Here is a 224,667-nt window from a genome sequence, read left to right on the forward strand (position 1 = left end):
AAGAAGCTCTCTTACACCAGGCTATCGTGAAATCTGAACCAGGGCAGGAAGTGAGGCAGCCATGCTGGCATTGCCAAGTCGTGGCAAAGGCCTGCTGACTGCCCTTTCCTTTGGTGACCAGATAGTACCTCAAGGAATGTCTGTCCCACTTCTGCCTGTGATCTGGGACCTCCCATAGATCTCAGGAGAAAGAAATGTATCATATACTGCTATGAGCAGTATATGTACCCACTTTGAAATACAAGTTGATGGAACAAGACATTTTTATCCATCTACAGAATTTAAATCTGAAAGCAGTGAAAAAGCACAAAGACTCCTCACTGACCCCACTGTAGAGCTGTAGCCCATGCAAAAGCTGCTGTTTCATCTTACTCTCCCAGAGAGGAATACCTCCAGCACAGGCTTTGACAAAACAGTTCACAGTACCCTAAAATTTTGTTTCCTCCCTCCAGAGGATGATCATTGGAGAAAGGGGGGCCCTTGCATGGTAAAACCCTCACAGATGAAAAAAAATCCAGCCAATGGAGAAAGCCCAGGTAGCAGCAGGACACCGTGCTCTGCTAGACAGTGAGCATATGTGTAAGAAATGAACACCCTTGGCTCCAGGGAGAGCCTTACGGATGTTTTCTATCCCTTCTTGAGACTTCACATCATCCCCAATAAATTTTCTCTTTTTAGACAAGAATTCTGCCAAAGAGGAAAATGTCTGAAACCACCTCATTAATTAAGGAGCCTTGGGTTTTGATGATTTTCCATGGAACTTCAGACTCTGAATTGACTTTTGAAAAATAAATGAGCTTAGGCTCACTTAAGCACTTTTTCAACTTCATCCAAACTGGTTGAGTGAAGAAGGAACATTTAAGGACTGAGATTTATGAGGAAGAAATACTGTTGTGAAACAAATTTCCACTAAAATGAAAACTGAAAAAATAAGTGACTTTGGCTGAGAGGTGCTTTAACAGTGAAAGTTTTCTTAGTAAAACAAGAACTGTCTGAGAGGCCCTTCTGCTTTGTCATTCATTAACATTAGAAAAACTAAAAAAAAAAAAAAAAAAAAAAGAAAAAAAAGAGAAGCTTTCTGCTTCTTAAAAGAACTGAAAAAAGGAGTGTATTCCTGAGAGAAATGTTCAGTTTGCATTTTTTCCCATGGTATCTTTTTGTCCACCAAGAACTAAAAGAAAACGGAGGGTAGAACTCCAGGCATAATCTGTGCTCCCACTTGCGTTTGTCTGGCTCTGTATTCCCTATGTCTATCTTTTACCTCAATGGCTATAGGAGAATATGAAGCAAGAACATATAAAGCAGCCAGTTTTGCTTTGACTAGAGATATGTGTTATCCTCCAGGACTCAAACACAGTAGAACATCATTAGCAAGTGAGTGATAAAACTATCTCTAAATTAGTTCTATGTTTTGTGTCTGCCATTATTCTTAATTAGGAAGGTCCTGTCCTCTTCTATTCCATTCCAAGTTTTTACGAAAAGCCCAGAAGGAAAAGAAAGTATCTGTTATTTCTAGCCCTGGTAAACTTCAAGTGAAAGGTTCCTCTTTTTTCTGCTTAGCCAGAATCAAGAGGAAATCAAATGGCTGTGTTGAGCTGTGCTGATACTGCCAGATACTTCCCCATTTTGCATGTCAGACTGCAGTGCCATGTTTGTGCCTCCTTGATGGCTTTAAGTCCATGTCCTTGATGTATGCTCAAGCCTGCAACCAGAGTCTCCACAGATACGGCTTTCACAGCCTATTCCCTTTTGGTACGTCTAGGAAGGTGACTGAGGAGACAAAGGCTTTTTGTATCCATGGCACAGTGACTCTTCTCTGCAATATGTTGTGTTCCATCTCAGAAAGCCATCAGATGTCATTTCATGCCATGTCACACAGAGTGACAAATTACTGCCAGAACTGAGGGTTTTCCCCTGTCCTGTCTTGCTTCACACAAGTCAACATTGATGCCAGGCAAAGCATTAGAAACTGTATGGTAAAGAGTGTAGATCACAGGAATCTTACTGAAATTCCAGGTCACAGTGCTTATCTTATCTGTGTCCCATACAAGACAGAACTGTTTTTATCTGCAGAGAAATGAAACTTGTGATAATACCCTAAAAAGGGACTTGTGATACGCTCCAACAGATCCAAGTCCATTGTGGGGCACAGCCCCAGACCATCCCAGAAATAAGTGTACAGCCAGCCAAAATGGCTTTAACTTCAGAAGTGAGAAGTCAAGTGAGAACACTTTGGAAGCCTGGCAGCACTACACCAGGGCAGTTATGCAAGACTCACTTGATAAACAGTGCTGTGTTCAAAGAGTTTGGTGCTGGGGTACTTACAGAAAAGTACAGCTGAGCCCAGAGTTTAGGGTCAGTAGCGTCAGAGAGACGAGACTATGTTGGCACAACACTAACAAGCTTCCAGGGCAAGTTTAGGGACAAACTGGTCTTTGAGACCGTGCCAGCAAGGCAGCAACATCACAAAGGCCTGACACACGATAACTGGTCCCCCAGTTGTCTGCTGTGACAGGAAACGTCAGAGGCTCATCCCTTGACATGACTCCAACTGAATATGGGCATTAAGCCAGAAACTGCTCTGTGGTGGGATGTACTGCCTTGCCTCTTTGCCAGGGACTGAGCCTGTCAAAAAAGGTCAGGCCAAGGGTGATGAGAGTCAATCTTCAGGTTACCCCAACACCGTGAAAGACAATTTACTTCCTGAAGCCTGGAAGGGGCAGACAAGAGAAAACACAAAAAAAGTGGGCAAAACATGGGAAAAAACAAGCAGACAGGGCTGTCACCGGGTGAAGATTGTCCTGTGGGCAGGAAATGTCTCTTTGGGATAGTTTCAAAAGTTTCATTTTCTGCCTGTGTTCCAGAGGCCAGAGGCAAGAGCCTGACTATTTTTAAAGATAAGTTTGACGCATTATGAAGGACCTTTTGTGACATGATAGGGTGTTGCAGTCAGGAAATGGACACCCTGACCCAGGAGAGGCATTCCAGTGCTGCGCTCCTGAGCTCGGGTTCTGGACGCTACAGGCTCCACTCTTTTTCTCAGGAGGAGACAGGAAAAGAAATGAAAAAAACCCAAAAGCCAAACCTTTCATTTTACTCAAACAGAAATAATCCAGAGGGAAACAGGAAACTTCAGGAAGCAAACTCAGATGAGCAAAAATAAGGGTGTATGTATGTCAGATGTCCCCTTTAACTGAGTAGTAGTGCTATTCCTGGGATCTGGGGTTTGACATCAGGCCAGCAGTAGTAGCTGGGCACCAATGGCCTATGACTTGCTGGGTTGATGTGAAAGCACAAGTCCATGCAAGGTATTCCAAAAGTCTGTGCCTCCAATTAGGCTGTGAGAGCATGTTGCCAAGGGGAGCCCATACTAGCATGTAATCTGATGCAAGCCCAAAAAGCTGGAGGTGTTGATCCTGAATGCTAAACAAAAACACTGAAAACTAATACCCCAAAGACTTGGTCTTTTGTATCTGACCATAAAACTTGAGAAGCTGAGCAGTGGTTAAAGAGACAACTTACCTGTTGGAAATATAGGTCTCATCCTCGGCTAGAAATCTCGACTGCTTTCTCCATCCTGGGGACCACAGCTTCAGAGTCCTTGCCTCGTCACAGAAACAGCAAATGCACATTCAGGCAAAGGGGCACTACAAAACAGAAGCCACCAAGAAAGCTGGGACAGTTTCCCACCTGGACAATAACAGCCTCCAGTGTTCTGCTAGGAATTGGAGTGACACAAGCCTCTGCCCTGCAGAGAGGAAGACACTGTATGGGAGATTCCCACTTGGTGTTCCTTTTTGCTCTGCTCCATCAGGATTTATTCTGCCTCCATCTACCCTTCTTCTCTGGTCCACTGTCACCTCTCATCCTGACACAGAAGAAAGGGCTTTAAGGTGGAAGCTGTGTTATAGAATTCACAAAATCAAATGCTCAGAAGCAAGAGCCATCTTGGTCATGACTGTATTAAAAATTAAATGGTGCCAGGTTGTGTTCCCAGACTCCAGAACTGAATCACCCACTCTTAAATTATAGTACATTCCCTGTCACTTTTTGACCCAGACCAAGGAAGGGTCCTACCAGACAATGTCTTTAAACAGTCTGTGATTTAGCCCAGGCCAGGAACAATTCTTCATAAGGAGTTTGCAGACAGCCACCCTCTTCTGGAGGGTAATGACATTTAATGTAAGTAAATGCAGACCTTTCCATTCCAGTTGGTTTCAGTGCCAGAGAAAGATCCTACATTTAGTTTCCTAGTACAGCTGTAGCTACAGTATTGTTCAAGGAGCAGGGTAGAAAAGACTACAGGGTTTGGAAATATCTCTCATGCAACCTGCTTTTAGTGTGAAACAACATCATCCTTCACATCTCTGTGACAAAGAGAGCTGTGGCTGCTTCCTTCATCTCTGTCTCAGTTTATTAAATGGCTCATTGGTAAACTCATGGGAATAAACTACAACAGGCATGAAACTCACCTTTTTGGAAGGTATAGCAGAGAAACAGCAGCACATTTCTACATCTAGGGCTCTGGAGTAGCTAAAAATATATGTAGTGGGGAGGAGGAAAGGAAGACTGCTCAAAAAGAAATGAGGTGTGAGGGCAGGTCACACAGGGCAAGATTACTGACTAACCATGAGTCAAGGGTCTCATGCCAATTCACATTGCCCAGCTGATGCTATTCAAAAAGCTTACATGTACATGCAAGTCAAGCTACAAACTTTCAACTCCATTCATCTTTTGCATCAGAAGTACTTGGAGCACAACAGCAGTAAATTAGTGCCAGCTCTCCCACTGAGATAATTCAGAGGATCTTTTCCTGCCCAGCAGGGTTTGATTTTTCATGTAGATTCCACATTGTGATTAATATGGAGGTATTTTCTCATCTAACAGGGGAAAAAAGCCCCAAAAATACTCTAAAATCTTCAACAAATAGGGCTTTTTTAGGGAAAACTTGCTTTGTTTCTTCTTCTCTTCTCAGTGAACTATTAATTTAAATTAAAAATTGTTCCTGCAATGGGCAATGATACAAAGAGATTGATTGATCCAGCCTATTTCACCCTCATGTAACTTTTGGGGTATATGTACCTTCTGAGTGAGGCTTGTCAATCACCTTGGTACTTGATATTGTCCTTACCTCCCACACCACTGATTAGTGTCACTCACTGAACGAGCAGAGAGGGCGCGGAGGCAGATTCTGACAGAAGCAAGAAGCTTACTTCAAATCAAACTTGCAAAATACAGCCTAAGATTCATGCCATGTAGGTGGAGGGAGGAGGAGAGGAACACATCTTTTCCTTGAAGGACTCATGGCTTCATGGCTGCTTTTATTTCATGTAAAAAAGAAACTGTCTAGTTTAAGGAGGAGAAGAGAGAAGGTAGGTTGGTTTTTAGGACCACTGTGTGGTGCCTTGTAGTAAAACAGCACAGGGTGAAGGGGTGAGGGATATACCAGGAAACTGCACTACTTGTGGGGGGTCTCTGTGAAAGCAGGTCATCCATACCCATCTACCAGAGACAGCTAGATTGTTTTTATGGAATTATTTCCACATGGCAGGAGCCCAAGGGATTCTGAGTATGATAGAGAGGTAGGGAAGGAAGAAGGAGAGAAGTGGGAGGCTGGTTTTCACGTCTGCACATTGACAGCCAACATCTTGGAAGCTTGATGGAGAAGTCTTCTGGTAAATGTTGGCCTAAGAAGAGGTGACATACAGTAGCTAGAAATGGTGTGGAGCTGCAAAGAACTGAACTGGAATCTCTCCAAAACTTGAGCATGCCTGGGAATTGGAGCTGTGTTCACATCCTGTGAAGGGTTTATTTGGATGTTATGGAGTTGAAAGGGGCGTTGGAAGGTCCTAAATTTTATCTGGCTGCGAACAAAGAACATCAATTATACCTCAGACTGGGTGTGACAGAAATATCTGTGTTGCATAGTGGTTATTCGTGCATTTGGAGGCAGGACTTGTCTGGAGTGGGAGAGAGATTTACCTGTATGGCATGGGTTCCACCTTCTGCAAAACTAGGCTGTTAATATTGCTGAAATAGGTACTGTGAGGCTTAGGAATGCTGGGAAAAGGGTCCAGGGAGCCCTAATATCCCAAAGTCAAACAATAGTGAGCCCGAACCACTTCCACTGATGGCAGTGAGATCTGAGTGGAAGAAGGGAGTAAGTAGGGGAGGTTTGCAATGGGGTTGGACTGGGCTTTTGAAAGAGCCATATCGTTGGAGTGTTATGAGCTTTGACATCTGCGGGATGAGGAGCCTGGACAGCTAAATTTTGATGTGAGAAAGGAAGCCTTAAGGGAAAGAGGACATAAAAGGCAATGGAGGGCTAGGATGGAGCTCTTAAGGGTAGGGACAGATCCTCCTGCAGTCATTCAGGGGAAAGAGAGTACTTGGAGCAGCAGCTGCACATCCCAGCATTAGTCATCAGCCCCCAGCCAGTGTGTCAGGAGCCCCAGCCAGCTTCAACAGCCCTGGCAGAGGCGAGGGGAGCTGCAGGAGCAGGGCTGCCCAGTGCCTGTCCTGCCTACACCCAGACCCACCTCCTCTGGCCTCTCATAAAAGCAGCAGATCCTGGACTAACCTGGCACATGGACTTCCATCCCCCTCTTGGGCCACTAACTACAACCCACAATGCCACCAGTACCCTTAGAAGGCCATTATGTGAATGCATACAATTAGGGATTACAACACAGCTTGATTCTGCACCCTCTGACACTCCCAGCAAAGCCCTGCTTGGGCAGGAGTCCTTTTCAAGGCAGGGATGGGGTTCTCCACACGACGTTCACACTTTCAGGAACTTATCATTTCACTGCCAAACAAAAGCCATACAGCTGGATTCTGTGCACAAATGACTCCATCTAGAAATAGATGCCCAATTAAGGGAAAAGATGCTTCCAAAAATCATTCCATTTCCTACAGTTTAGAAGCTTGCTTTCTTCGTTTCTTTCTTTCTTTTTTTTTTTTTTTTTTAATTGACTTTTCATGTTAATCAGTTTGGGGTTGGTTTATTTTTAACTGAGTTTGTAAATTCCTACACACTAAGCCTCCAATACAGAAAGAACAGAATCTGCTATTTATCTTTGTTTTTTAAATTGCAGAACAGCTATCACATTTTCCACTCCATCTTTTGTCTCAAAGACCTTCATGCCATTGTAATTCAATAGACCCAAGATCTGTTTTTAAGGGCAGCTGCAGAGCTCAGAAGATCCAACACCAAGCAGGCCCTGTGAGTTTCTGAGTGCTCTTAAGGACAGTCAAGAGAAGTAAAAAGTTTTATGATGAGGCTAGAACAACGATCTAGCTTACACCTGTAATGAAGTGCATCCAACAGTCCAACAAATGACCTGTAATGGGGAAAAAAGAATGAGCATTCACAGAACAGATCATTCTGCCCAGCAGAGATCCCTACAGCCTCATGGAAAATCATTCCTTGGAGTTAGTGAAGACATCAGGACACATGGAGAAAGGAAGGGGAAGCTGCTCAGAGCAGGTTCATGTCAGGCAGGTGTGATTTCTTGGCCTGTTTTCGTGCCACATTTTTCTTCTGGGCTTATCCATTTTCAATGGCTCAGGACTACCACTCTTCAGTAAATGCTGCAGTTTGATGGAGAGTATGGTCCCCATCCTTCCCAGGCTGCCAGGAACCAAAAAGCCTCCTGGAAAAGCATGTTTTGCCAGAGTGTTGAGCTAGAATTGCCCAGCTGGTTTGGCACTGGGTTTCATCAGGATTTCCACCCTCTTGCATTTCATTGTCCCTCACCTGCAAATACCTGAGCCTTTGGTACACGGCAACCAAAAACCGCAGGAGAGGTCAGTGGGGCGGGTGGAGGTGTAAGTGAGTGCCAGAGGATGGAAGGAGGAGAGGGGAGATGGAATTCTCCTACACCACGCTCAACACGGATTTGAGCCACGCTGTGTGTCAGCGCGCTGCCCCTCTCTTGCGGGTGAGGAGAGGGGCTGGGGATGTGTGTGGGAGCAGCAGAGGGATGGGCCAGCACGCTTTCCCTGCCGGGGGCCATCCAGGGAGCCACCCTCACACTCCTCCATCACAGCTGGCAGCCGGGATGCCCCCGCTGCTCTGCGCTGCTCAGCCGCCTCCACAGCTCCGCACAGCGCCCCGGGCTGTCTGTGGGAGACGACGGGGAAGGGGTGCAAGAAGCCAAATAAAAAAAAAACAAACCAAAAAATAGAGAGGGAGAGGGAGAGAGAAAAAGGAGGAAAAATCACCCGACCCCCTCGGCGGGGGCGCGAGGCGCCAGGGCGCCATCTCGTGGCGGCTCCCCCTCAGTGACGGCCCCTCGCCATGTCCGCGCCAGGGCCCCCGCCTGTGCCCAGAACTCCATCCCCCCCGGAGTGTCACCAAAATGCGAATTCCTGCACAAAATGCAGAATTCTGAGGAACCGGATTATTTGGAGGGTGGGGGAGTGGAAAGGCCGGGAAAGCGCTTCCCAGCGTTTCAGCGGCAGTCATGAGCCCGAGCGTGCCCCGAGCTGCGGCTCCCACCCCTCAGAGGCCCCGAGGCTGGCAGCGCCGCTGTGCAAACACGGTGGCTCCGGGGGCGGCCCCTCGGCCGCAAGGCTCGGAATGCTTCCGCGGCTCCCGGCGGCCCAGCCTTCCCACTTTTTTCCCCCCCATTTTCTGACAAAACAAACTTCAAATCAACAAACTTCCGTTTGTTAAACATCGTGCTTTAACCGCTGTAAAGTCCGGTGGCGTGCTGGTAACTAAAAGCCTGAGTAACCATTCCTTTGCTGCATATGCCAGGTGGGAGAATTCTCAGCTGAGGAATTGGATATCGCTAAGGTCTTCATCTATGGGCAGCTTGCCTTGGCAGTGTTACAGGAAGGTTTCCATGACCAATCATGGAAATTCTGGTCAAAGGAAGAGGGAAGGCAAAATAAAAGTCCTTGTGAGCAGCTGTCAGGCAGCTACTGTCCTCTGTCGCTCACCTCAGAGTGCTTGGCTCTCTTTCAGAGAAATAATGATGATCCCAAAGCTCAGGAAGAGAAGAGAACGAAATGAGTTCTCAAGTTTTATTCCAAGCATGGTTCTGAAGTGTGGCAGCAGAACTGAAAGCCTTCATCTCTGAATTAATTGTTCTTGACCTTCTTAGTCACTGGACTTGATGCAATGACTCACTGCTGACAGAGTATGACCATTTGCATTTGAACTTTTCACAGGGAATGGTTTGATGCTGTTTGGCTTGACTGGAAATCTGGCAATCCAACCCATTATATCTAGCAAAACGAGGGAAGTCTGTTGTGACAGTATCAACCACTACATCTTATGTATAACTCAGTGCTCCTCAGATGACATTAGAAAAATAGATTTGGGGGTTTTTTTCTTTAGAAAGTAGTAGAGATGATCTGTATCATCTGGGGTAATTTTTTCTGTCCTTCAATACAGCCTCCCTAAAAAATTTCCCTCCGTAAACTTCAAGTTGAGCTCACAATGAAACTAATGTCAACTGTGTCATTTGGGATTATTTTCTGCAACTGAATCCAGTTTTGTTGCAGTGCTCATCTCCTTTCTCTGACTGTTTTGTAAGCCGAGCCACCTCCTATCCTGACACCTTCTACTTGCTAGAATCACTCTTTGAAGTCCTTTGTATCATGGTGCCTACTCCTACAGACTGAGCACACTGTCTTTCACAGTTACCCAAAGGAGTTATGTGAAGAACAAGTAGATCCATTTGAGTGTATTTTGTGTCTGACAGTTTAAAGCTGTGTTGAGTATATGAGGCCTGTTATTAAATCATGTCACATTACCTTGTGCAGCAGGATGGAGCATCTGGAGCCAAATGAGCAAAGTCTGTCCTTGATTGAAGTGACTTTCTGGAGCGGGTTAAGCCTACAAGAGAAACAGCAGGAGTCAACAGCTGCACATCAGGCAGGCTGTGCTTGCACCCAGCCTTCCTAGAGGAACTTTAGAAGCTGCACCACAAAACTGGATGTGGTCTTCTCAGGTGACTTAAGGAATGATAGTCATGCTCCTATTTTTTTACATTCATGGGGAGTGAAACAGATTAATTTTACCTTATTGGGAAATTATCTCAGTGCAACCCTTACTGGCAACAAATGTCAGCTCAGCAGGGTTGTCTACAGAATACAGATTATTTATCTTTTGTCTCTTGTGCTTTGTCCAAACAATCAGCCATTCCTCCACAAATTATAATAAAGGTATTATATGATGATATTTTGATGCCTCAAATGCATCAAAAGGTTTACATTGAGGAAGTTGTGGTTTTTTGGTGGGTTGTTTCTTTGGGGTTTTTTGGTTTGGTTTGGTTTGGTTTTTTTTGTTTTTTTTTTTTGTTTTTTTTTGTTTTTTTTTTTTTTTTTTTGTCTTTGTTTTTGTGTTTTTTTTTTTTTTGTTTTTGTTTTTTTTAATAAATGATGTCCTGTGGCAGGCTGGGGAAGATGTTCTACAATGAAACTCTGAAACCAGCCATCTGAATGTGGAATGACATAGCCCACCACCAGGTCTGTAATAAAGAAGCATGTTGAATCTGAAGATATAAATGTCCTTTCCCTGGTTCCAGTTCTCATTTCAGTGTCTAATCAGATCTCCAACATCTGGCTAGATGCTGCTGTGTGAGCAGCTGTTCCACATCTGGGACATTGGACAGTAAGAATTAACTGAATGGAAGAAAGAGTCTGAGCCAGGAATCCCAGCTTTATAACAATCTTGGTTTGAAAAGAACTTTAGGATTTACTGAAGAGTTTGGAGGAAGAAATCCCACGTTCTTGGGCCAAACAATATCTCCTCCAGTAATGTATGTGACAACATCCCAAGGAAGTAATGACAAGAAAGAAGAACTAGTCAGTGCTAGTTGAAGTGCTTTTTATTCCCTTTCTTATTTTTCTTTGCTCAGTTTCCCAGAGGATTTGTTCTTGACCCAGCTGTGCTGTGGTACCAAACATGACTCAAACTATTACTTGACTAATGTCACCATTTACAGTCTTTCTCTGCAGCCAGGGTGGGCAAATATGCTTCCCATTTCTGTCTCTGTTGCAGGCCAAATCCCAATTACTCAGGGAAAAATTAGCAAATGAACAAGCCATGTCATGACAACTAGTTTAGGCTGTACGGGGGAGTTGTATTAATTCCTCCACAGAATAGTTTTCTCAGGACACAACAGTGTACAGCACAGGAGTGGAGCAGAACTTGGTATCATCCCTTGCCACTAGTGTGTCAACTGCACCACTCAGCTTGGTGTCATCTGCAAAATTGCTGAGGATGCACTTGATCCCACTACCTGGGCCATTACTATTAAATTGTACTAATATTGAACAGGTTTGGTCCCTGTATGGACTTATGACCACTCCAGCAAGGGTCAGTGCACACTGCAAGGACACCACTCTGCTCTCCTAGGCATACCCGGTGCATCTTTTGCTCTTTTCTCAGTTTGCTCCAGTCCCACTCCTATAAGAACAGCCTAACTGGGAACAACTCTTGTTGTAAATATGAGCCTTATTTTACACAGTAATTTGTACCAAAAAATTTCCTATCCAGAATTCTTAATAGCCATCTATGGTATCCTATTAGGCAGAGAAACCCTGCACTTGGCCAGCTCTGACACCAGTCAGCCAAGTGCAGAGGATGAGATTTAAATAAAACAGTTTATTAAGGAAAAAAAACAAACAAACCAAAGCATCTCAACAGTTCCCCAAATAAAAGTGTCTGGCTGGTCCCCCCTGATTTCCTGCAACACTTACCCACCTATGCAGCTTCACAGTTCTTGTTTAAGGACACTTGCTGAGATGAGAATGAGCTTGATACTGTTAAGAGGGGACCATGGCTGGCAGTCATACCACATGGATTTAGCCATGACATCTTTGAGGATGCAGAGTCCACAAGAAGAGCAGTGTCTCCTCCGTGAATGCCCTGTGAGGGGGAGAAATGAAAGAGAGTGAATATGAAACAGGGACTCTAAATGGCAGCAAAACTTCCCCAGGAAACCTAGCACCAAGGTCCAAACCAGTGAAGAAGGAGACAAAGCCCATGTGGCAGGAATTTGGTAACTGTTGCTGAGCAGAACAGAGCCCACCCTTTGCACAGCAACAAGAGCTCATTTTGACTGATTTCCATGGATATCTGCTTCCACTACATCTGCTGTGAGGAATTGCAGTTTGAAGGCTTTAAATAGATCACAGTTATTGCCACAAAAGGCACTAATAAAAGGGGCTTATACTTCAGCTGATGAATAGATGCAGAGCTGATTTCCAAGTTTGTACTGCATCATGAGCAGAAAAAAAATCACTAACCCTAAGCCTGTGGCAAAGAATTTGCTGCGTGAATCCAGGTCTTTGAAAAGTCTCACACCCACTGAAATTGATGAGTATTGAGAGGCCATGTACGTTTGGGGGTCTGGAATGAAACATTCAGTTCTGTGTATTAACTCTAGCCTTTGTGCTGTACATAGACACACGTACACCCACACACATGTGCTCTCATCACAGACTTGATTGTAGGTAACTGTAGGCAAGCACTTCCAACAGGAGGGAAATTAAATGCCCGAAGAAAGGTTATTCTTTAAATTCCTTTCAAAGATGCTCTACCTTCAAGATACAAGTGATGTGTCTCCTCTCTTTCAATAGACACTCTCTAGTATGTATTATTTCTTATCTCACCGACACCAGTACTTGAAAGGATGCTGTACTCTGCAGCACTTACTCTGTTTTGGTCTGTTTCTAACATTGAGAGGCTCTAGCACACTTTTCTCCGTAATTGACCCTTTACTGAGGGTGATGCAGTGTTGTCCATCTCCAACCTGACTGTAGATGGAAAGAAAAAGCATTGCCTCCATTTCTATTTTTCCCTACTGTATGTTGTCAGAAGAATTGGAACTGAAGACTTCCCAGTTATGAGCTACTGTCTGTATGAACAGGGATGTGATGCAGTTGGGAAAAAGAAATGTTTCTTGACCATCCTCCGTAAAATCTGTACATTCCTTCCAGCCAGGCACAGCTGCAAGCTATCCTCAAAAGAGAGCACTAAGGAAAGAAAACCCTCTTTCTCTTGTTGCACTCACTGAAGAGAACTGTGAGTGCGGGTAGATCCAGATGTTACTGTCAATGAGGTGGGAGGGGAGGTTGGATGCATAGCTTGCAGGAAAAACAACCCCAGACTCTCTGAACACCACACAGCAGGCTGTCACATAGGCTGTTGTTCCCAGGCAGATACCTCATGCTTTGCAGTATGTCACTTAATGCTAGGCACAGAAATGTCTTCTCCCTCCTCTCTCCATTTTTCTTCTCAAAGAGAATGCCCTTGGGAAGGAGTGGTCCCATTAGGACGTAATAGCCTCAAAGGTGTATGAAGGCTTTTAGACAGCCCTGGTTAGAAATACTGGTAGAAATACTCCAGGCTGAGCCACTTGCCCAGGACTCCAGCACACCAACAGAGAGTTTGGTGATTAAAAAGGATTCAGCCAGCCATATGGTGAGTGAGGAGGGCTAGCTAAATACAGTCAGTATGAAAAACAGCAGTGGGGTTTTTGTTGTTGTTTTTTTTTTTTTTTTTAATGCCTACTCCTTTAGAGCCTAGGCACATGAGCTAAGCACGGATCCATCACTGAAACCTGGTTTCCTGAAGGCAAGCCCTTTCCAAAATGGAAAAGCACAGCTCATTTTTAAAAGACCAAAGGATTATGAGCTATCTATGTGATAACAGGCATGCACTTGAACCTTGTTCACTAATCACATCATTGGATGGAGATGATAGCTGGAACAGCATTTTTTGCAGGCTGGATTAGGCAAAATATGACAGGATCTGCCAAAGTAGGCAGAAGAAGGTCACTTCTGTGGACTATAAATTAAGTTAGGCAAATGAAACCTGGATGGCTTAGACCCACCTAAGATGGTGGCAAAATGTTAGAAGTCAATGAGGGGATTACAGATGAAATTATAGGCATGTGCATAATTACACAGGAAGATGTGAGGTTCATACACTAGGATTTAGAGACCTCTCTTCTGCTGGTGACATTTAGATATCCATGTCCTTCATTATCTCAGTCTAGGAGTCTTCTTTTCTTTGGAAGTGAGAAGATTAGCAATTTCCCAAGTGTCACCATAGTTCATAGTTCATCTCCAGAGAACTTCAAGTTCAGCCCCACAGTCTTTAAACTGCTTCACTTTGCATGCAGCATCTGTAATCTGTTGGGGTATTTACACTGCGCCCGCGTTGTGACTGCATGTCTATACACAGGATGTCCTTTGGCAACTGCTAAAACGCAACCACTTCAAAGCAAGAACTGCTCACTGACAGATGGCAAAACTTCATGTGTCTTCCTACACAAAAAGATCACAAGCATCCACTGCCCTGCAGCCAGCAGCCTGGCCTAGTGGACAGCTGAATGAAAAAAGCCTGAAAACAATGTGCTCATGCCTCTCTGCCGCGGTTTGCCCTCTCTAAAATGGGCTTAACTGCACAGTACTGTAGATGGAAAGCATAGATAGGCCTTTAACTAAAGTCTAGGCTAAGAACAGTAGAGCAAATAACTCAGGCATATTGTAAGAGGAGTGCTGTTTTGGTATTTTATAGACTGAGAGTTTTAAACTAGATGAAGCTGAGTTCTTAATTACCATTAGAAATTAGAGCAGAGCTTGTTCCAGATGACACTTACAGTCAACAAGTTTCTGATCTAAAACAGATAAGGAAGCTATGACTCTGCTCAACTAGAAAAACCATAGTAGGAAATATGTTAAGAATTATTTCTTAATTACTCTTCTTGTTATGAGCTAGCAATTTTTGACTGTTATGAACTCCATTTCACGAGAGAGGATTTTGACTGAAAAGGAAAAAAAAATGGATGACTTTACGCACTGAGGCATGATTTCTCATCTGTAGAAGGAACATAGCAAAACACATAGGGACACCAGCTTCAACGTGACATGCTAAAATTAGCTGGGGAATTAGTTGAGTTAGCAATACCTGCTATTATCACGGCAAAAGCAAAATGTACAAAAAGTTTCTTTCTCATGGTTTATGGGCCAGCTTTGTGAAAGCATCGCATCCATAATCTTAGCACCATGAGATAACTCCATCTTTCTTCCCTTACAAAACTATACCAATTAGCAGCTTGCGTTAGGAAACTCCCTCCATTGCATTACAGAAAAAGGGTTGTCAGGATGATGCTACTGCTCTTCAGGAGGCACTAAGAGAGTAAATAGCCTCAGAAGGGAGGCAGCTGTGCCTCCATTTCCCATTTGTATTTCATTTTTCTTTCTTCCTTAGGAGCCCCATCGATTCATTTGCCCTCAGAGGGGGAGCTGAGGGCTACAAGTGTGGCACTTGGTGTGCTCTGCCTCCTCTTTCACCATCTCTGGACAGTTTGTCTGAGCGTGACTGGTGCAAACCCTTTGCTCAGCCACAGACTCTACAGGGACACCATATGGCTGGTTTAGACAAAACTCTGTGGTATTTTTACTCCTTTATACCCAATCAACTCACAGTTAATCCATGGCATCCCTCAAAGGGCACCAGACTATTCATCCAGCTGAGTGAAAAAACACAGACTCATTTTGACACTGTATCAGCTAACTCTGCAGATAACCCCAAAGCTTGCCAAGAGGACAAGCCTGATGTCATGCAAGCCCTGAGCAGAGCAATCCCAGATCTTGGTGAGGGTATCAGCTCTGGGAATTTTCCACCCCTCTGGTGAGAGCTTGGATGCTGGAATTTATATTGAATAAGGAAACATATTAAGGGAGGACAGAAGATCAAAATTCTAAATAAAAGCACCATTAATGATATAAACTGGGAAGTAACGGAAGATCCACAAGCTAAGCACAGAGACATAGAGAATTAAGTGCTAATAATCCAGAAAGTCTTCCACCCAAATCTATTCTGACACTTGAACATTTGAACCTGCTTTAAGGACAATCTAAAATAAGATCGAGCACCCAGCAGCTGCATTCATACTGAGCTTTCCTTGGAGAAGGGAAACGGGAAGCAGGCATAATTTCCTTTAAGCCCTCCTCCAGACATAAGGTGCAGCTACAGTACACACTAGTATATATCACTCCCCATCCCAAACACACCTTGCCTTTTCCATGCAACTACCAGCTATGCTAGCATGCCCCATGCCAGGGCTTGCCTTGCCTTGCCTTGCCTTGCCTTGCCTTGCCTTGCCTTGCCTTGCCTTGCCCAGGAGAGCCCCAGACCTGACTGTCTGACTTGGCTTATCATGGGTGGTCACTGCAGGGCTGGAGGGGAAGGTGGAGGCAGCCTGTTCTGTTTATTTATTTGCAGGGGATGAAAGCCAAACTGCGAAAGGACTTTGGTAAAGTGCAGTCAAGTGACTATAAAGTACTGCTTTAAAAAGGCACAAGGTCACCTTTGCTGACATTTGGATAAGGATTTTATAGAAGTCACAGGACTGGGAGATGGGCTTGTTGTGCCTCTGATCCAAGGGGAGGGAGGGATTTATGTTCTGGTTAAGAACGTTGCATTGTTGTGACTCTTTTATCTTCATAAATGCTCATTTATTAGGCTGTTGGATAAAAGAGGCTGATTGGGCTTTTTCTTCTCACTTACTTAGTTCCAGGTGACTTCCTTGGCTCTGTTGACACAACTTCATGAAATTTAACAGCCCGACTACCCACCAGTATTCCCCAGGTGCCCTGTCCTTGCATAGTCTGTCTTCTTACTTGGTTAGACCTTAGCTATTTCAAGGCTGTATTTCATTTGAACACAATGTGAGAACTCATATATATCATCCTCTCAGATGAAGAACTGGCACACAAGAATGCTGGAATCTGAAGGATGTGGACAGATGGGCTTTGCTATGATGTGTGTTTTGAAGCTGGTGCTTGTGTATAGGTATGTGTGTGTGTCTGTGTGTCTGTGTGCTCTGTCTGAGAAGCAGACTCTGATTGTTAAGCCCTGCACAGCCTGGAAAAGCAACCTTAAGCAAACCTGAGATGAATGTGTCCAGGAAGAAGGAGGACATGCTCTGATGCCATGCACCTTCTGCAATGAAATGTTATGAGCAAGCATGTCTACATGACAAAGCCACCCAGTTTCACTATTTCTTTTCCTCAGTGGCATAATACACAGGACAGGTTTTGGCCATGTGGCAGAAACCATAGGGATCATGACAAAAATAATACTCATCTGAAAGCATGTAGTATAGGTGAGCATTTTTCTCCTTATTAAATTAATATAATATAGACATTACATCCTTCAGGCACTGTCTGTGCTTCAATTCCCAGAAACCAGACTTATCTGTTCAGTGACTATTACATGGACTAGAAACATCCCTGCCCTTTCCTCACATTAGCCCTGCAGGGAGATGCAAATATGAAGAATGTCACAAGCTTCATACTAATGTGCTAAATATTTAACATAATTAGTCATCGGAGCCCTATCCCTTTCTCCCACTGAGGTGACCAAGAGATCACAGGATTAATAGTATGGTCCCCAGCCCTTGTTCTGTGATGTCACTTGACGTTGGTAGGTGTATTGGAGTCAGCAGGATCAGCAGGCAGAGGGAAAGACAAGGGGGACAGGCAGCACAGCCTGCAGTGTTGTGGCACCCTGGCTGGGGCTGACAGCTTATTTGCACAGTGTCTGGGAAGTGAGGGCCTGCTCCCCTCATCTCAGATTCTGATGAGTGGCTGGTGTCTGACACCGAAGCCCAGGAGATCCCAGACAGGTCACTGGCTCGGTGCCATGGCGAGTTCTGCATGCAATGGAAACCGCAGCGGGGAGAGGGGCCACAAGCCCGACCTGGCTGCAGTCAGTGCCTACGTGCTGGAGCAAGGTGGCTGGCAGCCACACAGTCCACATCTCATCGTGTGACTGGGAACGAGTATGTGACACCACACGGGGACAGGGGCTGGGGACAAGTCCCTGGGACCCATCCACCTGATGTAAAGCTATTCCTGGAAAAGGAGGAAAGTGTCTGCGCTTGTGCTGATATGGTTTATCTCCACTAAAGGACTTTGTCCCATATATGAACCAGAAAACTTTATGTGCTAGCAGCAGAGTGAAAGGGGGGCCTCCAACAAAGACTCTGAATCAATATAGCATGGAGCTAAAAAAATCCTTTTCCTACCCTCCACTTTGTTGTAGGAAACTTCCCCTGTCCTTAAAGCCAGGGCCATTGCAGGAGTTTTGTAGACTCACTCTGTAGGAATTACATATATCCCTGCAGTTATGTCAGAACTCAGCCAAGGGCGTACTCTGTGCCTAGAGTAGCAAAGGTGCAGAGAGGTGGATTTCCCCACAAGCACCCCAAATCACTGAGCCTGCTGGAGTTACCTTCACTGTTATCGGTACCTAAATGTGCTGGTTCATCTCAGCTTGCACATCTTCACTGAGCCAGAGACAGAACCAGAAAACCTCTGTCAGGCCCCACATCTACCAGCAGATTTAAGGATGGTTTCTAGTGCACTGACACCGTGGGGTAAGGCAGGCAGAGAGAAGGTCAGTGCTCCCAGTGGGCTGACATTTAGTCCAGGTACCTAATAACTGGTAACTAGGCACAACACACATGCAAACTCTCCCTCCTCCACCACACTGCCCTACATAAAAATATCTAGACAACTCCAGTCCCACTCAGACTGACGGAGGCAGCTGCTATAGCAGAGCTTTTAATCCTAAAGCAGAGACTGTTGTCACTGGCAGGAAATCTTATTGTGTTGGACAAGCAATCCTAGACCTTAATTACATATATTGCCCTTCCCACAAAACCAGATAGACTAGACTGGAGTCAGACAAAGTACACTGCTTAAGCCAGGGACCACCTGGCTGTAACTTCATCTAGGTGACAGCATATGCCTTTGTGACCCCTCTGAAATGTTGAAACACCAAGCAAGCTCCCAGAATTAAAGTGAGGATTTGTAAACGGGAAGAAATCAGATATGCATGGTTCTGCAAAGGAATTTATTGTTCCTTCTCCTTTCAGAGACTGAATTCTTTTGGCCTTTGACCTGACCAAAGACACAGCAGATCATGCTGGTTCAAGATTGATTTTTAAGGGAGCTGGTGGCTCCTTCACTGTCTCCACTGCACACAGCGTAGCAGGGAGTACCTTGTACTAAGTCCTGCTCATAGCTCCGGTTACTGAGCACCTCACTTTTCTTCCTTGTGCTTGCCGTCAGACTGTCTCTGTGAGATAAGGTGCATTACTTTCTCCACACCAAAAGGAGCAGCTGTGGCACTTCCATGCATTTCCCCTAGCCACAACCCTCTGGTGCCGGGATGGGGAGAGGGCAACAGGCAAGGGAGGTATCTTGCCATTATGTCTGTCCCTTAAGGTCCCTCACAGGATGTGGGTGTATGTCTGTAAACACAGTGCAGCATGCACTGCAGAGGCACCTCAGCAAAAAATCAAAAGGCTGCGAAGACCAGAGTTTGGGTCGTCAGAGCATATGCTGCCATTGCAGCCTTCCACCTGAGCTGATCATCCCTCCTTTCCTCCAGTGTCTGGAGAGAGCAATGCACTGAATTGTTCCTGGGAGCCAAGGCTGCTTGCACATGCCACCTCCCCATAAATGAACAAACAGATTCATCACATTCTCCCAGCACAGCAGTGGCCACGGACTTTAGTCAGGGAGAACTTCTCTCAGCACTGCAGCACTGAGCTGAGGCTGCTGTCTTGTGCTGTGAGGTCCAGTAATCAGGTCATGTCCCCATGGTGACATCTGAGTGCCCCGAGTCCCTGGCTAAGACAGATGCCACATGCTGCTCAGGTCATGGACTGACAGTGCAGGTTGCTCTGCAGCCAGATATGTACGCAAAACACCTTTCCACTTTCTCCTTCTCCCCCAGTTCTCACTGGGGTGTTTGTACAGCCAGGAGCAAACACACAACTCTGGTGCAGGGATTTTTATTTTCTGAGAAACACGTATTTCACTTCCCAGGGCAACAGACCTTCAGACACATAGTGGCGGCTGCTAGAAGCCTACATATCACAGGGAGTACTGCTCTTTATAGTTCTGCTAAGGCAAGTTTAACAACTAAACCCTCCAGAGCTGGCAGGCACTGGAGACTGACTGGCTGCATTCACCCCCACAAAGCAAGGTAACACTTGCTGGAGTGCTGGAAGCTCTCCATAGTAATCTGCTAACAGTCTCACCTGTGGGAGGAATGGGATGCTGTGTCCCTGCTTCCCATTCTCACATCTCTCATTTGAGTCATTCCTTCACTCATTCACCACACTCAGCACTTCCCTTGATCCTCCACATCCCTTCATCTTTGGCCATGCCATTTGCCTCTCAGATGAGACTGAGTTTCAGCGAGAGAGACAGAAAGGGGGTAAAATAGGCTGAAGCTCACAGATAACCCCTAATGTTATTTTTCCTAAGAAAGCAGAATATTTCTTTTGTATACATGAAGCTAGGAAACGACAGTTTATCATGGATATCACTCTGAGTGCCTCTATGCTGCCTGGAGTGACTCTTAGCCTCTCATCAAAGCTTTCCCACACACCAGAGATGGCCAATTGTGAGATGTCCAAAATAGTGCTGGGGAAAGATGCGTGGCCAGGCCCTCCATCGTGGTGTTCCTTTGTGCGTATGTGCTAACCCTGGAAACCGAGCTCCTTGTACTTGGCGGCCATATCATTTCGGAACAGCTCCAGGGCCTTCTTCATGGCAGCCTGGGCATCAGCCCCAAAGTCTGCAGCGTGTTTTTCGGCAAGGACCTTGATAATGACTTCAGAAATGAACTGTGAGGAAGGAAAGAGAGAAAGAAAAACTGAAGGGACACTCAAGGTTTATTTTCAGAAAAGCCAGACTAAGAAATAGGTTGCAGAGCCTGGAAATATCTCTGAGCTAATTCAGTAGGCCTTCCTGCAGCCTCTGGAGAGACAGTGAGGTCTAGTATGCAAGGAGTCTGGGCTAGGCAGAAGCACTGGGCTCTATTCCTAGCTCTGACGCTGATCTGCTTCATGACCTTGAGTAGACCATGGCCCTTTCCACTTTTTGTCAGCCTCATCCATTAAGACTGCAAATTCATGCCCTGTGTTTGTATAACACTTAGTTTTATGGATCTTGGTCTCCAATGGATCCTCCAGGGCTTACTCTAAAATTGTATGTATGTCCCTTGTGTCCAGTCACTGACAGTCCTTACGTAATACAGTTTCCCAGGCATGCAAAGGCTGCATGGGCTGGTTTATGGTTGTCAAGGGTTGGTCAGACTGTGTGTGGTGTTTGGAATGGGAAATCTAAACTTGGATATTCACATACCATTTGCATACCATGAGCCCTTTCTGTGCCTCCTGCTTGTACACACAGAGCCTGGACTTGAGGGAGAGCTCACTGAAGTCCAACTAGTCATCAAAAAATGAAAGCCCAACTCTCACACAGCTGTCTTGCACACATTCCCTACACATCAGACTCTGAGACTCCCTGCCCTTTTTCATACCTCCAGATATTTGACAGGGATTTTGTGCTTGGTTGCATGGGTCTGAGCCAGGGGCTTCAACTCGGCCTCATGATTGCCCTTCGCCTTCAGGATTTTGCCCAGTTGGGTAAGAACAGTAGCTCCATGTTTCTTCAGATCTTCAGAGCCCTTCATCGCATCAGGGGTCTTCAGGCCTTTGAACTTTTCAAAGCGATCAAGGGTCTCAGGATGGTCCTTAAAGAGTCTGTGGACAAAAGCAGAAGGACTTTGGAGAGGAGAAGCTCTGGACATACCCCCCTTTGAGTACTCAGTCTACTTTAATCCCATCTTCTTACCCATTTGCTAAGATGATCACCACTGTCTATTTCCATTCCCTCCGGTCATGACAAGACACTGCACTAAACATGCCCAACTAGAGCAACAGAGGAAGTGTCTGTATTTTTTCCACACAGTTCTGATAACTCTTTGGCAGCCATTCCCTGGATTATGTCAATGGTTTTAAGACAGAGACAAGAGCCAAGGCTAGTCATGATACTGAGAGGTGAGTTCTTGTATTTATGTGAAGGAAAACCAAAAGCAGACACAAAACCACCTGTCTTCATCCATTTGCTGTTCCTGGAGAGCCAACCTATAGATCCCTGCCTCTCACACAAACTCTCTTATCAGCCCATGATTTGTTGGCCAGGAAATGAGAGCTCTACAAGGTTCTCATAGAAAAAAAACCCAAAAAAACAAACAAACAAAAAAAAAAAAAACACAAACACCAAAACAAACCAACAAAAAACAAACAAAAACCAACAACAAACCAACCAACTAAACAACAACAAAACAACCAAAAACCAGCTTCAGGTCCCCCAGTCTGGAGGTTGTGTGTTCTTGAATGTCATCTGGATGGGAGAGTTTACTGTGCCTCCAAACCCTGTGATTGCAGACATGGAAGAATTGGTTTCCTGACCTTTTTTCCCACCCTCTCTCCTTCCCTCTTCCCTCTCTCCTCCCTCAGAAACTCCTTGGAGGAGACCTGGGTTGGCAGGGGAGCACAAAGTCACAGGCTGACATCTATTTATTTAATGCCATGCTCTACTCTGTGATACTTGTAAGAAAAATGGTACTACTTTTCCATTGGGAACTGCTTTTACTAGCATGTGGCAAATTCAGAGCCAAAGTAGCCACCTCAGAGGCTGAGGTTCCTGTTACCCCTCCAGCACACCTGCTTTGGACCACAAGAGGGGAAAGCCATCACATTTCCACCCACTTCATTCCCACTCCATTCCTTTCCCTTCAAATGGCAACTGATCTGGATCATGATAAAGCAGGTAAGGAAAACAGCCCCCTTCTTTGGCTCATCTTTGAAAAAATGTTTTTCACAGCTTTGCATAGATATGCCTGGAGGTGTGGGCTCCTTGCATCAGCCATGCTTAGGGTAGAAAATCCCCCAAGCAGGTGCCAGATCCCCACGACTCTCCTCGGTGTCTGTACCCTTCCAGCACATTTGAATGTGCATAGTCTGAGAGGAGAGCTGAAGAGAATCTCCTCAAAGTCTGCATGCTCTCTGGTCTTAAGGGACAAGCTAGGCTCCAGTGTCCACCTAATGTTCTTTCCCACTTTGCAGTATCTGGGGTGTTCACCACTCCGAGTGCCAGGACCACAAGGACAACATGGAGGATGGGGTCCTCTCAGTTGGAGACCTCAGCAGCACTTCTGACACTGGAATAATGGAGGAGGGATGTAAGGGGAAGGATGTGCCTTATTTCATACTTAGACCTCAAATTCATCATGAGATAGTGGGCAAGTGTTATCACACAGATTTCTGGACAAAAAGCAGGATGGGCAGGGCTCTGCGAGGTGGGACTAAGGTGGGGAGAGGGAAACTGTCAGGTACTTTGCAGTTAATTTTACTGAAATATATTCCAAGAAAATTGCCACAGAGATAATGTTCCTCTCTTTTCATTCCTTCTCTGACTCCCTATGTCCTTTCTGCAGAGCATCTGAAACCCCATGACACACATTTCACTCCAGCACTTCTCACCGTAGTGCTTGGGAAATGAGGATCCAAAGCAGAGCTTAGCCACCAGAGGCAGAGAGACAAAGCACAGCCATGTGTTAAAAGCAGCACTGGTCTGCTCCTGCGCCCACAGAGAGATGGAGAGACAGAAGCACAGCCAATTTACACAGTGAGTAACTTTTAACCCAGAAAATAACAATGGAAAAATCACCATCCTACAAGAAAGAAAACACCTTGTTGAAATAAACACTGACAAGCATGTCTTGCATCAAAAGCTCTCAGCTTGACTCTTAGAACTGAAGCTCCTTGCCTACCTCATTAAAATTTCATGGCCATGGCCAGCGATGTCAGACTCCACCTTTCCCCAGACTGTCAGGACTTGCTGCCATTCCTGGTCACTGAGCCCCATGGTTCACCAAAGACAGGTCCTGAGTGCTTCCTGCAGCCGTTTGCCTTTCCCCAAAGGGTAGCTGGAGACCTCACCCGTGGGATTTATAGCCCCTGCCCACAAACGTACACCTGTCAATCATCAGCTGGACTTCTTGCTCTCTTTCAGGCTTGTCTAACCTAATCAGCCTCCCTGTTTTTTCCTAGGAAGCTATTTTGAGTCAGGTACTATTGTGGGTGCCACTGATGGCATCATTTCTGCTTCTCGTATTGGACTGGCACATGTCCCACTCTAGACAGAAAGGGCACTGCCGGAATGCTGTGCCAGGAGCCTGTCCCAGGTTCCTAAGGACCCAGAGACAGTGTCAAGCTTTATGGCAGGAGATTTCTGAAGAGCACAGTCATCTGCAAGGCCTCCCTGCCTCCCTCTCCCCTGGCCTGCCAAGGGCAGGCAGGAGAAAAGGCCGGGACAGCCAGTAGCATTGACACCATCACTCCAAAGGCCTTTCCTTTCCCATAATGATCTCACCATCCTTTTCTCCGGGGGTAACACACCACTTGTGACATGCTCTTAAGAGATAACCATATTCAAAGCAGCCCTGTCATTTCCCCACCTGCTGCAGGAGGAATGAGGGGATGAAAGCTGTATAGGAGCCAGTTCCCCCACATCTGCCTGCCAGGATCCTGATGCCTGCTCTCCTGGGAAACACCTAGGATTAGCTGATGGCTGAGTCTGGATATTGGGACCAAGAGATGTACAACTGAGCCAGAAAGCTAATTTGCAGCAGACCAGAGACAAGAGGACATAGCAAAGCTACATTCAACACCCCCGCCCCCAGACAGCAGTTCTGCTCTCTGGCTACTTCTGTCAAGCCAAACAAATTTCAGTGTTGGAAGGAAAAGCCACTGAGCTGACAAACCATGTGGATATGCTTTGGGAGGGCTCCCAGACTTTCTGTCAGGACTGGTAATGGCCTGGCACACCAGTGGAGTGACTGGTCCCTTCCAGGGGTGGCTGCAGTCAGAGCACAGCCACCAAATAACAAAGCCCAGCCAGTATTGCTGTCCCGAACCGGGCACCTGGCTCTGGAAGTTTCCAAGGAGAAAGCAGGCAAGAAATATCAACCAGAGGCTGAAGACACCTGCCTTGGAATTCAGGAGAAGAGCATTCAGCCCCACAGTGTCTACCACAGTGCTGCAGGACCTGAGCTTCATCAGTGCCTCTACGCCCTTCCACTCCCTACAGGTTCCCTGCTCCAGCCTTGCAAGGGGAGAGCAGTGCCCACATACAGTGGTAATTGGGCAGCAAGGATGATGGAGGTACAGGGCCTCACATGCCTTAGAAACACAGAGGTTTAAAGGGAATGCTGTGGGTAAGAAGGGTGGCAAAAGCCCAGTGGGGTGTCAGCTGGCATCCAAGCCTCAAGGTAAGGACATTTTGGCCATTACATGTTGCAAGCCTCTGTCAGCTAAGTCAACTTGAGACTCTGAAATCCTCCCCTTCCATTTCCTCACGCACTAGTTTGCTTCACATCCAAAAATCTACATCCAACACTTCACTTTCAAGATTTCATCCTGATTTACCTGTGCAAACACCAAACTAAGCTAAACTGATAGAATAGAGGTTAGTACTCCTCCAACTCATTCCCTGTGCAGTTCTCCATGGCACAGGGCTGAGACAGGGGAGATGACATATCTGCAGCCTCACTGCCCATGTCTTCACAGCAGTAATGAAGTATTTGCATCCTTCCAGGCTTGGGCAGGATCCTGAACACTGACCTTACTGGTTTACACACCTTTCAGACACAGCAGAAACGTACTCCTGGTACATGACAGGCTGCTGCTTATGCACCGAGCTCTGTATATTCCCCAAGCTGGAACTACGCAGTTGCTGTAATAACTCCACTTGAAATTGGTCGACTCTTTGCTCTCTGTAGCTTTTCCCAGGGCTATGAAGCCAAAAGTCCTGGTATGGACATTAACATTAAATTGTCAGAATCTTAAAATGAGTATGAGATTCCATATTGCTTTTTTCTTCAAGCAAAGTAGTAATGAAATGAAATCATAAGCTCTCCTCCCTAGAGCTTAAATAAATAGTCTACAGAAATACTATAAGTTTTATAGTGCACCAGACCACCCCTCAAGCCTGCAGCCATGAAAAGGACATAACATTTTAGTATCTACAGTCCTCTTGTCTTCGCCTTGGGGAGAAATCCATCACTTGCATAATCATCTGGATAAACACAAACCACAGAGAGCCAGCCTCCTTTAAAATGCACCAGGTGACCGAACAGCCTGTTTTCAGCAGCTCTGCCCGCACCGGGGCCGTGCCGGCACACGCGGCTGCGTCTCTGCACCCACCCCTGCAGCGCTGTCACTAAACCAGCAGAAATGGACCTCGGATGCTTTTGGCCAGGCTTTGGCAATGCGGCCGCTTTCACCGCACTGCAAAGCCGCTGGGAAGGACGTGCTCGAGCAGCCCCTGCTGGAGCAGGGTGGGGTGCCCTGGGCGACTCGGGGCCCTTCCCAGCCGTGCCGCTCCGTGGCCCGGTGTCCGGCCCGGCGCGGCGCGGAGGTGCCGCGGCTCCGGCCCCGCGGGCCAGGGCCTGCTGCCACCTCGTGGCCACGGGACACCGAGCCGCGGGGCCGCGTCCCAGCCCTGCGGCTCCCGGAGGCGCGGGGAGCCGGCCGGCAGGCAGGCCTCTCGTTCCGGAGGCAGGGAGGTGACCCCGGGGCAGGCAGGGCTGGGTGCAGAGCTTTTGTAAGGGGCTCCTTTTCAGTGCAGTATGTAGAGACAAGGTTATTCCTTGGTCACTTGGGATGCTGTGCCTTCCCCTCTGTCCCCCAGCCTTGATATTGTGGAGGGTTGGAGTGGTGGCATGGGGACAGAGTAAGATCCCATGGGACAGCAAGAGAGCTACAGCTGAGACTCAGGGTACTGCCGCGAGGAGAAATACTGTTCCAGAGACTTCGTGGGGTTTGTTTCTACCCAAAAATGCTACCAAAAGGTGCTTAGGAAAGGTCCCCCCACCTAACAGGCTCAGCAGGCAGGTGAAGAGCCATCTCTGGCAAAACAGTGGATGCAATTCCACCTCTGCCTTGCTCCACCCTCTACAGCTGGCAAACCTTTCTACAGGTATTAATTACTTTAGAACATGCCACAATTCCATGGACAGAAATGCCACTTGTCCTCCCCTTTGATGGGGAATTCTATGACTCACTTGGGCCCACAGACACACCAGTGAAAGAGCAGGGATTGACTCTTGGGTATAGTTTCAGAAACACCCGCTGTTTTGGGACTATTACTATGGGGCTCAGTCACCCACGTAGAGCTGGGGGACACAGAGGAACACACACCAGCCACAGGGATGGACCAGATCCAAATTTGTTTGGCCATATTCAGGTTTTTTTTATTTTTTTTTTTCCTAGGCATTACTGTTGTGATTTCCTAGCGTTGTGAAGAGAGAAATCCAGCCCCGGGCTGGAAAGTGAATGTTGGTTGGAGAGCCCTGCAGTCCCCCACACTTGGTGGTTAAGAGAACAAATTTCTAGCTCTGTTTCCTCTGCAGCCAGACCTGCAGCAAGTAGGGAAATGGACACCCAAGAGAGAGGCACTGGCAGAAATCACAGATTTCTTTTTCATTTGAAGTAAATTTGTGAAATAAATTTTCCAGAAAGAAATAGACAGAGATTTTCCAAAATCCAGTCCTTCCTCAAGAAACAATCCAAACCATCTTGTGTGCTTACACAGCAAAAAGTCTCAGGGGAACAAACAGATATTTTGATCATCAAATAATTTTTTTCTTTTCAATGAGCTATTTTTTCCCCACAACACAATTTTTAAAAAGCCCTGAGAGCAGCCAAGGGTCCCATGGCTAGGAGCAGTGATGACAGCAGCCCCAGCTGCTGTGAGCCTGGGTTGTATAAAGCGTGACGTGACGTGAGTAATACACACTGCTGTGGTCAGGGGGAGGCTGGCACTCCGAAAAAGCCAGGAATATTACATAACAACAACTTACATAATTACCTCTTGCATAATGCCAGGGAAAAGGCCCTCTGTAACGCAGCTGTGGTTTCTATGGCATTTTGCTGAAATACAGCTTCTTCTAAGACTAATTTGTGCTTTGTTTCATGAGCCTGCAGCTCAGTCTGTGCAGACAGACAGGTGAGAGTCCTGCACTCACAGCAGCTTGAGCTGGAGAGGTGAGGGATGCAGTAATGGGATCCTGTAGCAGGGCAAGAGCATTGCTTTTGGGCAGCCTGCCATTGACTTCAGTACTCTGAGAAGCAGAAGACTGTCACGTAAGAGCACCATCCAAAACTGTGAGTGTTGTGTAGCCTCCACTGATTGTAGGAAATGAGATGGAATCTAACTGGTGATGGCAGTGGCCAAATCCAATTCCAGGCTCACTCTTCTCTTCCCCTTGTTCTTAGACACTATTCTTAGCAATGCCTCCAGGCAGGGCTCCTGTACATTGATGGATTTCAGCAGCTGAGAGGTGACCTGACCTGCTTGCTTAAAAGGAAGAGGAAGGACTAGGAGCAGAAGATTTCAGCATCAGGACAAGATTTGGGCTGTGAGTTTGCAGAGCTGTGCTATGCATTACCAGTGTCTCAGGCATGGATTTTCTCTGGGATCAAGCCCTGTGCTGTAATGTCAGAGGTAGCTTTACCTTCACTCTGGTGCTCACAGGATCTAGCCTTTGGTGACTAGCAGACATAACACAGGCATGACCCACAGCTCCTGTGCAAGTATTGAGACATCTCACAATGTGTGTTAACTCTGCACAGCACCTGGGAAAAATGTTTATCTCGGCTAAACAAGACTCTTCTTGCACACCAGTTCTTGCTTTCAGTGGGAGAATGTGCAGGAAAGCAGAAGGGCAATCCAGGACAAAAATATTTAGGCTACAATACAGAAACTGAGGCTGTCTCTGAGGTTGCAGCAGCTCTTTCTGGGGATGCAAACCTCCTCTGAAGGACTGGGAATGCCGAGCACAAAAGGACTGAAGATTTTGTGTGGGAAACTGTGAGTGCAGTTTAAGAAAGGAAGAGTATGATTAGAGAAAAACAGGCAGATTTTAAAGCCTCACCCACCCAGGAGCAAAAGGAGAAAATTATTTTTTAGAGGTAAGGACATGGGTTATGCCAGTGCGACCCTGGAGATCTCCAGGAGTCAGTGGGAGATGTGGCGTGCAGCAGTCTCTTCAGGGGAATTAGACTTTGTAACACCACACTGGCACTCAAGAATTTGTGTACTACCCTTTGAAACACTAAAGCAAGAGAGGAATTCCTCCCTCATCCCTCATCATCAATAAAATATTGTAACTAGAGCCTGCTGAAGGACAGCTGAGAAAGGCAGGGCCACAAAAATACATGTGGGCAGAAAAGGTCAAGCAATCAGCCTGCATTCAGTATAGGGTGTCTGCCTGCCACCCTGAGCTCTGCAGCTCCCAGCTACCCACAGGAAGCTGCAACAGAGGCATTTACAACGTGGCTGGTGCTGGGATTTAGTTATAGGTTAGACAAAATCCAGGCAGCTGGAAGGGGTGGCAGCTCCCTGCCTTATGGCAGAGAATGTCCTAATTCTCCTCTTCCCAGTGCCTTGGGTGTATGGGTGGTGCCCTGCAAGGTTCCTGGGCGCTGCTGGAGCGGTGCTCACCCATGTGCATGCCAAGGCAGCAGCAACTGCAGCATGGCCAAGACCAGAGTGAGAGCAGCCTCAGCACTGACAGAGCTGAGCAACTGTGCAAACAAGTGCCCTGTGTGCAGCCCTCCTTTCCTTGGGACACACCAATAGCCATGCGAGAGTCTGAAGGGAGCCAGCAACAACAAATAATTCCTCCTGGCTGAGCTGCTCCTCGAGGAAGAGGAGGCACTGGGCCTCAGCACAGAGTGTACAGCTTAGCTGTGGGCTCTCAGCCTCCCAAAAAAAGAGTGGGAAAGCCCATCACTACATAGTAAAATTGGGTGATACAGCTTCAAATTTCCTTCTTAGCCCACTGGGCAGGCAATGGCCCTCAAGCACCAAGCTATTAATATGAGGCTGTGCACGTATTTAAATTGAATTTGGAGGCAATGACAGCAGATCCTCCCCCACCCCACGATGCTTGTGAATTCTTTATGAGGGCTTCAAATGAACTGGATTAAGGAACTGGTCTGAGTTTGAAGTAACTGTTTATCTTTTGGAGAGTGTATTTTGAAGCAGATAAATTCTGTGGTCGGCTTTGTCGCACAGCTGGACCAACACACACTGGCAGGGGGGACGGGGAGGCAGAGCTACTTACACAGGCACCCTTTGTGGAAGGAACACCCATGGAGCCATCCTCCAAAACCCCGGGCAGCACTGTCTAACTCATGGAACAGCACATACAGATTAGGGTTCCTCTTTGCCTGAGTTTCATGGGGTGAAAGAGAGAAAAAAGACACATGTTTTCATTCTCTTTGCCTGCAAAACAGCCTCTCATCCACAAAGCACGGAGCTTCTGTGAGATAAGAGCCTGTGGGGAAGCCAAGATCTACCCTTCATTTTTATTGATGTTTACACTTGCCTTTTAATGAGCTCCAGCAAGTTCTCGCTTCCAGCTGCAGTTGGCCCTTTTCAAAGTTCGAGGTCTCATTTTGCATTATCGTTCCAATGTCGAGTGCACCCTTAGGGAGGAGAGGAATGACCAGGACTTCTCTTCTGAGAAGCAGCACCAGTTTAAGCAGCACCTAATCCAGTAGTGCTCTGCTGGGAACTGCAGGAAAACTGATCCCACTGAAAAAAAAATACTTGGCAAAATAATCACAGTTTTCTTCAAGCAGATCAGCACTGGGCAGCAGTGAGCACCCTAAGCATAGCACCTGTGGCCTGGCTGCCTGAACAGAACATCTACCACTCGCTTGGGGTGGGGTCTCTGTTCTGCATCTCTTCCCTGTTGTTTCCTTTGCTGTGCTTGCAAACAGATCTTTTGCCCTGTACACTTCAGGGTCCTGCTGGCAAGACAACCACAGTGGTGGGGCTTGCTGCTGGCTGCAAGATACTGGCACAACAATTACAAATACTGGAAGATTTCACCTCTGCTGAGAATCCCAGTCCAGTGGTTCCTTAGGTAGTGGTGCAGGTGTAACATGGCATCCCTGCCAAATGCTCAGCCTGGCCAGCCCTTCCAGCTCTTTGGGGTCTGGGGTTGCATATACACTGGGCTGGGCACCTTTGGAAAGCTCACCTGTAACCATCTTACATACACAGGATTCATGGACAGATATCTCATCTAGCCTCTTCCCCCAGCAACACTAGTGGCAGGTGCCCAGACAAAGTGTGAGAAGCAGGAACAGCTCAATTCCATCACAGCAACTTGAGGCTAAAGGACTTCCCAAGGTTATATTTGTATGCTTGCATTTAACAGCCATAGGCAGAATTCTTCATGAGTTCATAATTTTTGTTAATCCTGTTACGCATGCTCCCCAAAATGTACTTCAGACATGGCTGCAGCCTTACTAGGTCAAACTGTTCAAAACAACCTGCTGACTTGGTGACTTTGCAAAAGATCAGCCAATGCACAAAGATAAAAATCTGATAATCACTTTCTAACCATTCACAAACAGCTTTAAGGCATGCTCATCCGAAAAAAAACCACCAAACCAACAATAAAAATGAAGCTCCATTACCCTCAAAGATCTCTGCACATGCAGGGCTCCCATCTCTCATGCCTTTATAATTGTAAGTTCCCCAAACACCACGGTTTTATTTTTTGATCTTCCTCCTCCTGCTAAGTGCTCCAGTGTTGGTGGCACAGCTGGTTGGATCCAGCTGGTCTGTGGCAGCATCTGTCTGGAAATTGCTTATCTTAGCCTGCGGTCCTTTTATTTCCTTCCCCATCAGCTGCAGCAGAGATTTCACTCCACGTGGTGAATTTCACTCTGCTCTAGATGAATTCATGCTCCTTCTCCGTGTTTCAGTGCTAATTTTGTGACTTGTCTATGAGTTTACAGCAAGGGCCAAATTATTATCCTCCTGAGCAGAAGGCCAGCATTTATCTGCTGCTCTTGTAGACTTGCAGCTCATGGAGCTGAGAGAGGTACACTGGCGCTCACAGAAAGACATACAGGGCCTCACCTACTTATTGGGGCAGAGAGGTTCCAAATCATAAACAAAAAACAGACAAGGACACACTGGGACCACAGATCAAAAAGTCAGGAAAAGAAATGGGACTGCAGATAGGCCAGACAAAACAGGCAGACCTTTTGTGTCAAAAAACATGCAATATAAATGTCTCATCCATGAGCACAGTCTGGGCTGAGAGAGAATCTTTGGGGCAGGGGAGGAGTTTAGATTCAGATGGGAACATGGTAAGTTTTGGCTTGTTTGGATTTTTAAACAAGCTAAAAACACTGACTTGAACAAAGTGAGAGGAAAGCAGGAAAGTGAAGTCCTGGCCACTCTGACCTGCAAGGAGTGAGTGTGGGAAGCCATTGATTCCATATCTGCTGCTCCCTTTTCATGGGTCCTGCTTTCGGGTGTTTCATTTTGCAGAGTTGTGCCTCTCACCTGGTGAGTGATAAGCACAATGCCAGGGCACTCCAGGTGCTGGCTCTGCAGCTCAGGCCACCCTCTTGGCCCAATTCACATGAATATTCAATAGAGGAGTTACGAACTCTCTCATTAGGATGAAGCCAGGAGATCAGGGCTGCTGGCAGGCCCAGCAGCTGCCAGGCTCTACACAAAGCAGAGGGAAATGCCCACAAGAGGGAGAGTTGGTGCCACTCTCCACAGTGATTCTGTGCAAACGGCACTTCCCAGCCCAGCAGATCTAACAGCCCATTCCCCTTGCTCCACTTCTCCCAGCAGAAATGTTTTCCTCTCCTGGAGATTCTCTTTTCCATGGTATTTCCCCTCCTCCTCTTTCTCCACGTGACTGGTATTTCATCTTCTTTGTGTGGGGTAAGCCCAAAGGCCCCACCGTGTGGGTGCCAGACGTGCTGCCATCGGAAAGGCACCGAGATAATTTCTCTGCTCTCAGTGCTGTTCTGCTCCCCTTTCCTCCCACTCACATTGTGCTGTCCTGGGAGGGCACCCCTGCACCAGCCTCAGCACAGGCAGCTCCCTTCTTGCCCAGCTCATCACTCGGAGGTGGCACCCCTGCTCGCTGCCCTCCATGGGCACACATGGAAAATACCATTTCTGCTGGGCTCCACTCAGCCTCAACACTCCAAGCCTAAAACAGGCTCCAGTGGGGCATAAGATTTTCAATCCATTTTCCAAAAACTGTTGATTGCTACCAGTAACAGGATCCTAGAAGTCTCTGAGCCTTTTGCAGGGCAAAGCTTAATGTGAGGAAGTAGTGGAAAACGCTGGTGCTGTGGGAATAGCCACTCTGCAAGCCTCTATGTCTGGAAGTGCTCCATGGTGCTGGAAAAGCACGAGCACCAGCAGGATTTTTCTTGTGGGATCATCCCACCAGCTCCACAAACAGCATCCCTATGCTCCCAAGTTCAGAAACTTTCCAGAAACATTTTGATGATTTTGGCTGGTGATTTAGCAGGAACTGTAACACAGCTCATAGCATTCCTGGGGCATTTTTCTAACCTGAAACCTCAGAGAAGATCCACATGAACCACATCACCAAAATCACCACAAGACCCCCAAGCATGGCACATGTTGGCCACCATGAGCCTCCAGCTGCCAGAACAAAGCAGGCTAACTGGTTCCCTCTGTGGAGAGGGATTTTCTGCCTGAGGGGAAAAGTCATGGACCCTTCTTCTGGAGCACGTTGTGCCTGCTGGTATTAACATGTCAGGCATTCACACAAAGCTGCCCTGGAAAGCAGCATTGACACAATATCACAGGAGCCCCTAAGCCTGATCAGTGGCCAAGGAGGTCACCACAGAGGTGAGCATGGTCCATATCCCAGCTGGGGGCACTGGGCAGGGAGGCCCAGGAGATTTATCAGCACACCCACAGGGTCTGCCTTGCAGGACATCCACACTGCTGTGCAAGATGGTGCACACTGACAGGGAGGAATGAAATGCAAAAAGGAAAGAGAGATGCCCCCAAGATGATCCAAGGGATGGAGCACCTCTCCTATGAGGAAAGGCTGAGAATAGGGTTTGGTCAGCCTGGAACAGAGAAGGCCTAGGGTGACCTAATAACGTCCTTCTAGCACCTGAAGGGAGCCTGCATGTAACATGGGGAGAAACTTTTTGCAAGGGCTCATAGTGACATGGGGGAATAGATTCAAACTGAAAGAGTAGATTTAGATTTGATATCAGGAAAAATTCCTTACTAAGGGAGTAAGGGAGTGAGGCACTGGAACAGTGCCCGGAGAACTTGTGGATGCCACATCCCTGGAAGTGTTCAAGGCCAGGCTGGATGAAGCTCTGAGTAACCCGGTCTAGGGCAAAGTATCTCTGCCCATGGCAGAGGAGCTGGAACTTGATAATCTTTGAGGTCCCTTCCAACCTAAACCATTCCTTGACTTTATAATCCTAAGCCAGCTTATTGTAAGTAGAAAATTTATTCACTCACTTCCAAATTATAGCTCTAGGACTGGGCTCATGAGCTCATGTACCCAGTTAACTTTTTAGAGCAGCTTATGACGATCCAGCGTGTGCAGAAACGCACAGTGTGAAGAACCAGCACCCAATCCCAGCTCCTGCAGTGGCTCAGAACATCTCGTTCAGCATTCCCTGCTCGGGGAGGGCTACCTGAGCAGATACAATAAAACAGCAGTGTAAGCAGTGGCTTAGAAAATACAACTGACTACTGCAAGCAGCATGTTTTTGCTTGGCTTTAGGTATGCTGATAGAAGATAACATAGCCAAAAGGCATCAGAGGTGAGAAGGCAAAGCAGAAAGAGAAGGGTCACCCTTTGGCAGAGGTGAGGCAGTGAGGTTATTTGCACAACAGCCAGTGGATATGTGTCTTATTGATACAGGATGAGAAGAATGAAAATAGAGTTATCTTATGTTGAGTGAGATCATTTAATAGTACACAATTACTTCATACAGATTTAGCTAGAAGTAATTAAAAGTCAGGTTGTGCTCTGAGGCAGAGTTCCCCTGCCACTGAATTCAGGTCCAGCGGGAAGCTCGCACTTGCAGCCACTCACAAAATCAAATCCCTAAACTTCAGACATTTCCCCCATCAGCTTAACTGTTGTGTCCTTTGAAGTTATATTTTAGGTTTAAATTTCAATCTTTATCCTCCTTTCTTACCTTTCTTTCTAGTCTGAAATCCAGAGGCAGCTTCCATCTGCTGATCTGAGTGCTCTGGTGCAGAGGAACAGGATCCCGTGCTCCCCCAGCTGGGCAGCCTCGGGCAGCCAGGAGGCAGCCGTGGCACTGGCCAGTGCCTTGCTCCCTGCCCTCATGCAGGGGTTCAGAAGTATACTGCCGATAGGAAGGAGATCTGCCTTGGGAGCAGAGCTTGCAAATGTTATGTTTTCATCTGAAGGCAAAATCAAACCATGTAGACCCCTGATGCACACAATGCCAGGGTGTCAGGAGGCTTTTGGCTTGCCAGGAACCTAAAATAAATATTTTCAGCCTGAGGTTGATGTAAATATTTTCTTTGTTTTTTCTTCCCTCTGAACTCACAGGTGAACCAGAAGCCACAGGTTTGTGCACCTTGGAAATAAATTTACCACATCAACAAATGCTTTTTGAGTGCCCCAGTGAAGTAGCAACTTGCTCCTTCCTTTCTGCCTTCACCCACGTGTGACCATATGAGCCCTCTGTATCTGTGAGAGCACGACTTTTACTACTCTGGCAGCAGAAAAACATGAAACCGCATTTGCCCCAGTTCTCCATCGTTTTTCATCCCTGCACAGCACACATGGGGTGTGCCTTGGACCAGGGGGCTGTGTCAGAGATGCCTACAGAACTGCCACACCACAACAACTGCATTGCACCCACGCTGGGAGGACGCAGACATCATCCTGGGGACAGGGCAGTGATGGCTCCAGGGACAGGAGCCCAGCTGGGGACACCATTGAGGAGTGCTGTCAGGTGGAACAGCATGGGCTGAAGACTTTTCCCTCACCTCCATGCACACAGCTGCAATATCCCCAGCATGTCCTGGCACAGAAATCAATAGAGCAGATTTTCACAGTGATGAACACAGGGGAAAAGAGAAGCAAAAAATTTTGTGAAGGCTAAACACCCACACCAGCTTTGCAGAAGTTGTTTTGCTTTCCACCCACTTAGGCAACTTAATACTGACTTTTCATTCATACTTTTTTTTTTTTAAAAAAAAGTGTTTGAAACAAAATGAGCTAATTACAAAGTAAATATTTAGCTTGAAATGAGCAGACAGATCTTCAAAGCCATTTTCTGACATGATAGATGATCGGAAAGGAGCTGTGCTGCAGGCATTGTGTGCCAATCAAACGCACTTTAAAAATACAAGGCATAGAAGCAAAAATAGACATGACCCCAAGCACAAACATCCCCACACAGGCAAATGTCTCCTGTAAAATGCCATGGGTGATTTCATGGCAGCTGAACCTGGCGGCACTGGAATAGCATCACCCACCTCTGAGGGTGCTGCTGTGGTAAGCATTGAAGCAGCACACAAACATTGCCCTGGCAGGGCTCATCCAGCTGCTCCAGTTTTGGGACCCCAGCATAGGCATTTCCTGAAGACCTAAGGGAAATTCCTGTCCCCTTATGCACAAGACCTCACTTCCTGCTCTTGTTATGCTGGGTGGAACCCAAGTGACTCTTGCCACCTTTGCCACACCTAAATTATTGTGACATTCAGCTAACAGGTGGGAGCCAGATATTGTGGGAAAAATAACCTTTTCACCCTTAAGTGTTGAGCAGCTTATATGCAAGCAGTCACACCCCAGACATGCTGAGGAGCAGGGAGACGTAGGAGGAGCTGCGCCTGCTTAACATCTCCAGCTCCAAGCCCACAGAGCACGAGATCAACCTTTTCCTAAAGCTTTTGGCTCAAACCCTGGTGCTCCTGAAGCAGCCCTGAGCTTGCAGCAGAAGTGGACAGAGTCGTGAGTCCAGCTTTGGTGAGCAAATTGGGAAGCAGTAGCTCTAGAGCCACACACCACCCACACAATGGAAAAATCAACTCTGAGTGGCTGGAGCCTGTGCTGGGTCCCTAAAGGAGTGAAGGAATATGAGCAGATGTGGGTATGTCCCCACATGGCAGATGCAGCTGCAGGCTGGACCTGGGGCAGCCTAGAGAGGAGAGGTGGGAGAGACCTCACTACCCACACTTCACATGTGGGAAAGCAGCAGGGCATTTATGGGATTAGATGCAGAAGGAAAATCCTCAAGGCAGTAGCTCTAGGACAAGAAAAAGTGGAGGAATTCACACAGTATTCCTAAGTCACTGTGCCCACATCCTGGGGGATGCATTAGCTAAGGAAGCCAGGGTCTCCACCAGGTCATCCCGATGTCTAAGGCCCAGATATTTTGAAATCAGAAACACAAGCAGCTGCAGCGATGGCAATGAAAACATGGACATCATCTGGCTCCTGGCAGAATTGTTCCCTAGTGCACAAATACTAATGAAGACAACTTCAAGCATGAGGTACTAGTCTGGTCCTTCAAACCTTCTGAGGGCTGAGCAGAAGGCACCAGGTGATCTTGTGGGCAGAAGGAGATGATGCCCCTGCCCAGAGGACACAGCCGATCAGTCCTTCCACACCAGCCTCCAGCCTCTTCCCCTTGGCTGTCACTAAGGCAAACAGCCATCCCTGCTATCCTGTGCCTGAGGTTTGGCATGAAACTTCACAGAACTCCTTCCTCCCGTTCCCTCCAGGAAGTGCCAGTGCCAGGGCTACTCCATCACCCTTGCCAGGCTGTGTGGTCCCTTCGCCTTTTGGTCAACCCTTTGACCCAACTTTTAGCATTAGCAACATGCTGAAAATCCTTTGATGCTCCAGATTTCCCACCCAGGGGCTTGGTTTTTTGCAGGAAGCAGCTGTAGAATCAGACCACCAGCGGGCCAGGTCTGAGACTGGGTTCTGGGTTTGCTGCTCTTCACTGGACAGTGACACCTGCAATACGAAAGAGAAGAAGCCAGTCCTGTCCCTGGTGTGGCCACAGACCTCCAGCATTGCAGCACAGCTCTGGCTCTGGCAATGGCCTTCCTGCACATGGAGAGCCAGGAGATGCCTGGGATATCCCAGAGCCAGGTGCCTCGCTGTGGCCCTGGGAGGCGAGGGCTGGTAACTCCCAAGCTCTGAAGCCTCTCCAGGTTGTTTGCGGAAACACTCGTCAAAGAAAAGAGGTGCTAAAACATAAATTGTAAAATGAAGTGGAGTAATAACTGTCCTGGGTAGAGGAATCTCAGAATGTCATGGCCTTGACTGCCCTGGTGGGTAAGACAGCTCTGGCTATTCATAGCCCTGTTGAGTCCTGCAGTGAGTCCAGCAGTGAGGCCGGCTAGACCTGGCTTTATTGGTCCTGGTTCTCCTTTTAATTTTATCCAGATGACCAGACTACTAAAGTACCATTCAAAATGTGCCTTTCTGGTTTTTCTGCCTTGCATCATCCTGTGTGCTCAAGCCCTGTTGTTCCCATGGGTCATTCCTTTGGGCACATTCATGGCTCTTGGTTTCTCTGACTTAGATGATGAGATGGCAGCTTTTAAAAGCATTTGTATTTTCCTCAATGCCTGGAGTGAAACTGAGGCCAGAAACATTTCTGAGCATGAAACATGCCTCTGAGCATGTTAGGATTTTGTTCCATGAGGACTTCTTGGCTGCTAGAGGGCAGAAGCAAAGGATTTGGAAAAAGATAACTTCTGTTTTGCAGCACTCCCTGAGCAGCCACCTACCACCAAGCCAGTCAGTCAGGGCAGCATAGCAGAGCTCAAAGCTGGGGACCTGATTGTTTGCAAAGCAGAAAATACGAGACTCATCCACTGCCTCTTCTCTCCTCCTGGCAACTCTCATTGTATTTTGGGCACAGATGCTCAGACTCAGTGCTGGTAACTGTTCTAGAAACAGTTGGCCCCAGGAGACCGATAGAGCTGCAGTGGCAGGGAGGGAATGACGTGGATACACGCGGTGAGCAAAATCTCCAGGGGTAACATCAGAGATGTACTGTACCCAGACCCAGCTTTATTCAGGACACGCTTCCTGCACACGCAGGATTGCTGAGATCTCAGCCTTGGCAGTGCCCATAAGGATGCTCCTGCTCCTCTAGAGCCTCTTAGCTGTGAGGATCCCCTTCAAGGGGACAGGAAGTCATAAAAAGGCACAAGATGATCAATATTTTACATTTTTCCAAAGGAAACCAGAGTTAAAATCTACCATGCATCTGTGCAGCTCCAAGTAGAGCTGGACACTACTATATCACAGGGACAAAGTGGCTCCTGGCTCTGCACCACGGGCACACAGTACATGCCCCTGGTGCCATCAGTCACCAGCAGGGAGAGCGATGCTCAGCCAAGGTGTTTCTCAAAGGACCCCTTTGTTTTTGTCAGGATGTTTCATTTCTAGTGGAGGCCTTGGGGAAAGGCAGCTGCCAGGGACTTGCAAGCAGGATGATGGCATGCCAGAGACAGGCAAGTCTCCAGAGTATTTAGTTTTCTAAATGCACAGAACTCCCCAGTTCTCCCTGCAGTGCCAGATCACACCTGGCCAGCAAATCACAGTGGGTTTTGTGCAGCTGCTGGGATGTCCCACCTGAGACACTCTCAGGGTGCTGTCATGGCTCTAAGCACCCCAGGCCATTGCTGGGAGCCATTGGCGGTCACCACTCCCACAATTTGAGCAGCTCTGGCCAGGCACAAATCTGTTCAGCCCCTGGAGGAATATGGATAATGCTGGGGGCCAGTGACTTGCCAGCACAGCCCCCAGTACTTACTCATGCTGCTGCTGACGGGTACCAAATCCATAGTGCAAGAGGTATTTGATGTAACGAGCCTGTGGGAATGGGGTTTTTCCCTCAACCCTGCCGTAACTCCAGGTATTTGCTCTTTTCAAGTCAAAGCTATCTGAGAAGCCCAGGGCTGAGGAGATCTTTTGCACAGCCGCTCAGTGACCCGAATTGCTGAGCCGGGCTCTGCCTGGCCTCCCCTCCAGAGCTAATGACCCTCTCAACCACAGCAGGACCTGGATCTCAACCAGGGATGAGTCGGCTTCACCACAGCTGTCATCTCCAATGCTTCAAGGCTGTCTCACCCAATCTGACCCCGTGAAGTGTGTCAGGCTCACCTCTCCAGACCTCTGGATGCACCAGCTCTCAGCTCAGAACCAGTTACATCACACTGTTAGTGGGGAGCAAGGGGCTAATTTCTGCTCCTTTACCACAAACCCCATTGCGGGTCCCCAGAGAAGAAAGAAGTGTTATCCCTGGGTCACAGCTCTGCAGCCAGCTCAGCCGTCACCCTCAAGGCCGCTGTGCAAGTTCAGCACACACCAGCTTTTCCCCAATTCTGCCTTTTTCATTTTGTCCCCAAACTTTTCTATCAGCCCTCCACGACACCCCTGTGCAAGGTTTTGCATGGATGGCACAGATTCTCCCTTTTCCTTTCTCGCCTTCAAGCCCTGCAGCCGAGTGGGACCAGCAGAGCAGGCAGCACACCCACATTCACACTAGAGTGAGCCAAAAGTCCTCCCCAGCCCCTTGTGCTGTGGACACAGGCATCTGCAGCTGCTCTGCACCGGGGGAGAGCGCGGGGACAGCCGGCGGCATCGCGCCCACGTGAGCCGCGCTCGGCCAGGAGCAAGGAGCTATTTCTGGAGAACTGCTGCTCGTGGAGCAGAAGCTGCAGAACTCAAAAGCACTGACCGAAAAAGAAAAGCCCTGGTGTTTTGATCGGGAAGCGAGGTTTCCCAGCCTCCCGCTGGGAAGGACGGGAGACATCCTTGCAAAAATAAGAGAGGGCTGCAGCACTCTGTGGCAGCAGGGCTCCAGAGGAGCTCAAAGGCCACTTCAGTAAGACCGTAAACACGCCAGATCTGCTGTTGTTGCAGAGCTCCATGAAATCGGTGATGTCTGAGCAGAGTTCAGCTGGAGAGCGCTGGTGCTATAAAAAACAAAGTGACTTTGGGCTTTGACGCTTCCTCCTGACACACAAAAAGGTGATTTGTGATTCAAAAGACAAGGAATTTATCATCAAAAGGAGCTGGGACAGAGCTCAGTGTTTACACATGGAAGAACAAGACAGGCACCAAGAGCAGATATATTTATACTCATCCATTAATAAAAGAAGCCAAGTCAACCATACCTTTGTGCTAAAGTTAGAGCACAGCACTCTGCATGTCCTTAAAAAGGCAAGAAAGTTTCCACAAACTGGGACAGCTGCTCCCAGTGCTGGCTCTGTGCAACTCCTCCTTGGCACTCCGGCATCGGTGTGCTGCAGCAGGAAAGGGGCCAAGCGGGGCGAGGCTTCTCCAAGTGGGAAGGCTGACTCCTAGAGTCTGGTCATGGGCTGGTGGCCACTGCATCTCAGGAGCCAAACAGTCCCTGCTGCACTGTCACAGACCTGCAAGAGATGACTGCCTCTTGCCAGAAACAAAACTCCTCCAGTATACTTTCAGCTCCAGTATTCCCATTGCTTCCCTGGTTATGGGGTTCACACAGGCCAGGAGCTTTCTCCTCTGCAGCAGGTGACGTGGGGGAATGCTGGGCTTGGCACACTCGGGCTGGCTCTGTGGGCAAGGACTTGGTTTGTGGGGCTGCCTCCACCAACCAGCAAAGGGAAGAGAAGCAGCTCCCAAGGGTTCCAGGTTTGGGTCAAAGGGTCAGTGCAAGCCCAAGGTGAACAGAGAGCACTCAGGACAGAGGATGGTCCATCTCCAGTGAGGTCAGCAATAGGGCTGGATGGTGCAAGTCACTGGAAGGTCCTGGATTAGTATTTGGCATTTAGAAATGTTTAGAAATCACTAATTGCAGCAAGTTCCTTAACCCACAGCTACAGCTGGAGTTGCCTGGCTTCACCTGCCGTGTGCTGGGAATGTTACACCGACTGGCAGGAAAGACACAAAAAAGTCAGCTCTCTGTTCCTTGGGAGGTGCTTCTAGAAAGCAATCAATTATCCTTCCTGACAAATAACAGATGAGCTCTCACAGTTGTTTCCCTGTTTCCCTTCTCTTCCCCCACCCAGTTCCAGCCCTCAAACCATGCTGGAAGCAGCAGGAGCCAGCACTGGACATGCTATGCCAGAAATGATCGCGTTTCAGGCAAACTGAGAGCAATCACAAAAAATACATCTTGTCTAAATCAAAGTTAAGCACATTGAAGTTTTTCTTCTCCACACCCCAGTGAAACAGCTGCAAGCAACAAACAAGCCTGGCTGCACAGGGAAGGAAACAGCTGCATGCACACAGTGGAGCGGGGTCACCTCTCACCTCCCAGGACACGAAGTTGTTGGCACTGCAGAATGCATTTCCCCTCTGAGCTCACGCAGAAGATGCTACAGTTACGTGAACTTGATGAACTTGGCTGACCTTTGAGCAAGACATAGCACTAGATGGCCTCCACAGATCTCTTCCAACCCAAATTATTCTACTTTGCAATTTTCTGCATAAAGACAGAAAGAGGGCATGCAAATAACTCTTCCTCCCACACCAGCTACTAAGCTAAGCTCTCCTATCAAAAGGATGCTCAGGCTGCTATCTCTGAGCCAGTACAGTCAATAGAAGTCCAGCAGCAAAATCCTGACAAGAAGTCAGCTTTGCTGCTGGCACAGGGATCAGGACTTCTTCCTGAGCTTCTGGGTCAAATCTCCTGATGCAGCTTGTCGGTGCCAGCTGAAGATGCAGCCTTAGCAGTCACTCTAACCTCACCCTTGAGCTCTTCTGCAAGTTCAGTTTGAATTCATAAATCACTTCAATATGATCCAAATGCTTTCCAACAAATATTACCATTTACTGACTCCATCCCACCCTGCAGCAGACAGGCACAGTTGCGTGGCACCGAGATTTTGACTCAGCAGCCACTGGTGGGCCCGTACCAAGCCCCCTGGTAGAGTCCACGCCAGGGCCATTGCCAAACCCTCTCCCCAGGTCCTCCCTGATGACAGTGACACTGTCACTCTCAGGTAATGCTACCTGCACACATAGAAACAAGCACCATGGCTCATGATCTCATGATCAGCTATGACTAGTGTGATCTGGCTATTACTTATTACAATTATTTACAGCTTATAGAAAGGGGGGATGCATTAAATCAGCCGTGTTTGCTTCCTCAGCCAGCTTGCAGTGCATTTAAAGAACCTGTGTTTCCTTTGGTGAGCTCTGCTTTTGATAAAGCACATTGAGCAATGCTGAATATTACAACACTTTTTACTGACTAATTAGTGAATTCCAGGATCAGCCATTTTACAGCTTTGCCTTGAAACAAGGGTAGGCTGGAAGACCCAGAGCTCCTTTGCTGTGCCTCTGAAGCCTGCCTCTGCAATACCTTTCTCCCAGCACGGCAGAGCTTCCTTTCAAGACCTTTCCCAGTTCCACTGATGCAGAATCCCTTAACCAGCTTTTCTTCAACCATTATTCAGCCCTGATTTCCAAGCATCTAATTTTAGCAGTCACTGTTGAACATCCTCTTGAGTTATTGTTAGAATGAAATGAGGATCATCTGACAGGAACATATCCATGGTAAATACTGGGAAGGAATGCTTAAGGAGCCAGTACACCTTCCTGCATCATAATTGACAATCCTACTGCCCAGGGACATACCTTATCCCACCCTTTTTATTCCTGGTACCTTGCATTTCCAAAAGCAATTAAAGCACCAGCCTCAACTGTACTAGGCATATTTGGCTGTATCATTTTGCTCAGTTATTGTTTCAATAATCACTTTCAATTAGCCACAGGGATTTATTATTTGCTATTTTTAGTATCATTTCAGTTTTAAAGGCACCTGATTACACAGATCTGTATTTGCATGACATCTCTCACTGGAGGATTTGTAAGTACTACATAGAATGTGAATGAATTTCTGCTCGTCTGCAGCAATGCTCCTTTTACAGACAGGACAACAGGGGCAGTGATTAAAAGACATGTCCAAACTCCCAGAGGAAATTTACACTGACACAGGAACCCCAGCTTCCAGCTGTGTGTGTTAACTATTACACCTGTGCTAGCACAGACAGAGTGAGGTTGGCCACCCAGGCTCTAAAGGAGATGCAGATACCATAAAAATGAAATGGTTGTTTCTCCTTCCACACTAACAGGTTCAAACATCGACTAGGCTTGGAGAGAAAAAAAAAAATTTAAAAAAGCTTCTTATCAAATACCAAATACCTTCTCTCCTAGTAAGAAGCAATGGGAAAGAGTGGCAGGGAAAGGTGTGGATTTTTGGAGAGGTCAGTATAGGAACAGATGGGGCTGGGATTTTGCCAGCATGACTTGCCAAGGCCCTTTATCACTGCTAAGAAGATCCAATCTCCCAGCTTGTTCTTCACACCAGCTTCCCTTCTTTGCTTTTTACCTGCCAGGGCAATGCACCAGCGAAATTCATCCAGATGTGCTGAAAAACAGACAACACAGGGGAGCCAGCAGACTGGTGTTTCTCTCTTTTATTTAAAAACAGTGCTTCATTACCATTTGCAAAGGGTTAGGAAGGGTTTCCCCCCTTGCTTAGAGTTTATAAAAGCCAGCAACATGATCAATAATTTATACACATGGATAGTAATACAAAAAAAAAAGGAATAAAAGCTAAAGATCTAACTACTCCAACCTTCACAATTCCAGCTACTTGATAATAATAGGAATAACCCAATGAATACTGTATGGTCTGAAAGCTACTATACAATATGATACTTAACGAGGGAGGGCGGGAAGTTAAAGGCTGTCACAAAGCCCTGGGATGCAGATACTGCTTCTCCAGAGTCAGCAGGGAAATGGGACCCTGGGCAAGCGGCTCGGGCGTCCTAGGAAATGATCCAGGGGAAGGGAACGCATCCCACTCGGGACATGTCCTGTTCCCCGGCGGTACCTGGAATGGGAGGTGCCGGGGACACTGCGAGAAGGGGCAAGTCTGTTGCTGCCATTGGAGGTGCTGTGGCATCTCAGCCTCGCACTGAAAATCTCCAAGTCTCAAAGAGATCAGCCTGTGAGGTCAGTAAAATACTCCACCAGCTCTGTATCACTCTATAGCCCTGGTTCTCATTTGCTATCAGCCCCAGGTTTTAGCTCCAGCTATTTACAAGCAGGATTTATCATATAAAAAAAAACCAAACCAAAAACCAAACAAAGCCTAACAAAAACCCCAAACAAACAAACAAAAAAAACCCAAGGGAAGAAAACAAAACCAAATCATATCCCCTGGGGTAAAAGAGGATGATTTTGTCACTTGATAATGCAGCCGAATTGAGCTGCCAAAACTACAACACTCGCACACACAAAATACTGTGAACAGAAAAAAAAAATAGAAAAACATGACCAAAACTGAGACTACTAATGTGGAAGGCCTGATTTCTGTAAGGAATTTACTCCTCAGGGAAGCAGCAAGCCTCTCCACCAGCAGAGAACTGGGAATCTGGCAAGAGATTTATTGACCCACTTCAGAACATCAACAAAAATTTAAAAAGAAAAAACATTCCTAAGATTAATGGGCATTTTGCTGACTCTGACTGCCAGCCAAATGAGTATCTCAGTGGACGGCTTTAGACACCAGCAATCTCCTGGTGAAATCAGGCAAGGATTTTGGCTGATGCATTCCTGCTCTATCACAAGTTGAGAGGCAGCATGGGAAGCTGGTCACCTGCACAAGCCTGGGCCAGCTGCAGCCCATGGCCTCAACAGGACAACCATGGGCAGCACTGGCAGCCCCAGCAAGAAGCTGTCTTCCAGGGCCAGCAGCGGCAACAGAGACGGGACTTGGCCATCCCGAGTCCCGTTTAGGCTGCCATTGATGCAGGCACTGCAGAGGGATGGGGGCTCTCCTGACAGCTTCTGGCTGGAGCAAAGCACACCAGGCAGAAACCCCACAGCCTACTTGCAAAGGGCCCCATTTCATGCTCTGGCTATCAGACTCCTGCTTGCCTTGTTGACTGGAGTTTTCTTTGTAGAAGAGAAGTTTACTGGGGTTGGAGGGTGGAGAGGGCAATCAGTAAGGTGGGGATGTAGGGAACAGGCTTTTCAGACATTAACATCACCAAAAAATAGTGTTTTATGCAACAAAGAATCAAGTCTCACTGGTGTATACTACAAAATGTTTGACATTATCCAAGAGCATGTCAAAAATAAAAACACAAAGAAGTTTACATTGGATGTTCATCTTGTTCACTGGGTTGGTTTCTTTTCCCCCCCTCCTATTTTAAAACAGTGCAAACAGGTAAAACACTTTAAAAATCACCCCTCTACACCAAGGACAGCATTCCCCCCACCCTGCCAGGCTGGAGGGTCACAGGCAGCAGGTCCTCTGCCAGGCTGCCTATGTGCTTTCCCTTTGGAGCTAGATTCAGCAAAAGCACTCCCCAGAGCTGTTGTTTGGGTTTCCCTTTTTTAAATTCCTAAGTGCTCCCCAAACCTGTTTTCCACTTGCCTCCATCTTTGTGGCTAGGATGGGAAGATACAGATAGGGATGGGCTGGGGAAAAACATGAGTAGAACCGGGAGGCTCTGCTTTGTATTCCCCACTGATAGAGCTCTGGGTGCTGGAACTGAAAGCCCAGCAGCCAGTGTCTCTTTTCCGGCAGGGAAATGGCTTCATTAACCGTTCCGCAGCCAGCACTCAAGCCAGCTACTCAGAGAACCCTCCTAAGCTCTCGCTGTACACTTCACATCCATGGATCTCAAAACAGGTAAGAACAGGGATAAACAACTTCACTTTAGGGACAGGGAAGCGAAGTCTAAAGTAGCGACATGACTGCCCCACAGGGACCCTTGAGGGGTCACTGACAGAGCCCTGTCCGAAACACGGGTCTCAGACTCCAGAGCCAGTGCTCCTCGCTGGGCAAGTCTGCTCCCTCTCAGGCACTGGAACAGCCAAGCCATAGCTATCTTTAAACATGGCTTTGTCTATCTGAACTCATGACACAGGACCCACCTAACTGCTTAACCTGGGAAAAGCTGGCTATAGTAGGCTCATACCGAGCTCCCCATTGCCTCCAGGTCCTGTCATGGCTTTTCTTAGAAAAGCTAACCCACTACAACAGTGCAGCCTCCCACACATGGGGACCAGGACAACAGTTAGCTAATGTGCTGGGCATCAATGTAACTTATTCCCAATAGAGAATATGCTATACCAGTAATAGTTACTTTATACCAACACAACCGTAACTGCAAGGAAATACAGACCAGCACATTAAATAAACCAACTCTTCAAACCAAAATTTAATCTGTATATCATCATGTGCTGGCTGGACCTATTGCAAGACAGCACAAACAGCTACAGTTAAAGATACTTTTTTTTTCTCTGCATCAAAGAGGAATCCCAGATGCCACCAGACTAGAAGGTGACAAACAGCAAGCTATCTGCCAGGCTGCCTGTGCGGTTTCCCTCAGAAAGCCAAACCCTGCTTTGCAAGGGACCTGTGACTGCAGACCCATCGCATGGACAAACACTAATGCCATCATTCTAATAAGCCAGGGCCCAGTTCAATTTATTAAACGTAATTAATTTTGCATAGGGAGATATAGGCTTTGTCTTCACTTCTTCAGAAGATGGTTATAGCCACACCTTGGCTACTCTGAAAGCATCTCTAGCCAGTTCACAACACATCAGAGTGAAACTGGAGCCGTTGTTCACCAACAGAGAAGAAAGGCTGAAGAGCTCTCCTGTCATGCACAACACTCACTCAAGAAACCTTGCCATGCAAGTTTTTGGGAGGTCTGGTGCTTTGGACACCTGGAACCAGTGAGTTACCTCTGGCCCCCAGCCATGCAAGTGTCCCGGTGTCCCCTCTGCAGCCCAGTGCTGAGAGAAGGATGCCAGGCTACCAGCAAGCTCCCTCAGGGAATCCTGCAGCATTAACTAGGGAGCCACAGAGGCACTGGCTGCTTAATGCACCAGAGGAGCCCGCCAGGGAGGGACCAGAGCAGGCCAGGCTCGGATACAGGAGGAATCAGGCTGGATGGTCTTAGAACAGCTTTTACTCGGAGACTGGGGGACCACAGCCCCCCAAAAGTTGGGTGCTTCCGCACTAAACCCCTCACATTCCTAACATACTTGGGTGGGCTGAAGCTGCCATGCATAGACTCTGCCAGGAGACAGAAATGGGCTGGCCTCCCTACTCCCAGGGAGGCCAAGTGGCAGGAGGGGACTGCAGGTGGCACTGCCAGGGCAGGGGAGGGCAGGCAGGGTGGGAAAACCTGGCTTTTGGGGAGCCGCAGTCAGAACCAGCTGAACTGAATGTGGGAGGGGCAGTGGGGGAGCAGCTGCCCCAGCGGGGCTCTGCAGATGCTCCTGGGCTCACAGCCTGAGGAACTGCCTGCAGGAAGGGAAAGGACAGCCTTGCTCAGGCCCTCCATCCACAGTGGGGAGAACAAATCCAGTAGAGAGGCTTTTGCTGCATCCCAGCTCCAGAAGTCCCCTGGCTGCTCTGCAGTGGAAATAAATCCCCTTGAATATGACTATCTCTACCACAAGTCTTCCCTCTTCTACCCCAACTCAGGCAGTAAAAACCCCCAAACATGCCAAGTCTCCCTTGTTTCCTAGATTTTGTGAAAGCCCCAACACCCTGTTCTCCCCCTCCCTATTTTCAAGCTAAAGTATTTATATACAAACAACAAAAAATTGTCATAACAGCAACAAACCAAACTTTGGCTTGGAAAAAAAAAAAGTAAAAAACCAACAGTAAAACCAGGAAAAAAAAAATAGGTGGCCAACAGGCTGGCAGTTTGGTGTCCCCTTTATCTAGCTATTCCTCCAGAAAAATCAATAGCTTCAGGGTCTCTAGCTTAACTAATGGCGTCCCCATTCTTCCCATCTGAGGTGCCTCCACTCTGCTGTGCACGGAGAAGATCCATGTATCACTGGGGAAGAGCAAAAAGTGTGTGGTTGTGTGTGGCTGGAGCAGGACACTCCCCCAGGAGTGAGACCTCTGCTTGCTGATGTTGCTTAGTGTTAAATGCAGGAATTCTCCTATTCTGTATCAGTGGTGGATGGAAAAGCAGGTGTTCAACAGGAGCTGGAGAGGCTCCGCCAACAAATCCATACTCGGCGCTGCCCTTCTGAGGGCAGTGGCTCACCCCAGCACCAATGCACAGAGTCGAGGCAGCCCGGTACAATTACACTTCTGCATCTCTCCAGCATGCGATTAGAGCCTGCCTCTGACCACTGGCTTTACTGGGAGCACTCTAGGAGCCAGTAGCTGAACTGGGAGGCCTGGAGAGCAGCAACTCCGCATCACATCACAGCTCACAGTCATCTGAGTTTTCTGTCTTTGAAACACAGCGAATTCTCTGTCTGTGAGAGCAGAAGGGAGATGGTCTTGGGAGTCGTGGACCCTTCAGCTAAATAGTTTCTATCCTTCCAAGTCTTCTAATATGTAGTGTCTATATGGACTCAGCAGACCAGGTGCACAACATTCTGTGAGAAGCTGGGCAAAACAAACCCAGGGGCTCCAATGCAGCTATGGAAGGGCCTGAAATAGCTTGTGGTAAGAAGTTCCTATGAATTCAGAGCTTGCACAAACTGCTTCTGCCAGATACAAAACTACTTCAGGATCACATTTAGATATAAAAGATCCTCTTCCCCCACACAAATCCACAAGCTTGTCCCTCACCTCAAGCAGCTTATGCATGACTGGTTTTTCCTCACTCATGTTATTTGAAACAGATTACTTGCAGAAGCACCTAAGCAGCCCAGGAGCAGAGCCCCTGCATGCTGGGCCTCAGAGCATGTGCCACGCTCAACTCTTCTGCTCGCTTTCTTCCTCTGCAAGGCTGCAGGTGCTTCACCTTCCCAAGTTTAATCACTTGCTGCCCACAACAGAGGTACTCTGCATGATCCTGCACTGCATCTGCCACTCCTCGAGGAACCAAGGGGTGGAAAGGGACAGCAAGAGAAAAAGATCTTCAAAAGGAGGAATGAAAACTATGACAATTACAGCCACCTGCAGCGGAAAAAATCACCAAGTAGAAGTTCTGTGTGTGGGGAAAAGATCATCCTTATCAAAAACTCCTTTCAAAGTCTTGTCCCCTATAGAGCAGGTAATAGTTGAAGTCTTTGGGCAGGTTGAGGGACTCTTCTCTTGTGAATTCTAAAGTTCTGACACTGCTGAAACTGTCACAAACCTGTGTGCGTCAGATGGTGATAGAAACAAAGAAAGTCTCTGCATTTCCCCCATTTCCAAACGTAAACGACTATTTCCCACCAGCAATCAGGTCCCAGCCACAGCCAAAGTGTGCTTCCTTCTGCAGACCAGAAACACGGCAGGTGGAGACTTCTCCCTCACGTCCTCCTGTCTCACAGGCACCAAGCACCAGACCCAGGGAAGTAACTCTGTCTGCATGTTCCTGATTAATTGCATGATATCAGTTTCTAACAGCTTTCCTTATCGCTAATCGCCTTTTCCGTGATTGGTAGGATAAGCTATGCACCAACATACATACACGGAAATGCATTATTTTTACCACAGTTAAAAAAAATCCAAAAATGAAAAAAAAAACCAAAAAAAAAAAAAGCACAATCTTTGGAACAAAATAATTAAAGGCAGAAATTTAAAGGAAAAAAAATACATATTCGAAGAACATAGTGAGGTATAAAAAAGTATTTTCTCTTTTTTTTTTTTGTGGGTTTTTTTTTTGTTTTTTTTTGTTTTTTTGTTTTTTTTGTTTTTTTTTGTTTTGTTTTGTTTTTCCTCGAAGACTTGCTATAGAGTTCCTCTACTAGTAAATATTGCAATAGCCAGGCCTCATGAACTGGGGGGGCTGTCCCACTTGCAGGGGGCTCACGTCACTTCAGTAGGGGGCAAATCGGCTGTAGCCACCTCGGTATAAACTCGCCTGTAGAAATGAAACGGGAGAAGAAAAGCTTGTTAGGAGGAGAACTGTGTAGAGATATGCAGGACAGCACCCAAATGCTTCTGGAAGGACCTGTCCTGGCACTGACCCACCACCATCAGCACCTCTAAGAAGCAAGAGAGAACTCTGCCTGCAAAACCAAAGATGTGGCTCAGGAGGGCATGCTCATGGCCAGCCAGCTGGAGGTGAAGTTTGGCAAGTCTTGGTGGAAGGAAATTCGGTACCAGAGAGGGGACTCACCAGTCCTAATCTCAAGCCAGTTGTCCAGGCTGCCTTTAGAGACTGCGGAGACCAGAACTTCTAGGATGCTCTTCACCTCACCTCAAGGTAAAGGTCTAAAATAGATATGATGACTGGGTATCCTAGAATTACCTGCTTTTCCCTCATTGACCCTAAAGAGAATCCACATGGTGAGCTGAGGCTGAAATGGAGGTGCTACACTGCAGATATCTATTTTTAGGTGTCTTTTTCTCTGAGCACATTTGTATTCCAGCCTTTGCAACACCATAGATACTGCACTGGCCAGCAGATGGGCAAGCATGTGTTTTCAGCAAGCTGCTCCACTCCCCTCCAATGCCAGCATACCTCATCCTGCCCTTGCATAACTACTGCTGGCAGGCAGGACACCGCATCCTTCCACCAGTGCAAGAGGGAACCAAGTGAAGCAGCTTTGCTGCAAGATGTCACAAGAACAACTTACTCCCTTGCTTCCTAGAACTGAAAATGGCAAAAAAGGGTATCCTGAATCTCTAAGTATTGCTGATATTTGCTCTATGCATCACCTCGATACAGTTCCACTGATTCACCAACAGTGTTCTGGCTCCTGGCAGTTCTGTCTGCTATTGATTTTCATTTCCTATTGTACTAGATGATGTGTGAGACCGAGTAATAACTGGTCTCCTACAGCCTGGTTCCTTTCTTAGTGCACACATAAACATGAATGCGGAACAACTGGGAACCCAGCACTGCTGCTAAGGACCTCCTCCCTTAACAAAGAAGTTTTTCTGGGTAGGTGAGGTTTCAGTGCATGATACCCAGTGGCTGTTCCCCATGCTGGAAATGAGAAACAGCACAAGAAAGAAAATCCCACTTACCACAGCGCCAACTCCGTAGCTAGCGGCAGGGGCAAGGGCATGGTAAGGATCTGCTGTGTACACCCTGCCATAACTGAAGAGAGGGAGAAAAGATATAAAAGAAAAAACAAAGTCACTTGGGAGGGGCAGAGTAATAGCTCTCTGACCACAGGTGATGGAAGCAGCAGCATGCCCTTGCACACACATGTATGCATCCATGCACACACAGGCACGCGGGCAGCTCCTCTGCAGAGAGATCCTATGAGCATGCTGCCATGCACTGTATGAGATGGGTGAGAGAACGGCCTGCCAGGAGGAATGTGGCACTGGCCATGAGCCTGACCTTCAGGAAAGAGGTCAGCACCTTTGAAATGTCAGCCAGTGCATCCCTTACCTTTGGGTAATTGTGTGATGCAATTGGGGACCAGAGTGACTGCTGGCACTAGCGCTACTGGCACGGTAACAGCTGCTGAATGGAAAGCAGTGAGGGATTCTCCACTATGAGAGGAGCATAAACTTTAATGTGCTAGGATTAAAACATGGCCTCATTGCACAGGCAATGAAAAATCTCAAGGCAAGCACTCTGATGAAGACAATCCTTTGTATCTATTCAGAGCTGCATGCTAAAGGATCCTAGAGCACTGCATGAGCTGAGTTATTTTTACTTTATGAGGGGGAGAGAAACGCACCCAGTGATTTAGTAGCCTGCCCAAAGCCTGATCTCTGACTCTGAGGCTGTAACCACACTGCCTGCTTTGTGCAGAGGAGAATCACAAGGACAGGGAAGAGGTCAGGATCTGTGCCAGCTCACATACACTAAGAGCAATACTGTCCAGGAGCAGAGACAAACCGTGCACTCAAGTCTTCCGTGTTGGGTGGTGCATGCATGTGTGCACATGCGAGTGCAGGTCAGACAACGAAATGGGGGAAAGAAGCAGAAGTTCTGTGATGGATCAATGCTCCTTGAATCCCTGGGCACAGCAAGCTAGCCCCCATGGACACCTCCCTTACATACCCATCGCTGTAAGCTGCTGCAGCGGCTGCAGCGGCCGTGGCTGCTGTTGCAGTAGCAGGCTGTGCATATCTGTAGGCTGCATATCCACCCTGCAGGAGAGAAGAGAACTGACTTTACAGATACCTGTCCACCCATGGAGAGCATTAAAAAAAATATTAAAAAAAAAGTCACACACATCACAAGGAGAGGAAGTGTTTCAAACTGCATCAGCTCTCATGTCATGTCTATCACAAGCATCACTTATTAACTCACGTATATTCCTTTCCCTAGAGGGACCAGGGAGGCCCTTCCATTATCCTCTTGAGCAAAAGGAATACACTAAAGGAAAACTGAGCATTGTTACAACCCTACAGAAAATGCAATTTGGCATGGAGGAAATGGAAACCAGGAAAGACCTGGAATCTTGCAGGCAAGGTAATTTCTATGGCCCCTTCCTCTTAAGGAGGGAAAATCAGAGGTGGACACTTTCTATGAAGTATTTTAGAAAGGGAACCATTCAGAGAAATTCCTACTTTTTTCCTTACCCTCTCTCTTTTACAGCCAGGAAAACCCAAAGGGCTAGAATTTAATTTGGTTCACATGTGCAAAAGTATTAGTAGTCAGAGGTGGTGAAAAGTAATCAGGAAAAGATGGTCAGAGAAGACAGTCCCCACTGGCTTCAGGATTGTCAACAAGCACACCAATATTGAGGCCAGCCAGACTGTTCTCCCCTCCTCTCCATATAAGAAAGAAACAAATCAAGAGAATTATGCCAGAACAGTCTGTTCTGCTGCTGTATTTCTGCCCATGCTACACACCTGTAGCAAAGGTGATCAGAGGTAGTGACTAAAAATGTACTTAACAGCTCTGTTGTCAAAATGTGAATTCTGACTCAGAGAAGACCTGCAAGTCTCCTTCTGGAACTCAAGGAGCTCTTGGGGCAGAGCAAGGCCTGCAGTACTCGAAGACCAAGGCCAGCCACCTTTCAGATAGGGACAAAGGTGGCATAGCAGGCAGCAAATAGGGCTCTGAAGCCTGGTTAGATCTTTATTGTATTTCTGAACACATTTTTTAACTTGGGGTGAAGGCTTAGTGAATGAAACATAGTTTTGACTTTCTAAAAACACAGTGAGCCACAAAAAAAAAAAAAAAAGAAAAAAAATCCAGATTGTTTCTGGCTTTTTTCCCCCCCCCTTTTTCTTCCAATTGACATTTCCCTTTTTCTTCCAATTGACATTGAAGGCAGAGTCATGCTCTTCACCTCCAGAATCAGCTCAACATACCTGTATCACTTCTTCCCTATATATTTTTTGCATACAAGGAACTAAGAGTACAAGATCAGCTCCACTACAGAACTTTGTCTTTGCTCAACAGTGCTCAGTCTGGACCTGGGTAGCTTTTAAATTAGAAATGATTCAATGATTTTAAATGAATATTGGAGACCCTTTCCTACTCCAGAGAAAAGGGAGTTGCAGCCTCTTCAATCTTCTAGTTAACAGCTGAAAAAGCAACACAGATGTAAAAAGCAACACCTGTGAAACATCACCACATGGCCTGGAAAAGATGCCATGTTACAGTTTAGCCCTTTTAATCTCACCTGGCTGTTTCAAATCCTGCATTTTGGATTGACGGCTGGGGACGTTTAGCTTGGTTTTGCCATGCTACCATTGTACCACCATGTAAAACATGACAGAGGCCAGAGGAATGAGGTGCAGCCTTAATCCAAATCCAATCTTCATTAACCTCACCAAATTAAGACAAAACTTTATATCAATGTCATTGCAGTATCCCCTTAGCTTAGATGCTTCCTGACCCCTTGATTTGTCACTTGGGCACGGTGTAGGAGGCATTTTCTCCAGGCACTACCCTTGGCACCCTTGGCTCCCACTCTGCCCCACACTTCCACACTTGCCAGTCACATTTCAGACCAGAAGCTGCTTCAAACGTGCCTGGCACATACTCTGAACATGACAGCAAGATGCAGTTTGAAACCAAAAAGGCTTATCATATAATTGTCTTTTAACTCATGTCTCTCATAAAGGAAAACAAAACAGAACAAAACCAAATTTAAAAAAAAAAAAAAAAAAAAAAAAACAAAAAAAAAAAAAAAAAAAAAAAAAAAAAAAAAAAAAAAAAAAAAAAAAACCCAAAGAAAAAAAAAGAAGAAGAAAGAAGGTTTGGAATCAGGTGTGGGAGGGGGAATGGAGTAACATTTATTAATCAAAATTAAAAACTAAGCATGCTGACATCTGGAGCTAGAACAACCAGCAAAGTCACCACGTTCAGACTCATATTGGCTAGTTCTATCCATCCCAGCATTCTCTTGGGACAGCAGTTCGCCCTAGGCTCTACCACAAGCTCAGTGAAGTACACAGCCTCAAGTACTAGAGCGTGCAGCCACAACAACCTGCTATTACGGAAACAGTCAGTCACCACTGGAGTTAACATTCCAACCTTAACGACGCCCGCAGCATCCGCCCTCGCCCCCCAGGATGGCTCCCACCCTAGCCCTGTCCCACACCACAATGTTAATAATTATAACAAGCAATAACCCATCTGTTATATCAGAGAAGGGAACAGAGACTCCACTGAGAGATTTAGAGCGGGATGTTAACATTTCTTCAGTCAACTGCACAATAAACAAAAAAAAAAAAAAAAAAAAAAAAAAAAAAGAAAAAAGAAACAACAAAAAAAAAAAACCAGGAGAAATAATTCATTGGAGAAATGAAGTTAAGAAATAGCTGACATGTATTGCTTTTTAACCATGCACTGATGCAAACTGAAGCTACTGGTCATTTAAAAAAGGAAAAAAAAAATCTCAGGATAGAGGTACACACATACAGGCAGACCTGCTCATTTCAAAGCAATCTGCAAAGCCTACTTATGTGTACTTCAAATAAAACCAAAAATGGGGATCATAATGGCCATGGTGCATTCCTGTCAGAGGAGCAATGAGTGTGGACAGCTGGGAGATTTCTGAGACGGGATGTATTTAGCATGACCGGCAGGTCCAAGCACACCAAAATAGGGTGGAGGAAAGAGGAAGAACTGTTGCAACTATAATTTGTTTTTATATAAATCCTTTCACCAAGCTCTGGGACCGTACAGAGCAGGCACTGTACAGGTTGCCTTATCCAGCTGATGCTCCTGTTCTCCATAACCTAGGATCCACCTATATAATTCAGTAAATGCATCTAAAGCCTGTTCAGCTTGTCCAATGCACCAGATATTTTCTCCTGGTATTCCTGTTCACACAAAACTTATAACTGATATGCAGAGCTCATCTGCAAGGTCCTAGGAGCCCTAGTGATTTCTGGTGCCACCCACTTTAGGTAAATAAAAATTGTAACAGCATAGAGCACCTGCCACCACAGTAACCAAGAGGGAAAAATGTGTTTCCAAATGAAAGAAAGAATTATTAAAAAAAAAAAAAAGATTAAAAAAAAAAAAAAAGAAAGGAAAAAAAGGGCCCTGCCAGCTTCAACACATTCCTTCAGTGCCACAGCCAAACTGCAACAGAAGAAACCAATGAGTGGCATAGTGCCTGAAACTCAGGACAGCCATGCAAACTCCCACTCCACCTGTTTGGTTCCACAGGGACAGGTTACCCATACAGGTTCAGTTTTTAAAAATCTTTAGTCTCATCTCAAAAGAAGTAAGTGTAGCTGAGCTTCTTGTGAAGATGTTCTGTCTGAGACGTTTCTATCAATGGGATAATTTAATTACTGCCTCCATAAGGGAATAGGAACTAGTGAGAAGGCTTATGCATTTTCACTGGGCACTAAAAACAACCAAAAGGACTGTGCAAATTAAGATTAGCCCTTTTTGGTAGAAGCTTTTGGACTGTCTGGGGACCATGTGAGAGAAACGAACACCAGCCTAAATGCTGCTTATCTTGATTCAAGTTCTCTTTCTCAGTCTATCTGGCATTCCAGTCTTGCTGGGGCTATGCTGGATCCCTTTCCCCATGTAGTGCTTGAGCCTACAGACCTGAGCTGTCCAACAGCTGTACTGCTTGGGAATGAACAAAAGCTCAAATTTAAAACTATTCTTCTGTGATGTTACTGTCCTTCGCTCATCAACAAAGCAATATTTTAACTTTAAATTCCTTCTTTAACATTAGAGGGCAGCTTTTTCAGTATTGTCTTATATTTTCTGAATGACAAACATGGGAAAACAACACATACAGGAAGCTGCAATCCCAACTAAAGCAGCATTCCAATTACTGAGTATGTTAATGAAAATAAAGTAGCATTTTATGCAGTTCAGCTCAAGTACATCTCCTCCACTCCTCAAGTCCGTATCAGGTGATGAATCCAATGAGAGCAAGAGGAAATCCAAAACTACAGCTTACTATGCCAGTGTGGTATAAATCTCCCTTTTCCTTTTCCCTTCCTGCCTTAGAAGGGCACACAAAGTATGTCACTGCCCTCTTTACTCCAAAGAGCCATTCTGCCCCTAGGACACAAGTGTGTCCACAACCCCAGAGAAATATGGAACTCACGGTACCAGTTAGGTACATTTTAGTGCTTGCCAGGTTTAGGCAGCAAGCCCAATTTTTAGGGTCTTTATTTGTCATCTCTCAGATGTGTCTTCTCCACCCTCATACTTCCATACAACAGAAGTTAAGAAGCAGAAAGGGCTAGAACCGCTTCTGGTATTTCTGTATTAGAAGGGTGGCATACGTGCACCAGGAATGAGCATGAATGAATTAGAAGAGGTGACAGGACAACGGTGTCCATTGCAGCAGGTGCTTCTACATGGTAATGGGACAAGCATGACCTTGTTAACCTTTCCACTGAATTAAAGTTTTGTTGGTTTTTAGTTTTTGATTGGTTTTTGTTTGGTTTTTTTGAGTGAAATGCCACTTGGTATGAAATCTGGACACACGCCACCCTGCTACAGCGGGGGCTTGGCTCATACGTGAGTCTGCGCTGCTCTAAAAAAGCCTCTGTTCCCATCTCTAATGTGGTGCTGGAATGGTTAGTATAATTCAGTTTTTTCCACTGCAATCCACAATCTGATTGGTTGGCAGGTCACACTGGCACTCCTACCTGAGGTATTTTAGCGCTAATGATTGGTTCCTGTAAGACTATTCTATAACAGAACACAGGAAGAGCAGTTCAAAAAAACACAGCTGTGGAAAGAAACAATCATACATACAGCCCACAGCGGGGCTCACCAGCCTTTTCTTTCCAGTGGATGCAAGCACGCTTTTCACAGGCAGGAGCAGTCTTTGCACAGGTGGGTTTGTTTGGGTTTCCCCCCCCGCCACCCAGATTGACCCCATTGTAGAAGAAAGATAACCTTTCTTATGATCCGAAATGAAGCCCTCTGCATCCTGGGGCAGGTTGTTTTATCAATTCAGGTGTCTTGCCAGAGTGGGACGCATCCAACAACAGATGGAATGCCTTCTTCACAGAAGAAATGGCTAGCAGGATGGTTGCCCCAGGAAAGAAAAAAGGAGTGAGGAAAAGGAGGAGGAGGAAAATGAGAAATCGGTGCATAGCATATATGCAGAAAAAGCAGCCCAAACTTGGGACACTTCCCTTTCATCTCACCTAGCATTAACCACTCCCTGCCAGCTCAGCTCCTTTCCACAACCCTACGGACTCAGAAGTCTTAAGAGAACCTTGATTTAACTTCCCCCCAGTCCTAACTGAACTGTCCTCTGCCATATCTTCCGGAATCTGGGTAAACCTATCACAGCAACCAGAGGGATAGAAGCACTGCAGTGAAAAGCACAACGAATCAGTGAGACACAGGGACACTGAAGTCATTCCACCTGTGCCAAGCAAATTGTTTGGAAGGGCAACTTCAAGTTTGGATAATGATAACTGAGCTCCATTGGAGGGCTCTGGCCAGCAATAACATAGGAAAAAGCACGATCATCCACTTTGATGCAGTCCTCTCTTCCATCATCCTGCTTTCTGACAGTGACATCACTGCCACCAAGAGCAAAGTCACCAGAAATCCACCTAATGGTTCTAACCTGACCTGGGGGTTTGGCTTTGTGTTATGTGGTGGTACTGCCCTGAAGCACCAAGTGGTTATGGGTGTTCTTCACTGCTGAAGTTTCTGTACTTACATGTTATATAAGCCTCTCCTCCCCAACAAAAGCTCTGAAGAAGCTTTCTCAAAAATAGGGAGTAACACTGGCCAGACTACTTCCCTTTCAACATGGCAGCCTTTTATATGCCATACTCTGTGGGAAGAGGCACTAAGCACCACTCATTTTCTTGGTTACATGTCATAGCAAAATCAGTGTCAGTAAAGGTAGTGTTTTAGGAGTGAGGCAGAAAAACACAGAACCTTCTGTAGTCCTTGACACAGCTTTATAAAGAAACACTTGACTAGGGAGATCAATCTTTAAAGGACTGCACACACGATAGTGTACGGAAGAGTGAAGAAATGCACGCAGTTCTCTCTATGTCAGACAGCACATCTTCCAACTGTTCTCTCTGGGCTGGGAAAAACACCTGTCTAGAACTTGATCCTCCATATAAGCCAACAAAATCCAAAAGCTAGTTCCATCCATTATCCCGAGTCTAACTCCAGGTCCTCTTTATAAATGTCAGGAATAGCACCTTCAAAGGAGCAGGACTGTGAAATTCGTGCTGACAATTGTGTCCCTACCCATACTGTACAAAACTTCCCAGCTCCAGAGAGCTATGACCTACAATGCCACAACTGGGAACTCTGATAAAGCCAGGCAGGCTATGAGTTGCAGTGGCAACTGAACCTTTTGACTTTGAAAGGCAAGTTCCTACCATATTCCTGCTCTGCAGCAGCTCTCCCTTGGAGAGGAAAGCACTATTCTCACTAGCCAGTTCAAATACCTCCATCCACAACCCACCTATGTACACACAGACTCCCTGGAGATTTGCAATACAGACTGACTGGGTAGGACAAAGACAATGACAGGACAAAGTCTCCCGTGGTATAACAGCTAATTGCCAAACAGGAGGAGGCTGCTGACTCTTGTAACCAAACATCTCCACATATTTGTACTTTACAATTCCCTAAAGAGGTGAGACAATCTAGCCTATTTAGGTGACATTCCTACCAGCAAAATGAGATGTCAGTTTTCACTCTAGCATCTCAGCCTCCATTTTTAATCAGTCTCAGTGTCTTCCCCAAAGGGATAATCTCCACATCCCAGTGGCACACGGACATTTTTAAACATACAACTTGTACAGCGCAGTGTGGGCTACACAAAATCAAACCCGAAAGGGCCCCAAGAGGGAAGAGAAAGGGGAGGGAAGAGGGGGAGAAGGAAAGGAAGGTCTGAGGCTAAACCAGTCCTGTTATTTTTATATCCAAATTATGTAAATGAGAGAAGTGTTGAGAGAAATTTTAATTTGCTAATCATCTCTCAGGTTGATTAGTACCAGTGTGCATATGGGGGACAGGACACCCAATAAACTGACCCTGGCAATGATCAGGAAACCCAAAGGCTTAGGTCTTGCACCCAGGGGCAAGCGCAGTGACAGAGAAGCATGCTTGCATTCCTAAATATATAAATATATATCCACAAGGAAGAAGAAAATTAAAGTAAATGATATTTTAAAAACCAAACCAAACGAACAAACCAAAAGAAAAAGAAAAAAAAACCAAAAAAAGGCTGGCTTGTCAGGGGTTGGGGACAAAGAAGGCTCCGGTGTGTGTACTTACATAGAGGTCAGCACCGTAAAATCCGTCCTGGTAAACCACACTGCAGAAAATCCACACAAAAACAAAAAAAAAACAAAAAAAAAAAAAAAAAGAAAACAAAACAAAAAAACAAAAAACAAAAGAACAGAAAACACATTCCGGTTATTGAGGACGGCAGCATGCACATGCGTTTTACACAGGCAGGTGATGTATGAATCCACAACCTGGGCTTTTGGCAGGAGCAAATCAGCAAGAGAACGTGTGTGCGCACGCACGGCTCCAAGTCATCTTCCATGGCATGCAAAGGGGGAAGGGGTGGGCAGAGGGGGAGACAGTATGCAAAGGAGAGACGGAGGGGAACCACCATCTTGTACAGTAAATATTGACTCAAAAAGATCTGACGTCCTGAAGAGAGACACAAGGGTTTAGAAACCTCCACTCTTGGTTATTCTCCTGGAATGATTTTAGTTACCCCCTAAAACACATGGAAACATTGGCTTAATGAAGTGGGCTTGTGAAATTGAGGAGCCCTTCACAGAAGGCATCCCACAGGGGCTGGAGTCACCTAGGTCAGGAAGTGTGGTTCAGAGACTTGTGCCCGATTACATTTTTCAGGCTTCACAGGGCTGCATGACTTTTGTTTCTGACATCCATACATCACCTGCTTTTACCCTGCACATTAGACATGCGATAAGATTTGGCTGATCACACAAGCATGCAAAGTATTATTATTCAGCATCTTAAAGAACCGATGCAACACCTCAGGAAAACAAGTCAATCAATTCTGATCAAAGTAAACACAGAGAAATGTAATTGAAAAGAAAAAACCAAAAATACCCACAATGCATTGCTTTCACAAGCAGAGATAATGAGCTAAAAAGGTTAGGTGACTGGTCCAAGATCCGAAAATTGAAAGGTGCAGTGGGAGTCCCTGGTAGTAATTACTTATTCCATAGCAGAGAGGAGCAACTGGAAGGGTTTCCATGGGATGGTGCTTTTTCTGCTTTAAGCCATAGTTTTGTTTCTCTCAGAACTTCAAGCACAAAAACTGTTAAACAGAGCCTGGGGTTCCCAAACAGCTGCTCTTACCAGAGCGTTCACTAGCATAAGACTACACAGCTCACTCTGGGGACATGGGTTGGGGAAGGATGAGGAAGGAAGAGAGGGGATGCCCCCCACCCATTTGAGTTCAGCGTGTGCTTCACATACTGAGGAATTTCCTCCAGCTTTGTCCTCTGAAGAGTTCCACACAAACTTGCTCAAGGCTTTAAAAAGCATTAATCCCACCATCTGCGATGTTCATGGATCTGATGTGCATGACTTACCCATAACATTAAGAAAAAAGAAGGTATGGAACACTAGCTATTCTTTTGACTATCATTTTTTACTCATCAGATGGAATGTGAAATGCTGCCAAGAGCCTGCCACCCTCAGACACCCACCTATTGTAAGGCACACACACAAAAAAGCCCAGCAGATCTTGCCAAAATTCTGCATGCTATTACTAAAAAAATAAAACAAAAAAAAATCTTGCAGTGTTAGCTACTGCTTGAATAATTTAGTCTTGCTGCCTTCCCCAGGAAAAGTACACTCCATTCCCAATGGACAAAGTTACTGTAGTCTCCAAGAGCGCTGGGAGCAGGTATGAAGATAGAGACCCTTGTTAGAGGAAGAAGGGAGCCACTTCAGCAGGGAGAAGCAGGCCATAAGATCATGTTTGTTGAAGCTATAATTTTACAACCACATAACAAAGAGTTTGGCTCCTGGGGCAGTGACTTACATTGCTGGGTTCTCTATCTAGGACCAGGAGTGTTTTAGCAGTGATACTCCACCTGCTCCTGCAGGAAAGGCAAACGCACGACAGAGGAAGTGACTTGGTTTATGAACAGATTAGCAGTTTTAACAGTTATTCCAAACACAATCAGTTGGATGAACATAAGCATTACCACATTGGATCAGGCCACTATTTCTATCAGCAAGAGATGCTAGCATCAGCTCTCCAGAGAAAACTGCAAGGAACACTAATAACAGGTAAGAGTAAGAGTTCTGGGATCCAAACACCCAAACATACATGAATCCTCCATCTTTTGTTAGGACGTGACTGACATCAACTTCCAGGGCTGAAATTTAGCAAGGTTTATTTATATGGTAGAATATCCATATTTGTGATTCTTAATGCTAGCAAAACCAGAGAATTCCTTCATCTGAGAACCATATTCCGGTTATGTAGCTTGACCAGAAGTATAAAACAATCTGGCAGCCAGTCAAATCTTGGTGCAATCTGTGAAAAGCCTACTAGCTGTGCTAAAACACATCTAAGGGAAAAAGAAACAGGCCGGTTTTGTAAAGTAGCCAGCATAACATTTAGGTGTACCAACAGCTGACTGTTGTGTTGGAAAAGGAGCAAAAAAACCACTTCAAACCCTCAAAGCTGTCTGCTGCCCTGTATCTAGTCTTCTGTCTACTATGGCTTCAAATCCAAAAAGTGAATCTCGTATGTATTTACACTCCTAGACGAAATTACTCTTTACTATGGCAAGTCTATTATTCATATAGGTACTTAATGACCATGCACAAGTGAATGTCTAACCTATAGTTTGAGAAATAAAATTTATCAAGCTTATTTAACTTTTAGAGTTTTACAGTAGGTGAGTTTTTTTCAGACTGTCTGGATTCTTTCAGCTTTTGGTCTTTTTCTGTTATTTATATAGCATTTTTATTAGCATTCTCATTTAAAAAGCATGGCTGCTACAAATCAGGGCAATATTCCAGTACAGTTTTTACTTGTGCTTTATGTCAGAGGTTATAATGTCTCCTTGTTTCTACCAAGTGGCACCTCAGTTAAAACTGAAGGTTGCATTAGTGTTCGAAGTCAGGTTTAGGTGACTATCTAACTCACCTACAATAGCCTAAGCAGTTGCTTTCTGAGGTATCAAAACCCTTCTTTGGATAAACAACCATGGCCATGCATAAGTATGGGCATTCCACATATGCATTAGCAAATCCTGAGCTCTTGAAATAAATATTAAAACTATTAAGAGCTATGATTTCTTGCACCTTCCTCTGGTTTAGCATTTGACACTGTCAAAACTTATTCTAACCTGGATGGTGCTCAGGTCTGATCCAGTATGGCAATACCAATGAGCTTTTATTAATCTACATTCTGTATTTTTAAAATTCTGCTAAGCTCTCAAATGCAATGATTAAGTTTTGTAACTTAAACACCACTGAGGTTTGGGAAAACCAATTCCTTCTATCAGGTTTGAGTTAACCTGCAGCTTACTTTACTGTCTTCTTCCACATTACTCACTATGTCTTGGTCATTCATGTTGCTGACTGATCTTATGGTGTCATCTTTCCACTGGCCAGGAAGAAAGTAACCGATGGAGGGCAAGATGTCAGGAACATGTGCCTGTCCATGACCCCATGGAGGTCAACAATGCTCACACTGAGTGGCGGCTGTCCTACAGGTTACTGCAACATGGAATTGAATTGCACATTTGGTATTATTCCACTAGGAATCCAATTTGTTCTATGAAGTATCTTGCAGAGACGCAGACTGTGATGACAAAAAACACCAGTAGTAGTTAATTACATCCCAGTGCTTGGGACTAGGGACAGTTCTGGGCCTCTGTGAATCTGCCTTGCTTGCTGGTGCCCTGTAAATGGTTACTAGGTAGTATGCTGCCCATGAAGACATGGGATCAGTCAGCAGGGTCAGAAAAATTCAGTGTAATACCAGTAAACACAGATATGAGACAGTATTTGGAAGGGCTAATCACTGAAGCCTGGCCCATATTTCAAATGAAAATAAACCTTTTACATGGGACTCAGGCTGGATTTACATCAAAGACAAGGCCTTCCCAGTGCCCCACTCATGACAGCCTCTGGCTAGGAATGCTCTAGCTGTTACTACCAGGGATGAAAAGCACATTCCCCCTCCCTGGTGCAAATATTTCATATTCTGCTAGATGGTAGCACTTAGCTCAGCTTTGCTGCTTTGTTTCACTGTGGAGCACTCCCCAGCAAAACTGGACTGGGCCATTTTTAGAGCAACAGACAGAAAAGTAACAGGTCAGAGGCTATGATTAGAGCATAGAGAATGCAAACTAGGAGTGGTGGCAAAAAAGTGGATTTGGAAACCCAGAAGAAACACTCTGTTCAGAATATTTAGACAAGAGGTTTCCTTTAAAGTCTTCTGGTGAATTAAATACAAACATTGCCAAAATTGCCAAAGAGCAAAGCTAGACAGATACATGAGCACTGCAGCTTGCTTCCTGGAGCTCCACTTTAAGTATGAGACTAGACTCTAAAAGGGTCACAGTAGCTCTCTTCACTTAATCTGCTACAGAAGGTATTGTGAGCTTATCCAGCATAGATCAGGCCAGCTCCCTGCACTGATGTGTACGGATTCCACTTTCCTTCTTAATAAAAGATTTATGATTTTTTTCTTCCCCTTTGGCCTAGTGTAAAGGAAAAGAAGGATCAGTCCACATCTCTGTGTTGGAGGATTCATTTCTACTCCTGTTCTTTCTGAGAACATTGCCTAGAAAATATGGCAAGTAGAACTCAAGACAATATGATTAAAGCATCCTCAAAATCAGAAACGAAACAAACAAACAAAAAAAAAAGACAGTTTGGAAGGGTTTTGCTGATTTATCTCTCATTCCACCACATTTAAACAAACCAACAAAAACCCAAAACAAAACTCACATACAGACCTAGTTCCCCCTACTTTTAAACAGCAGAATACTCCTTTGTAACAGCATTTTTTGCACTGCGTTACTAGTGAAAATCTGAGGGCAAAGAATGCTAAGGCCACACATTTGCCATTGCTTCATTGCATTATGTTCTCTCTACATCCCAAATGCTCCCAGCTTTAAATTAATGGACTTGATTAATCTTTGTTTTAAACCTTTTTAAACTGTCTCCAACAAAGAAAGCAAATCCATTGTGGGTAACTGGCTCTTCTGTGTCCTACTGCCAGATGGTGAGGCATGAAGGTAATGGATAATACTCCTCATTCCTGAATATGGAAACACAAATGGTGTACAAAGAGCAGAACCTTTTCAGGAATTTTAGATCTTCTCTTTGTGTCCTTCTCAGCAGCACTATAACATATTGGGTCAATGGATGACAAGTACCATATGCAGACAAATTGAGAAATTATGAGAAGGAACCCATCAGCACTTTAAGCTGTAGCAAGTACTGAAAATTGTTTCAGTCAAGAACACAGAAAAATTTAGATTTGCCCCCAGTGGTTGCCATCATGTGCAGAATGCTCTGGCACTAGCAAGATCTTGACTCTCACCATCCAGACAATTTTAGGGTTTTTTGTTAACTGATTAGCTATTTGTGCAGAGCACTCTGCTCTTGTGACCAGTGCTTACCCTGGGTAGGCAGGGATGGCCGTGGGAGGTACTGCCCGCACTGCCCCGTACACTGTCCTTCCTCGGCCCCTCAGATGGGCGCCCCGAAATGCAGCGGCTGTGGTGGCTGCAGTTGGATAGGGGAAGCCTGGAACTGTGAAGATAGACAAGGTGGAAGGTGAAAAGGATACAAGCTCTGCCCCAGAGAACAACAATCTGCTTCAAACAAAGTGACACAACAGCTCCACAGCGGTGGGACATTTGGCATCAATTCTGCAGAAGGACATGCTTATAACCCAGCAAGCATCCCATACATACTTCCTGCTACACCATGGCCTTTGGGGGGAGAAGGGTTGCAGAGAGGTTTGGCATGCAAGAGGTTAATGTTTTGGCATGCCTTACCCACCCCAAACAGGGCTCAAATCCCCCCACCTTTCGATACTGCCATGCAGTCTGGTTAGAGTCTGAGAAGCATGGGGAGTTACTATCAATACAGCACGCAGTTCTTCCAAAACTGCAGCGGCTCTTTAAAATAATTTGTCAAGAGGCCCTTAAAGTCAACCAACTTACATCAGTCTCTTCCCTCCTTTCCCCTCCCACTCTTTGCCACCCAATCCTCTGTATGTTCATTTTAAAGCCTGAAAGACAAGATAGCCCATATAACAGCAGCAGCAATTTCCCATAAAATGCCAGTTTACTCAGAGTCCACCTTCATTTAACAAGTGTGACCAATAACTGGCACTACATATAGCAATGCCTCTATTATTATGCTTTAAACTGAAGTAAACTGGCTCATGATGAAACTTTGTAAAACCTCAGAGGCATCTGCAAACACGTCATAAACAGATGCTGAGAGGGAACGAGTCCCAGGGCACAAACCCAACCCAGCATGCATCCAGGTGCATGCCACTAGGGGCCCTGCAGACCCGTGGTTCAGCAGCTTGTATAATATGTACTTTAGGGATTTGTCCATTTGGTTTCTTCCATTTCAATACAGGGAGGGGAGCAAGGGAATGGCCTATTCCTCACACACACCCTCCCCTTTTTCTGCAGCCTCCTTGTGGTTCAGAAGGACCCATTCAGCAGTTCATCAGCAAGATACTGCAGATGAACAAGTTACAGCAACTGTACACTATACTTTGGTTCAAGGTAAACTCATTCCCAGCGTGACCCATCCTTTCAAGTATATATTATACAGACTGGAGAGAAGAAGGGTAACAGGTTACCATTAACTCAAGCACAGTAACAGTACAGGGGCCATCAGGAGCTACTTACTGATTAAAGGAATGTAAGTGTTAATACCCCCCCTTCCTGACAGGGGCACTGCGGCGTCATTGCCCAGCGAGACATCTGCTTGAAAGCTGGACGCTAATTTAATTTAAAAAAGAATAAAAAACAAAAACAAAACCGTAAAATGGTTATAAAGAGACAGCAGATTAAGAACATAAAAAACACCACTGCAGTTAAATGGCAGAAGTGGAAGTGTCTACTTAAGCTCTACCTGCATATAACTCAGGGCCGTACACCGCTCCAACCACAGGACTCAACTTCCAACCTGAAACAACAAAGACTGCAGTGAATGCCAAAATCTACACCAAGAGAAGGAACGGGCAGCGTGGGTAGGGGGAATGGTCTCTTGCATGCGCCCCAGCTTCACATGCACAGCTCTTTCCAATTTCTGCTTCGCCTCAATCCCCCTTGGTGTAGATGGAGGCCAACTGCCCTTTCCTAATGTCAAGCTCTAGGTCCAGGTCACTGTATCGGAGGGAACAGCAAAACATCAGCTGATCCACAGCAGGCAGAGGCACTGCTGTGGGAATGCCAACTACCTGACATGCAGATTTGCCATGAGCATGTGCAACCTGGCATTCCCTGCAGGAGCCTTGCTGCCAGCTCCTCCCTACTTTCACTGGGAACACTGCAGATACAAGCCCTCTCTAAAGCCACTGGCCCAGACTGTCATCTCAGGCAAGTCAAATTGTAGCCTTGCATTCTCAAAACACCCTTCTGTCTCCTCTGCTAGAGATCTGCTAAAAAGCAACAGTGTTTGAATTTCCTCATTAACTGCATTACGCAACTACAGTTCATAAAATGAAATCATTCTATTCATCTCACACTTTCTCCTCACTGTTATTTTAGTATTTCTCTCCTTCTCTATGCTGCTTTTCAGGTGAAAGCCTTCACAGAGAAATTATTTCAATATAATCTGGATAATTGGCAAGCACTGCAAATCATCAAGATAAAACCTACAAGAGAACAGGGCTTAAAGAAGTATGGGTATGAGTTGGTACATATTTCCAGTCACATCTAGAAACCTGTCTTTTTCCTCTCCAGCTCTCTAATGGGGGAGAAAAGAGATAAAAAGCTAACAATGTGATCTGGGTTGGCTTCCACAAAGCATTCCTTTCAGTAAAGATCTCAGCTGTTGAGCTAGCAATCACAGAGGCATTTTTATTTAAATAAATCTATACGCTTCCTCTGTCATGGAGCCCTGGTGCACTTGCTGAACTTTTAACACCTCTAACCACTCTAGAAGCCATATGAACAACTCTGTGAACTGCAGCCCATCAACAACAACCCCTCACCTGCTGGCAGAGTATCCATGACAGATGCAGTGCAGGCTCCCTCTGCAAATACAGGCACACTGCTGCTGCACTGGTCACCTTGATGGCAAAATACTCCAGTGGTGGCAACAACAGGACTGTTAACTCTTAAGTTTAACAACAGTCATACAACCATACTTGCTAGTACTCCTTAAGTCTCGTCTAATACTAAATCTCTTTGCATAGCTTTAAAGCTGGCTTTAAACTGCTGCCTGCAAAAGCAAAATATTCTTGTACATTATCACTTTCACAAATAAGCCAAGTTTCATTACCAAACAGTCACACGCATGACATTTTCTGCCCTTGTTTTCAGGACAATGTACCATGGATGCTTTGCCTTTTGCTGCAAAATCTCCTAGTTCCTTCCAGGTACCCAGAATCCCAAGCCTTTTGCTTGGGATCCCAAGCCTGTTTCCCCAGCTCTGTACCCAAGGTAAGACTTACTTGCAAGGGACCACTCAGTAAGTTGGCAGCAGAACAACATAAAAAATTTTTATCTTCTCAGTTTGGTGTCTTACTTTGTAATCAAAACAGATTGTCACACCAGCTACTACCTGTATGCAGCTTCCTGCCTTGATGAAACTGTTTGGGAACATTTTCACACCGAAAAGAACTTTGCTGCCGGTTCAGGACAAAGACTCAGATTCAAAATCTTTATCAAAGCAACATTCAGTTCTGCTGGGAGAATGACTTTTTATGCTATATACGCCTATGAAGTAAAGTTACTTCACAGAGAACCACCAAGATATCCCAATGAAACAGGATTCCACACTACCGAAACAACTTGGTCTTTCTCTGTTTAGGTTCACTGGAAAATTTACTGAACACAGGCAGTGTGAAACAAAAAGCTAGCAAACAAGCAGTGCAAAGGCTCTGTTTTGCTGGTTGCTTGGGGACAGCTGTACTTTTACAGACAGAACCTAAACTGATCTATCTTAAGTTATTAAGCTAATTACTTAGATTAAGCATCTTAAGTTATGTTTCTGCATTCATATTTAGGTATCTACGTGATGCAGTGAGTCACAGGAGTACTGCACATCCCACCACACAGAATCAGTTTGCAGCAGTAGGGCAGGAAACCCATTGGTCCTTGGCACCTTCACCCATCTTGGGCACATGGGGCATGTCCCTACTTGTCTCTGTCCTCACTTCTCAATCTGGAAAATGGTATTCCTCCACAAACACTTTTGGGTTGCACTGAATGGTATAATGATACAAATTAAGAGTTTGTGAGGTTTTATTGGTTCCTTTTGGTCCTGAGGAGAGGTCATGACTTTTCCCTTTTGTCTTTCTTCAAACGTTTCAGCTCATCACTAGTACAAACAGTCTCTCTTACCATTTGCATACGGTGTGACCATCTTCTTATTGGTCATCACTCTCGCAGTGGCATTGTTAACCTAAAAGTAAGAAAGGGGAGGGGGAGGAGAGGGAAGGAAGCACAGAACGTTAGGGAAAATGGTGAAAAACTCTCAGATACCACACACACACACATACACACTATACTTCTCTGAGCAAAAAAAAAAATTAAACAGCTAATTTTACATTAATGCAATCTTTAAATTACTTTTAACAGTTGCCATTTAATTATAAAAGTTACAGCTAAACATGGCATTTTAAAATTATGCATTAAACAAAAGGCCAACAAGAGTAAAGTGCAGATCCTCCATCACCCTGCCATCCCTAGGCACAGGATTATTTACAGCTCAGTGATCAAAAGGGCAAAACCCTAGGTGCTTTGTCCAGGTCTCTTAGAGAGGCAGGAATAATTTCTGCAGCTTAGGGCAGGGGAACTGAACCAGCTGATGTACAAGATGACTTGTTTCTCAAGCTCACTGCTGGAATTGTGGCCCAGCAGGTCACTGGCAGGACACTTGGGTATGAAAAGGTAGCCTGGAGTCCCTCAGCATTAGATTTGAACTCCCAAGGCTTGAGGAAATCTCTGGAACATCACCAACTCCTTAGATGATCCACAATCACTGATTTACACCCACCATTTTCAGATCTTTTTCCAGATAATTTTTTCCTTGTCACAAAACTAATGGGACAAAATACATAGCAGCAGACCTGGATAATTTTTGGGTTTACTGTGCCCTCTACCCTCTTTACAGAGCTCTGCACAGTTCCAAGCGGTTTGACTGCTCAAGCAAGTGGGGTGTTACTGCAGAGATGGTGCTGATAAAGAAAAGATGGACTAGTTTGGAAGCCAAGTTACTGCAGCCCCGTGTCAGCCTCAAAGCTCTTGCAAGGAGGGTGAAGTCTTTATGGATCATCAATAATTTATCAAAATGCATGCCCAATGGGAATGGAGGCCAGGGTGAAGAAGAAAAAAAAAGGATACAAAAATAGAAGCTGCCTCAGGCCCTTGAGATGTATGGATGGTGGGCATACACAGGTGGGGAGTCCAGAGCTACATTTTACTCTTGTTTCAGACCCAAAACAATAGAAACATTACACATTTAAAAAAGAAAGAATGGGAAACAACAATGATGAGACTGAGAGCATGCAGTTAAACACACACAGATTAAAAAAAAGAAAGAAAAAAAACACACCACAATTGATTCAGAGGGTGGGGAGGGGAGGAGTGAGGGGATAGGGTCTCACAGACAATCATTAGATGGAGCGAGTGCCTGAAATCAGCTGCTACAGCAAAGTGCAACACAAGCACTTAAAGGAAAAATTGCCAGAACCAATCAGAAACCACCAGTCAGCAAAGAGACCAACAGCTGCATTTAACTTAGTAAAGAAATAAACTGGGGAGGGGGCAGAAAGAAAAAGAGAGGAAAAACAATAACAGCTACAAACAGGTCTCAGATAGAAAGAGCAGCAGAAAGAAGGGGCAGGAGAGAGAGAAGAGGATATGGGTGCATTAATAAAAACCAGCCAAACTGGAGTTCAGTAACTCTGAGTAAGATGTGCAAGGGGAAATCACCATGAAGTCAGAAATCAAACAGCTCAGACTGCTACAAAACAATATGTACATCCAAAGTCCAGGCGGCATTACTCAACAGCATTGAAAATAAAAGGGGGAGAAGGGGAAGGAGGTGGGTGGGGACAACAAGTCAAATCACATTTCGTAGTGTTAATGTGAGATGGCAGATGGATTTTTTCTTTCTTAATTTTTTTTTGTAATTTTAAGAAAAATTTAAAAAAAAAAAGAAAAAGCTTCTTCTCTAGCACTTTTGTTTCACTTACCGCCAACTCGTACCATCGCCAGCATTGTGTATAGTTACCATGGAAAGAGTGAGTCAAGTGAAGGGCCCTAAACGCTAAACCATCGGAAAGGGAAATAAAAAAACAAAACAAAACAGAAAAAAAAAAAAAAAAGGCAAAATATGCAGACATCTTACTCAAAAACGGCGGCTTTTTTGTTTCAATATTTGTACTTTTTGGTCTGTGTTTGTTTTTTTTAAAGAAAGAAGGAGGGAGGGATGATGCCAGTTAGCCTTCAACACAGTGGAACACCAAACTGGTTAACACCAGTCATGCCCAAGGTATGGCCACAGCCAACATTAACCCTTCCCTCCCCAGCGGCGAGAGCTAGCAAACTTTTAGGATTAGCTTTCACCAAACCTGTTCTTGACCATGGGCAGATCAAGAAACCAGCAGTGTGTATAGCACAGCCCACTTGGGGCTGCCGCCCCCCGTGTCCCCACCCCTCCCACAGGCATCATCTCACACTTGCATGGAGGAGAACTGGCCTCAGAGGAAAGAGAGGATACTGGCTGGCCCCCTGCTTTCTTTTTTGGACACAGTTAGAAGTTGGACAGTACTCTTTCAGTTAGTTTTGTTCAGGCCTGGTAACAGGAAATCGGAGCCTCGCAAACTGAAGCAAAGGAAAAATCAAGACAGCAGAAGGGCAAAAACTTGGAGTGGGTGGGAATAAAACTTAATAAAAGAAGAAAGAAAAGGAAAAAAATACCCAAAACAATAATAAAAATATTCTGTAAAGGGTATAAACTTCTATACATTTCAGTGCTGGGAGGTGAAGGACACAGACACAAACACACACGCACACACAAGACTGGGATCCAAATGTGAAATAAGTGAGGCAAGACACAAAAAGAAATCAAAAGAATAAATATAAAGAAGAAATTGAATTACTGAAGACATGCACCTCGATTTTACGGCCCTCTACCACGGTGCCGTGTAATTTCTCCCTGGCCCTGTCTGCATCAGCACTATTCTCGAAAGTTACGAACCCGAATCCCTGCATGCAGCGGGAGAAGGGGGGAAAACATGCACATCGTTATATATTGAAATACTGATCTCTAGGTAAATAGAGAAAAAATATCACAGTATGAAATCGACATCAGCACAACTCAGCAATAACCTCCTAGAGTCACATTGTTCGTTCATGCATGTTTCATAAATGAAAGAAATTAAAATCAATAAAAAAGGAACTGTAATCATAATAAGAATAATAAGAGTAATTAAAAAAAAAAAAAAAAGAAACATAAAAGCAATTGAGGCCAGACCAAAAAAGAAGTACAAAGTTACTCGAGACAATTTTTCATTTTTGGTTTGGTTTGGTTTTTTGTTTAAAAACACTAAACCCTGCTCTGATATAGGCAAGCTGGGTAAGCCCAAGTAGGGCTTCTCTCCCCTCTTAATGAACACACCAATTTTGTAGGACCCTCGTCCACCCCAGACACAGTACAAGACATCAACACAGAGCAGCACTTTGTCCTCTTGAGAAACTGCTATGAGAGTGAGCAGCAATCTGAGTTCATGCCTGGGACCAGGAATTCTGCAAAGCTTTGGGCAAATCAAACACTGAACCTCGCTTTTCCCACCTGTAGAATGGAGACAGTAATAATTACCTACCTTAGAACACTGCTGAAAGGAAGGTGTTTTTGTAAAGCATCCCTTGTAAGCTCTTCAGGGCACAGCTCATGCCTACTCCTAATCCTGTAACTTCCCCAATGATACATGGGGCCCTGAAAGTAAGCAAGGCTTCTAGGTGGCACCATAAAATAAGCATATTTAATGAATATCACATACTGTAGGTTCCAGAATATTCTTATCTCCGAGTACTGTGGTGGACTTGACTGTAAATCTAAACACCTAAATAGTGATTCATTGGTCAAGGCAGGTTTTGTATGACACTGCTGACCCTCTACTACCTCTCCCTGTTACCCATCTTACTCAGCTGTGTTCTGAGATGGCAACCTCTGTGCTGTGGATAGCAACAGATCTCTGCCTAGTTAGAATACGAAATTTCCAGAAAAATCAACATGCCTTGCTTGGAGCAACCACAAAGGCTAAAGGACTGCCAAAACATCACTTCAGTTAGATAAATTCAGGTTTACCACACCCATGAAGGGACAAGCAACACATGCCTGTCCTACACATGCTCATGCTGCTGCCAGCTCATGCAGTGGTATAACAGGGCAGGGTAAGAGACCATGCTTCCTTCCACAGAGCTGAGTGCACTGACATTAAGAGACAGCCAGCATGACAAAATGAATTAGGATTTTAACTAGGAGCAAATGGCATCTTAATACAGACAACTGTGATGAGATACTCTTCATGCCATTAGAGAGAGTGGACCCAAACAAAAACCATTGTTGCATTCTGCTTTCAGGACATTTTAACAACAGCAATAGCTGGCTCCTGTGGCTTGGTATAAAGCAAATACTGCTTTTAATGTACAGAGAGTAATCTCCACTGGCTCCAGTACCCTGGAGCAGAACAACAAAGCTTGTATTTGATGCAATGGAAACTCCCTCCCAGTGTTAACTGAAGAGTGAGGTGATGAGAGTGATCTACAGCTATGCTTGTCAGGGAAGGGGCATGCTAGCCAGGCAACCTCCTTCATGCACCTTGGGATCAGTATGTATTTGCACTGGACAGCCCAAAAAATAGACAGCATCTTGATTTCTAAACATTGTTAGCAATAAGACACAAGCAAGCCATTATTCTTCCAAGTGCTTTTTAAAGGTCTTTACAATACTAATCTTGATCAGCCCAAGCTGTTTAAGTGACAAGCTGGCCTTTATCATCCACAGCTAGGTTCCCAGCACAAAACTGCCACAAATTTGTTAAATGCAGGGTGGTGGTTGTTGTTTTTTTGAGGGGGAAGGTTTTTTTCCTCCCCCCTGAACAGCAATAATAAAGGATCTTAGCCAGTACTGCAATGCTGAGATCAACAAAAGTGCTCCTTTGGGCTCCAACCCAATAATCTAAAGCTTCAAATAATTTAATTTTTCCAGCTATAAATAAAGAGCTATATAAATAACAAACTGATGCCTCTTTCAGAACAGCATAGAAGTTCCCTGTTTAAATGAATTAAAAATCAGAGCTACAAGACATAGGGGCTAATAAAACAGCACAACTGCATATAACTCTCAAATATGTTGCAGAGAACTTGGGGGGGGGGGTGTGCAGGAGGTGTAATAGCACAGCTGATTATGAAGGAATAGGGTACTGTGCCTGCTTTAAAGAGCCCCTACAGAGAAAGGTAAGCCTGAGAAAAGGAGCAGCACCTTTCCCTCTGGTTCTGTATAATGGGGAAAAAACATCCTTTAAAGGTTGGGGGAGGAGGGGAGGTAAAGACTGCAAGAGGAATCTCTATTTCCCTCTTCTCTTTTTGCATTAAAATTTCTGTTTGTTCTAGACAAGCCTGTGGAGAACAAATGAAATTTATGTCTTCAGTGACAATATGAACTGAAAGCTGGAGTGCAGATGGAAAGTAATTCTTTAGACATTAATCTGTGCAGGCTAGAACCATACTAAGACTATTTTAATTCACATCTGTTTGCAATTAGTAAAGTCTGTATGGGATTTTTTAAAACTACATAATTATTAAATATCTTTAAACTGAGTAGGGATTTTCAGTATTTTTATTAAGTTAACTCAAGGTAGCATACAATCCACATGCAGACTATATGAATACAATTAACAATGTGAATTAAACCAGAATTAACCTGATTCAGGACAACATAACTAATTAACCATATTTTATTGACAGATCAGCCCTTAGCTTGTGCAACTCTTTGTTGAGCACCATTTAATGTTAATGCTGAATTAATACTTTACATAGCTGACTATGGCAGTCAGTATTTGTGTCCTCTTGGTTTATCATATAAATGCATCTCTTAGACGTTCAGATTTTCCTCAGGAAAAACAGGTGAGCCACACTTGACATTTTTGTTATTTCTAAGTTTAAAAACTAGCAATTTTATATTTATATATATATATACACACACACATTTTTTAAGTGGGAGAGAAAAAAGAGCATACATATATTTTTTATTCCTTCTCACAGATGACCTGTAAAGAATAGGGATTAATTTGTACCTAAGTACATATGCAACAAACAGTTTTCAGTTTTCCCTCAGAAAGGTTGTCTTGACCTTGAAAGAAAAAAAAAAAGAAACAAAGCAAGAGAAAGAAAAAGATGGGGCAGGTATCCAGTATTTACCAGCTTAGCTTTATAGCAGGTACTGGATTGCTCCACAGTAACAGGTATGGAGCCAGAGGAAGGGAAGATCCTAGATGAAAATAATACTTAGGTTTTCTAAAATTTAGATTATACACATAGTTTGAGTTTAATAATGTTGTTATGATAACAAGGTTAAAATTTTCAACAATTCCTCTCCACGAGTAACTGACACGAACTTCTCCCATGCAGATAATAAGTTTAACCCAGCAAACACTAAATTCCAATAAACATTTTTAGGAGTAGTGAGAAATTTGCAGTACCAGACTAACCCCTTTTTACCCAAAGGTTTATTGAAAGGGCCTGAAGAGACCGAGTAACTGTCACCCTTTTAGTCTGGCCTCAGATTCTGCAATAAATAACAAGCAACATGATGAGCAGTGAAAAAAATAATAAATGTATATATATATAGTATTTGAACGTTTCCATCTCTGAAGAATGAGAAAGAAAATTTACCATGTAACCGTAAAGGGAGAAATCAAAACCAGACGGTTCTCCTGGGTGTGGCCAGAACACAGAAATTAAACAAAAAACAACAACAAAAATAAAATAAAGTAAAATAAAAAAGAAATAAAACCAAAGAAAACTAAACAGAGCCCCTTGAAATCCATGCATTGTTAACCCTTCGTTTGTCATGGAGTTTAGACCAGTCACCTCAGCAGCAGCAGCAGCATCTTTGCCTTGTACCACTGGAGCACGCAGGCAGCAACCAGCCTTGCTGTTATCTGCTGCTGTGCTTGTTTCTAACCAAGTTTTTTCTTTTTTTCCCCTTTATTTCAATATTAAACTTTTAGAAGCCTGAAAAAATTGCCAAAGAGGCAGCAGTTTAGGCTGCCTGTTTCCAAGGCATTTGGAAAGAGTAGGAGGGTTTCAGCTATAATCCACCTGAGATGAGCAGGACCGAATGCACCGACAGCAACACAGCACAAAATCCAGAAACAAATTATTGAAGTCACACACACAAATGCACCCTTCAAGATGGTGACAACATCTGTGTAAACCAAGCTGCCACCATTTCTGCAGCTCTTCCAGCTCCTCCCAGTCCCCATGCCACACTTTGCATTAAGGCACATACACGTGTAGAACCTGTCCATGTACCTGTGCAATCTGGTGAGTCAGATGCAGAAATTAACCTGACTAAAAAAAAAATGTAAGCGTATCTTCAAAAAAACCTGCAGGGCTATTTTTAAGCTCTATCATTTCCACAATCCAGCTTGAGCTGCTCCACTGCCAATCCCTGCTGTGAAACAGCAGAGGGGGCAGAGGCCAGCAGTGAGGACCAGGAGCCCAGCCGGCAGTGCTGGGCAGTGAGAGCCTGGGGTTTCAGAGCAGCTCCAGCCAGCTCAGGACAGGGGCTTCACAGCCCCAGTCATCCCCAGGTGTGTGCAGCTCCTCCTCCCTTCAACTGATCCTGGATCTCACTGCGTGGTCTGTGAGTTCAACAGGCTGAACTGACTGAAGACAAGCTCATTTCTCTCCCTGCTGCATCAGTGTCTTGCTAATTTAGCACCTAGATCCAGCTCCCTACATAGTGAAATAAGCACTGCTGGAAAAGCACTCCCACAGAAGCAGTGGATCAGCTTATACTATGAAACCATAAACTTCAGCCTGAAATTCAAGTTTAAATACATCAGCTCAGTGTACGGACTAATTGATCTCTTTAGTTCAGTATTGCAGACTTCAAGGCATGAAACCACTGAACCAGGATGAAGGGACACTGGTCCATGTCTCCTTCATGCCACTGGCATCCTAAAGGGATTTGGTGACTTGAGAAAGTGATGCTGGTCACCAGTACTTAATTTGTTTTTAAATCTCATTGTATTAATAACATTATTTATATTTCTGGTTCAACTGATGAAATCTGAACAAAAATTATAAAATGAATTAAAAAGAAAACAAGACTTCTAATTCATTTTATGTAATAAGGGGCTTTCCACTGAGTGGAAACTAGGTGCAGAACAAGAGTGCCTCAACTCAAAGCACCTAATCCATTTAAAGTAGAAATAAATGCACATGCAAACTCACAGTCTTTAAGGCACCATTATCAAAACCTAGTCACATTCTTATCTTAACCTACAGTTAACTGCAAACTTAAAAATCCACACAGCTTCCACAGAAGTTTTTAGTTAGCATAGATTTACTTACATAAATCCAAACATCAACAGATGCAATTTCTCTCATAACCCACTACACAACTAATTTTTAAAATAAATATGAAGCACTTCTAGGCACTATAGTCCTATACAAGAACTTGGAGATTTGAGTCTCCCAAAATCAGTGAGGGACATAAAACTTACAGTACCCTGAAACCATGAGCTCCTCTGCACTAATATGAACTCTTACCATTTAAAAAGCTACAAACAACCCCAAAAACCACCAAAACCCACTCCCTATTCAGCCACGATTTTGCTGTGTGCTTATGTACTCCTGGTCTCTGAATGTCATTGAGGGCACATCTTGGAATGCCACACGGTACACAGCTTGTGTGCAAAGAGCTTGGATTTCCTTCCCCTGCAGTTTTACAAATGCCACAGGGTACTCATTACAGAGGCAGACTGCATTAATTCTGCAAATATGTCCACTTGTTTGATTCAGCACAATAGTGGCAAAATACGCTTCTAGAGGATGCATCTCCACTAACAAAAGGAGCAGGAATCCTCTCGACTTCCTCTGGAGGTGTTTTATTCATGGTTCAGTGAAGTGCATGGTAAACTGCAACCATGGGCAGAATGCTATTTAAAGGCACTTATACCAGTCAGAGCTAGAAATGTAATGGTAAACAGGATAAATGAAACAAACAGCTAGTTTCCTGGAAGCAAGCAAAAAAAGCCAAATACATCAAGGGGAGACTGACATCATTCTATTAAACAAGAAGAAAACAAAATGTAATTCAAGGAATGTTTAAAGTTTTTATCTTGTTTCTCACACAGAGCGAAGCAGTAGCAGTGTGAGGTCTACCAGGGCCCATACACTCCTACTAAACAGACTGAATCTGGGAAGAAAGCGAGTTACAAAACAAGAATTCACATTGCTTTGAGAGAAGAATCAGCAAAACTCATTAACTGCCTCCTACGCTGCTGTGATAGAGAAAGTCAACAAATACCATTTCTGAAATAACCTGAGGTGAGAAGTGGCTGTGATGGACACATCCAGCTCTCTCTTTGGTCACCAAACTCTGTAAGGACACAGAGACCCTGAAGATGCAGCCAGTTTGATAGATCTTCCCCAGGCTGTCGAAGAAAACTGCCTGGTCATCTCAGGTGGATTCAAAATGAAGAATGCTACCTGAACACTTCCTCCAGCCCCTCCTACTGACCAGCACTGGAGCTATCCCAGTAGAGTTCTCCCGCCAGAGCTCGGCAGGGACAAAGTGCTGCTCAACCCCATTGCACACTGGGTGGGGGCAAACCCAGGGCAGTTTGTGATTTACCACTGTACCTTTAAAATATTTACAAAACATATACACAAAACACTACAACCCTTAGGAACCCAGGGAAGGGAAGGGAGCATTGAGAACACAGCACAAGGCAGGCAGCAGGAGCATCTGCTTTCGGATTCCCAAGAGAGAGGAGGAGGAGAAGAAGAGAGAGAGGTTTCATATCATTAGATTAGAATGGAAACCACAGGGCAGGAAAATGCATTCAGATTTTTTTCCTAAGGTGTAGAAAGAACCCAAGAGTGAGTGAGTGGCCTCCAGAAAGATCCATTTCCTTTGCTTCACCATCAGATCACCAAACTGTTGTTTTTCCATTATTATGTGAATACCAGGTGCTTCGTGCAGCTACACCCCACTCAAACACTGGGGCCTCCCATTTTCATGCTAAGCAGGAAGAATTTTGCATTCTTTTTTAAAACAAGAATTATTTTGGGTGAGACAGATGCAGATACCATGAAATAACTCTTTGGCTGTTTTCTCATTCTGTTCAGATTCTGGACATCCCTCAAAAAAGGCTACCAGTTTTATAACTGCTTTTTGCTGCGAGATGACAAAAAGCAGTGGAAAACTGCATGGTGAACGAAGACTAGAAGAACATTTCTGTTTCTTTTTTTTTTTTTCCAAATATTTATTAATGGTTCAGGGTAACATTCATCAAGGAACTCTTCAGCAATTATTTTTGTTTTAACTGAAAACCAGAAGCCTTGGGCTTTAGCAACAGCACAAGAAGGTACTTTTCATAGTCATAAATCAAGTCTTCACAGAAAAGCCTTCAATGTCAATGTTGCCTAGAAGGGAAAGGGCAGCCGTGGGCGTTTAATACACAGGGCTGTATGGATGGGAGAGAGAGAGTGAAGTTCATGTGTGAAGAGGAAAACACTGCTCCGGAAAGCACAGGCAGTGGGATATGAAGAACATTTTGCCAGGCCAGTTATTTTTGTTCTTTCTTTTGCAATTATATCTGAACAAGTAGGGATTTGATAGAGGCCAGAGGCTATTCTCAAAACCAAACAATAATGACTAAAATCAAGAGTAATTCACAGGTAGCTTTGGCCTATAAATATCAAAAGAACAGCAGGGAGCAGAATAAATATTTACAAAGTCAGCACAGCTGATTGTTTTGGTAAAGCATATAGATTTTTAACAATGCAGGGAAGTAAAACTAACTAAACTATATAGACATTTACTTGTTCAGATTGTCTTGTTAAAAAAACAAAACAAAAGAAAACCATGGTATTAAGTAGAAACAGAGGATGAGGGGAAAGGACTAAAACTCAGGTCTTCTGTATACAGATCAATGGCTTTCTGGTTTCCAGATAATACAGGACTGAAGAATTTCAGAACGCATCTCGGGCAATATGGGTGAAAATTTGCAGAAGGCTCTGAACGTAAACATACCCCAGAATATATGTTGAAGCAAAGAGCCCACCATAAAAACTGTGGACCTCAAATCCAAGCAAAAGGCATAGACTCTAAACCAAAACTGCTTAGCTGAATTGCAACTTCAAAACCTTTTGTGTGCATGCACACATGTGCACACACGTGTGTGTGAGGAGGAGGGAAATTTTGTTTTAATTGAAAATGGGAATCTTAGCATTGATTAAGTCAAGCATAGTATAGACATGCACTGTGCAAGCTTCCCCCATAGAGCTTTGGCAATGCACCTCGCTCCTGACCTGCAAAACTCCCTGCTATTCCAGTGCTGAACCTCCTGGGCAGAGAGAGAATCACAGCAATTTGTCATTGTGGTGATACTGGTTACGTGATGAGAACCAATTGCCAATTAGGACAGAGATCACTGAATCTCTCTGCAGCTGACCTGAGCAACATTTGAAACCTCATCTCCAGAGATATAAATTGCCATTAACCCTCAACAAAATTTGCCTCTTAAGATATCTGTAAGAAGAAAATAGGAGTGTGAATGCAAATTCTGTGGGGGAGGTCCACATGGGGCAGGACAAGTGGAATGAGGATGCTTATATTAAAGCACCAAATATCTCAAACATGAAAGGTCAGCATCTCAGAAGTGCCAAGTAAGTCTGCAAAACAGAGTATATAAAATCCTTTCACATATGAGATATGACAGTTTTTCTACAGAAGTGTTTTAATGCAATGAAAATGGCAGGGATAGGGGTGAGTTTAGCTTTTGTTCTTACAGCCTCCCATCACACAAAGCTGTTTTACCTTATTCTGCCTTCCTCACTGGGCAGCCATTGCCAATGCAATGGGAATGGGTTGGTATGAAGGCTCAGCTGACTGAGTCCCTTGTTTGTTCTAAAGGCTGGGGAACCTGATCCCACAGACAGAAGCGTCTCTGAGCATTTGTACGCGCTGCCCAGAAATGACCATGCTCAGAGTCTCAAGTCAGAGGGAACAGGAGACAGTCCCCAAAATAGCTTTTCCCTTCCCCCATCACTCTAATTCCTGCTGATCTCTACAGAATATGTTCTCTAGGCAATGAACTGCCTTTAACTCTGCAATCAAAACAAGAGAAGCGGGTACAGAAACAGGACTTACCTTCGAGCCACGCTCATTAAAGATTATCTCTACATCAAGGATTTTGCCAAATTGCTGCAGAGAGACAAGGGAAAAGAAAAAAAAAAAACATTTATTTTTGGCGATACATTTTTCCTACCTTTTGCAGGGGCTGGCTTAGTGCAAGAAGGTAGATGAGATTATTTCCATTTCTAGCATACAGGCAAAGGCATAAAATTCCAGTGACATGGTCCAATTCTCCTGGGTTAAGACATGCAGATCATCTTGGTCACAAACTCCAGCTTTTCTCACAAAAGTCTAAAGGAAGAAAAACAATCTCCAGACGAATTTTAGAGATTTCAGGAAGCTCATCTTTTCCCCTTTAATCTAAACAATTCTTCTTTCCCTCATTCTACTATTTCACCTAAGACATGGTTCTATGATTTCATCACAGATATCCAACAACATTTCTCACATGTAATTCAACATTTCAGCTTCCTCCTGAAGTGGCTATCACAAACAGAAACTTAAAAGTGATGTTTCTCTGGAAGGAATAGTAACATAAGACTACCAGCTGCAGGGAATTCGAACACTGAAGCTTCTTTCCTTTCCTTTATTTTCCAAAAAAGAATTTATGGCAGATTCAGAAACCATGAAAATGGAAAATTCCCAACAGTTTGTTTTTCAGAAAAAGATCATTCAACTTCAACCTGTGACATATAGTAGGTGGCCAACAACCTATGCAAGCTTATCACATGTAATAGAATTCTGACCTCTGCCTCAGCCTGGAGACCCTAAGGAGAGCTCTGCAATCAAAGGGTTCCAAAGAGCTCCCTATTTAGCACAGAAGGAGATCTGCCACCTCTGTGGAACCATGTATAGATTACACCTTTCACTTTGCTAGGAACTTACTAAAAATATTTTACTGAAGCAGCCAGACTCAAAACAGTAGCCTAGAAGTAAAAGTATCACCACTTCAACAGAGGCTCACAGTGCCCTGTCCTCCGGAAGTGTCAATGCCCTGTTTCCAAAGTGGATGCCTGCTCTCTAGAAAGACAGGTCTAGATGTCGTTTTTAGGAGTGAGTATATGGAGTAGTCTTCATTTTAGAGACACATGCATACAGTACTCAGACAAATGCTACATCAGCTTTTCCTATCCCGTTATTTAGGAAAGCTTCCATCAACATGGTTTTGATTTAAGTTTGATAGCAAATGAAGGAAGGATCAACAAGAAAATAAAGAAAGGTTTCACAGTTAAAAAAGATGATGAGCACAGGGTCCAGGCACTGGGACACTCTCCCCTTTGCCCAGCATTCTTAAAATATTTTTGCCCTTTTTTTTTAAATTTAACAGTTGCATTCACAGTCAAATGGGTGCTTCTGTGGGTGCCACTGCTTCTGTGGGTGCCCTTCTCAAAAGGCTTGTGGCCAAGTTTGAAAACCTGGAACATTTACAGCAAAGAGCCATGATGGCTGAGGAGAGGCTTTGAATATCTAAAGCAACAAAATGTTGCTGAGTCCCTTGAACAAGTATTTCACAACTGTCTGCAAGCAAGCAAAACACTTAAAACAATTTTAGCTATAGTTTCTGTCTGCTTGCCTTCTCCATTCTTAAAAAGGAGATCTTGGTTCACAGATGTTGTTTTTACTGTTCTATTGTTTAAGAACAATACTTGATCCTCTATTCATCCCAAGAACAAATGAATTCACAACATCCTACATTACACAAGTTTGAATAATGCTAATGTAAACATGCATCTTCCTTGAAAACTCAACATCTCAACAACTTAGGCTTGATCCATGCTGGTTCCTCCTTTGACCGCTTCTCTGCCAATCACAGCTAAAATACGTTTTCTATTTCTATCCCACGCTTGGTGTGGGCTTGTCAATAAAGGAGATTAACTGTTGATTGCTTTTTGTTGTCTTTGTTGCATACAGCTTTGGTATTGCCATGAAAGGAATCAGTCATGATTGTCATGATTGCTTTCTTGGTAGACTATCTCAGCATCCTTACATGACTGGGGCTAAACCAATTCAGCAGCTTGTGGCTTCTGAAGGGCTGTCCCTGCTCCTTTGTTCTTCCTTGTCTGGTCTCACCAGCCTTCCAGAGCTGGCCTCAGTTTTCATTCTCACCTGCAGATAAACTAATACAGCTCAGCAGTGCTGTGAAAACCTAGCCCAAGAAAAGGAAAACACACAAAAATTCTGACAATTTACTGAGCTGAAGTGGCTTGAAGGGTCAGTGAGCATTATGGCTTGGAGAAGCAAAAGGGAGCAGAAAGCAGCACACCCTGCCCAAGAGCAGGATCTGTCCCAGATCAGCTCAGCTGCCTAGCCTTGCCAAACACACTGAAACAGCCAGGCTCTCGATAAATGCAAATAACCAAAATTGTTCTCAGAATCTTAAAAGCCATCAAAAATCACCATTTTCTACCTCATTAGAATCATCTTGAAAGAGAACAAACTGTCCGGCTTCTGGTGCACAATTACACCGTGCCATCCTCCCCTTTCTGCACACCCGGCTGGGCCTGGATCCTCGGGCACTGCTGCCAGCCCCGCTGGGCTGAGCTCCCTGTGCAGGGCTTCCACACCAACGGGAACCCTGTCCTGTGCGTTTAACTTCTCGTGGCTGACACAACGCCGGCGGTGACACTGAACGCGAGAGGTCTGACCCAGCTGCACAAGAGGTGGCAGAGCCCTCCCTGCCTACGAGATGACGGAGGTACATCGTTTCCTAGATGACAGAATTAAGAGCCTGTGGTTGCAGCAAACACAGGCTTGACATCTACTGCAATGGGCTACATCCACCCATGCAAACTGCCCCAATCTCTTTTCTGCCTGGGAGTTGTGGGTGTTTGAAGAGGCAAGAGGGAAGGACCTCCTTGAGAGAGAAGAGCAGAGACAATGGGGGCTGACTTCTGAATGGAGGTTTGCTGGGAAGGGGTTTCCTGCTCCACAAAATTCCCTGAAAGAAAGCAGAGCTGTGAGGCAGAAGGACGTGTGCTGGGCTCTTCAAGGCTCTGCTGCAGCCATTGCCACAGCTCCTAACATGAGGTCTCTTGTCCCCACTGCTGCAATGGTTACAGCAGGTCCCAGCACTGGAAGGCACTTTTTTTTTGGAGGCATGCCAGAATTTTCCTGAAGAATGAAAGCAGGGAAAAAAGAACTAGTTCATTTTAACAGTTTATAACTCCTTCAAAGCTGAATCTAATTTAGTGGAACATAAAAAGGCACTTTGTTCCCCGATGGTGCTTCGCCTACCAAATGTCAACAGTCTATCGTAAACAATCGAAGTTTTAAGAGCTCCTTAGTGAAAGGTCACAATTTTTGTATGGGAAATGCTAGGCCATCTAAATACAAGGGTCAACACCAAGTGTCCTCATAATAATTTTTTTAAATTATGTATATGCAGGCATGTTTGTATTTTTCAAAAGACATAGGGACTGGCCAAATAAAACAAGTCCCATGCTTAAGTCATCCATGAGGACTAACTCTCTAATCTGTAACCTTGAAGACATGAATCACTGAGCTCACAGACTTGACTGGCTCACTCAATGATTACCAAGAACTTCTACTTAGAACTCTGCACAGCCTCTGGAGAAGGTATTGCAGGACTCCCTGTGTCCAATGCTGCCCACCATGATTTAGAAAGCTTACTATGTGACCAAGAGGCCAGCATTCCTTACCACATCAGGTCGTGCAAGATAACACCTCCATGAGCTGCTCACACACATGCCATGTGATGGGAAGATACACACACACATGCTATTCCTATGCCACGGCAAAGGAGCTACAGAATTTTGTTTTATCTTACTGGTCTCTTCCCTGGAATGAACTTGACTAGCTTTCAGTTATTTTTAGTAAAGGAGGTAAATGAGAATCAGACCCTCTACAATGGCAGCAGGGAGTGTTGGAAGTAACAGTTTTTAAGAGGCATAAAGATACAAACAGACAGGAGTTATGACCAGAAACTTATCTTCTTGCTTGAATACAATCTACCTTATCATAGATGCAAAGGCATTGTGCAAGGAAAGAGATGCATGCTGTGTGTTTCTTTTCACACAGATGTCATGAAGGCAACAGATTTTTCCAGCTGAGGCCACAGCTACACTAAACACAATAAATTTGAGAGATTTGGCACCAGACAGCTTTTGTCTTCCAAGGCACTGACAATTTGGTAGAGCCCCTCCTATATGCTCTGTTCCAGCTGGCCCTGACTCTTGTGCCTGTCTAGAGCTTTCAAAATCAGCTCCAAAATGTGCCAGACAAATAAGTTAATCCTAAAGATGCAAACAACAGGGACTACAAGGCAAATTCTCTAGAAATGATGGAACAACAAAAGATAATGAGACACATCATGTGACAACCTATCCCTACAAGAGAATTCTGTATGTCCAAGCAGTTCCACCAGCCCTACAAAATTCACTAAGACATTAATCCAATGAGCTAACTAAACTTCAAAGGTCTCAAACAGTCCATTCTTAAAGATGGTCAACATTCAAAATAGCCAAGAAACCAACATCCTCTGCAGGAAACCATGAGCTACATGAGCAAGAGCATTTTATAAGCAGGATAGATCCATGCTACAGAGAGAGTGCTTTCCCTAGGTCCCAGCTCCATGGGATATATTTTCAGCTGAGCACAACTGGCTCCACCACAGGGTGTATTAGTCAGTGCTTAGTTATGGCAGCATGGGGTCTGCCAGAAGTACACTGTCAGCACACCAACTTCCTCACCCAAAGCTGAGTCACATCTCCTCAAGCAATGGGGCCAACCATGTCAGCTGAGCTACACCACTGTGCTTTGCTGACAGATGGAAGATGGAAGCATCAAGGATTTATAAACCAAAGTACTACCACAGTTTACCAAGTGAACAGATAATGAACAAGCACCAAGCAGCGCTTAGTAGGGTTGAGCTGTTGCCCAACAAAATACACATTTTCTGAGAAACCACACTTTAACAGGAAGCCACACAAAGAGTGCAGATTTCTAACAGGATTTACAGACCACAGCCATCAGAGGAAAAAAAAAACCAACAACAAAACAAAACATGATGAACACAGTTTCTCAGTCATTTGTTGCTCTCTAAATCCCAAACAAAAGATTTTCACATGGAACAGTGAGATGGTGATGAACACTACTGCAGGGCACCACCCAGAGAGAGATCTTATCACCAGTCTAGCTTCCAGGTCTACACTTCTGGCTACTTATTCCTGCTTTGTGCAATTCCCCAGAGGTGTTCTCAGAATCTTAAAAGCCATCAAACCTGGTACTGCAGTGTAACCTGGTACTGATGCTGCAGAAAAGGGACTTGGACCCATGCCCACAAAAGCAGCATACATTCCAAAATCGATTTGAGAATACTTAGCATGTAGACTGAATCCATATGAAACTGGGTCAATAAAAGACAACTCCATGTAATTTTACCCAGGCCTTTTAACCGATTAAATCCAGCTACAGCACAGCCCTGTTTACTGAATGACATTCAGCAAAGTCTTGCTGCAGACGCTCCTAGTAACTCATAAGAAAATCTAAAAAATCTTAAATGTATGATCCAGTCATCGCTGCCTTCCAGCAGAGGGTCAGTACAGAAGTTGATAGCAGAGAGCTTTCTCAAAGCAAGACAGACAGTACAAGAGCTATTGGCAGCTGCAGGGGCACGTGCATCCCTATACACCACGGCCATGCAGAAAAAGCACAATGTTCAAGCAGCACTGAGCACCCAAGTCCTTTTTGAAAGGTGGTTTCAGAAAACATCCAGGTGAAACACATCTATATAATCAGCAGCACCTCTTGTAACTCTTACCAACACTAGCAAGAACAAAGCCCTACCCTGTGACAGGGGCTCACTGTCATCACAGGGAGAGCTTGGAAACAGAAAACCATGGAGAGACTGCTTTGTGCCAGAATATTTGCTCTCCAGTACTGGTACATGGGACTTGTTACATGCAATTGGTGGCCAGTAGTACCAGGAGATTAAAAGCCTAAAATACATCTTGATATCCAGAAGACAGAATCTCTTCCTTCGAGTGTCCAATCCACTCAGAAAATAGAGTCCCCTTAAGCAAGTGTGCCATTGCTATACTTTGGGCCCAGTGCATCAACACCTGCAGGTCAGAGCTTCTTGTTCTATCGTATTATTATTACCCATATACCTTAGCACTTAAGTACTTCTCCCATTTCCAATACCTGTGCATCGCTAATTACTTCCATGTTTAAATTTATTTACTGGCAAATACAGACTTAAAATTCTACCAAGTTCTTGCTGACAAAGAGCTGTAGTCTAATTTGTTATTGCTTTAGCCTCAAACTATAGGGTTATGAAGGGGTTTTGCTCTCTTGACACCAGAATGAAGTTGGATAAGAAATGATATCCACCAGGATATTTTAGGAAGTGCAAATTGACAAAATGTTTCCTCAGAGGCTAAGATTTGTACGACTGCAAGAGCTTCCAAAAGTCTGAGCTTGCAGAACTCTGTTGCTTGGATCATACAAAGCAGTGGTCTACCAGAAACATACATCATAAAGAACCTTGCAGTAGAGATATGAATTATGTTTAGAGAAGGAAAAGGATAACACTACCTGCCTTAATGTCATCTTTTACAATGTAAAAAAAAAAAAAAAAAAAAAAAAGTGGCTACCATTCTGTCACCTGTAATAAATGACATTATTAATAACTGCATTAACTGAAATTAATTAAATGGGACATAATAGTCACCTTTATAGAAAACATCTATGGATTATTACTGCTGTAGCTGATAACACACAAAACCCTTTTATCAATTGGGCTGATTATGCTCCTCAGCAGGAAGAGCTAACAGTCTACAAGTAGTAGCTAGGGATTGAGCAAGTTTTAATAAAAGCAGGGTCTCCATCTGAAGCCAGAGTCTGCAAAAATTCACAGCCTGTACTGGGCTAACCCACCTTCATCTGCAACCCTCATCAACACAGTCCTTATTTTTATCTTGCACTTAACTGAAGAGCATTTCACCACAGTAAATTCTGAGAAACATCAATTCTGACTCCTCATACTATTGCTCTCACAACAGGTAAGAAAGATTTTGTGCAGTGTTCATCCATATGAACTACCAAAACAATCCACTTGCTTGTTATTGTGGAGAAAATTCAAGATTCAGTTTGGGAACAGAAGGATCTTCCTCTTGAAGGCTGTCCAACCCTGCCTCTATCTTCACCAGGAGACTCCACAGTCCATCCAACTCAGAAGTCCAGAAGTGACCAGACTACCCCAGCCAATTTTACACTGGAAGGAGAACGGCTTCTTGAAGCACAAGAGGGAAGGGCTGAAGCTACAAACCATGAGGTGCAAGCACAGACACTATCACAGCACAAAGCTGAAAAGACTAGAAATATGATGAGGCGAAACATAAACTTTTCCTCTGCATACACAGTCCAGAAAGGAAGGGAACATCCTACCACCTGTGTAAGAGAACATGACTACCATCATGTCAGGGGCCTTGCACACATTAGCCAAAGAATGTCCCTCAGAAAATGGATAGTAAGATTTTGAAAAAAGAGTTGCAAATTTGTTTTTAATGCTGATGGCAACTCTTCTTCTCCCTGGTAAGCTCTTCCATTGTTCAAATAAGCCTCAATGACTGAATTTTTTTCATATTTCAAGGGGAATTGTGTTAACCCTTGGCTTCAACTGGAAAACCTTATGACTGTAAACAAGACTTAAACCCCTTGTTAGTAGGTATCACCCATATTTAAGCATTTGTATAGAAATGACTTACCATTCCTAACATCTCTTTAATAAGCTGATTAAATAGCATATCTAATACCTTACAAAGTTAAAAAATCACTCACCTTCCAAGTCCTAGTTTATTTCTTTTGGTCTTAAACTGATCTCAGAACTGAATAAAATTATGCAGTCACAGTCTTTTCAATTTCGAACATGAGCAAGATCACATCCCTCCTTCAACCTGATAACCCCTTTGAATTATTGAAGCAACTATCTTCAAGAACCATAGTACTCTCCCAAATCAGTGTTTTCCAAAGAAAGCTTTCCATCTTAGGAGCACAGACGGGTTCCCACATACTCAGTACTCTGCAATGAGCTGCATCAAATATGTTTTTGTTGGATTTATCATCAGTCAACCAGGCATTTCCACTCATTCTCTAACAGTAACCTTATCTGTCTCTTTCCTCCTCCTCAAATAGTTTTCTAACATCAAACCTTACTGGCAAGGTTTTAATAGTACCATCTCCATGGGCTGATACAGATACTAAACAAGACAGCGATGGAAACAGATCCCTGGGGAAACTGACAATAGAAACAGTCTTGATCACAGCTATCTCCCAAGTAACTACTACTTTTTATTATCTGTCATTAGAGGTTTTTAATCCCTCTAATGTGTGTTGTGCTTGAGATAAGTATTACTTTTCTTAAAAATTGGTCACTTGGAGAAATTCAATTGGTTGAGCAATGTTTCTATCAGTACTGCTTTGTACAATCTTGTCAAAATAGACAGGACAGCATTTGTCTGCAAAGATGTATATTACAAAGTTATGCTAAATAGATACCAACATGTTTTTTCAGATTCTAAAAGGCTTCTCTGAAATGTTCCAAATTTATTTTTATCTTGGATCAACATACAGATAGATAGTTCTCAGCTCTTTGGGTCATCCCTTTCAGTTTTTTTCAATAGTGAATTTTGGTGGGCAGTGTTCCACCCTTCTGCAGCTCCCCTAGCTTACAAGAACTGGCTAAAAATTAGTATTCATGAATAATGGAGCTCCTTGCTCTGGCTGTTATTATTGGACATACCTTATCTAGATCTGCTGTTTTTTAAATATTAGTGAGTAGTGTCTCATCCTTCTCTGTTATTAATTATGTAGAAAACCAGATGACGTAAAAACACCCCTCTTCAATTCTAAACACAATCAGTCGGGGGTTGGTTTTGCCCTGTTTGATTTTTTGTTTTGCTGTTGTTTGTGGGGTTTCCCCCAAAAATACACAACTACCTCCTGATTTTATACTGTACCCACACATAGACCTTTTATCTTTGCATGTAAAAAACCTGATGGGTTCTCTAAACTTAGGTCACCGGTATCTCCACGACTAGCACATTTCATTTCTCACCTGCTTCTTGGCTTAAGTTTGCACCTATATTCACTGCTATTTACTTCCTCCTCCTTGCCTGAAGTGCAGAATAGCTTTGAGTTTTATTACCGCAGTCTCAGCAACTGTGGAATCATGCCTTCTTGGCCATTAGTATGATGCTGCTGAATACTTTATGGCTTCCATTAATACTTACCTTTTAAAGGTACCTTCCTGGGCAGTTATCCTGCCAATTGTTTAAACTCCAAGAAACAGACTATTCTAAAGCTCCTTACAGTGCTGCCTGATGCCATATTCTGTTTGCACAAAGCAAATACAGACAAATAACAATCACTGGTACCTAGGCAACGGTGGGATTTCAGGTCAGCTATTAACTCTTCTTTATCTGCAAGAACAAGGTCAACTACTGATTTATTCCACAGTGGGTGCAGAACTGTATGCATTAAAAAACTACCAACTCCTTCTAGAAGCTTTCTGGAAGCCTTTTCATTGGCCTCATGAAATGTAAAGTAAATATTACCCGTTTTAAGCAGACCATATGATTTGCCTCCCTGTAAGATGCATATATATATAAGGAAATGTTTGGCCTATTACTGAGGATATCTCAAGGACCTGTTAGAAGCACATTATGGCTGAAAGATGGTTGGAACCCAAATACTTTGAATTTGTTAAGAAAACCTTACATTTGCAGCTCTGCCAAACGATGCAGGTTTAGAAAGCGTTACGTAATATGTATTTAATCACACTTGGAACAACATGTCTCAAGTCCACCTCTACTCAAGTCTGGACAAAAGCATTAGATATTTTCTGTGCCCCAGGACTGGGCTGACCTCTCGCATGCTGTTCCATCCTTGAGGGGACTTCTTTACTCCCTCCCTACCATCACATTTATTTCTTCCTCCACGGCTTTACTGTCTACCCAATTTCTCTCTTTGTACAGTAGCTTGGGAAAATCACTTCAGGCAAGGATTTTGAGTCTCTCAGATATGACGTTGAGGAGATGTGACCTGACACACAGAAGGGAGAGGGAGAAGATGGGGGTTACAGGCTAGTCACAGCTGAAGACTCAGACAACCGTGAGTCCCTTTTAAGAGTAAGGGTAGGTTTCAGTGAGTCACCCAAAGGAAAGCATCCTGATCCTGAAAAAGAAATAGGAACAAGCAGGATTTAGAGAGCATGCTCTCCTGCTCAAGGCTATGAGCATGCTGAGAGAAGCAGCACTGAAAGAAAAAAGAAGATGTGCAAGAATCATTCATTATTTCCTTGGTAAAGTAGCAAAGTCCTCTATTACAGAAAAATGGCACATGGGGTGTTATGTGTCCCAGGAAATGAACACTCTGCTGGCCGACATAACTCTCAGCAACCACAGGGCCAGGTGAGCTACCAAAAGGCTTTACAAAGAACATATAATTTACCCAGTTAAAATCACATCAATGTGCTGGAACTTGAGATCATGTTTAGAGAAAAAATAAACACTAGAGGAACACCAGAAACCAATTCATATAGCATTATTCCCCATTCCTCCTATGCACAAAAAGGGCACCATGCAGGCCCAAAAAAGGAAAAGAAATCTTAAAGCAAGTAGTTAGGGTGCATTTTCTTAGTCACTTCTTAGGACAGCAGTTCATTTAAACTGCCTGGGTGTCCCAATCTGCAAAGCACAGGCAAAAGCCACCAGGACAGGGATGTCTTTGTCATTTCCATCTCATCCATGTGTCCTGCACCAGGAGCACATGGCAGAAAAGCATCAAGGTGAGCAAGTGTGAAAAGGGCTAGCTGCCAATAAAGCACCAGTCCCAGGAGAAGGGACAGCAATGGGGAACACTTCATGTAAGCGATGCAGCTCCCAGGAGAGGGGAGCAGCCGTAGCACAGAGCAGGACATGATAAATACAGATTGCAGCAGGTGGTCCAAGAACTGGCTGTGATTTCAGCAACCATTTGTCCAAACCGGACGGAACTGCCTACTGTGCAGCCCTGCAACAGCAAAAAGCAGGCTAGAAAAACCACAAAGTAGAGCAGAAGATTCAGCAATCACAGATTGCCAGGAGATGAGTTTAATTCTGAAAACATTCCCACAGGCATCAAGGGTATACCAATAATCTAAGGAATGAACAACATGGAAGCAAACCCAGGCCTCTTGCAACAGAATCACAGATCCATGGTTTTGGCTGGGGATTGACTCCAGAGGTCATTTGGTGCATCCCCTGTTCACAGCAGGTATAATGAGATTTTTTTGGCTGGGTTGTGTCCAGTCAAGTCAGATACCTTCAAGGATGAAGGTTCCACAATATGTTCCACTATTTCAGCATCCTCACAAAAAACTTAACATTTTCCTGGTATCTAATTGATAAATCAAAGGCAGAGAGGCCCTGGAAAGAGACCTAGACAAATTAGAGGGCTGGGCAATCACCAACCATATGAAATTTAACAAGGACAAGTGCCAGATTCTGCACCTGGGATGGGGCAACCTTGGATGTACTGACAGATTGGAGAATGAAATGCTGGAGAACAGTGCTGCAGAAAGGGACCGAGGAGCCTGGTTGACAGAAAATTGAGTATGTAGAAAGGCATGAAATTCACTCTTGTTGAGTACATTAACATTTCCCTCAGCCCATTTCTTCAGCCTGGCCAGGTCCCTCTGAATAGCAGCCTTACCCTTCTGCATTTTGACCACTGTTTTGTTCCTTTTGTACTGTCCAAGCTACAGACAGATAAGCCAAATTCTTCTCTCATTTACAGCATTGAAGTCCATGAATTAGACACATTTACAATACTGCAACACTACTCTGCATGCAAGTGTGCGCCTTTGTGCATGCATACACACCCACACAGATGGCTCAGGAGATGCAATAACTGAAACAGAAATACTGCAGAATTTGGAGGAGCAGCTGCTATAAGTGAGGACCAAGGTATATACTCCAAGCCTAAGATGACAAGAGCTTTGGGCTTTCCTGACTTTGATTCTTTGGACTGCACCTTAAAAAGGCAGCAGCTGTTAACTTCATAGATAATAATAAATATTTCTGAGTACTTCAAAACATGTCATCAACCAAGGATCATATTATAATTATATCAACAAGTCAAATATTCCTGATGATGATATGACATATAGATAACTTCACCTGAAGGTTAGGTCATGAGACATCTAGCTCGTTTATCCATGTTCACATGAAATGAATCACCACATGTACTCACATAAACAATTCTTCCTCAAAGAGCTTATAAATCAAGAATCATGAATAGCATCCAAGGATTAGGGAAGAAAAACTATGTGGTCAAAAGAAATGGAAGGTATATCATACACAATATAAAATACCATCGGACTTGCACTGGCTTTTCCACATGCAATCGCTGCTTGGCAAATTGTTTGCAGCCAGATTTCATCACAGAAATAGATCACGTGGAAAGAAATACTTGAACATGTTTCTAATACAACTGAAAAATAGTGCTTTGCAAGTTAGGGTTTAATCCTGGCCTTTACTCAGAAATAAGGTGAGGTTTCATTTTGTTTTGGTTTTTTTTTCTTTGTTTTTTTCCCAAACCAATTGTTAGATTACACTGCTCAGAGAAGTTGTGGGTTGCCCCAAGCAGTGATGTATGCCCCACCCCTGGAGGTGCTCATAGCCAGGCTGGATTGAGCTCTAAGCACACCTAGTGAAAGATGTACCAGTCCATGTCAGGGGTGGTTGAACTGGATGATCTTTAAGGTCCCTTCCAACCCAAACCGTTTTATGATTCTATGAACATCTCAATAGCAAGAACACTGTTATAGTTCTCGTGTATTCACCAGCTAAGTTAAACACTACCAATTGTCCTAATCCTGCAAATATATTACAGTGTGCTGACTAAACTGAGGAGGAAGGGCTTTTCATTCACACAAATACACAGCACCAGGTGTCCCACCTGTGGAGAAGGAGAATTTGCCATGCCTGAAGAGGCGTTCACAACTTACCCCAAACATCTGCCGAAGGTCAGGATCTCGAAAGCGAAAGGGAATGTTAGACACATGAAGTCGTTTTGGAGTGGATTTGCTCTCAGTATTCTCACTGCTCTGTGTCTGTGATTGCTGTCCATCTGTCTGTGCCCCTCCTTCTGTCTGCTGAAATCAGAAAAGACAAAAGTGTGCACATGAGCAGAAATCACACAATTTCCTTTCACGTGTCTTGTCTGCCCCATCTTAGATATTAGCACTGCACTTGCAATGGAGCTATCTAGCACCTGATAATTATTTTGATAAACCCAGTAGCACTTAACAATCGATCTGTTGTTCTTCCCCTCCCTTTCCATGAGTAAACACTAATGAGATCTCAGCCTCCCTCCCCTCCTATCACCTTCCAGCTTAGTAGATTTGTCTGTGGTTTTCTTAAATTGCTTCTCTCTTTTAGCCCATTCTTCCTCACTTCTGCTGCCGCCATATGAAAGCTCTAATGAAGAGACGGATCTTTCATATCCTGGAGCTGGGAGGTAGCACTGCCACTCTAATCTCATGTGGCAGGATGTTCATGCAATCATCAAAATCCCACAGCTGAAGTGGCAGCTCTTCACCGGGCCAATACCAGAAGTGCATCCCGAGGCAAAATGGCATCTGCTCTGTCAAGCTCCCTTCAGAGAAACATTACCCTAAAAGAAGATCTATAATTAAATGGTAAAATCCATATAGGAGCAGCTTACGGATGTCTCTGATTAACTTTTCGCATACATTTAAGTGAGCCCAGGAACAGGAAACAGTCATCACCAGTGCAAGATTTATAAAAACTCCAAGTGCTGCTTTTTGCTACTAATTCCAGAGCTAAGAAAGGTGATTTGTTCCACTCTTCTCAAGTGCTGACTGGCATGGCCAAGAGAGGTCAAGGGGTACAGCAGGGCTATTTCTTCACAGAAAAAGTACAAGAAGCAGGCAGAGGAATAAGGGAGATCTGTGTGCCAGATGAGAGTCCTAATGCCTGCACAGATTACTGGCAGGAGAAAAGTAGGGAACAGGACCTCAGCCGCTTGTGTGAGCTTAGAGTGAAAAGCGCTAAAATTTGAGCACAGCCCCAAATATAAAGGCAAGGCCCCTTTGCAAAATGGCTTGATGAGAAAATAGCATTTTTCACACTTTAGTCAGAAAGATGACCTCAAAACCTCAGAGCCACAGAACAAAGCAAACTACAATTTAGTTGGTTTTATTGCTCTTGTCCCTTTCCAACTGCATTCACTGACAGGCCAAGGTATTCAAAGAGCACTCACCCACTCACTCTGTCTCCTGCTGCTTGCCTCTGACTCCTAGGAGTTAAGCTTTGACTACCTGTGTGATGCACTTTTAAGTGTCATTTCAACTCTTTAGACGCCAACCTGACTTCCCCCTTAACCTATCAAGTAAAAAGAAGTCCTACAATAAGGCAAGGACTGTAATTGCTAAGAGTCAGTCTTTTTAAGGCACTTTCAAGAAAACATGTGGGCCTTAAAGACATAAGGGGTGAGGTTTTTGCTGGTTTGGGTCCTTTTTTTCCTCCTGTTTTACATTTGCAATTTGTGTACCAAAGATGAAAGAAATCTGAGGGGAGTTGCCCACACCAATTCCCCAACCACTGACTGGACTTGCCAGGTTGCTCTGCACATCATTCAGTATACAACACTTCACCAAACATTTGGAAACATCTCTTCACAGACAAACTTAATTGGCAAAACTAAGAAAGTATCTTCTGCCCAGAAATACCACTTAAAATATGACCTTGAACTCGCAGATTGATTACAAAGCAAGTGTATCTACGAAGACAAGAGCAAGCAAACAGTAAGCACTGGGGTCTTGCCAGTCTGAGCAGAGCAGTGGCAGCTTTCCATTTCATTTCAGTAGAGCTGTGCATACAGCACAAAACATGTTTGATCTGGTTAACATAAATTATCTATGATAGGAAGAATGACAATACTGCCCTGACAAGTATGTCTACTTCCCATAGCTGTGCAAATCTCAGGAGAAGCCTTGAAGAAGGAAGCATTTTTGTTTGTCTAAGACTCATTCACCCCCAAACATCAAATTTTTGAACAAAACTTCAGAAACTTCCTTTTGATCTTATCCAAAAGCCATCCCCCACATGTTCAACCTCTTCTCCTTCCCTCACCTCTATGACAAAAAGGCTCTCCAAACTCATAGAGTCACCCTAGGGGAGGAATCAATGCAGCTGGCTTGCAGTTAAATCACACCACGCTACTTAGTGGTTTTATTTTTATGCCTCCATCAGAGTCCTCTGCTCCTCAGGGCAAATCTGTCCAAGACAGAAAAAACACAGGAGTAGCTTATCTACCACCACTGCATACAACACCTGCAAGTGAGTACTCCAAAGTAACTCCCAAAAATCACCAATACTCCTGCTAAAAGGGACAGCAACGCTAAAACAGAGGTTGTGCAGAACTGGATCTGCTGCTTCCACAGGGGAGGAAGCCATAGCGCTGTTTGCACTCCTCTCCCATGCATTTGCTCCCAGGCAGAGGGCAGAACTCCTTTCTTACCAAGGGTGCAATGTATCATGTACAGTGGCCTGCTCAACAGCACTCACAGCTGTTCCTGCATATGGCAGAGAGCTGCTGCCACACAGAAGTCATTCTGCAGCACGTGAGACGTGTACAGTGAGACAAATGCTTCAAAGAGAAGAAATGACAGAAGGAAAAAGGGATCTTGGTCCACTCTTACTTTTCTAACTGCACTGAGAGACTCCAAATGCTTTTCATGCTTTCATATAGCCTAATTTTTCAGTAGTAGTATAAAATTAAATATCATCTTCTCTATGCTGTAGCTCCCTCATCTCTATCATCCATGGCCCTAGGTACGATCTGAACTTTCCACCACTGTAACATTAGCTCAGTACATTTGTCCACTGCCACACATTCAGCTACAACATAAATGAAAAAACCAGTCTCTTCAGATATTTTTTTTTCCTTTTACAGTTATTCCTTGGCTTAGTTCATTAGGAAGGAGATGAAAGGAAGGGCCTGGAGCCTGTTCTCAGGCACCACACAATAGAGCCTGGCAGCTGTGCTACCCTGACCAAACCAGATGATGAAAGCCCTCATTTCACCAAATGCTCACTCCCCACCTTGACTCCTTCCCCACAAGGTATTCAAGCTCCTTCTGGCTTTGCGTCAGCACTTCCCGGTGAAGAAAGAGAGCTCTCCCTTCTGCAGAGAGTCAGCTCAGAAGGGCACTAATATACATTCCCTAGGTCCCAAAGCCTCTCATCAGGCTATAAAGATATGCTGCAGCAAAGGTCTCACACTTAGGACCAGTACTGGATTCACCGCACCTCCTCAGCACAGCCTGTGTAACATGCACTGATGCAGGTGATAATGCCATTCATGCCTGCACAGGAACACTTTGAGCACTGCTCAAGGTCACCGAGAAGCACATCAGAGCTTGGGACAGCAAAGCATGTGCTTCACTTTCAACTCCTTGCTGCCTGTGCCCCCAGGTCAGCTCCTCCCTTACGCCTGCCAGCAGCAAGGAAACGCTAAGCAAGAAAAGGCAGCTGCAAAGAGAAGCACGGATTATATTGGTGCATATACACATGCAAAAGGGGAGGAGGACACCTGGAAACACAAGAGTGTTCCAAAAGGTTTGAGGGCAGCTCTACAACCACCTTCCCACCACTCAACTGGTCTCCTCTATCCTAATGCAGGTGATGAACAACTAATTGCTGAGGATTTCCCCTCAGCAGCAGGGAGGCAGGGGCTCCAGCACCACTTGAGCTCCGAGCAGATCTCCATCTGAATGGCTAGACAGAGGGATGCCTCCCCAGCGAGGCAGACAAGCACTGGTGCAACACACCAACACAGAGATTATTAATACCCAGCACATTCTGTTTCCATCTCCCACTTGCTTCTAGAACTGGAACCGCTTCAGATCCAAGTTCCAGACAAACAAAAAACAACCCCCCATTCTCTCACCCAGGAAGCAGGCGGTCCAAAATGTTGTGAATCATACTGAGGAGGTTAAGAGCCATAAATCATTGCAAAGAAAATATTTACAAAATACAAACTGTAACTAATAACTATATTTAAAAGGGGATTTGGGTGGCTTACAAAATCTAGGAGACAGACTGTGCTCACTCCACCGCTCCTCAATCAGTCTTGGATCCAAAAAAAGCCAAAACTAAACACCCAACCTTGTTTGGATCAAGAGCTTGAAGAACTGTGGAGACAAGGACCAAAAGCTACAACTGTGAGAAGGCAATCTTCCCACAATGAAGCAGAGCATGTGGAACAGATAATGAGGAAAAATATGAGCAGAACAGATAATGTGGAAAAATCTCTACAACTTCTAGTGAAGAACCTGTGTCAAAACAAGCAGTCACCCACCAATGAACAGATACCCACTGAGGAGATTTCATGGAAAAACAAGTGAAGAATTAGGCCTCAGACACAAAATCCATCTCCTTCCCCACCACACTCTGCTAAAGTAGGTTTGAGGTCCCACACATCCAATAGCAAACGCCATGGGAACTTCAGTTGCTTAAACACTTGTTCAGCAGACAGAAGACCATAAGGCTAATTATCACTTTTCAACAGCAGTAAATATTATTTTACATTTATATCCATGTACTTGTTTTTTCAGATATGCCAGCAGTGTAATATTAAAAAAAATTGGGGGCTACTTACTGGCACAATTAACTATTATCCCAAATATTCTGCATGCTAAAAAACCAGAACCAAAAATTCTAACATACCAATTAACATCTATAAGGCCTTTTACTATTTTCCACACAGTCAGGTGAATTTAGGGTGTATTTTTTCTGATATATTTTTTTTGTTAGTTACCTATTTTCAGACATTATGAAGCTTAAGTCATTTTATTCACTTTCCTCATTAAAGACATACCTCACAAAACACAAACCTAACACAGGAAAGCACACAGGGAGCTTTGCTATGCTGCCCAATACCTCTGATGTGTCCAGTAACATTTTCAATTCAAAGATGGGTACCTTTAACAGTATTCTTTAGTGCTTTTTTCTTTTTCTTTTCCCCCTCAATGAAGTGGTGAAATGGAGCCCCCTGAAAGGCCTGCTCTACTGATCAGATTGTCAAACCTTTTAGGAGCAGTTCCAGCCCATTCCTTGCAAAACACGGATGCCCTGACAAGGTGAAAGAGACAGCAAGTTTTCCCAAGCTAGTGGTCACCGGTCCATTGACAGTGGCAGAAGAAGTGCCACACAGTGACAGACTTAAGATCCATCCAGCCCATTATCTTCTTTCTAATAGCAGCCAAAAGTGTGGCATCTGTGGAAGGACGCAAGAACAAGGTAAATGCTCACTGACTTTCCTCCAGCAAACTAAGCCAACTGATGTCTCAGCTTGCAAAGCATCCCTTGGACAAGAGCTGCAATGCTAATTTCTTCACTATATGGAAAAAATAAGTAGTAAACCCTGCTCTTTTTTCATACATGGCACCCAGTTATTTCCCACCTACATTCTAGTAAGTGAAAATGGGAAAGCTCCATATTTTAGTTGCCTTACCATCCAATCTTCCATGTACTTGTCATATACCTTTATTCCTGACAACTCTTTCTGTAAGTGAAGATTTCATTTCTTCACATAAAAAACCTGCTACATCCCTTTCATCATCGCTTTTATCCTTCCCTGTACTTCTGCTAGATCTGCTAAAACCTTCAAGAGATTTGCAGAATTACCACTGCTATATACTCTAACGTAATGATATTTGTTGATTTATTTCCCATTTCTCATTTTTAAATCTGCCTCACTAGACTCAAGTCTGCAAGTGCTGACAATCTGCCTCATATTCAAAGCAAACTCTTGATGTTAAATGTCAGGGTTTGCAACCTCAAGACAGCAATTTCTAAGCTGAGTTGGCCAAACAATCAGCAGCAAACTACTTATGTGAAGCTAGTTCTTCCTCATGTCTACCTGCTCAGCAGTATCAGAAAATAACTGATGATATTCATTAAACATATTCTTCACCTGAAATACGTCACATGAGCAATTGTTTTAATTACTAAAGGGATGAAAAGTAATTACAGAGGAAAATTCTGCAAATTCAGTCTAGACAAGAAACACCCAAGGGGAAGTCATCATTATAACATCTTCCATGTGTTGCAAAAGTCAGTTGAGGAATCCTTGGTGTTGTTGGCTCTCTTCCTTCTAAGCCCTTACTAGATGTACAAGGCACAGCCAGATGACCAAGCACATTTCCTATCCTTGCTTCTGAACATGACACATATGGGCCCCCCACCACAAATGTGTCTTCTTTGAGAATATGAAAGTCAATATCCCTTTATGGCATAGTGGATGAGTTAAATACATTTCAGTACAGCACATCAAGAAGCAGAGACACTCTGAGAAACAGAGATGCTCTGTAATTAAATAATGCTTTATACTGGTTCATGACAATGTAACACCAAGGCGACAGCACCTGCCATTTTCAAGTGAAGTAATTTACATAAACTTATTCCTCTACTTCTATACCTCCAGCTGCATTCCATAATTTATACAGACATACAAATTCTTCCCTCTGACATTAACAAGAGAAACAAGTTGAATAATCAGCTTGCAGTAGTAAGTGCATTGCATTCACTATCAAGCAAGCTTTTTTAGTTCAGCAGATGATTAATCTTCCCTCTGCGGGTAGAGTACCAGGAGATGCAGAGAGCTGACAATTGCTCTCGGCTTCTGGCCATGCTCTCCACACGCTTACCTTGCAACAACAGCATTTGCTGGATCCCTCCAAGAGCTGCTCTAATTCATTAATCCAGCAAAAGAGTTGGACAGCTTTCTGCCAGGTCAGTGAATTAAAGTGGCTCACGTAAGGAATGCCAGAGACAGTAAATAGGAGTGGGAGTTTGCGCTTGGAGCCAGATCTCTCCTTTCTGACAGCAGTGAATCTCTTAGATCAGCTCAGCTGCCAGAGGTACTGCAGCCTAATTAGCATCTCCCCTTGCAGCTAACTGTGCTGGGTGTTTCCATTAGGGATAAGAGCACTAAGGTAAATCAAGAAGGGGGAAGGGGGAAGAAACCAGGCAGCCCAGAACCGTAAGTGAAATGCTGAGCGTCAAGTGTTTAAGAGAAGGGCTGCAACAGGCAGACCAAGTAGGCCAAATAAGGTCCTGTACCTCAACCTATTTTTAATCCAGGTCTTTCAGCTGTGCTTTGGGACAGTATCGAGAGAAAGGACAGACGCTTGGACATGAAGACCGAGAGGTCTTCCTACGACATGCCAGGCAAGAAACAAAGCCCCACAGATGAGGCTTGGTCCTAAAATAGAAATTCCAAAATATGAAGCTGTTTATATTACATCAACTATTGTGCCAATTTCTTTTCTATGCCCCAATCCTGAAACTCCGAATGCTTTCCACTACATCCAAACCTCCATAACCAAGCTCATCCTCAGCTCATGACACCAACCAGACAGTCCCCTTTGTTCAGGGTTTTAGACTGCGTATGAAGGCATGGACTTCGACTCTCAAACTTACTTTACATAAGTTCACTGCTGACCACTGACCTCAGGCTCCCGGACCACTGTCTTTTCACTCCGACACTACCGCTAATCTCAAATCATTCTAGCTAACTAGCCAGGTTTCTGTGAAAAGGTGCTCCCACCTTGTGTCTTAAGGACCATGTTACAGACCACATTACATTGCTGTGTAACATCCCACCAACGAGATCAAGCCCTCTTTCTATTAGCGACCTTTAAGCTACTCCCATGTTCTTTGTTACTTCTGCAATTATCCTAAAGGTTATCAGCCTGAAAAGCAGGAAAGGTCCCTATCTGACCACACCTTTTGCTATCTCCCTCTGTCCTGCCAACACGACCAATCACAGGCCTTGTTCTTAAAAGCAAGCAGGGAACTTATCTGTTCCGCTGAAGGAATTTCTGAATCATCCCATGGGAGCACAGGCTTCAAGTCAGCAGCTAAAAAATCCACTGGCTGTTGAGTGTGGGGTATTGCCTTCACACACGTGACAGCATCTGTGCTTGTCAGTCACAACAATAGGAGCAAAGGCTCATACCTCACCCGTGACAGCTTTTTGCTCTGTTAAAGTTAGCACTGTTGTTTGAGCCAAGATGGTAAAATGGTTAAAGGAGAAGATGCCTTAAAGCATAACAGTCTAGTCTATACGGACTGAATGTGTGTGTCAAACACGTAATAGCCAATACACGTGATGGACAAAATGCTTAACATTAGCTGTAGATGTTTAAGATGAAATAACCGACCTGTTCTGCTGTATTTTAACAGCATTCTTTAACTTGAGTAACTACTAAGCCTTCTTGCTTCCCCTAGGTCCTACATCATTAATCAGCGTACTGAGGAGAAGAAAAGTTACAAGGAATTACATCCTAAGGCAGCCCACAAAATGAAAATAACTTCACAGAGGACTCCTAAACAGAAAGATAAAGAGACTTGGAAGATCCAAGTAGATGTGAAAGTCTGGTGTGAGAAAAGCCCCTGGTTGAGGTAATTTACCCCTGCTCCCATAGGTTTCTTCATGTGCCACCATCTGGGATCCTCTGGGTTTGATCAGTCCCAGGCACAGCAGCCACAGCAATGCCCTCGTGTGTGCCCCTAGTCTTTCCCAGCCAGCTATGGCCACAAGCCTGACTCTGCATGCTCAGCTTGCACGTCTTTAACCACATCAAACAGTCACTCCAGACATGCACACCTGTTTCCAACAGCCAGTACAAGTGCTGTGTCTTATTCAGCCTGTTTCTAGGATAACCCCCTGCCAGTCAGGCTCCTTCCACAGACTCCTGGCAACACCGCTGCCTGCCAGCAGTCTCCCAGCAACACTCCCTCCCACACAGATGGGCTCCCAGTCCCTCCTCACAGGCTAGCCACAGGCTGTGGGCTCCTTGGAGCCAGCATTAGTTGATGAAACACAGAGCTCAACCCTGCAGAGCCACAGAGATGGCTCCTAATATGGAAGAGGAGCAGGAAGGCTGGCAAGAGCTTACATCCAAGGTCAAGGCTAACATCATTTCCATTAAAAAGAAATGCTCTTAAGCTCTGGACAAGGATGGGAACAGCAAAAACACACGGAGAAAGCCACTGCCCTGTTTTTTATTCCATGTTTCCAGCTTCCTCATCCAACTGGCAGTGCCTGAGGCAGTTGTTAGCTGGAGATGGGCAACCCAAATCTTACATGTTGGAATGGTATTGGACAATGTGGTGCTAAAATGATGACTTCCATTTCTGCACACTGCATCAGCTCTTAGTTTTATTTCCTGTGTGGTCTTTCCTTATCTACTTTTTTTTGCCAAGCAAGGCACCCTAAGCTCCTTTTGCGCACTACCAATGTGCCTTAGAGAGTATGTACTTTTTCAAGATGCCAAAATTGTGGCATTCCCAGGAAGAAATCCAAGGTATCTTATCAAAGTCACGACCAATGGCGCCAACCACGCAGCCACTGCCCACTGCAGACGGAGCAGAAGCACACATCAGGAACCATTGAACACTTGAGCTGGCACTATCAGTTCCTCCAACTGTTGGCACTGAATTCATTCAGTACTTACCAGGGGGAAAAAATAATCTCTACAACCCAAACACCAACTACAAGTAAAACTGAAAGCATTAACAGATTAAATCCGCCCCTGAGCGCCGAAGGCTCTCACCATAAGGCTCTTTATTAGGAAGGTAAGTCTTAACAAGTGGCTTAAGGGGTGGATAAAGCTTTTCCTGGGATAATCTGCCAGCATGTTGCCCAGTGCCAGTTCCAGGCCATGGAAAGAAGAAAGAAAATATATAAGATGATGAAAATCTTGGTTTGGCAAATGGATGACCATTAACTGAGAGCTCATCTCCTATCCTTGCTCCCTGAAGCTCCCTGCAGCTCCCTGCTATCTTCAGAAAGTCAAAGAAAAGTAATTTTCTACTCTGTTAGCTTCCTGAAAACAAAACCACATTGGGATTACACCTAAGATGCATGTACTCACCGTAATTCTTTGTACTGTCAACCCTCCAGAATTTGTCTCTATCACATCTATTTGAACCATTCGCCAATTAACACAATGTAATTAACACTTTTGTAAGAGACTGTCTTTGGACAACGCCACCATGGTAAAACAACCATGATCACGATTTCAAGTACTACTGTTCTCTGCAGGCACCAATTTACAAGGGGAACATGCAAAAGGGGAAATCCAGTAATGGAAGGTCAGAAGTCACGTTTTGTTTATAGGTCTCTCCTTTCAAGTCTACTGCTGGTTTGCTGCACACTTGAGAAACAGCAGCCTAATCAGTGGCTGCTTTTCCCCAGAGCATTGTGCCATTCTGGCTGGGCACCCCTGTGCACTTACTGCAAGAGATCCGTTCTGCGTGCTGGCCGTGTTCGTGCTCTGCTCTCCATGCGGCTGCGTGCTTCCGTAGAGCGTCAGATTGTGCTCGCTGGTCTGGCCTGCATAGTCCTGAGTGTGTGGCACCCCATACTCTGTGGGAAGCCCATTCTGTGGGGGTGGCGGAAATGGGATTGTGGTGAATGGCTGCACCATTGCATCAGGAGTTGCTGATGGCTCCTGGTTACCCTTAAGAAAGAAAAAAGGAGAAAACAGCTTTATACTACAGAAGATAGACCAAAACATCAGCCTGAGAACAACACACACGTTCATGTGAATATCCCACCCACCGTCACCATAGTATTCCACAGTCTTCTATTATCTCTCCTATCGAAAAGCACATGCCTTGCTCCTCTGAGCCATGACACTGTTTTCTTAATCTTTTCAGGGCAATTTTCTTGCTACTGGGTGGCATATAGCGAACAAATTACAGGGTTTGCAGATTGCATACCCCTGTGATTTCACACAAAGCTTTACACACAGTAAGGTATTATTTCAGAAGAGGGAAGAGGCACTCACACATTGGAACAGAGAAGGAAACAGAGAAGAATGGGGTTTCTCAACATCCCTAAAAGTACCATAACTGGGTCCATCTCCTCCTGCCTGACCCTCATTGCTCACAAGCAACCCCACAAGCAAGCACATCACGTGGTTCAAAGCACACCTCTCTGTTATGTTACAGTGATAAAAAGTAGAGTTTTTAAAATCCATCTGTGCAGAAGCCCCCTCCTTTGCCCTGACAGCACTGCGTATGCAGCACAGGTATCTGTTGCTGGAATATCCCATTTGCTTCTTGCTGGCCATGCAGGAGACACCAAAGAGCTGTAGGGAAACAAGCTGAGATCGCAAGCCAGCCGCACAGTCACTCTTTCCCAATCCTGAGCATCTCTACAATCACGCAAGGCATTAATTACCCACTCCTGCCTCAGCTCAGGGTATCCCACAGAGACCTCTTGCATAGTGGACTTCCTAGAAGCTTTTAGCGCTGTCTTAGATGTAGCTAACACCAATCAGATGACTCAGAAACAAAGAACTGACCATGCAAAAGATATCCCCAGAAGACAATAAAAATACTACCCCACCATGTCAGAAAACCACAAGAAGAAAACAAAAAAGCATGCAGCCCTACAGCCTCTGCAGGGATCTCACCAAGGGGGGAGCTGCATTCAGCCACCCGGGGTGAAGGAGAACAGCCTTGACATTGAAGCCCAACCCTGGGAAGCCCAGGCTGCTGCACCGCTCCTACTGCTTTCACCGCCGCAGCAGAAAAAAAATCCACAGAAAAGATTTATGATAGGAGGGCTGTTTGATTTATGTGCGTGTCAACAGACTAATCCTGATTTTAAATTTTGGCTGCTGTTCCAGCCCTGGGTCCTCCCCCACAAAGCCTGGAGGTGCTCGAGGCTATTCTGACACCAGCATGCTTAAATCAATGGAGTAAAAGCGAAACAGACCTTATCCCGTGGATAGGAAAGGCAGAGTGGGAATTACCAAGCAGCCTTTCAGCAGAGAGCATGCAGGGGCTGACGGACCTCCAAAGAAGCCGGACAAACCTTTCAGTCCCTTTATCAGCCTACCTGCAGCTTTCCCTTCCGGGCGGAGGAAACAATGATAAACGCAGTGCACCTCCAGCCAGCACCGGGTCATTCAGACACTGGCTGAATCCCAAATTTGCTCTGACATTAGTCTATCTGGTCTGCCTCCCCTGGGGGCCACGTGGCCACGCGCTCCTGCAGCTGGGGAGAAGGAGAGGGAAGGGCATTCAATACCACTTAGCAGAGCCGAGCTGCAGCCTTGGCCCGTGCTGAAGAAGGGATGGTTTCAAGTCCAGCCTTGCTGCCTGCAGGAACACAAACTCCGCAGACTTATCTGAGAACGAAGAATTCAGGCGAGCATGCCAGCCGCGGCCAGTGCTCAGCTCCTTGCACGCACTCCCCCAAGCAGTTGCAGCCCTGCGTCGCGTGCTCGCAGCTCTGCGGAGGGTTTTTCACGCACCAAGCACATTTTCTGAAAGCGGGACAGGATTTTTGTTTCCCCCTAAAAAAGGAGGGCAGCTCCACCAGTCCTCCAGTTCTGCTCATTCCTTTGCTATTCTCAGCTTCAAAGCAAGCCGCTTCTGACTCGACCTAACCCATCATCAAGATCTGCAGAGCGAGTTCTAAAGCAGGAGGCAGACAGACAAAACGATGGCCATCCCACTGCAAACCAGGTATCAGGAATCCTACTGCTCACCTGCTCAGACCGTTTATCCCCCGACATGACAGCTCCATTCTGTCCACGTACTGTCTCCTTTCCAAGCTCTTCTGTTGACAGTATTTCATTGTATTTGATGGTCTGCGTTCTTCCAGCCCACACTGTCTGCCCCCCTTTCTTACGTTTCAAATAGGAGCTAAATAGGAAACTGACTTATTCTTTTCAATGAAAAATTTTTCCACAGGAAAAATGGAGGAGCAGAAACTATTTTCAGTCTTCTTAGAACAAGCTAGGTTTCCAAGCCAGCAGAATCCCAGGTCAGAGGAAGAGAATGCTGATTAGCCCCAAACAAAACCTATTCTGCCATCCTGTCAACAGTGAAGGGCTGCTCCCCAAAGGACATAGTCCAGCATTCTGTACAGCCTCACTCTTAGACTGTTTAAAATGCCAGCCCAGGAACCTTATATAATCTTATTTTCAATGTTTTTACCCCTCAGTTAATACTGTTCCTTCCAGTTTAAATGCATTTCAACTTTTTAAGTATTTTCTCTGCTTTCTTCAACTATCTATCTACAAATGTTTGAAGGATGAAAAATACTTACTCTCTCCTCTGTTGCTTGTGGCATTTTGATAACACATATTTATTTTGAGTTTAATCACACCTCTCAAGCCAAAATATCCTGGTAACTTTATTTATTACTTCTCTCTGACCTTCCTAAGACTTTTCAAAGAAGGATTTCTGGTGCAGAAGAAAATGCTTTTAATACCATTGTCACTCCCCCACTCCTCAAATCACACTAACATGCAAAAATCATATCTTTTATTACAAATGCATCCTTCATTTAATGTCTCAGGTTATCTGGAGATCGATCATTATTATATTTGTCCAGGTTTCATCATCCCATGGAGTATCTGTATCTCAAATTATTTTTCTCTTGATATGATTATGGACATATTTCCCGTCTGATTTTTTTTTTTTTGTAATTTTAATTTCCTTTGATGCTTTACAATTACTTTTTTCCCTGTTTCCACTAGCGTCAACAGAAAAGGACTCCTGATGAGATCTCTGCAGGTTTCACAGCATACTGATATCCTCCAAACCCAGAGGAGATTCTACCTCTTCTGTTATTCTACCAAATTTCAACATTTACACAACACTTCATATTTTCAAGAGCTAACACAGAACACACACACACACAAATCCCATTAATCTTCAAATACAGAACCTGAACTCCTTTCCCTACTTCTAAACCACCATGTAATATTCTGCATTTAGGGGTGCTGCTTGTCACACTTCTCAGAAGGTTACAGAGAGAATGGAGAAACCCTCATATTTCCAGGTAAAGGAAAGTATTTTGTCAATCCAATCTTGACATACCTCACTGCATTGCCAATCCCACCTGTTTTAGCTCATGAAGATGTCTTAAACATTTACTCAAATGCAACAAGAAACCCAGATAATCATGTCCAAGAGCAGTCACCAGCCCCAAACTTACACAAGGATGCCACCACAGGACTAGGAAAACCTGGGTGCAGCTCCCCACAAAACCTACTACCATCTTAAACTTCTGTGATGGTATGAAGTAAATTTTAATCCATGCTCAGGAGCAGACAGACACCTCTCTTGGCCACAGTGCATGGGGCTGGCAGTCTCCAGAAGATGAGTGTGAGGGACATTTGGTTGCAGGAATAGTTTTGGCATTTCCAGATTAACTGATTAGCTCTACCAGTTTGTGCTGCCATGCACCAACCATGGTAACTACCATCCCATGCTCAAACTGGGAAAGGCTGCCCAGTGCAAGTGAAACAGTGCAATTAACACACATTCCCTAAAAAAATATTTAAAAATCACACTTCAGTAGGATGTACGTTAACCTATAGTTCAAAGAAAAGCAGTAATTCCTGTGTTTTCTGTTCCTTCTGATGCTCTCTTCCTGCAGAAATCATTCGTTTACATCAGGTAGGAATTCAAAGCAGCTGCCCCCTTGCAAAATCTGATTCATGAGCACCCAAGCCCTCAGGGCACAAGAAGGATACGGTTACCCATCTGGGCTCTGCTTTCAGGCCCCTATTCTCAGCCCTACAAAGGTCTAGTCACGTCCTTGCAGGTGCCAACTTTCTTCCTCAGGTCAGGGGTTTGCCTACACAGATCAGTACAAACCGATCCCACACTTTGTTTAAAAAACAAATTAGCTAAAGCAGTGAAAAATCCCTCATGGGGAAACATTTCTAAGAGCTGATGCAGCTTTAAGTTAATTAATGAACTTCGCAGCTCCAAGCTAAGCAGAGGAACGATGAGTAACCGATGAGTAACCGCACGTGGCGATACCTTGCGGAAGGGTGGGAGCTGGGGACAACAACTCAACAAGGAGCAACGTGGTTCAGCAAATGTGACACAGGATGAATTCTTTCAGCAGACAGCAGGTGGTGATCCAAGATCACGGCACCGGAGCGCCAAGAGCAAACACCAGAAATGCACACAAAGGCCTCCTGCTTCCATAAAACTGTCAAAGATCAGTCTGTTCTGTGAAGGAGTGGTTTTGTTTTCCTCATTAGAGAAATGGTTGTAAGTAGAGGAATATGAAAGGAGCCTTACAGCAATGCAGCTCCAGATCTCTTCTGTATTGCTATGTCATAATATGCATAGAAAGTAAAGCCTAACCAGCCAAATAAAAATTATACCCCTGGTAAAGCTAAACTAGTTAAATTTCTGTATAGATGTGGCAAACTGCCACAAGGTAACCAGTCTGTGCTATCCATAACCCTACTGTGAGTCATCAGCACCACAAAAAGGTGCAGGGAAATGCCACAGCGTATAAACATCAAACAATCTCTTAAAAATGCCTTTGAACTCTGCTGTCCCCCAAATCATTGGGATGTGGGTATAAGCCTATTAGTGGAATGGGGTTTCTAATACATATGTCTTCACTGAACTAATTTTATGAATCCTCAAAGCAACTGACTTGCAGCTAACAGAGGCAATTAACCTGTTTGTGAAAACCAGAGTTCCAGGCTACAACTGTTTGCTCTTTGCACTAACCTAATCCCTTCTGTAAACAGCGAAAATGTTTGGAGCTGGGATCTGAAGAGCCTGTCAGGAACCTGGATCTACCACCCACCCTCAGCTCTCTGTAAGAAAGGGATCCTTCTGAGTGAAGGGAATATGGGGACCATGCTGTCCCTCCTAGAACCCAGGTCACAGCCTCTTGTCAGGGATGCAAACATCACACATGCAAAGCACTGCTCCCTGGCTGTACAAAGGCAGGAGAGAAAGGGTTTACCATACAAGGCTGCTGCTTAGGAGCATGAGATTAATTAATTAATTAATAATGGGCTGTGTTCCCCCCCCCATTCACACAGATCAACAAAAAAGCTGCTGTAGCGGGGTCTTTTTCCCAGCCCCTTCTAACACAGTCTCCCTTCCCAGATCTCAGCTGCAGCTTCAGAGGCTCTGGCTGGAGCTGCCACCGTCCCCCCTCCAGCTGTGCACTCCTGCCCTCTCTCCCCTGCCAGCCTGCCCACCACTGAGCCCTTTCAGCACATATCCCAGGGAAAAAAATTACTCACTTTTTATTGCCAGGTTAGTTTTGTTCCCAGTTAAGAGCGCTGAAACAGCTTGGCAAGGAGCTGGAAGAGAACCAGAGCCAGAAAGGACAGGGGGTGGAGAAGCTGGGGAGGGAAGGGCCGTGGGCACCAGCACTTGGATGAGCTCAGCTGCCAGGGAGCCGCAGTCTCCAGCGTGCATTAACCCTCTTCTCAGGCAATCCCACACTTTGCCTGCTGATAACAAATGTATCAACAAGCACTTTCTTCGCTAATGGGAATGGATACAAAGCAGTGGGAATGATGCTCACCACATGCACCAGGAACTACAGCATTATCCCTTGCCAAAAAAAACATGGGCTGGGGCATTCATTACTCCAAAGACAGATTCCTCCCTACACTGGTGGCTCTCCCAGCACATGGAACCTATGCCTGGGTTTTTAAAACTCTGCTTTTGCTCTTTAGGGCCATGAAGATACTCAAAAACAAGACAAAGTGATGTACAGAATGATGAAGTGGCGGCTTTCCAACACCCCAGACACCCCAAAACAGTGACTTGGCCATGCCAACCCTGAAGGTGCCCACAAACACGATACAAGCTTTCTATCCCAAAATGAAGCAATAACACTTGCTCCACTGTGGCCATCTCATCACAGATTAGCTTCTGAATGGGAAGAGTGGGTAAAATGCCTACAGGAAAGAAATCTGGGGGTGAAAAGGATCTATACAAAGGATATAACCATCTCATATCCTTCATCTTTGCACAAACCCGTTCCTGGGTTCAGAGGGGTATGTGACCCTAACCTGACACCCACTCTCCACACTACAAAGGCATTTCTGTAACTCCAGAGAGCAAGACTGACATGCCTGTGTGTCTGGGACACAGACTGATAAAATCAACACTCTTTCTTGGTATGGGTTGACCATAAAAGCACCTTGAGGAGGATCACAGTAATAAGGGGTTTTGTATTTCATCTGCACATCTGGAGCTTGATCTTCATTTGATCTATGACACACTGGTAATAGAAAAGGATGCTGGATTTTGACTCTGCTGTCATGGGCACAAGAGCGATTCCTCCTGAATCCTCCCAAAGGCCAACTCTAAACCTAGATAGTTCTGGAAACATCTACTGGAATTTTATGGCAGTTAAAATAAAGTGAAGTTAAGTTAATGGGTACACTTTTTAAAATTTAAATCGGATGAAATCGCTCAGGAAATGCCTTTTCCACTGGGTTAAGTTAAGCCTCGATAAACTAATCTTGCACCAGTCAAAAAAAAATCTAACAAGAGATGCCTGCACTCACACTTGCACCTAGCTAACCATTTAAAGGCATGTCTCCTTCAACTTCCTGGTGCGAGCTTGCACTAGATTATCTAATCTTGCCCTTCCTAGATATGTAAAGCAAGGGAAGAACAAGTTATCTTCCAATACACACGCTATCATTCCAGGCCACCAAAAAGTGTTCTGTAAAATAAAGCAGCTGGCCTTTTTTTTTTTTTTTTTTTTTTTTAATGTGTTTAAGAACTTTATGGAAAAGAAGTTCAAGCCCCCCTTTTGTAGGAAAGGATAAAAGAAAATTATAGTCTTATCTCACTGTTATACACAGGAAGCACTCACTCATCCCCACACTATCATCACTTCCAGTAATGGCCAACTTTTGCTCTACCCCTATGCACAAACACAGGCTCTCATGCACACTTGGTAAGATGCCCTTGGGCAACCTGCAAAGAGGCTTCCTGTTGGATACAGCCAAAGCTTTAGGGTTACGCAACATTAATAATGCCCAGGGCCACATCTACTTACCAGCCTGAAACATACCTTTCAGATTTTAAAAAGCACTGATTTCTGATCCTGAAATCTACATTATTCCCCACTCCAAAAAAAAGTTAAATGTTACTGGGACAAAGGCACTCCACCAAATGCTTTCAATCCAGTCTCTGGGGTTGATTAGAGAGAACTGTGCTTCGAGACACGAGGGTCCCAACATCTGTTTACATTCCATATTAGGAATTAAACTACCTCTGAGAATTACTGGGGAGAAGGGGGTAAGGATGGAGAACAAACGAAGAAGTCACCATGATGGATACATCTTCAGCAACAAAGCCAGCAGTTAAGAGTAGAGCTCAGGCTCAATGCTTTGGTCCAGACTGGTCCTTTAGCACCTACCCTGGTTCTTCTTCTTCAAAGCTCTGCAACTTTCCAAGTGACTATTTTCCACTCAGCATTCATAGTCAAACATTCTTGAGGAAAAAAAAATTTCCATAAGATGACTAGCTTTCAACAAATCAGCATGAAAATAATGTCTCAAAATACTACGAATCAAGTCCTCCATAAATCCAGCAGGCACCCAGGGTGGTACAAGCATGTCCCACACAAGAGAGATTACTGCTCTGTCAGGCAAAGACGGCTAAGTTCCTTCTCTGGGACCAGAACTGAAATGAGTCACAGCTAAGGAACAGCGTGCTACAGATGTGTCACGTATGTTTAATCCAAGCTAGCTGCCATCAGCTATTCAGCAGATTAACAAACCAATCACACTCTCTCCATTGCATGACTGTGGATCCTCTCTCAGGGAAGCAGCAAAAAGCAGAGGCCAGCGGTGGGGAAGGAACGGGTAACTGATTTTCAGGAGAGGTCCATGGCTGCAGCAGGATATCTGGGCACCATATGATATTTTTGATGGCATAGAGGACCTGCATGTGCTTGTTTTCTGCCTTACTCCAGAGACAGCTAACCAATGGCTCCCGGTGCTCCTTAAAAAAAGATGGACTACAGAACATGGAAATATAACAGGGAAGAAAATACCACTTGGTCCCACGGTATCTCTTTACCAGGCTGGCAAGATAGTGTCACAGTTACTGTCTCCTCAGCTAATTCTGCAATCAAATTGCTCACTTCAAACAGCTTTGTTTCAAGGGAGAGGGTAACTCGCCAGCTGATGTATTTCAGAAAACCAGTATCTGCTTCTCCAACCCCAATCACGGACCTAGCTGGACAGATAAGCAATTTTTCATCACATCTCTGCTCTGCAAATGGACTACTGCTCTGTATCTGCAAGTACATCAACAAATCTCAGTGAGTGTGGAGAGTTACTCCTGCAACCTCAAGAACTCAGATGGCTTTCCTGAATATTTAAATCCTTGTGAAACTCACTCAGCCCTTTAGAAAGATTTGTATCTACTTTAGTGACAAGGATTTCTCAAAGCCCTCGCTATGCGACACAGCTATCTGCAATAGACTCTTCCAGATCTCTCTGTATTTCCAGTGCTCTTCTAGGAAGGATTTTGAAGATCACTGTTGGTATCAGGCTTTCCTGTCCTTCTCTTTCCTGCTATGAAGGCAATGAGCTGAAGGAAGCAGTGAGCTGTGCAGAGGGGCTGCTCTGAGCTGACCTGGCTCCTGGAGGAAGGACAAACGTCAAAGCCCTGTCAGGCAGCTTCACTTAGACTGGCCCCTTCAATTCCCCAGATTTCAACGGACAGCAGGGAAATCTTCCCGCCTGCCTGCACTAACTCCAGCACCATACAGAAAAAAAGCAGCCCTGCCTCTGCTGCCAGAGCAGGAGGAGGAAAAAGGGAGAAAGCGCCGGGAAGGGGAGAACACATCTGGAATCAATTGGAGAGCGCTGAATGCCTTGGAAAGAACTGCAGAGCTGGCAGAAACCATAGCGAGGAGCCGCGTGTTCGGACGTGACTCTGAAGCAAAGGTGGAGAACGAGACGTATGCAGCATATTTAAACACAAAACCAGAGCTCCTCTTGAGGCTCTGGGGTTTTTTCATGCAAGCAGCTAAACATCTCAGCCCTATCATATTTTCACTGCCACTGGCCTATCGTGGGTACACTCAGAATTCAGTACAGAAGACAAGAGATGAGATGAGGCAAACGGGACCCATCTGTGACTCGAGTACCAGGACTCAGTCACGCAGCAACAACATTATATCAAGCTGCTCTCAGGGTGCAGGGCGGAGGAAGTCTGTGACTGACTTGGCACACATTTCAGAACAGAAATTTGACGGTTTAAAAACACAGATTTCTTCCCACAGTTACTTTCCATTCCAGCATTCTCCTATCTCTTGCTAGTCATTTGTTCCAAGAGTAGTTTTCCATTTTCAAAGAAGCCTCCACTTTGTGTCCTGGAAAGCAGAGGTTCTGGAAAGGAGTAGAGAGTCACAGAGAAGCAACTCACCAGTCCAGCAGCCTGGTACAGAGTGACTACAGCTTTCAGATATATTACCAACCTGAGGGTGTGGGAAGCATTGCTACTTGGGTACATGGCCTTGGCCAGACGAAAAATAAGACATATGCCTCATTATGGAAATTTTAAAAATGGAATTTAAAAATTCAAAAGGGAACATGAAAGAGCTACATAAATGACCCCAAGAATGGAAAAAGCCACGTGGCTGCACACTGAAAACCCTGAAAAGCCCAATTTATTTTGCTTATCATTAAAAAAAAAAAAAAAAAGTGGTAACCGATGATTTTTTTAAAGTATATTAATTGTGAGGAAAATTAAGTAGATGCTAATAATATTTAATCTAATGAAAAAAGTCATCACAAAAACCAATAGCCAAAAGCTGAGTCTGATAAATTCAGCTCTGGTAAAAGACACCATTTCATTTTGTTTACTGATTTCTAAATGACAGTCATTAAGTCAGCTGGTGAGAAGGACTCAGTCTTTTCCATGTTTTCCAGTTTTTGTACTGAAAACATTATGTCACCCAAAACAGAGGTACCTGAGTGAGACATAATGGCCTACAATGCAGGTACAGGACCTAAAGCCAGACCTATAGGGCAATATCCTGAAAAGCTAACAAGAACTGGTGGAAGTCAACACACATAAATTAAAGCTGATTAAAGTAAGCAGTGTACACATTTATAAGCATAATAACCTCACCTCATGGAGAGGAACAAGCTATTGAAAAGCATAGGTGCAGTTTTGTGTACTACCTCATATGACAAACTACCAATTGACCTTGGAATCAGGGGCTGCTGTTCCCCTCCCCAGCTGTTTTGAGATCCAGTCACGCCACAGCAATTGCCAGAAAATTAATCCAAACAATAGTCATCTGTTTGGTCATAAACTCAACTGTCTCGCTTTGGATCTGCTTAAGCACAATGCCCAAAGCGGTGAGGAGGCTGAGCATATGGCCAGGGCACAGAGACAGGGGGACTGTTCTCACAGCAGCCCACAGTTATGCTACATTAAGGGCAACTTAGAAATGCACCTGAAAGCCACTTCATCCCAGAACAAGGGGCTAGATGGACATGTAGCACATGCTATTGCCACCACCTGCTTCACTTGTACTTAACTTCTAGAGCATCCCCACGTAAGCCAGCATAAAGCTGGTTCATACACAGTGAATTTGTCGAGTATCTCAGGAAAAAATTTCCCATTGTTAGAAAATCCTTTTAAAGCCTCTTTTCCCCAGGCCTTTCAGCTAATGTATGTTTACCACATTCCTGCTGTAACCACGAACCAGTATAGACTTCTTCCCTGCACAGGCCACCTGCACAACTCATAGGTAAAGCTCGAGGAGACTGGCACATTTGACCACCTTTCGAGTGCCTCTTCCTGGGCTGGCTATCACTAAAGCAGCTCCTGCAGCCCCCACACTCAGCAGCACCATTGGAAACATGCTGCTCCCTTGCCACCACCACGTCAATGCCCTGGGACACATAAAGCACGTGCTGGTTTAACAGTAGCAACATGCAAAATATTCACATTAAACTACTGCATATCACTGGCAGGCCTACTTTTAAACCTCTCTATTTTACTGAAGCTAAATCAATAAACCTTAAAAGCTAAATTGATATAAGAGCATCTCATGTCAGGGCATGTCTGTCAGCATCTGCAGCTCCCATAATATATTACTACGTGAGTTCCCGTTAAGTTGACCCCTCCATAATTCTCAGCAGATCTCCACCTTCCACAGCCAAGTGCATTAAAGGTCCTTTTTCTCCCCTCTCCTTGCACACCTACAGAAAGACAAAAACACAGGCTATACAAAACTTAAGCCCTTAAACCTAAGCCAGTTGGTTTGCCCTTCTGTACATCCCCTTTCACACTCACAGTGTCAGGCTAAACAAAGCCCCTCGCTCCAGGATACAGGCCTGGGAAAAAAGCATTAGCATCTGGCAATCCAGAGCAGCACTCCAGCATACGGGCCTGAGAGCAAATACAAGTCTCTGGCACCAAGAGGAAACACTGGGACATATGCCTGAGTGCTCCTGTCAATCTTGCAGTGGGGGAATGCCCAATATTTTTTTTTTTCATATATTTTTATCATATTACTGAAAGGAAATGCCAGGGACTGCTGTGGCCCCTGTCCCTTGAGGCTCCACTGCTGCCATCAGGCTGCACTGCCTTTGCAGCAATGAATATTTAAACAGGGCAATAAATATTTCAGAGCACATTCATCCCAATAAGAAGTCTACTACCATAAGAGTGATGAGACAACCACGCAGGGCTGGGGCCACTCCCTCTTCTGCCCCTCTGGCTCCCACACCACCTGCCCTTCCTTGGCCCTACTTCCCTCCAGCCCTCAGAAGGCACCTGACAGCTTCAAATATTCATGAGCACAGTTCCAGTTACTTTCCATACAAGCAAAAACACCTGTGAAAAAAGTAACAAGGTGCTCTCTTTCCACAGAGGTGCAGAACACAATTAGATCAAGCTGTGCTTTCACCTCTCCTGGGGTTTCTGGCTCTTGGGTGCTCATACTTGGGAAGAAAATAATTTGCTTGAAGACCCCAGAGGGTCTTAAATCTTTAAATATTGCACCTTAAAAGAGAAAAAAACCTAAGATCACCAAACCCAAAGCTCAACCAGCACCTGGTCGAGAAACAGTATGTTACAATCTGTCTTTACTCCCCACAACTCGCTCCCTTAACTTCAGCAGTGCATTTATTCAGGCATTTCTCGGGTGTGAGCAGCTCCACTAGCCTCTCAGTGGGATGCTAACAGATGTACACAGGTTGGCCATCACTGGCACAACTAAAATCAGCTAGAAATCAAGTTTAGGATGTAACAGAAAATCCATTCATTTACTCAGCTATCACCTGCTTCTCATTCATGTACTGGGGGCTATTTTGACTATGACAGTGATAAAAGCTTGGGGTTTATAAGTAGGACCTTAGTTATGCTCTCATGTCTAAACTCCTTGGTTTTTAAAGATAATTTCAGGGGGTAACTAATACTCTACAGAAAATCAAGACCACATATAAAGATATTTATTCAGAATCAGATTTATAGGGCCATGAAACCATGCAACCAGACTAAAAAATTATCTTTTGCAGCAGCTTCCACTGCGTATCCACCTAGATTCAAAAGACCTAAGACATTTGCTGCTCACAGAGCATATGGACAAGGCTTCAGAGAACAAATACACCTACTCTGAGTGAAATGAAGCCAAAAAGATACCCTCACAAACAGCAACCAAAGGGTTATCCTGAACGACAGACACAAGCTAGTCTGCCTGGCTAACTGAGCTACACCATGGCATCTCCTTTCCAGGTAAAAGCTTTAATTAACAGCATACAGAAAAAGAGTAATCTCTGCCTTTACTGGCACCCATGGACCATTTTTTAAAAGACTATGGTAACCAAACCGCAATCACAACGTGTCACATGCTGTCAAAGGCGCCTCTTGGACTGTGCAGGAAGACACTCTTCGTACCTGGATGCTGGCCCAGCTCAAGGTACAAGCTGGGCACCAAATGGCTCAGCACTATCATGGCTTGGGCACAGCAGGGAGCATGCAAGGGTATGCGACGACTCAGCAAGGTCTGCAGATGCAGTCTTGGATTAAACTGCTAAATTCCCCTGCAGTCTCATTTGAGCTGCTTTTAGACCTTTGAAGGAGAACAGCTGGGTCTTTGCTATGCGCAAGAAGGGCCCTGCAGCACTCAGAGGGAGTTTTCTACCGCAAGCCAGAGCTCCTGCTATTTCCTCCTTGGTCCTCATAGCCAAGGGAAGAGACCAAGGCAACCCCCAAGTGCTGAGCAGCCTTCTTGGGATGGCCAGTTTCCTATTAATGAAATTCTCTCTCATCCTCCTGCTCTGTGGCACGAAACAGCTCCAAGGTGAAGTACTGAGCCATCAAACAGCAAAACCCCTTTCCAGACAGCATTTCAAGGAAGAGCACCTGTCTACTGATAGGTAGATCAATCACCTGCCACCACCCTCTGTCCCTTCTGCTCCTGAAAGAGCAGAAGCATCCCTTGGTCAAGACTGGCCATCAGCCACACCACCAAAAAAAATGCTCTTTACATTAAAAGCATAAAATAGCAGGCACAGCAGTGTAATTCAGAGACTGACAACAATCCTGCTGCTTTGCCAGCGGTGAGTCCTGGGATTTTATATCTCTGCTTCTAACTACCACTCCAGCTGTCCTTCAGCGCCTTCGTATATAACTGAAAGGATCCAGTCAGAAGTCAGATGCAACCTGGCCCAAAAAACACCTTGTACTTTCCTATCTTATTAAAAGACCTCATACACAGAGAAAAGAAAACATTTTGGAAGATGAGCAATTACCTCACCAAGTAATTTAGAGCAGGAGCCACCATTTTACAGCAGACATCAAAATAATGAGCACTCCTCTGCTGACTGTGCAGCTCCGTGTTATTCTCATGATGGGCTGCATACCCAGCAGCACGTTAACATGGAAAAAACCAGCATCTGATCCCACACAAGAATAAAAAAATACATTTTTGATACCATAAAAGAAGCGTTAGAAAGGAAAACAACATTTAATTCTGTGGCTCCTGAGGACCTCTCATGACTCAGAAAATAAATGCAAACAGATGAAAAAGTTAATTTGGATCATATCAGCTTCACTGGCATGCAAAGGGCAGAGCAGGCACCCCGGGGAGAGGGAGGGAAAGATTTGCCATAGATCAGATTACTATCACTGACAGCTGACCTAAAATGCCTCAAGATTTGACCAGACGCTACCCTATCTGCTAATATTCCAAGGTGCTACGGCCTCCTTTAAGAGATACAATGTGTGAAACATGTAACACTGAGGTTACATGGGGAGGAAGGAGATCCTGCAGCACAAGTATGTAAGTGGTCCAGACAATAATCCTCACCACATTAAGACGAGCCCAATTAAATTAAACAAGAAGAAAGCAGAAGTGAATTGTTCTTTTGAAGATGTAGAATTTTCAATGCAATGCAATGAAGACATAAGGAACCAGAATAATTTCTCCGCAGTCTGAGGCTACTGCATGGGACAGACAGACAGGCAGTTGCTCTGTCCTAAAAAGATGCTCCTTGAAAACAGATGTCTGTCTGTAACCCAACACACTCACAGCTTGCTGTATGGGCTCCACAGTATCTGTCCCTGGATGGGTCAGAACAGCCCACAGACACCACTGTCAAACCTGAAAAATGTCCTTCAGCATCAACCCTCAACACTTGCTTTTAACTCAGCCTCGTTTGATGGGATCTGAACTGCCCAACATCACAAACTGAGCTTTACTTCTGTCCTATTAAATTTTTAGGAAGAGTTTCTGCTCAAAAGTGGCCAACATCAGCATGAGTAGTAGCCCTCAGCAGCCAATATATTCATTGTTAACAGAAGTGTCCTTGATTTGCCAGGCCTTCAACATCCACTAAACAATTCACAGGAAGACTCATACATCTGAAAAACTCCTTTAAATTCTTTACTATGAAAATTGCTCTTTTAGCTTCCTCTTGCATGTCTACGACATAAAGCCTTTTCAGTATTTCAGTATTTGGCACCACAGGGCACAAGGATCACCTCAATTTTACAGCCATGGTTGATGACCATAAAGGAAAATGTTTAGTGCTCTGCTTCTGCTGGGTACTACCAACATCAGACCTAATCAACAGATTCACCTCCATGCACTTCAGCAAGAGCAGGTCTACCACAGCTGACCTCACATGAGGGCACAGGAGCAGCTCACACAGGCACAGCAATCCCCTGGCAGAAATTTGGGACAGACACAGCTGAAGGCAATTCCCGAACCATTTCACAGCTGAACTCTTGAAGATGTCCCTGCTCATTTCAGACGGGTTAGACTAGATAACCTTTAAAGATCCCTTCCAACCCAAATCATTCTATGATTTTAAGGTTTTATGATTGGCTACAGGAACACTGTTCTGCTGGGATTGTCTGAACAGTAGCCAGGAGGCTCATCAGAACTCTGCATTTAAACCATGTCACTGGATCTCAGAATAATTATGTAGTGACACACAGAGCCTCACAGGTAACCTAGAGGCCTACTACACTTTTGAAAGCCACTACAGTCCTCTACAAACGCCCTAGAAGAATGAAATTTATCTTCCTCTATGCTCTTCCAAAACATTAGGAAATTCCTATTACTCAGTTCTAGCTATTCTTCTTCTCTGTGTTACAAATAACACAGCTCAAAGTTTCCTACCCACCCACTGAAAAAAAAAAAAAAAAAAAAAAAAAAAGCCATAATATTTCTATACACTTCTGCTTTAAGAAGAAGTCTGGTTGGGAGATGCGTTCTTGGCCATATCAGCTGCCAAGCAGGACCCCAGCCACTCATCAGGCAGGGAGGCTTGGAGCTCGCAGGCAGGAGGGCCAGGCAGGCACGGATCTGAACAGAGATGCTTGGGTCTGCAGCCTTCAGTGCAGCTTTCTCTTGACTTCTGTGCAACATTTGCAGTAACTCCTGCAGCCCACTGTCAAAACCAATTAAGAGTACTCCTAACAAAAACCAAAAACGTTCCTGAGAAATCACAGTTGAGCTGAAAGGAACAGTAAAGTCACCTCCTTTCTCACCTCCTCACAGCAGGGCTTGTTAGAAGACCTTCATTTTGTCTAGGGCCAAAGTCACCATCAGGCTGCTCAAAGCTACAGTTTCAGACTTGATGGAGAACAAGGATCATGGATCTTTAATCTGCTTAAACCCGATTTAGATTCATCCCATTGAATAAGACAAAGTATTCAGAAGTCTCGCTTTCTGATGAAGCACTGAGATCTCCACAGTATTTTTTCCACCCTTCAGAAGTCCATGTTCCCAGATAAATTCATTCTCACAGTCCTTGCAGCATTTTGATCAAAAGAGGCTTTGAAAACCTAGAGTCCCTCAGCAAAATTCTCTTAGGATTAAGGTTTGCAACTGCCTTTGGATGACCTAAATTCTTTCCGCCACTAAGAGAGTCAGCCCCTCCTTGACTACACCACCTCATCAGTCACACTAAGTGTATTCACAGTCTGTCACCCATGTCCCTGTGAAGGACACATGGAGCAAGGAACTGACCAAAGTTCTCACCAGAGCCTTCAGTCACCACCTTCCTCATTCCTCTATCTCACCACACTACACTCTTTGCCACAGACTGGCACCATCACACAGTCTAACGTGACTCTGAAAAAGTATTTACACTTCCCCAACCAAACTCATATGAAAGGGATTCCTAGAACTACTTTTCATCCCCTTCCCACTGCTTCAAGACAGAATGCTTCATCCTGGAACAGGGCGGAAACAGACCTGAGAAAAGATTTGCAAAGCCAAGGTAGCAACATTAAATAGCATCACACAGAAAGAAAAAAGGGAAAGTTAAAGCAAATGAATCTGCATTAAATATTTGAGCACTAAGCCAAGCTAACATAGCACAATATCTCATAGTCAGCCAACAAATTGATTAATTCACTAATTTCACCAAATAAACATGGTGTTCCTCCTATACCTTCTGACTCAGGCTGGAAGAATCCTTTTTTAAGTTTACATAGATTTAAAACTATGCCTGTTGAAACTGAAATCCTTTCCCTTGCTGCCCTATTTATCTCAACCACATTTTATAAAGCAGGAAGGGACACACACTGAAAAACAAAAGCCTTTCATACGCCTGCTCTCTAATATTCCGAAGCACTTTGCATAATTGTTCAGTTTTGATAACCTCCTTTCATATGATGCCATAGCAAAAATGAGAAAAGCTACAAAGAACAACAAATCAAATTAATGGTTTCACTCTTCACGGAGGGTACACTAGACAAAGGAGGACTAGTACTATCTAAGAAATCCAAACTCCTTTCCAAAGCATTTTTAAATCAATCTTTTAAAGTAATTTAAAGCAGATTTTGCTATTAAGACTGGAGGGCGAGCACAGGCCTAGATAAGGAGCTTCAGTGAGACCTGATAGGTGAATGATGGTCTATGCACAGCGTAGGTCAAACTCTGATTATCCACATCTTAGCTAATCAAAAGCAATTATCTGAAAGTCAAATATGCCCTCCAAGTCAGGTAACTCATGGAGACAGGACTTACATACAGCACACAGAAATCCTAAACTCCACAGGACCTCAACTGCAGACACTACGGATTTTAAGCAGGATAACCAGGAGGACAGTTCAGAGGGTTTTAACCATACTCAAGACTCCCAGCCTGAGGGCAGACATCAGAAGCTAGAAAGATTACCCTTGCAATTACTTCGACATTTTTGCTGTATCCATGCACCCTCAGATTACAGGCTACTTGGAGTGCAATTCCAATTAGGTATTTAGAGACTACTCGGGGTAAAAATCTCCATTACAGGAAGGGCTGGTAAAGCCAGGCTGGTTACTTCCCATTGTAGGACCCAGTTTTCAGTTGTTAAAATTCCAAGATACCATTCAAATTGAATTTTTTTTTTCATTATATCTGTAATTGATTCTGGAGTTGTTTTTGTTATTTCTTTTTACTTCCTTTGTTACTTAAGCCATAGCAATCCAACCCAAGAAAAAAGTAGGGGGCATATTTTATCTTGTTTATGATTAAGGGAGGAGGAAATTACCACATACACTTTGAAAAGTCTAAGAGAACTTCTTATTTACAGAAAAATTTGCATTTCAGGAATCTATATTTAGCCACCAAGATCTGACCAACATTATACCAGAAGTATGGAAAATTACAGTGCCTGTCTTACATAATCAATCCCCCAGTAAAGCCACATGCAATGGTCAAAAAAGGCTAGAAGATAAAAGATAAAGAAATTACAGTATGCAAAACCCGCCAAAAATGAAAGAACCAATCCCTTCTTTATATTTCTCACAGAAAGAACAAATGGTGGCAACAAGCTTTATGTTAGATACTACAAAAGACTTCGCAATGCTCACAAAGGCCTGCAGTGATATTGCAAATACTTTTAAGGCAGGTTACTTGCCATCAGGAATGGTTTAGATACTGTTTAGTCTAACAGGAAACAGAGATGCTCTTAAGGGTGGCTGGTAGAGCAGCTTGCACCCCATTTTCTGTGATTTTATGCTCTCATTTGGAGATCATCCACAGCTTCCATGAGATACTGACCATGTCAGTTCTAGGTCTGGAGATCACTGACAGCAGGGAAATGATCCATCTCCAGTACTTTGCACCATCTCCTTTGCAGGGATGATGTAACATCAAGAAGCAGTTACCCACCTCAAATCCAAAAAAACCAAGAAACAGACCTGTAAGTACAGCAGGAGAAAATTAAATTGAGACAAGAAGCCTGAGCACTATCATCACAGGCAGTGACAGGGAGCAAAGAGATCGAACAGACAAGTATAACTGCAATAGGAGCAGAAAAGGCAAACAACTAAATGAGGAATGAAGGGAGTGGGTGGAGAGTTAAAAAACCCTATGACAAGGACTGTAGTGAGGACAGGGAGGAGGAGGAGGCAGAAAAGCAAAAAGTAAGCAGGTCTAAAAATCAGCTGAAAAGGAACTGAAGGGATCAAGGTAAAGTAGTAGTCTGCCAAAACAGGAGGGCATGTAACTGGAAAGAAACGGAGACTGGGAGAGTATGGATACGGTATGGCTTGTATCGGACAAGCTACTGACCGGGGATCATGGGGAGAGAGTGAGAGGAGGAAGCATCCATCTGTCCTCCAATGAAGGAGGACAGAGGTGAGACAGGCGAGGTCACACAGGGATGGAAGAGAGGGGTAAAATGTGCGTACCAGTGTACACCCCCAAAGCCTAAACCCAAGCCTAATATTGCAAAACGTCACCAATCCTCTGCTGTCAGCAAATATACAAAACCAACTGGCAAACACTGATCAAGCTGGTCTGCACAGAAAATGACAGCTAATTACACAGTCAGTCAAAGTGGCAGAGGTCTGTGGGTTGTATCTGGGATGGCCAACTCTGCCACTGATAACTTGCAGGGGTCATCATGGTGCCACATACACTGAAGCTGATGGGGACAGTTAGAGGGTTGTCTGTTTTTTCTTTTCTTTCTTGTGGAAAAAAATAGCATACAAACATGTGATTAAAGAGCATCATAAACAGCCACAGAAATAAAGAGAACAAATGAAGGTTTCTTTCCCAACTTCAAATACTGAAATGCCCTGTAATTGAAATGCCTCCCCATTACCATCTTGATCACTCTCAATTCAGTTTAAGAATAATATTGCTTAATGAAGAAAAAAAAAAAATCAGGTATTAAGCAAAGCATACTGTTGAACAGCATCTGTCCCATTTTCTTTTATGCAAGCAAAACATACTATTTTTTTCCAAAAGCTTCCAGTTGAGCATTAACTGCTCTGGCTTCCATGAACCCTACAAAACCAGTCTATACATCTCCTGCCCTCACTGGTCACAGCACAGCCTCCAACAGCCCAGCAAAAAAACCATCCTACACAGCAGATGATCAGAAGTGACTCTAGAGGAGCATACCAAAATAAGTCTGGTAGGAAAATTAACATTAATTCCAGAGAACATGTCTGATAGAAAGGATACTGACTACATCCTTTTAAATAGTATTCTATGTGAAAGAAGACTGAGGCAAATTAAACATCTCTTCCCTGGTACTCAGACCTCATGGAATGCCTGTTAGTGAAGTCTGTGACTCTGCAGCTGGGAGGTAAGTACATTAAGGAACTCATTGCAAAGGGGCAGCCAACTGCACACACCATTTGCTGGAAATGGATCTAAAACAGGAACAAGGGAGCATTTTACCCGAAGCAGTCAGTAATCCACACCTAAAAAACATCATACAGAGACATCCATTGCAGACCTCTTCTGCACTGGTGTTAGAATTTTACAGCAGAAGGCTGCTCAATACTAATTAAATGCAATGGAGCCATCATGAATTAAGCACCTGGAGGGAAAGATGTTGCTGGTTTTAAGAGCCTCCCTCTTCTGCAACCTTGAACTTTTGTAATTTTTGGTAGCTCACTACAACCTCTTTACTGATCCAGACACTTCATAAATTAATAGTTCTTAAAATACAATTAAAATGGTATGTTAAATTTACACAGCCTTGGCAATCAAATACCACAGAAGACTTAGGGATCCTCATTTCTCAATTCCCACGGATAAGCACCTAGTCACCTGCAGAAGAAATGCACTAGGGAGCAGCGAGGTTATTTCTAGGACAGGGACTCAAGGAAATGGCAGCGCTATATCAAGTTGCTTTTCTCCATCCTGCCTAGGAAACACTGAATAAGGCTTCTGCCATCCCAAGGCAGCTCTACAAGCACCTGCAGTGGTTCACTTCTATTCCAATGGATCTCAAAGTGCTCAGCACAGGGGGCAAAGAGTAAAAGACTAAAAAACACTCACCAGATTCTGACAGGCCCCTTAAGAGTAAGCCCTTCTCAACCAGCAGTTAAATCTCGAAGTATAACAACAGTTACAGACACAACCCATAGCCCCACCTCAAGCAACTATGTCCTAATATCAGGGAAAGCGAGTGCAGATTAATCCTTGCATTCCCAGGGGATAGTCTCCTGGAAAAGTGACTGGACAGGATTTCTCTTACACAAACTTCTGATGCTGACATGGTGTCTTGCAGCACTAAGGGGAAGCCCTACGATATACAGTAGAAGGGAATGAAAAACTAGGGGATAGGTATAGGCACTGAGTGAGGCACCATGTAAACAAGCACCATTCCATGAACAGCAAAGAAAAGGGGAAGAGCAGAAGTCCAGGGACAGAGAAGAGAGCAATTCCCTTCAGACAGCTCATGCAAGTTCACAAGATAACACCACAGCAAGGAGCAAGCAGCAAGGACAACTGAACTGAAAGGGACACGCAATCCTCAAAGCAGGAAAAAGGGAGCGGGAAATGTTAGGTCCTAAGAGCAGTCCAAGGAGTAAAAAAAGGGGGCCTTCTACCACACACAGATAAAGCTTTTCTTTCTTAATTCTTTCTTTTAAAGGAGCAGGGGAATTCTGCAGCATCTAGCTTGCCTGGAGGGGAACAGAACCTAAAGCAGCCGTAAGAGGACAGGAGGGGGGAGGCTGTTCTGGGACTCGGTCTCCCTTGCAGACAGTTCAGACAAAGGAGGACGGTCTCCTATAATGGGATGCATTGTACATTTTTAGCTAGCACAACAAGGTGGCTGTCGTGACAGGGTTCCCCATCTCCTGTCTCCCCCCTTCAACTACACACCCCTGCATGATCCCAACATGGAACACAAAGATCTGTTTTATCACATTATTACTGTAATGGGAGGTAAAGAAAGACAAGGAAAGGGAATGAGGCAGAGGAACGAAAAGGAGACAGAGCAGCCTTTAATGAGTCAGCCGCTGCTCTGATTTAAATAAGATCTCCATTTAAGGAGCACTGCAATTGTTGGGTTTTCTTAATTTAAAAAAACAAATCACTGACTAAGCAAGCAACTTTTGGCTGCACAAGTTGTCTCACAGCTACACACAGAGTCTGGAAGGGAAAGGGTTATAGAAGGGGGAAGAGAAAGGGAAGAAAACCTCTGGAAAAAATGAGACTGCTTGCTGGTTCATTTTAACAAGGACATAAATTAGTCTCAAAGCCACAAACGCCATCACCTCCCTGAGCCCTGGGCAGAGTGTAGCAAGTCAAACACGTGCCAAGATAAACGGTGCTGGCTGGAGCTTCCAAGGGGTGCTGGGGGGAACAAGAGGGGGCATGCTGGCAAGCAGGGCAGCAAAGATGCTTCAAATGGTGCCACAAAATGGAGACTGGTGATTCTACAGCTGCACAAAAGAAGACTTTCTGATGTTTCTGCTTACACCCACATCAAAAGCTGGGAACTCAAGAGAGATAAAGAAGGAAAAAGGGGTGCTGAGGTCAGAAAATAGCAGTTCTCCAAGGTCTGGCTTTAATTACCACAAGCAGCCCTTCCTCCTCCTCCTATCTTGGAAGAAGGCCCGCCAGTGGGCAGCAGCCCAGGTGAAAGGTTCCATTGCTGAGAGCAGGGAGGGGAGCAGACAATGGCAGGGGGATTCATTACAAAGACACACACACACACACACACTCAGCACTGCCGGCTGCCACATGGGCTGGGGGGACCCCTTAAGGAGGCAGCAGATCCCCCCCGCCCGCTCTCTGAGATGCTTGACACCTTCCCCCTCTCCCAGCCCTGATGGGAAACAGATTTGGAGGAAAACGCCAGCAAGGCACTGGGCTGTCCAAGAAAGGGAGGGCTTTGTGCTCCACACAAGCCAGCAACCTCAGCATGCACCACACAGAGAAAAAGCCTTTTAGCATATAATGCCCATCCACAGAAGACTCTCTCTTTTATCTGCAATTAGTGCATAATGTACTGGACCTCGTTTAACACTTATTTTCACTGATTTAGGATTAAGGGGGATATGGCTAAGGCACTATCTGTTAATGAATCTGAGCTCTTACTCTCATTAGCAATTTTTGTTTCCTCTTTTTCAAGCACGTTTTTACCTTCCAGCATCTCCCATTTCTTTCCATTGCTGTTTCTAGACTTGTCACTCCACACACTCCTATTTATTCTATTCTATCAGCCTGTCATGCCTATGCAGAAGCTCATCTCCCAGATCTCCAAGGCAGACAGCAAGCTTGCTCCTTACAACACAAGAGAACTCAGACCAGGTAGGCAATGCTTTCTGAAGACTGAACTAAACAGAGCAAGACTGTAGCAATGCTGAATTCATTCAGTGGCAATTACCAGCTTAACATACCAACAATATTTACTTTTCATAAATGAGACAGAGCCCCAAGGAAGCAAGTTCACAGGTTTAAGTAATGGCACTCCACTGCTTGAAACAACACTGCCAAATAATAATAACGTGGCTGGGGATATGTCTTGAATTGTGCCACACTCCTTCAGCCCCACACTCGGCCAAACCTGCAGTGACTGCTAAAGTCCAGCCTAGCAGCCAAATGATCCCCCTGAGATAAGGCAGCACGCTGCTAGAGCTGACTTCACCTGTGCTGTCTTCCTCAACTCTGTGCACAAGGGCTATCCATCGTTCATCTGGATCCCCAACTGAAACACAGTCTGAGTTCACCTCTCCTACTGGGTTTTTTTTTTTTTTAATATGCATCTTCTCCAGCATCTCAGCATGTAAATACACAATGCAAATCCTGAAAACCTATACTAAATAGTACATACTCTTAAGACAATCGTAATTCAAGGTCAAACAATACCATAACACGCAGTCTTGATACCTCCTTCTCCACGTCAATAAATTAAGAGTTTCTGCAGAAGACAGATTTCCCTGGAGTCCATTAGTATATCCTAAATCTTTAGAAGAGTTTATACCCTCCCCTATTTCAGCCAGTGCTCCGGTAGAATCTCATCCTTCCCAGCCCTGCACATCCCCAAGCCTGGGTCCTGGTAACCCAGGCACCTTTCTGCACTGCACAGACATGCGCTCCGAGCGTGATGGCTGTGGCTGAGAGCACATTGCAACACAAGGCTATGCAGAACAACTCTCTGAAATGTGCACACCTGCAGCTTAGGGGCACACACCTCCATCTGACCAGGCACACTCTGAGCACATAGCAAAACACAAATGGACGCTGACTGCAGAGACACAGCTTTCCAGCATCACTTGCTAAACTAAATATAGGTACAGAAAGCCCCACGAGATTTCTGGAGAGCTCTTCCGTCTCAGAACAGAAAGCCTTGGTCCAGATAAAAAGGACTTTATAATGGAAGGGACTAAATAGCAGAAGGAAAAGGTGGGCCTTGGGAGCCTGGGAAGATACCTTTAGAGTGGACAGAGACCTATTTTTCAGCCACTGACAATCAATGCAAGATGGGAAAGGGTCAAAGTGGGTGTCACTTCTCGCAGCAGATGGGTTCAGAGTTAGGCACCAGTGAAAGATATGCCCCCTGTAGTGGGACATGCAGGATCCCAGCAGCAGCTAGTGAAGGGGGCTTCAGTCAGAGAGCTAAGGAAAGCCAAAAAGGTAGTATGCATCTATTCTAAAGACCTGCAAAGCTGTACAGAAAAAAAAGCACTTGTGAAACCCAGATTTGAAGAAAAGTTCCTTCTGAGAGTGCCTCCCTCCACCCCCTTTGGGAATATCCCCCAAAGGTTTCCAGCTCTGCAAGGCACTGCGGGGACATTATATAATGCCTAACTCCAAAGGATTCCAGCTCCACGATGCCGCTTTCCTACTCCTCCCTCCCTTTGCCCGCTCCCTCCGGTGGCGAGTTGCGTATGCCGTGCCAGAAAAAAAAAATAATTCAAAATCCAAAAGCATACAGTAGCCTTAAAAGGCGAGCACTGTCCGACGAAAACCCTTTGCGGTGGATGCGCGATGGCCGTGGCAGCTGGGCGCGCTCCTCAGGAAACGTCAGCCGCTTTCCCCCGGGAAGACACGGGCAGCCCCACGCCTACAGCTACCTACAAGGGCTTCCCGGCCCCCGCGGTGACCGGCAGCCGGATGGAAAAGCGGCGAGGAAGCCGTACACCTTCGGGATGGGCTGTTCAAAGGCGGGTTTAGCCTAACTCGAAGCAGGGGCACCCCGTGCCCCTCGCGCACCGCTCTCTCTAGAGGGCACTGCGAGGTTGCTCCGGGCAGGGGGGCCGCAGGAACCCCTTCCCCAAAGATCCCACCGCGGGTGCCCGGCGCGGCGGGGCTCCCTCCCGCACCGCTCCCCGCCCAGACAAAGCCAGGCGGGCAGCCGCCGGAGCCCGGCCCGCCCGCCACCCTTACCTGAGTTACCATTTTCTTTTTCTCCATAAACCAAAATGGGGGAGGCCGGCCGCACGGGAGAGGGAAAATTTACAAAAAAGAGAAAAAAATAAAACCAAATAAAAAAGCAGCAGCCCCGTGGAGGCGGGCGGCGGCGGCGAGTGCCTGCGCTGCGCTGCCTCGCCGGCGCGGTGCTCCCCGAGCCCTTTTTCCTCTCTTTCTTCTCCCGTGTTCCTCCCCTTCTTCCCCCTCCCTCCCCCCCCTGCCGCCCCCCCGGCTCAGCCAGATGGCTGCGGGAAGCACCGCCCCGAATGCCGAAGGTAATTAATGCGAGCCGGGGCCGCCCCCGCCGCGCCCCGCCTCGCCCCGCCCGGCTGGGCTCGGCACGGCCCGGCCAGCCCCCGCCCCAGCGAGGCGCTCCCTCGCCTGCCCGCCGGGACTCCCCACTGCTCCCCAGGAACCAGGAGGATTCGGCGAAGGCGCAAACGCGAGCTGGAAACAAAAGCGAAGGTGGTGGCCCCGTGCAGCGGCCAGCAGAACCTCACGGCCAGCCCGAGCTCCTCCGCACCTACCATTCCCAGCGCCCCAGGCCAACCCCGCCTGGACCTCAGCAGGCGGGAGAAAGCATCTCTCGGCTGGACGATGCTGGAGAGATAGCTGTCAGTTTTGCACAGACCTCCCTTCTGCCACAAAAGGGAGAACGCGTGGGTTACATGGTGTGTTGGCTGAACCGGAAGCAGTATCCGTGCCAGGATCTGCATTTCTATCATCATAAAACCTGGAGACCGCTGGACTCCTTCCCAGCTTGCTTTTTTCCCTCCCATTTATCTTCAGCAAGCATCTGGCCCTGAGCACCTGAGCACGCCACGGTTGACAGCATCTGTTCTCTCAGCGACCCCGTAAAACAGAGTGATACACTGCTACCCCATTTGCCAGACGGGATCTGAGATGCTCAGATTGATTCTTCTCAATATTGCACCCGTGGAAACCCACGGACAGGGCTGAGCACAGGTCTGCCAATCCCACAGTTAGACAAGAAGACTACTGATGCTCCAGTGCTCATGATGCAGAGATAAAACCAGCTCAGGCAAGTTGTGCTTCTGATGTATCGCTTCTTGACACCTGGTACTCAAGAGACTCCCCAGGTTTTAGCAGCAAAAAAGCCAAATTACGGTGCAGTAACACCTTCAATCCCCATGTGTTCTTTGCATGAATATGCCCAGTTATAATTTACATGGGGGAAAAAAAAAAAAGCTCAGTGGTTTTGCTTCATGGGCTTCTGCTATAGCACTGCTCTTCAGGCAGCCCATGCTGATGTTTTTTAGTTTCCCAATTTCACTCGCTGCAAACTGACCTCTGGCTCCCTCCCTTCTTCCTTTCCTTCCTTTGCCCTTTCTCTCCTCATTCAGCAGACCAGCGGGAGCATGTGTCACAAGCCAGTCTCTCCTCTGTTGTGAAAAGCAGGACACCAAGACACCAGAAGCCCTTACATGCCACCAGCACATGGAGGCTGAGAGTCATGGGCCAGCCACCCAACACAACCAAACCATGGTGTGGGATCCTCTGGGAGGGAGCCAGCCTCCATGGCTGCAGCCCACAGGTCTCTGAGTCAGAGTCCATGTTTTTCTGTGTTATCTCATCCTCTCTGCTAACTTGCAAGTTATAATATTTACATGCAATGTTGCAAAACCAGGGAAAGTAGTGGATTTGGTTTCTCTGCACCCCCCCCCCCCCCCCCAACATTACAAACCTGAGATTCTGGAGCACAGTTCTAGGTCAAATGTAAATTCCATTTAAAAACAAAACAAAAAACAACAAAAAAAAAAAAAACACAGTCACCTGCTTAAACCTTTGACATGACAAAGCACCAGGTTTCAGCACTGTGCATCTCATTCATCAGACCTCTGCAAATGACTCAGGATAATCTCCTTATTCTCTCCACTTAAGTACTTCAACTGTTGTGTTCACTCGGTCTTGTCTGTGCCATGAGGTAGCACCTTCTTGTCCCAGATCTGGGGCTGTAGCACAGACCTTCTGGACATCATCCCACTACTGTTAACCAGAATAGCAGCATTTCTACTCCATTTTGGCCTTCACCTGAGGAACCTCCAGAAATAGTTGCCATCAGAAAGTCTTCTAAGGAAAATGAAATGCCCAACCATGCACTGAACCTTCTCTTGCACTGCCTCCCACCACCCAGTTGGTACATCTGCCTTGCTCATGTGCCAGCAGAGTGGGAATTCCCTTCAGTATGATCTACTGCTGGTCTCCCTCTTTCATCTCCATTGTGGGCCAGAAAGCATCTCCTTCTCCATGCTTGGAATATATCCACCTTTGCTCCTGCTGAGCAAGAGAAAACACCCAATTTTCAGTAGTTGTGCTCAGGCAACAACAAACACAAGTCTGCAAGACTTCCCACAGCTGCAAAACCAGCTGAAGTGAATATCTGATACAGAGTTTCGAAAGTTTAAAACACACTGTACAAAACATGACCAGATGCAGCAACACTTGAGATCTCTGCTGTCTTACTGCAGCCCAGGAGCGACGTCTGATAATGAACAAGGCCTACAAAAATTTGGTGAATGTGTGCAATTCATCTTTCCTCACTGAGGCATGGGGGTTCAGATGTTGTGTCATGGCCATGCAGAATAATCTGGTAGACCTCCACTTAGCTTCTCCTATGTGAGAATCATGGAACCACTCCTGAATTTACCATGACAGTTTGCCACCCGCTACTAAGCAAAACCAAAACCCAAACTGCAAATCTTGCTGCTGAAAAGAACAGAGAAGCACAAGCAGAGCTGAAGGCTGGAAGGCTGAAGAACACATAGCTCAGAGCCACGAGATCACCCCTTCCTACTTACTGCATTTATTCAAAAAGCAATGTATTCAAAACAGCTTTAGATGCCAATACTTATGAGTTCTTATGGTTTCTCATACATCACGGGCGCATATGCATCAAAACTTTGTTACTGTGCTGTAGAAGTAGCATTTTGAAATAACTATGGGCAAATGTAACTGGTCTGTCTGCAGTGCCAGGGCACAGCTGATAATCCTCATCATGCCAGACAAAGCTCCTTGCTCCCACCTGAGCATGGCTGTGACACTTTTATATTCTCTTCTGTGTTCGTACAGATGTACATGATGTTTCTAGTTAGCTCCTACCATTCAAATCCTAATGGAAAAGAAGCTGGAGAAGGATGTTTATACAGCAGGCCAAAGGACAAGGCCACTGAAATCACACTGATGAGAGCACAGATGAAGAATTAACCTCTAGCTTGACTAAGTAGTCTACAGGTACAGGTACACTCTGAAATGCTTGGGTTACTCTAAACCTCATAGAAATCATGGAACTAGGAAGAGGAGGAGTCCACAAACACTGCTTTCAGGAGGTTGCAGGATACGTTGTCCCCCCCCTTTTTTTTTTAGCTGTATTATTTACCACCCTTTGCTGCTAAGGGTGGAAAGCAAGCACAGCCTTCAATTTTAACATCCCATTACCTGCATTTCTGTGCTGGCTCAAGTTTAGATGGAGCAAACCTGCCAGCTGGACCAAGGCCAGAGGGAAGAAAAAGAGAGTTTCCAGCACAAAGAACCAATTTATCACGAACAAATCTTAACAACCAAAAGACACACTTCTGCTGGTGGATTCCATTCATCTGGGTAATAAAACCCCCCATACAAGGTAACCTAACAAAATACTATTTAGTGGCTATCTGATGTATCTCACTGTAGATAATCTTGAACTGCTAGTCTACATTTCACATTTTAAAATGGATAAACTTGGTGCTTGTAAGGACACAGAGTGCTGACACTGAATAGCCAAGGACTGCCTAGAGAACATCATCTTTCACTTGGCTCCAAAAGTATTTGAGCCTGACCCACACAACCTCTGTCTTCTCCAAGAGTCCACACACTGGGCCAGCAAATGTCACGTGTGCTCCAAATATAGCCCCCTCCCCCAGCAGAGGCTGCAATACAGACTTTGCCCAGCCCCAAGCGCTGCTCTCAAACCCACCCGTTCCTTTCACCCTACACACCCTTCTGGACCTCCGAAAGCAAAAATGTGACAAATGAGATTTTGTCAGAGGTTTTGTGGGTGATTTTGGAGGAGGGAGGAGGAGAATAGGTGAGGAGCTGCTCTGGGCGGCTGAGCATCCCTGTGGGACAGGCTGCAGTCACACATACAGGTCACATGTGCCCCGACAACGCAGTGAGACACACAACAACACGCTAGTTTGCAGAGCACAGCACTGCTGTCAGTTCAACATCCCCTACAAACAAACAAATGATCAAAGAAAAAGGCAAAAAATGTGAACCAGAATATACAAGTCTCAAACAAGACAAATCTTGGAGTTAAAAAGTATCAAATGGTACTGCTCAGGTGCAGGAGCTTCAAAGCCATCTGCAGGGTCTCTGGGCAGATGCCTGGGACACAAAAAGCCCAGCTTGGAAGCAGTGTCCTTCTACAAAACCAGCATGTAAGCTCCAGTTTTGTCCAAACAACACAGAGAGCAAAACTCCTTAAAGTCACCACTGTCCTTTTGCTTACCTGGACGACTGGGTATTGGTAATCCATACAATACACACCATACATAGCCAAAGATCCTCCAGCTAAAGGCCAAATGGACACAGGACTGGAAGCTTCAAACCCGAGTCTCCGTCTTTCAGCCTTGTGGGAAGGACTCTGGCAGCCCTGCGCAGTGCTTGGCTCGGGCCTCTGGGGCCACTCAGGTTGACACTAGCTCAGCTGAAAATAAAAAGGAGCTGCCTGGCTCGGCACAGCTCAGCCCCTCTCTTCTGGGATCCAGCAAGGCAGCGCTCAACCATAGGCGGCGGAGGCTCCTAAAATTAGAAATCCTCTACTGAAAACGGCCCTGCAAGCCTCGACTTAGGAGTGTCCTGCGATTCCCGGGCAGCAAACAGAGCAACTGCCAGGAAGAGGGGGACACAGGATCTTTGCAGCCACTGCTGCCAGGGATAGGAGGAAGCAAACAGCATTTAGGATCTGAAAAGAGCATATGTTCTGGGCTCTAGGTGCGTCAGAGGGAACACTCCCAATCCAGGACAGGGAAAAACATATGGGACTGTTCCTCCCCCACCACCATACCCTTCTTGCTGTCCTCTGCAGGGACAGGTGCTGGGATTAGCATAGTAAAACCCTTTGGTGTCAGGGAAGGAGGGAGGGAGAGGGGAGAAGTCACAGTGATATCTCTAACTGAAGGGATCTCTTTCACAAGGGAGTGTGTGCCCGTATCATTTAACGCTTCTCCCTCCCTCCCTAGCTGAGGCAAGCAGGGACAGCTGCCGGAACCGGGGGGAGCTGGGCCCTGGAATGGCCCCCACTGCCCCAGCCTTGGGCCGCTGGGTTGTCCCCCTCAGCTGTTCTAGTCAAACTGGGGGCAGCGAGGGGGATTAACTCTGTCACATGGGACAGCGAGCAGCAGGGAGAAGGGGGCAAGGCTGGGCAGGGCCAGTTGTTGTGCCCATTTTAGGAAGCTCATCCTCCTCATTCCCAGGGAGGAATCTGCTCCCTGACCGACAGGGACAGATGGGGAGCTGCTCGGCCGGCAGGCTCACCCCAGCAGCCTCACATGCCAGCCACGTTACCAGACATCCGAGGGCCTGCTGCTGATTTTTAGAAGATACACCATGGCCAGAGGGAGCATTGAGGGGGCCTGACCTCCCATAACAAATTGCATGATGTTTCACCCATCACTACCAAAAAGCCATACCAAGTTTTTTGTAGTGATGGGTGGACACTGGACCAAACCTGGGTTCTCAAAGGGTTAACAGCCTAAGCCCACAAAAGATTCCCACCTTCCTCCAAAGGATAGCAGGGATAAAACCCCTCCCTCTGAGGTTTCAAAAATAAACACGCTACAGTGATCAAATCCAAGAAGGGCTAGCCAAATTTCCCCCCGCCACACACCATTTTAAATGCATAAAGTCAGGGGGTTTTTGCATTTCTAATCTTTAACTTTTCTGTAGTGCTGCTGTGCACCACTAAACAGCTCCCTCAGCCTAGCTCCAGGGCAGCTGCCTTTCTATTTTCACTCATAATTTCCTCCCCCTCAGAAAGAGTTAAACTTGAGATTTACTTTTCTTCAGGAGTTAAATATGTGGATCGTTATCTAGTACAATTTGCATACACAAACCCTTGTCATTCAGGTAAAGGGTGCCTAATTCACAGCCCTCAACCCCCTCAGGCCAGCAGGACAGCTCTTGGCTCATCCTCTGCTCCCACTGCCCTTTCTTTCTGAGAGCCTCAGGAAAGGACAGCTATGAGCTGGGTGAGTGCTCATAGCAGCTGTCGCCCACTCTCATCATCTTTCCTAGAGCCACAGGGCCACTCCTTCCTTACAAAAGGAGCATGACCAATTTGGGGAGTAAAAAGCATGCCATTTTCTACATCTAAAATAAATAAATAAATAAATAAATAAATAAATAAATAAATAAATAAATAAAAGTTTCTATAGCCATTGTTTCTGTGTGAAGATTCACACAGACAAAGAAATTAGTTGCCCATAAATGGGAATGCCCCTATGTTTCTAGATCTCTTCACTGGGGAAAAAGGATGAGGCTCCCACAATGAACTTCCATCTCATTCTGCCTTTGGCCAATTTATTTCACTCCAAACAAACCCAAACCAGCTCACCATTATGCCCCTTCCTCCTCACCAGAGGGCTTTTTGGCTGCCTCTCAGCACTCCCTGCATGCCCTGCCTGGGGGCACAGATAGAATCTGGTTTCCTCTGAACGACCAATACTTTTTTATTTCCTTCTCTTTTCTGTAACTACATGTTCAAAAGGTGCCTGCCCTTCATTCTTTTGCATAGCTCATTACCATGCACTCAAGCAATTTAGTATCTCCAATAAAATCTTTTTATGAAAAGGCATTAATTTATACAAAGCCAAAGACTTTTCCACAGCCTGTTTTTGCTACTTCATATTACTGCCCGAGTTTTTAAAACCAAATCCCTAACTAAGTTAAAAACCTTACATTTATTTCACAATCCAGTTCTTGTCATTTCCAGCCAGGCCTCAGGGGAATAAAACATGTCCAAATCCTAGTACAGGTATCTTCCTATCTATAAATACGCATCAAATGGGCAAAACAAAACAAGGAAGGGGAGCATCACCTAAGCTCCTCCGCTGTTTTAACTACAGATCCAATAAAACTGCGATGCTTTGAAGTTTTTGATGCAAACTTAAATACTGTGACCTAACCAGCATTAAGATATTAATGTGATACTTTGGTAAAAAAGCATCGCATTTCTTGTGTCCCTCAGGCAAATAAATGACAAAAGCTAGTTTTAAACTCATATGTGCCAAGGTGCACACAGCAGGACTTTACTGACCAGTAATAAACCACTGAATTTTCTGCAAGAGTGGCCACAGGGGCTGGTTTACTACTGCACACTGACTTGCAACAAATATTAGTCAAATATAAGAGGGCGCTGCACTCCATAATTCTGTTTCGGGATAATAGTCCAACTACATTACCATGCAACCTACTATGCCCATGCATTTCCAGTAACACAAGTTAGGTAAGGTAACTGTTATAAAATCATAGCCTTGTTCCTGCAGATGTTTACATATATAAATAGTTTTAAATTTACAGAAATATGAAGACTGGAAAAGATCTCCTGACACACAGAATCAGATCAACTGCTATCATACAACATCATCTTAACTCTTCATAAAATTTATCACACTGTATCTTAGAGCTGGGTTTTACAGCTACACTGCCCCAGCCAAAAGGCTGCTCTAGAATATCTGGGATTTGTGTTCTCCAGCTTAATGCTATTCCTGAGCAATTTCTGTCTTTCCATTGTTCCTGTGCCAGTAGTGTCCTACGGCTTAGCTGTATTTTCTCTTTCCCTTACAATTAACCTTCCTCCTGTATTCCCTCACTAACCATCCAAACAAGCAGCTGTTGCAGTCTTCTGTCACATGACAGGCTGGCGATGCCCCAACCTCTAGAAGCATGTTCTTGCACCTGATCTAGCCTGTGCTCATCTTTATTTTTAAAGACATCACCCAGAACAACATCAGCTCTGTTTCACATTTCCAGCACTAAACTGCATCTTCTCTAGTCTCATTATTAGTACTTTCCTCTGTAGCACCACATCAGATGCTGTAGAACCTGTCTATAGTAAGAGACGTCATCCCACTATGTCAAACACACATTATCAAGGTAAGAAAAGTGGTTATCTTAAAAACAGACAGGCTGATAAGGCACAACCCAGTTTTAATGGACTTGTGTTGCCTTTTATCACATTCTTTATTTTTATCCAAGCCTTTAATTAATATTTGTGTGCCAGCATGCAGCTGAGGTTACTTTACTCAGCTCATTCCCCACCAGCAATAGGTCTATTCCACTTCCTGTTCTCCATATGACAGCACTCCTATTTGATAGATTAAAACTTCTATCAGATCTGCAACTGCATGAACCAGTTCTTTCACTCTCAGGAATAGGCACCCCCCCTTCCTCAGGCAACCCTGCTTCCCAGCCCAGCCTACCTGCACTAACTAACATCTTGGAAATGTCCAGTGTGGCTGCTTCTACGGTGGGTTCATGCCCATTACCAATACTGCCCTTGCTCCCAAGATCAACTCTACTAAAAACAGCAAAGACTGGTTCAATTCTGTGACCGCAAGAGCATCCTTATTAACTACCTTATTCTCAACACTAAGTGGCCCCACCTCCTCCCTTCTCTCTAATTGTATTTTGAGAAACTGTCACCCATTTCCTTAGCAACACTTTTAAGGTTTAATTCAGCCTGATTTTTGGCAGTTCTTATTTCATCTCTACTGATTTTAAAGGCACAGCAATCTCTGCTGATAAATTCTCTTTTGTAAATTTGCTTCTTTTTTCACCTAACAGCCTTTATAAGGTTAGGCTAAAGTTTCTTCTTAAAAGATTTTCCCCTTTACATATACCATCACTAATTTGTATCCAAAGTGCCTCTGAAAAAGAAATTTAAAAAACATCTCAATCAATCAAAAAAAAGACCACCAACCCCAAACCACACCATTCAGGGCTGCACTGACTTCATTAAATATATTGCTTCATGTATCAAAGCTTATATCATGATCATCCCATCCAAAGGTGGGGAGATGGAGGCTCCTAAACAGCTTGTTTTCCTGTAAAAGTCATAGCACCAACAATCCACTCACTGTGTCAACAACAGGTGATGATGATACAATGACAAAATCTTTTGATCTGATGAATATTAGCAGCATTTGTTCTCCAAGATGTATCTGAGAAATTAAAGTTTCTCATACTAATATTTACCTCTCTAATGGTATTGGGAATAGTATAATTTTCAAGCCTCAAGTTTCTATCTGAATCCAATCCTATGAGGGATTACAGCAGACTCACAGTACTTCCCCTGGGACCTCTTTTACCATTCTTCCCCACATCAATTTGACCAGAAACAAATCCCACATTATCAGTATTACTCTGCTTTCTTCTTTACAGTCTACTGCATACAATACAGCCTATCACCTTTTACATCTACCCTATCTGAACCACACATAATCTTGAAAGCATGTTAAAGCCATGATTACTATTCTTGCAGATTGATATTATCCCTATAATATCCAGTTTCATGTTCTGCACCAGTAGCTCTGGTTCCCCTATTTATTATTTCGAATGCCAGAGTCTACCAAAAAAAAAAAAGGAACAACAAAAACAAAACAAAACAAAAAAAAAAAAAAAAAAAAAAAAAAAAAAAAAAAAAAAAAAAAAAAAAAAAAAAAAAAAAAAACCAAAAAAAAAACAAACCAAACCACTCTGATGTCTGTTCATTTATTGATCACACAGCTCCCAACTCTCTTAACTATCACCCATCTTGTTACTGCTGATCTTTATTATTCTTTTAATAACATTTAATTTAGTTTTTTCCAGCTTCTACCTACCCATCATTCTTTCTACAGATACTGTTCTACATGCCACTGTAGCAGCATTTACTTAATTTTCCCCTTTCTGTGTACTAAGCAAGGCATGGAGATTACACAAGTTTTTCCCTGTGTTCTCAAAACCCAGTACTTTGCTTCACGTGCACTGCTCTCCTTGATGTCTGGAGACAAAGGAATATTTTTGGGAAATGCCAGGACCACAGCCCTGGGCTTTGCTTTACCTGCTTTGTTCAGACTGTTTATAGCAAGCATGTTAAGTCACAATTACAAGTCCAGCTATAAGAACATAATATAGCCATAATCTCATGATGCTTGAAGTGCAGCCACAGAAGTTCCAGACACTTAACACTTTTTTTTTTTTTTTTTTTTTGTAATTGCTAAAAACTGTGGTAGTGTGGGGACACAGTAATACAGCATGGAATCTGAGATATTTCCATGATATATAACAATTCCCCCACATTGATCTTTACTAAGGAACTACACCAACAGTTTCATTTTACGAACTACATTTATAAATCTTTTGCATAATTTTCTGGTCTCCAGACAAATTAATCCAAGCCTTATCTAGTTACTCCCACTAAAGGGCTCTTACCTCTGCTGAATCTAACTCTTCATCGCTAGAAGCCTGGCTGATGCTCTTCCTCTCACCCACCAAAAATGGCATCTTTAACAATTAGCCAATCACTACATCTGCTAAACTGGGTCATCAGGGATCTGATGAGCAGCTTACAATATGTCTCTGCTTTTAAAAGACTGATGTAAATGTAGGAAACATGCCAGCAAGCAAGGATGCATTTTCTGGCTGGGTATGCACTGATTTCCATAGCAGCTAAATAGATCAAGCAGCTCAGCCAGTTCATACTAGTGTTAGACAAACAGCACCAAGATGACATCAACAGAGCTGCAAGAGATCCCCATTTTGCACCAAAGCAGGTCCCATGCCCCAAGCACAAAGGTGGCTTTTGCTCACTCCAGGTGAGAATTTATACTGGAAAGTCCCCATTCCTCTCTCTAGGGCTACGTTTATTGCTTGTTTGCTGGAATGGATGTAATGTTTTTCCAAGAGACGTGTGATTTTCCTTTTTCTTCACAGATTCAGTATCACCAATGACTAGAAAATTTACTTATGGTCTAGGTGTTGTTCTGACCCTGGAATCATAAGAGATTCAAGTGGGGAGGACATAAATGTAAGCAGAGCACGCACAGGAAAGCTCAATATTCCAAAATGGCATGCAGAAGCAAATATGACCACACATGGGTGACGGCAGAAACTGGATTTTTCTCACGTTTCAGAAACCTGCCAGTTTTACATAGATGTCCTGATCTCAAGACAAGAAGATTTGGTGGTGGATCAGCTATGCAGGTGAGTGAATAACTCAGCACCCAGCCAGTGCCTTCTCTGCAAGTGAAACATACTAAGTAAGCAAATGTCACAGATCAGGAACTAGATGCACTAAAGCAGAAATTAAATCAGCAGTTCTGGGGGATGTGGAGTAGCAGCAAACCAAAGTGTGTTGGATTAGCATAATAAGGACATCATAGGAAAGAATTTGAATGGGTTGGGGTAAAGCCATAGGAGCCATTTCTTGCCTGAAACCCTATCTGATTACTGAATCCTCATGTTCATTAGGATTAATAGTCCAAAAACACATTAGCACAAATGAAATTACCAAAAATACACTTTGAATCCAAGAAAAGTAAAAGCCCCCTGGCAAAAGGCCCAAGGAACCCAAAACTAAAGGAATGAGCAAAAATGTAAAGCAGCAAGGATTGCCCCATCATATCCACTGCTTCTGCCGAAGACGTACTTCAGGCAGACAACCGAACTTCAGTCACTGCATATGCAGTTCTCATGGAGAAAATGCACAAATAAAAAAAAAAAAAAAAAAAAAAAAAAAAAAACAAGGAAGAGAAAAAAACCCAAAAAAAAAAAATTCCAAAGATACTACTTAATAAAACTGGAGCTCTGAAATAGGTCCTGGTCATGTCTTTTCTCCTGTGAGTTCCAGAGATCTCCCTTTTCCATGTTTTTCTGCCACACACTCTCCATTTGCAAGGCAATTCACTTAAGAGTGATAGAGTTTGTTTGCATGTGCCACTACCACTCTAAACACTCTCCAACCAAGCTCCACAGTCCTGAAACTGATCTAAAGTGGCTTAAGAGCAGAAATGATGCACATCCTAAACTGTGGACATAAGATACCTGCATCCTGTTACTGCCTTTGGGTCTTCACTGCATCATCTACACATAGCTGTTACATATTAATGGTTTGTCTAGACTGGAAAACTAGAACAGTTTTAAAAAACAATTACAAATACACAACATAAGAGGAGAACAGGTCAGAATTAGAAGTCATTACTTCTTAACTACCGCTTATTTTCAAAGTCTCAACTAACTCTGCTTTAGGGAACGACATGGAAAAAGGAGGCTGAACAATAACACGAAGTCAGTCTGCTAAAGGAGCATATTGCAATACCTCTGTCTGCTGGGCAATTGGCACTTTTTGTTTTGTTCAACTTTCTTACAGCCATCCAGTAGAATGGTAACATTAGCAAACTTCAGAAACCTATATATCAAAGGGGACTCATGAAATCACACGACTGGATCTTCTTCAACCAGAAACCAAACTCTTCCAACACCCAGCCTACACTGTCACAGCTGTCAAGAGAGACAGACAAACACTCTTGATCCTAAAGTTAAGACTTCTGTAGGCAGAGTCTTCCTTAAGCTGGAAGTACAGATCCTGCCCAGATAATTTCAGCTGTCAGACAAGGACTCATATTAATTCAGGTGAAAGTTAGATTGCCCAAAGTCGATCTCTGAAATTACTACAAAGGAAAAATGTAAGGCAGCGATGAACATTCATCTGAAGTTTGAAAAATCCCCTGTCAAAACACTGTGTTCCCAGAACTGAGGTTTTATTCATGACACTAACGAGCTGGCTCTCATCAAGGCAGCTTTAACAGAACAATAACTCACAAGAATCTATTAGTGATTAAGTTGCAAAATAAACCTGCCAGTAGTCTTGATACACCAGCAGCATATAGAAGACATAACTTCAGCCTTCCTTTCTACCCCAATCCAGTGCTTTACACGCATTACAGAACATGTTTCAATTATAAAATCTTTAGACAACACCAGAATACCTGAATATAACATGCAGCAAGTCTACAAGAAGCTTCTAATAACAGATGGGCTCCATTGCCTTAGTTATTACCAAAGGCTCAGTATCAATATAACAGGGGGAAAAGAAAGTATACACAGACTTCCCAGAAAAAAATTATCTGCGTCTTAGGTCTGGGCCTTCTTTCAAGGAGAATTCTAAATACTTGGCACTGCTTTAGGAAGCAAATAAGTATACTTCTGGGCTAAGACACTTGGTAATGAAGGTGATTGTATCACAGCTTTCTTCAGGGACCACTTATATATGCACTGATCTTGGTAATGCTACATGTCCATCAAAATGCTTTTTGCTCGTTACATGAGAAACAAAAAGGTGTCCAGATGCAGAATTTCAACATCAAAGAAGACAAGGAGTTTTCTCTTGGTAGTTTAGACATTACATGACAGCCACACTGCCTTTGTATATTCCTTTGGGGGTAGTGGACAAAGAGGAAGCAAAAAGAATAGAGTGAAGGCAGTTTTCCTTCACTTCAGAGGCTGTTCCAGAACCTCAGTCAGAGAAAAGCTTTGCCCATTCTGTCTCTCACAGTCCCACTTGGTTCACTTAACAAGCAGCAGCAGTTCAATTAGTTGATCCTTAAGGGGACAACAGGGAGATCCGAAAAAGAAAGATTTGACTCTTCTAGAAATAGAGCAGCTTAAGTCTGAGCATTTCTTCAGATCTATGCTAAGCTTACAAAAATTAAGGTTAATTCCTTAATTAAAGAACCACCTTCCTAAGAATAAATATTATTAAAAGTCACCAGATGGTAGTATCAGACATACTCTCATGAAGTATTTTTAATTGAATGAATCACAAACTAGGGCTGGACCACACTGACGATTCCCTGCAGTGTAAGCACAGCTCTGCCATTACCTCAGACCCACCAGCAAGCGGCCACGTGGGGCTGTTGGAAATGCCACATGCATTCCCAATCTAGCCCAGCAAACGGCTCATGGGATAAGCCACTTCCAACAAGGGTTTGAGCCAACACGTTCTACCCCGCCTTTGCCTGGGGTGAAGGGAGAACATGATCAACCATGGCAGAGCATTTCAGAACATGGCTGTGTGTCTTACTCATCTAGCTGAGCACTTGCTTCCTAGCAGAGACGGTTTTGGTATGGACTTTCCTCCCCACATCGCCCCCCAGCTTATCAAATTGCTTCCACGTGACAAACTAAAATAGAATAAGGTACTTGTTCCAAGTTAACGAGTGGCCACACAATAAATTATGCTAGTATGAACTTAAATTTATCCCTACTTTAGAGTGCTATGGCTTCCCAGCTACACAAACAAAAGCAGAATTTGGGGGAAAGGTTTTCTGGGACAGCAGCATTCTGCTGTTCCAACACAGGAGAAAAGCACTCCCTGCCCAGCTTGGTGCAATAAGAATAGCAGAGCAGCTGCCCACACCCCATAACTGTGTAAGCAAGAGACAAAACACATCAAAAATACTAAATAAATCCTTAATTGAATTAAAGTAAGAGAGAAATAGACAGCACTGTCTATGCGTGATAGCTGAGTTTGAGACTGTATTACTGGCAGGAACTGAGGAATTGGAGAACATCAGGCAGGCAGGACCTTTAGCTGCCACAACAGCAGGTCACCAAATAAATCTCAGGAAGTCATCTGGAAACAGTTCCAGCAGATCAGTACACAAAATATGACACTTTCAGCATAAATCTGCAAAGATAATTTCATGATAGAATTACATCTGTCCATTAATTTCTGGAGGCCTCAGTTCAAAATCTTGCCCACCTGCTCAGCTTTAGATGATGAATCCTGTTTTTTCCCCATTCACATTTAAAAAAAAAAAATTAAAGATCCCAAAGTCAGGCAACTCAAAAGAGATTCAAGAGCAAAATACCAGAAGTGCTGCAGTTAAGAGTTTGGTGCATTTGCTGAGTGCACAGAAGGGATCCAGAAATAGCATGCAAAGCTGAGGTCTGGCAAAAATGATGCAGTTTACCCTGAAAGAGGAGAGTCAAGACAGGCTAAATGAATGGTGACAGCAGCAAGTCATGCTTTAATGTAGGGGGTGGACTCCAGGGACTACTCATCTGGAGGCAGAGGTGCTAGTTACTGCTGCGTCCCTTCTCCAGTGCTTTCAGTGGAGAAGTATAAGGCTGTGGTGGAGAACAGAAAGAGGCATGTTAAGACTGTGCCAGCTCAGAGGCAAGAAGTAGTCTTCACATCACTTTCTGCCTCAGACTAAGACAAAAATAGTAAAAGGCAGCAAACAGCTACATTTTGACTGGGATTTTTGAAACCTATCTAGTTTTGAGAAAGCAAGAGAGAAAAATTCTGGAAATCTTTTTATTCTCACACAGAGTCCCAGGACATGGGCACAGAGGTCTGCCATGGGCACATAAGATAACTGCCACCCACACTTCTCCCCAAGAGCCAGAAGAACAGAATAAAGAGCAACATGGCTCAGTCCAAAGCCTTTTCCTGCAGGCTAGTTGCAACTCCCAGTAAGTTCTAAAACAAGCCACAGCAGCTGAAATCCCTGGGCAACAACCACTGAGGGCTTGCTCTGGTTCCACTATCTGTACGATCAAGATACCTGCTCTTCCATCAGCTTTCTGCGACCTCTACCAAAAAAAAAAAAAAAATTAAAAAAAGAAAATATCACTCATGTTCATTCACCCTAATCTGCCCACACTATCTGCATTCTCTGTCCCAAAACCACAATGCCATCGAGATGGCTTCCTGGCTCCCATGAAAACCCCTATCTCTGCCTTCTCTCACTATCAAGAAATCTTCACCAAAGACCTGGCTCATGTTCTCTGCACAACTCTCCAGTTACTCTGCAGTGAGACTACTCTCACTTTGTGGTTAACAGGACTACTAAGGCAAAAATTAACTGCAACCCCTCTGCATTATCAGCTGGGATATCAGCAGCACTCAACCTTCAGCCTCTGCAGCTTTACAGGTCTCTTAGCATGAATTTAAAAGAACCACTTATCTCAGGCTAGAGATTCATGCGTAGGCCACAGTTAAAGTAGGGCAATACTTAAGCTGCATCTCAAGCTCACATTGTAATGAAGCAAAAGCAGCAACTTCAAGCTCTGAAGGGGCACAGCAGGCACACTCCTGAAACTGCTCTGAACTAGACAGCTTCTGAGAAACTTGTGTGAATCTTAAAAATCTAATACAGCTCGACAGTGTGCAACCTGTTTTAGCAGGCAGATCCAGCTGCAGCATCATCTTTCACATACATTACCAGGTTCTCAGTACAGTACTGAGAATGAGACCCTATTCTGCAGCATAGGAATGTAGGAGATGTGCAAACACTGTAGGAAACAAATTTCAGAATGGCATATTGCCAACACCTCTGGACAAATAGAAGAAAAACCATCACTGCCACCCAAATGCCCCAAGATTGTCAGCAACAGAACAGGAAAATGTGTAACTGCCATCAAGACAAAAACAAAGAAAATGACAGTCACTTTTCAAAAGGAAAAACACCCTTGTTTTCTTCACATTCTCTTCCAGGCTTACCCTCTTTGTAATTATGGGACAGAGGTAATAACAGCCACTGAAAGTCCAGCTGTCACATTTTGATAATTCAGTGAATGCCCACACAGATCTAATTACCCCAGCCAGTCTACATGCCTGAGACCTCATGTGGCCACAGTCATTCCTCAGCCTTGCCGTGACAGAAGTTTTGGAGAGTGGAAGCAACAGCAGTGCTAGGATGATCAGATGTTTTTTAGAGTGACCAAGGTTAAAGTATATGGACAAGAAGAAGGGAAACAGCTGCTCTAGACCTAGAGACAACAGAATGCTTAAAAACCTTGAAAAATAATTAAACTAACTAATGAGCCATAGTTAGCAAAGGAACCACAGGTCAAGGCAGATACAATTCCTCAGCGAGAGGAGAGGTGAAGAAGGGGAGAAGCCCTCCCATGATGGGACAGAGAGGAATCAAGTTTGCAGCTCCACAACAGAACTGTGGCAAGGAGAGGAAAAAGGGATATATCAAGACAAGAAGTGATTTATTCTTAAGTTTCAGGGCTGGAATAAGTAGCAGATGATGAACAAAAGGGAACATCTGTGGTGGATGCAGACAGGAGACAGAAGTGGGATGGCAATGCCACAGGGTTTGTTTTGTTATTGGTTTTGTTTGTTTTAAAAGGAAGTTAATAGAAAAACACCAGCAGCTTAAAATGCTCCGAGCATACAGCCTGCCACTCCTCCTAGGTTATAACAAAAATTCCTGTCTTGTAATGAGAAGGGCTTCTTGGGATCCAGCAGCCCTCCGACTCTTCACCCCCAGCTGGGGGGCCGAGGGGGTTCCCGTATCAGCGGCTCAGCAGCGCGGAGCTCCCCACGCTGGCACCGGCCGCCTGCCCAATTCAGACCTGTAATCTCCCTCGACTTTGATTTAATGCAGCAATTACTGGTAATGTGGTTTGAAGGAGATAAATGCCCAGTACAGGGCTGGCTGGCACTGACGCTCATTTTGCTCATGATGCAGGAACAGTTTTAATTAAAATCCCCTTTATGATAAAGGAGCTGCTTGACTGGATGTTTCTGTGCAGCCCTGATACGGAGCCTCCTCCAAAGCGGATTAGAAATCAAAGTTTCCCTCTTCTCGCTACTGGCAACACACAAAAATAGGGAACACTGTCACCATGTCACCCCTCTACAATTTCCTTAACCCTAGAAGTGCTGGGAAAATGCCCACGTTTCCTTAAAAGCAATTGTTACTTCCTTGCCATGGCTCTAAGTGTTTTTCTAAAACTAAGCACAAGGGCTGATTCAACTGGAATAAATACATCCATAGAGTTCATCCTCTGTGATCCAAACCTGGTTTCCCCTCTATCTGGCTTAAAAGGAAATCACCTTGCCTACTTCTATACCAGACCCACACCCTACAGCCTGCATTCTAGCAAGGAGAGATATCAGCCCCATAGTGCTCTGGTAAGGTGGTGGGAAATCAGAATTTGGCTGAAAGGCTGGAAAAGTAGAAGCTTCTGCTGGGGGAGGCAGAGCAGCATGGACAGGGGAGAGAAAAGGAGCAACACTGCAAGATAAAGGCATAAAATTTGGCAGAGCAGTCAAGATCCCAGCACAGACATGTTCCAAAAATTATCTGTCAGCTCTTGATCGAGTTACAGCAAATGTAGGTGCAATTTTGGGTTGGTTTTCTTCTTTACACTATAGGAAATAACAGAGATGAATACATTAAGCACTGCTAGTTTCTATTGCAAGTGCCAGGAGCAGATTGTCACAGTGAGAAATTGGCCTTGTGCATTACACAGAAAAGGCAGCACTGGGTTTGGAGGCCTGCAGACAGTACAATGTGACGATAAAGAGCCTCAAGTCTGAATGCACATTATTCCTCTCCTCAAGCCACCCAACCACATATAAACATAAAAAGGTTGATTTAAGCAGCTGAATTTCTCTGTGACCTTCAGAAGGGTCTGTGGGCCATGGGACTACCCAGGCCCTGACACAGGTTCCAGTCTTCTCAGAGCATGTGCCTCATCATCTGAGCAGTGCTCCATCTTCCCTGAAATTGTCTTCTCCTCCAATGATGGGATTCTGCTCCAGAAACCCTTTTTCTTTAACATAAGAAAGCAATTTCAAAGTGGCTGTCATGTTCCATGATTCCCCACCCGCTTCAGACAGCACAGTATCAAACAACAGATGAAAAAAAAAGGAAACTCCTGACAGAACCAGGAGGGATTCAACACAACAGCATAACCAGCTGACTTCACAGGAGACTGAAGCAGCAGACACCAGACCACCAAATACACTGCTATGAATGATGAAACCAGCCTTCAGGAGAACCTTGCTCCTCAACAGGATGAGCAAAGGGTAAAAACATCAAGTCAGAGACAGCAACACGAAGATTTACTGTGGTTTTGCTGGTACACAAGGGAAAAAAATGAAACCAAAAAAGGCCTGGTATAATTAACAAGATTAAAGGGGGATTTAGGATCAGGACAGAAAAGCAATGGGCCAGATTGATCCTTACAGGATTAAAGCTGGAATCCTACTAAGAGTCCAGTGGTTGAGAGATCAACGCAGTGTAATGGGATTAAATCAACATCAGCTTTTGTTTTTACACAACTGAACCACCAGCGCCTGTATTTTTACTGCTTCAGATAAGCAGCAGAAAAGTTGACTGATACCCACAAACAACCAGGGCACAGGCAGTCAAGCACTTTCCCTTTGGCTCTCTCAGGCAGAAGAGCAATAGGCAATGCCACTTTCAGAAATAAAGAACAAAAAAAAAAACTTGGTTTATTACAAATTGTCCAAAAAGCCAAGAAAGCTGAGGATCTACCAAAGTCTGTGTTCTGGCCAGCCCCACACTAACTGGTATCAAGTGTGATGGGATCACCCCAGGCCTGATGGATGGGGAAGGCAGGAGGACAGTCCCAGCTGCAATCAGACATGCTGCCAGTGGGCAATTAGATTTTGATATTGTCTCTTGCTGGCAAGGAACAAAGGATGCAGTATACTCTGCAGAACATATCAGCAAACACATTTAAGACAAATTGTCGCATGTCCCCATTGCACAACAATATCCAAGAATTACAAAAGTGAAAAAAGCCTCTTTCAGCATGTATCATTTGCATTACAGCTGGTGCAACACATGCAGGCCAGCTGCACTTCTGTTCCCCTGCCCCGAAATTTCCAAAGCTTGTCGGTAATTTGAGTTGGTAGCAAGGGGGAGGGGAAGAGGGAAACAGGACAAGGCCAGATATTCTTTCTAGATATGTAAGCTATTTTTAAAGTTTTTAATTCTTGTAGGAGAGAAAGCCACGCATATTTAAATGAGAGGGTATCCATCACCACCACATTTGGCTGAAAAGGGAAGGGGTGTTTATTGCACACCTGTTTGCAACAGCTTAACAGCTGCATTGAAGACGACATTCCTTATGCAAGGAAAAAGCATTAAAGGATCTCATATTTCTACAGCACTTCTCAGTCCAAAAGGTGTTTAAAAACAGCAGTTACATACACACACTGTATACATTCCACCCAAATTTCTTCTGCAGAAGAAAATTTTCCCCAACACTAAAATATAAAAATGCCAAAACCACCCATTTCTTAAAAGATGTCCCACCCATTTCTTAAAAGATGTCACAGTCAGTAGCCTCACCTACACTGAATAGTCTTCTCCTTTTCAGCTGGTTGGTCCAAAAAAAGTAATCGCCATTCACTGCTCCTCCTTACTCAAGCAGCAGCCAAAATCCCAGTGTAATAAATCAGGAGGAGGGGGAGGGAAAATAGCTGGAACGACTGCTGGATCCAACAGGCCTCAGAGCAAATCTGCTCTGCAGTGCTGCTGAGATGGTCCCCAGGGAGATATGCACCCCACTTATGCTGCACCTTCCTGAGAGATTTTTTATCCTTACTCACAAGGATTCTCCATGCAAAAGGTATGTAATGGATGCAAGGAGACATCACCATCATGACCGAGGGTGGAATGAAAAAGACCATTACAACAAAAATGAAAAGTGAAAAAATAGGAACAGGCAGTTCACACTGCACATTTTCTATCTTCTAGCCACGTATACATATTTGAATTCCAGCATTTTTCTGCATTTAAACTTTGTTTCAACACTAGATGATTTATAAATTATAAAAAAAATGTACACAGAAATGTTCTAGTATCATTCTATGCCAGCTCCTTAAATATCATGAATAATAATCCCTAAGAATATCTTAAAAAATTGTCATCTGGTCAAAATATTTTCACTTCATTATTGTCTTATGTCCAAGATTCAATCAGAGCATTGTGTGGGGGACAGCATCTTTCATTTGAGGCAGGAGAAAAACTAACTGCCTTCGCCCTGGATTCAGCTTCAGACCCAAGGACCATCTGGTAAAAAATCAGCCAGCGCATTGTGCAGGCACTATATTAGTCATGAGACACAGGACTCTGAGAACAATGAAACCTAAATTTAAGGGACAGACGAAGGAAACTTAATTACTTGTTTAAGCTTCTTCACAGCTTTGAGGAATCTTTAACATTTTTAGCAAAAGAATTTAGCACTGGAGGGCACAAAGCACATCCTCAATGGATTTCTTAATTTTCTGCAAGCCTGTTTTCACTTCCAGTGTGGAACTATCTGCACTGCTCCACCAGCAGAGCTTGCCTCTCCAGTGCATGGCTGCAGGATGAATCACATCGCCTTGGGTATGGGGTACCATCCACAGCTGTGGTACTGCAGATACAGACTGCAGTTCCTTCTCCAAGCTGACAACTCCATACAGACAATGTTTTTTCTGACCCCTCTACATCACTCAAGTTCCTGCTGTACCCAGTAGCCCTTGCTGAACTATGAAGAGATCTTTTCCAGCTAATTGCATAAGCTGTCCAACCATACTTTTGGTTAAGCATGCGCACATACACAGTTGCTACCCTAGTGACTGCTTAGAGCTGTGGCAAAAAAGCCACCCCAATTCAGGTCCACTCAGAGACCTTTCCTATAACATTGCCATTACCTTGGGGGTTAGGACAGCTCTGGTAGACTGGAAAGCTGGGTGCAGAGAGACCTAATGAGGTTCAACAAGGGCAAGTGCAGGGTCTTGCATCTGGGGAGGAACAACCCCAAGTGCCAGTACAGGACCTACTAGAGACCAGTTCTGCAGGGAAAGACCTGGGACTCTTGGTGGATGACAACCTGCCCATGAGTCAGCAGCGTGCCCTCACAGCCAGGAGGGCCAGTGGTATCCTGAAGTGCATCAGAAAAACTGTGGCCAGCATGTCAAGGGAGCTGACCATCCCCCTCCTACCTGGTCCTAGTGAGGCCACACCTGGAGTGCTGTACCCAGTTCTGGGCTCCACGTTTCAAGAAAGACAAGGAGATACCACAGAGGGTTCAGCAGACACTACAATGATGAGTCTGGACCATCTTGTATGAGGACAGACTTCAGGAGCTGTGCCTGTTTAGTCTGGAGAAGAGACAACTGAGAGAGGATCTCCTTAACAAATTTAAGTATCTCAAAGGTGGGTGCCAAGAGGTTGTTCCCAGACTCTTTCTGGTGGTGCCCAGCGACAGGATGAGGAGCAATGGCCATAAACTAAAACACAGGAAGTTCCACCTCAGGATGAACAAGAACTTCTTTACACTGAGAGTGGCAGAACATTGGAACAGGCTGCCCAGGGTGGTTATGGAGTCTTGCTCTCTGGAGACATTCAAAATCATCTGGACATCTTCCTATGTCACCTACTTTAAGTGATTCTGCATTACCAGAGAGATTGGACTAGATGATCTCCAGAGGACCTTTCCAAGCCTAAGAATTCTATGATTCTGTGAAAACAGTAAAGTTCCATCACTAATGGAATTAAGATTAGCAAATAAGTACCATGGGAAGTGCAGGAAACACAGATGTTCAGCCTGTAATTGCTATTATCTGCACTCTTCCTCAAGCTTTCAGCTGGTAATCACAAAGGCTGAGGTGTATTCTCTCCTTACTCTCTTCCAGTTTATTCTCTTCCTTCCAAGATAAACAGGCTGTTTTGTGAAAAACTAATTTAAACAGGACCCAGCCCCTGTCAGTCTTCCAAGACTTGGACAGGCTCACAGCAAACAGAGTCCCCTGTGCTCACCACTGTTTGGACAGGTGGGATTACAGCAGTCAGGCAGAAGAGCCACTGGAGAAATGCACCAACTAAGCAAGGCTACATCCCGCTACTTCTTTTGTTTAGACTCATCAGAGAAGGGAATTCCGGAACATGATGGCCATGTGCTGTACACCTGATTTACACAAAACTGGATAAAATCACTGTAGCCTACAGAACTGATCCTGAATCTTTGTCTTCTGAAGCCAGTAGCTTAATTTGAAATACCTTCTCTTTTTGAACTGCACTGGGCTTTCTTGTCTCAGTAGTGACCTCGGCATCTTCCGAGATTACAGGCTTGCAGGAACACAGAATTGGACAAGATCACCTGGATTATCAACTCTAGTCCTCTAATAACACAGGCAGTCACATTATATAATCTCTTTCATACACTCTTCTTTCTCTGTTTCCTAAATCTCCAAAGCCTGTATAAAACCCTAGATGCAAATAGATGCAAGTTGCTTTGTCACACAAAGCCCCAGAGGAACGCAATGCAGACATCCCCAACCCATCTGTGCACAGAGCAGCTCAAGTGTGGAAGCAGTATAACCATGTTCATGAGGTGCTGCACCAAAGTTAATAAACCTTATCGAGCAGCAGAACTCATTACCTCAGCTGCAGCGCTGGACAAACATAACTATATTACTTCTGGATTCAAGCTGCTACGTATGCATGCCACAGCATGGCACCACAGGGACTTGCAGGCTGGGGAATCAGCTTACAGGCTACTAGCTCGAGGATTTTCGCATGAGCTCCATTTTATGATTTTCCAGGGCTTTTCTGCTCCAGAGCAAGAATCCAAAAATCAGTCTTTGTATTAACACAAAACGTCTTTTAACATACTCACAGAAGTTCACCAAGACCTGACCTCTAACATTCATTCAGGAAAACCTTTCTACATCCTCACAGCCTCAGTCTCCCAGAGGCAACTCCATCTCCACCTCTCTCAGCAGCACCCACGCCACGCACACACCTTTCACACGCAGCACCTGCGCTCTCCCTCCTGTCAGAGCTTTGGATGATGGTTGACATTCATTAGCCACACCTACCAAACAGGTTCCAGCCAAAGACCTAGAGGCACAGCTAGACTTCCCCAGCAAGAGCTGCCCCAGGCTCCATACCAGAAGAAAGCAGGGAGGCAGTCTTCCCTGGACAGCCACTTGTTTTGCTGCTATCAAACATTATGTCCATACTTTTCACTGGCAGTAGCTACCTCTCATGAAAAAAGACCAAACAAATAATAGAAAGACCTGGCGTGAGGAAGAGCTCGTTGCTAAGACTCAAGTTTGGCAGCAGAGTTGGGTTTCCAATCCCTTGGTGGTAAAGCTGATGAGCTCGGAGCCTAGGGGGAAAAATTATTCCAGTGAATGCAAAGAGAGACTTTTAAGTGACAAAAAGGCAAGTAAAAGACAGGTCAGGAAGAAAACCAACAAAAAAATTCAAAATGAGCTTGGCAAGCTTACTAGCACCATTCTTGCTATATGGTAATTAGTGGGTCTAGGTAGGATCTTCACTTTCACAGGGCTCCAGAGAAAGAAATCATTTCTCATTGCAATAGGCAGCCAGCCCTCTGACAAACACTCAGCATGTACTCTGTACACGGCTGCGAGAAATGAGGAAATTATCCATACCCACTATAAACAGAGCAATGAATCCAGTGCTTTCCTACCAGAAGCCTAGCAACAGCATGGACCTCCCTTACCTTGGTCTCTCCTGCCTTTGATAGTTTCAGCTGTCTTTGAGCACAGGAGAAGGATGATTGATAAATTGCTTCATAGGACTGCTGCCCTTTCCTTTCAACCTTTCTTGTAACAATAGACCTCCAACAAGGCAACATTCATACATGCAACTCTCAGAACACATCATGCTCTTTAGAAAATACTTGGAATGAAATGACTCTAGATTATATCTCATGACTCACAGTACACAAAGATTCATCTGCTCATAAATGAAAAAAACTCGGTCTTTCTTATCCAGTGAAGGGTTTAATGCTTTTCCCACCTTCAAACCACTCTGCTCCTGGCTGTCACCAGCACAACACCTGCCCCCGTGTTATCACTCCTGATCACCCTCAGCACAAAGACCCTCTTGCCTTCACAGCCCAAATTACCATGTCCCATTTAGAGAACTGATGACTAGGAGCTCCCTTCAGCAACTCAAGAGCCCAGACAGCTGCACACAAATGGGGGTGAGTGTGAGAAGAGACAAATCTAGACTTAGATGGTCCCCCACAAACAAAACACTTGCCTGCAAAAACAGAACTCCTATAGGCACCTCCTATACATAAGGCAAATACCCACCTTGGGTTGCAACACTGACAATACACTCAAACTGTTTGCATCATCAGAGAGACTATCACACCATCTCTGCCTCAGAAAGACTTTATACAACTGCATCCTACACAACGAAAGTGTTAAGATAAATAGTCTCTCTTGATATTTAATGGCTCAGATAGTCGGCTGCCTTCACTTCGCTCACAATGCCAAGCATTAGGTCATCATAACAGATATTTTAAGTTTCCTACTCTCCAGCTCTCCACAGCCCACAATCTCCTGCAGTCTACAAGGCTCTCAAATATTTAAGAGTATCCTGCAACAAGTTTCACCCGAGGGAATACAGTTCAGCAAGCAGGAATGTCAGACTGAACCAAGGCTACACCACCACTTAATTCCGGAGACAGCATTATAATCAGGGACTGTGATGTTGCAGGTAGCCTGCATGTCTGGGTTCAGTATCCATGCCACACCACAGCTGCAGAGGAAGGTGTATTCTCCTTTTTATTTTACTGTTTGTCAAACTTGACAGCACTCAATATTGCACAATCTCTTCAAAGAAGATAATTCTGTAACATGTACCCCCGGGGGATGAGGGGCTGCGGGAGAAACATGGTTGCTGTGGGAATCTTAATTCTGGATTTCAGGACTTGCATATTTAAAACCTCAAATTTAACATTGCATTAATGTAGCTTCATGCATTGAATTAAGGAATGACTCAGTACAAATCTCCATGCATCTACTGAAGTCCTGACATTCCAAGGACAAGAGGCACAGAATAGAAAAAAAGATAGCACAGGCAACAAAAAGAGAATGAGAGGCAGAGGGGAACCTGTGAGCAGGAAAGCAAGAAACTGGCACAGCCGAGGCACAACAAACCCTACACCAAACCAGATCTGTCAGTTGAGGCTCCTTGTTCTTACCACTAAAGGTTATGCAGCTTGCCAGGATAAAAAGAGCTTAAAGCAGAAACATAAATGGGCACAGAGGAAAAGGTCCCTGAAAGGTCCAAGAAGGAGATTCCCCAAAAGTAATAGTGCAACCTGTACTGAGAAGGGAAAGATCATATCTAGATAGCAAAAATTCACTAATTTTTTTAATTATCATGGCAGAGTGCCCAGATGATGACTTTAAAACCCCTTCAGCTATTCAAGCATTTAATACTTATTTTCTCTACTTCTCTGAAGTTTAACTGCAATGCAAACACAGCGGTAGTGCTGCTCGAAGTTCAGAGTGCAGGCAGAAGCAGCAGCCAATGGGGTTCATCCATTGGCAAGCATCCCAAAACTCAACCCTCTTTTAAGAATCTAGGTCAGTGCTTCATGTTTTGGGCCAAAGCTGGTCTTTAGGCAGGCTAACACCTATATTTTATACTAGAGTGCTCACACACCCCTCAGCACAGGTGGTGAGACAGCAGGGCAGCTCTCCTCTGCTCCCACACTCATCCTCCCCATTTCAGCAGAGTAAGGAACATCTCCATTGTTCATTCCTTATCTAAAATCAGCAGCAGCATTGGCTGAATTACTTCTCCTCTCACCCCACCCACCAAACCAAGCACAAATCTAAGCTGAGCCATGGGTCCTGCCCAGTCTTTCTCCCTAAGAACCAGCACCGCAAGCAGAGGTGCCACACACCCGGCTGTGGCAAGGGGCTGAGTGCACAAGGGGGACGTGCCTGCCAGCAGGGCCTGCTGGATGAAACCAGGCAAGTGTGCATACCCCTGTGAAGAATCAGGTTACCCTGCAACAAAGATAGTGTGTGTATGTGCAAAGGAGAGAAGTCAAATCCTTCTCCCTGGGTTCCAAGGCTTGCTTTGTTGCTAAAATAAACCAGTGTTTGTTCCTGGGAGTGATGGGGAGCTGGACTCAAAGCAGACAGAGACAGAGAGAACCTTCTCGTTATGAGTTAAAAAAAAACCCAAAAAACAAATCAAACCAAAAACTTGGAACCCAACTATTCTTTACCTCACATATCTGGGTAAGGAAACCCAAGGGCAAACTACTGATTTCAAGGGTGCCCAGGAGCAGACAAAACTATACGTTGATCACTGAGCAGTCTAAAAGCTGACTGCTCCAGTGGAAATTCCAGTCCTTGCTCAAAGGCTGAAAATATATATGCTTTTGTATAAGCTATTACTTTGCTTGCTGGATCTATATAACACTTTACACATGTTTTTTCCTGACATTTTCCATACTCCACCAGAAACTTGAGTAACTGTGCCACTTCTGGAAAAACAAGCTTGCATCCAGCTTTTCTCAAAAGAGCTTCTCCCCCCATCCTCAAAGTCCAAAACTGCAAAACTATCTAACCCCTTCCGGCTCCTCTCCTAGCCTTCAGAGACTTACAGATCCCTTTCAGCAGCACTCCTTCACTACCTGGGATGTCTCTCAGTAACACCAAAAATCCCATAAAGCAGAGGCACATGGGAACAGCTTTATGCATTAAAAAAATTATATATACACACACAGGTCTCTCAGTTGGCAGACAGTGAGCAGCATTATACCAAAAATTTTGTCTCCAAGGCACCTGCCCAAAACTGCTCTCTCCAGAGGCACTTATAACCACAGGAAAAGCCTGCTTGATACCCAGTTATAGTACTAGCTCAAAATATTATTTTTTAGAAGGGAAAACTAGCCCACAGTGAGTAGAGGCTGCACAGAGCTAAGCCCAAGAGTGAAGGCCGCTCACGTTAGTGCAGAGTCCTTCAGCTTTCCATTCCTTATATGTGCAAAGTGTGCAAGCCCTCACACACGTTTCCTACTCACCCAGAGGTACATCATGTTAGCCTGGGTCCTTCAAACCCAGCAGTGAGATGATCCGGCAACACAAGAGGCACTTCAGTAAGACTGTCGAGACCGAGGTTGGTAGAGGGTGTTTTTGGTTTTTTTTTTCTTAAAGAAAAAAAAATCCGAACGGCTCAGTTTGAGGCTTAGAAAGCGTCTCGCCTCCTCCACCCCCCTCCTCCAGCTCTGGCTGCTCTGCGCTCTTCTCTCGCACTTAATCTCTCCCTGGGAGTTCCCAGCCCCGTGTGTCTGTACTGGCGTGCACAGCACACACTCTGCATTCGCCTCCAGGGAATTTCTCTCTGTCATTCTGCTTCTAAAAACACAATCTCGGCCTCACAAGATTCTTGCAATAGGCAGGGATGGGTGGGGTTAGTAATAAATGCAGCCCGGCTCCCAGTGCTGGAGAGCGCTTACTTCGGAAAAGGGAACTGTAGCCGTGAATGAAGCAGAGAAAAACCTTGTCCTCCAAGGTCACTGGGGGCGAGGGACCCATTCCCTCCATCCACTAATTGCTCCTCCAGGAATCATCCGTAGATGCAGGAGCTATGCAGGGTGCCATAGGCAGGTTCTGCACATCTTCATCTACCCCTTAGTCAACACCCCAAATTCGGTCACAATTCAGTAGCTATATTTAACCATTAACCACTGACAGGCATCAAGGAGCGTAACTACAGGGATCCTGAAGCTAAGGAGAAAATCCGTGTGTGCCAGCCCTGGAGCTCCCTCAGGAAGAACAACCACTGTCGGTGTGAGCTGGGGAAGAGAAGCGACAGATAAAGGGGTTAATTTGCTTTCGCAGGTGGCTCCACATGAGTATTTTACAGACTTGCATACTGCTAGAGGGAAGGCAGCAGCTGGCTCCGGTTCCTCAGAGTGTATCGGGTTCCCACTTGCCTGAAGGCAGCTTCCCCCCAAGTCTGACTGGGGCAAGTGCCCTCACAGCCTTGCGCTCCCAGCCTGCTCCAATTTCAGGACTGCAAAGCTCTGCCGGTGGGGCGGCAGCCCCAGGAAAGGCGCACTGAGCGAAAGACACTCGTCCCAGTTCCTTCGACAAGCGCCAGCAAGCCCTTCCCCGCACGAACAAATCCTCATCCCATCCCCCGTGCACGATGCCACAGGATGAGTGTCACCTCGCATCTCATTAATCAGTTAAATCGCTCTTCCAAACTAGGAAAACGGGTTTCAGGCCCCCTTCCCTTCCCGCCTCAAAATGAAGAATTGACTTCCCTTGCCAGGCTCCAAATGCTAAGTTAAATATGGCCTCATCTCAAATGGGAAGGGGGAAAAAAAAAAAAAAAGTGTTTTCATTGAGGTACTGGTCTCCTTGGAAATGAGTTTTGAAGAAATATTTTTATCTCAGCTAAAGATATAGAAATAGGGCTATTTTACATATCACCTCCGCTTCCACTACTTACAGATTACTTAAATGCAATGCAGGGGGCTTGGAGCAAAGCACACGTCGGGCTCCAAACAAGGCCCTGTCGACACGGGGTGACAAATGGATGGGCCTCCTGTCACAGCCAGCCCAGACGCCTGCACCCCCCAGGCTCCCCTCGCCTTCAGCGAGCCACAGACACACCCCAGGGCAGGCTTGTCCCAGGAACAGACCTGAGCGTGTGGTATGCCAATGGGCTGGAAGGAAATAAATACATGACTGTCACTGCAGTCCCACATAGAAACCTGGAGAAAAGGCTTATTCCCATTACCAGGATACAGCAGTCATAGGGATCTGCTGGTTAAAGACAAGCAAGACGACACTTGACTTTCCAGCCCAGAAAACCCAAGCCCTGTTGCTCAGGAAAAGGAGCTCCTCCAGAAAGCTGGGATTGCACAGGGTTGCTCCATTATGGCATTGCTTCGGTCTGCCATCTGCTCTCACTTTTTTGCACAATGGGTCAGGTTGAGAGGGTGAAAAGCAATGTTCCTAAAAATCACTTACTGCACTAAAGCCTATGCCCCACAGTCTCCAAAGAGTGAAACATGTGATCCACAAACCTGTTCTCAAAGGCTCTGAGGAGCAAAACAGCAGTAATGCTGACATTTGCATCACCATTAGACACTTCTGTTAACATCCCTGAAGCAGGGTCACACCAGCAGCAGCAACTAGTTCAGCCAGCCTGCAGATTGAAGCAGACATTTCTACACCAGATAACCTTGATGGCATTTTCAAGGTTTTCTTCTGATCCAGAACCATAATTCAAAAAGGATCCTACCATCATTTAAATGAAAGCTGAGATTCCTTGTGTGCAGGGGAAAAAGTGAGAAGACACATGGATCAGGTAAGCAAACCCAAATAAATCCTACTTCATATGTATTCCTACAAAAGACTTGAAAAGGATGAGTCTTAAAACTAAGCTGAACATTTATTAAAAATGTCCCTAATTAAAAACATAGGAAAAGGAAAAAAAAAAAAAAAAGGAACGTAAATTCTTCCCCTTCTTCCCCCAGCTGTCATCCTTTAGGCCACCTTCAGGGAAAGAAAATAAAAACTTTCAGAAAAAGCCTATTTGTTAATTTCAATAACTGAGGCTTGTTACAAATCATCCCAGTAATTCCACATTGTGCAGGTCACATTCAACCTCCAAATCAAAACAAGACCCATGAACCCTCCTTGAATCACCTAAATACTACCTCAAAATTTATTTGCCACTGTTGCTACAAGGCCACCACCTCTCCATGGAAGGCACACAGAAAGATTACTGAGAGCAGCAGACTTCTGGTGATGTAATACCTTTGTCCTGGAGCAGGAGCCCTGTTTGATGAACTGCAAGAGCAGGTTTCTCAACATCCAATATTCTCAGGCAGTGAGAGAAGCACCCAGCAGGTCAGGAAATGAGGCTGTGGGAGGACTTGAGATGCACCACCACCCTGCTTCATGAGAGCTGCTGCTGCCCAGAGGTTCAAACCAACACAAAGAACATGAAGCACATGCCCACGAATATCCACAGCTGCAGAACTGGTAGCAGTGCCATTTTAGCCTCAGATTACAAACAAGAAAAAGATTTGGCTTGGCTGATACAATTTGGGGTGCGGGGGAAGGTAGGCAGAGAGGAACAACTAGATGAGTAATTAGGTCTTCGTTATGCTTTTTTAAAGATTTTTCAACTACATTAGCTGGTATGTAAAGAGTATCCATACGAGACATTTCCTTCTGAAAAATTTCTTCTAAAAGAACACAAAATATTCTCTAAGGAGCAAGAGGACAACAGTATGTCAATGCTTATTCCAGAAAAACAAAGACAGACATGACTAAGAAAGGCTTCTGACACAGGTAGCTAGGATGCCCTGCAAACGTTTTGCCATAATCCCAACAACAGTAGTTTACAGGGTAAGTGTCAGGGAGCTTATAAAGGCTGCTGTGTGTGGAAATACACATTATCTCTTAGGGATCTTTCATGTCTCAAAAAGGATTAAAAGTAGAAAGGAAAAGATTTTAAAATTAATATATACCAAGCTATAAGAAAAATGTTCAGAGAGCTGTAGCCTAGTGAAACATTGGTCCCTCTTTTCTGATGGGAGGCTGTTGTGTAAATCGAAGTGAAAGGGGAAGAAAGAAGTCTGCAAAGACTTTAATGCTTGTTAGAGAAGTACGGAAGGTCTTAGCAAGTAACAAAAGAGGAAAGAGAAAAAAGGGAGCAAGTAACCACCTATTTAATACTGTATAAAAGTATTTGGAAAAATGAGAGACACTGGGAAAAATGAAAAAAAAAATCTACCTGTTTCTGTACCCGTATCAAAAGTTTTAATTACATACAAGAATTATGTGACTACTCAATTATGTGCATAAACTCCACCCAAATATACTGCTGGCACATAAGTTTCAAATAAGACAAATGCTTAAAAAATAATTTACAGAAAGTTCTAGCCTATTTAGGAAAGATCTAAGTGGGCAAACAGGGAATGGGCACGGCACAATTTCAAACAGTTGTTATCTGTTTCTAGCTGACTGTGTCTCAGAGGCGTATGATTTCAAATGCTCGTGGATTAACATTCTAGCAGATAAAGCTCAAGACAGGGTACGAGCTGGTGTGTCTGCTACACACCACTGAAATCATATTAGACAGCACACAGGATGAGTGGTTAGATGAGCACCTCTTCATAACAGAGGGAAAATCCCATCTGATCATCGGGAATTTCTAATGCGACAACACATGCGGGAGGCATAGGGGGGCTGGTGTCAAAGAACACCCTCCAGTTTGCTAAATTAGAGAAAACAATTTCTTAGTTCAAGAAATGTTACACTGAAAATGAGTAAGTACATATTAGATTCCATCCTGACAGAAAAGAGCAATCAATTGTAAAAATATAAATTAGCGGTAGCTTAGTTAAAATGATTGATTGTGACAATTGCATCTGGATATGTGTAAGGAGAATAGAGACCAAGCCGATGCACCTACGTACACACTCAGCACTTGAGTGGGACCAGAGGTACAGTAGCATATTTTTCCTAGAAAGACAGATTGCTTATTGGGCTTCCCTGTCACATCCCCGCACTTGAATACTTGTATATATTCTAGCAAGTGAAAAAAAAAAAAAAAGAAAAGCTGAGAGAAGAAAATAGAAAGAAAATTAGAAAGGGAAAAAATAAAATTTACAAGGGAATCCTAGCGACAGGAGGTAAAATCCATAGTCAGAGCTGGAAGATGATGATGTGTTTTTAAGGCTTCTCAAGAACAGAAACCCCAGCAACTGCATTGATCTGCTACTATGGGGAAAAGGTAGAAACATTCCCAATACTGAAGGAAGAGCCAAAGCATTCAATACGTATTTCTGTTCTATATTTGGAGAAAAGTCAGCTGTTGCAGTCTGTGATAAAATGCCTTCCATTCCAGCAGTAACTAAGGAAGATGTTCCAACAGCTACCCAACAAACAGCTCTGTGGCTCTCTTATCTAGCTCGAGCTTGCAAACAAAAGGGATGCAACCAGATAACAAGTGGGTTTTAACTGTACTACAGCTGTGAACATATTTAAATGTGGACACTGCAGTCTGCTTTGAACTGCATCACCTGCACTTGGAGCTCTAAATACAAGCACTAACATTAAACCTGCCATAAGGCCAAAAGTACAAGTGTGACGCAATGGCAACACCAAATGCAGGTGTTTCTTGCAGCCCTTTATTATTAAAGCCTTGGTGCTGCTCGCTGAGTTTGGCCAGCCTCCATCACAGCAAAAGACTGCGTCAGGACAGCAGCGCTACCGCTGAAGGCATGAGATTGCAGCAGGTTGAAAAGGGAAATTTAATTTCAAACTGAAGGAAAGCAGCTCCTCACAGCCAAAAGCCACACTGAGTGTCCACATTTTATACAGAAGCTGGATTCAGACCGAGGATGTAGACTCAATCATTGTCCTACCACAGCAAACATTTCAAGAACCATCTACAAAAGGTCTGACTGGAGACTGGAACAGCAACATGCTCTACGGGGCCCAGAGGGAAGTTTCTCCAATTCAGTGGCTGCTTTCCATGGCTTATCTGACTCCAACAGAAGGTCCCAGGAAGAGAACAGGGGAATCAGACCTCTGCTAGTCGTGGGTTCGGGCATGCCTTGTGTCTTGGGGGGTTTTATTTGGTTTGATTGATTGATTTTTATTTGGGGTTTGTTTTGTATTTTTGAAAGAAGATTAGAGATGGGGCTGGAAAGAGGCACAGAAGGCAGCCTTGGGCACACATGCAGTTCCTATGGAGATAAGAGGATCTTCTTTGAGGTCGGTTTGCTCCTTTGGGTGCCGCTGGAGACTACCCTGGCGGCAGAGTACTGCTCATTTGTGAGACTGCCTCTGCTCAGGATCCTGGATTATCTGTGATTATCAGAATTTCTGAGCCACAAGGTAGATTTCCTCTCAGCATCCAAAAGGACTACAGGAAGCCTCACTCTGCATTATCCTGTTTATGAAAGGAAGCAAGAATGCAAAGTGCATACAATAAATCATGCAGAAAAATACCACAATTTCTCTCAGATGTCTTGCCAAGCAAATAGGCCAAACACTGGCATATTACAAGGAAAAAAACCCAACATTTTGTTATAGAGCCACCTATTTCATTACTGGAAAACTGGATTCCCTGTTTTCTCTTCTGCATGTATGGTACAGCACGAGGCTTCGGAAAAGAGACCACTTATTTAAAAGCAACTTATCAAGGGCTACTTTATCTTCCACAAAAAAAGCAGAAAGCCTGAAACAATAAAACACCCTGACATGTAAACAAAGCAAACAATTTTTAAGGACTGTCCTGCTACTGACTTATCACAGCAGTTAAATTTAAGTCCTTAAATAAACTTCAGGAGATCTCAATTCATAGGTTTATCATTCAAGTACATAAGGAAAAAAAAAGAAATGGATACCAAGAAAAGCTTTTTACAGTGTGTTTGGGATTTTCCTCTCCTCACAACTATGCTCAAGAGCACTATTCAGGAAGGCACTGCCAATTCTTCAAGAGAAAAAAGATCACTAACTAGGAAAGGTACTTCACTGAAAACATGTTCCCAAAAATACACTTTTAAATTAAAACTAAGAACACCCACACAAACAAAACTGAATTGTGAAGCCAGAGAATTCAAAGTCAAACACTGAAGAGCATGCAAGCATTTAGATGTAGGGAATTCTCACAGCTCCAGGTTGGGCATTCATCTGCAGAAACAGAATGACTATGCAGCCACTCCCAGGATATAGCAAAGATGAGTTGGGCAGCCAAGTGGGAATTTCCATGAATTATACCTGTCAGCCTTACTATGGTGGATCAGGAGTGAAGTCTGCAATCCTCCAATACCTTCTGAGGAGAATCTAGCAAGCTGAACATCTACAGAAGAAAAAGCTTCTCTGCTGCTGCATTGCCACCCTAGGCTTGATTTTCAGGCTGTATCTTCTGCATTCTATCACACAAGATCTAGTCTGAAGTCCACACTGAACCGGCATATAGCAAATATATTTAGGTACTTGTAAGAGGGAAACAGAGCAAGCTCCAACTCTGGTATTTAAACATAACTTTTTTTAAGTTTGGTTAGCTAATAACTGCCTTAATACCTTCATAAAGGGAAAAACGTTGATCTCCCTTCAGTTTTTCTATGAAGAAGCAGAAAGCTATTACACAGCATCAAATTCCAAAAGTCTATTTTTAGTGTCAATCAGGAGTACAATATCCAATTGAACTGATAAAGGGCAGAAAGATGCTCTGTGCCCTAGACTTGTCAGTGCTAAATAGGGTATTTCTTTGGCTGTGGATTCAGAAGAGGAAGTCATAAAAAAAAACAAAAAAATCAGCTCAGCTCCTACATCAACACCTCATCTCTTCATAGTCCACAAAGGAAGCTATACCAAAGGATGAACTGATGGCATGCAATTCAAGGTGTGAAACTTCAGATAGCAAGAAGGAAACTGCTTCCAAAACCTCATCAATCGAGCTACAGCATCATTACCCCATTTTTTTTTGTCTCTGTGTTTACCATGTCAAGTAGCTGCACTGCATCAGCGATTCATCAGCACAGCAACATCCCTGAAATTAAGAAAGGGTATGAAGATGAAAGTATTGCAACAGTAGGGAAAGGGGAAGACAGCACATAGCTCTCTTGCCTGGACCACAGGGGCATTTATTAATATGCTGAAACTTTGGTTTAGGTCTGTTGATGATAAAGGGGAATACAGATGGAGAGTAATACCATCCTGCAGAAAGGGACTCCTCCTGGCTTGTTTGTGCAAGGAAGGTTAACAATGTTAGTGAGTTATTCAGGAAGTAATGGATATCTTCTTGCCCTGAGCAAATTCCTTTTCAATAACAGTAGTATTTTCCTAGGCAATAAGACTATATCAAGGTATAATGGCTACTATATTTATCTACAGAGGCCCTGTACTGCTGGGATCTAATTTACTATGGCTTAGAAAGCAGTTTACAAATCCTGGGATAGTAACATTGCTACAGAGAAGAATAAAATTCTATCCTTTATTGCTTGGGTTGAAAACTGGGTTTTAATGTCCCTTTTTAAGGGTATAAAATGCATTCTCTTAAACTCAGAGAGACTCAAAGGCTAATAAACCCTTGAAGTAAACTGTAAATACACCTATGAGAGGGAAGAAATCAGTTAGCAAATACTACATTCTGCCCATTTTTTTATCCTTATTGTCACAGGTGCCTTATTTCTTCTTTTATTCAAATAACATTCTTTCATTTGACCCTCTGAGAAGAAGAATAATCCATGACTTTCCCTAGCAGCCTTAGGTAACTAATGAAGACAAAATAACTGAATGCCTGAAATATAGCTTCAGCGTGGGAAATGGCACAAGCATATAATCAGCAAAGAAGAAAGGAATGTCTGCAGCTAATGAAGAGATAACACCAATAAACACTGAATGACATCTCCTGAAAAACAACAAAACTGAATTGCTAAAAGACTTTGGTAGAACACAGCATCAACCTGTGATAAGTATGGGTGGGCGGAAAGAGACCAAACCCACGTGTCGGGGACTGCAGATACTTCCATTACATAATGGGAGTAAGAAAACCCAGGCAAAATCGCCATTAGCAGAACTAAAAGCAAAATATTTCAACAAGGGTATTGGCAGTTGTCAAGCCACATAAAGGAACAGCAGACTGTTCAAATGTAAAAGGCATTAATAAAGCATAAGAAAAGAGGTATAAATAGATATAAAACAGAGAAAGATTTCAAGATGACAAAAAGGCTGCCAGAAAATTTTAGTTACAGAATATAATATCCCCAACTTCAATTCACAATGATCAGCAAAGGTCAGTTGTCAGAAATGCAATTCTGCTTCTGATCTCATTCTGAGCAAAGCACTCTTAACCATACCTGTGCCACCACCATCTAGCTGGATTACTCTCGTGGCTGCAGCAAACAGTTCCCTCCATCTGACTGGTTCCTTGGGGAACTGTGGGCATAAGACAATTTAGAAAAGTGTGTATGTGTAAAGGCTAACTGCACTACTGATCTCCCACATTATTAACAAGAAAGAATCTATTCTTCAAAGTCTTTTTAGTGTATATACTTAATATGGGACTTCCAAGAGGCATACAGATAGATACCTACCTATGATTTAACAGATCTCACATGCAGTGAGTACTGAAAACACCTGCACTTGTCATGTGGGATGTCCCAACAGACTGGCATTTGTGTCAATGATTGTACTTGAATCAGGAGGAGTTTGGCTCTCGTAGGAGCAGACTGGCTATAGATCTGATATTCAGCATCACTGCAGTCTGTGGGGGTCACATACTGTGACCTTCAAACACCTTCAGCTCAGCTCACATTAAGGCTCATCCACCTTCCCTTTGTTCTCTGACAGGCAACCATGACAAAAGAAAAACAAACTAAAAAACCCCATATCCAAACAGTACTGTGAATTCCATTCTGTTGCATTTTCTGATCAAACCCTGGCAAAACTAGACTCTTCCATTAGATATTAATTGCAATCTCCTTATTCTTCCAATCCCTTTCTAATACAGACAGACTGAGTATGAGTAGCAACTCACACTTGGTTTAGATGAAATGAATGGTTTGAAGTAACTATGGCTAGTCAACACATCCATTTATTGTGTCCTAGGTCCTATGCGACATAGTCTCATTTTATCTGAATCCAAATTTAAGCTCTGAAGTGTAACCACACCATCTGATAAGTATTGTAACTGCTAGAGAAGCGACTCACTTGGATAACAAAGCAACAGTATATTAAATTGTTCCCCTGTTCCCAAATTTCCAGAAAGCAACAGTGACCAGAACAATCTTTTTTCATCCTTGTGTGACCTGAAGAATGCAGCTTCCCTTTCAGATAAAGGCCTTTCTATGGTTATCTAATGGTAATGTCACTACAAACCGGATTAGAGACGCCCAGAAACCTCGAAATTCGTACAGAGATAGTCAGCTGTATCCAAAGTCTAAGTCTGAAAGAAATCAAATGCTCCAAATTGTGCTTAATGTAGTTAACTTTGCCCTTTAGGTAGGATAAACCAGTAAGAACATATTACACAGTGATTAGATTAATTCTTGAGTAAAATTCAGAGGGCTGGCTCTATCTGTCTATTTCAAATTATTACAGAGACGATCATTTTTCCCGTACCCTGCTCTGCAGCAGCAGCTGCTCAAGAAAAACAGCAGTTCTCTGTCTGGGTTGAAGTTGACAGCAACTGGGGACAACGCTGCTGTCAGAGTTCAGCTCCCAGTTCTAAAATGCCATTCTACTGGAAATACCAAGGAGCCTAAATCCGGCTACCATATACCACGGGATGTAAAATATCTCTATCTCAGCTTTCAACAGAAAGCTCGAGTCTCATGACATTTACTCCTTTGGCCCCTGTCAGTCTTCCTCCAGACCCTGCAAAGGATCGGAGCTAGTTGCCATAAATGGATGGAAAACAAGATGTTGTTCTCCAAGCACTTGGAAATGAGCAGCACTGTTTTAGCTTAGAGAGACCATGGCAAGGAGCCAGGGTGACAGGTGCCCTAGAAATAAAGATGAGGATCAAACTGTTGCCAGTGTTAGCCACTGCTGTCCTCCTGACCTGTAAGAAAGGGTAGCCCATGCTCTCCACATGTAGCAGGAACAATGGACCAGAAAACACAAAGATGTGTTTGCTGGTAGTACCTGAACTGCCTCCTCAGCAAAATCCAGCTACAAAGGAATTTCAGTGGGTCTCATGAGATGCAATCCTACGGCTAAACCTTTATGGGGCCTGGCAGCAAGCCGCCTTGATGCTGCTGTGACATCAGAGTGCAGCTTGTTGAAATCCAAAGGCAGCAAGAGTTAAAAACACAGATTCCTCCTAAAACGCCATGAGTTACAAACCTCTTGTGTGGGCAGCAGCAGCAACTAAATCCACTGAACAATTGGCTGGCCTTTGGAAACAGAGGTGGGAAGAGACAGGTCATGGGGGACTACCTGCCCTCACCCCCAGGTAAAAAGCAGCACAGCATCTGCTGAGGTTTCCAGTTAAAATCCATGAGACAGTTCTCATCATTTTATCAACAGCCCCTGGAGACAGCAGCCTCTGACCTTTATCAGGAAGAGCACCCTTGTCCTCTAATCACAGACTTCCTGGAAAATGCAATCTAGCTGGCAATTAATACAGAATGGAAGGGGAGGAAAAAAGCCTCCTAACATCAAATTATCACTGCAAGATTTTTTTAAAATATGTCCCCACCAAAATGTAGAATTCAAGCAGATTCTCACAACCTATTTCACTCCCACTTAAATAATGTTAAAGCATTATTTAACAGTTTCTACTAAAAAGATTTTTCTCACCTCTCCCTCCACCAAAAAACCTGCCCCCTCCCACCCCCAGTCTTGCTTTGCAGATGTTGCCTGCAGCAGCACAGCATCTTGCTGTGAAAGCTTCAACACAGGGGTGCAGAGCGTGACCTGGGCAGAATTACATGTGCCATTTTCCACTGGGAAATCTAAGAGACTTATTAAGCCAGGACAGTGCCGATTAATCTACTAATGGAATGAATCAAAAGCGTGTTCCTGGCCCCTTCCCCTTCACATCCCAAAACCTCAGGGGAGCTGAAACCATCTGGCAAATGCCTGCTCTGAGCAACATTATGCTACTGCTAGAAATACCTCTCCCTTAACACTAAGAAGAATGAAACCATCTTCCATCCACCAGCTATTCTCAGGAGCATCTGCCTAGCTCGCTGAGGTAGGCTGCTTGCACACGGCATCCTTGCCCAGCCAAAGCAGAGCTGCTCACTCACCGTGCAGGGGAAGCCAGCAGAACAGAAAGCGATCCCGTTCATTTACTCGGGGTCCCGCTGAAGTGGCCGGCACGGGCACGGCGCAGAAGCTGGGCTGTACTTGCTGAAAGGCACACAGGTGCAGATCCCAGCCGCAGGCAGGCAGAAGCACGCTCCCTGCCCAGCCTGAGGAAATGCTCCTCCTGAATCCTCTCAGTCCTTTCTTCATGCAGGTAGGGTAGCAAGGACGGGCTTGTTTATGTTAATTAAAGAAAAATAACAATAATAATCTCTTTTCTAAACACATTCATGATAGAAATCTGACCAGAGAGCTTAAAGGAAAATCAAAACATCAGACCAGTCCAAGGTTCATACACAGCAGATATTATTACTGTGAGACAGAACAAAGGACTGACTCAGAGATGTTGAATACCCCACACCATTTGAGTAATAAGCAAGCTCAGGAAGAAACAGAGCTAAGGCAGCTGTCACAAAGAAAGGATCTTGGGCACTTTCAAGATTATACAGGAGCAGAGGAACCTCCTATCTTACAATTTACACATACATCAAAAAAACCCCAAAAAACAGAAAAAGAGCAGTCTTACGGCTGTGGAATAATGTCAGTGGTAACAACCAGCTTTTGACTGTCACAAAATAACACAAATACAGGGCAGGGGAGACAAGAGGTCCTCCATGCTCAGAGACAGCACAGAGCATGTTTAGAAAAACATCCATCAGGAATTGTCTAACTTGTTATTACAGACTCCTAGAAACTGGAACTCTGATCCCCTAAATTACCCTTCCACTACTTCACTACACTGAATCAGAAAATGTTGGTTTACTCCTCAATGTCCAATTTAAGCTTTTCTTGATACCAATTAAGCTGTCTTCAATGGACATAGTAAATAATCAATCCCCATCCTCCATATTTTCTACTCTGTCCTTTTTAAAAGAAGGAACAAGCTTGGTATTTTCCTACTATGTCAGGCTCCCTGAGCCTCCTTTTCTTTTCTTCCCTGGACATTTCCCAGATTTCACCTCTGCACGTCCTGAAGTGCCTAAAAGTAGGCACAGTGCTCCACTTGCTGTACTAAGCTGAAAAGAATAACTGCCTACTGCAGTTTACTTGACACACCTGGAAATGCATTCCAGGTTTTCAAGATTACGAAAACCAGCACCACATACTCAGTTTGTTGTCTCCTATTACCCCAGATCCTTCCTTGGATATTAGTGCTTAGTTTCCATTTTATATTGCATATACAGTTCCTCTTGTTAATACAGCTTGGTTTTGTTTAATTTCACATTACTGGATTTCAGGGCATTTCTGGAATTTACTGTGATCTTTCCAACTTCTAATCCTACCTTCCAAATGCTGCCAGCCCCTGCACACACCTATGTTCAGTCAGTGTTTTATTACCCTCAATTTTGATGAGCACTGGAGAACAGCAGAGCAGCCAAGTCAGACCATGTTAAGACTCCAGATCAGACACACACACACATGGAAAAGCATGATATAATTGCTCCGCATACAGTTTTCCAATGAGGTGTTCAGCCCCTTCTTAATTTCACCTTTCATTTGTCTAGTTTATGCAAAGGTCATGTGGGACTATGTGTGTCTGCCAGGCCTGCTGCCATGTCAAACAAAAAAACTAAATTGATCTGACATGATTAGCCCTTAAAAATTAGCAATGTATGTCTGCTGTTGGCTTAACTTCCTTTAGTAAAGGATCTGACCATAAGCATCTGATCTTTCTCAGCATCTTTCCACATTCTGTAACTGCACTGACCAACTGAATTTCTTGGGATCTCTAGCCACCTTTAAAAAAAAAAATTAAGATGCAAGAATAATGTTTATTCACACACACGCTCTTCACTCACTTGAAAGCTGTGAGAGTTCATGATGTGCAGAATGCACACTGGAGAAAATCCACCACTGCAGCAGCACAGGCTCTGCGTGCCCAAAGGGGGAGCCCATCTTTCACAGTGCCAATCTTTCTGAGCAGCAGCAGCAGCGCTGGGCAGCTCCCCTCCCTCTGCAAGAAACCAGCTCGGGCCAGGAGCCTGCTCCAGCCAGGAAAGCCGAGAGAGTGCCTGCTTAGGCTCCCCTCTAAAAGCAAGTCTATTATGAGCACTCTTCCTCCAACACCCCTCCTGGATCTGCCTCTGCTCACACATCAAAGGCTTTTGTGGAAACCTTTTCCACTGTGATTCTTCAACGAACCAAACGCCGGCACAGGACACGTGAAGGAAGGGGCTGCCCTCTCCCTATCCCTCTCAACACAACTTCCCTCGCTCAGAAGAGCCGTTCCAGAAACACCTATGAGGAATCACCCCCCAGTCCCTTGCGGGGGCCAGAGGCCGAGCCCCGTGTGTCTGTGCCGTGCTGTGCGGGGCAGCCCGGGCGGGCGGGCCGGGGCGGGCAGCGCTGGCCGTGCGCCGGCTGCCCTCTCCCGGCAGCCCAGCGCCAGCGCCGCCCGGCCCCGCGGGCCACCCCCGCTGGCACGGCACGGCACGGCACGGCACGGCACGGCACGGCACAGAGCCGGGGCTCCCAAGGGCACGGGCTGTCCGTCAGCAACGCGCTGCGGAACCTTTGGATAACTAGAAATAACAGCTGCACAGGTATTATTCAATGGGTTTTAAAAAATTGTATATCTATATATATCTATATATATATATAGATATAGGTAGATGGTAGATAGATAGATAGACAGACAGACAGATATTTCTATAGATATGTATGTATATGCTGAGGACCCCGTTACCCGAGAGCTTTAAAACCACCTCAGTTTTAAGTTACTGATGTACGGAAGAACTTTCCCCCCATAAAAAAACACCTAAAGTAGGGAGTTGTTGCCACAGGATGCTGCAGATGCCAAAGGTTTAGACAGGCTCCAAAAGCATTTAGAGAAATTCAATAAAGAAAAAAATCTATCACAGGTGACTTTAAGAAAGAATAAAAATCTATAGCCAGGAAATCCCATAGCCACAGGATTGCTTCAATAGCACAGCAGAGGGGAAGTATCCCCTAAACTTGGCGCTGCTTCCTCTGTTTGAAGTACCTGCTATTAGACACTGTCAAAGGCAGAGACCTTCTGTCTGACCCGGAATAGCTGCTTTCATGCCCTCAATAGGATATAGCTATCAACAGGCCATTTTCTCTGCACCATTTGGTTTTAGTCCTACAACTGATGCAGTCTACTTCTAACACACATGCCACACTCTGCTAATCATTCAGAAGGGAAAATCTAAACAAGATGCTGTCCCTCTTGCCAAAGGAACTGAAGGTCTTGGGAATCTCCAAGATAAGACATGGAATAACACTCATATGGTCACCACAGGAGAAAAAGTGGTCTCCTGGTACTCTCCCAAGGATGACTCACATCTCCTCTCTTTAACCCTTAAGCAGAGACAAGGAATTGCTTGAATCAGAGGACTCAATCATGACAGGAATTTGTATTACATCATCCAAGCCCATTTCCTGCCAACGCCTTACAACCCCAGAGCTTTGGCCAGACTATTCATCAGCAAGGTATTTGTTACTTCCCTTGAGAAGCTGTTTATAGGTCTTAAAGAGCTCACTTCGAGGAAGTCTTCCCATGTATCTGAATTAGGTGCACTCCTTAACTATTTCTTCTCTTACAACTTTTTTCCACGTGGTTACTTATTGTTATTGATTATGAGAAAGGCATGCACTGGCATGGAATTCGCTGGATATGTTTCTGGAAGGTATTCAGGGCTCTGTAAGGAAAGGATTCTGTGCCTTGTATTCAGAGATTAGAAAGGCAGCAGACATGAGGGAAGAGGGGAATAATATACAGCCAGAGCGATCTATTTGCAAAGACTCATGTCAACTGCAAGACATCGTGCTTCCTGTATTATTTAAAGGGTTTGATGCTAGGAAATCTGCTAAACAAATAGAAGGAGAGATTTGGGGGAATGTAGCTAATATAAGCACAGAGACTTGGTTCAGAGTGAAATTTCAGAAAGATTTATAACAAGCTAAGCTATTTGGTGATTTGTGTCTTACAACTTTTTTAATCCCACTTATTGTACCTTTCCTGCAGCATTTTAGGGATATAGTCTGGGCTTGAGAAAACAAGGAACCACTTCTTCATGCTTCAAGTGATCTAGCAAGTGCCTGACCAAGACAGTTCTGGATGCAGAGGAGATTCAGGGGAGATGCATCACCAGATTAGTCTCGGCGGATCTTGCTTTTCCAACTCATCCTTAATTGTTTAAACTTCAATCTGTAACCAACTTGTCCTTCAGTTTTTAGCTAAACATTCTGTTCTCTATCTTCCTTCTCACATACCACAATTTACATTGTTTTAACTTAACTCTCTTCACTCTCTCAACACGTTTGTACCTTTTGAATGTACTGTGAGTTTTAAGCAGCATGGGATGCAATCTGGTAAAGGACTTCTCAAGTTCCTTCCCTCCTGCAGTGTTAAATGGCTTTCCATAAGCACATCTGAACTGGCCCAAACTCTTTATAGCTTCATGATGCAGTAACATCCCAGCAGTTCTCCCACTACACACTCTTGAAGCCGCCTCACAGATGCTTCTCACCTCCTGAATATATTGAACATTTTTGCCCAGACTACATTCTCTGAATGAAGCTCATTATTTCCTATGGGACACTGCAGGTAGGTCAGTAATAGTATATCCCTTCAATCCTGTCTAGTACAGTGTGGAAACATTTCATTGCTTGCCTGAAGAAGGGCTGTAGGAGCCAGGATGCAGCAGATTTGGCAGACTTATCCTAATCCACCTAATTTTAAACATAAGGAAAGTCTTAAAGCAGTTTTCCCCTCATCAGCTTGGTCCCATCCCAGATTTTGGGTTGATTGCTTTCAAGCCAAGAGGGACTCCTCAAAAATACTAGGAACACCGAGCCTGGTATCGTCCATTTTATATGGAGAATCCCAGAAGCTTCCTGATCTTTGTCCTGGCTATTTATTCAGAGTAAGGTGTTAAAACTTTATTTGAGCCTCTCCAGAACCTCCATCTGCCCCTGAGTTTAATAATTTGTATTAAATACACTTTTCAAACGAAGAGTGTAAGCAACAAACAACCCAAAGCCACACAAACCATGCTGCTTTCTAGCTCCTGAATAACTTCACACTTCCACTGCCACCACCTCACGGGTTACAGAGCCACATAACATACACACTGGAGAGTTTATTTCACAGTCAGTTACTAGGAGGAAAACTAATTAAAAACTAAAAACTTTTCAGGAAGACTACTTAGATTTGAACTTTGAGACAAAAATGACCAAGCAGGGCACTAGAGAGACTGTGACGGGTGCTATCATGGTACAAGTGGAAACAAACAAGTGACCAAACCATCTTCCTCCAGGATGACATTTTCGTTTGCTTCATGGCAAGAGCATCTCAAGTCTCTTGGTACAAAATCAAGAGATGTTTTTGGGTGGATATCCTAATCAATGCTGGGCTTACTTAGCTGCTAATCAAGTTGTGGCAATATTCCCAAATTCACACTTCATCCACATAATGGAAGAGGAGAAGATAGGTGAAGAAGTCTCAGACCACACAGATGAGAGAGGACAGGTTTCCCCTCTGAACTCTGTGTGGAGATGCCTGCTGTTTGCTGCCAAGAGACCACCAATGAGCAGCAGTGCCTCTGTGCAGCCAGCTCCAACAGGAAGCCCAGTGACCTGCTGTCCTGCCTCCCCATGAGAGCTCTCACACACCCTTCACATCTCAGGATGAAGGTCTTCCTTGCCAAACTCCCCACATCAGAAGGGACTAGGCAAGGAAAACAAACAGGGAGGGAAAAAAGCAACAGGGAGGCTTCCTGTTCTCACAGGCTGCCACCACTGCTGTTCAGTTTCCCCTCACCAGCCTGTGGCCCAGGGAAGGCAGCGCACACATCCGCCTGGAGCCTGCGATGTCCCATCAGATATTCCATTGCAGCAAGTGAAGACTTGGGAAAAGGCTGACAACTGGAGAGGATTTAACAGCATTTCACCTTAAGCTTGAACTCAAAACTGAGAGGATACTGATAAAGCTGTTTCTAGCAGTTGCCATAGGCACCCACTACCTTGGGCTGTAGCCTCATCTACATACAGGAGAACAACAGGTCATGCCTAGCGAGTGCTCAGATGGAAAACCAGCCACAGAAATTAAGCTGTTGAAGGAAATGTCACTTGTGATAGGTAACAATGTTTCCACCACATTAGCACCAAGCCAATGGCCCAGTTTGATTTAAGAATTGTACTTAGGGAAGTACAAGCTTTTAAAAGAGGCTTCAAACCAATATCCTAACCCATTGTGATAGCTGAGGATCACTTTCCATAACAGAAGAGGTATAATAGCTCTAACATCCTGACCCAGTTCTGGTGTGTGCAATTATCTCCTGCTTCCATAAACTCTCTCTCCTCCTCTCTTCCCTTTAGTGGCAGCTAAACAAGGTGTTCTTGCTCATTTTGCTTCCTGTTGGGGAACAAAATTATTCTGTGCAGCTGCCAAATTCTGCCACGGAAGTGCCAGCATTCGGCACTCTAACAAATCTCAGATATCATGTCTAATACGCTTGGACATGAAAAGCACTAGAGCAATATAATATAGGCCTTGGCTATATACAAAATGAGCTGGCACAGTCAGCATGCAACGGCCTTCTGGAAAAAGAATATGTATTCTTGATGAGTTTGTCTGTATGTAAAAGCTGTATCAGTACAGCTGTACCAGTTATTTTCCATGTTGAGACCAGCTCAGAGTACCTCAGAGCTGTTTGTCACAGCTTGGGAAATGAAGCAAAGAAGTCTTGGTTCACTGCATTTTAGGCAGGCGCTTGCATTACAAAAAAAGAAATACCATTTTGTTGGCAGACCTAACAGAGGGCTGAAAAATTGAATAGTCCCCAGGGAATAAGCTCTCCTCACCAAAAGACCTGGTTCTCATCTCAGTTAGCAATGTTACACTAATGTTCTGTCATTTTCCCTTTACCACAGGCTTTGTCCCTGCCATCAGCCTAGCTCTGGGAAAAGGAAAGGTATCCTGCCATTCCTGAATGGCCATTAGGCAGCCACAGAGCAAACCTTGAATTCTGAGAACAGTCTCAGAGAGCTCTCCAGCTCCTTACAGGACTGTAACATAGATGCAGTGGTGCAACACTTCGGCAACAGAAAGCATCTTTTTAGGCAAATTTGTACAATAATGATTTAGCACACATGCTCCCCAGGTCCTATGACCACAAAAAGTCCAGCAAGCCAGCACTCTGGTAGGGCAGGGGAGGAACAAGGGGGCTGCACAACCACCCAGAGCTTTGGGTTACCATAAAGCAATCCCACAACACCAGAATTCTGAGAGAAAAAGAGCCTCAATGTGAACCCAATCTCATTTGTTTCAGTACTGCTGCCCATGTGTGGTGACAACAGAACACTTAAATACGTGGGAAAAGATACAAAATAAACTCAGTTCTGGAGACCTAAGCATTCCCAAATGGCCAAAGTGAGGACTCAAACCAATCACACATTTCCACTGGCAGGAATAAAAACGCCAATGATCTGGAACATCTGGGTAAGATTTAACCACTAGAGGGTGTAAAAACAGCACAGTGAAAGGTTTGCAGCCAGCAATTAACAGCATTCAGAGCCTGAGAGAACGAAAAAGGCATTCAAACAAATGAAGGAGGAATAGGATGCTACACAAAGTGAAAGAAAGGGTAGAATTTGACTACTATGGGCACAGGATGAAAAGCCCTAAAAATAAGCTCTGCTTTGTTACTTCTCCTTAAGAAATCACTGTGGGAAAAAAACACAGTACTGTTTTTACTTACAGTAAAGAAGTGCAATGGGGAAGAACACAATACACTGACTTACCCATACCTACTCAAATCCAGCTGCTAATTTGAGGAAATCCAACACAATTGCTCCTGTATCTCATAATTACTTTGTTACAGGGTGAGGACCCCTGCCTATATTCCCACATCACTTCCTCCATTCCCAGTGCGAAAGAGCAGGTGATGGATCAGCCATTGCTGATTTCCCATACCAGCCCCAGCCTGTGGCAACAGAAGACTTCTTTTTCTGCTGCTATCAAGTTAGAGGCTTGCAATCAGATTAGCTAAAAGCCTTGAAACCTCATTAGTGAAAACCAGATCTGAATTTAAGCTGCTTCAGGGACACAAGCAAGAAAGAAGAACAAATACATACTACAGATCCAAATATTGTAGAAAGAAGGAAGAAAAAACAAAACAAAGAAAAAATGGCCAAAAATATTTTTACAAGCATTTGCTAAATGAAAACACACAAGTTAAACTGCAGCTATTTGTCCTCCAAGAAAATTCCATAAAGCTATCTGCCATCTGAAATACATACACACACTTGCTAACATTCATTACTCCCTGTGCTCACCCATATAGAGCTCCCCAGGGCTGCCCAAGCTGTAATTCTCATTTCACATCCTGGCTGTAGTACAGCTTCCCATGCCCATCTAGGCTGATCTAGCAGCCTGCCAGCAACAGCAGCTCTGGATGCTCAAATCAGAAGAGTTCTTATGGGATGAAAAAGAGGAATGCTGTGAAGTGGGATGTACTGGTAGGTATCAAAACACCCCTAAATGGGTAGGTGAAGTGAAGCACCAAAGTAAGGCAGAGAAGGTGCTACCAGAATGGGAAAACCAAAAGCAGATATGAACCACTTTAAGGATCTGACTGGCTCTGCCTTGCAGCCGAGCTTACCTCACTTAGCCTGGACAGAGTAGGAACACAACTCTCACAGCATCCCACTGTGTAGTATTTATTTGTGCTAGTTAGCAGTTTAATATATCCCAGAAGACATTCTGAATAATTTCCTCCTATAAACTCGTACTCACATACCAAGACCAAAGATTTAAGCTCTTCAGTTGCTGAGGCTGCACTATGCTGCACTTCCTTCATAAAAACATCTCCCATTAAGCTGTTATTACATATACCCAGACCTCATCAAGAGATGATGAAAATCGCTTTCTTTATATAGCAGTACCTGAGAGTATTAAAGAATTTGATTTTGGTTTTGTTATTTGCTCATTACTGAAATGTGCTGCATTATTGATTTTCTGTGCATATTAATTTCCTGCTACACTGGTTCATACTCTGCTTTGCAGTAGCACTGCAGAACACTGAAAAAAAACTTCATTCTAAGAAGGGAGATTTAATGTGTGACAGTTCTATCTTACAACCATTAAATTTCATTTGTTCCAAAGCATCTCCTCCTTCCATCTTGCAAATTCATCAACTGGGATTTCTCTGTCTTCTGTCAGGAGGCAAGAGAATGCTTACAGATGCAGTGCACTGAACAGTGTAATTTTTACTGCTGTAGGAACGCATCCTGAATAAGAGCAAGGGGCAGAGGCCCTGCAGGACTTGAAAGGAATGCAAGACAAGTTCACAGATATTAGAAACAACCCAACAGGACGTGTCATTCCCTACTCCACCAGCAAAGCAGACTCTCACAAAAACTCAGTGTTGTTTTGCTCCCCAGATGCCAGAATTACAGCAATAAGTATAAAACAGGGCCAAGCATGTACTGGCACTGAACATCTACATTCATTAACACTGAGGAGATACAGTGGGAGCTTAGGACACTGATTCTAAGCTGTGACATTTTTAAGAATCAAGAATTTCCTGAGCTGTTGGTAATGTGGATGATATTTAACCCCTTACCAGGCACCTTGCAACATACTCCTGGAAGCCATAAAAACCCAGTCAATTAATCACACATGTCTCCACAAACAATCCACAATAGAACAAAACTATTTCCACCCCATAACATGACAGCCAGGAAACTGTCAGACAAAACACCCCTACATGTACAGAGAAGCACTGGCACATACATTTACTGCAATCAGACACTTACTTGATTGTCTCTTGCTGGATAGCCATGATAACCTGAAGTCAGAGGCTCGTTCTGCAAGACAAGAAAGCAAAGAGTGAATGTAAGAGTTACAAGGAATAGAAATGAAGGAAATACAGGCCTGTCTTAACTCAGCTAAAGACAAGAATCTTCATGAAATGGGGGATGAATGAGCTAAAGTATTCTGCCAACTTCCTTTTTTCCATGTAAGCCAATACACCTAAAATTTATTTTCAACTGCAAATGCCAAATTGTGTAGAAGAAAAAAAAAAAATCAAAGCCATAAAATAAGCATAAACTAATCCTACTCTATCCTATGCAATGTCACTTATGTATAATTTTGGTCCTTTTCCAAAAGATTTTGATATGCAAACACATTTACTATGATGAAAACTGAACAAAACAGAACATAAAATTACAGAAGCTATTGTGCACCTCGCCCAGTCTTGAAGAAATGTTTCCCTAAACATTAGCTGTAAATGTGTCCTTTTTTTTCCTTTTCAAAACAATATTAATAGTTTAATATGAACTTAAAAAGTAGTCAGTGTAACTTCAAACACTCCAGTAAGCTTGTGCAATATCTCAACACACCCAACAGGAAATCAATCCTCTAGGCCTTATTTCTTCAGCCCAGAAGGGACTCTGAACCTACATGTTTGGTCACATACTGGCAGCTCCATCATCCTTCTCTGCAGGAATATATGAACCTCCAACACTTCTGGAATTTCTCTATGAAATTCCCAGACCCATCTCTATTTTAGCAGTGCAGTGGGGATTAAGATAATATAATACTTCCTAAATGTTTATTTCTGTTTCTAAATTTATTTTTTGTTCCTCTCCCTCCAACACATCCTCTTTGGAATGGGGAAAGGGCACTCACATGCCTCAGGCATGCATCTTTCTGTCTGAGCAGGGGGATAAACTAAACTAGACAAAGTCTATATCAGTTCCACCCTGGTACCCCTGTGCATTCACAAGCAACTCCCAGCAGAATGTTAGGAGGAGGAGAAAGAGGAAAAGAAACAGCCACCCTCCTCAATCACTTTCTAAGTCTATCTCCTGTTATGACTTGTGAGGAGGAACTCTTAAGTCAGTCCTGCACTTTCTCCAGCAGCTTTTGGGGAATGAGAGGAGGGAGAGAGAGGCCCTGATAAAACACAGCAAAAGAATCTCAAATTGTCAAAAGCAAATACATTATGGGCATGAAGCTGACTGGGATGTACAATCACTGTCAGGAAAGAGGTTTTGTCGAGATGTTTTAGCTTTTGTGCTGGGACATTTGAGTGAAAGGCCAGCTCCTACCAGAGGTCTACTACCCTACACAGGGCACGTGGCCACTGGCACAATTTCACAGTTTGCACAAAACGCAATTTAACACAATTGCTGAAAAGCAAGGTGCTGTTATTTCAGTGCAGAGACTAGCAATGCTATTTAAAGTTTGTATCCATCCTCCTTCTCTTCCTCTTTACCTCAAGCCTGCCCAGGGGATTCTCTGTGGAAGCCTGCCAGGAAGCAATCACCCTCTCCTTGCGCTCTCATGCTACAGTAGCATGCACAGTATGAAAGCTTCAAGGACAACAAAACTTTTAGCAGCCAATTTTTGGGGATTAACAGTAATTAATTAGGCTGGCCACTGTGAGAGTACATTCTTCTCAAATACTAGCAGCCAGAAAGCACAAACTATTCGGAAACAGAAGGAAAAACACAGATGTTGAAGAAGCAAATGGAGACCATCAACTACAACACCACTCAGTGCTTTTGGGTTTTAACTACGAACTTAAGTAAGAGCAAACACCACGATGGAAATGTACAGTTAGTCGTTTTCTCCCCCAATGTAAGTACACCTTAAAAGCACTGTGATTGTTTATCCCACAAACTAGAGTTTACCAATGTATGTCTAAATACCATAAACATCCACCGTGTATCAGGAGAATAGTCTTCCTCTTCAAAGACTACTCCAAGCATGCTTTTAACAGTACTTATATACACACCTACCAATATCTCAGAAAAGTTACTGTGCAAGTCTCTCTCAATACCCTGAAAACCAGAAGGATTTCTACAAAGAGAATAAGGAACTAATGGACAAGTTGCCCTTAAGGATACTAAAGATATGGGCAGTGAATGCAAGGTGAAAGTTATAATAAAGAAAGAAAAATATAATTGTTATTTTCAGGATTATGTTCTTCACATAAGGGACCAATAAAGAGGGACTCCCATCACAAGGCTGTGGCAGAAAAGAGACAGAACTGAACTTTGTGGGATTTCCTGAAATCACAGAACCTGGATGCCAAGAAACCACAGCTAAAAACAGAACAGTTTCGAAAGTAGAAGCAAATCACAAAAGTGTGAAGAGAAAGATGATTACAGAGATCTGAGGGCAGTCCATAACATGTAAGAAGCCAGAAAGAAACAAGAAAAATTGAATGGAGGGGGAAATGCCCCACATCCCACAATCTCTACTTTGTTTTTTGGAGGACAAACCTCACAGAATGCAGACTAGTAATGTCTGAGGGATATGGTTGCATCAGGAGGTAAAAGAAGAGGTGAAAGAGGGTTACATTAGTGAGAGTTCCAAGATAGCAGAGGTTAGAAAGAGGGCAGCAGCTGTAGCACTAAGGTCACAAAAAGGCCAAAGATATCTCTTTGCCTTTCATACAGCAATGCTACCACCAAGTACTGGACTCTTTGCAAAATCCCTGCTGTGCGTATCATTGCTCTAATTGAACTTAACTCTCCAAGAGAGGGCAGGAAGCGCCTAGGGAAACCGTCTCCTGCCAATAATCTCCAGTGCTGCCAATTTTACAGGTCACTAATGGTGAATCTGGGGCCTGCTGCATGATTATTCCATACGGAGTTTGCTTTTGTTGAAAACTAAACAGAGCAAGAAGTGAAAGCGTTAAACTCCTGCAACTGGAACAGCACAGTCCAGCACCATCCAGACAGAAAACCCCTGCTAGTAGGCAATCTAAGGCAGCAGAGGCTGGGGATACAGCTCAATCTCGTCCTCTGACTGCACATGAACAAAACTAATCTCACAAAATGGAAGTGGAAAAGGGAGAGGGAAGGTTTGACACAGATAAGTACCCACCACAAACACAGAGGGACTCTGCCTTCTGGCAGCAGCCTGATGGGAGAGGGAATCCCCAGAGAACTCCATCTCTTTCGCACAGCTCCCTCCTGCCAATTACATTCTCTTTCGATGCCAACATGCAACCAGACATTCATAAAGAAATTGAGTTAGGTAGCACTAGCTTGCAAAATCAAATCAAACTGCCACTGGGATGTTTCATTACTCTGTTTACCACTGAAAGGCATTTCTCAGGCACTTGCAATTTGCTGTAGAGTAGAGAGAATAAAACTGGAAGCTAACACCAGATATCAGCTTTCTGCAACACGTATTGGGATTTTTTATTCAAACCATATGGATGATCCCACACATGGGCTTCCACACTTTCATAGGATGTGTGACCACTGTGGCTGTAGCCCAGCGACAGCCTCTGTGCAGGCCAAGTAGATTTGACAGGATAAAACTCACAACTCAGTCAAATCCACTAAGTCTTTAGCACCCATTTATTTCAAAGTTTTCCCATTCTTTCATTTCAAGACTTGCTAACACAAGACCTTTTCCACTGGCACTTGCAATAGTAAGGTCTGCCACAAACTGCAAGTCACAGGTACAACCTCAGGTCAGAAGATGAACTCAGCACAATCATTTGCAGATGCCTGAAGCTCAAAGTAGATCCTCCTGCACGAGCAGAACAGCCAGGCTTTGGAGTTTTGGGGAGTTTTGATACCTCTCTAATCAACAAATACTAAGAGCTGCTGAATTAGACACATCTTAAAAACATAAGGAACTGCCAATCAACAAAAATGCCATTAAGAAGTGATCATCTCTGCAGGTGGCACTAACTTATGAAAGACCTCAAAGGACTGGAATAAAGTCATTCCTCTATGGAAAACATCACAACCCTAACACATAATGGAAGGTCTGAAAGTCCTTCTAGCCTTTTCCTAAAATTAAAACTAAATTTTAGCTTAAAAATGCAATAATCCTATTTTTGGACTAACCTGGCCCCAGAATGAATCAATTTCACATCACAACTTGCCATTTTGCCAGATGCAACTATCACTGAGGCCTGATCAGCCACTCTTTCCTGATAGCCTAATGAAACCTAAAGCCTGCAGGAGTACAACTTTGCTCATAGGAAACATTAGCTTAGTGAGTTCATCCACACTTCCCCCAGCCAGAAAATCAATTCCTGCTGAATCCAAGCTTCAGCTTGAAGTGCTGAGTCCTTTGCATTGCAAAGATAATCTCAGAAAGATGACCAAGCAATCTCTTCCCCGGATCTGCAGCATTCCTGCTTTCTGATAATGCCAGGATAAGTGGAGTGAGGTTAATGCAGTCCTTTCGAGTTCCATAACCACCTGCTGGGTTCCAAACAGCAGCAGGGAAACTCACAGGAACAGCTCGTCTGTCTCTACTCTGGCTGCCCCCAAGAGCTCTGGGTAGTGCAGCAACCTGGCAGCTTGGAAAGAAGCAAGAAGGGAGAGTCCCTGCAACAGAAAGCCAGGAACACTCGGACTACACAGAGCAGTGAAAAAAAGGCAACAAGAAATTACTTGTTCCTCCGGAAAGCAAAATGGGATTTTGAAGTGATGAGATAGCACAAGCTACACATTTATCAGACTTGTACTAGACAAACAGAAGCCACTTTCTCAGAGCACAGTGAATAAGATGTTCACAATAAGACAAAAAAAAAAGGCTGAAAACACTGGCTACGAAACTATTAATCTGAAAGTGACAGTAGCGAAAAAGTAAAGATCATGAGCCAGACAGAAATCCCAGTGCTGTTCATCACAGCCCACTGGTTTCACCATCTTTTTTGTTTTACTTCTTGCATACAGGAAAGACAGAATCCCTGTGCTGGGGAAAGGCGGGGTGGGTGGGGGAATTGTCTTGAAAAAGGCTTTTTAGTATTTAACTGTGGCAGAGCACTGCTAAAGCTGTAAATGCCTTGATCTTATTACCAGTTGCTAAGAAAATAGGCAATTCTTTATCAGACCCTTACTTGCACAAATTATTGCATATAAATAAAAAGAAAATAACCATTTCTTTGTCCAAGTGTATCTGATGCATTCAGTCTGCCTCCTCAATTGTGTGTACTGTCTCCTACCCCAAACTGTCTTTGGATAAAATTAATGGGGAAAGTAGCATCTAAGGGTGAATTACCAATTATTAATGAAAAACTGAACTAAGCGGTTTCTAAATGGATCTTAATGTCACCCTTCTCCCTCGATACTTATCCTAATTTGATATACAGTTCTTGCTAATCACTGTGCAGCACCAATAACTGTGTCTATAGTATGGGATGCTTCCCTTCAGCTATCTTTACTTTCAATTAAACTTGCTTCATGGCTTTGGCTGTTTTCCACATGTGCAGACGTCATCTAGCAAAGACCTTCCATTTATTTTCTTCCTTGTTAGTGCCCTGACATCAACAACCTATACAATTTGCTGCATGCGAGTAGCAGGACTTACATTTTACTTTTCACCCACTTCTCACCCATCCATCCCCCTACTCCCCCCCTTTTCTTAAGAGAATTTGGGGACTACAAACTCAAGATTTTGATAAAAGCCACCACAAGTACACTGTGCACAGCTGCCCTCGATGGCTGGGAAGGATGTTGGCTAGCACAGCCCTGGCTTCCGACACCCACCCCAATGGCTGAGGCCACTTCTTGAGGGAGGGAAAAGCAGGGGTGCAGCTGCCAGCGCAGGCTCTGGCTGAGGGGACCCGATGCCAGCAGCCGTGCCCATGAGAGAAGAGAAGCGCCCCTGAGCTCCCCGCTCTGCAGCCCAGTAGAGAGGCCAGGACAGAGGCTCATCCGGCCCCTCTTCCTTCCTGGAATTCTGGCCCTGCTGTTGCAGCGACAGCAGCCTCCGGCCTAGGCCCCACCCTCCCACCCTGCTCCAGGCTTCCCCATATCCTAAAAATACCGTGTTTTCTGCCAGGGATGGGGCAGGAGAGCTCTCGTGCTGCCACGTCCCTGGTGCCTCAGAGGGCTCTGGGGAATGCAGCTCCCACCCGCAGCCTCTCAGCCACTCCAGCCCCACAGCATGAGGGGGTCCCTGTCCTGGGCGTCCACTCCAGCCTCCCAGCTCCACAAAGCTGGACACCCAGCTCTGTAGCAGGGACACAGTACCCACAGAGCCCACAGCCCGCTGTGGGAGCGCAGCTCTCCTGCGCGGCCATCGGGAAGGGGCAGGACCCCGGCGGAGCCCAGCTGGAGGGAGGCCAGGCCTGCCAGAGGCTCCCTGGGCGGGAAGCCCAGTGACACAGTAAAGACAAGAAAGGAAAGTGATGTCAGATTAATAAAAATAGTCTCCTGCCCTGACCAGAGTTTGAATAGTCTGGAGCAGTCGGCTAGGGAAGCCCACTAAGTGATCAGACAGAACAGGGCAATTTGGGGATGGCTGCCCCCCCGTTGAAGAGAGCCCCCAGTGGTGCCACCCAAACGTGTCAGTGCAATTTTCTGTGTTTTGAAGTATATCTTAACTCCAATCTCCTGGCACTTCTTTTCTGTGAAATCATATGTATACAATAGGAAGAATAACTGATTGGTGTAGCAGAGGCTGCAGAATGGAATACAGACAAATACACACCTGACCAAACCACACAGAAAAGTTTAAACACTTTCAGGTCTGTTAAAATATTCAGGATGCAACAAGTTTACAAATGCATACTCGGGCTTTAAGCTGACAGTGGAGTTACATATGGAGTTACAGTACAGAAGTCTAATGCTGCAGAGAAAGGGGATTTTCATATACAAAAAGCACTTCCACAGCTAAAATTGAAGTATTTTACACATATTCTTTATAAAAATGCAGATTCTTCCCTGGCTTTTTTTTCCAAAGCAACAGAGGCAGCTCTCTGATCAGAAGCAGCCTTTCCACCAGCCAGGTTTTTCATTTTCCAGATCAGCCAATGGATGTTTTCAGCTACTCAAATATAATTGAAGAGAGATGAAATTTCATTAATTTACTGTAATTTAAATGTGCAAAACATACACTTTCTTTGGACTACATATGGTAGCACCCTCATACTGCTCCAGGCATGAAGAAAATACAGTCTGACTCTGCTGGTCCATGACCTACAGTGTCAACAATAGAGCCAGTGCAAGTTAAAGCCCCTGGGAATACTGTGCACTGTGTGACGTCTGTGATCCAGCAAATACAAGGACACTCTGCATGCACAGAAGTCAATAGCACAAAATATTGATTTCCCTCCTCTTATACTAAGCAGAAGCATTTTAAAATGGCAGTTCATCTTCATTTATGCTCTTACTCAACAGAAAGAAGACACGGCTCATAACAAAGCTCTAAAATCCAGCTCTGGGAGCACCTTTGGATGCCATAATTGTTACATGGGGCTGAGGAAGCATTTCACACATAATTTACACTAAGCCAACTCATTACAGGGCAACATGCTCATGGCATGAAAATCTAGCTTGCTCGAACAGGACGACTACAAGCTTTCACAAGGTGAATAGGACTAGAGTTTTGCCGTAGTAGACGGTTCACTGTTCTGTTTTCTAAAAAAACAGGATGGAGAATACAGGAGAGAACAGGATGAGGGAGACATGACACCCTGGATCCAGAAGGGAAGTCAGTTGATCACAAGCTTCTTGGCTGATTTTACAAATGTTCACAGGCTGTTGCTCAAAGGCTAAAAAGAAACAAGAGTACTCCTACTTTGCAAACGAAATTATAGTTGTCATATTACCTTCAGAAGAAAAAAGCTGAAGCTAATTTGTCAGCTGGGTGTGAAGAGGCTGTGATATAAAATTAAATCTGGCTTGCTCCAAGGGAAATTGGCACAAAAAAGAGATAGAGGCTCAACAGCACACGACTCTGACAAAATCATACTGTATACTAAGTGCTGCAGGCAAATAGGTGCAAGAGACATTTTCTGTGCCCTGGACACACTGGCCTGATTGCATAAGCTGCCCTACATAGCTACAGAAATTATTTTCCCAGGTTCACATTACAAACCATCTTCCCTTTCCCCAAAGACATAAATTGTTCAAGTAGTCTAGTCAAATGCAGTCTCATCTCTGGAACACTGCAAGTGCCAAAGCCAGCTTGAGAAAGGAGAGAAGTGAGGTGGGTAGGCTGATGGGCTGGAGCTGTAATGGCAAGGGGTTAAAAAGCCTGGAGGAGAAAGGAAAGGGCTTGGGGCAGCCTGCCTCAGCAGCCAGGACTGTTTCTGATTAAGCCTTCGGGATTGTGGAGCTGCACAGGAAGCGCTGGGGGCTGGGGGTCTCAGAGCCGCCATCCCAAACACACTAGAAATCTTTGTGTTCCAGCAGCACCATCTGGAAACAGTTAGAGAGCAACAACTCCCAGGCCTTCCTCTGTAAAATAGAAAAAAAAATAGTAAATCCACTCTTAAGACCATTAAGTCTGGCCTCTTCATCCCCCTCCTGGAAAGCTCCTCTCCCTGCAACAGCAGGGAACAAAAGGGCACCTCTAAAAGGGAATGAACCCCCTCTCGTGCTGCTGCAACATCAACTTGCACAGCATGGCAGCTCCCTCTGCTTACAAGGGACACCCCAAAGTGCATCCCAAAGAGTATCCAGGGCACTGATTTTACCTAATATGACTGGGGGAAATCAGCTTGGGGGAAAAATGGACAGCAAGTCATTCCACAGCTAGAATATCCCCAAATGGGAGCTGTGCACATTCAGGGATACCCTGATTTCCAGCTCTTGGAATCTCCCATTTCTCTGCCATAAATCAGCACATGGATTTGAGAGAACCCACTCCAGCAGAGACAAATATTCCAGACACACACAAAATATCTAATTCTGTTCTTAAGACGACAGAAGGACCATGATGCAAAGCACATCATCATGGTGATGGCTCCCCTGCTGCCTCAGAGGTACCAAGGATCAGAAGGGCAGCAGAGACTGATCCAGCCATTTCAACCCCTGACAGGCTCCTTCTGATAAGGGAACAACCTCTTTGTGCCCAGCACATGTTCTGAAGACAAAGAGGGTGTCTGTCTCCGAAGTGCCATTCACTAGTATTTTAAAAGGGAAAAGCAGAGGTCATGACTGTTGAATTTTACCAGAATAAATCCTCATGTAACAGTTTATTAGAGGGTTACTCCCCTTGCAAGGGTTCCTATCTCCGTGAAGACATAAAGCCTGCTTTTTGCCCTTCCCTCTTTGCTTTACCTTTATTCATCTCTCCCACACACATTAGTATTTTTCAGGGTTTTCCTTCTAATTAGACACCAGAGCACTACACATTTGCCTACAAAAATGTAGAGAAGTATCAAAACAAAATCAAAGCTAACCTTTCAACATCCCAATTAAGCAATTCCATATGAAAAGTAAGGAGTGATTCCTGCTATAACACAATGCTATTCCACTACAGAAAACACACCTTTGCCTTTCTTTTTACATCCACCCTGTAGCTGACTGCCACCTTCTTATGTGCCACAGACAGGTGGAATGAGATGTGGTCACATGCCAAAGCTCTCTGTAACCAGAGTGCAATTTATAAAAATAATAATAAGAAAAAAGAAACTCTTAAAATAACAGGTTTTCTAAGCCATTAACCAAGGACTCCTTGGAATCTACTCGTGTTATACAAACTTCCTCAATGCTCATGCAAAGCTCTTGCTGAACATGATTGCCCTGAGTTACCTGCATGGTAACTGTGGTCACACCTCCCTACTGCAAAGCATATGAAAGAAGAGAAATCCTGCCTAAACTACAAAAAATACCCAGCCTAGACAAACTGCACAGGATGGCAGGCTACAGCTGATGTCCCAAGCTAGGCAAATAACTTATGCAGGAGGGATGAAGCATTCCCATGCAAGCAATGGTCACAGCTAGAACACTGTTAAAACAAGGAGAAGATGAACACTTATCAAAGGATCTCCTTCTCACACAGGGGGAACACATCCTCTCTGGAATAGATTTGAGTTTAAGTACATGCTTTGTTTCAAAATTTTAAGAAAAAGGAACAAAAAGTTGGGAGAGAGGAAAGATAGAAAGAGAGAAAGATACAAAACAAAACACCATCCACCTGATAAGGGGACCAAACCAGATATTTACAGTAAGTTAGTGTTTCCATTTCATTTCAGGGAAGCAAGGCAAGCCTCTCTGAAGACTTTTCTAAGAAAGATCATGCTACTATGGAGAGCAAAATTAACCAGAGAGGTATCTGCAAGTGGTCTGAATTCTTCAGTTTGGTCCAGATGGAAATGCTAGCCCTGCTTATAAGGGAATAGCTGCTGCTGCTTCTATTCTGCCAGAAGGAACAAGAACTTTATGTATTAATGGAAAAATGAAGTTAGAGACTTCCAGCAGCTTCAGGTATTGGATATTCTTATTCATTCTGTGTGTAAATACAGCCATCAACAACAAAAACAAGATTGCAATTAAACAACACGAGCTCATAGGAAGAAATTGGGCCTGTGAAAGGTCAAGAAAGGTGCCAGAGATCTTTGTGGTGATTGCAGTAATAAAGCCCCAGGTTGCTACACTCCAGGAGCCCGGGAGACTTCGAGATCTGGGTCTGTCAAGCAGGCAGGAGACAGACACAGTTCTTCCCTGCAGCATCCTACATGCCTCCAATGCATTTGTCTCTTTTTACGAGCTTTAGGTTTAGTTAAAGCCCAGAAGTCCTCAGGAACAGCATACAAACTCCTCACAGAGCCTCAGTTCCACCCTATTGTCTTTATGGATAGTCTGAAGCCACTGGAAAAAGACTCATGCCCCCCTCCAGGAGGTTTCAAAACCCCCGGGTTGCACATTCCTGCCAGCACCGCACAAAAGCATCAAAGCCCCCTCCCTTCCCTGCCTGCAAGACAATGGAATAAATAAGGCAGTGGAACTAACCCAAACTAGTTCCTCACGGATTTGTACCCCCTACCCCCTGAGTGTTTCCCATTCCAGCCGCCTGCAGCTACAACCACAGCCTCCCTCACCATGTCCCCTGCAATGGTCACTCCGGGCAAAGGGAGCAAACACCACGGTGTGGCTGGACCAACTGTCCAGCTGCTCCACATGGAGTGCATAATCCGCAAGTCCTGACCGCCTTGCCTTCCGTGGCACACCTGTCTGCATCTCTCCCACCCCATCACCATTTTTCACAAAGCTTTTAGGAAAGTGATAGCATTACAATTCCCCCACCTTTAAAATGGAATTGAAATTACTGCTTGGTTTGTAAGTGTGCATGTGTGGGCAGGGATTGTCACAGCACATTCACCTAAAGCTTGTTTCCTTCACAATTTAGTCTAAAAACCTCTCTCCTGTGTGCAATCCCTGGAGACTTCTTTGCATTAAGAAGTAACACTTCCCTGTCTGAGCCTAGAGATGAAATGCAGAACAAAAGAGATCTAAATGCATTGGGCTCCTGAAATTACAGCATCGTGTATCTTCCTATGCAGCACATTCAGATGAAGGAAACAAAAAAGGGAGCCACCCTCCCACTGAACACACAAACATCTTAAATTAGGTACAGAGAAACAGGCACTGTAGCAGACCTCTGAGCTGGAGCAGAACTAAGGCACTGTGGCAAATAGCAGAGGAGAGGGCCAGTCAAATCTTAAAACCCTGCCAAAGCACCATTTGGGTTTTTTTGTTTTATTTCCTTTGTAAATATAGCCAACATTTTTAGTCAAAGCTCTAGACAGCTGCAGTCCTACAAACTCAGTTCTACTTGCTCCTTCCTTCTGCACATTGTTCGGCCCAAGTACAAAGGGATTAAACCTCAAACTCCCTTGAGCTAGACAGTGATACAAACCTTTTAAGAGTATGGGTTTTAGAGCCAGATTAAGCCAACCTCAAAAATCACTGTACCAACAAAGCACAAAGTAAATCACTCTGTTTTTTTCCTCTCTGGTTCCCAAGTGTGCATCCCCTACTTCACCTCTTGCATGCACAGTAGGGATCACAGAAGAAAACTGCAAGTCAGATCAGCTTGCTGATCCTCCTGGAAACTAATCCCTCAAAAAGGAGAAGGATTAGATTCACAAACAAAGGTGGTCACTACAGGCCATGTAATCCCTAACACCTGTACATAGGAGGGTGCATGACCACATGGCTGGAGTCAGGGAGAAGGCAGGGCTTCTCTTTCAATGAAAGCATAGTTTCCCATCAGCTTAAACCAGCTGCAGCAATGTGAACTTGGCTGACAAGACTCCTCCTTAGAAACTACCAGTCCTTGACCTCCATGCATTTCAGAGCATTTCACACAAGTATCTAAAACAATGCTTTAGGATTCAGAATTTTTACTCCCTTGAAGAACTGATCATCAGAAACATCAAGCAATCATTTGAAGCAGCAGAAGAAAGTCATGATGTCATCACATTTCATGGCTTCCCTTCCTCATGCCAAAACATCTCCAGCAGTCTATGTTGGCTCATACTTTGCTCCTTTCTCCTTCAGAAGCAAGGAGCAACACAAGTCTGCTGCTGCTTTACTAGAGACTGGAACTGCTTAAGTGAGTTTTCATGAGCAAAGTGATGCTCCAAGGATAGTAGCAATGAGTACTCAAAACCAAGCTGCCATGCTTGGTCCATTAATTATGTCCAGAGCTGTGAGAATCCAGGAGGGAAATGGCATTTTCACCAATTAAATCTATCTACATTTAGTAGCTATTTTTCAGATCAGTAACTGGAGAAGACCTACAAAAACAAATGTTAATACCCTTTTCCCCGGGTTTTCCCATCGCAAAAGCACTGCTCTTAGCTACAGGCCCATCTACCACTGCCACAAACAGATGTCACAGATTTGACAAGACCAACTACAGAACATTGATTCTGGGGAAAATGTTGATGGTAGGATGAGGCATGTAGAAGACTTCATAGTAGGCATACTAGAAGTATGCATACCTTTTCTTTCACAACAAGAATGTGAAAAAATATCTTCAAAAACTAATCTTAAAAGAGCACATATTGTTTTTCCTCACGGGGATAGGAAAGAACAAAACAAATCTCATATAGCAGTCACATTACTTAATGCATTACAGGAAAGCACCTAAATGATGACCACAGAAGATAAGGTTGTGTGTATATAAAACATATATTTTTACACCTATATTATACATAGTTATATGTATATACACATATACATACATACACACATACATATGTATGTGTATATACACCTACATATATATGTGTATATATACATATACATACGTATATATACATATACATAGATATATATATATTAACCTGACTAAAACTGAAACATAACAGACTCCTAAACTTTCTAGGCAACTACCAACACCAATGGAGATTTTGTAGCTCTAAAACGGACACAAAAAGGAAGGTCTAGGATCATTCTTGAATTTGCAGTGTATCTTGCTAGTGCCAAAACCAAAGTCCTGAGGCACCAACACTACCACCTGTAGTGTAAAAATGTTTGTATCAAGATGAAGCTTGTAATCCTCCTGGGTGAAAAAATGCACCTCCCAAATCTCACCCCATGTGAAGTCAGCATTGCATCAGTCAGAGTCTGTTGAAAGATAGCACTGGTGCCTGGAGGATTAGATGCAGCTTTGAAGAAGCAGTAGAGAAAGAAAAATGAGAAAAAAAAAAAAAAAAAGAAGGATACTGTAATTTCACATAGATGTAAGTGCTGCATGAGAAAGCTGTTATCAGCCGCACAGAAGGACACTGTACAGATTTGGGACAGAAGGATTGAACACATGCAAATCACAGATTGAATTCTGTCCCCCACTGCTCTTCAATCAAATCAGGAAGATGAGAGAAAAAGACCAAAATCTGCTCCCTTCAGGAAACAGTCAAAAATCTCCTGGGGGAACAAAAAAGAAGGAAGGAAGAAAAAGTTTTCTGTTTCTCCTGCTGCCATTTCTGAAGCCAAAATGGCTATGAATGAGAAACTACAAAACTTATAATCTCTACTCCACAAAGAGAACATAAAAGCATAAGAGTTCCACACTGAGGACAGGCAATTCCAGCTCTCCTGCATCCTAGAAGCCACATATTACAACCAGGCTCAGCTTCCCGACTGACTACCTGTAGGCCTCACCATTTATGAGTCTCAGTCTGCCACCCTTTGTATTTACTTGTGGAGGGGCTGGATGCTTTTGCCACAGCAAAAACACATTTGCAAGCCCTGTGAGCTAATCAGGAAGCGCAGTCCTAGACTTTCTCCGGGTTGCTGCATGAAGGCTTCACACCTTTGCAACTTCATGTCTCCCACCCATCCAACTTTAAAAGTAATAGGAGGAAGCTTGCTTCAGACACTTCCCTCTCCTTTATTGACAGGGAATAGTACACCTCTTCTCCATTCCTGCTTGTACAAAGGACAAAGCAGATTACTTTATCCTTTGCTCCCTTTCTTCTTGCCTTTTTGATTCAATAGCCAGTCAATGCTCATGCAGTTTGTGATTTAGGCTTTCCTGGGGTTTGTTTTGCTCCTCTTTCTCCACTGAATTACTCAGCTCTGTGCTGCAGAGAAGCCACAGCAAGCAATACCTCAGCCACCACTTCCAGAGGTAACAGCACACTGCATTGCGCCAGGCATAAGCGTAAAAGTGGGGGGAAAAGGACAGCACATCATTCCTCCCACATTGCCCAACATAACCACACACTGCAAACTGCGGCCAGTGACTCTCAAAGATTCTGCCTTTCGCTGAGAAGACAGCACTCAGCAAGAAAAGCTTTCCATGGCCCAGGAGAAAGATGCACCACTCCAGCATCCAGCATTTGCACAGGCGTGAAAGGACTCGGTTTCTCTCTGGAAGGGAGTTCTGTTTCCTCCAGCATCTGTCAGACCCTGGGGAACCCTTAGCACTTTATCAAATACTAGTCCCAGAGGTTTGTAACAGCGCAGGATTTAAAAAAAAAACCAAAACCCTTTGTTACTTTGTACTCCATCATCACTTACATATTGCCTCTACTACAGAAATCAGCTTTTGAGGAATATTATTAGTCACTATTTTGATTATTACACCTATTTCACTCATCAGTTACACCAGTTTTCAAATATCAGTGTAATTACTAAAGGAAAAGTCAATCTATTGTCAAGGCTGATTTATTGGTCAAAATCCAGAAGGAGATTTTGGACAAAGAGGACCAGACAAAGAAAGAGCCGATTTACATGATCCAATTAGAGGTGAAAAAACACTCCTCTGTGCAGCCAGGAGGAGGACCTGAAACTCCATCCGCCCCGGTCAACTGGGACCAGAGAGCACTGGGGTCAAAGGAAGCTTCCCCAAAGACCAGCCACCTGCTGTAATTGCTTAAAAAAGAAAATACAGAGGAACAAAGCAGAGGATCAACACAAAGATGGTACCAAACGTACATCCAGAAGTTCTTTTTAAGAGAAGCGATAACCTCCTTCCAAAAGTATAAAATGTGTTTTCAACAGCTTTTATGAGTTGTGATAATGTGAACAGTAGAGATCTTTTAAATGTTTAAAAAAAATAATTTTTCAGATTACTAAGAGTAACATCATAGACAAAAAGGAAATGGTTTCTATCAGAACAATTAAAAAAAATTTCCTCTCAGAAATTGTGAAACATTATTTTTTCCTAGCATAGTCACCCCTGAAAGCTCAGGATACAGAAGTAAGGAGAACCTCAAATGGTGTGTGAAACATCAGGATGTGGTTTGCAGAGAAATCCACTCCACCAAGATGAAATACAGATAGAACACAATACCAGATATCTCACGTGGAGAGTTGGGACAAGAAGATCAGGATGGGGAGCCCAGGCAGGCTTCAGCACGGCTACAAGGCAGAGATAGATAAAAACACACGCAGACCTGCCAACATCCCTTTGAGCAGCGAAGGGGCCGGCGCCCGCCTACGCTGCGGCTGGAAGGGCTTCAGGGCAAGCCAGGCTCACCGACCCGCAGCTACACAGCTCCAGGGCGAGCCGCGCCCCCGCCCCTCCAGCCCCGAACACACAGGGTGCCCCTGGGGCAGGCACAGCAATGAATTCATCAGCGGGTGCTGGCAAGGTGCCTCGGCGCGGGAATTCAATAGCAACAGCAGGCCGAGGAGGAGTGAATAATTCAGGCGCTCCGCTCGCTCACACCATGCCGAGGAAAGATGAAGCCCGCTCGCATCGCCTCGAACCGCTGCGCGCTCCCGCCCGGGGTCAGGGCCGAAGGCGGTGCGCCAGTGGCACCCGGCCGGGCGAGCCCCGGAGAGCCGCCGGCTCGGCGAGCTGTGCCACGCTGGCAGCAGCCCGGCCTGCCCTCGCCACCAGCGGAGCGCCGACACACTACACAGCACGGCTTGTTCCCCTCGCACACACAGCTCCCTGTGTCCCGCCGGGAAGGAAAAGCCACCGGCAGCGTCATGTGCTCTCCCTCCATCAGCCCTGCTCCCAAAGCTTAAAACACAAGAGGTTGAAGGCTATTCTCTTGCAGCCATTGCTCTGTCCCTGAAAATGTTTGTGTTAGACTAGTCTATCAGAAATAGGAAAAGCTGCAGGGAGGGAAAAGAGGGATAAGGCAAGACAATATACAAGTGTTAGGGATATGAAAAATGTTAACCTTCAAAGCAATAGGCTTACAACACTGCATCCTACAGCAGAGGAAACAGCTTTTGGAAAAAATCCTCTGTGCTGGTCAGTCCCTGTCAGGTCAAGTCTAATGATGACCTGGAGCACACAGAAACACTGGGGACAGTTTTCATCTACTCTATGCAGACTGAGAACAGACAGTGATTACAACTCAGCACACTCCAGAAACACAATCTCTTCTTGAGACTATTAGCGAAAACTTCAAGAAGGGCAAAAAGTATCTCTAGATTTCTTTCTTCCCCATTCCACCAAGAGACATCTAATGCTGAAACTGTTCTGCCAGACCTCGAGTCTTGAGGCCAGAACAGATCTGGCAGGTCAGGCCAAAGTTCTAGCTCTCATTTTTCAATCATGCATCTCCCAGCACATGCTGCAACACAGCAAAAATGCCTCCAGCACGTAATGAGTATGCTCCCTCCCGCTCCAGCCCGGCAGCCAGTTTTGCCCCAAGACACGTTATCCTGCTGGCCAGGACAAAAGCATTCCAGATCGGCCAGGGCATGAACAAACAGCGGTTACTGCAGCCGAGGCAAGATGGGAGCCTCACCGCTGCTGCTAGCAGCACTGAATCAGTCTTCACCACGAGGAGTTCTCCCCATCGTTTCCGCTCTCGAGGACTTTCCAAGCAATTCAGGATCGTACATTTCACACAGCGGCCGGCAGTACCAGCTGCACTTCCCAGCGAGCTGCACCTCCCAAGCATCGCGCTACAGCTCACAGACATGCACAAGCAAACAGTGTCTGCAATGGCACTGTACAAGGCTAAGCAGATGGAGGTAGATTGGGTGCACTGTGCTCAGTAGGAGCCCAGAGGGGGGGGAAAAAATATCTCATTTGATACTTACTCCTTTTCCTGCACAGCAGACCAACAGGGCAAGGCACAGATGTCTGTCCCATTACAGATCTCCCTGGGGCCTGCCAGGACTTAGACTGTAGTTCAGCAAACAAAGAATCCCAGACAGAACATGACGCCTGGGCTCTGGAAGCAGCTTCTTTATCTTTACCGCATTTTTTATATTTTTAAGATTTTTTTGGCACTCTGCTGTCACAAAGGTAATGCTTGGAATGTACAAATCTGCACCAAAAACTGCAGAGAGAAAACCTTAAGAACGGTATATTAGCTGAATACAAACTCAGTACAAAGTGTATTTAGACAGAGCCTTTTGACCTTCAGATCTTACTGTACAAACACCTGCAAACCAGTAGCTCTTCCTTTGTAAAACAGAGGCGAGATGAGAGAGAGATGGAAGAAAAGCATGAAGTCTGTCTCAGCCTAAATCCCTCATTCCTTTTAACAAACAGGAATTACCGCATCATTAGATTTAGTGGCAGTACTTAAAACCAAATCAGATTTGGCAAGAGGAAAATAAAGCTATTGACTCCTGACATTTGCAACTTCAAGTATATTAGACCAGCTCCTCCATTTATATTTAGTACACCAGTAAAGAAAGCAGCAGTCTCTAATTAAACAGACACAGCATAACCTTCGCTGAGGGATCAAACGCACCAGAAACCTTCCCCTTCCTGGTGCCACGGCTCCCTGGGAAGCCAGGCTCTCACACACTGCTGCGGAAACCATCCCAGCCGGGTGAGTCACCACCGCTATCCCCCAACAGGCATGATCCAGAGGGCCTCTGGAAACAGCTGCTGGGAGATCAGCCGAAAGAGAGAAATTGAGACAAGATTCCAATTTTGCCTGCTCCAAGAGCATTATTTTATTCTTCTCACTTTGTCTCCTCCATGCCTTCAGGGACTTGTCTCCCTATTGAAGGGGGTGACAGCCATCGTTTTAGCTTCATTGACACCATCGTGGATTCTGTAAGCCAGAAGAAACTTATATGATGTACCTCTTAATGTACAGAGAGAGCCTCCTGGAAGAGCTCCTTCCAGAAGCAGCAACTTACTTAGCACAAGGGAAAGGGAAAGCACAACAAATTGGAGGGGACAGGGGGTTTCAATTTGGGAGTGCAGTGCTCTGTCAAACACTGCCAAAGCAGTTTTTGATATCCCCAAGATTTACAGCTCTCACCTACTTCCCCAACTCAAATCTTTCATGGAATTTACTGATTTTCTACAAGCTCTTCACTATAAAACAATCCCAGTTCTTTTCATGTTTGCACTTGGCACAAACAATGCCAGCATTGCTTGGACACATGCTGCCCAAAATCAGAGAATATGGATGAAGGATGCAATTTCCCTGTTGCTTTAAATTCATTATAAGAAACACTTTTCTTTAGTGATCCTACTCACTCCAAGAAAATTGGGGCTATTTTATATCATGACATTCAACCTACAGGAAACAGCAAAGTAAGTGGTGAAGAGGAATATTCACAGAGAGGAAACAGCAGGAAAGGGATTAGATGAGTATCTTCAACACACAAAGTTTTCCAGCTCTGTTTCACTTCCTGGGCCAGCTGAGAGTCACTGAGCAGCACTGTGCTGTGTCCAGCTGAAAACGTGAAACTCAAACCCCTGACAATCAAAGGAAGGGTGGGAATCTCTCAATGAACCTACCCAGGAGGTAGAATACTGGCCAAACCTCATTACAGGGTATCTCCTGCCTTTCTCTCCTCTGCTGCTTGCTCACTGTGACATCCAAGCTATCAGTCACAGAACTCAGCAGCATGCAGTCGCCTGTACCCCCCTGCCCGCAGCCTCCCCGTACACTCCCCAGCATGCAGCAGTAATTGCCTTTCCTATTAGCCCACAGCGACAACAGCTGCCATGGCAACCAGCAATGATTTTAATAAGTTTGGTCTGTTTTCAAGGGCAGCACACGCGTGCCGGCACATGAGCACGTTGCAGACACGCGCCAAGGGGAAGGAGGACCTGCCATCAAATACAAAGGCAGAGTTGAAAACACACTTGGATCAGAGAAACCATGGATGAGCAAACATTTTCCCCCCTCCTCTGCAGGAGGAGCGGATGTCCACTCACTTCTAAAGCAATGTAGATGTGAGAGGGGTTGACAGTGGTATGGTGGTACTAAACTAAATGCAAAGGCTCTCCTTGAGGAGCTATGGATACTACCGAGTGACAGAAGTGACAAGCAGCTGCACTGTGGGTATGTCGTGCCACATCACCCCACACACTGCTGCTGTCAGCCCTGCTGAGATGGACACAGCCAGCACTGCACACCAGCTTGCCTCTCAAAGGGACAGCAGAGGAACACATCCACCATGGTGGAAGCAGCTGGATTTGGAGATAAATTATTCTCTTTGGCATTACTTATTTTCTAGGAGATCAAGAAAAAGAAGCTCCACGTCAAAGGGAGCACAGAGAGAAAGGGTCACTTCTTTCAGAACCTATTTACCCCCCAGCTTAGCCTCGAGGTAGGATTTTACACCATGCACCCCAACACAGAGAGTCACTACACAGAGGCTGTGCCCACTGTAAAAACCCCACAAACAAAAGGATTGGTGGCCCAGAGCAAAGGAGTATTATCAGACCAATCTATACCAGGTGGTCTAAAGCTATCTAACCCAGTAGTACTGATATAACATTTGCAAATCATAAATTTAATACTACTGGGGTTTTTTCAAAAGCTTTTGGAAAGTTTCGCTTAATCAGCTGTCCATTATCCACTCACAGGCTGCTACAAAGGGACAATTTCTGCTATGCAAACTACACCAGTATCTGTAAACTCCACATAAAAAACTTGAAGGAAACAGACAAGAGAAGCAAACATGATATGGTAAAGCCCAGAATTCCAAACTGGCTGCAAAGCTAAGCATATAGTATCATTCCAGTCTCACAAGCTACGCAGACTCATGGGAGAGGGCAAAAAAAAAAAAGGTAAATCTGTAGCACCTTTTCCACCATATCATGTATTTTGCACAAACCTAAAGAAAATATGAAACATCTAACAACTGCATGCAGATTCATATATGTAATTAATTTGGATTTTGGTGCTAGGGATGGATGCTGCAAAACGCTGCAAACTACCTTCTGCTAACACAGCAAGCTGATGCAGAGTAAGGCAAGAGCAGTGTGCTGCCCACCACGTGTTCCAAACAACCTCCAGAGATCTACAGAACTTTAGATGGAGGGGGCAGCAGTAAAGGAGGCCACCTAGTTCAAACAAGGAGAGGGAAAGATGGCCCACTGACCCCAGTGCTCTGAGATTTCTGCTCCTCTGCAGGTGACCTGGGACTTGTTTCATTTCTGTGTGCATCACCTCACACCACCTTTCTTCCTAACAAAAATACTATGCAATTAGGATAAGAGGGGCTCAAATGCAGGATAATTGAGGCTAGGCTAAAAAATACATGGATATTTAACTGCTAAAAACAAAGGATTAAATGAATGAACAGGAACCAAGAGTTCTGTTTTGATTCCTCTAATGCTATCTGCCTTGAATAAACTCTGTGGATACACTAGTCTTTGGCTAGCCCATACATGACAGAAAAAAACCTCCTGCTATCTAGTGACTGAGCCACATGGGAAGTAGTGGACAAAAAAGATTTCTGGGAACCTACAGTTCTCTTCATCTGCCACCTGAGCCATGACTGTGAACCCCTCCCCCAAGCAGTAACACTACTTCATTTCGCTGTACATCCTTCCTTTCCCAGCAGCACATGAAAATGATGCTCCATCCTTGCCAGACTCATTGCTGCCCAGGGGTATAAATACAGCAGCAATGAATTGACTGGTCTTGTTAATTTAATTCAGCTACATGGGAAATCTGTAAAGCAAGCCATGACACACATAAGCACAAGCCATGACAATACTATCAGAGGGCTCTAAACACAGAACTGAAAATTTTGCTTTTGGTCATCAATGCTAACCATGCAAGGAAGAAGAAATTTTCATACTGAGTATTTAAAAATTTTACTGTTTAAGCTCTTGCAGGTAAAGAAGGAAGTTTCCTACAGGCAACACTGCTTCTTCTACCCTGCCAATTAGCTTCACACACAACATGCTGAATTAGTATTTGACTAGACAAATTTCCAGCAACTCCAATCCAGGGCTAAATTAACAGTCATGACAGTACCCCTTGAGTCACCAGGGAAGGGCAGGACTACCTGCCCTGGCTCCACTGGGACACAGCAGCCTTTGGGAGATGACTGATAACCACATCCCATGCTCCCTTCTCACTGCAATCTTATTTTCACAGTGCACCTGTTCAAATGCAGCCTGAACAACAAATGCAACTGTAATTTTTTTCAAGCAATCTCAAGAAGATAGTTGCCTCCACGAGTAGCATTATGCAACAACCGTCTGTGTATAAGCACATTGTTCAGAGAGCAAAGCTAACCATCCAACAGACTCTGCACCCCAGGAAAATCCATACAAGACACAAAAATATTTACCTGCAAAGTAAAGTTGGGAAGTGACCTACTAAGAAGCTCACCCCTACTTAATGTCACTGTATTCATTATCAAAAATCAGAGGTAGTTCTAGAAAACCTTACAATGGTAGGAATTCACCCATGAAAGAAGAACAATGCCACGTCTTTACTCCTGCCCAAGAGATACAGAGATTTAGGGATCATCTTTAAAATCCTGTCCTAAAAACAAAAGTAAAAACTGCCAATCCCAGAACCAAGTAGACAGATCTACAGAACTCAGAATTTTTAATTACAAACTTCTAACATTTCAGGCATCGAGAAACTGGTGACGCAATGTCAGTGATGGAGAGAGACAGGGAGACTGACTCGGTGATCAGAATCTGATTTTATTGTGGGATACAAAATAGTTTATATACTATTTCAGGGAGACTAGTAATGTGTACTACAATGATTAGGTTAAAATCACATACACAAACTTATGCATATAACAACATCTCTTGCTTGCAGAGTTTAATGGGATTTTCTTTTTCCGGTAAACCTGTCTGATTTAATCTTCTTACAATCTAGGTCTAATTTCCAAAGGTCCCTTTGCTTTTACCAAGGCATCCTGTTATCAAATCTCTTATGTTAACCAGGTCTAAAGTCCATCATCTGTCCTGTGTCCCCCAACATTCCAACAATGCAGTATAAGAAATTGCTTAAGAAAGCACACATAAAATTTGTATTTGCCTGAGGATTAGGAAAACTACATAAGCCAAACAAAGCACTTGATATTACTGTGCCAGCAGGTCTGGTCAGTTTGTCCACTGTAGTGCACCTTTTCCAGACTATATGCATCATCTCTTTATCAAGCACCAAATCCAAGAGAACCAACTTCACAGAATACCTTACAATAGACATGAGAGCCCAAGCACAGAGATTTTATGTTTATTTAAGCATAAACCTCATAAAAGAGCTTGCTAACACCTTGTCAGCAATAGCGAGTAGCTGACACCAGGCATCTTGGAAGGCTTCAGTGCACAAGAGAGTCAAACACATCCATCTCCTGCTACACTTCCCAAGGATGGTCAGGGACAGGCACAACTTCAGGCAGACAGGCATCACATTTAAGTTACAGCCAGACGGTTTCTCATTGAGGTAACAGGACCAATTCTCTCCAATTTGCCTGCAGATTCCACACATTTACTGAAACCCAACAGAAACAAGAACATAGGGTGATCCAGATCTACTGAATCACTACCCACGCCCCATCTACATATTAAAAGATGCAGACTGGCTAGTCTTTCTCTGCACATAAAGATGCCTCCGAGTTTAGGATGCCAGAAAGGATAAGAAAAGAGAACCAGGTCACCAAAGGTCAAAATAGTGGCTGCTACAGAAAGGATGAAATAAATGCTGTATCAAACACCACACTGCAAAGCAAGCCAACACCCCTATCAAAACCCCAATGGAGCTGCCAAACTCTGCCCCATGAAGATACCAAGCCTGTGAGCTACTCCTATGGTAAATGTCTGCAGTAATCATGAGGTCCAAAAATGAAATAAATACCATGCTGGGGGGGAAAAAAAAGCAAAACTATCCTCCTGTTTTCACTAGAAAGGTCATGCCTATTTAAGGAAACCTTCCCAAGGAATATGGACATGCTCCATCACATCCATCAACTAAGAGTCCAGAGTTAAGTGTAATCACTCATCAAAGAATTCCTAGTCCTTAAAGGGGTCGTGGCTGAAGCAAACCCAACTCATGCTACTCCTGGCATGCAAAGCAGTCACAAATACCTGATACCGCCCAAGATGAAACCATCAACCCACTGACCAGGAAGGAAAGAATTCTTACTTAACCCTTTAAGAATAAATAACAGGAGGAAAACAGACACACAAGAAGTCTCACAGCACCTCCATCTACTCAAGTCAACACCTTCCCCACGGGAAACTACCATCCCCAGGAGAACTTACACATTGGTCTGGCTGAAAGAAAGAAAGAAATACACTCAGATATGTTATCAGACCTATAGACAGAGAAGTTTCGAGACAGAGCATGAAGCATGAAGAATTCTTAGTAGTGCTAATTTGTGATTTATCAACAGATAAAACTTATTTTTCTGAAACTGTAGCATTTGGCACTGACCATATGATATTCCTGTTGAAAGCCAGAAGAGATCAGGCAAGATGGTGAAATGCAGCAAGCCTTTCCTGGAAGGATCTAATTATGGGACAGAGACAAACACAAAAACCAGATCTAACTAGGAACATAATTTCAATTTCCTGGCAAAGCCACACAGAGACATATATATATATATATGTATATAGACAAGTATCAGGTGGTCAGAAAATATATACTCAAATATCAGTCTTAGCCTCATTCACCACATCCAGATCCATCACAACAGCACTGACGGGTCACAAGTGGGCACAGAGAGAAGGGATGGACAAATTGTATGCTGGTTTTGGCTTTCATAGGGTTAATTTACTTCACAGTAGCTGTTATGGGGCTGTGTTTTGGATTTGTGCTGCAAACAGTGCTGATAATTCAGGGATGTTTTAGTTACTGCTGAGCAATGCTTACACAGAGTCAAAACCTTTTCTGTTTCACTCCACCAGTGAGGACAAGACTGGGGGTGCACAAGAAGTTAGGAGGGGACACAGCCAGGACAGTTGACCCCAGATGACCCAAGGGATATTCCATACCACATGGCATCAGGCTCAAAGCTGAGGGAAGAAAGAGAAAGGGGGGACATTCAGACTGAAGTCTGTCTTCCCAAATCACCATTACAAATGATGGAGCCCCGCTTTCTCCAGGGATGGCTGAACGCCTGCCTGCCCATGGGGAGTGGTGACTGAATTCCTTGCTTTCCTTTGCTTGCATGTGTGGCTTTTGCTTTACCTGTTAAACTGCCCTGATCTCAACCCACAAGTTTTTTACTTTTCTTCTGATTGTATCCCCGCTCCCAGCGGGAAGGAGTGAGCAGCTGTGTGGGGCTTAGTTGCCGGCTAAGATTAAACCACAACAGATGGAAACAGTACAGTGAAGTTCCACTGTAACCCTCTCTATCTGACAAGCAAAATCCACAATTGGTCCATTTCCTTTTACATTCTCCTCCTCTTCTCTGAAGTGTTCTCTGGCCCATGGTTGATATGTAACCATCACACAGACAGCACTGCTCCCAAATGCCACTATCACCTCCTCTGGAGTCTATCCCACCATCCACAACGATGGCCTTGTCTCCTCTGTCTGCGACTGTGACACCTCAGCTCGGCTCTCAAAAGAGGCACTTGGCATGCAGACCACCACTCTTAGGGAAATCCAACCAGCCCAGGAAGTCAAACTTTTCCAAGAAGTGGTTAGGTATAAAGGTCAGATTGGGAAGACCCTGCTAGATCCAGCTGGTGACACTAGCAGACGCCAGGTCTTCACTGGATTCACATGAGCTTTGGAGAGGACATCAGCTTCATCTTCTCCCCTCATTTCAAGGCAATGGGAATTCCCATAAAACATGCAGAGGCACAAAGAAGGCATTACTAGGTCAGTCTTTATATCCTCTTTCCAAAAAGCAGTGGGATGGGGTGCTTATTCCTCCTCTACAGCTTTGTACTACTTCCAGTGTTGCAGTCGGACAATCCTAGCAGTAAGATCAGGCATCCACCCAAAACTAGGCTTGTTGTCTGGGGCTCCCTGAAGGTGACAAAACCCCAGCCCTATAATACAATTCTGGCCCCCCCTTTACTCAGCTAAGGAGAACTGAACACCCATGACGAAGCAATAAAAAGCAGGCAGTGATGGGATGCATGAAGGACTCATTATTCAGCAAACAAAAAGGAGATCCAAGTCCATGATCAACCAGGTATTTTTCACCTGAGACACCTGTATCCCAAGTGGCAGGATTCCTTTGCAGCCCTAATGTGTCACGAAGTCTCCTCAGCAAACATGCCTCTGTCGTCCTCGCTGACCCCACAAGCAACCACACTGAGACCTGTGTTCCAAGGAAAGGGGGAGAGCTGCCAGTCCCCACTGGGAGCCAGCACAGGGACGGGTCAGAAGCCAGCTCCTGCCTTTGCTGTCCACACAGCAGCTCTTTGCTTCTGTGCAGACCAAAACATGCTTTTTAACTCAAAAGGCAGTGTAGCTACATTCTCTCCTAAAACAGCAACTACAAAAGTCATGGGCTGCAGATTAAAAAATAGAAACTATCCATGCAACTTCCAGTGTTTCCTCATGTGCAGGGATGTTACAATAAATCAGGATTATGTGCTACTTTTTCCTAATTCCTGCTTCACTCAAACCTAAGAAGCGCTGTGTTCTGAGCAGTATAAACAGCTGTAGAAACCAAAAGTTAGGTGGTTTTGTAGTTTAAGACAAGCAGCATCCATTCTACTTAAAAAGTTAGTTAAATTTCAAACCTTATATTCCAAGTAAAATTTCACTATGATGTTGACCAGTCTCCTTAATTCAAGGTATTCTGCTGGATTTTAAGATAAAGACAACATCACTGTACACTTCCCCAACATGACACCCTTAAGGATCAGTCTATGGAAGCAGGAGGCATCATATATATATATATATATAGTGGAAGTTGTAGAGAGCTGTAGATCAAGGATTAAAACATCACCAAAACCTGATCTCAATAAAAAAACCCCAGCTACAATCAAAAATACAAATAAAAATAAATTAGATTGTAAATGTCGATCCTTTTTTTGCCAAAACTGGTCTTACTACCAGGTACTTCAATCCCCCACTTTCACAGTAAGACACAGCATACATTTTCTACTCACAGGAAACTAAAAAATAAAATCATTAGTACCTGTGAAGCACCCACACTACAGTGGTGAGTACTGTAGAAGTGACCATTAAAAATTAATAGGTCTATACTCAGTACAAGGTTTAGGTTATCTGCAGTATATTCAGTTTGGGGTCAGACATGAGATGAAAGAGAAGAAATGAAATACTGGATAGTCCAAAACCTGACCTTACACCCATTTGAACTGGTTACATTAAATTTAATAGCGCCTCATCGAGCACCATCCATTTGCTGCACTTGCAGGGATGAAGTCATCTCCAAAAACATAAAAGGTATGACCACATAATTATGACCTCACATGATGCCTTCTTGTCACACTCTCCTGCTGGCCAGTTCCAGCTATGAGTTCCAGCCCCTTCAGTGCGGGTGCACCAGGAATTAAAGTCTCCCCAGCTGCAGCCTGCTGTGCACAGGTTCTCACCCTGGCACACTCTCTGTTCTCCTCAGTCCTCTGCAAGGAGGAGACAGCACCTGCAGCTCCAGTCCACCCAGGACAAAAGTAACTCCAGCACCACTGCAGAGCTGCACACCTCTTCCTAGAACTATAGCACTGAGAGCATTCTGCATTTCCACACACTTCAACTTCCGCTTTGGACAAAACAAATAACAGGATGGGCAGGTGCTTCAGAAGCCAGCTGGATTCTCCTGCAGGCTGTCCAAGAGACATTCAGATCTGCTGCTGCAAATCAGGAGCAGTGTTGCATACACTTCATTGCCTCAGTTTCCCCCACGATTCAAATAATTCCTGAGGCCACTGTAACATAAACACCTGTCCCCCACCCTCATACAAGCCACCAGCCCCAGGACATCTGCCTATACCATGCTGCCAGCCCTCTGGAATGCCCCACAGCTCCACCTGCTGCAGCAACATCACAGCCTAGGCTTCCTTCCCTGAATGAGCCTTTTGGATCTCCCCAGGCTGTGTGGCTGGTTCTACTCACGGGAGCAGAAGCAGCACCACTCAGAGAGGGGTCTTACACCCCAGGAACAACAACAAAGCTGAGCTTCAAGAACTAGTGCCTATAGGCAAGGAGAAGCACCTACAAGACCTACTCCATCCTGGTCCAGCTTTGCTCCAAAGCTCCATAGGGCTTTTAACATGAAATAAGGGTTGGAAAGAGCCCTCTGATGGCTCTGCTTTCCAGGACAGCAGAGTACAAAGGGTAATGAAGAAGCCATTGCTTACACTTCCCCTCATTTCTTCTTCCCACAAAAAGGAAGCAAAGACACAGAACGGAATAAAATCGAAGAGCCAGAGAGAGATGGCTCAGGAGCACAATCTCCCACAGGAGCTGCTTGGAGAGACATGCTTGGCTACTCCACCTGCAGATCCAGAGACCCAGGAAGAAGGTGCCCAGCCCTGCAGCTGGGCAGAGCCTGGCCTTCCCCTCACCTCACTGCCTGAGGTCAGTGAGCCGGCTGGAGGAAGGGCGACCTTCCCACCCCTATCCGGGCAGGAGAACAGCAACCACAAGCAGCAATTTATAGCACCAGGATCCCAGCTAGAGCCTCCCTTCAGCCCACATAGCACTAAATCAAGGCTTTTTAGTGATGCCTTGGTGGGATTTTCTTCCTGGGCATCACCCTCAACAGTGACAACCACTCCAAATGTCTGCAAGAAGCTCCTACAGAAATAGCAGTGGGAAAGCTGCGCAGAAAGTTTAAAGTGCACAGTGCTCCAGTCCCTTGAAGAAACCTGAGGCGGATCCAGATCCCAAGGCCTCAAAGGCCTCTAGGGAGCATATTTTGATATTTGTGACACACAGAAAAGCCACATAAGGTTGATTATTTAGCTTCTCTATTAAAAGAAATTTAGCTATGCACAGTCAGAGGGAAAAAGTGCTGACACAATGAGGGTTTTCTGCCCCTTAACTGGTGCAGCTTCTTCCTGATCTCTATGCTAATACTTGCATTATTGCTGAGGCAATTATGAGCAGATAAAACCCCATAAAGTCATGCAAGAAAGGCAACAACTGCTTCTATTCCATGCTCCTTGAAGCAAGCATCCAATCCTTCTGCACCACAAACTCTCCTAGACAAAGGCAAACATAAGCAACAGCCTCAGCAATACACAGCCACTTCAAAAACATGCCAGCCTAAATCCCACTGTCCTATCCAAGCAGAAGATCTCATTACCTCTTTTCTAATCAGTGTGAACCACAAGTACCCTCTGCCCACACTCCAAAGGTTAGAGGCTGGCACAATGGTATAGCTGACTGAACACCAGTGTCTCACCAAGTGAGCTGACAGAAACTGCCAAAGTTTCCTGCTCTGCCCAAGCTGATGCTGGATCCAGCTCTAGTTCAGCTGATGCTGCTCATTAAACAAGGGGGCTTTTGTATACAACCTTCCTTTCTTTGTGGCCACTTAAATACCTCATATCACTGCTAAGGACTTGGAGTCCCGTTTCCTTTGGTCCAGCAAGAGAGCTGACAGGAGTGGTTTAGATAGATGCTGTATGCATGTGTGACAAGCCAAATGACAGAGAGACTAGAATGGTTCACAAACACCCTGGAAACGTTCCAGAACCCAGAAATCTAAAAAATTATGTGGCATTTAGGTTAGAAATCTAAAAAACTACGTGGCATTTCTCAGCAAAGCTTTCCTACAGGAGAAGTAGCCAGACACAGCTCAGCAGGACAGCTTGGCAGAGCCCTGACAGAGAACACTGCAGGGTCAGGATGGTGGCATGCTCCAGGACTGGTGAGGACTGTTTCATCCAGTCCCTGCCATCGCTGGACTTGGCTCCTACAAATACCTCTAACTCACCCTGTTAAAAATGAGATGCACGCAAGAAAGCGAAGCAGAGGGAGGAGGAAGCATGCTGGGGAAAATGTATACACATCTTTCAAACTGAATTTACAGAAGATTGCTGGCAAAATTAAATTTATTGGAGAGCAAAGGGAGTTAAGGCCCAAAATGCAGTCAAGCAGCTCTAATCCCTAAACATTGGGATTATCTCATGACAGCTACACTCGGGTGTCCACTCAATACCACTGTAAAATGTAGATCAACAGAATGCTCCAATGAACTGGAACTCGTTACCTCTAATTGCTTCTCTCACTTCTCTTCTGGATGTTCCTCTGATCCCTCAGCCACCACATTTCAACAGCAAACACACAGACAGAAGGTCAAGTAATATCAGAGACAGGCAAATTAAATAAGAGATATCCAGACAACAAAAACATCTCCCCTTCTCTTTTACTTCACACAAAAACTAAAGTTTGCTTAGTGCCACAAGGCAAGTCAGCAGCATAAAGTGACAGGTTTTAAAACATCTTCAACTAATGTGATTCCTACCTTTTCCAGAGGGGCAGAGCCAACCAAACACTGCTAAAAACAGGCTTTATTTTTCTAAGCTAACAGGGGTATGTCCTTCAGCAGCAGTTTCCAGGGGGCCACAGACCACACACACAGAATCCCATTCAGATCCACCTCAACTTCAGTTTGGCTTCCCCACCTCTAGTGCAAACGAAGCAGTTGATGTATTTTATTTTATTGCTGCCTCCTTTGCATCTCACGTGTTCTGGTACTCCTGCTGCCACCAGCCTCCCCACAGCAGTGGCTGAAAGGGCAGTCACAGTAAAGCACGAAGCCAGCACAGGAGCACAGCTGCTAAACCTTCAGTGACCAGCACATCTTCGAGACAACCTTGAACATGGAAGTGCAAACCCCAATGCAGAAGGGCAAGGCAGGGGACCTGCCTGCTGCATCACTGGGGGGAACAGCCAACAGAGGGGATTGCACAGGATGTGCCTGCGAGCTGCTCCAAACTCAGCTAGGTGGGCAACCTTTCCAACATGCAAGGGAGAGACCAGGCCTCCTGCAAAATATCAGAGCACTTGTGTTTCTAAACAGGAATTCTGAAAGGAAAAATAAAAAGCTTATGTCTACAGCTGGTACACATATGCAGAAGGAAACCATCTCCAGTAGAGCCAGATCTCTGTTTGGCTTCCAACCTCACAAATGTGGCCATCACCTTTGAACACAAACCTCTGGAATCTACAGAGAAATACTGAGAGAGCCGGGAGGAGTACTAAAGCATGCCGAATACTTCACTTGGGCTTTCCATTTTCCTTAAGATGGCAAGAAATGAGCCAACATTAAAGCACTCTTAACAACTCTAAAATCCCAACTTTCAGTCTGTTTGCCAAAGGTTTTCTTTGAACTGGAGATTTTCTAAGTGTTCCCAGACTGTGTAAAGTCTAACTCATAACATTCAAATATTTAAAAAAACAAAGGGCAAAAGCAAACAGAGAAACAACAAACTTAGAGGAGATCCATGACATCTCATCACATCAGCAATACTCTGTCAAAACAGCATCCCAGGAAACCTCATCCTGGATCCAAGGCAGGGGTCGAAAAATTGAAACTTCATTTCTTGTACTGCAATATCTTGTGTTCCCTGCACTGCTCTGCATCTCTTTACAAAGACAGCCATGCCATGAAAAATAAGAGAGTGGAAAAAGGTAACCTGATTACACAGCTTTTCCACAATTTACTGGAACTAGATGTTCTCTTCTGTAAGATTTAAAAATACAGACTTCCAAAGAGTCCCTCACAGCACAAAAGCTGTTACTCACTGCCCCCATCTCAATTACAACCCCAGTCAGCCCTCTTACTTGTAAACCCAAACCTATCTAGAAATTATCAGCAGACTGATTTCTTGCCATCCTCTGGAGCACCACAAACAGGCCACAGCGTGAACAAGGACACCGGTTGTCATGAAGCACCAGTCATGTCCCCACTCTCCCCTTTCTGTGGCACCCTGAAGTTCAAGGTTTCCAGTCATTGTGCTGGAAAGAAGTCAGGCTGGTAGAGGGTGTCACAGACCATCTTCTGGCTCACAGTAGGATGAGAAACCACAGACTTTCTTGTGCAGCAAAGACTTCTCGTCTGTTACATCATCTTTTAGTCACAGGGGACTGATCTCAACACCACTAGTCATCTTTATGAACCCTGTGCTGACATGGCTGAATGACAACACAAAGTCACCACTCACTGCTGCCACTAAAGGTTTATGTGGAGTGGGCAAGGCACAGACTGCAGCTACATTAACTGTCCTGACCAGCTGGCCATGCTCATGGTTGCAAGGAGAGTCAATTCTCCCAAATACTCAGGGATACTGAGCATGAAAGAGGAACAAGTATCACTTCTGTTCATACCTTGCACCTAATTCCACACCTTGCATCTAATTCCACCCATGTATTACCACCAAGTATGATTTTAATTTACTAACCAGCCTAGACCCCATAAAAAAGTTAAATCAAAATTCAGCTTGGGGATTAAAAGAGGAGTTGATTAACTCATTCAACCCCATGCAAAGCAAGGGAAGATATTTTAGTAACTTTTTCAGCAGTGTAAACTGTCTGGTACACCTCTAGCACCTGGAAGGGGAAGACAGAAACAGTGCCCTGGAATTATGCCCTTGTCTGCAGTTTTGAAAGAGAAAGGGACACTGCCCAGCTACCCACAATACTTCTCATCTTTCATCACACAAGGAACAGAAGAGGAGAGAGATTGTTGCAAGGGTACTTTCTCTTCCATCTGTGCAGCAGTCAGTGTTTTCTGACAAGAAGCAAATACAGCTGCATCAACAACTGCATTTCAGTGCAGTTTCACTAGTGACTTAGGCTAATATAACTTTCTTTTTTTGTCTTCTCCCCTGTGTTAGGCATTATTTTTACCCAGACCAGCAAGCTGATCCAAATGATTCAATCATCCAAGTCAGCAAACAGAGCACAAGGTAGTTCCTTGCTAGTATTTATACAGTTAAACCAGCAGTACCTTTGGGGCCCTCTAATTCCAAATACTTCCAGGTGACATTCCTGGCCAGTAGCATTTGACTTTTGCCATTTATGGAACAGAGAGAGCTAAAACCCAGCAGCTCCTGGTAGACCTTTTCCTCCCACGCCACGATTAGCTGAAATATGTCCCAGAAGCAGATAGCAGCCATGATCCGATTTGTCCCAATCCCAACTCAAGCAGCTTTACACCACCCTCCTAACAAGATCAGCACTGGCCAAACACCATTTATCCAGCCTGATCAAAGATGGATTAGATAATGAAACCCTAACTGCATTAAGCTGTCTGAGCATGCTGGCCTGAGACAGCAGAAAACAAGAAGCCCACGAAATCTAAGGGCTACTCAAAGCTTTCAGGCACCTCCAGCACCAAGGTCTTAATAATTAGCTACTGTCTTATCTTCCTATAGCCTAGTTTTGGTATTTCATGCTAATAGGACCCCAAAAAATCTATCAGTTTTACAGCTACATTAGTAATTCTACAGCTGAATTATTTATTTCAGCATTACACTGTGTTTATATCCTGAGCCACTGGCAGGTACAGGTTATTCAAAGAAGAAACGGTGGTGGGCATGGCATTCCGTGAATCCTTGCTATCAGCCAAGAGACACGAGGTCACCAAGTTTACACAGCAACAACCCGTGGCTCTAGAACAGGAAGTAGAAAATTGACAGGATCTCCAGGAAAAACAAGGTACAACGGTTTCAGGTCTTTTTTCCAGCTTCCAGAAAGCCTCTAGTACATAGGCGAGGGAGGAAAAAAAACCATCAAAGAATAGGATCTTTATTCCTCTTGTAAGCATTACATACAGTTAAACATACAGGATTTACTAAAAAGAAGCTGTTATTCTAAAATAAGGTACTTCAAAAGAAGGCACTATCTGAACAGAAATCCTTATGAAGGGCAATCTTGTGTTTTGTCTTTTAAAGAAAAAGATACCAAATTTCCCAAACATTAAAAAACACATTTTTCCTACCTCTGATGTTATTGGTAAGTTTGGCTTCTGATTTGGTACTTCTTGCTTGCAAACATGAGAGATTCTCCAAATATATAAACTACACCTTTTAAAACTAAAAAACGTCAAGAGAAACTTCTGGACATATAATTACAGAATAGTTTGGTTAGAAAGGACCTTAAAGATCACCTAGTTCAAATGGTGGTATGTATTTACACATATATATGTTTATTTTCATCTTTTATAATAAAAGGATCAAAAAATTTTTCCATATACATGCATAAGGAAAGATTAAATTAAGAATGCCAAATAAGTACAATATGGGTGTCCTAATCTGAAGAACAGCTACAATGACTACAGACACACTAAAAAACTGGGCTCTACTAGTTGCACCTCACCTAATTTCTCCCCTGTTTCCCACTGTTTGGTACTGAAATAAACCCTAGCTTTCTGCTAATCAATTCCACAATCAATCCCTACTATCATGACCACCAGCATTACACACACTGCTTCACACACACACTGCTGTAGCCCCATGGCTGGACACAGCAATCTTACCATCTTGCATTATGCACTGAACAGACAAGACACTTTTTAATGTAAATACAGGGGGGAGTCTTATCTGTAGAGTAATTGTACTAATTTGCAATTAAAAACAAACAAACAAACAAACAAAAAAAAAAAAAAAAATAAAAAATACCCCAGACTTTTGCTAAACCAGCCCAAGTCCATTTCTGGGCAATTTTCAGTTGATTTACCCAGGTTTATATCAAAAACAGACAGTTAAACCACTATATGCAGGGTAAACTGGCGCATCTTCTGTAACTACACGGGATCTCTGCCTCAGTTCAACTCTGAAGAGCTGGAAGAATTTCATGTCACCATGCTCGTGCACTCATTCATAACTCGTAGCAAGACACGCCGTATAAACACTCCGATGCCGAGCATCTTTCTCCTTGCAACTGTACACATTGGCTGAGTCATACCTGACACCTACGTGTGGGAGAACACACTACTTCAGGGGATAAAAGAGCACTGCACGATTTCCACTGGCTCCTGGGAGAGCACAAGCAGCAGCACTTGGGTACGAAGCTCCAGCAAGCGCTCAGGCCACACCACCACACTTGGGAAAACCTGATGCTGCGGGGTGGAGAGACCACCCTGAAAGGCTGAACATCAGACAGAACTGCAAACAAAACCTTCCTGCCGCAAGCTGCTTAAAAAAATAAATAATTCTTGAGCATGAAAACTGGGGACAGCCTGGGAAACAAAAAGAGAAAAGTGCTGGCCAGCATTTGGCATCTTGATGAGAAGCACTATGGAAAGAATACGATGCTCCCTTTGGAAAGCCAGGAGCACTTACCAACGCAAGAAAAGGTGAAAAGAGAAACAAGCTCAGATTAATAAATCACGCTGCTTCCAAAGAGCTCTGATATTCTCATCACGAGAAGCAGAAAAGGCCAGTGCGACTGCCATAATAAAACAGCCCTCCACAACACCCAGACAAAGGGAGGCAGAAACACCTTGGCAGCATCACCCCGCAAACACAAAGGCCAACGCACCTGAAACAAGCGATGTTTTGGGGACAATCAAACCGCGCTGGCAGGAGACGACAGTAACGTGGGACTCTGAACCAACCTAGAAGACGCCCCACTACTCGGCTTCCCCCCTTCCCAAGCAGCACCTGGGATTTCTCTCGTGGCGTACAAGCCCCAAGCGCCGCGGGTAAATCCCGCCGGGCCCGGAGCGCTGCCAGTGCCCCGCACCCGACCCCGCGGCCTCCCCGAGCTGCCCGGCGGTGCCCGGAGCGCCGGACCCGCCGGGGCTCCGCCAGGGCCCCACGCCGCCGCCCCACGTGCTGGGCTGCGCCCCCGGGAGCCGCCGGGCTCGGCCCGGGGAGCCCGAGGGGAGCCGCGCTCGCCGGGCTGCCCGCGGGGAAAGGGCCGCACGGCCGAGCGCAACGCGCCGAACCCCGCAAACAGAAATCAAATGCGGCCCGGCCCGGCCGAGCCCCGGGGAGGGAGAACCGGGGACGGCCCGGCCCTGCCCGCTACCTGCATGCCGCCGCCGTCGGCCTCCGCCTCCGTCCGCAGCCGCTTGCTGTGGCCGCCCTCCGCGCCGTCCCCGCCGGGCATGGGCTGCTCCAGCTCCGGCTCCCGCTTCACGCCGCGGGCGGACCCCGCGCCGCCGCCGGCCAGGAGCTGCGGCTGTGGCTGCTGCTGCTGCGGGGGCTGGCCGCCCTCCGCCATCCGCGCCGCCGGAGCCCCGGCCGCCCCCCGCCCCGATCGCCCCGCTCTGTCACCGCGGCGCCCGGCGCTGCCGGAGGAGCGGGAGCAGTGGGAACAGCGGGAGGAGCAGGAGGAGGGCGGCGAGCCCCGCGCCGCGACCGGAGCAGCAGCGGGCGCGCCGGGCTCCGACCCACCGGAGCGCCTCGGTCACGGGCTCGGCAGCGGCTGGGGAGGGGCCGGAGCCCCTCGGCAATCTCCGGAAACGGCGCCGGAGCAGCGCGACCCCCGCTCGGAAACCTTCGGCGGCGGCGGCGGCGCGCTGCGCCCAGCCCGCCGCGGGTCGGGCCGCGACCGCCCTCTGGGGGCCCGCGGTGGGTGCGGGACCCCCGGCGGGGCTGCGGCGGTCACGTTGGCCGTAGGAGTGCGGGACACCCAGCCCCGGGCACAGCCGGGTCCCCCGTCACGGGCCGACTTGATCCCGGCCCCGCTGGCGCAGTTGCCTTTCGGCCTGAGGTTTCCGCAGCGCTTCCATGGAACTGAGGCGAATGTGGGGTGATGGGTACTGGCTCGACCCCCCGCTTTAGGAGGATCCAGCAGCAGGGATGTGCTGCCCAGCCCCGTATCCCTGCTCGGCGCAGCCTCGCATCGCCCGGTGCATTGTGCTCTTTCCCGCCTTTCCTCGGCCTCCGCCCTGCGCCTCACTCCAGAGCTCACCTCGCAGCCCCAGAGCACATCTGGTTTCTTGAGAAAGGGGCTGCGCTGGTTTCCTGTCCCTAATGGCCTCCGTGGGTTTCTCCTGCACTTACATACATATAAATAGATCTCCCCATTTTTTCTCCTGCATATGACTTCCAACCAGATGGAGACACCAGTCTGCGAGAACCCAAAGCCTGTTCATCAGCCCTTTTGTGTATCTCCATGTTTTTGATCTTAAGGAACAAATTTGGGATCCTGAACCAAAACATAATGTTGATTTTATTATTCAGCTGCTGTCTAGTAGCACTAAGGACAATATCTGCTCTAGAATGAGGAAGGCATAGGCAGCCTGCGTTGTCCTGAACGTAGTCTGGAAGCCATGGCAACTTGATGGAGAACTAATCCGCAGATCATAATACAAATCTCTGGTTGTCTTGATTATGGGATGGGAATGACACTCCTGCCTGCCAACAATTTGGAGAAAAAGGAAGAAGCTAAAAATGGAGTTGGTCAGTGTGAGGAAGCATTTCTTGACTTCTCGAATATCACCATGTGTAACAAAGCCTGGGGACCAGTTAGATTATCTTAGTGTTCCATATCCCCTGTATATGCTACATCTGTTGATCCTCATGAAATTATAGAGCCTTTAGTTTTGAGTGACAGTTACCATACATGACTCCAGTCTTCCCTTACACCACATTTTTCCTCATCCAAAAATAGTTTTCAAGGCCACATTGAAAGCTATTTTAAGTGGTATGTTTTCTGCTGAGGTGCCAGCTTGTCTCCTCCAGTGACAGGGGAAATCTCTTTTCTTCAAAATGATTGTAAATCCCCACGGAGTGGCAGGCACCCAGAAGACAATTACATGCAGCTTTTGTCTGCTCACCCACCAAGGGTAAACACATGTCTCATTCATCTTGACTGGGTTTGGTAAAATGAGCCAGACTGTCAAACAACACTGAAGGAACGTGTGCCGTCCATTCTTGGCTTGGAAAGAAGCTGAAATTCTCATGACTGGGATGCTGCTCATACAGAGAAAACCAGTGTTTCTGTATTTCTCTTTCCCCCCTTGCTTTTGACAAGGGATTCCACATGAATGGTCCAGTTTAAGGTATTGCCTGTGAGGAGCTGCAGAAGGCTTCAACCTTCAGACAAGTTAGGGGTAAACAGTTTGGAGAGAAATCTTGGGAGCACTCCTCTCACTGTGGTAATTGAGACACTTCCCTTGGGGATATCAAAGAAAGGAGTTGCCTTATGGTGCCCAGCTTCCATTTTTCTCTTCTCCTTCTCCTAACCCCATTTCCACCATCTCCTGCCATGCAGGTGCCAAAGCTGCTGCCAGTTCTCCCTTGCATCCTGTGTGCACATGGTCTGTGCTGCAGAGCAGCTCCTGGCAGAGCTGGCAGTGCCATGGGCACATCCCTTGGTGAGGCATTTCCCGCTGGCTATGGTATGCAGCCTGCCAGGGCAGCACCCTGAGCTATGGTGCAGGGGAAAAGAGCTGAGGGGGGTCCTGTGCCCTCCCACCAAAGTGACCTGCAGCTGCCACCACCACGCTCTGTGCCTTTGTGAGCTTTCTGACACTACTGCATACTGCATTTATCCAGATCTTTCCATTTCCTCTTAAAATAAGATTAATTAATTTATCTTCATGGTATGTTTGTGGGATAGGTATTATCTGCATTTAACAGATGGGATATGAGGCATTCCCGAAGTCACAAAAAAGCTTTTGAGCTGAGACACAATCTTAATCCGTTGATTTCCTTTCACACAACCCAGCTGCCTTTTAGGTATTTGTATGTGACATCTAAGACATACTAAATAGACAGCTGACTCCTCTGTTAACCCTTCCACTGCTGCACAGCACTCTTGCCAAAGGCTCCAGTGTGCTGTGATTTCATGGGCAAGTTTGCAGAGCGCTCACCAACGCTTTGTCTTGGACAGATCAAAGAGAGGCAATCCTAAGATTTGTTATCCTTGCAGAAAGCTCCCAGAAGCTCTCTGGCATGTAGAGTATATCTTTCCTGAACAGATTCATACAATTTTAGAAATTGTGGTGGTTTCCTCCCCTCAGAACGATACTTTCTGAAGAGATTCCCTGGAGAAACATGCTGGTGCTCCCACTGGGCTGGAAATCAGGTGATATCAGGAAGCCGGGTGTGAAACATCTATGGAAGTACAGAGGGCTGGGTCCCAGAAGGTGCTTGAATGGAGCAGAGGCAGTGACTCATGAAGGTTCTAAGGCACAGCATGAAGAGAGGTACAAACTCAGTTATTAGCCTTTGGCTCAAAGGCCTAGAAGTCATTCAGAGACACTTCAAAGCAAATGTCTTCACCACCACACCTGAGAACTGTTTCTTGCTGCTTCCATCATCTACATGCCATGCCTCACCCTGCTGACCAGCTCCCTCTTGCCCTTTCGGCCTGCAGCAGCTTTGTTCCTCTCCTTCAGGGAGGATTTTGTCTCTCTGCTAAGTGGGTCAGGTGGGGTCTAGCACCTTGCCCAACCCTGCTCATTCCTGCTGTTTCTGTCGAGTCAGACAAACCTCTGAAGCAAATGCTCTTCCTCCTCACAGCAGTGCTCCCACAGGTGATGAAGTGCCGCCAAGGTAAAGTTTCAGCCTGGACTTTGATCCTGGTTTCGCAGGAAGCAGCGATGGAGCTTTCCGTAGTAACTACTGTGGGTAAATGTTTCTTCTTCCTTATCTCAGGCCAGGAATTTGCTACAAAATTTTACCAGCAGAAGCTGCCTTTTCTTGCAACCAATTAGCACACAGCTAAAAATACATAACCTAAGTCAGCAAAATCCAAAGACCTTGTCACCTGGCCCAAACCGTGTGCCAGGAGGATGCCAGTGCCCAAGCAGCGGCACGATGCCAACATCAATATGTCGCTGTGACGCAAAGGTGCTGGCAGCTGTCACTCACTGGGCCAGCACCCACAAAGCACCCGCTCTTTTCCCAGTGCCACCTCTTGCAATGAGGACACCTGGCTTCAGGAAACGCCTCCAAGCACCTCGGCACTCCAGCAAGGCAGCAGTGTCAGCAGCTGGGAATCCACCAGAGAGCTCAGAGCAAAACCTTCCTGACTCATTTTCCTGTTTCCTGCTAACATCACTGCAGCGATTTATGGTTGCTGTTTGCTTGGTCTGTGGTTCTTGGGACATCAGGATGTACAGCAGGTGTGGCACTTCAGGTGTCCCAATGCTGCTAAAGCAGGATGGCACCTGCAGCACAGATGCAGTTACCTGCATGGATGCAATTAGCATAAAAATGCCATCTGCCTGCATTGCTTATGCCTGGGGGATGGGGAATAAAGTAAGTCCTTCAGCACTTCCAACATGAAATGGCATCCCTCTATATCCTAAAAACGTGCGATAGCAGAAAGGTGTGTGAAGAGCACATCTGGGAGATGAAAGGTCTCTTGTTTTCCTGTTGAGATGGCAGGGCTGACTGGATAAATAAGACCGAGATAATGACCAACACAAACAGTGTGCGCCACAGAGGTACCACAGGGTACCTCCCTTCAAATACCTGGCACTTATTCCCCTTGGCTGCCTGTCGTGAGTGAACCAGAGGTTGCTGAAGGCTGGAGTCCACATCAAGGGGCCAGCAGTGGCTGCTGTGGATGCAGTCCTCCAGCGGCCTGGCTGCACATCTCTGGGGTGCCCCTGAAGCACCTCAGGGCTGTGCCACCCTCTCCTCTCTCAGACACGAGTCTGTAGCAGCCTGACACACTCAGCTTACAGGGCACACAGACAAAGAGAGAATACCAATCATTATTTGCAACTGTGCATTTCCAAATGGGCTGGAGGCCGCGCAGCTTGAGAAGGGCAAATGCCCCGCTGGAGGCAACATTCATTCCTGGTGTAACAGGCAGATAGAGCAAAGGACAAAGCAAAACATTCTCTGTGGTGGCTGGGCACATCCTGGAACGGAATGGGGGGGCGGGGGGCGGGCTTATCACGGAACTCCTGTTCCTTTTCAGTGCAGCACCCTGTTTTTATAGGGCCCTTTAGCTACAACTCAATTTACTACATGGCTGATCTCTGGAGCTGAGGCTGATTCTTGCTCCCTAATTGGTTTATTGAAAAGCTTCTGAAAGTGCACTCTTACAGACAAAATGCCAAATTGAGCTGGTCCTTAACAGGACTCACCGTGCAAGAGGAGTCGTCTCCCAGCACAGAGAATAGCTTGCAGATATTTTCTGCAGCGATCTCGGTATCACCTTTCACTTCTGTGACTGATTCAGGGATAAAGAAAGGGCGTGTGGTTGAAGCTGGCCCACACCCTGATGTTTCCCAGCTGTTCAAGCCTTCCCTTGAGACATCCGCCATCTGTGCAAATTACAACAGCATGAATTACGCCTCGGGATCCAAGCCACAGAAGTGTTTCCAGGATTGCTCCAGTTTTTCACTGCTCCAAACATTTTGCAGGTCCTTCCTCTGCTGCTGCTAAAGTTTTAGCTCTTTGTGTCTGCCACACTCACAGTTTTCCAGTTCCATTGCTTATATTTTCCTTGGTCAACTTCCAGCTGAAATTTCCACGTGTCCCGTCTCCCGTACTTACTCAACTTTCCAGACCACAGCACATCCATTATAGATGACTCCACCTGCTGGCTACCCAGCAGTGCAGCATTCGCATCACAGAGACCGAGAGTCTCAACTCACTCACATGAACGTGACTCAAAAATCGTGCCCTGAGATTGTACATTTGCAGTAAAAGATGATCGATTTTCCTTCGTGCAGAAAAGTGCTCTGTGAATTTATGATAACATTGTACCAATAAGCACTTGCAATCTGATTTTACCCTTTCATAATGCTATTTGCTGCTGATACAGCTCAGATTTCAAATAAGATTTGAAAACATAATTTTCCTTTTTTTTTTTTTTTTAATGTGATTTCTCCACTCTAAAAATAGTTACTGCCTCTTTGGCTTCAGATCCAAATTAGAAAACAGTGGTAAAGCACAATAAATACTCTGTATACAAGCCAAGAGGATATTTTCAAAGTAAGTCAGCCTTCAGTTTGAAAAGACAATGCCCCATGTATGCTACTTCTGCATAAATGCGAAGGTTTCAGATAAACTCCCCACGTGTGCGGGTACACGGAGCCAGCTGGGTCAAGAGAACCAGCTCTGCGAGAGGAATCCCTCGCTTGTGGTTCAGCGTGACATCCAAGCACTGGCTTAACTTTAAACACGAGAAATACCAATGAAATACCAATATCAATTGCAATCAATGAGGTTATTGATGTGCTTGTGGGTGGGGCGAGGGCTCTGGTGCCTGTGCCTTGCACACGGGGCTGGAGCAGCTCTGCAAGTCGCAGGCAGGGAAGCTGCCTACATCTGTCTTGAAACACATCCATCTGCTGATTGCCAGTGCTCTGCTATCTCCAAGACGATTAAATTATTTCAAATGCAATTTGTAACCCCACCCCCACCCCCAAAAAAAAAAAAAAAAAAGGCTAAGCCTCTCGCCTGGAATCATCTGAAATCCAGACAACACATAATCCACTACAGGAAATATAAACGCCTAATGCAATTTTATAGGCAGCTGGAGGGTGCCAAGTTGCTAGCCCACACAATAGCTTGCAGATTTCTCTGTGGAAAACAAAACAAAAAAAAATTAAAATAAATAAACAAATAAATAAATAATTTTAAAAGGCAGGGAGAGGACTGGGCTATAGCTCCCCTCAAACCTTGGGAACTTCAGCTGTGGCTGCTGGCAAGAAGGGGCTGCTAATCCTGCAGTCTGTAGCGACCAGAAACACAGCCATATTTAGTCATGTTTTCCAGCCCCTTCTCCTGTTCCTGTCTGCTGAACAGCCATTTGATCAGGGCTAGAGATTCAAATTGAAATGAAACGTTACCAGCCCATGCAAAATTCAGAAAGGGATATCCACAGCCCTGCGAAGCTGATGATAAAACTGTGGTGGAAATCCCTGCCTGAGTGACACTGGAGCCGGCTGGGGATACCAGCCCTGTGCTGCAGGGTCTGGCTGACCCAGAAATCGGCTGTGTGACTCAGGATTACCATCTCATGCTGGCCACTCCCTCCAGAGACTTGCCTCTGACTTTATTAATACCACTTTTCTTCATACCGCTTGCATTCAGATGAAGTTTAGGTGGTTTGGGTGACATGGGTTAAATATGGAATGGGGAAATCACTACAGTTTCCCAAGTAAGTGCTATAAATTCCAGCAATTTACGACAGAGGGAAAAGCTGGAAGCAATCTGGAAGTGCATTTTTCAGCAGTGAGAATGCACAGGTAGGGCACCCAAATAAATGTAATCGTGGTATGAGGCTATAACCATGTCATTCTAGGGAAGTCACTGCAGTTTTATCTCCTGGACCTGCTTACATTAGTTTTAAGAATCTTTTTCTCCCCTGAATATCCATTTTCCACTGTCCCCGCTGCCACTCCCTCTGCAGCATTCCTGAGTCTGCTCCAGCAGGCCGGCCCCTTGGAGCTGCTTCCCCGCCTGCCCGGCATCCCCCAGCCCTCTGCTTTTGTGATTTGTCTTTTCCTCCCTGTTGCTGCAGCAGGAACTTTCCCTTGGGAGACATTAGTAGGGGAAGGGAGAGGAAGAGAAATGAGAGCCAGAGGTTCAGATTGTGAGCAGGAACGAACTCCCCCCTCCACTGCCAAAACCTCATTGAAGGCTCCCAGAACTACCAGGAGTGTGAGCTTACAAGCCAAGGGCTCGCTGCCCTGCCTCTGCTCAGCCCTTTTCTTCCCCACAACCCACTGAGGTCTCTGCAGTGTACCCCAAATCCCTCTGCAGCACCCCCAAAATCCCTGCTCAGGCCGCCCGTGGCTGTCCCCTGTGACTGAGCCCAGAAATCTGCTGGCACAGACATCACGCCAGGTAATGCTGTCCATAAACTGCTGGAGCTCCAACTAAAACCGCTGTTAAAGCAGTTTCCAGCTCCTCCGTGGCTGTGGGGCAGCTGCTTTAGAATTAGGTTAAAGCAAAGCTCTCCCTTTCATGCAGAGCTATTACCAAGCTGCTGCTTTGTTTCAGAGATCACCTCGTGCTATCAGCTCTGTGCTGTGACCGGTGCCAGCTTGGATGTCCTGGCACCAAGCACTCAGAAACAGGCCAAGAAAGTAAACTTCCCTCTAGTGCTTTAGCACTCATAGGATACCTGAGAGGTGTGGGATGCCCAACCCCCAGAAACAAGCCCCTGCTGCAGCGTGCAGCCAGTAATCACATTTCATCCTGGCACAGACAAATTCCTTTTGCGCTTCCTCCCTGCCGCCAGCGCAGCACGCTCGCCCCGGAGAGCGAATTATAATCAAGCTCAGCGGGGCTCATAATCAGCACAGGTAAGTACACATCGAGCCTCGCTGTGCTTGGGAAATAAATAAGGCAGCCCCTTTCACCTGCTGGATCGTTGATAATTCATCTCTTTCCTCCAGCTTTCAACCCACGAGAAATTTCTTCAGCTGAAACCATTCTTCATTCGTTCTCTGAGGTACTTAATTTTTAAACGCATCCCAGTCCATCAGTCACAGCTGGTATTCTCCATCCGTGTCATCCTTTAAGTCAGTAATTCAGCAGTGGGATCCTACCAGATCTACCAGGTCCTCAGGTCCCCAAATTTTCCTTCTTTTTTTTTTCTTTTTTAAGAGGACAGAAGTTTAAATTGCAGAGCAGGAATTGCCACGAGCATTTATTTTCTGTGAAATGTTGTGCTGTGTCTGACTCTTGCCTTCAAAGGATTTGCTGGGTAGCTCAGAAAAGAGAGGAGAAAAAAGAAAAAGAGAAAAGACAGTAAATATTTTATCTATTCACTGCTCAAGAAAACCAGAAAGCAGTAGCATCAAAATCACATGGGAGCAATCCCTGTCCTGGCACAGTAACTGCCCAGGTTAGCAAGACAGGCTGTGCTTTTTTTTTTTTTTTTTTCTGTTTTGCAGCAGAAAAAGAAAAGGCAGAATCCAAAAGCTAAGTAGGTAAAAGGAACAAATTATGTCGGAGCAAAATTTTGCTGCCTGTGCAAGCCATCTCTGCTGCTTGGTTTGCTCCCACCCAGCAGCTCAAACGGGGGAGGCCAGCCCTGCACACAGCAGATGTGTCCCCAGTTCCAGCAGCGTGAGGAGGACACGGGGCTGGGGCACCTGGACCAGGATCCTCCCCACAAAGGTACAAAGGTACCTGGGCAGTGGCAATCGATTTACCCTCAGCCTAAACAGGAGCCTAAGGGCCTCTTTTTTAGCAATATCAGTGGATAGAGGCAGGGCTCCTGTTGGGCAGGTGGGGATGTTGCTGGGATCAGCTGGAGGATTCTCAGGGAATCTGATCTGTGCTGGAGGACACTGAGTGCAGAAGGAGCTGTGGGCTCCTCTGGTTGCGTCCAAGTCCAGCTGGCCCACTACAACTCACAGGGAGCGCT

The 224,667-nt window shown here is 44.8% G+C and overlaps 2 protein-coding genes across 29 annotated transcripts; both read right to left on the bottom strand.

The window, feature by feature from the left end:
- Positions 1–19,822: 19,822 nt before the first annotated feature.
- MB (myoglobin) lies at positions 19,823–23,834 on the bottom strand. The gene is made up of 3 exons (XM_041481487.1): positions 23,675–23,834; positions 21,377–21,599; positions 19,823–20,678 (listed from the first exon to the last, which is right to left on the bottom strand). Exons 1-3 carry the CDS (start codon positions 23,767–23,769, stop codon positions 20,532–20,534), a joined length of 465 nt encoding a protein of 154 aa, XP_041337421.1. The 5' UTR covers positions 23,770–23,834; the 3' UTR covers positions 19,823–20,531.
- Positions 23,835–50,368: 26,534 nt separating this feature from the next.
- Positions 50,369–215,882, bottom strand: RBFOX2 (RNA binding fox-1 homolog 2). 28 transcript variants are annotated; one of them, XR_005956297.1, is made up of 15 exons: positions 215,398–215,882; positions 179,918–179,968; positions 105,026–105,250; positions 94,700–94,846; positions 81,706–81,759; positions 72,426–72,518; positions 69,648–69,708; positions 67,210–67,263; positions 66,984–67,076; positions 65,730–65,862; positions 62,120–62,177; positions 60,361–60,400; positions 57,994–58,117; positions 57,741–57,783; positions 52,703–52,796 (listed from the first exon to the last, which is right to left on the bottom strand). XR_005956297.1 is itself a non-coding variant. In XM_041481536.1 (14 exons), the coding sequence occupies exons 1-14, from the start codon at positions 215,590–215,592 to the stop codon at positions 50,557–50,559; spliced, it is 1,350 nt and encodes a 449-aa protein (XP_041337470.1). In that variant the 5' UTR covers positions 215,593–215,882; the 3' UTR covers positions 50,371–50,556. The 28 variants fall into 28 exon arrangements, 15 of the variants coding, with proteins under 15 accessions (XP_041337477.1, XP_041337470.1, XP_041337475.1 ...); XR_005956304.1 differs by lacking the exon at positions 62,120–62,177 and adding an exon at positions 66,279–66,346; XM_041481536.1 differs by lacking the exons at positions 57,741–57,783; positions 57,994–58,117; positions 62,120–62,177 and adding exons at positions 50,371–50,601; positions 51,714–51,786 and having other exon boundaries at positions 52,708–52,796; positions 94,700–94,843.
- Between the last annotated feature and the right edge of the window lie 8,785 nt (positions 215,883–224,667).

Source organism: Pyrgilauda ruficollis, unplaced genomic scaffold, assembly GCF_017590135.1.
Source record: "Pyrgilauda ruficollis isolate IOZ18807 unplaced genomic scaffold, ASM1759013v1 scaffold56, whole genome shotgun sequence".
NCBI classification, from domain to species: Eukaryota; Metazoa; Chordata; class Aves; order Passeriformes; family Passeridae; genus Pyrgilauda; species Pyrgilauda ruficollis.

Coding starts and splice junctions, on each gene's coding strand:
- RBFOX2 (XM_041481533.1), bottom strand. CDS start 215,592: ATGGCGGAGGGCGGCCAGCCCCCGCAGCAGCAGCAGCCACAGCCGCAG. Junction 81,760..94,699: donor ACCTTCGGCAGATGTTTGGG/GTAAGTTGTGAA, acceptor GTCTCTCTGCAG/CAATTTGGCAAAATCCTTGA. Junction 50,602..51,713: donor GCTACGGAGTTGGCGCTGTG/GTAAGTGGGATT, acceptor TCATTTCTACAG/GCGAGTTTATACCGAGGTGG.
- MB (XM_041481487.1), bottom strand. CDS start 23,769: ATGGGGCTCAGTGACCAGGAATGGCAGCAAGTCCTGACAGTCTGGGGA. Junction 21,600..23,674: donor GGCCATGAAATTTTAATGAG/GTAGGCAAGGAG, acceptor TTTTGTCCACAG/ACTCTTTAAGGACCATCCTG. Junction 20,679..21,376: donor TCCCTGTCAAATATCTGGAG/GTATGAAAAAGG, acceptor CCTTCCTCACAG/TTCATTTCTGAAGTCATTAT.